Here is a 282,215-nt window from a genome sequence, read left to right as displayed (position 1 = left end):
TACTCAAATTTCCCGGGCACCGAAATTGCCTGTGGCAATGACATCCCAGTAACACAATGAAGGCCGATGACAATTGAGCACAAATAACCATGACGTCATTGCCACAGGCAATTTCGGTGTGGGAATTTTGAATATCGCGTGCTGAGAGCCGGCTGTTTTTGTTCTTTTTTATGGTCTATATGAATAAAACCATGTGATTTGTGCTTGATAATTGTTTTTGTAACATATAAGGCATAATGTTGTGATTGGTGAGTGTTCCTTAATCTCCTCAGGTCTGATGACCAAAGATATAACTTGACATCATTCCTTCACAACAATTAAAAATAATGATAAAAATGAAATTTGGTACAGGCATATTTTGTGTTTTGTTTTGTATGAAGAAGTATAAGAAGTAGTGATGTGATTTAAGTTGATCCATTATTACTACATAAAATGAGTTAACTTAGTAGTTGAGGCGACAAATAAAACAAAATCCTGTTCTACGGGCAGATGAGCTTGCCACTGAGGGTTGGTTGAACAGGTTTTTTCTAAGCTAAATGAATTATGTCTAAGTTATAAAAACAAAACATTTGTTGCAAACATATTTTCAAAATGTGAATTTTTTTCAAAAAATTTCAGTCAAAATCAACCCACTTCCACCAAAAAAAGGGATATAAAAAAATCACCAAAAAAAGCGAACTCTGGGTTGACCGGGCCCGTAGAACAAGCTTTTCCCCCCTAGCCTAATGTAATATTATTTTATTTACCTGCACAAGTTTAGCATAGAAATCTAGGAATTTAAGAAATTATTTTACTATTTATGCCACTAATTTCATCTCAGTTGTAAAATATTAGAACCTTTACTATTTCCTGCACCTGTATGCATCAAATTTTATGTACCATTTGGTTATATTTTGTTCGGGAATTTAAAATCTGTGAAAAAAGGGTATTTGATGGTGACAAAAGAAGTAATATTGGACAACTATTTGTATTTTTTCCTTGTTCATTTATTTTGCATTCATTTATTTTTCACCCTATGTTGTATTACAACTTGTAATAGTTTATACCATAAAAGAAATTGCTTCCCTTTTTATGCATTTTGATATTTTTTTTCTTTAAATATTTCATATATAATTGATTGTATAATGATTAAGTTAAGGCAATATAGAGGATGATCTGTATTAACTTTGGTTTTATAAAAGGTGAGGTTGTAGTCATCCTTTTAATCGGAATTCATTCTAATGTTGCTTTGACTTGTGTGTGTATTGAGCCAAGCCAATATACTGCTTGATCGGTAAGATATCAAAATCATTTTGTCGAGTTGAAAAAATTAAAAAACTTTTGTACAAGTACACATCACAGGATTGCATTGACCAATACCTTCTTGTTTGGATTGGCATTATTTTAAGTGAATTATTGAGACTTGAATACTAAATTACAAGCACAATATGATTATATTCTAAAATATACTCGAATGTAATTCAAATTCAATCCCAAAATATGCACAGAGCTGGCACATGTTTGTGTTGAAAGTTTTGTGTGAGTGAACATTGAAAACAACAAATGACTCGGGACAGTGGTAGCGTCATAGGGGCACTGTGGTGCATGTGTACCCCCCATCAATTTAAAATTTAGAAAATCCCATAGGTGCCCCCCCATCTTTGTTGGTGCCCCCCTTTCCAAAAGGATGACTCACGCTACATCACAGGAAAGTAGCTTAATATACTGGAGAAAAGTAGCTGGTGCTTGCAAAGCAATGTTATATAACTTTCACTTTGGATAAACATACTGTAGGTTATTACAAGTGTTACTGTGTACATGACAGCAATTGCACATTTCACAGAACTCTGAAACAATTCTAAATTATGTTTCACTTGACAGCTAAATCTTTTGAACACTTATACCACAGCATTTTAAACTAAGTGTTTGTAGTACAACTTGTGTTATTAGTGAAAAAAAAGACTTTCTCTATGTTGCCTTAACATAAAGTATGTAATAATGTACAAAAACGGTAACACATGTAGATTAGTATTGTAGGCTTTAGAAGTATTAATAACTTATGTATTATAAGTAGTTAAGTACTACACTAAACATGAACAAACAGGGCCTTGTGTTTTATAAAGTGCAATATTTTTAGGCATAGCTTGTCATTCATGTTGTTAATGGATAATGTTAAAACCAAGGCTTGGTTAACAATTAGTTTCTTGTAAAAATCATATTATTGCCAATAAGTTAAAAACATATTTGATTTTTGAATATAACATAAAGCAAATTTAAATCCACCCTTCATTTCCCTGTCTCTCTTCCAATTCTCCAGTTCTCTGTCTCTTTTCTACCACCTCATTGTCAAGCTTTCCTTTCCCATTGCCCTCCTCTTTCCCTTTGACTCCTTTGGTGTGGCCAGTTTGAAGGGACTTCAGCGTCCCAGATTTTTGGAATATCAAGAGCCTATTTTTGGATACATTTCAGCTACTGAACTCCCTGTATGGGTTCCTAGTGCCCGGGTGCACCTTTGTTTCCAATGCACATTTTATTGTGAAATGTCATTGTACAAGGAATACATTAAAAAATTTCCACATAGCCCCCGAATGAAAAGTATTTAGTTATCTTTGTAATCACTCAAAAAGCATTTTGTGTGAATTTTACATCCGAACTAAGTGCTATTAAATTTTTATGAGCCTTTTTATTTTACATGTAAAGTCTATGGGGGTGATGATTAGAAATGGACGGCAATATTGAAAAACCCTCATTTTGGGCCATTTTAGACACTAAAATGCCCATAAAAAAGAATAGCAATTCTAATTGTAAAATTCACACACAATGCTACCTGAGTGAGTACAGGCATAATTAAATACATTTCATTTGGGGGCTATAGCAAAATCAAAAAATATCTATGGTTATGGAACAAAGGTGGGTGTAAGGTTTCTTGTCACACCCCATACTCTGTAGTTATCTTTAAATTTATCCAGTTAAATAAAAGCCACGTTTGTTATTTGCCAAGTCTTGGTATTTCGTAATCACATCAGCATGTTTTATTTGGACCATTTCAAATAGGTTTTCGTTAACTCATATTCTGGGTCAATAGAGTAAAACACAAACATGTTTCTCTTATATATTTTGAATATCCTTACAGCTTGAATACCAATCAGCTTTGTATTGCAAACATTTCAGAATTTGATGAGCACTTAATTTTTTCATAGATAGGGTTCCATAGCAAATGGGTAATTGAATACTGTATTGTTGTTTGACTTATGTACTAAAATATTTAATTGCATAAGCAGAATTTAATATCTTTTTGTAAACATCTGAATAAGCATGGTATATTTTACAGAAACATGCAATGGAGTTTGTTGTATATGAAAAAATGGGGTTAGGTTGTGCACACTGTAATTCTAATGAGTTGTAGCAGAATTGTATAAACATCGTTCTAATTTCTCATAATTACAACATGATGATGTACTATTAAAATGCCCACCTTTATCTGGTTAAATGTGAAGAGATTGTGAAAGTGATATGAAATTGTTGCAAACTTTTACTTCAAAGCAAGATTGTAAAAGATAATTGGATACAAGGTTTCTATCTTAAACTTCAGATGCATCTTAGGAGTACAACTTGAAAATCAAATATATGTCGTAGGCTAATGTTACTGCCTGTATTCCAGCTTTCTTTATAAAAATACTTTCAGATCTGTTGAATGAAGACAACTGTAAGTTTCAATACATCACATTTTTTTCTTTATCCTGAGATACTGATATACCTTCCTTTATATGGGTCTGTGAAGGACAAAGTTTCATATATATGTGTGTGTGAATCATGGTTATAATTAACTATACTGCGCACAGTATCTGTGCCCTTAAACAAAAGCCATTTCTTAAAGACACTAAAACTAATTTACAAAACAAAGTGGTCGATAGATGAGCATTTTGTTCTGCTTATTTTGATACCTCATTCTTTATCTCCCCAACTTATAGCAAATTGAATAAAAAAGAGCATTTTAAAAGTGGCACAAATTTACATTGACTTTTCCATTGATATTGAACACAGTGGAGTGAGCGTTCATCTAATGCTGGAATGAACCCATAACAAAATGCAGCAGAAATTGCTTTGAAGAAAAGATCCAAATGTGTCACTTTTGAAATGCTACCTTTTTTGATTCAAACACATATAGCTTTGTGGATAAAGTCGCAAAGTGCCTCATTAGATTATCAAAGTGTGCAGAACATCTATCTACCACTTTATTTTGTAATTTAGTTTTTGAGCCTTGAAGAAATTGCTTTTGTTTAAAGTGTATGGATACTTTTTGTGTGCAGTATTTAGGATAGAAAAAAATTGTAATTCCTCTAAATTATTTGTAAAGGTTTAGCACACACAAGGTAATTGGTTATCATAAGATAAACAATTACGCATGACAAAGTAACAATTGTTTCTGGGCTATGTTTTTATGTACAGTCTTTAAATTGTATTGAAATAAAATGCATGCCACAATCGAAAAAAAAGAATATGTACTATAAAGACTTGATTTCTTTAGTTATGTGAAAATGCATGGAGAAGTGTCTTGGGTAGAACGTACAGTTTGTTTGCCTGTAGCTCAAAAACAGCTGATTTTATATGCATACAGCTGATTTTATACATGCATACAGCTATTTCCATCAAACTCAATTCACTTTTGGCCAACCCCCCCCCCCCCAAAAAAAAACCAAACAAACAAAACCAGCCGATTTAATATGCAGGCAGGAAATTTAAAAAAATCCTCGAACGGAAAACCTGGGTCGGTCCGGCAGGAAGAGATTGCCCACAGAACGATATCAGATTTTTTTTCTGGGTGTGGCAGGGCAACATGAATTTTAGGAGCTTCACAAATCATGAAATTTCCACGAATTTGCCTTGAAATTTGATTTTTTGGGGGGTTTCTATTGGTGGACAGCTGGGGGAAGATCTCTAGATAGCATTTGCCATTGCTATCTTCAGTGCAACATGTAGCAATAGTTCTATTAATTTATAAAGACATACATCCAACACTGACGATCGATATCATAAACTTTAATATGTGATACAATCACTCTTAGTAAATACGACATACTTGTTAGTCTGTAGTTACGGATACGTTATGTTCTGCAAAATCGGCTCCGGTATATTCACAAGATCTTGTCACACTTAATAATCACCCAAATTCATCTTGAAACAGTCGCAGGCTTCGCTCGTCATCTAGCAAAACAAGGCTCTATACAATTCGCCCCAATAAAAGAGCCGGGATTGCTGTTAATTTCACCGTTTTCGGGCTCTGGAACAAGCTCCCTGTTTAAGTTAGAGAAGTGGAATCTGCGGCTGCTTTTAAGCGTCTTCTGAAGACATACATTTTTCCTAATGTGTAATTTATTACCTAGCTGGGGGGTTTACAACCCCCCGAGCTAGGTCCTGTTTTTCTATCCGATTCCTCTTCTTTCTTTCTTTCTTTCTTCTTTCTGGCAACAAACTTCAAAATGCTTCTCGTCCTACATGTTACACCCTACAATTACGTAACTTGCACATATGTATTGGCTATATCCAGCGCCCATAGGGTCTAAACAGAATTGGGGTAAATGGTCATTAAGGGGGCATTTCCTGTATTTAACCAAATACCTTCAAAATGCTTCTTCTGCCACATATTATATAGTACAATGACGTCATTTGCATATATGCATCGGCTATACCCCACGCCTAGAACTTGCATACAGAATTGGTGTCAAAGGTCATTTAAGGGGCAAAATCTTACAATTGCATTATCTGGACATCTGTAAGGGGTATGGGGCTCAAACTCGGTGACAACAAATCTCATAACCAGGGGAACAATTTGCACGGGTCAGGTCAAAGGTCATGCAGAGGTACAATTTTAGAAATTAATTTCCTGGACATCTGTAAGGGGTACGGGGCTCAGACATGGTGACAACAAACTTAATGTTCAGGGGGATATTTTGGAACACTTTGCAGGAGTCAGGTCAAAGGTTATCTGGGGTCAAATTTTATAATTTCAGTTTCTGGATATATGTAAGGGTTATGGGGCCCAAACTCTGTGACAACATATCTCATGATCAGGGAACATTTTGCAGGGGTCAGGTCAAAGGTCATGCAGAGGTCAAATCTTATAAATGTATTTTCTGGAAGGGGTACGGCGCTCAAACTTGGTGACAACAAACTTGATGACCAGGGAACATATTTGGAACATTTGCAGGGGTCAGGTCAAAGGTCATCTGGGGTCAAATATCAAAATTGCATTTTCTGGACATCTGTAAGGAATACGGGACTCAAACTCGGTGACAACAAACCTCATGACCAGGGGAACATTTTTGGAACATTTTGCAGGGGTCAGATACCTCCACAACACCAACACGCCCCAGCTAGGTTTGTGGTCTATGACCACCATTTGCCACTAGTTGTTGTTGTTTTCCATAATGTGTTTTGTTTTGGAGCAAAAGCGCTGTGTTATTTCTAGAGCACACATGACCCATGGACACGACATTATTACTAAGATCAGCAAGTGTGACCAAATCCTCATGCATTGACCACTATAATACAGAAAGGGATAGGAATTCTGTAAATAAATATCATCAAAATTAAGCATTAATTGAATTGCAAAATTATTACACATTTTGCAATTCCGAATTTCAAAAACAACATTTTGAAAGTTTTTGACGACGGACAAAAATATTCAACGACGGAAACGTTTACAATATAATCACAAAGTTGAACAAAATAGACAATTTTGGTTCCGACATATTCTATTGACGGCGGAATAAATGTAAAGCGCTTTGAGGCTGTTTACGGCATAAAGCGCTATATAAATGTCTACATTTATTTTTTAACACTATCTTCAGTAGATAGCATTTGACATTGCTATCTGCAGTGGGTAGCATTTGACATAGCTATCATCGGTGTATAGCATTATACAGTGCTATATTTTGTAGATAGTATTTGCCATTATATCCTAAGTACAAAATGTAACAATAATTCTATTAATTTATCAAGACATTGGCCTAATACTTTTACATCCAATACTGACGATCGATATCATAAAATTTAATACATTGACACAAGTAAAGATACAATCACGCTCAGTAAATACGACATATACATGTACTTGTTGATCTATAGTTATGGGTACACTATGTTCTGCAAAATGTAACAATAATAATTCTATTAATTTATAAAGCTATAGAATTTTACATCCAATACTTACGATTGATATTATATTCAATTTTACAAAGTTGAAAACACTGACACAAAAATAAAGATAAGATGACACTAATACGACATACTTGTTAGTTCAGTAGACAACACTTAAACGGCTATATTCAGTAGATAGCATTCGGAAATGTTATTTTCAATAGAGATCATATGACACTGCTATTGTTAGTAGATAGTATTTAACATGAATTGCTATCTTCAGTATATAACATTTGTGACTGCTTCCTTCAAAAGACAGCATTTGGGAATGATCCCTTCAATAGATCAAATTAATGATAATTACTGTTCAATGTTCAATGTTGTCGCAGTGGGCATCGATAGCTATCGATGTTAGGGTCGAAGGGTAATCCCCATCGGAAGCATCAAACTTTTTAAATTACTATCTTCAGTAGATAGCATTTGACATTGTTATCTGCAGTGGGTAACATTTTGACATATCTACCATCATCAGCAGTATATATAGTATTTGACAGTGCTATCTTCTGTAGACAGCATTTGCCATAGTTCAACAAATTTTTCAAGACATACTTTTTCTTCCAATATTTACGATAGATATTATTAAATTTAATAAATTTAATACATTTACACATTAGTAAATATACAATCACGCTTAGCAAATACGACAAACTTGTTAGTCTATAGTTACGGTTGCATTTTTATGTTCTGCAAAATGCGCAACATGTTACAATAGTTCTATTAATTTATCAAGCTACATAGTTTTACATTCGACGATCGATAACATACTTAATTTGACAAAATTAAAAAAACTGACACAAGTAGAGATAATATGACACTTAGCAAATACGACATACTTGTTAGTTCAGTAGACAGCACTTCAAACGGCTATATTCAGTAGATAGCATTCGGAATTGTTATTTTCAATAGATTATGACACTGATATTTTAATAGATAGTATTTAACATGAATTGCTATCTTCAGTATATAACATTTGTCACTGCTTCCTTCAAAAGACCACAACTGATTAAACTTCCGTTGTAGGGTATTTTCAAACTGCCCGTCTTACTTGGGTCTGTCCTGTCCTGTCTTGTCTTGTACTGTTCAGCCTGTCCATGCCCCATTAATTTATTTGGCACAATATTTGATTCCGATCTTGTCCTAATTATCTTTCAAGTGAGGGAATCATACGCTTCTCGTTTCATTCAGCCTTGTGTCAAAATATGTTATTTATTATATATTTTTTTTATTGTTGTACTTTCAAGTATTATTATCTGATTTATTGATTCCGTTCAATTAATTTTCATTTATTCTTATTTCGGCCACATGATACATTCGTTGTACATATTAATGTTGTAGCGTAAGTTAAATTTCCATCTTGTTCAGATTGGGTGCCACAAGTTTCACGCTCTGCGTTTTTGCGGCATCCACATCTCTTCACTTTTCATGTTCTTACTGCGTTTCTATAAGTTATATCATTATGTTTTCCTTATCTTTAATTTCCATTTGTATAATTTTATTGTGAATTGAGACGAAAACAAATAAACTTGAACTTGAACTTGAACTTGAAAAGACAGCATTTGGGAGTGATCCCTTCAGTAGATCACCGTCATTAATGATAATTACTGTTCAATGTTCAATGTTGTCGCAGTGGGCATCGATAGCTATCGATGTTGGGTCGAGGGGTAATCCCCATGCATTCGGAAGCATTAAAATTTTAAATTACTATCTTGAGTAGATAGCAGTTGACATTGATATCTACAGTGGCTAGCATTTGACATAGCTATCATCAGCAGTATATATAGTATTTGACAGTGCTATCCTCTGTAGATAGCATTTGCCATTGCTATCATCAGAGTAAAATGTAATAATAGTTTGATGTAGGGGTGGAGGGGTAATCCCCATCAAATTAACGATATTTACTGTTCATTTTTGTCGTAGTGGGCATTTTAAATTACTATCTTCAGTAGATAGCATTTGACATTGCTATCTGCAGTGGGTAGCATTTGTCATAGCTTTCATCAGTATATAGCATTAGACAGTGCTATCTTTTGTAGATAGCATTTGCCATTCTATCCTAAGTACAAAATGTAACAGTGGTTCTATTAATTTATCAAGACATTGGTCTATACTTTTACATCCAATACTGACGATCGATATCATAAAATTTAATACATTGACACAAGTAAAGATACAATCACGCTCAGTAAATACGACATATACATGTAGGCGCTACTTGTTGATCTATAGTTATGGGTACATTATGTTCTGCAAAATCTAACAATAATTCTATTAATTTATAAAGCTATAGAATTTTACATCCAATACTGACGAGTGATATCATATTCAATTTTACAAAATTGAAAACACTGACACAAGTAAAGATAAGATGACACTCAGCAAATGCAACACACTTGTCAGTTCAGTAGACAACACTTCAAACGGCTATATTCAGTAGATAGCATTCGGAATTGTTATTTTCAATAGATATCATCTGACACTGCTATTGTTAGTGGATAGTATGTAACATGAATTGCTGTCTTCGGTGTATAACATTTGTCACGGATTTCTTCAATATTGCATTTGACAGTGATCACATTTTAACAACTATCTTCAGTAGATAGCATAAGCCATTGTTATCTGCAGTGGGTATATCATTTGGCATGGCTATCATCCAGGGGTTATTTTAGGCGAAAAAAGTCACTGCACGTTGTCAAGTGTATAGTCGCAGTGGCCATATCGATGTGGGGGTCAAGGGGTAGTCCCCTTCGAGCAGGGGCGAGCATATTTTGTGCAGGTTTGATTGGTACATTTGGGCGCAAAATTGTGCCTTTTTATTTTGGCCGAAAACACAGTAATTTTCTGGCTAAAAGGAAAGATGCACAGGGCAAATATAGGTGCAATTTCTCTTTTATTATAGGCTGTTTATGGGGAAGTCCCCCATGGAAAAATTAAAGGGTGTTCCCCGCAACCACCAGCTTCCTCCGCCTATGTTGGAGTTTCTGAGATTTTTAAAAATCACGGGTTAATATCTCTTATTTTGATGACACATTTGTGACCTCACGTAGGCTTCTTTTAGGCAGACCAGCCAGGTGGGGAGCGGTAATATTTTCAAATCGTCCCATTAATCCGCCTCTGAAACTACTTTATACTGGGACAAATGAGCACGAAACGCGCGAAAATTTCCAATTTTAATGCCAAATGTGGACAATTAATGTGGCCTAAAACCGGGCCCAAGGACATGAAGGAAGATGCACAAAATCTGGTTAATTTTGTCCTGGTATTTTTCATTCATTCATATTTTATTTTCATCAATCATCAAAATGCATGTGATATATAAAACTCAACAAAGTAATACGAAATATATGAAGCAAGAATATTAAATACAATCAGGAATCAATAGTATGATCAAGTAGCCCGGGGATGTCTACAATCCATCAACTCCTGGTGGAGGTGGTGGAAGCTCGTACCCTACAATGAATTCTACGTATGACTTATAAGTCCTCCCCTGGCAAAGTCACGCCGAAAACGATCTGCTCCTATGAATCGTGCTGAACAAATTTCGCGTGTAGCGCGCCGCGAAACTTTCCACATTATAATACTAATATGTAAATTAGGTAAATTCATTAGTAACTTTTGCGCATGAAAATGAACAAGCTCTTTCACTTTTTCCATGATTATAAGGTCTTAAAAGGGAATTTCCGTGAAGGCGCATTTGCCATTGTTAAGCCTTCTCACACGAATTTTCCATAATTACGGTGAATGTTTTTCATAAATGGATCTAAATGAAGCGGTCCAGAGCCACTGCGTTGTATTTTTCTATGTAGGCCCTAGATTTTGTCCCGATATTGAGCCGGAGAGGTCATCGAGTTGCCTCATTTATCGCCTACATGCCATTACAGGCTGCTTTTTGACTCCCGTCGGGCCACCGAGCATTAGGGCCCATTGACCTAGACCTGTACTAAAATGACTTTACCGGGACATGTGCATGCGAAGTGCGCGAAAATTAAAATTTTGACGCTAAAATGGGCTAAAATGTGAACAATTGTGGCCTCAAACCAGAAAATAGTAAGACCTACATCAGTGGCGGACTGGTGGTTGAAGCATTTGTTGGGAGGGGGCGATCATAATTTGTGCCGGTTTTACTGGTGCATTTTGCACGAAACGGGCGAAAATTTTCAAATTGTTGAAACTTGAATGGCGTAGAATATATTTAAAGCATTTCTCAAAGCATGAATCTTTTATCTCGCTGAACGAACATGCAAAGAGAAACGTTAAAAATAGCTCCTGCTGAGTATCATCAGTATATAGCATTTGCCAGTGCTATCTTCATTGCAAAATGTAACAATAGGTATTTATCAAGACATATATTTTTACATCCAATACTTACGATAGATATTATAACATTTAATACATTTACACAAGTAAAGATACAAGTACGCTTATAGCAAATACGACAAACTTGTTAGTCTATAGTTACGGTTACATATATGTTCTGCAAAGTGCGCAACATACTTAATTTGAAATACAAAATTGAAAATACTGATACAAGTAAAGATAAGATGACACTGAGCAAAGTTAGTTCAGCAGACAACATAGGCGTAGATCTCGGGGGATGGGGGATTTACCCCCATATTTTGCCAGGGGATGCTCCATACAATCATCCCCAATGTTGACGCCTGAATATAGGTTTCTGACCAAATGTATCTCATATTTGCCCATTTTAGCCCCAAAAGTGCAAATTTTCGCGCGCATTTATTCCACTTTTGCACCATATTTCATCAGTTTAGCTTCAAAATAGCAAAATTTTTCGCAACTTATTCTGTCGCCAAAAGGTGCTGGATTCACTATTCTTTAAGAATTTTTTCAACCCCATCCCCCCCCCCCCCCCAATGTCAAAAAGAAATCTACGCCACTGGCAGACAACACTTTGACATGGCTATAATCAGTATATAGCATTAGTGACAGTGCTATCATCTGTAGATAACATTTCCCAATGCGACCTTCAGTGCAAAATGTAATAGTTTTATTGATTTATCAAGCTATATAGTTCTACATCCAATACTGAGGATCAATATTTTAAAAACTTAATATTAAATATTTTTAACAACGTTTCCATGACCTTTATATAACTCAAAATGTAGGCCTAAATGTCATTGCAAAGTTTTGACCAAAACCAAACCAGAGTATAACAATTTCAAAACTTTTAAAAATCATTTTTGTGTTTGCTGGGTTGTCACATTCTTGTATTCGTGTAAGTTCTAAGGTTTGCACAATCTCGAAGCCATGATTTGATTGACATAAACTGGATTTTAATTATGTTTATGTTAGTAACCACAAAGTTAGAAAGTTCAGTAAGAAGGATCACATTTTAAAGGTAACAACAATTAGTTCTCCCCAATTCTCATAAAGAAAAATCAACGTTGTTTTTAAATACACGTTGAATAAAAATCAGTTATGCAAGCAAAATCACTTCTTATATGAACTGCATTGACCAATCACTGTTCATCAGCCAGGTCATTTAATTTGAAAAATAAATGCACCATTTTGGAATGCGATTGCTCGCGATTAATCCCAAAAGAAACTCGCGATTTATTACTTTTTAAGAGCGATTGCTATCGCTTTCAAAGGGGGCGTTTCACTATCGCGCAAAATCGGCTCAACTTAGTACATATCACCTGGTATATTGCGATACAAAATTAATGGGGTTTACATAAGAAAGTTCCGACAGATAATTAGCTGTTATGTGGGGAAACTCCTTATTTCTTCATGTGAGCTGAAAACAAATTACTTTACCATTAGCCCCTGTAAATATTATTTATATCTGGGGTATTAGGCCCTTTAAAAACTTGAAATTTTACGCGCGCTCCCGCGCGATAAATACCAATTCAAACAGGCAACAAGTCTCCCCCTAAACGTTAATGCTTCTGGCGACAATATACCGAGTGTAATCATGTAATGGCAACGCTCGCCTAGCATCATTTACACTAGAGAGTGATTCGACCACTCGCCTAGCATCATGACGAGTGATTAACCACTCTCGCCTTTAAAATCTAGACGGCAATGCCTAGTTTAATATTAATAATCATGTGAACCTAAAATGAGGGCTCTTTCGTCTACGTTTGAGCATTTTTACAAAATTGATATATCATTAATTAATGGATAAATAGTTATTTCCTTATCTATTATATCTATCGCACTATCTATCTATTAATTTATTGTATTCATTTTGTTGAGCACATTGTGCATCCACTCTGGCACTTTGAATCTCAGGAGAGGGTTCAGCATGTTTGTCACGATTCTTAAATTGTGGCGGATTGAACAATTTGATATTTGTTTGGGTTAGTTACGTTGCATTTGTAATTGAACATCTCTTTTCAATTTCCGTTTTTTAGCTCGTTTCTTTCTATAATCAAAAATGAGGTCAACAATGGTGTACAGATATGGATTAATGGCAGAATTAATGGGCAAAACAATTGTAACGCACCAAGCAAATACAGATGGGTGTAGAGTTATTACCCTGGTTTGAACCAAGATCCCGAGGACGATTATCGGAGACCAACAGAAGAAATCTGTGGCAACGATGGCAGATACTTTGGTTGTGAGCTTTATCTGATGTTTCATGTCAAGGGTATTTCCGGATTCCTCGGAGGACTTGTAAACAGACTTCACTATGTGAATGTAACAGACAAGTATTACCAGGTAACATACACAGTTTAGGCCTAAGAAAAGAGCTGTTGAATAAAAGAGTCCATTGCTAAGACCCTTAAATTCAGTGTTAGCATAGTCCTCGAGAAGATCCATCCAATTTGATAAATAATAATACACGATGTTCACTTTTGCAGGCTCGATTTTTGAAGTGGAATATACTTTTGTCAAAGCTAGAGGTAGGCCAATGCAAACATGAGAATTATCATAAAATTTAAAATTGGTTCCTGATAAAGCCGATGGAATAGTTCCTAATGTAACTGAAATGATCCACGTCAAAATCGCAACAATTGTGGCAGATTTCTTTCTTAATTTATGAGTAGAATAAGGAAACCTGATGGAAATGAACCTATCTATGCTTATCAACGTCACAAAGAACACAGATCCTTCACTAGATATTATTGATAAAGCTCCTGCAACTCTGCAGGTTATGCTAACTCTCCAGGTTTCGGATTGTATTGGAAAACGGTCACCGAAATATAGATCAGCTGAAGCAATGATTATAAGATAGATTCCCATAAGAAAATCTGATATGGCAAGATTGCTCAGCAATAGAGCATTCACTTTATTTTTCTGAGCCGTTTTCTTTCTGGCAACTAGCACGAAGAGATTTCCTCCAAGTGCATTTAAACCAATGAGCCACATTATCACTGCCAATGCCCTATCAGATAGCAGCCTATCACATGTAAGATATGGTGATCTACTTCCTGTGGCAATGCAATTGATACGAGTAGGGACATAACAATTACATATTTCATGCTGACTAACAAGCAATCGTAAGCTATCTGGCAGGGAAGAAAATGTATTGTGAGTGATTCTGGTTAGCGCATTGTTAATAAGATTTAAGGAACGCAACTTAACCAGGTGCTGCATGTTTGGAATTGTCTTTAATTTATTTGCTGACAAATCAACATTAAATAGCCTAACGGCGTCTTTAAATATGTCACCTTCTAAATGTGTCAGATAATTGTTTGATATAGTAAAATATCCCAACTTCACTAAACCTTCCATTGCGTTTTTGTTCAACGATCGTAATTGGTTAGAGTGGACATTGAGGTACTTCAAAAGTCTCAGGTTTTTGAAGATGCCATCAGGGAATTCAGTTAACTTGTTACCATCAATCTCAATTGTTTGTACTTCAAATAAATTGGAGAATATATCCTTATCGAATGTAAGAAATTCATTATCACTCAATACTAGTGCTTCCAAGATACGTAATTCTTTAAAACATCCTACAGGTAAGGAAGTCAATTTATTTCCCCTTAAGCTAAGATGACCCAAACTAATTGAATTTTGAAATATTCCATCAGGTATTGAGCGCAATGCATTGTATTCAAGCGAAAGATACCAGAGATTTTTCATTCCATTGAAACACCTCACGTCCAAACGTAATAGTTTATTTCGATTTAAGAACAGTGTTCGCATACTGATCAAATCTAAAAATAACCCGTCAGGTAATGTTTCCAGGAAATTATCAGAGAGCAAAAGGAACCTAAGATGTGTTAAATTTTTAAACATCACATCAGGTAAACTATTTAAAGAATTGTTAGAAAGCCAAAGTTTGTAAAGATTTTTCCAATTCGGAGTCATTATCGTACTAATTTCTGATACACGACTCCCGTCGAGATTCAGTTGTTCCACATTAATTAAATACTGAAATATATCAACCGGGGATGTACTCAATAAAGAAATCCCGAATGTCTTGAGTTTGTTCAAACCTTGGAACATTCCTACATCTAGATCTGATATATTATTTCTACTAAGCTCTAATTCTTCCAAATTTAATAAACCTTGAAATATCGTACCAGGTAATGTTTTCAATAAATTAGAGGAAAGTTGGAGTATTTTGAGATTTGTTAAACTTTGGAATATTCCTACGTTCAGGTCTGATATCTGATAGAAACGTAAGTCTAGTCTCTCCAAATGTATCAAATATTGAAATACCCCAACAGGTAATTTACTCAATAAATTGTTATGTAAAGACAGGGTGATGAGATTGGTCAAACCTTGGAACATTTCTACCTCCAGATGTGATATCTGATTTTGAAATAGGTACAGTGTTTTCAAATTGATTAAATCTTTAAATATTCCACCAGGGAATGTTTTCAATAAATTGTCTGAAAGCCATATCACTGTAAGACTGCTCAAATCTTGAAATATCCTGCCAGGTAATATATTCAATAAATTACTATAAAGCCAGAGAGTTTTGAGACTTTTCAAATCTTGAAATAACCCATCAGGTAGTGAACGTAATAGATTCTCATTAAGATGCAGCTCAGTGCAGTTGTTCAAACCTTTGAACATTAATGCGCCTAGTTCAGATATGGGATTTCCTCTTAGAACTAGTATTTCCAACTTGATCAAATCTTTTTGAAATAACTCAATGGGTAATGTATCTATTTCGTTATCTGCAACATTAAGAGAAGTCAGACTATTTAAACCATTGAACACTTCAGGAGACAACTCATATATTCTATTATATTTCAGAACAAGGGTATGCAAATTTTTCAAGTCTTGGAAAATTTTATTGGGTATTGTATTCAAGGAATTGCCTTGAAGATCTAGTAACATGAGATTTTTCATACCTCGGAATATATCTACCTCCAGATATGGTATCTGGTTGTCACAAAGCAAGAGCTTTTTCAAATTTATCAAATCTTGTTGAAATATTCCACCGGGTAATGAACTGAATAGATTTTCCTGACAAAGCCCCAGTATTGTGAGATTGTTCAAACCTTGGAACATCAGTGTGCTCACTTCTGATATAAGATTTTCTTTGAGGCCTAGTGTTTTCAAATTGGTCAAAGTTTGAAATATTTTATGAGGTAGTGTGCTTAACCAATTCTGATTAAGCCGCAGTAATTTGAGATTGTACAAACCATGGAAGGATTTTACTTCCAGGTTTGATATCTGATTCTGACTGAGGTATAGTGTTTCCAAATTTGTCAAATCTTGAAATATGTTATCAGGTACTGTGCTTAACCAATTATTATCAAGCCGCAGAATTTTGAGATTGTATAAACCTTGAAAAGATTTTACCTCCAGTTTTGATATCTGATTTCGATTGAGGTCTAGTGTTTCCAAATTTGTCAAATCTTGAAATATGTTATCAGGTACTGTGCTTAACCTATTATTATTAAGTCGCAATATTTTGAGATTGTACAAACCTTGGAAACATTCTACCTCCAGTTTTGATATCTTATTCCAACCAAGGATAAGTTGTTCCAAATATGACAACCTCCAAAATGTTTTTGGATTACGCAAACATGGCAAAACCAGACGGTTATTCCCCAGATTTAATACCTCTAGATATTGTAAGTCTTGGAAAAAGTTATCAGACACTTGCACAATTTCATTTTCTGATAAATCTAAATGGGTTGTGTAAAGTGGGTATATGATTACATCCGTGCTGTTTTGACCATGTGTGCAATCTTCATACACTACTTCTCTGGCACCAAGATAAGCTGCACAATTAGAGAAAAACTTAAGCTTACACTTATAGATATATTTTGGATCACACATAACTTTGTTGTCGTACCCTTTGATATTATGACACTGATGTCTACTTACTATTTTACCATGTTGATCTTTCTGAACATTTCCTTCTTCAGGGCATTCGAATAGGTTATCATTAGCACGTGCGTAATCTATGTTAAGACTTGCATTACCTTGCAAATTAACTCGAAAACTTGAATCGAACAATGTTGAACTACACGTTTCTGGTTGTACATTGAATACTACGTATTTATTCTTACAGTCTTCTAAGTCTCCATCTCCTCGTTCAATATAAAGAAATGTCGGTTCTGTAGGGTCATTATATCCGTGTATTTGTAACTCAGCAACGGTCCCTTGCGATGCTGTCACTTGAAGGATACATAGGTAATCAGTGCTCCCTTTGAAGAAAACTCCTCCTTCGGTCTCGTTATCAATAAAACATGGGTGGGTTTCATTCAGAGGCACATTCCAAAGAGGATTCACTAACAACTGAGCTGCAACGATCATTCCATTCATCACTGTGTTGTTGTTAAAAGACACTGTCATGATGATGACACAAAGTTTAAGGACGAAGCGGAAACAATTACGTTTGCTTATACCCGCCATTTCAGCTAGGTTGTGTTAGATCGCTATTTCAAAATTGCAAAAAATGAAATTAGTACACTGTAGACTACATCATGTAGCGAATAGTCAGAAGGACAATTTTTGAACCACTAACGCCCTCTTTTTCATGCTTTTAGCTTGGAATAGATCATAAAAATGACAGAATTCTGCTGAAAGAAAACTAGATCATGTATTTTGGATACTTTTGTTCACTTTCTTTCGTATATAGGCCTACACTTCTAACTACTTCTATAAACTGCAAGTCCCGATCTACACCCACGTGTATTGAACACTGAATAAACGACAAACGTAGTCCAGGTAGGTCGGGACATACGAAATTACATTCACAGGAAATCCACCGCTCAAAACAAAGTTGTTCTTACAAATGTTCACACTGCATTTCACTGCACTTTCAAGAAGAACAAATCAAAGGCTCTTCGGATGACGGACTTTGTTGTGTGATCTGCTGAACCAGGGAAGCGGCGAAAAGATGGAACTCGGATATCGTTAAAACTCTGTCGCTAGTTAAAGTTATGTAGACGCCTACTAAACAAAAAAATCCCCGCAGAAATCAACGAGCAAGAGCAAAAGAATTGTTACATTATAAGAAAAATATATTATAAGGCGCACTGGCCAATTTCATCCCGAAATGCACAATGAATCATTTCAATATCCCGCGTTCGATGTGGGTGGTTCAAACTTTGAAAATGCTGAACCATTTCTTGCAAACCGTATATATAGAGTAGACAACAATTGAAAAAGAATATCAACTTTTAGGTGCTTTAGTCTCGTTTCCGCTTACTACACGCTGTTGCTGGCATGTCTGCCAACATTTACACGAGTTATTGAAGTACAGTTTGAAAGGAGAGTCTCATGAGACCGATTGCACAAACTATTTGGATGACACAAACCAATAGAAAATACACCGAATATCAACTGTTGAGGTGCTTTAGTCTCCTTTCCTCTTACGGCACGCTGTTGCTGGCATGTCTTCCAACATTTACACGAGTTATTGAAGTGCAATTTGAAAGGAGAGTCTCATGAGACCGATTGCACAAACTATTTGGATGACACGAACGAATAGAAAATACACCGGCATAAGCTTTGATGAGTATGACCACTTGTGCCGCTCGACACGTCGTGTTTCTTGATTGGGCGACTCTATATAACCATCGCATTTTCCGATTTACAAATTCACCGCCATCGCATTATCATTCGGTCGTTTTTTTTGGGTTTTTGATGCTTTTCATCCAGGGTGCTCTGATGGACTAATTTTGTACAGAGATCACATGCTAGATAGGACAGCTAATTAACGTCCCTATGTTGGTCATTCAAGCGGTAATCATTCGCCTTTTATTAAGAATGGAAGTTGGTTTCGATTGATCAGCGCAGCTAATGTAATAAGTATACAAAAATACAAGTAATCTAAAGTAAAAACGTTTAGAAAAGCTTTTAATTGAAATAGTAAAATACTGTTTTTAGTATGTTTAGGGTGTTTATTTGTTATCAGATTGAATCTAAAAGCAATACGTTCGACTTTCAGAACTTAATAAAACAAATTTAGGCCTAAGCATGTTTTACTTGGATGAAAAAGGTTATTTGGGAGGGTCGTGACATACCGTAAAACCCCGTATACAAGCATATAGTGTGCTTCTGATGAAAGCTACATTAATCCAGTCGCAAATAAATTACGTATCCAAGCATATACAAACAAGTATTATTTTAAGACCGATCTATTGTATTGGTATATTAACTCTTGCTTCGAATTAATTAAGCTTTTATAAAAAAACACCTTATATGCTTGTAGACGGGGTTTTACGGTAGGCTAAGTCAATTAATAGCAATTGTAGGAGAAAAGCTCGGAGTAAAATAGAGAAAAGCTTCATACGCCATCGGATACTTTTTATCCCCACATTCGCCGTAATACTCCCAATCCAATATGGATTTTGCTTATGACCATGCGTTTTGAACTCGTTTCTTTTGCGTCTCATATTTTTGTATAAGGTTTATTATCGCCGTGCAAGCTTAAATGTCAGTCCATAAGTTATAAATATTCACCCTATACATATGAAAAGTATACATTTTCTGAAATGAAATTGCATCAAGAATTCCAATATTTAAAAAAGTGTAGGGATAACTGTGAATTTTGTTCATTTTGAACAATTCCTACTAAAAAGAAGGTGATTTACTCACGTTTTAGTGACTTTTCACCACTACACTATGTGGTTTTATCAGATCGACTTTGGCAACTTATCACATCGGACTGTTTCATTTTATGGGTAATAGGAAGCACCGTAGAAGGCGTGATGAGATGGTCAAAGATGTTGTTGAGTGCTTAGGTACCCTCGTCCTTGTTTACAGTGTCATGTCCTTTTCTGCGGATCCAAATGGCTTCTTTGAGCCACCTGGTAGTCTTATCAGTTTTACGATCAATGACTTTAGATTCCTTACGATCAATACATTCAGAAAATACAAGATTGGGTTGAGTAATCAGTCTTTTTGATTATAATGTGCTTGTAACTAACAGTAAACTATACATAGCGAATAAATATATTTTGAATAAAATGTCATGCTTTTAAGGGATTGCAGGAGCATGTTATTTCAGTTTTAGCCATTTAACATTTTTAATTAAAAAACTATTGTGCTAAATATTGGTAAATGGTAAAAGACAGAAAAGGCAAACAGACAGAAGTTTGGAGTTATGAATGAGACAGTTGATAGGAAGTTGAAGGAGTTAGATTGTTCATGAATTGTTATGGACATAATGGGTGTAAGCGCGATAATGTTGATCAGGTCAAGGTCATCCGAGGTGAATTGAGTGTAGATTGTCGATCTGCGCCAAAATTCTTAAATGTCATTAGTATATATATTGCTGGATTGTCAGAATGTTCAAAGTCGTGTCAAGGTCATTTGATGTCAACTGAGCATTGATTGTCGGATTGTCATAAAACGCGGTGCATGTAATCATAATCACAATTAAGTGTCAAAACCATCAAGGTTATATCAAGGTTAACAGTTACTGATAGATAGTTGGATTGTCGTGAAACTTTGTTGATATGATTACCCTTGAGCAGCAAACAATTTTAAGGGCTCGGATAGCAACATTTGCACAGTATATTTTCTTGGATGTGCGAGCACATCAGACATATCGAATTGTATTCTGAATACGAAGGATAATAATTTAGATTTTTTGAAAGTCGCGATAAATACAAATTTTATTGCAAATTATTTAAAAATTACATTTTTGATATTTAATAGTCCTCGAAGTAAACTTTATAAATCTAATGATATGTTCTTAAAGTGTATGTAGCTGGGAGGAAAAGCCGACGATCATTTAACAATTTTGACCTTCGTATTGAAGGTACACATTTCTTTCCCAAAAAGACCTAAACATTTTTAGGTCTTTGGGGAAAAATACGAAAGGTCAAAATTTTTTAATGATCGTCGGATATAGTATTCAGTGATGTAGGCAGAGGCAAGACATGCGACCAGATAGTAGTATATTGATTATGTCCAAAACAATAAAATGGAGTTGTGGTTATTTTAAGTAGCAATTCATTTGCTTCAAGTATTTGCAATTATTTTCAATTTGTTCATGGTATAATTATTGTTGTAATGATTTAAGGTCTCCTGCATGCTGGTTATTAACAACTATTTTGGTACCATTGAAAATTTGCGGTTTCCTCTATGCTGTTTATTAACAACTATTTTGAATCTTCTTTTAAATAAACTTATTAAATTGGTTTTGATAGCGACTTACGTATTAAGATCATCATGCTTTACAAAAGCTAAAACAATAAATAAATGAATAGAAGAACTTTATTCAAAAAGATAAACAAAATAAGATTTTGTAAATTAAACAAAAAAAAATCTGAAACAGACTTTTACGTTGGAGAGTAGAATAAAGGATACTTAATCATATGCTGAGCGTACTCAATCAAAGGGTAACCGTGACAGAGGTGGTGAGTAGAATAAGGGATATAGAGAGCAGAATGAAGGATACTCAAAGGGTAAGAGAGCAGAATATAGGATACCTATTCAAAGTATAAGCGTGACAGAGTAGGAGAGTAGAATAAGGGATACTCAAAGAGTAAGCGTGAAAAAGTAGGAGGGTACTCAATCAAAAATTGAGTGCGAGAGAGCAGATTGAATGATACTTAATCAAAAGGCGAGGGAACAGAAATAGCATAGTCAATCAAAGGATGGGCGTAAGAGAGCAGAATAAGGGATACTCAATCAAAGGGTAAGCTTGACAGATTAGTAGAGAGGAATAAACGATACTGAAAAATGCGTAAGAGAGCAGAATAAAGGAGTACCAATCAAAAGATGTACGTAAGAGAGCGGAATAAGAGAGCAGAATAAGGGATAATCAATCAAAGGGTAAGCCTGACAGATTAGTAGAGAGGAATAAACGATACTAAAAAATGCGTAAGAGAGCAGAATAAAGGAGTACCAATCAAAAGATGTACGTAAGAATAAGGGATCAATCAAAGGGTAAGAGTGAGAGAGCAGTATAAAGGATTACAAGGATGCCAGGGCAGAATAAGGGATAATCAATCAAATGGTAACCGTGAGAGAACAGAATAAAGGATTACCAGGATGAGCGTAAGAGAGCAGAATAAGGGATACTCAATCAAAGGGTAAGGGTAAGAGAGCAGAATAAAGGATTACAAGGATGCAAGGGCAGAATAAGGGATACTCAATCAAATGATAACCGTGAGAGAACAGAATAAAGGATTACCAGGATGCAAGGGCAGAATAAGGGATACTCAATCAAAGGGTAAGGGTGAGAGAGCAGAATAAAGGATTACCAGGATGAGCGTAAGAGAGCAGATTAAAGGATACTCAATCAAAGGATAAGGGTGAGAGAGCAGAGTAAAGGATTACAAGGATGCAAGGGCAGAATAAGGGATACTAAATCAAATGGTAACCGTGAGAGAACAGAATAAAGGATTACCAGGATGAGCATAAGAGGGCAGAATAAGGGATACTCATTCAAATGGTAACCGTGAGAGAACAGAATAAAGGATTACCAGGATGAGCGTAAGAGAGCAGAATAAGGGATACTCAATCAAAGGGAAAGCATGAGAATGCAGTATAAAGGATACTCAATCAAAGGATTTGATACTACATTAAATGGTAAGCTTGACAGAGTAGGAGAGAGGAAAAAGGGATACTCAATCAAAGGGTAAGCTTAAAAACGCGTACCCAGCAAACACAAAAACGTTTTTAAATAAGTTATATTTTGGCTTTTGGTTTAGGTAAAAACGTTTTAATAACATTAAATTGTCGGGTTATATAAAGGTCATGAAAACGTTTTAAAACGTTTTGTATGAAAACACACTACAACATATTTTTTTAAATGTTTTCAAAATGTTACTGTAAACTATTTTTGCAAACATTTTTTCAAGGTCAAGGTCATCCGAGGTGAATTGAGTGTAGATTGTGGATCTGCGCCAAAATTCTTAAATGTCATTAGTATATATTGCTGGATTGTCAGAATGTTCAAAGTCGTGTCAAGGTCATTTGATGTCAACTGAGCATTGATTGTCGGATTGTCATAAAACGTGGTGCATGTAATCACAATCACAATTAAGTGTCAAAACCATCAAGGTTATATCAAGGTTAACAGTTACTGATGATAGATAGTTGGATTGTCATGAAACTTTGTTGATATGATCACCCTTGAGCAGCAAACAATTTTAAGGGCTCGGATAGCAACATTTGCACAGTATATTTTCTTGGATGTGAGAGCACATCAGACATATCGAATTGTATTCTGAATACGAAGGATAATAATTTAGATTTTTTGAAAGTCGCGATAAATACAAATTCTATTGCAAATTATTAAAAAATTACATTTTGATATTTAATAGTCCTCGAAGTAAACTTTATAAATCTAATGATATGTTCTTAAAGTGTATGTAGCTGGGAGGAAAAGCCGACGATCATTTAACAATTTTGACCTTTCGTATTGAAGGTACACATTTCTTTCCCAAAAAGACCTAAACATTTTTAGGTCTTTGGGGAAAAATACGAAAGGTCAAAAATTTTTAATGATCGTCGGATATAGTATTCAGTGATGTAGGCAGAGGCAAGACATGCGACCAGATAGTAGTATATTGATTATGTCCAAAACAATAAAATGGAGTTGTGGTTATTTTAAGTAGCAATTCATTTGCTTCAAGTATTTGCAATTATTTTCAATTTGTTCATGGTATAATTATTGTTGTAATGATTTAAGGTCTCCTGCATGCTGGTTATTAACAACTATTTTGGTACCATTGAAAATTTGCGGTCTCCTCTATGCCGTTTATTAACAACTATATTGAGCCTTCTTTTAAATTAACTTATTATTACATTGGTTTTGATAGCGACTTGTCTATTTTGTTAAAAGATCATTTTGTGTTTCAAATAATAGCGCATGCCTATATAATTTTGCATCATAATACCGATGGTGAATACAATCAAAGACGTTTAATATATAGACGAATCCAATTTCACGCAGTCCTATACCTCAATGGCTGCCAAAGTTGGGTCCCCGTCTGCTCAATCTCACCTAAAATGTGAAATAATGCGGCCTTGGAGGGCATTTTAAACTGCATTATATCACCCGTGTTACACGTAGACAAAAGAATGATGACAATTGACAACACAAAAGAATGTAACTCCGATTTTTAAGCGGGTTTTTGGTGTTGCGGGGACCCAAAGATGGCCGACCAAATCCTGACCATGACGTGGCTCGTTGGATTCGTCTATACGTTGAAATAGATTACGTAACGCCTTGTTCCTTTGATGCCGATTTGATTTGCCGCCATTAAATTGGTCACTGATCCACAGTATCATCACCCCGATACCTTCATGGCAGAAATCCCCATGATGGTAGGTCGAATCCACTGGTTCATCAACAGCCACGCATGGCCATTTTGTTCCGAGACTATAGGCCGAGGGACCTCCTACTAAGGCTATTGACAATAGCCTGGTCACCAGGCCTGGTCACTGACCGCTGTAGATGTCAGTGAGCCTGGCACGTCATCTGCTTTAGACTACATCCACCAGTGGTTTATACTGCGCTCTATAGTAGCGTGTTATGTTCCGTAACCCTGCAGGATTTACGAATGAGAGCAGCAGTATTTTTTTGTTCTGCACATATAAAATCCGAATTATTATCAGTTTTTGATTTCAAAACGCACCGTTGTTTGTCAATACGCATACTTACGAATATCATGTTCTTTCAACACATATGTTTTATTGAAAGCTATAACGGGAGATATTCACCATTTTCTACTCCGGTATCCAAAGATCTATCGTCTGAATATCTAATAGCAGATACACCACTCTACGCTATTGCACAACTCGGTGGCCCAATTCCCCTAGCCCACCTAAGAAGGACAAGAGCGCGAGCGGTTACTTCAAATTATCTCATTGCCACCATGTGGTTTAATCGTTCAGGAATTCTATAGAGACGGTGAGACACTGCTTATTTTATTGTCCTCTCAACAATGTAGGATTTTTATTCTGTTTTGTCGTTACTAACAATAGGGTAGTTATTATTGATTAGGAGCGAGTAGAAATGTTAACTCTATTTTGTATATTGTTATATGGCGGCGTGCATAGTTTCTCTGCCTGTACAATATAATTATTTACCTGGCGTAGCCGGTGTAATCCTGCAGCATAATCGCTTTACACAGCTAGCGAGTATCAATAAATGACCACAATAAAGGCATTTGTAATAATGTGTAAGCGTACCACTTGAGAAAGTGGTACCATTGTTTTCACATATCATTAAGGTGTGTTTGTGCGGTTCTCAAGTCTATAAAGCAGGATTCAGCTGTCAATCGGTCATTTCAAATATTTTTAGTTTTGGTTTTGGTCACGTGGTTTCCTATTATCCTGCCTCTTGAGTGATGTCATAATCCATATCTTTGTTTGTACCCTCTGTTAGAAACTTATAATTTGTAGTAAGCCGTTTCAGTTTTCATTTGAGTTTGTTATATAACTGTGCGACCACAGGAAATCAGGTTTGTAGTTACCTTCATCAAATTATACAAAAGAAGTTTTTAAATTTCGCAGTGCAATATTCACGAGCAGAGAAGTCGAACAAGTCAATCTACATTTGAAAGCATTGATTTAGTTATCAAAATAGCCATAGCTTAATTATTTCACTGTGAAAAAATATAGACCATCGAAATATTTCATCGACATTATAAAAGAATACACTAAGAGTGTATACACTACTCTATTTCTGTGCATGTCGCATGACGGAAGATCAAGATGATAGAAAGCTGGTTTAAATTGACTTTTATTCAATTTATTTATTAATTTGGGTATCGCATGATGTGATGGATGCCCGGTATATAAGCGTAGACTACTAGAGAAGAGTAAAATAGAGAGGGAGAAGAGAGAAGAGATCGAGAGGGAAAGAGGGTGTGTGGGGGTGTAAGGGGAGGGAGAAAGAGAAACAGAGGGGAGAGAGCATTGGAAGTGGGAAGAGAAGGAGAGGGAGAGAAGAGCTCAAGAGTGGCGTGGAATAGTAGGGGAGAGTTGATATCGAGTGTGGGGGAGGCGGAGGGGGAGGATATATAGGTGGAGAGGGAGCCTAGGTAAGAGGTATGAGCTGTACTTTCCGGAGAATAAACTAATTCATAATCAAATCATCTCCATCATCATGCATCGTTTATATTTCATACAAATAAACAAAGAATCCCACCCTTCAATATACGCGCATGATTTCTAGGCCTTGTAGAACTCGGGGTGTAGTTATACGGTGATATGAAAGTATGCCACATACGACAGAGAACATCAACTGTCGCCCGCGTTGATAGATATCCGGTAATGAAAATGTTAGCACAATAGGCCATCATATACTCCTAGTTATATACCCTATAGAGGAATCCAAATTCACGCATTCCTACACGTGACTAGCAGCCTTTAGTTGGGTAGCCGTCGGCTACAATGCACTCAAAATGTGAAATGATTCGGCCTTGGCAGAAATTTTAAACTGCATTCCATCACCCGTTTTACACCTTCCGCGAAAACACAGGTAGACAAAAGAAAGATTAAAGTTTACAACACAATACAGTTCCCTTCGACAAAACACACGGCTGGTCTATTCGCTGTTAAAGTGACATAATAATCGGATTAACTACACGCGGTATCTATGCATTGATGTACTTGCAAACAGAAAAGGACTATGTATGAATAGATGCGACGGGATTACCTGCGGAATTATCTCCATTATATATATTATTAGCTATTATTTTATATTAACCCTCCTCGTCCTTGCATCTTCTCTAGGTGTTAGGCAGCTTTTATTTGCACAATTGGACGCTCAAAACACCAGGTTGGTGCTAGCGGCTACACAAAGATGTCCGACCAAATCCTGACCATGACTTGGCTCGTTGGATTCGTCTATAGACGAATCTAAGTTCACGCATTCCTACACCTGACTAGCAGCCTTTAGTTGGGTCCCCGTCGGCTACAATGCATCCAAAATGTGAAATGATTCGGTCTTGGCGGAAATTTTAAACTGCATTCCATCACCCGTTTTACACCTTCCGCGAAAACACAGGTAGACAAAAGAATGATTAAAGTTTACAACACAATACAGTTCCCTTCGGCAAAACACACAGCTTCTACATGGTCTATTCGCTGTTGAAGTGACATACTAATCGGATTAACTACACGCGGTATCTATGCATTGAACCATATCATTCTGATCAACTCCCACCTGTACAATAAGTATCTTTGAAAAAAGCGGTATTGTATTCAAGCTATGATTGTAGACATACACAGGTATTGTATTCAGTGGCTACAAACACAGCTGAAGATGTTGATCAAAGCTATCCTCAAACAAAATGTGTGTGACACCGCTCATTCAAAGTATATTACTCTACTTAGACTTAACAATTCGCCAGCGAAGTGGTTACGTAACTCCCTGGTAACTGGATCACGCACCTTTTGGAACTGATAGTACATGCCATAGACTTTGTGTTGTGATCATTTCGATCGTGGTGCAGAACTCAAAGGCGTGATCCAGTTGACATAGTGATAATCGGATTACACGTTACACTTCGCTGGCGAATAGAATAGGCCTACCACAATGGGTTTGAACCCGGGGTGGGTGTGATACATGTACACCAGTTGCTAAGTAGCAACTAAAAGGTCAGTGCTTGCTATGTCACCATGCCATGCATGCCATACCAGAGAGGGTCTATTGCCATTTGGTCTAATACCATTTCGTCTAATTCCCGTTTAGTCTATATTCAATTGGTCTAATACCAGACAGGCTAATTGCCACTTAGTCTAATAATCATAGAGTCTAATGTCCATTTAGTCTAATATTGATTGGTCTAATAACCGGTATGTCTACTAACCATATAGTCTAATAACCATTTGGTCTAATATTTCTTTAATAACCATTTGGTCTAATACCCATTTGGTCTAATAACCGTTAGGTCCAATACTCATATGGTCTAATAACCAGTTAGTCTAATACCATTTCGTCTATTTATTAATAAACTAAATGCCTGTAAGACTAAACGGTTTGTAGACCAAATGAGTATTAGACCAAATGGCTATTAGACCTATTGATTATAGACCAAATGGGTATTAGACTAAATGGTTGTTAGACTAAATGGTTTTAGACTTATTGGTTATTAGACTAAATGGTTATCGGACCAAATGGTTATCGGACCAAATGGTTAAAGGACCAAATGATTATTGGACGTAGTGGATATAGACTTAATGGGTTTAGATGAAATGGATGTAGACGAAATGGATATTAGACCAAATGGTATTAGACCAAACGGCAAATCCCCCCAGAGAGTAGATATTCTTGAGAGGGCACTCTATTCACGTGGTTTCTTTTCCAACGCTAAAAGATCACGAATTTTGGAGGTTTGCAAATGAAAAGTATCAGCACTATCGATTGATTACGTAACTGATATGAATAATTTTCAATGCAATCGCCTCGACCCATTAATACATATTATCTGTATTATCAAAGTACTTGGAATAGCAATCCGGTGAGTTCAATGAACTACGCCTAATACCGATGGAGTTTCAATGGCGGTTTCTCTCCATACACAGATGAACAAATACAATAGGAGAAGGTCAACACATATGACCTCCTACATGACATGTTATATGAGATGTACAACAACCTGAATATCATAAACATCAGTGTTCCTTTGTGCATATGAACTGCATATTTACAATACTAAATATTACTCGTTATATATTATGACAAATATTGGTATTATGACTTCACGGTATATACATTATATATAAAACGACTAATAGATCCTACTATCATGGCGTCAGGTCATTGGTTCATCATATCCCGTATGTTTCTTAAAATCCATTCATATTTAAGACAAATTTCTGTGCCCATTTTATAGGTGCACAGGTAGATCCGGTTTTTTTTAAATTTTCATTTCTTTTTAATGAAAGAATTAAAAGGTTTTCCACTGCACGGGGGCCACAAGGGTGATACTAATTTTAATGCTATATTTTCAAAACGAATACGTGTTCCCGGTTGGCTCTATAGGGATTTCACAGAAAAGGTATTTCTAGTACAATGCAGCGTCGGACTCTAGCTGAGAGCGTAGCCTAAGTCATTATAGACTCCAAGAAGGGCTCTCCATACACAAATGAACAAACACAAAGGAGGGTAGTCTCCTCCGTGACCAGCTTGATTTCGATGGAGCGGAACCAAATTGGCTGCGGAGGAGACGGGTCATTTTGCTATGCAAATGAGGTAGTGTCGGTGCCCTGGCCATACATAGGCCGACACGACATCCAGTCAGATTTCAGATCAGGCGTAAATATGACCGAACGTCCTGAAGGTCCATCATGCCCATGGCCAATTATAATTTTCCCCACTTGTTGTCACTTTCAGCCTGTTATCAAAATATTGTCAATTACCAGAATATCTTGATTATCAGGCTTCAGGAAACCACCGAAAATACAGAAAAAAAACTAAATAAAAATGATCAATAATCATCACTTCTCTGAAAAAATGCTTTTTTTTGGGGGGCTCTTTAATACTTTCCAACAAATTTCCAATTCCAGCGTGCAAATTGATCAACCATGGCGGTCTCATATCAAACGCTACAAATGGATGTACTTAAAAACAAAAAAAGGCCTATGTATGAATAGATGCGACGGGATTACCTGCGGAATTATCTCTATTGTATATATTATTCTATTAACCCTCCTCGTCTTATTTTGCATCTTCTCTTGGTGTTAGGCGGCTTTTATTTGCACAATTGGGCGCTCAAAACACCAGGTTGGTGCTAGCGTGAAACCAAAGATGGCCGACCAAATCCTGACCATGACTTGGCTCGTTGGATTCGTCTATACTGTGTCCTCCCAGCACAACAGTGTTATGATTGCAGACCAGATCTGCTCCACTTTTTAATCCCTTGATTTTTGGTTTTTGAATAAAAGAGAAACCAATTAAAAAAAAGCTTATCATTTGAAATGAGGGAATGCCAGCGCACTGCAGGGTTTATTGTTCTATTGTGTTCGATTAGAGCGCTGACATATTGGAAAATGTTGCCAATCAATATTCATGAGAGTGTACATTCAACGTTCAGTTTTTGAAATTGGATGACTTGTGTTTGGCAGGTGAGAGATACATCTGACTGGGTGTTTTAATTACGTAACAAATAAAGATTTTGGCATCATGAAACAATAATAATAATTATTATTATTTTCTTTATTCATTCCTTTATTTTATTTTCTCTGCGGTTATTCTTTCTTATGCCTACACATTAGGAGCCTATCACTCCCTCGCTCCCTTCTCCCTCCCCTTTTTTTCTTTTTTCATTTTGTCTTCTTCCTTCTCCTCCCGTCCCCTCCCTCTCGGTTGAGACACCCGCTTCTCCTCTTCCCACCATAGATTGATCAAAGGCCAATTAAGACGTTTATGCGCTTGAGCGCATTTAGGTTCAACGTAGCATGACATAGGCGGAGGGAAGTGAGGATTGGACCCCCTAAAATTTTAGGTGGGATCAGACCCTCCTAAATTAATAATAGAAGAAAAACCCGGGGCAGTTCAATACGAAATGGATACCCTGGCGAAGTGACATAATAAATCGGATTAACTACCATAGCAATAGGTGAAAACAATTTTGACTATATCGCGCTGCACTACAAACAGGTTGCACTCATCACCTGTGTATGTCTACAATCATAGATTGAATACAATACCGGTCTTTTTAAAGATCTAATCTTACAGGTGCGACTGATCAGCATGATAATGGCTCAATGCAGAGGTACAGCGTGAACGTACCAGTGCAGCGCGGTATATTCAAAAATTGTTTTCACCTATTGCTATGCTGGCGAAGTGATATTATAATCGGATTAACTGCCATAGCAATAGATGAAAACAATTTTTGAATACACCGCGCTGCACTACAAGCAGGTTGCACTCATCACCTCTGTATGTCTGCAATCATAGATTGAATACAATATATACCGGTCTTATCAAAGATACTAATCTTACAGGTTTGAGTGATCAGCATGATATGGTTCAATGCAGAGGTACCACTTGAACTTGAACGTACCAGTGCAGCGCGGTATATTCAAAATATGCTATGGTAGTTAATCCGATTATTACATCACTTCGCCAGCGTATAGTGCTAGCACTTTCACACTAGGGCATACGGTGAGAGCAAAATGAAAAATTATGGGGTCATTGGGTAACTTATTTTTGGCATTAGGCATGTTAGGTGAGAGCAAAATGTACCAATTATGGGGTCATTGGGTGAGAGACGGACCATTTGGATCTACTAAATTAGGAGGCACACCTTTGTTTCCAATGGACATTTTTATTGTGAAATGTCATTGTACAAGGAATACATTAAAAAAAATTCCACATAGCCCCCGAATGAAAAGTATTTAATTATCTTTGTAATCACTCAAAAAGCATTTTGTGTGAATTTTACATCCGAAGTAGGTGCTATTAAATTTTTATGAGCCTTATTAGAAATGGATGGCAATATTGAAAAACCTTCATTTTGGGCCATTTTAGACACTAAAATGCCCATAAAAAAAGAATAGCACTTAGTTCGGTAGTAAAATTCACACACAATGCTATACTACATGAGTACAAACATATAAGTAAATACATTTCATTCGGGGGCTATAGCAAAAACAAAAAATGTCCTTTACCTTAATGGTTATGGAACAAAGGTGGGCATTGGGTGAGAATATTGGGTCTTTAGGTGAGAGCCAAAAGAAGCCTCAAAAATTGAATTCTAAATGGCTTCAAATGGCTTTGTTATTTCAAAAGAAGTAAGAAAATCAGTGACAGATTACTCTTTGCTGATTAAGTGGAAAAATACGAGCTGGGTGACAGATCGAAAGGAAAAATAAGGGTCTTTGGGTGACAGATCGAAAGCAAATTAAGGGTCTTTGGGAGACATCGACAGAGCATGTCACTACAAAATGTGGGGTCTTTGAGTGACAGCAATGCTGAAAAGGCGGGTCTTAACGGCCCTAAATACACGTCTATAGCAAGCCATTGTGCCCATTACGTATTGCGGCAACGCGTTGCTTTCGAAAGCAACGCCTCAGAAAAAATAAAGCAATAATTAATTGCCTATCGGGTAAACATTGAACAACACCCCTAGACAAATGTTGGCTTTGAATTTTTCAATAATTATTTAGTAGCTTATATGAAATGTTCAATAAATAATCATTACCGCATACGATATTAGCACCTGATAAGTGATGCTTTCTTTTATCATGTGGGGAACAAAGAAAAAAATCCAGCGAAAAAAGAATAAAGGGTAAAAAAATGTAGATGAAACCCAATGTCTCTTGACTTGGGGTTCGAACCAACGCTTCACTGATGCATTGTGTATTGTGCGATAGGTTCAGCGCAGCATGCCACTTGGACACCTTGTTTGTTATAGTGACATTTAATTAATTTATACATATATGTTTTGAGTTAGTCGTAACTTGAAGGTTAAAAAAAGGCAAACAATTACGGTCAACATACAGACACAGTCCCAATAATTCCCAGATTTGTAACCAAGGTTGGTGAAACGTTACTACAACATATCACTAATTTATTTTTGAGTGAGTCAAGGACTTTCTGAAAAAAAAGAGAAATACATGGCCTGTTTTAACATCACAGCTCATCAGCATTATTTGCTGTTAGAAAAATTACCACAATTCTTACTTTTTCACCCACTAAGCTGCTACTTTTCTATATATGTCGCTTATTTATTGTTATACAATAATGATCGTAAATGAATTTCACAATGATTTAGGAGTTTATTCATAGCCACACTTTGCATTTAAAACGTGTGAGCACTGCACAACAGTTATTTACTTATTCATGAGCTTCATTTAAATGCATGGTTTTAACAAAGGCGCTGTTCGCTGGCGATCCAGCTGTTATTAGATATCCAGAAGACATTTGACAGTGTTGACCATAAAATCCTGTGTAACAAACTGTCTGTCATGGGTGTTTTAACTTAAAAGTCCACAGCCTGGTTTGAGTCTTATCTTTTTGATCGTAGACAATATGTTCAAATTGATGGGGTTGAGTCTGATCCTGTTGCCATAACATGCGGAGTTCCCCAAGGTAAAATTTTAGGTCCTCTTTTATTCCTATGCTATGTTAATGACATGTCCACTTCTATCAATTGCATTATATTGTAGTATGCAGATGATAGTGCTTTGATATAATTATACAAAATATAACAATGGTTCTATTAATTTATCAAGACATTGGCATATACTTTTACATTCAATACTGACGATCGATATCATAAAATTTAATACATTGACACAATTACAGATGCAATCACGCTAAGTCGATACGACATATACATGTACTTGTTGATCTATAGTTACGGATACATTATGTTCTGCAAAATCATAAGACACTGCTATTGTTAGTAGATAGTATTTAACATGAATTGCTATCTTCAGTATATAACACTTGTCCCTTCAAAAGACAGCATTTGGGAGTGATCCCTTCAGTAGATCATATTAACGATAATTAATGTTCAATGTTGTCGCAGTGGGCATTGATATCTATCGATGTTAGGGTCGAAGGGTGATCCAAATCGGAAGCATCAAACCTTTTAAATTACTATCTTTAGTAGATAGCATTTGACATTGCTATCTGCAGTGGGTAACATTTTGACATAGCTATCATCAGTATATAGTATTTGACAGTGCTATCCTCTTTGGCTCTGAAGATGGCACTCGCTAGAGTTCCGAAAGCTCAGCCCTCTAAAAAGGACTTCTCCAGGGAAAGATTAAATCTTACTCAGTGCTATCCTCTGTAGACAACATTTGCCATTGAAATCTTCACTGTAAAATGTAATAATAGTTTAATTATCAAGACAAATACTTTTACATCCAATACATTTACACATCAGTAAAGATACAATAACGCTTTATATCAAATACGATAAACTTGTTAGTCTCTAGTTACGGTTACATATTTATGTTCTGTAAAATGTGCAACATATGTTACAATAGTTCTATTAATTTGTTAAGCTACAAAGTTTTACATTCGACGATCAATATCATACTTAATTTTATAAAATTATAAACAGTGATACAAATAAAGATAAGATGACACTTAGCAAATACTACACACTAGTTAGTTCAGTAGACAACATTTGACATGGCTATATTCAGAAGATAACATTCGACATTGCTATCTTCAATAGATATCATATGACACTGCTATTGTTAGTAGGCAGCATTTAACATTAATTGTTATCTTCAGTATATAACATTTGTCACTGCTTTCTTCAATAGACAACATTTAGGAGTGATCCCTTCAGTAGATCACATAACAATAATTACTATCTTCAGTAGATAGCATTCGACATTGCTATCTGCAGTGGGTAGCATTTGACATAGCTATCTTTAGTGTATAGCATTAGACAGTTCTATCTTTTGTAGATAGCATTTGCCATTCTATCCTAAGTACAAAATGTAACAATAATTCTATTAATTTATCAAGACATTGACATATACTTTTACATCCAATACTGACGATCGATATCATAAAATTTAATACATCGACACAAGTAAAGATACAATCACGCTTTAATACGACATATACATGTACTTGTTGATCTATAGTTACGGATACATTATGTTCTGCAAAATGTATCAATAATTCTATTAATTAATAAAGAGCTAGAGTTTTAGATCCAATACAGACGATTGATATCATATTTAATTTTACAAAATTGAAAACATTGACACAGGTAAAGATAATAATATGACACTTAGCAAATACGACATACTTGTTAGTTCAGTAGACAACACTTGAAACGACTATATTCGGTAGATAACATTCGGAATTGTTATTTTCAATAGATTATGACACTGATATTGTTAGTAGATAGTATTTAACATGAATTGTTATCGTCAGTATATAACATTTGTCACTGATTCCTTCAAAAGACAGTATTTGGGAGTGATCCCTTCAGTAGATCACATTAATGATAATTACTGTTCAATGTTCAATGTTGTCGCAGTGGGCATTGATAGCTATCGATGTTAGGGTCGAAGGGTAATCCCCATCGGAAGCATCAAACCTTTTAAATTACTATCTTCAGTACATACAGGGTGTATCAAAATGATTGGTACCGACGACTTTTCATTTTTTACTGATTTCTTTTACTATTTTTTGTACCAGTTTGGGGTAAATCGTTTACATATTTGTAATTATAGTAGTTTTATCTTCTCTAAGAATTTTAGATCATAAAGATAGCATATTCTGTTCAGAAGTTACATGATTCTAAAGGAAAGTAGGTGTTTTACACTTTTCATCGTAACGCTGGATCAGTAGCGAAACGTTTTCAAAGCTCTATTTTACTACAAATACCTTGTGAGAATGATATGTTGAAAATCATGGAAATGTTTAATTTTTCCTTGCCTATTTCTTCATTCATAATGATATAAATGTTCTAATCAATAGTTATTGATTGAGAGTAATATTATTGACTTGAATAATGGGGTGAAATAGGTTTGTGTATCAACACCTTCCAGTGCGGTAATTTATATTGTAGTATTGAGATTACTATTAAGTAGATGGTGTGGCAGAATGGCTATAGACTGTTGGCAGTGTAGGTTAGGTTAGACCTGGTATTATGTTGGTTAGGCTAAGTATTCCACAGTATTCCACACTTCAGCGTGCATTTATAGTAAAGAATCGCTGGTTAACGCGAAGCTATGGAGAAGTGCAGAGAAGATTTTGAAGACAGTTGCCAAGCGCAAGGAGTATCTCATGGAAACATGCTATAACTATTGTTTCACAATTTGATATGGCCCGTTGCAGAACGGATTCATCCCAGGTGTTAAGTTCATTCAAGAACTTTCTTTCTTAAAGCATGTGTAAAGCAATTTTTTGTTATGTAGACTGAGGTGAGATATTGAAGAGCATGTATGCAATAAATAGTTCAAACAGTGAACCGATTCATCTTGTGTTGTGTAAGTAAAACCATGATTACGTCGATCTTCGTTTAAATGACAATAGCTCCCAGATGTATCAACCTACCATCTCCAGATTATTAGATCAATAAGTTAACATATGCCCCTTTCTATTTATAGTACAAAAACTATATTAATTAGCAATTTTATATTTTTGATATATTTTTGAAAATGTCACATAGCCCGGTACCAATCATTTTGATACACCCTGTAGCATTTGACATTGCTATCTGCAGTGGGTAACACTTTGACATAGCTATCATCAGTATATAGTATTTGACAGTGCTATCCTCTGTAGACAGCATTTGCCATTGCTATCATCAGAGTAAAATGTAATAATAGTTCAACACATTTATCAAGACATACTTTTACATCCAATATTTACGATAGATATTATTAAATTTAATACATTGACACATTAGTAAAGATACAATCACGCTTAGCAAATACGATAAACTTGTCAGTCTATAGTTACGGTTACACATTTATGTTCTGTAAAATGTGCAACATGTTACAATAGTTCTATTAATTTGTTAAGCTACAAAGTTTTACATTCGACGATCAATATCATACTTAATTTTACAAAATTGAAAACACTGATACAAGTAAAGATAAGATGACACTTAGCAAATACTACACACTTGTTAGTTCAGTAGACAGCATTTGACATGCTACTGTTAGTAGATAGCATTTAACATTAATTGCTATACGGTAACATTTGTCACTGCTTTCTTCAATGGACAACATTTAGGAGTAATCCCTTCAGTAGATCACATTTAACAATAATTACTATCTTCAGTAGATAGCATTTGACATTGCTATCCTCTGTAGACATTAATTGCTATCTTCAGTATATACGGTAACATTTGTCACTGCTTTCTTCAATGGACAACATTTAGGAGTAATCCCTTCAGTAGATCACATTTAACAATAATTACTATCTTCAGTAGATAGCATTTGACATTGCTATCCTCTGTAGACAACATTTGGCATTGCTATCATCAGTGTAAAATGTAATAACTATTTTATCAAGACAAATACTTTTACATCCAATACTTACGATAGATATTATAAAATTTAATACATTTACACATTGGTAAAGATACAATCACGCTTAGCAAATGCGACAAACTTGTTAGTCTAATATATAACCGTTACTATAATAGTTACGGATACATATTTATGTTCTGCAAAATGTGCAACATGTTACAATAGTTCTATTAATTTGTTAAGCTACAAAGTTTTACATTCGACGAAGAATTTCATACTTAATTTTACAAAATTGAAAACACTGATACAAGTAAAGATAAGATGACACTTAGCAAATACTACACACTTGTTAGTTCAGTAGACAGCATTTGACACGACTATTCAGTAGATAATATTCGACATTGCTATCTATATCTTCTGACACTGCTATTGTTAGTATAGATAGCATTTAACATTAAAGCCTTAATGTACGATTTCCGTCAAATTTTAATTTTGTTATTCTTTATTCAAAATGTTGAAATAATATTAGTAATAACTACCGGGAAGGGTTTCTGTCTATGTTAAGTTGAAATAACATAGTAAAGTGAAAGAAACCCCACTGGTGTTTTTGGCCATTTAACATGCAGTTCTATGGGAGGACATAATTATTATCATAATTTTTAAATTATGATAATATGTCGAACTTTGCTCTGTTGACCTACAAAGACAACAACTTTGGCCGATTCCATTTAGGTGCAAGTTGGGACATGTGTAAACATTACAAATATGAAAAAAATTAACCAATTTCATATTATAAGATCGTACATTATGGCTTTAACTGTTATCTTCAGTATATAACATTTGTCACTGCTTCCTTCAAAAGACAACATTTGGGAGTGATCCCTTCAGTAGATCACATTAAAGATAATTACTGTTCAATGTTCAATGTTGTCGCAGTGGGCATTGATAGCTATCGATATTGGGGTCGAGGGGTAATCCTCATCGGAAGCATTAAAATTTTAAAGTACTATCTTCAGTAGATAGCATTTGACATTGCTATCTGCAGTGGGTAACATTTTGACATATAGCTATCATAGAGTATATCATGATATAGCATTTGACAGTGCTATCTTCTGTAGATAGCATTTGCTATTCTATCTTAAGTACAAAACGTAACAATAGTCCTATTAATTTATCAATATCAAGTCATATAGCCTTATATCCACAACTGACGATCGATATCATAAACTTTAATAGAGACCCTGCATCATTTTATCGATTGGCTCCAAACAAAGGATTTGAACCGGTGTCCTTCACCGTAGTTATGGCGGAGTGCAGTCCATTCAATCAAATGTTGTCATCAACCTATTTGATCGTAGTGCAGGGTTATGTGTGTGAGACGAACTGTCACGGTAGATTGCAAGCATGCTTTTGTTGAATGCATTTGAGTAGTCCGCCATATTTACGGGATGATACGTCACATGCAAGGCCTCTATACATTGACACAAGTAAAGATACAATCACGCTCAGTAAATACGACATATGCATGTACTTAATTAATGAAAAATTGAACTTTGTTCACAACACATAAAGTTGCTCTCCTGAAATTTTCGGTTGTTAAGACTACTACCTTCTTCAGCAAAATGATCCAGTTCGTTGATCGATTTGACGACTCTTGACTTGTGACGTCAGAACTGGATCGTAGACTCTTGCTAAATTGTAGCACTCTCGACAGAGAACCACGGTACTTCGAAAGAGGAGTCAAAGAGGCCATCCACATCCGGGCCAACCAACCTTCTTTGAATAAGTAGGGGGGGGGGGGCTACAACTTAGCAAGAGTCTACGAAATTTGAATGGCGTAGAATATATTTAAAGCATTTCTCAAAGCATGAATCTTTAATCTCGCTGGACGAACATGCAAGGAGGACCGTTAAAAATAGCCCCTGCTGAGTATCATAACATTCATCAGTATAGCATTTGACAGTGCTATCTTCATTGAAAAATGTAACAATAGCTATTTATCAAGACATATATTTTTACATCCAATACTTACGATAGATATTATAACATTTAATACATTGACACAAAAACACAAGTAAAGATACAATCACGCTTAGCATATACGACACACTTGTTAGTCTATAGTTACGGTTTTTGTTCTGCATAATGCGCAACATGTTACAATAGCTCTATTAATTTATCATGGTACATAGTTTTTCATTCGACGATTGATATCATACTTAATTTTAAGTTCCATGACCTTTATTTAACTCAAAATTTAAATGTCATTGCAAGGTTTTGACCAAAACCAAACCAGATTATAACAATTTTAAAACTTTTTAAAATCATTTTTGTGTTTGCTGGGTTGTCACATTCTTGTATTCGTGTAAGGTCCAAAGTTTGCACAATCTCAAAGCCATGATTTGATTGACATAAACTGGATTTTAATTATCATGTTTACGTCAGTAGCCACAAAGTTAAAAAGTTCAGTAAGAAGGATCACATTTTAAAGGTAACAACTAGTTCTCCCCAATTCTCAAAAAAATTCTCAAGAAAAATCAATGTTGTTTATAAATACACGTTGAATAAAAATCAGTTATGCAGGCGAGATCACTTCTTATATGAACTGCATTGACCAATCACTGTTCATCAGCCAGGTCATTTAATTTAAACTAGAGCGATAACCGCACCATAGCTGAACCATGTGGCTTCGGCAGTATATTGTGGTAGGCCTATACCACTGTCACCCGGAGGTATGACCGCCCGAGTGGTGTTAATGAAAGAGGAGAAGTAAAGAATATAAAATGAACTAGAGGAACTGTGCCCTTTGCAAGGGCACGAGGTACCGTAAGTTAGGCGGATGACTGTGACGATCTGATCAAGCAGCAATACTGTGCAGGATAGGCCTAGTATTAATTTTAATCAGACTGTTTCATTAATTGCCGTTTTAATATAGGCCTACCTTGATCGTGAGAAGCTGGCATTTTGAAAACTTGACTTTTGACCTCTGTATGACCCCCTTAATGAATTTTAAAATATTTAAAACATGTTAAGAATGTCATAAGGATCATTGCATTTAAATTCCAGCTCAATTGAAGCATTTTGAAAACATGACCTTTGACCCCTTTATTGCCCCCTTCTGCCCTTAAATGCATTTTAAAATATTTTCAACATGTTTAGAATGTCATACGGATCATTGCGTTTAAATTTCAGCTCAATCGGAGTATTTTGAAAAACGTGACCTTTGACCCCTTTATGACCTCTTAAGGACCTTAAATGAATCTTAAAATATTTTTTGATGTTTAGAATGTCATAAGTATCATTGCATTAAAATTGCAGCTCAATTGGAGCATTTTGAAAACCTTGACCTTTGACCCCTTTATGACCCCCCTTAATGACCTTTAATAAATTTTTAAATGTTTTAAACATGTTTAGAATGTCACAAGGATCATTGCATTTAAATTTAAGCTCAATCGGAGCATTTTCAGTTAAAATGACCTTTTTTGACCCCTGTGACCCCTGGATGACCTCCGACGTTTGGAAATATTTTTATCACATTCTTTATGTTTTCCTCTTTCATATGACACCACTCATGGGGTCATACCTTCGTGGCATTTAGAGATATGTCCATTTCAGACCAAATGGTTAGTTAGTAAGCTAGTAAGTAAGCTAGTAAGTAAGCTAGTAAGTAAGCTAGTAACATACACTCTTATAGGCTGATACCATTTCATGGTTCAGCAAAAATAAGTGTACCATTTGGGAATGCGATTGCTCGCGATTAATGCCAAAAGAGACTCGCGATTTATTACTTTTTAAGAGCGATTGCCATCGCTTTCAAAGGTGACGTTTCACTATCGCACAAAATCGGCTCACCTTGGTATAGGCCTATATCATCTGGTATATTGCGACACAAAATTAACGGGGCTTAGGGAGCGATCGTTATTTACGACAGGGGGGAATAGGCGTTTTGAGGGGGAATCCGAAATTTTTTTGGGTCTTGAGGGGAAAACGCGAAATTTTTCGTTGAACCAGGAGGGGGAATGTTAAGTTTTAAATGGGGAAATTCGGGAAAACAAGGGGGGAATCCGAAAATTTTGAGCAGACGCGAGGGGGGATCGCGAATTTTTTTGTCGATATTTTTTCCAAAACGCCCATTACCCCCCTGCCGTAAATAACGATCGGTCCCTTACAAAAGAAAGTTCCGACAGAAAAGCTGTAATGTGGGGAAACTCCTTATTTCTTCATGTGAGCTGAAAACAAAGTACTTTACCATTGGGCCCCTGTAAATATTACCTATATTTCGGGTACTAGGCCCTTTAAAACTTGAAAATTTACGCGCGCTCACGCGCGATAAATGCCCATTCAAACAGGCAAAAAGTCTCCCCTAAACGTTAATGCTTCTGGCGTCACTGGATACAATATATCGAGTGGAATGGCAACGCTGGCTTAGCATCATTTATATTAGAGAGTGATTCGACCACTCGCCTAGCACCATGCTAGTGAGTGATTAACCACTCTCGCCTTTAAAATCTAGACGGCAATGCCTGGTTTAAGATAAGAGTAAAATAATAATGTGAACCTAAAACCACAACAAACATATGGTAATGCGCTATAGTGGATCAACGAGGGCTCTTTCGTCTACGCATGAGCATTTTTACAAAATTGATATATCGTTAATTAATGGATAAATAGTTATTTACTTATCTATTATATCTATCACCATATCTATCTATTAATTTGTTGTATTCATTTTTGTTGAACACATTGTGCATTCAATCTGGCACTTTGAATCTCAGGAGAGGGTTCAGCATGTTTGTCAAGATTCTTAAATTTTGGCGGATTGAACAATTTGATATTTGTTTGGGTTAATTAAGTTGCATTTGTAATTGAACATCTCTTTTCAATTTCCGTTTTTTAGCTCGTTTCTTTCTATAATCAAAAATGAGGTCAGCAATGGTGTACAGATATGGATTAATGGCAGAATTAATAGGCAAAACAACTGTAACGCACCAAGCAAATACAGATGGGTGTAGATTTATTACCCTGGTTTGAACCAAGATCCCAAGGACGATAATCGGAGACCAACAGAAGAAATCTGTGGCAACGATGGCAGATACTCTGGTTGTGAGCTTTATCTGATGTTTCATGTCAAGGGTATTTCCAGATTCCTTGGAGGATTTGTAAACAGCCTTCACTATGTGAATGTAACAGACAAGTATTACCAGGTAACACACACCGTTAAGGTCTAAGAAAAGAGCTGTTGAATAAAAGAGCCCATTGCTAAGACCCTTGAATTCAGTGTTAGCATCGTCCTCGAGAAGACCTAAATAATCAAAATAAAACTCATACAAAATATTCACTTTTGTGGAATATGTTTTTGTCAAAGCTAGAGGTAGGCCAATGCAAACATGAGAATTATCATAAAATTTAAAATTGCTTCCTGATAAAGCTGATGGAATAGTTCCTAATGCAACTGAAATGATCCACGTCAAGATCGCAACAACTTTGGCAGATTGTTTTCTTAATTTGTGAGTAGAATAAGGAAACCTGAGATTAATGAACCTGTCTATGCTTATCAATGTCACAAAGAACACAGATGCTTCACTAGATATTATTGATAAAGCTCCTGCAACTCTGCAGATTATGCTAGCTCTCCAGGTTTCGGATTGTATTGGAAACCGGTCACCGAAATATAGATCAGCTGAAGCAATGATTATAAGATAGATTCCCATAAGAAAATCTGATATGGCAAGATTGCTCAGCAATAGTGCATTCACTTTATTTTTCTGAGCCGTTTTCTTTCTGACAATTAGCACGAACAAATTTCCTCCAAGTGCATTTAAACCAATGAGCCACATTATCACTGCCAATGCGCTATCAGATAACAGCCTATCACATGTAAGATATGGTGATCTACTTCCTGTGGCAATGCAATTGATACGAGTAGGGACATAACAATTGCATATTTCCTGTTGACTAACAAGCACTCGTAAGCTATCTGGCAGGGAAGAAAATGAATCGTGAGTTATTCTGGTTAGCGTATTATTAATAAGATTTAAGGAACGCAGATTAACCAGGTGCTGCATGTTTGGAATAGTCGTTAACTTATTTGCTGACAAATCAACATGTAATAGTCTGACTATGTCTTTAAATATGTCATCATCTAAATGTGTCAGATAATTGTTTGATATAATAAAATATTCCAACTTCACTAAACCATCCATCACATATTTGTTCAACGATCGTAATTGGTTAGAGTGGACATTGAGGATAATCAAAAGTCTCAGGCCTTTGAAGATGCCATCAGGCAATTCAGTTAACTTGTTACTTTTAATCTCAATTATTCGTACGCTAAATAAATTGGAGAATATATCCTTGTCAAATGTAAGAAATTCATTTTCACTCAATACTAGTGCATCCAAGTCACGTAATTCTTTAAAACATCCTTCAGGTAAGGAAGTCAATTTATTTCCCTTTAAGCTAAGATGATACAAACTAATTAAATCTTGAAATATGCCATCAGGTATTGAGCGCAATGCATTGTATTCAAGCGAAAGATGCCAGAGTTGTTTCATTCAATAAAAACACCTCACGTCCAAATGTAATAGTTTATTTCGATCGAAGTACAGCGCAAACATATTGATCAAATCTAGAAATATCCCGTCAGGTAATGTTTTTAGGAAATTATTAGCGAGCGAGAGGTACGAAAGGTTTGTCAAATTTTTAAACATCACATCAGGTAAACTATTCAAAGAATTATCAGACAGATCGAGCCGGTAAAGATTTTTCCAATTCCGAGTAATTATCATACTAATTTCTGATACACGACTTCCGTTGAGATTCAGTTTTTCCAAATTAATTAAATACTGAAATATCTCAACTGGGGATGTACTCAATAAAGAAATCGCGAGATTCTTGAGTTTGTTCAAACCTTGGAACATTCCTACATCTAGATCTGATATATTATTTCTACTAAGCTCTAATTCTTCCAAATTTAATAAACCTTGAAATATCGTACCAGGTAATGTTTTCAATAAATTAGAGGAAAGTTGGAGTATTTTGAGATTTGTTAAACTTTGGAATATTCCTACGTTCAGGTCTGATATCTGATTGAAACGCAAGTCTAGTCTCTCCAAATGTATCAAATATTGAAATACCCCAACAGGTAATTTACTCAATAAATTGTTATGTAAATACAGGGATATGAGATTGTTCAAACCTTGGAACATTTCTACCTCCAGATGTGATATCTGATTTTGATATACATGATATAGGGACAGTGTTTCCAAATTTATTAAATCTTTAAATATTCCACCAGGTAATGTTTTCAAAAAATTATTTCCAAGATAGATTTTTTTGAGACTGTTCAAATTTTGAAATATCCCAGCAGGTAATATACTCAATAAATTACTATCAAGCCCGAGAGTTTGGAGACTACTCAAATCTTGAAATAATCCATCAGGTAGTGAACTTAATAGATTCTCTTGAAGCCACAGCGTTCTGCAATTGTTCAAACCTTTGAACAATAATGTGCCTAGTTCAGATATGGAATTGCTGAATAGCCTTATTGTTTCCAAATTGATCAAATCTTTTTGAAATAATCCAATGGGTAATGTATTCATTTCGTTTGTGTGAGCATTAAGATCAATCAGACTACTTAAACCATTGAACACTTCAGGAGACAACTTATATATTCTATTAGAAGACAGCCAAAGGACAAGCAAATTTTTTAAGTCTTGGAATATTTTATTGGGTAATGTATTCAATAAATTGTGATGAAGATATAGTGTCTTGAGCTTTTTCATACCTCGGAATATTTCTACCTCTAGATATGGTATATGATTGTCACAAAGCCAGAGCCTTTCCAAATTTATCAAATCTTGAAATATCCCACCGGGTAATGAATTGAATAGATTTTCTCCACCAAGGTCCAGTTTTGTGAGATTGTTCAAACCTTGGAACACCAGTGTCCCCACTTCTGATATAACATTCTCATCGAGGTCTAGTACTTTCAAATTTGGCAAAGTTTGAGATATTTTATCAGGTACTGTGCTTAACCAATTATTATCAAGCAGCAGTATTATGAGATTGTACAAATCTTGGAAGGATTTTACCTCCAGTTTTGATATCTGATTCTCACTGAGGTATAGTATAGTCAAATTTGTCAAATCTTGAAATATGTTATCAGGTACTGTGTTTAACCTATTCCTATCAAGCCGCAGTATTTTGAGATTGTACAAACCTTGGAAGGATTTTACCTCCAGTTTTGATATTTGATTTCGATTGAGGTATAGTAAATTCAAATTTGTCAAATCTTGAAATATGTTATCAGGTACTGTGTTTAACCTATTACTAAAAAGCAGCAGAAATTGGAGATTGTACAAACCTTCGAAGGATTTTACCTCCAGTTTTGATATTTGATTTCGATGGAGGTATAGTGTCATCAAATTTGTCAAATCTTGAAATATGTTATCAGGTACTGTGTTTAACATATTACTATCAAGCTCCAGTATTTTGAGATTGTACAAACCTTGGAAGGATTTTACCTCCAGTTTTGATATTTGATTTTGATTGAAGTCTAGTGTTTTCAAATTTGTCAAATCTTGAAATATGTTATTAGGTACTGTGCTTAAAAAATTATTATTAAGCCGCAGTATTTTGAGATTGTACAAACCTTGGAAACATTGTACTCTCAGTTCTGATATCTTATTCCAACCAAGGATAAGTTGTTCCAAATATGACAACCTCCAAAATGTTTTTGGATTGCGCAAACATGGCAAAACCAGACGGTTATTCCCCAGATTTAATACCTCTAGATATTGTAAGTCTTGGAAAAATTTATTAGACACTTGCACAATTTCATTTTCTGATAAATCTAAATGGGTTGTGTAAAGTGGGTATGTGATTACATCCGTGCTGTTTTGACCATGTGTGCAATCTTCATACACTACTTCTCTGGCACCAAGATAAGCTGCACAATTAAGGGAAAACTTAAGCTTACACTTATCGATATATTGTGAATCACACATAACTTTGTTGTTGTACCCTTTGACATAATGACACTGCTGTCTACTTACTATTTTACCATGGTGATCTTTCTGAACATTTGCTTCTTCAGGGCATTCGAATAAGTTATCATTAGCACGTGCGTGATCTATGTTAAGACTTGTATTACCTTGCAAATGAACCAGGAAACTTGACTCAAACAATATTGAACTACACGTTTCTGGTTGTACATTGAATACTACATATTTATTCTTACAGTCTTCTAAGTCTCCATCTCGTTCAATATAAAGAAATGTCGGTTCTGTAGGGTCATTATATCCGTGTATTTGTAGCTCAGCAACGGTCCCTTGCGATGCTGTCACTTGAAGGATACATATGTAATTCGCGCTCCCTTTGAAGAAAACTCCTCCTTCTGTCTCGTTATCAATAAAACATGGGTAGGTTTCATTCAGAGGCACACTCCAAAGAGGGTCCACTAACAACTGAGCTGCAACGATCATTCCATTCATCACTGTGTTGTTGTTAAAAGACACTGTCATGATGATGACACAAAGTTTCAGGATGAAGCGGAAACAATTACGTTTGCTTATACCCGCCATTTCGGCTAGGTTGTGTAAGATCGCTATGTCAAAATGGCAATAAATGAAATTAGTACACTGCAGACTACATCATGTAGCGAATAGTCAGAAGGACAAATTTTGAACCACTCACGTCCTCTTTTTATGCCTTTAGCTTAGAATAGATCATAAAAATGACAGAATTCTGCTGAAAGAAAACAAGTCATGTATTTTGGATACTTTTGTTCACTTTCTTTCGTATATAGGCCTACACTTCTAGCTACTTCTATAAACTGTATACACCCACGCGTATTGAACACTGAAGAAACGACAAACGTAGTCCAGGTAGATCGGAACATACAAAATTACAGCATACAGTTGTTCTTACAAAAGTTCACTGCATTTCACTGCACTTGCAAGAAAAACAGAGCCAAAGGCTCTTCGGATGACGAACTTTTTGTGTGATCTGCTGAACCAGTGAAGTGGCGAAAAGATGGAACTCAGATATCGTTAAAATTCTGTCGCTAGTTGAAGTTATGTACTAGTAGACGCCTACTAAACAAGAAAATCCCCGCAGAAATCAACGAGCAAGAGCAAAACAATATTACGTTATAAAAAAATTCTTGTTAGGCGCACTGGCAATTTCATCCCGAAATGCACAATGAATCATTTCAATATCCCGCTTTGGATGTGGGTGGTTCAAACAATGCTCAAACAATTTCGTGCAAACCGTACAATCCCGCGTTCGATGTGAAGCTATGTGAGTGGTTCAAACAATACTCAAACAATTTCGTGCAAACCGTACACGTACAGTAGACAACCTAACTTTTAAGGTGCTTTAGTCTCGTTTCCTCTTACGGCACGCTGTTGCTGTCATGCCTTCCAACATTTACACGAGTTATTGAAGTATAGTTTGAAAGGAGAGTCTTCTGAGACCGATTGTACAAACTATTTGGATGACACAAACCCAGAGAAAATACACCGACATAATTTTTGATGAGTATGACTACTTGTGCCGCTCGACACGTCGTGTTTCTTGATTGGGCGACTCTATACAACCATGCAGGCAGAGACAAGACAGGTGACCAGATAGTAATATGTGATGCAATCAAGCAAAATCAATCGGAACTCGGAAATATTAAATTTTTAGTTTCTTATAGTATAGTAAAAAATCATATACAAATCTGGATTTTGCAGAAAACTCCATTGAAATTGAATAACCAATTCCAAAGATATGAACAATTAATGAGTTTCCAAAACTATAGAAAACAAAAGGAAATATTTCCTTTGTATGGCTATATCTCAAAATCAATATTTCCGAGTTCCGGCTGATTTTGCTTGATCGCATCACATATATTGATTATGTCCAAAACAATAAAATGGAGTTGTGATTATTCTAAGTAGCAATTAATTGCTTCAAGTATTTGCAATTATTTTCAATTTGTGCAAGTCATGGTAATAATTTAAGCTTCATCATCTCCTGCAAGCTAGTTATTAACAACTATTTTGGTACCATTGAAGATTTGCCGTCTCCTCTTTGCTGTTTATTAGCAACTATTTTGAACTTTGTCTATTTTGTTAAAAGATCATTTTGTGTTTCAACTAATAGCGCATGCCTATATAATTTTTGCATCATAATGCCGATGGTGAATACAATCCAAGACGTTTAATATGGGCGTGGAAATAGATTACGTAACACATTGTTCATTTGATACCGATTTGATTTGCCGGCAGGCTTTTCAACCCATAAAAGTAGTACTATTCTTTCGAAATAAAAGGGGTCCCGCCATTAAATTGGTCACTGATACGGCAGCATATAGACGCTTTACCCAGCAAACACAAAAACGTTTTAAAAACGTTTTAAATAAGTTCTATTTTGGCTTTTGGTTTAGGTAAAAACGTTTTAATAACATTGAAATGTCGGGTTATATAAAGGTCATGATAACGTTTTAAAACGTTTTGTATGAAAACACACTACAACAATATTTTTAAATGTTTTCAAAAAATGTTTTTGTAAACTATTTTGCAAACATTTTGCCAAATATTGTGTCAATACTTAAATAACATTATGTTAAAATATTTGAACCCAGCAAACACAGAAATGTTCTTAAAATGTTTTTTTCAAAACCTTTTAATAACATTTAAATGTCGGGTTATATAAAGGTCATGAAAACGTTTTTAAAACGTTATTGAAAATATTTTGGGCAAACATTTTTCGCAAAATATTTTTTCAACCCCAAAATAACATTCTGTTTAGAATGTTTTGTATCAAGTTTTCAAAAATGTTTTTGGAATGTTATTAAAACGTTTTTATACCCTTTATATAACCCGACATTTAAACGTTTTCTGTGAAACATTTTTGTTTGCTGAGCAGTAGATTATCAAAAATGTTTTTAAGGTTATGAAAACGTTTTGTACTCTTAATATACCCTTTATATAACCCGACATTTAAACGTTTTCTGACAACCTTTTATAACCTTTTGCGAATGATGTCGAAAACGTTTTGTGTTTGCTGGGTACACAGCAGGCGAGTATAAATAAATGACCACGATAAAGACATGTGTAAGCGTACAATTTGAGAAAGTGGTACCATTGTTTTCACGTATCATAAAGGTGCGTTTGTGCAGTTCTCAAGTGTATAAAGCATGATTTAAAGCCACAATGTGTGATTTGCTCCACAGCAACGCTCTCAATATTTTTCGAATTTCTACTTTTTGCACCATTTTAATGGCCATTGGTCAGTGTACCTCTCGTATAAATGCGCTTTTATAAATTTGCACGTGACCCATGGGCACGACATACCAAGACCAGCAAGCGTGACCAAATCCTCATGCATTGACCACTATACAGAAAAGGATAGGAACTCTGTAGATAATACCCCGTTTACATTGGGCGAAAGTCGTAATCGAATTCAATAAAGTCGTAATCGACTTAATTCGTATCATACGTGTAAACAGGTACAGTCGTAATTAATCGTAATTCAAAAGTCGTAATTCCAATGATGACTTGTATCATCATTCATTTCAAGTGAATTCGAATAAGTCGTCATTAATTACGACTTTTCACTAATGTAAACGAACACGTTGTTGAATTCGTATTTACCTGCCGTTACCATTGGTAACAAACGAATTCGATATCCGTGAATGCGAATTTGGAATCGAATTCAGCCGATGTAGTGTAAACACCCACCAAACGAATTAATCTGCTGTCGTAATTCAAAATACAGCTTAAAGTCGATTACGACTTTTGCCCAATGTAAACGGGGTATAAGTGTCATCAAATTTAAGTATTAATTGAATTGCAAAATTATTACAAATTTGGCACTTCCGAATTTGTTATCAAAAAACAACATTTTGAAAGTGTTTGACGACGGAAAAAAATATTCAACGACGGAAACGTTTACAATATAATCACAAAGTTGAACATAGACAATTTTGCTGCACAGTATAGTCTCATGTTGTTCCGCTTTTGCATTCAAATGTATAATAAAAATTCCCTTTAAAAGGGAAAGCCAGCCTCAATGTAGAAGAGGTCTTGTAATTAGTTTTGGTCAATGTGAAAGGCATTTTAGGATCACGCTTACATCTACATGACAGTCCACCAAACCATCAACGATGAGAACATGCACACTGAAACAGCAGAAAACATTAATTCCTAATCTCATGTCAACTCTTTTAATTCATTACATGTACTCCAAATTGTTCTGGTCTGTTTGTTTTGTTGTTGTTGTTGTTGTTGTTGTTGTTGTTGTCGTTGTTTTTTTTATCTTTTCAGCTTTTTACCCACGATATCTCAATTTCCAATTTTGTAATACCAGAACTTACGAACTCAATATCTTCGCTTAGGAATGTCCGATTTCACTGCTTTCGATATATACACTGCCGGTTTGAGTTAACTTACATGTACATTTTATTTTAAAATAACTTAATTAATTCGCAATGTATAGTTTAAGCCTACTATATTATAATAGATAGTGGCCAGCACATTTATAAAGGACTGGTTACTCACTACAATCTTCACTCTTAAACTGTGTTTTTCTGAATGTGCTGATCATGTTGATTGCTAGTCGAACACTCCTGCGAAGCTATGGACATGGCATCTTACATACTCCATTCTATAACAGTCTGCCTAGTGCCTTGTGTGTTTTCTCTTCAATCATTTTGTTGAATGTAATTTTATGAATCAAATAGTTATGTGTCATTTTATTTATAATAAAGAAGTTATTAAATTAATAAAGTAGACAATTTATTTATCTATAAGTGCATGTCAAATGGGGTACATTGTTCAATACTATATGCATAAATTATGCCCATATTATAGCTAGGCCCTAAAAACTTTATTTTGCATCGGATTTTTCCGTTGAAAAGACAAAACTGATGTTTATGATAGCAACCATTTCATCAATAACATTTTGAGTCATTTTTATCCATAAAACGACACAGGATATGATAGATAACTACTTTCACATCAATATGGTCCATATGATCACAGATTGTTGAGAATCTGTGATATGATCCGGGGATATGATGAAGATTTTGATTCTATAGATCTGTTATCAACATGATATCACGCTGTTCAGTGGTCAAGGAGTAAGGACCCCGGTCAAGGACACTGATATGACATCATAGGTGATGTCAGATTTTCTTCTGCTGACCATATGATGCTATATATATTAACTATTATTGTTACATTTAGGCCTTTAAACTTTTAAAGTCATAATTAATTAGTTCAAACATAACTTTGGTAATACTCACTCGTTTTCGTTCGTTGAAACGGCAAAACATACTTACTTTTCCTAACAAATCGAATTAAAATATTTAAAAAAAATTTAACCACAAAAAGTAAAAAAAAAATCATTCCAATACCACTAAAATATAATCTCTTGAGTAAACTGACCCCAAACCTGAACAGGTACCAGCCCCGAATGGGCTGGCGAAAAGACCACTCGCTATGTAGAAGGTCATGATTGGGCGACTCTATACAACCATGCAGGCAGAGACAAGACAGGTGACCAGATAGTAATATGTGATGCAATCAAGCAAAATCAATCGGAACTCGGAAATATTAAAGTTTTAGTTTCTTATAGTATAGTAAAAAATCATATACAAATCTGGATTTTGCAGAAAACTCCATTGAAATTGAATAACCAATTCCAAAGATATGAACAATTAATGAGTTTCCAAAACTATAGAAAACAAAAGGAAATATTTCCTTTGTATGGCTATATCTCAAAATCAATATTTCCGAGTTCCGGCTGATTTTGCTTGATCGCATCACATATATTGATTATGTCCAAAACAATAAAATGGAGTTGTGATTATTCTAAGTAGCAATTAATTGCTTCAAGTATTTGCAATTATTTTCAATTTGTGCAAGTCATGGTAATAATTTAAGCTTCATCATCTCCTGCAAGCTAGTTATTAACAACTATTTTGGTACCATTGAAGATTTGCCGTCTCCTCTTTGCTGTTTATTAGCAACTATTTTGAACTTTGTCTATTTTGTTAAAAGATCATTTTGTGTTTCAACTAATAGCGCATGCCTATATAATTTTTGCATCATAATGGCGATGGTGAATACAATCCAAGACGTTTAATATGGGCGTGGAAATAGATTACGTAACACATTGTTCATTTGATACCGATTTGATTTGCCGGCAGGCTTTTCAACCCATAAAAGTAGTACTATTCTTTCGAAATAAAAGGGTCCCGCCATTAAATTGGTCACTGATACGGCAGCATATAGACGCTTTACCCAGCAAACACAAAAACGTTTTAAAAACGTTTTAAATAAGTTCTATTTTGGCTTTTGGTTTAGGTAAAACGTTTTAATAACATTGAAATGTCGGGTTATATAAAGGTCATGATAACGTTTTAAAACGTTTTGTATGAAAACACACTACAACAATATTTTTAAATGTTTTCAAAAAATGTTTTTGTAAACTATTTTGCAAACATTTTGCCAAATATTGTGTCAATACTTAAATAACATTATGTTAAAATATTTGAACCCAGCAAACACAGAAATGTTCTTAAAATGTTTTTTCAAAACCTTTTAATAACATTTAAATGTCGGGTTATATAAAGGTCATGAAAACGTTTTTAAAACGTTATTGAAAATATTTTGGGCAAACATTTTTCGCAAAATATTTTTTCAACCCCAAAATAACATTCTGTTTAGAATGTTTTGTATCAAGTTTTCAAAATGTTTTTGGAATGTTATTAAAACGTTTTTATACCCTTTATATAACCCGACATTTAAACGTTTTCTGTGAAACATTTTTGTTTGCTGAGCAGTAGATTATCAAAAAATGTTTTTTAAGGTTATGAAAACGTTTTGTACTCTTAATATACCCTTTATATAACCCGACATTTAAACGTTTTCTGACAACCTTTTATAACCTTTTGCGAATGATGTCGAAAACGTTTTGTGTTTGCTGGGTACACAGCAGGCGAGTATAAATAAATGACCACGATAAAGACATGTGTAAGCGTACAATTTGAGAAAGTGGTACCATTGTTTTCACGTATCATAAAGGTGCGTTTGTGCAGTTCTCAAGTGTATAAAGCATGATTTAAAGCCACAATGTGTGATTTGCTCCACAGCAACGCTCTCAATATTTTTCGAATTTCTACTTTTTGCACCATTTTAATGGCCATTGGTCAGTGTACCTCTCGTATAAATGCGCTTTTATAAATTTGCACGTGACCCATGGGCACGACATACCAAGACCAGCAAGCGTGACCAAATCCTCATGCATTGACCACTATACAGAAAAGGATAGGAACTCTGTAGATAATACCCCGTTTACATTGGGCGAAAGTCGTAATCGAATTCAATAAAGTCGTAATCGACTTAATTCGTATCATACGTAAACAGGTACAGTCGTAATTAATCGTAATTCAAAAGTCGTAATTCCAATGATGACTTGTATCATCATTCATTTCAAGTGAATTCGAATAAGTCGTCATTAATTACGACTTTTCACTAATGTAAACGAACACGTTGTTGAATTCGTATTTACCTGCCGTTACCATTGGTAACAAACGAATTCGATATCCGTGAATGCGAATTTGGAATCGAATTCAGCCGATGTAGTGTAAACACCCACCAAACGAATTAATCTGCTGTCGTAATTCAAAATACAGCTTAAAGTCGATTACGACTTTTGCCCAATGTAAACGGGGTATAAGTGTCATCAAATTTAAGTATTAATTGAATTGCAAAATTATTACAAATTTGGCACTTCCGAATTTGTTATCAAAAAACAACATTTTGAAAGTGTTTGACGACGGAAAAAAATATTCAACGACGGAAACGTTTACAATATAATCACAAAGTTGAACATAGACAATTTTGCTGCACAGTATAGTCTCATGTTGTTCCGCTTTTGCATTCAAATGTATAATAAAAATTCCCTTTAAAGGGAAAGCCAGCCTCAATGTAGAAGAGGTCTTGTAATTAGTTTTGGTCAATGTGAAAGGCATTTTTAGGATCACGCTTACATCTACATGACAGTCCACCAAACCATCAACGATGAGAACATGCACACTGAAACAGCAGAAAACATTAATTCCTAATCTCATGTCAACTCTTTTAATTCATTACATGTACTCCAAATTGTTCTGGTCTGTTTGTTTTGTTGTTGTTGTTGTTGTTGTTGTTGTTGTTGTCGTTGGTTTTTTTTATCTTTTCAGCTTTTTACCCACGATATCTCAATTTCCAATTTTGTAATACCAGAACTTACGAACTCACTATCTTCGCTTAGGAATGTCCGATTTCACTGCTTTCGATATATACACTGCCGGTTTGAGTTAACTTACATGTACATTTTATTTTAAAATAACTTAATTAATTCGCAATGTATAGTTTAAGCCTACTATATTATAATAGATAGTGGCCAGCACATTTATAAAGGACTGGTTACTCACTACAATCTTCACTCTTAAACTGTGTTTTTCTGAATGTGCTGATCATGTTGATTGCTAGTCGAACACTCCTGCGAAGCTATGGACATGGCATCTTACATACTCCATTCTATAACAGTCTGCCTAGTGCCTTGTGTGTTTTCTCTTCAATCATTTTGTTGAATGTAATTTTATGAATCAAATAGTTATGTGTCATTTTATTTATAATAAAGAAGTTATTAAATTAATAAAGTAAGACAATTTATTTATCTATAAGTGCATGTCAAATGGGGTACATTGTTCAATACTATATGCATAAATTATGCCCATATTATAGCTAGGCCCTAAAACTTTATTTTGCATCGGATTTTTCCCGTTGAAAAGACAAAACTGATGTTTATGATAGCAACCATTTCATCAATAACATTTTGAGTCATTTTTATCCATAAAACGACACAGGATATGATAGATAACTACTTTCACATCAATATGGTCCATATGATCACAGATTGTTGAGAATCTGTGATATGATCCGGGGATATGATGAAGATTTTGATTCTATAGATCTGTTATCAACATGATATCACGCTGTTCAGTGGTCAAGGAGTAAGGACCCCGGTCAAGGACACTGATATGACATCATAGGTGATGTCAGATTTTCTTCTGCTGACCATATGATGCTATATATATTAACTATTATTGTTACATTTAGGCCTTTAAACTTTTAAAGTCATAATTAATTAGTTCAAACATAACTTTGGTAATACTCACTCGTTTTCGTTCGTTGAAACGGCAAAACATACTTACTTTTCCTAACAAATCGAATTAAAATATTTAAAAAAAATTTAACCACAAAAAGTAAAAAAAAAAATCATTCCAATACCACTAAAATATAATCTCTTGAGTAAACTGACCCCAAACCTGAAACAGGTACCAGCCCCGAATGGGCTGGCGAAAAGACCACTCGCTATGTAGAAGGTCATGATTGGGCGACTCTATACAACCATGCAGGCAGAGACAAGACAGGTGACCAGATAGTAATATGTGATGCAATCAAGCAAAATCAATCGGAACTCGGAAATATTAAATTTTTAGTTTCTTATAGTATAATAAAAAATCATATACAAATCTGGATTTTGCAGAAAACTCCATTGAAATTGAATAACCAATTCCAAAGATATGAACAATTAATGAGTTTCCAAAACTATAGAAAACAAAAGGAAATATTTCCTTTGTATGGCTATATCTCAAAATCAATATTTCCGAGTTCCGGCTGATTTTGCTTGATCGCATCACATATATTGATTATGTCCAAAACAATAAAATGGAGTTGTGATTATTCTAAGTAGCAATTAATTGCTTCAAGTATTTGCAATTATTTTCAATTTGTGCAAGTCATGGTAATAATTTAAGCTTCATCATCTCCTGCAAGCTAGTTATTAACAACTATTTTGGTACCATTGAAGATTTGCCGTCTCCTCTTTGCTGTTTATTAGCAACTATTTTGAACTTTGTCTATTTTGTTAAAAGATCATTTTGTGTTTCAACTAATAGCGCATGCCTATATAATTTTTGCATCATAATGCCGATGGTGAATACAATCCAAGACGTTTAATATAGGCGTGGAAATAGATTACGTAACACATTGTTCATTTTATACCGATTTGATTTGCCGGCAGGCTTTTCAACCCATAAAAGTAGTACTATTCTTTCGAAAAAAAAAGGGGTCCCGCCATTAAATTGGTCACTGATACGGCAGCATATAGACGCTTTACACAGCAGGCGAGTATAAATAAATGACCACGATAAAGACATGTGTAAGCGTACAATTTGAGAAAGTGGTACCATTGTTTTCACGTATCATAAAGGTGCGTTTGTGCAGTTCTCAAGTGTATAAAGCATGATTTAAAGCCACAATGTGTGATTTGCTCCACAGCAACGCTCTCAATATTTTTCGAATTTCTACTTTTTGCACCATTTTAATGGCCGTTGGTCAGTGTACCTCTCGTATAAATGCGCTTTTAAAAATTCGCACGTGACCCATGGGCACGACATACCAAGACCAGCAAGCGTGACCAAATCCTCATGCATTGACCACTATACAGAAAAGGATAGGAACTCTGTAGATAATACCCCGTTTACATTGGGCGAAAGTCGTAATCGAATTCAATAAAGTCGTAATCGACTTAATTCGTATCATACGTGTAAACAGGTACAGTCGTAATTAATCGTAATTTAAAGTCGTAATTCCAATGATGACTTGTATCATCATTCATTTCAAGTGAATTCGAATAAGTCGTCATTAATTACGACTTTTCACTAATGTAAACGAACACGTTGTTGAATTCGTATTTACCTGCCGTTACCATTGGTAACAAACGAATTCGATATCCGTGAATGCGAATTTGGAATCGAATTCAGCCGATGTAGTGTAAACACCCACCAAACGAATTAATCTGCTGTCGTAATTCAAAATACAGCTTAAAGTCGATTACGACTTTTGCCCAATGTAAACGGGGTATAAGTGTCATCAAATTTAAGTATTAATTGAATTGCAAAATTATTACAAATTTGGCACTTCCGAATTTGTTATCAAAAAACAACATTTTGAAAGTGTTTGACGACGGAAAAAAATATTCAACGACGGAAACGTTTACAATATAATCACAAAGTTGAACAAAATAGACAATTTTGCTGCACAGTATAGTCTCATGTTGTTCCGCTTTTGCATTCAAATGTATAAAAAGACCACTCGCTATGTAGAAGGTCACTTCGAGACTTATACCCCGTTTACATTGGGCGAAAGTCGTAATCGAATTCAATAAAGTCGTAATCGACTTAATTCGTATTCGTAATTCAAAAGTCGTAATTCCAATGATGACTTGTATCATCATTCATTTCAAGTGAATTCGAATAAGTCGTCATTAATTACGACTTTTTGCTAATGTAAACGAACACGTTGTTGAATTCGTATTTACCTGCCGTTACCATTGGTAACAAACGAATTCGATATTCGCGAATTTGAAATTGAATTAAGCCGATGCAGTGTAAACACCCACTAAACGAATTAATTTGCGGTCGTAATTCAAAATACGGCTTAAGTCTTAACATCTTCCCTCTTATGACCGGCAGCAAGGAGGTGGTCACGTGCGCATTAAAAGCGCATTTATATATATAACCGAAGTACACTGTTGGTGTACATATACATAAATACCCTGTGAAAGATTAAGCCTGAAGTGTTTTAATTACAGCAAAATTTAACATTTATAATAAAACCGGGTATCTCCGGTTTTATTCTGAGCTCACTGATCGAGTGCTGAATATACACATCGCGTGCGCGAGCTGATACACGCATTGTAGGCACTGGAATGAAATAGCAATTTTCTTCGCTTTACCTCATTTTGTTTGGCTCGAAATTAAAAGGGGACAAATTATGCGATCAGTGGCTATCAGTGAAAACTAACATTTAAATGGGAATCTATTCTTTATGCAAATCACACGTTATTGCTTTAACTGTCAATGCCAACGCACTGTATGTAGAGTTTATTGTTCTATTGTGTTCGATTAGAGCGCTGACATAGGGCCGCTACAGACTCCGAGTATTCGACGTATAGTATTTGATGTAACATATCTATCTACGTTATTTAATCTAGTGCCATTCTATTTCCAGTAATGTTTAAGGGATCTAAAATGAGCGTTTATTGCGTTTCGACAGTATTTTTTGTGGGACATGAGAGCACCTCAGACCTATCGAATTGCATTATGAATACGAAGCATGTCTTTCTGATATCAAATAATTTTCATTTTTGAAAATCACAATATAATACAAATTTTATGACAAATTATAAAAATTTGATATTTTTCAAATTTTGATATATAACAGTCCTCGAAGTAAATTATATAAATCTAATGACATATTCTTAAAGTGTATGTAGCAGGGAGGAAAAGCCGACGGTCAATTGAAAATTTTGACTTTTCATATTGAAGATATGGATTTTTTTCCAAAAAAGACCTAATTTTTTTGGTGTTTTGGGGAAAATCCATATCTTCAATACGAAAGGTCAAAATTTTCAATTGATCGTCGGCTTTCATCCCACCTACATACACTTTAAGTATAAATCATCAGATTTATAAAGTTTACTCCAAGTACTGTTAAATATCAAAAATATCAACTTTTAATGTATTAAATTGCGAATTTCAAAAAATCAAAATTATTTGATATCAGAATGACATTCTTCGTATCAGAATGCAATTCGATATGTCTGATGTGCTCTAATGTCCCACAATAAATGCTGTCCAAACGTTCATACCCCAGCCCTTAAGTTCTAAAAAATGTTTGATGACGTAAAATCGATAATATGTTATGTATAATATCTGGTAGAAATATATTATCGATTTTACGTCATCAAACATTCGTTAGAACTTTAACATTACTGGAAATAGAATGGCACTAGATTAAATAACGTAGATATCTATACTAATAAAATAATAAAATAATAAACGGTCTCTATCTGTCTATCTATCTATCTATCTATCTATCTGTCTGTCTGTCTGTCTGTCTGTCTGTCTGTCTGTCTGTCCGGCTATGCGTTCCGCCGTGCTTCGACGCATCAAGCCGAAATTTTGGATATGGATAGGTAACGGGAAAAGCATGTTGACCGGGTGGTTTTTGAAGAGCCCCTCGAGGTCAAAGGCAGTAGCGTAGCTGCCTTTCAAAGGCAGTAGCGTAGCTGCCTGTAGTAGGAACTAGCCCCCCCCCCGACAAAAAATAAAAGAGAAAATCAGGAGGGCAAAGGAAATGAAAAAGGGCAGGGAGCCCTTTTCTAACAAAATTCAGCCCGAAAATACAAAATGTTTGCGCGCTACGCGCGCACATTGTAAAGCTAAAGCCCGTTCCCTCCTAATAATGGGCGAAAACAGTGTAAAATACCAATTTTTAGCGCGCTACGCGCGCACATCGTCCCAATAAAGCCTTTTGTCTCTATGTATTGTATGATGCAACTGTAATTTTTTTTCGTCTGTACCCCCGAAATTTTATTTTGCCCCCCCCCCCGACCAAAAAAGCTGGCTACGCCCCTGGTCAAAGGTCATCTAGGGGGGAAAATACCCCAACTGGATAGCAAAAACAGCAGCAAGTGGATACAAAGATGTGTAGCAGACAATTCTGAACATGTTTCATTCAGCTTTTGGCTGTGTGCCCAATTTGAAATGCACTGTAATGTCTACCCAGAATGCATTGCTGCAAATGATTTGTAAATTTCAAACTTTGTCCGATCGGGCCCAAACCAGGGATCGATACGAAGGGATAAGCATCCTAGGTTACATAACCAAACCGGAAGATGTAGCCTAGGTCTAGACAATAGGCGGATTAGCGGCCATTTTGTCTTCTACATGATTTTATTCACGTGTCCTTATACTTTAGTACACAAATATATAAGTTAACAGGTTTACAATTTTAAAATTATATTTTGTGTATACAATATATTCTGTAGTAAATCGATCAAATGACGGTGATTGTTCAGGTATTATATGCTTGATAGAATTAAATTGTCTGACAAGCTAGTATTCTCCTCCGCCGCCAGTGTGATTCCAGTCACTCCACGTACCGTGTTGCGAAGGTGGAGGAGACTAAAGCTGTATTGACGAACACGCATGCGTTAAAAATGATGAACAATAGCGTGACGTAGTTCCCGGCATTGTTCCTATGCACTTTCACCCTCCTGCCCAAACTTGCTGAAAATGATTTCTATAAGCGCCCATACCCCAATAAGCGCCCATACCCCAATAAGAGCCCACACCCCAATAAGTGCCCATACCCAATAAGCGCCCATACGGTACCCAATAAGCGCCTACATACCCCAATAAGCGCCTACATACCTCAATAAGCGCCCACATACCCCAATAAGCGCCCACATACCCCAATAAGCGCCCACATACCCCAATAAGCGCCCACATACCCCAATAATAGCTAAAGGGCTATTACAGCTACAGGTGCACTAGTGTTACCAATGGAAGAGGCCTGCGCATCATACACTGGAACATGGAAACTTCAAACATTATAAACTAGATATGTTACATCAAATATTTTACGTCGAATAAAAATTCTGTAGGGTCACATATTGGAAAATGTTGCCAATCAATATTCATGAGAGTGTACATTCAACGTCCAGTTTTCGAAATTGGGTGACTTGTGTTTGGCAGGTGAGAAATACATCTGACTGGGTGTTTTAATTACGTGGGTGTTTTAATTACGTAACGAATAAAGATTTAGGCATCATGAAATGGCTGCCTAGTGCTGTTATGTGTTTAGTTGCAATAATTGTTATAAATTTCTTTATTCATTCCTTTATCTTATTTTCTCTGCGCTTATTCTTTCTTATGCCTACACACTAGGTGTCTATCACTCCCTCGCTCCCTTCTCCCTTACATTGAATACTACAAACATTTTCTTACAGTCTTCTAAAGTCTCCCATCTCGTTCAATATAAAGAAATGTCGGTTCTGTAGGGTCACTATATCCGTGTTTTTGTAGCTCAGCAACGGTTAATGTCACTTGAAGAATACATACGGAATCCGCGCTCCCTTTGAAGAAAACTCCTCCTTCGACAGAGCCGGATTTACCATTGGGCCAGATGTCTGGGCCCAGGGTCCCCAAATATTGGGGGCCCAAAAAACTGCCCTGTTGATCTTCCATTTTAGCCGAAAAACACACGTTTGGGGCCAAAATAGGGTACAAAATTGCACATTTGTGCGCTTCGCGCGCACTGGCCTGTTATATAGCAATATTCAGTTTCAATTTGGGCTAAAATATTTCTTAATTGATTTTTTTTCGCGCGCTTCGCGCGCAAATGTCCTAGTAAAATATATGCTTGTCTCCCCTAATTTGTAATGCTCCCGCCGACACCGTCGATCTTATATCTAAACCAAAACTTGTGTGCACATGCCTTCTTGATCCTCACGATGCGTTTGGAGGCCTCCAAATTTTGGCCTGGCCCAGGGCCCCAAAAAGGGTAAATCCGGCCCTGTCCTTCGGTCTCGTTATCAATAAAACATGGGTAGGTTTCATTCAGAGGCACACTCCATGATCCACCAACAACTGAGCTGCAACGATCATTCCATTCATCACTGTGTTGTTGTTAAAAGACAATGTCATGCATGATGACACAAAGTTTAAGGATGAAACGGAAATAATTACGTTTGCTTATACCCGCCATTTCGGCTAGGTTGTGTTAGATCGCTATGTCAAAATGGCAAGAAATGAAATTATTACATAGACTAATAGGCCTACATCATGTAGCGAATGAATGTTAGAAGTAATACAACGTTTTGAACCGCTTACCTCAGTCTATTTCATGCTTTTAGCTTAGAATACTAGTAGGTAGATCATAAAAATGGCAGAATTCTGCTGCAAGAAAACAAGACTCACGTATTTTGGATACCTTTGTTCACTAAATTTCGTATATAGGCCTACTCTTCTTCTATAAACTGCAAGTCCCGATCTAAATTACACCCACGCGTATCATGGTATTCAACAATGAATAAACGACAAACATAAAGCAACGCCATTGTCCAGGTAGGTCGGGACATACAACATTCACAGGAAATCCACCGCTCAAAACAAAATTGTTCAGTCTTACTGCATTTGCAAGAAGAACAGAGCCAAAGGCTTTTCGGAGGACGAATTTTGTTGTGTGATTTGCTGAACCAGGGAAGTGGCGAAAGATGGAACTAGATGTTGTTAAAACTCTGTCGCTAGTGTAGTTATGTAGATAACGCCTATAGACAAAAGTATCCCCGCAGAAATCAACGAGCAAGAGCAAGAGCAAAACACTGTTACGTTATAAAAACACATCTTATTAGGCGCATTGGCTAACTTCATCCTGAAATGCACAATGAATCATTTCAAATATCCCGTGTTCGATGTGGGTGGTTCAAACTTTGACAATGCTCAAACCATTTCGTACAAATCGTAAGTAGACAATAATTGAAAAGGAATATCAACTTTGGAGGTACTTAAGGCCGTGTAAAATTAATATTTTGGTTCTCGTCCCTCCCTCCTCAATTTCTGGGATTTGTCAGATTTTTTTTTTTTTTAGATTTTTCAATTTTTTGTAGACTTTGGAATGATTTATGAAATCTTCATACATATAAATAAGTTTATTAGAGAACAAGCATCACTTCCAAGTCTTTTTGTGGTACTCTAGGGGTTTATCCTCAGAATCTCACATTTGAAAAAAAAAAAAAAAAAAAGGGCCTCATCGTTTCCTCGAGCACTGTTGGAGAAGACCGAAAACTACTGACAATGCTAATTTTACATTGAAAAAAAAAAAAAAAAAAAACACCTCCCTCCCTCATCAATTCATGAATATCCTCTGGACGAGAACCAAAACATTAATTTTATACGGCCTAAGTTAGGCGGGCATTTTAACCGAAAATGCTCCAATAGAGCTGAAATTTAAATGCAATGATCCTTGTGACATTCTAAACATGTTTAAAATATTTTAAAATTTATTTAAGGTCATTAAGGGGTCGTAAAGGGGTCAAAGGTCAAGTTTTTCAAAATGCTCCAATTTGAGCTTAAATTAAAATGCAATGATCCTTATGTAATTCTTAACATTTTAGATATATTTTAAAATTCATTTAAGGTCATTAAGGGGTCATAAAGGGGTCAAAGGTCAAGTTTTTCAATATGCTCCAATTGAGCTGAAATTTAAAATGCTATAATCCTTATGACATTCTTAATATTTATATATTTTGAAATTCATTTAAGGTCATTAAGGGGTCAAAGGTCAAGTTTTTCAAAATGCTCCAATTGAGCTGAAATTTAAATGCAATGATCCTTATGACATTCTTAACATTTTAAAATAATTAAAAAATTCATTTAAGGTCATTAAGGGGTCATAAAGGGGTCAAAGGTCAAGTTTTGCAAAATGCTCCAATTAAGCTATAATTTAAATGCAATGATCCTTATGACATTCTTAACATTTTAAAAATATTTTAAAATCATTTAAGGTCAATAAGGGGTCATAAAGGGGTCAAAGGTCAAGTTTTCAAAAAAACAGCTTTCTACGATAAAGGTATATTAAAACAGGCAATGAATGAAACAGTCTTATTAAAATCAATCCTATCCAACATTGCTGCTTGATCAGATCGTCAGATGTGGAAAGTCATTTTGGAATTCCCCCAAAATTATTGCAAACAAAGTCAGAGCTATGTTTGTAATTTGGAAATCCTAAGTTCATTATTGCACCATCAGGAAAACCCCCAGGAAGTGATGTAATGTGTAAGGAAAATGTGATTGAAGTAATGCTTTATTAATAGATGATGGAATTTTTGCATGAGTACTGGTATAAAAAGCTGGAGGCTTGAATTTGGAATTTACAGAATGTCATGGGAGAGTGTAAACGCCACATGTGTGTGATGGTCTTCGTGCTTCAAAAAGAAGTACATTTTAACCAGTGTATATAGCCAATAATTGAGCTATTTTAATACAGCAACGAAGGAGATTGCGAGCACACAAAAGTGCTCTTCCTCATCAAAGGATTAAAGTTCTTCTGTCGAATTGCTGGAGTTTGCTGGGTTTGTGAAGGCCACGCATCTGTCAAAAACAGCGGAGCTGTGTTAAATAAACCTGTTCCCTGGAAAAAGAGTGATTGGTGAAAGAAACACCATTTTTGGAGAAAGCAGCGCAAGGAGATATATTTAGGAGAAAGCAGCGCAAGGAGGTAAGTAATAGGAGAAAGCAGCATCATTTTCGTGTGAGGATTTCATACGCAAGGATATTTATAAACGCAAGTGTACAATGGACTTCGCTGATTTTCGCAGGACAAGTGAATAAGGATATATTAGTCGTCCCGAACATTGCAAGAACTCTAGAATCACCAACAAGAAGACCGCTGGTTAAGTACCGATAGAATAAAACTGATTGTGTGATTTTATTGTAATTGTTGTTATATGTACCAAGCATACTTTGTTTTCAATTAAAGACTTAGATTTTGTTAGCTTAAAATCAAACAGTGTATTTGTGTTGTGCATTCGTGTGAGTTCGGGTAAAAGGTGATTTTGGCCTTGAGTCAGTGCGACTCGTAACACCATGAACTTGGGGGCACCTGTGAAACAGTCAGCAGTTTGTTGTACAGGGTGGCGAGGAAGTGGTGAATGCAGATGAGGTTTTTCAGTAGATGGTCAAAAAAAAGAAAAGAAAAAAATCATTAAACATAAAGAAAAAATATATACGAAAAGATGCTTTTAACAGACTCTTCTGGGGAAATTAACTATTTTCTTCGGAGGCCGTAAATGCTATCTTCAGAAGATAGCAAGCAAAGTAAAAACATGAAAAATGATAACATTCCAAAATACATTGACTAGCCAATAGGCCGAATGCAAAGCTATAAAGAACTGCTAAAATGACGCAGCTGTCCAAAATTTAAAACGGCACTGATATAGCAAAGATTATCAGGAAACTGAAGGAAAAAAATTAAAAAACAAAAATGCAAAACTTTTAAAAAACGATGATAATTCAGTGGGCAAGAAATTACCTTTTGTCTTATATAAACCTGCTGTAATTGCTATCTTCAGTAGATAGTCAAAAAAGAAAAAGAAAAGAAATAATCATTAACATAAAGAAAAAAATATATACGAAAAGATATTTTCAACAGATTCCGCTGGAGGTATTAATTATTTTCTTCGTAGGCCCTAAATGCTATCTTCAGAAGATAGCAAGCAAAGCAAAATAAAAGTGAAAAATAATAATATTCCAAAAATACATTGCCTAACACGCGTTCTAGATGATGATTCAGTATGGCTCGCGGCTATAATAATTGACCGCGCGGTTAGAAAAAATAGCCAATAGGCCGAATGCAAAGTGCTAAAATGACGAAGCTGACCAAAATTTAAAACGGCACTTATATGTAGCAAGATTGTCAGGAACGTGAATGTAATAATATTAAGAAACAAAACTGCAAAACACGATTGATATTTTCAAAAAACCGATTATAATTCAGTACGCAAGAAATTATCTTTTGTCTTATACAAAAAAAAAAAAAACCGCCGTAATTGCAATCTTCAGTAAATAGTCAAAAAAAAAAAATAATAATAATTAAACATAAAAAAAACCCATACAGCCTATACGAAAAGATTTCTTTTAACAGATTCCTCTGGAGGTATTAATTATTTTCTACGAAGGCCCTAAATGCTGTCTTCAGAAGATACAAAGCAAATCAAAAAACATGAAAAATAATATTATTCAAAAAAACATTGTCTAATACGCGTTATATTGCTTGCCCCTCCTCTTTTGGCGGACCAAAATATTTTGCCCCTCCCCCAATTTTACCCTCCCCAAATGCTCAAAATTATTGCACAGTCCCTTATCAACCCAAAGTCTTACAATTAAACAAGACATCAAATAAACACAAATCCCGACCGTCACAAAGCCAACTTGAAAAAAGCAAGGGAATGTACCGACATGGGATTGGAACCCACGACCTTCCGATCTCGCTCTATGCATCAGGCTACCCAGCAAACACAAAACGTTTTCGACATAATTCACAAAAGGTTATAAAAGGTTGTCAGAAACGAAATGTCGGGTTATATAAAGGGTACATTAAGGTTACACGAAGAAACGTATAAAAAAACGTATAAAAGACGTATAAAGTTGTTCTCTAAAACCGCGTTTTCTCAGCAATCAAATATCGCAGTGAGTCAAATGTTGGTGCATGGATGTATCTTAACATTATTTTTGTGTGTTTATACAAATTTTAGAATCCGTTTGAAAATCCTTCGTTTAAATCATTTTACGCACCATGTTCACAAGATCAAAAACACGTTCCATGCAGTTTTTTCAAATATTCGCTCCGTATAAAACCACGCCGAGTGACTGTTTTCTCCTTTTTGTATTGTACTACAAATCGACCAAAGAAATAATGTTGCCATGGGGAAGAACCAAATACAGTACCGATTAAATTTTATTAGCCCGTTTTTGGGAACAATTTTCGAGAATCTTGTACCACAAAACACTGTTATGTTACATTATCGATATCTGGATTGTGGAACGTTAATTTTGATTTCTAACTGCCTACATTATTTCTCAAAAGTATGTCGATTCCTTTACCATTTGAATTTCATTCCAAATTTAAGCTACTTTTGCAAAAATCGAGGTTTTTCGCCATCGATACCTCCGACATTTACAGCGGTGATGAGATTGTTTACCATAAGAGCCTGGTATGCACTATTCCATATAATAGTCAGTTTGTACGGAAGCACTGAAGGGACATGTCATGTTGTCATGATGACATGATGATGACATAAATGACGACATAATTGACCACATAATTGCAAGTTGTCACGATAAATGATGACATAATTGACGATATAATTGCGAGTTGTCACGATAATTGACATGATAATTTCGAGTTGTCGAGTTGTCACGATAAATGACGACATAATTGACGACATAATTGCGAGTTGTCACGATAATTGACATGATAATTTCGAGTTGTCGAGTTGTCATGATAAATGACGACATAATTGGCGACATAATTGGCGACATAATTGCGAGTTGTCACGATAATTGACATGATAATTTCGAGTTGTCGAGTTGTCATGATAAATGACGACATAATTGATGACATAATTGCGAGTTGTCACGATAAATGATGACATAATTGACGACATAATTGCGAGTTGTCACGATAATTGACATGATAATTTCGAGTTGTCGAGTTGTCACGATAAATGACGACATAATTGACGACATAATTGCGAGTTGTCACGATAATTGACATGATAATTTCGAGTTGTCGAGTTGTCATGATAAATGCGACATAATTGCGACATAATTGGCGACATAATTGCGAGTTGTCACGATAATTGACATGATAATTTCGAGTTGTCAAGTTGTCACGATAAATGACGACATAATTGACGACATAATTGCGAGTTGTCACGATAAATGATGACATAATTGACGACATAATTGCGAGTTGTCACGATAATTGACATGATAATTTCGACTTGTCGAGTTGTCATGATAAATGACGACATAATTGACGACATAATTGCGAGTTGTCACGATAAATGATGACATAATTGACGACATAATTGCGAGTTGTCACGATAATTGACATGATAATTTCGAGTTGTCAAGTTGTCACGATAAATGACGACATAATTGACGACATAATTGCGAGTTGTCACGATAAATGATGACATAATTGACGACATAATTGCGAGTTGTCACGATAATTGACATGATAATTTCGAGTTGTCGAGTTGTCATGATAAATGACGACATAATTGACGACATAATTGCGAGTTGTCACGATAAATGATGACATAATTGACGACATAATTGCGAGTTGTCACGATAATTGACATGATAATTTCGAGTTGTCAAGTTGTCACGATAAATGACGACATAATTGGCGACATAATTGCGAGTTGTCACGATAATTGACATGATAATTTCGAGTTGTCGAGTTGTCGCGATAAATGCGACATAATTGACGACATAATTGCGAGTTGTCACGATAAATGATGACATAATTGGCGACATAATTGCGAGTTGTCACGATAATTGACATGATAATTTCGAGTTGTCGAGTTGTCACGATAAATGGCGACATAATTGACGACATAATTGCGAGTTGTCACGATAATTGACATGATAATTTCGACTTGTCGAGTTGTCATGATAAATGACGACATAATTGACGACATAATTGCGAGTTGTCACGATAAATGATGACATAATTGACGACATAATTGCGAGTTGTCACGATAATTGACATGATAATTTCGAGTTGTCAAGTTGTCACGATAAATGGCGACATAATTGACGACATAATTGCGAGTTGTCACGATAATTGACATGATAATTTCGAGTTGTCGAGTTGTCATGATAAATGACGACATAATTGACGACATAATTGCGAGTTGTCACGATAAATGATGACATAATTGACGACATAATTGCGAGTTGTCACGATAATTGACATGATAATTTCGAGTTGTCGAGTTGTCACGATAAATGACGACATAATTGACGACATAATTGCGAGTTGTCACGATAATTGACATGATAATTTCGACTTGTCGAGTTGTCATGATAAATGACGACATAATTGACGACATAATTGCGAGTTGTCACGATAAATGATGACATAATTGACGACATAATTGCGAGTTGTCACGATAATTGACATGATAATTTCGACTTGTCGAGTTGTCATGATAAATGACGACATAATTGACGACATAATTGCGAGTTGTCACGATAAATGATGACATAAATTGTCACGACATGATAATTTCGAGTTGCGAGTTGTCACGATAATTGACATGATAATTTCGAGTTGGCAAGTTGTCACGATAAATGATGACATAATTGACGATATAATTGCGAGTTGTCACGATAATTGACATGATAATTTCGAGTTGTCGAGTTGTCACGATAAATGACGACATAATTGACGACATAATTGCAAGTTGTCACGATAATTGACATGATAATTTCGAGTTGTCGAGTTGTCACGATAAATGACGACATAATTGACGACATAATTGCGAGTTGTCACGATAAATGATGACATAATTGATGACATAATTGCGAGTTGTCACGATAATTGACATGATAATTTCGAGTTGTCGAGTTGTCACGATAAATGACGACATAATTGACGACATAATTGCGAGTTGTCACGATAAATGATGACATAATTGACGACATAATTGCGAGTTGTCACGATAATTGACATGATAATTTCGAGTTGTCGAGTTGTCACGATACTTGACGATATAATTGCGAGTTGTATGACGAGTTGTCATGATAATTGACGACATAAAGTCATGATAATTTCGTGTTGTCACGATAATTGACATGATAATTTCGAGTTGTCGAGTTGTCACGATACTTGACGATATAATTGCGAGTTGTATGACGAGTTGTCATGATAATTGCGACATAAAGTCATGATAATTTCGTGTTGTCACGATAATTGACATGATAATTTCGAGTTGTCGAGTTGTCACGATACTTGACGATATAATTGCGAGTTGTATGACGTGTTGTCATGATAATTGTCATGATAATTGCGAGTTGTATGACGTGTTGTCATGATACTTGACGACATAATTGACGACATAATTGACGACATACGCATGATTTATACTACATCGCGAGCGATTTGTATGACCAATGAGGTGGCGCGTTCTTCCCAACGCAACAAAAGGCACTATATCCCATTGGTAACAAGCTAAACACAAATCGCTTTTGCTCAGCGTAGATAAGTATAAGATTTAGATGTATTCAGTGCTATGTTTAGACGACGAACAACGACGAGCTGGAGCTGGTCCATACATTCGATCAGGCTACGGTTTTATGAAATTGCACAATTTAATATTCAAAATATGCTACTGTTTTCAAACTGCTTGAATGAAAACTGCAATCAGAAGAAATATTGATAGCAAATGATAAGTTGAATGTATGCAGTTTGTAAAACAGCGCGACATAAGTAGTAGGTCTACGTGTACGTAGAAGTGCCTTGCCCTTGGTGTATGCACTGAGAATTCGACAGGTCAGACGCCATGATTAATCAACATGATGATATGCCACCATGGTAAGTTGTTGATATTTACGTCGCATTACACATGTACATGGCCTTCTATTATATTGAAATGACATTTTATTTTAAGATAAAATGTAGGCCCTAAGTCAGTGTTCTTTGCATGTACGTACGCTCAAGTTCAACATACATTACAGACAGTGTGAACAGAACGAATTCCCAGGCCAGGCTATACCGTAGTATAGAGTCTATAGACCTAAGGCTGTACTACTACACCATTCAGCAAATTACTACAGCGGTGTTTGTCTGCTCTGTCTGATTATCGCGTAAAAAGAACTAGGTCATGCGTTTCTACACAGCTTGACCAGCAAATGCCCGATGTGATGATGACGTGATTCAATAAAGCCAATCAGAACCACACATCCGTATGTACGCCATAAACTCGGGCATAAACTGCGCCAAATTGGCAGACTGCTGAAGTTCTATGGTGAAAACCGGGGGCACTCAACACAAATGACCATACGGATATGCTCCCCCGGAAAGACCCCCGTTTTGGGGTTTCGCAGCTCCGAAAGGCCCCCTATATTTGACCAAAATACAGCTCCGAAAGACCCTTGATTTTGATAATTTCAGCTCTAAAAGACCCAAAATTGCTCATTCCTCATATTTCTTGTTTTTTCATTCGTTTTTCAACCAAAAAGCCAAGAAAGACCCTTGATTTTGACTTTTCGCATCTCCAAAAGACCCCATTTTACTTGTTCACAGCCCGGTTCGCAGCTCCGAAAGACCCTTTTACAGTGCGCCGTCAGCTCCCAAAGACCCACCACCTCAAAATTCGGGGAGCATACTCACCAAAAGTTTTGATGTGCCCCCCCCCCAGGGTGAAAACTATAAATATGATCGATATATGTAGGCCTTGAGTCCGGGGGGGGGGGGGCTGGCACTTAACACAAATGACCATACGGGTATGCTCCCGGAAAGACCCTCCATTTTGGATTTTGCAGCTCCAAAAGACAGGCCTATAATATTTGACCAAAATAGAGATCTGAAAGACCCTTGATTTTGACATTTCAGCTCTAAAAGACTGGATTTTCGGGCGATTTTCAACCAAAAAGCCAAGAAAGACCCTTGATTTTGACTGTTCGCAGCTCCAAAAGGCCACATTTTACTTGTTCGCAGCCCGGTTCGCAGCTCCAAAAGACCCCATTTTACCAGTACGCCGTCAGCTCCCAAAGACCCACCGCCTCAAAATTCGGGGAACATACCCACCAAAATTTTTGATGTGCCCCCCACGCCGGGTATAGTCCATTTAGCAAGCTGGAGGCAGCAGTGTCTACATGTGTAGTGTACACAGTACACGCACAATTAAAGCGATGTATTTCTACGGCACGTTCACTTCGCTAAGCGCATGCTACAGATGCGTACCTTTGACGCATATATCACACGCGGACGCTACTGTCTTGAGGAAATCAAATGGACTTTATTAATATTATAATATGCACAACACGATGCACTCAACTGAAGTCGTACTGATATTAATAAGGGACCGTTCACAAACACTTGTTGGGGGTCTGATGCAAAAAGGGGTCCTCAACAGTTTTGAACCTCCTAAGTGGGGGGGTGGCTGAAAATAATGACCACAAATTTTCCTGGGAAAATTGAGTTTATACTTTACTATGGGGTTGACCCATAATTTTCATGTCAAAAAGAGGGGGGCCCTGAAATTTTTGAGGTCTGAAAAGGGAGGGCCCAAAAAATTTTTCGGGATAAAATTTTTTTGCATTAGGCCCCCTCTAACAAGTGTTTGTGAACGGTCCCTAATGCGCTCCACTTGCCAAAAGTCATGTGTTACAGTGTGGCAGTGTGTGAGCAGGAATGTTCACTCAGCATTTGTGCACCTTAATTTGCTTGTAAAATACACTTTCTGGCAGAGAGGAACGGCACTTGTTTACATTTTTACACACAGCATAATCACAGAAGTGGGGTTGTGATTGGTATTCAATCATCTGATATTTCATAAAACAGACCAGTAAGGTGATTGGCCGATTACGTGTCAAAGAAACAATCAGTGGAGACCAATTTTTTGTCAAAAGGGCACCTGAAAGGACCCATTTAAAATTTGAGTGCATTTTGGGTGTTTTTATGGAAATTCGGTATAGTCTGCGTGGCAAATCCCTGTAGAAAATTGTTCAAAGAACCCCCGGGGAGTGCTGTACTTCTCTGGAAGCTAGTGTAAATAGCCAAATTTGCTCATAGACATTTTGTATTTGATACTGATACTGGGCAAGAGAGGAACCATTGGGAAATCCATACACCCCATATATGGAAGACATATGACCTTAATCTTCCACACAGGGAATGTGAATTTCAAATGGAGTTACCTGAATGGGTGACTCCATTTGATATATCTACACCCCTGTGTGCGAGATTGAGGTCAGACCTCCATCTAGGGGGTGTATGGATGTTAACAGGAATAGCCCACTGGCTGCAGGACCGTGGCAGTCAAAATTCACACATCAGCATAATAGGCTATATGTAATCACATTGAATGCACAGTACACTGTGGAGTAACTGCAATTTCGATTTAAATTTGCTGCTTTTTTTTTTCCAGGGGTTGAAAATATGGGCAATTTTGAACATTTCAATTTTTTCACCTACCCCCTCAACAATTTTATTTTCACAAGTTGCACTTACAGCTACCTACTTGCACTGGATTGTACTTAGGTCTAAAATTCATAAATCAAATGTGTACATTTCAACATAGTCCTATGCATAAATCAAAATGTGCGAATTTCAACTTTACTGGATGATACATTTTGAATCATAAAAGCATTCAAATTTCATCATTCTTTTTTACCACAGGTTCTTACAGAGCCCCAGAAGTGACATGGAAAGAAAAAATAATCCCAGGAAACTCAGGGCCTTGACTTACATGTACATGTACGGTAATAACTTTAGGCCTCGATTTAGTAACATAGGGCCCTGACTTAGTTACACAGGCCCTGGCTTAGTAATTTGGGGCACCGACTTAGTAACTCAATGCCCAAATTTAGTAACACAGGTCCCAACTTAGTAACTCTTGGCCCCTAATTACTTAGTCGGGAGCCCGTGCTACTCTATTAAGTCAGGGGCCTGTGCTACTCTACTAAATTGGGGCCCAAGTTACTATCTCGGGCCCGAGGTACTAAGTCAGGGCCCAAACTACTAAGTCAGGACCGAAGTATATTTCTTTCTTTCCATGCACTTTGTGGGCTCTGTAGGTTGTTCAATTTAATCTTGGTAAGAAAAATGTATTAAATTTAAATATTTTTAATTGATATTTTGGTTTATTTTACAGATGAAATTTGAACTTGTACTGGAACTGGAAGGAACCACCTGCAGCAACAAGCTAAAAGCAAGATAAAGATCGAGATGATGATAGTGATGACGATGTGTAAATCAAGTTTGAATTTGAGGGAAAAGCAATTGATAGAAAAAGGCAACTTGTCAACAACATGGCAAGTAGGGCCTACATGTGGGCCTACCTTATACCTATCAATTAGGTTTGGAACACTAGTAGACAATAGACATCACCTGCAGAATTTGATCTTTTATCCCGGCTGGGATTCTTCGAAACATTTTGTACAGGGATGTGCCACTGCCAGTGCCACAGACTTGGATGCTGACTTTCTCTATAGTCTACTTTTTTTAGCAACCTAATTTGTCACAAAAAGCACCCAAATTTGCCCAAACCAGCTGCGTCCAAAACACGGAAGCCTAACTGCGCGCAAAAGTGCGCAAATGTGCACGGTTGCCTTCCCATTAAAAATACCGTGGTACATCCATGTATACCTTCAATCAGGAAGAACCCCCCTCCCACAGATATTACCACAAAATAAAGTCAACAAATACTCCACACCTGTGCCACACCCTTACCCTTATTAACTATATACATGTATGTACCTATTACAAACTCTAATTATACCCTCTATTATAGCTCTAGCAGAGATGTAAGTGTTATTGGTCAGGTATGATGTGCCTATTATGAAGAGTGTACACCATAGGCGTAGATCCCGGGGATGTGGGTATTTGCCAGTGGGGATGGTACATACAATCACCCCCCCCCCCCCCAATGTTTACGGCTGGTGTATGTGGGTTTCTGACCAAATTAACCTCATTTGTGGCCATTTTAGGCCCGAAAGTGCAAATATTAGCGCTTTGCAAATTTATTCCACTTTTGCACCATATTTCAACAGTTTAGCTTCAAAATGGCAAATTTTTTCATACACATTTGTAACATACACTTATTCTGTTGCTAAAAGTGCTGGATTCACTATACTTCAAGAAATGTTTTCAACCCCCATCCCCCCAATGTAAAAAAGAAATCTACGCCACTGGTGTACACTGTTAATGGTAAATCAGCACGGTATTGGGCAATTTAATGAAAATGTGCTCAGAATTGTAGATTGTGAAAATGAAATCAAAATTTATAGTAATTGGAAATTAAGAACACACTTTTTAAGAAATAGGTTTTAAACTAGTACCAATGCTTTTCACCTTTGTATAGTGGTCAAAAAATTAATATGGTTTAATTTTTTAAATCTTCATTTGTTCCTTTAGTCCTTGAAATTAAAGGAGGATGGTATGATCAACAGCATCATCTCCACTTTTCTCCATCAAAATGGAGATTTATTTATCAGTAGCATCAGTGGAAAGTCCATATTTTTCTTACTGACCCTGTCAAATATTAGTCAAGAAAAATAATAAATTTTGTTTAGAATTTATATTTCCTAAATTGGCTAGTAATAGGTTTGTCTACCTTTGCTGAATTTAAGAATGTGAAATGTACTTGGCATATTCCATTTGTGAGTGGTCCAATAATTTGGGACATGCATTTTTGTGGGTCTTTTTGGGCCTGATTTCATAAATTGTCTTTACTGTTTAAACTATATTTATTTGAGCTCAATTTAGATGCTTATTTTCAAACTCTTTACATTTTGAAACTTTTAACACAAAAAATAACTACACACATATGCAAAATATTGTGAATATTGCTATATTTAATTTAAAAAGCAGTTTTAAGTCAATTTTATTATTTCAGGTGACCAGGCCACTTTCTCATCTAGATACCCAAATAAATCATGAATCAGTTGTTTCAACTGAATTTTATTCTAATTTTCTCAAATTCTGAAAGAACTTGACCAAATTTTATAAAGTACGGTAACTGTTACAAACCCTGCTCCAGCAATACAGTGAGCTTTAATTTGGAAATATATACATTTGTTAAATATTTTAAATATTTTCACAATGTAAATATTTTTGGGGACACCAAAGCACTTCAACAATTTTCAAACCAATGCATTTTTAATTCTTCACATTTTTGTAATCAATTTTATTTCCTTCAAATCATGCAAAGCCCAAACATTTAACAAACAAATAACAATAAAACAACCAATTTTATAGAAAATATAATTATTCAATTGAAATTTCACATGGTAAATGAAAAATGGGTGACACCAAAGTTGACAGGTGAAACCTATTTTTGATGAAGTCAGTATGAAGGGAACATACAATTTGAATGTAAGAAGTAAGTTTATTATGGAAGATCTATCTTTAGTACACATGAAAATTGAGGCAAAAAACAAGTACATAATGAAAATGTTGGAGGAATGAGCATTTATAAACGCATATTTTATATGTCTTAAAAAGCGCCTGAAAATGATGATTTTTGTACTCATTTTTGTGCAAAATTCATAATATTGCAAGGTCATGAACCAAATTTCAGGTACTAGTATTTTAATTTGTTTATAGAAATGTTAGTAAGAGATTTAAAGTTTATAATATTGCAAGGTCATGAACCAAATTTCAGGTACTAGTATTTTAATTTGTTTATAGAAATGTTAGTAAGAGGTTTAAAGTTTATTATAGAAAATTACTAAAATGGCACATGAACGCACACACTGCTGTAATTTGCCATTGGACCCCTCAAAAATGATGCCACATGTGCAATTCTTTGAATGTTGCCATTTCCTGCTTTAGCTGGCTGCTTTATTATAATTCTTGTAATTTGAAAGACAAAAAAACCCACATATTCAGCAGGGGCGTAGCAATACAATCCATAGCAAATCCATGGGCCCTGGGGGGTTCAGGGGCCCAAGCAAATGTGAAAATGTAATAAGGGCTGATAAAGGAGATGTTTAGTGTCCATGGGCCGAGGCTCTGCCCCTGATATTCAGAATAATACACTGCCAGTAAAATTTGTAAAAAAATTAATGTATTACTAGGTTGGTGTTACTGTTACATACAACTTATTGTATTTTTGTTTGAATCATATGCTGACCACATGTTGGAATACAATGTGTGTGTTTTGACATCCTGTCATGTGTTAGAAAATAAAATGACAATGAATAAAAATACAAATTTACATATAATCTATGTGTTTGTTTTTGTGATGACTGGTGCATCATGTCATCAGCCATGTGTTAGAAAAAATAAAGTGGTAATGAATAAGAATTAAAATGTATCTATGTTTGTTTTCATGGTGACTGGTGTAAGGACTGATCAAAATTAATGGGTGAGCTTTTTTAATTGAAAGGGGTGAGCGAACATGTTTTTGAGCTAAAAACAATTGAATTAATAAATTGCCTCCAAAATTTGATTGGTTCCTTTTGTGATGTTTTTTATCTTTCACATTCACCCAGCCCTTGCACTAACAATGGGTGTAAAATTCGCGCAAAAACAGCCTGGTCTTCAGTGAAAGTTTTGTTCAAGTTCTGATGAGGGGAGGGCAAGTTGTTGGAAAAAATGTCCAAATCTATGAATGCCTGCTGAATTCCAATAGACTTATCAAGTTTTATAAGACTCATCCACAATGATATACCGACTTGGGTATGGGGTGGTGTGGACCCTGAGTGATATCATGCATCAGTATAGCTGCTAAGCTGAATCATTGTGCACTTGCGATAAAAGCATGAGAGTGTCCACACATGGAAGTACATGGCCCAAAGTTTATTTTAAGATGTAGAGCCATTTCAGATTTGGCACCTAGTGACTTCTAGAGGTCACATAGGGGTAAAAATATGAAAATGCTCCAATTTTGCCAACAGATCACCAAATTATTAAGCCTGATCAAATTTTTGAGTAAAGGTAAAAATTTCAACTTGCTCCGATTTTGACAGAAATGGCAAATTGTCCATTTAGCTGACATGAATCATAAAAATAATAGTTTTGCATATCGTACTGTGTTAACCTACTGAGATAGAGGTTAAAATGTCAAATGCCATTGCCAAGGGCCCTGTTGATCGTTGAATTCCATTGCAAATAACAAGTAAATAGTACATTTTAGATGGTAAGTACTATACTGTTTAGTACTTACCATCTAAAATGAACTGAAATGGCTCGACATCTTAAAATAAACTTTGGACCATGTACTTCATGTGTGGAAACTCCCATGCTTTTAGTGCACAATTGTACCAAATTTGGGAGCTTAGCAGTTAAACTATATGGACACATGTGATAATAATTAATAAATGCGCATGGCCCATTTCATACTGAATTTATTACGCATTTCCCCCAAGCTTGGCCTTTGCTTTCCGTGCCACCCAGTCAAATGATAAAATTCGAACTTTTTAGGCCCAACTGAGATTTAGGGGTGCTGAAGTTTGGTTTAGTGGGGTGTGCTGGAGAATTTGAAAGCGACCCCATATATATGCCAATTTTTAAAAGAAAAACGTTTTGGCTAAACTTAACGCAAATTGTCTTATTTTTACAACTCAGTGTCCCAAAATATGTGGAAAAATTTCAAACATTTTGGCTACTGTCATTTTTTGGCTATTGGGCTATTTTCCTTAAAAAATGAGAAAATCTTGAACTAAAAAGACTCATCCAAATAATACCGAAAAAAAAAATAAAAAAAGGGGTCCTTGATATACTTAAAGGCCTAAAATGCTACCCAAGGTTAGTAACATTAAGAAAACTTGATGCAAAACATTCTAACATAACGTTGTTAAGTGATTAAACTATTTTGCAATTTATATTTTCAATTATTTTAACCAAATTTTTCAAATGTTGTTGTAGTAGGGTACAGAATGGAGTCACGTTTTGAAGGTGTTTTTTACATAGATTTTAGGACACTGAATAATATGGGAGGGGTCTTTTCCATCTAAAAGTGTGGGGAACTCTCGGTAGAGGCGTTTTTCAAAATGGCCGTAAACTCCCTTAAAATCACCATAACTTGGTCAGAGAAGCACCCAACAGAACAATTCTGATGTCTATACCCATGTTTTCAGGGTCAAGGAATCCAATAGAGTCATTTACATCAGCCTAGGACCTATCATTCCAAGATGGCTGGCAAAATTTCAAAATGGCCGCCAGTGAACATTAAGGGGCGCAACACTAAATAAGCGTCCCATAGGATAACGTGTGATTTTGGCCTACTTGAGCGCCATTCCTGGCGTCCCTGCAATACTTGGCAAAATAAATTTGGTATATCAAATTAAAGCTCTGTTTCTGTAGATTCCAAAACTTTTGTCGGCATTATATCGATGACCGTTGACTTTTTTCGCTATTTCGCGGTGCAAAAAATATGGCCTAAAAATATACTAAATTCACCACTCACATTTCAAAATCGGAAGTTGTCTTCATCCGCCACAGAGAATTGCTTTTGAGATAAAATGTCCGGTTTTTTCTGCATGTTATTATTGAAGACACTTGTCGAATTCATATGAGTGATTTAAAGTGAACATGTCGGTAGATATGGTGCTACAATCTCATACCGTAAAATGAGGGTAACTTTGGGCACTTTTCAGAGTTTTTAAACCACTGCTTCCAAACAAAACCAATTATATTTCTAATTATTTCTTTTTATGACATTAGGGTTCCTTCTACACCTTGAAGTTGAAAAAGATTTTTAGATAATTTTGAAAGGGTGCCCTAGGGGTTAAAAATAGCCTGACCAATGTTACCCCGCATTTGGGGCAACTTTGGTCAGAGTATTACATTCCATGAAGAAAAAAAAAAATTTAAAAATTGATCTTCGCTGTATATGGGCAAGTTTTTGTTTTTGTGACATTTAACCCCTTGCAAAATTAATCAACCACACATCCTTGCTCACAAATACCGATTTTAATTTTTCTGAAAAAATGTAAAAAATGCTCATTTTTGGTCAAAAATGTCGATATTTTCGTAAATTTCAAGAAAATTGGACATGAGCAACTATTATTTCTTCCAAATATTATATTTCTTTACAAATTGAGACCAAATATGACTAAAAACTATATTGCTGTACGGAAATATGACCATTTAAAAAAAAAAAATTTGACCGACCAAAGTTACCCGCTGACCGAAGTTACCCCATTTTACGGTACTCACTATGGACTATATTACCCGAATTTCGTTCTTACATAAAATGCGTAGTGATTTAGTGTTGCGCCCGCTTAACTTGGCTATATCTCGGGTGCAGAAAGTCCTAGAAGTATGATTCTGGTGTCTATACCCATGGTTACAGGGTCTAGAAATCCATTAGAATAATCAGTACAGAACCTTAAAATCCCAAGATGGCCGCCAAAATTGAAAAATAACCACCACTAAAATGCAGAATTTTGCCTATATCTTATCTTTATCTGTGGTTTAGACAGCACTGTCAGGGGTTTACGATCCTTACCTGGGGCTAAGATGCCTTAATCTTAGCATAACGCAGTCTAAACCCCAGATAAGGTATCTAAACCCCAGATAAGGCGCCGTAACCCCAGATTAGGGGACGTAGACCCCAGATAAAGCAGGCCAAACCCCAAATAAGGTGCTTAACCCTAAATAAGGAACATAAACCACAGATAAGGCATCTAAACCCCACGTAAGGTGCCCTAACTCTAGATAAGGGTCGTAAACCCCAGATAAGGCATCTAAACCCTATAAGAGACGTAACCCCCCAGATAAGAGACGTAAACCCCAGATAAGGCAGTCTAAACCCCAGATAAGGCGCCTTAACCCCAGATAAGGAACGTTAACACCAGATAAGGCATCTAAATCCCAGATAAGGCGCCTTAACTTCAGATGATGTACGTAAACCTAGGAAAATACAGTCTAAACCCCAGATAAGGCATCTAAACCCCAGATATGGGACGTAAGCTCCAGATAAGGCAGTTTAAATCCCAAATAAGGCAGTCTAAATCACAGATAAGGCAACTAAACCAAGATAAGGCACCCTAACCCCAGATGAGGGACGTGAATCTAGGATAATGCAGTCTAAACCCCAGATAAGCTGGCTTAAGCCCAGATAAAGGACATTAACTGGAGATAACGCAGTCTAAACCCCGGTAAGGCGCCGTAACCCCAGATAAGGGACGTAAACATATGATAACACAATCTAAGCCCAAGATAAGGCACCTTTACCGCAGATAAGGAATGTAAACCCCAGATTAGGCAGTCTAACATCAGATAAGGTGCCTTAACCTCAAATAAGGGATGTAAACCAAGGATAACGCAGTCTAAACCCCAGACAAGGCGCCTTAGCCCCAGCAAGGAGACGTAAGCCCAGGGCCGGATTTACCATTGGGCCAGATGGGGCCGGGCCCAGGGCCCCCAAAATTTGGGGGCCCCCAATTTGGCCATATGCATGTTTATTTTTAGCCTCCAAAATGATAACATTGTAAAATTTTGCGCGCTTATCAGGGGTTAAGGCAGCTTATTTGAGGTTTAGACTGCATTATCATATATTTACATCCCTTATCTGGGGTTAAGGTGTCTTATCTGGAGTTTAGACTGTCTTATCTGGGGTTTACGTCCCTTATCTGGGGTTTAGACAGTGTTATCCCAGTTAACGTCCCTTATCAGGGGTTAAGGCAGCTTATTTGGGGTTTAGACTGCATTATCCTATATTTACATCCCTTATCTGGGGTTAAGGTGCCTTATCTGGGTTTAGATGCCTAAAGAATGGATCTGGGATTTAGACTGCCTTATCTAGGGTTAACACCCCTTATTTGGGGTTAAGGCACCTTATATTGGGTATAAATGCCTTATCTGGTGTTTAGATTGTGTTATCCTAGGTTTACGTCCTTCATCCGAAGTTAAGGCACCTTATCTGGGATTTAGATGCCTTATCTGGTGTTTACGTTCCTTATCTGGGGTTAAGGCGCCTTGTCTGGGGTTTAGACTGCCTTATCTGGGGTTTACGTCTCTTATCTGGGGTTTAGATGCCTTATCTGGGGTTTACGACCCTTATCTAGAGTTAAGGCAACATTACATGGGGTTTATGGGTGTAGAGTTTGCCTCAAGAACTTGCCTCTATTGACAGGCACAATTGAGTGCCCCTCCCACCTCCCAAATGTATACGGTATATAGGCCTACTTTGAATATCTTGCATAAATAATTTTAAAAGAAGTCATAACCATTTTATATATTGCATTTCTGAGAATCTGTAACCATCTTAAATCTTGCTAATCTATTTTGCTGTTTTGGGAGAATATTTGGGAGATTCAGGGAATCTTTTAGAAAACTTTGTAGTTGAAGAAACCTTTAGATGGAGAAGCAGAAAAATGTCTTAACAGAGACTGCAGCTGGAGAGGGAAAGTTCCCAGGACCCGAAGTCGGGGAAAGTTGCAGTAGACTGAGAGAACTGGCAACAGGGTGTAGTTTTAGCTGGGCTTGTAAATCTTAATACCATCAAGACTGTAAACGTCCTAAAAAACAAGCCAGATAGTCCAATAAATCCGGTAACTATCGTGCAAATCCTAGTTAAATTTGCTGTATTGGGCAGAGATATACATGTAGTACTTAAAGTGCTAATCAATCATAATATATGTTATTGGGGCATTTCAAGAGCACCCTTATTTGGTTGGAAAAGGTCGTTGAACTTTTACACAGGGGTCAAGTTCAAAAATTGTTCGGACTTTGTTAAAAACACAAACAATGTGTTCATCTACTCATAAGGATTCAGAAAAAGTTAAGTTTGACCTATCTCCGACGTACGGTTATAGACTTATAGAGTTTTCTAATTTCTTGCAACAAGACAACTACTTTGAGATAATTTTCAAAAGAAAAATTTCTTTTTGTCCCCTGTGGGAGAAAAATAGACCTTTGACGTCACAATGTTACTTTCTTGCCCATAACTCCATAACCGTACGCCATAGCTAGACCAAAGTATATTTCTTCTCGGAATCCTCATTGCCAGAGGATCACGACGGTATGTGTTTTGAACAGGTCTGAGTAATTGAACTTGACCCCTATGTAAAGTTCAGTGACCTTTTCCCACTAAAATGGGGGTATGCTCTTGTACAGGCCTAAGTGTTGTAATGCCTCCATAGCCTACATGTAGGCCTATAGATTAATCAGCACTGTATGCACTATTACTCTGCCAAATATACCAACTCTGACATGATTGGCCAAATATGACGACTCTATAACATGATTTGCACGATTGTAGTCATGTGAACTAAAATCTCTTGCACTAAGGTGGCAGTCACAACCGGCCATGGTTTTCAATCACCCACATTGTATAAGCAAGGTTTTGCAGCCTGGTTGGTCTGAAAGGCATGAATTCCTATCGAAAAGCTTGAGAATATGCAGAGTAAAGGCATTTCAACAACATTTGAACTTGAGTAGGATTTAATATTCCCTAGAGAAGTCCTTTTCAGAGGGCCGAGCTTTTGTGGCTTTCTAGCGAGTGTCATCTGCAAAGCAAATTGCCCCACTTCACCCTACTGTGTTATGCTTGACGAATGAGGGCAGCACTCCTCGTCACTCCATACATAAATTCTCCCAGCCACATTTCCCTAATATGAAATTTAAAAAAGAAAAATTAAGTTTGGCAGAGGTGGGGTTCGAACTCACGGCGCGCCGCTATCAATGGATACTCTATGAGCCTAGCGCCACTTGTTGGTATCCATCTTGAAACTTATTTGAACATATATCATCGCAACTTCAACATAGCCTACCACGTAACAAGCAAAGACAGAAAACGTACCATATTTTGGAATTTTATTTGTTTAAAAACATTAATATGTGTTAATAGCGCTCAATTGTTGTTAACTGCGTGTTCTACATACAGAAATCCGACAATAAATGGGCTCTACATGGACAATACATTATATCGTAGAGCTGCTCTATCATGAGAGTATGCTGATTTGTTTTGCAATTGATGCTTCTAATGTTGGCTGACATGATGCAGTCATGTCTACAGTAGAATTCATCTCGACCTTTGCAGGACTTAACCCCATTAAAAGCTATTAAACCAAGATAACACTCATTGAAACAGCTCAACTGATTAAATCGGATCTTCTCTGGCTGTGCACATGTGACTGTTTTCATGTGCGATATCGCAATAAAGTTTGTATTAAAGCTTCAGTTGGGTAACCGATTATAAAGGAAACGAAAGGAAACAATGGTATGTGTACCATTGTTCACGAAATGAGACAATGGCGTGCTTTTTGTAAACCAGCATTCTTGAAAATGAGCAACATAATGATTGTTGACTTAACACGGTTTGGAAATAATTTCTTCATATTTTTGGTGTTATCTGTCGTTTACATATCCTTCCTAAAACACAAAAGTACGACCCTCTCCAAACACCTAAATTAGCTAAAAATTTAGGACATGTTACAAAACTATATTGTCTAGAATTTTAGAAGAGTACTTTTAATATTGGCCGGTTATTTTTCACACAGCGACGTTAACTAGGCAATGTACTATTACAAACACCAAAGTACGAATATTTCCAAACATCTAAATTAGCTAAAAATTTAGGACATGTTAAAAACTATATTTTCTAGAACTTTAAAAGAGTACTTTTAATATTGGCCGGTTATTTTTCACACAGCGACGTTAACTAGTCATATCCCCATACTGTTAACGTAGGGCTATTTGTAGAGGTCACTCGTCAATGGGAAAGAGCACTGTGTATTGTGTATAGGAAAACGGACAGTAACTGCAGTATGAATGTTTTTGACCCGGGTTTTGATGATCATGAAAGTCAATCTTTGACCGGGATCTTTGACAAGATGTAATTTTGCTACGGAAAGTGCTATGACAAAACGGTTTTCAGATTTGGCTTTCTTTAATCAAGGGTTTAATTTGATATAAAATGATGCGGTGTTTGATGGCAAATTTGAATTCACCTTTTAGGGGGATGTCATTTTCTTCAGCAGGGGGGTCATGAATATGACCCCATCGCTGGCTAAAATATTTACGACCCCCTATCGTGGGTCAAAAATTTTATGACCCCCCCTTCCATCAAAATTTTAGAGCGGAGGGCACCAGACGCGTTAGAAAGTTGGCCCTAAGCGGAAAGAAGGCGCACGGAGAGCGCAAAAATCTTGCATTGTATAACTAAAGATTGTGTGTACCTTTTGTTTTAAAAAAGCGTAAGAAAAGCTTAAAATGCGCGTGGCCCGCAAAACTTTTTAGTCAGTCCTTAATAATTCTATAACCCCCCTATTTTGATTGTTACAAAATTATAACCCCCCTATTTTTGGTCTCAAAATTCTATGACCCCCCCCCCCCCTTCCGAAGAAAATGATAGCCCCTTATACCTATAAGGGGCTCAGCTGTGCAATAATTTTGAGCCCTGGAAGGAGTGTAAAATAGGCAAGCCGAAAGGGGGGGGGGCAAGCAATTTTTGGGCGGAGGGGGGGGGGGGGCAAGCAATTTTTGGCACACATATATGGGGCACCTTTTAAATAAAAACGCTCTAAAAAGGCTTAGGAAAACAGTTAAAAAAATATGCAAATTTTCATGCTCGCAACATATCTAGACCTTTAAAGGTTTGCAAATTGGGATCCCCAAAATTTGGCATGTGTAGGGGGGCAAAGATTTTTGGCAAGCCAAAAGAGGGAGGAAAGAGATGTTTTGTAGGCTGAGAGGGGGGGCAAGCGATTTTTGGTGGGTCGTTCGGACATTTTATTACCCCCGGGCTCATAATTATTGCACAGCCCCAAATATGGCACATAAATGAAGCCTGTGGTGTGCGACGGATGAGGGAGAAGCTTGGGGGCACCAGTGGCGAAACTAGACTTGCAATCAAGGGAACAGCTAGCTGGGGGTAAATCTGCCACCACCACCAAGGGAGTGGGGTGCTGGGTGGAATACAGATGCATGTGCTCATTTGGGAGAAAGGGGCAAGGATTTCAAACCAAGCCGCTGTAACAGCCCCATGCTGGGGGATTGTGCCACTGTCCCAGCTGTACCCTGACAAATTTTCTAAAATCCTCTATTTCTTTTTCAGGCCGGCCTACTAAAAGATCAGAGCTATACTGTACAAGTAACAACCAACTGCCAGTCACCATTAACCAATGCCACTGTGAGCCATTTCATGTCACATTTTGCAGCAGAGGCAGATGAAACAAATGAAATAAAAGGACTGAAATAATGACGGGAAAAGCACTTCAACATCACTAATTGAACAATACTTGTGTTGAAAGTCGGGACTCATAAATTAGGTGTAACAGAATGTGTAAAAATTATTAAGATCTATTAGAAATATTCAATCTAATAGATTAGAAATGAATCTAATTCAATTTTAATATTTAAGGATTAAAATTGCTTAGATTGATTTTAACCCTTAGATTAAAATCAAATTACCGGTAGATGTATTCGAATTAAGATGTTTTTAAATCCATCCAAGTATTTTTTAGATTAAAAATCAAATTAGATTGAATTTTAGATTGAATATTTCTAATAGATTAGAATTCAATCTAATTTGATTAAATGTTTTAATCCAATTTTGGATTTGTCCCAGATCACAATCACTCATTTTTTAATCTTAAAGGAATTTAGAGGGAATATGCTGAATTGTATTATAAAAATAAAGACTGCACAAAAAGTAACGCAGCTGTTATAAATACGCCTGTAGCGTTTGAACTAATAATTGTGTTCACAATATTTCAACATAGAAAGAAGGATGATTTATTTACGCGCATTTTATACCCCATTTGTCCAATCTCGTTCAATAGTAACAACACAGCAGTGCTTTTAAAGAAAAATACCTAAATTGAAAGTTGCAGTTATTTGTATTGATTTGAAGTCAGTGCAAAGATAAATGGAGGGTTTTACGTGTCACAGTGCTTGCATAATAACCATTGATTGCTGTAAATTGCAACTTTTAAATTTGGGTTTTTTGCTTTAAAAGCACTACTGTGTTATCAGTATTGAACGGCATTTGACAAATGGGGTATTCAAATGAGCGTAAATAAATCTTCCTTCTTTATATGTAGAAATATTGTGGAAACGATTACTAGTTCTGAACCTATAGGCGTATTTAAAACAGCTGTGTTACTTTTTGTACAGACTTTATATTGGATATCTTCCATCACACAATAGAGGATACATACATAGTAAAAAAAAATCTCCATCATTTATTCTCTATTAAGTAGGTTTGTTCAACTGTTTTGGTTTGTTGGACTTCCTTCTTCATACTTTTTTAATGAAAAAAATAGTGCTTTTATTTCTTCACTTCCTTACAGATCTCAAAATAAAATAAAACAATGATCAAAGCTACATATTCACCATGCATTCTAATGATTCTTGTTTATTTCATGAACTCTTGTCTTTCTAATAATTATGTACCAGAGAAATAAGTGTAAAAATACATTTAGTAATGAAGTATGAGATAATGAGTGCAAAAAGACCATTTATTTACAGTCTATTGGCAGCCACTAGTCTTTTGAGAAGGCTTTTGTGCAGACCTTCATTTTTTTTTGGGGGGGGGGCACCCTTTGTCAAGGCCATTGGGGACCACTTGTCAACAAGGAATGAAGAATACCTTGAAGTTAAACAAAGATCAGGGGCACAACGGCCAAAACTGAAAAACTGCAGGCAATGGCCCTGACTGAAATTGAGCCCAGCTTGTGTGTTAATATGGTGCCTTCACAAAAGACTAGCATTGACTGACATCGGCTAGTCTTTGCTGAAGGCTTTGGGTGTGAATGCATTGATGCACAGCCACAGCCTCAATGAAAGTCCTTAAAATGAAAAAGTTTTAAATTTGATATACGCCACATTTGGGTTAAATGCACTTGAGCAATGAAAATGCATACCTTTAATTTCTTTATATGTTACTTATAATTACAAAATCTAGCCTTGTTACACTCAGAAAATTATTTTTGTAACTTAATAATTTGTTTTGAGATGAAAAAACTGAACTATAAATCACTTTTTTAGTTTTTGCCACCAAAAACTGTTTTGCTAAGCGGTTTTAACATGCATGTTAAAAACGTGGTTTTTTCCACCTGTGGCAAAAACCTGCGAACCCTGTTTACATGTAGGACCTTTTATTTTAATTTCATGTCAAGGGTTTACATGTATATAGGACCTTTTATTTATTTATCTAATAAATAACAGACATTAACGGGCCTTATCTGCAATAGCTGCCAGGTGACATTTAAAAAAAATCTTCATGAGATGTGTACACTACATAATGCATAAATTATCAAGATGTCTATGGGACAGCTATTGCAGTTAGGGCCTTTTGGTTCTAAACCCTTGCTTAGTGGATACTCATCATACTTACAGGGATGAAGGTAAACCAGTAGCGTAGCCAGCGGGAGGGATGGAGAAGTGGAAAAATGGGGACGAGAAGAAGCCTGGGAGAAAAGAAAGAAAGAAGGAGAGGGAGAGGAAGGGGAGGGGAAAAATAGATAGGGACGATACTGACGTTTGCTCCCCGGACTGACAATGCTGGCTACGGGCCTGAGGTACACCCCCTTGTTGTGCCCCTGACACTATGGATCAGCTACTGAACAATTTGGTCTACAATTATTCTACATCCTGCATCCGCTAATCCTAACATGCGCTAGTCATAAATGTCACTATAGTCCAAGATAAAAAAGGGTCGCTAGTCCTAATGGCTGCAGATTTTCCATTGCTAAGGTCTTGTAAACCTTATTTATTTTTGGACTTGTGAACCATTTCCTATTTTTTCGGACTAGCGATCCGTATTTTTGGACTAGGGAACCTTGGCTATACATTGGTTCCCTCAAGTTCAGTAGTGACGTAGGTGCATATTTTGTTGGGCGCAGTATTGAATTGTGTGCGTATAGTTAATTGTGTAGCAAAAAAGGTGGTTCTGTGTGGCGCAGCCATGAAAAGACATTGATATCACTGCTGAATTTGAGGCAAACCAAAGAAAAGTGCCTAGAACATGTCCAATAATTCCATGCTACTTTTTACAGCCTGTAAGGAACTATGCATTACGATTACATCACATGTCAGTGTCACTTGTTGAGGTCCTTATTGTTTTGATAATTGGAGCAAACATTTACTAGTACACCATGCATGTGTTAGTTTAGGAAAGTTTTCAATGCATGCAGTGATAGCCCTACTAGTATAGGGCCTTTTGACTGTGGTGGTCCAAAACCATGCTATATCGGAAAAACCTGGCTATATCCAGAGAACTGCTAAACCCAGACTGCTAATTCCCCTTTCGGGTGGAGCGGTTAGTGGGTTTTAGCGGTTCTCGGATATTGTAGGGCTAGCGAAAGTGATGCGCCAGATAACAGATGCCAGCTGTTGACTTCCAAACCATGATCCTCTTTGTCTTTCAAGAATTGCGCCATAAAACCAGTATCCTCAGTAGTACTGCTGCACCTGGAAATTGAAATAAAATAAAATAATAGCCAATGATTAATTATTACACATTATTATCAGGATTATGGTATCTAGGCTGTTTGTTTGCCTTAAAGCCTTAATGTACAATCTTTTAAATTTTTAGATTTTTCTTCCAAAATGATAAATTATTGTAGCAGAGTCATGATTTGCTATTTCAATAGGTGTGAGGTCAAAGGTCATAAAGTAGTCACTTGCAATCATTTTGAAATTTAAACAAAAATGTTTACGAACTGTGAGAGCGGGACACATTTAAAGCACTAATCTGTAATTTACTAAGTCTACTTGTCGTGCATAGTTTCATGGGCGTATCCATCTTTCTTAGTAAGGAGGGCAAAATAAAACTGCGGGGGCACACGAAAAAACTTACAGTTGCATCATACAATACATAGAGATTGTATGTCTTTCAGGGATGTATCGTTCGAGTCCGGACTCGAGTCCACTTTTTATCGGACTCGGACTCGGCTCGGACTCGGACATAAAAAGACTCGAAGCCGAGTCCGGTCCGAGTCCATGCAATTTAAAATCCATGTTAAATGTGAACTGATTATACCTAAAAATGTCAAAATAGATCTAAAATTTGATTTAAAATTTGTTGACTTCACTTTATTTGCCCTTTTTCCTAAAATTGGGGGCTGTCAAATAAGTCATCTGTCATGTATCCTACATATCCACCATATTAATTAAGTTAATATCTGTGAATTAGCATAGTCATACTTGTTAGCATTGATAATAATTATGCATAATTTTTTAATAAATACTGTATAAAAATATCTAAAACTTCTTTCATGGAACTTTCTAATTCATGAAACTCAGTGAAAAAGAGAAAAAGTGCACACTGGACCATGCAGTATGCATGGCAGCTCATCCTAGTGTATAGTAACTTTGTGCTCCTTACATGCATGTACATGTATGGGTATGGTTATTACATAGGTATTTTACATACTGTTGGTTGCTCGCGATAGATTTGGCTGTTCCATCTTGCGCCCTCAGACACAGGGGACACTTATCGTTGTACTCAATGGGGAAATCACAAAACATGTCATATGATAAATATACCTCTTTGTGAAATAATTTTAAAAGTTTGATTTATTATCGGGGAATACGCTCCCAATAAATTACAAAAGGAAAATTAATGCACATTGATGTGTTCTATATATGCGGAGAAAATTGACTGGAAATCAAAGGCCCTGTACAATCCAGTAGGGATGTCGTAAGGGTGTCCCCTTTGCCAGATGTGAGAAATGGGTAAGTGCACTAAATGGAACAACCCTGACCGAGAGAATACATGTATGTGTAGTTTGTATGTGTTCACTATTCACTGCACATTTGTTCAGTTTTAAAAAGATATTTGAAATTAATATCACAGGTACAAAGCATACCACATACTTGAACTTTTGTTTGGTAACAGCATAATCCCCCACTGCCTGACTGAAGTCAGACTAAAAGTGGGGGATATGGACCCCACCCTAACTGATTTGTATACATGTGTAGTTATTCCAGGCCTGCTTTAATGAATGTGGTAAAAAGTAAAGCTGTTTGCATACTGGTATCAAAATGGCAAACTGGGAAAACATTTCAACACATTAATTTTCTTCTTGATATTTCTGAAGGGTGAATTTCTATTATTATGATTATTATTATCATTTATTTTATTATTTTATTATTTATATTGTTATCATTATAATATTTTTCTATAATTTATCTCACCCCCATTGAATACATTGCTCTCCATGTACATTTAAATGCTGCACACAGCCTGGTGCCCCTTCCCTATTCCCTGTGGCCTGTGTACATCTGTGAGTTACATGCCACTAATGTGACACACACATGCCAACATCTCCACATTTACTGCTCTCTGATACATGTAGTTTCTAGAGAACTTTTAATACCTGTGACCCCCATCATTTAAAATGTAAATGACCCCAACCCAGTGTTCTTAATTAACCGGTTAATTATAAACGGCGGTTAATTAACGTTAATTAACCGGTAAGATTGGTTAATTATGGCTGGAAGATATATAAATCCGAGCTCGAATTCAATATGCCATCATACTGAAGAACACTGCGCAAGCATTTAACATGAGCAGATGAAGTTTTCTTGTCCACCTTTAGCTTTAAAACATTCCATTTTAAAATTTTAAAATTAAAAAATTATTTTCATATATAAACATAATGTCAATTCAACCTGTTTAAAAAATTTTACACTCATTGACACAGATGCACAATGATACCGCAAGTCTGTGACTATACAATTAGAATTTTATCAACTTTGTCTTTTTAGTTATTGATTGAAGCAATCCTGGGCAAAAATTGTATAATCTGCTCACTCTGCTGTGGATTTTTGGGTACTTGTACAACAGGTGGTGGGCATTCTGCCTGGTTGAAGGTATACAGGGATGTGCCACGGTTTTGGGGTACCTTTTCAGCAATTTTGGGGAAAAGCGCCAACATTTGCACATTTTTGGTCATATCAATTTGTAGGCACTCTTTAGCAATGTCATATCATTGAATTTACAACCGTATGATGACAAAACAGACAAAAATAGTAACTTTTTGCACAAGATTTGAAATTTAAAGAGAATTGGCAATTACTCATTAAAATGAGGCTAGTAGGCATATATACATGTATGGACAATATAGTGTGCTCTTCATTTAAAATGGCATAAAAATTGAAAAATATTATAAGGAACACATGAGGTTTTGACTTCAAGGATAGGTAGTTTTCAACATATTACCAGTAATTACCACATTCACCTGCTACAATGTATAACATTGAATTGCATTATAAATCTGTTGACCTACTGTAATGGGGAAAAGTGTATAGGGAGTAAAAGCGTTAGCGTTCGTATGATATACATTGTAAAACAAATTCTGATTAGAAGTAGGTACATGTATAGAGGAAGTCAGCATCCAAAAGTCTGCGGGCACATCCGCATAAATTTTTTCAAAGAACCCCCCCTCCACAGATTTTTACATATAGACCATGATATAGTCTGCACATATGGTCTATGATGTGGTGCATGACACTCTAGACTAGAGAGCAAGAAGAAGAATACTATTTTAATATTTCCAGTGAACACTGAAGTGATATTAAAGTGTTAAAACTTAAAAAACGTCAGAATAATTCAAGATTCATAATTAACCTATTTTACCACCGGTTAAATATGATGCTGTGGTTAATTAACCGGTTAATTAACCGGTTAATTAACCGGTAAGATTGAGGTTAATTAACCGACTAAGAACACTGCCCCAACCCCCACTTTTTAGGCCCCTACTTCACTGATAGAAACATACATGTTAGATATAAAGTTCAGTGCCCACCCCAGGCATGGACTCTGACCGAGTCCGGACTAGGGTCATATTTTTGTTTGACTCGGACTTTGCTCGGACTCGGCTCGGCTCGGACGAGCTGGACTCGGGTACAAGTCTAAAGTCTTTGAGCTTCTAAAAAGGCTTTATTGGGACGTATACGCAAAAAATTTGTTATTTTACACTATTTTCGGTCATGATCAGGCTGAATAAGGTATTGGCATTTTGTGTGGTGTGCTGCACCCATTTGGCTACAACTTTGTAAATGAAATTACTTACATCCTCCTCACTAAGGAAAGCCGTGCTGTTCGGTTGCAGGTGCTTTGCTTCAGCGCATGTTAGTCTAGATTTTTGGAAGATATGCCTTGCAGAATGGACCTTTTCCTGCTAGATCCTGTGCCAGTTTCTGGAAAGACAAAACAATATGACATTGTAATTAAAGCCATATATTGTAACATTTGCTAAGGAGAAAGCCCTGAATATTTTTCAAAATTCTGTTTTTACACGATTTCAATGTACATGTACTTTGTAAACATAGTACATAGGCCTACTCAGCAAAAATCAAAACTTTATGTTTAATGCTCACTTGCTGTGGGTTGGGATTGAGACTGAAGATGAAGTGAAAATGTGACACAATCTGGTCCATCGGGGCCAAAGGAGGCATTTTTGAAAATTAAGTTACTGTAATCATTACATTATACATACAATAGGCTATCATTACTGAAATAAACAAAGGTCTAGCATGCTTGGTTCTAAAGTTTTTTATGTCTATTTTCTTATGTATTTTCTTATTTTTTACTCCATATTTTTACCTATCTCAGTTTCAAATTTACCGCCTTTGGTCCACATGGACCAGATCATGTCACAAATCATGTTTTCCTATACTATTCTCTCGGTCGGGGCCACGTCACATCCATTTATCACATGCATTGGAGTGAAAACAACTTATCGCATATTTGTATTTGCAGATCGAGAGTCGAACCTGGCACAATAGTGTGATAGCTTGTGATACACTCCGTCTCTGTCTCCGAGTTCAGTGAATGCGAATTAGGGGTTCATTCATATATTTTCATGACTAAACGATTGGCATAAACAACGTTTAGTCATGAAAATATATGAATGAACCCCGCTCATACATATCGCAACATTCTGCTTGCTGTTATTTCCTCCAAAACTAAAAATACCATCATTTTAAACTAAAACTACCAGTTCCTTATCATTTTTAACAGTTTCTCCAACGCTAATTGTAAGAAAACGCGTTTTCTTGCTTAGTCCATCGTGCTTGGGCCTTGCGAACATCGCGTACATCACTCGCGCTTATGCGTAAATAGCTCGCGAACATAGACGCGTAATATCCTACTTGAGAGCGTCCATCACTTCTCGCGGGCAACTCGCGCGGCTTGTTTATGACCGGAACGCCGGGCATAAACAACGTCTATCGACCAATCACGCATGCTGTTTATAGCGAGTACGTATGAATGTTGTTTCAGTCCAGTGCTAAAATAAATTGTCAGCGGTTCATGCCCGGATGTCCGATCGACAGAATAACAAATCCTCACTGCCAGTTAAAATTAATGTTGTGTCGTTTAGTTTTACTTTTGCATAAAAAAATAATGGTTATAAAAGAAACTCACCTTGCAGAGTCGTGTACGTACAGACAACACACCCAACTCAGCCTGGAGGACGGTGTACACACGGAAAACACTGCACGGTATTGCAATGATCAATGCACAGTCATGTGTGATGCACGGGTGAATGGGACAAATCTCGTCATGTTTTCGTGGTGTATTCGATGTCCGTGGACATAATTGTCCTCAATCCATCATGTCATTTGCTTCTCTAAATATTAAGTGAATTGAATACTTATATTACTATTGCAAACTAATCCAAGCACGCCGTTAAAATGAGGCAAATAATTCGATTTTCGCAACTGGACACTACTGTCATGACTGTCGCAAACACAGCTGATCGAGGTCAGAGGTGAAATCTGTCGTGCAATGGGATAGAGCGGGTTTTTGCGTTGGGAAGAACGCGCCACCTCATTGGTCAAACAAATCGCTCGCGATGTAGTATAAATCATGCGTATGTCGTCAATTATCATGACTTTATGTCGTCAAGTATCATGACAACACGTCATACAACTCGCAATTATCATGACAATTATCATGACAACACGTCATACAACTCGCAATTATATCGTCAAGTATCGTGACAACTCGACAACTCGAAATTATCATGTCAATTATCGTGACAACACGAAATTATCATGACTTTATGTCGTCAATTATCATGACAACTCGTCATACAACTCGCAATTATATTATCGTCAAGTATCGTGACAACTCGACAACTCGAAATTATCATGTCAATTATCGTGACAACACGAAATTATCATGACTTTATGTAAATCAATTATCATGACAACTCGTCATACAACTCGCAATTATATCGTCAAGTATCGTGACAACTCGACAACTCGAAATTATCATGTCAATTATCGTGACAACACGAAATTATCATGACTTTATGTCGTCAATTATCATGACAACTCGTCATACAACTCGCAATTATATCGTCATTTATCGTGACAACTCGACAAGTCGAAATTATCATGTCAATTATCGTGACAACTCGCAATTATGTCGTCAATTATGTCGTCATTTATCATGACAACTCGCAATTATGTCGTCAATTATGTCGTCATTTATCGTGACAACTTGACAACTCGAAATTATCATGTCAATTATCATGACAACTCGCAATTATGTCGTCAATTATGTCGTCATTTATCGTGACAACATGACAACTCGAAATTATCATGTCAATTATCGTGACAACTCGCAATTATGTCGTCAATTATGTCATCATTTATCATGACAACTTCGCAATTATGTAAATCAATTATGTCGTCATTTATCGTGACAACTTGACAACTCGAAATTATCATGTCAATTATCGTGACAACTCGCAATTATGTCGTCAATTATGTCGTCATTTATCGTGACAACTTGACAACTCGAAATTATCATGTCAATTATCGTGACAACTCACAATTATGTCGTCAATTATGTCATCATTTATCATGACAACTCGCAATTATGTCGTCAATTATGTCGTCATTTATCGTGACAACTTGACAACTCGAAATTATCATGTCAATTATCGTGACAACTCGCAATTATGTCGTCAATTATGTCGTCATTTATCGTGACAACTTGACAACTCGAAATTATCATGTCAATTATCGTGACAACTCGCAATTATGTTGTCAATTATGTCATCATTTATCATGACAACTCGCAATTATGTCGTCAATTATGTCGTCATTTATCATGACAACTCGACAACTCGAAATTATCATGTCAATTATCGTGACAACTCGCAATTATGTCGTCAATTATGTCATCATATATCGTGACAACTCGCAATTATGTCGTCAATTATGTCGTCATTTATCGTGACAACTTGACAACTCGAAATTATCAAATCAATTATCGTGACAACTCGCAATTATGTCGTCAATTATGTCATCATTTATCATGACAACTCGCAATTATGTCGTCAATTATGTCGTCATTTATCGTGACAACATGACAACTCGAAATTATCATGTCAATTATCGTGACAACTCGCAATTATGTCGTCAATTATGTCATCATTTATCATGACAACTCGCAATTATGTCGTCAATTATGTCGTCATTTATCGTGACAACTCGACAACTCGAAATTATCATGTCAATTATCGTGACAACTCGCAATTATGTCGTCAATTATGTCATCATATATCGTGACAACTCGCAATTATGTCGTCAATTATGTCGTCATTTATCTTGACAACTTGACAACTCGAAATTATCATGTCAATTATCGTGACAACTCGCAATTATGTCGTCAATTATGTCATCATTTATCATGACAACTCGCAAATATGTCGTCAATTATGTCGTCATTTATCGTGACAACATGACAACTCGAAATTATCATGTCAATTATCGTGACAACTCGCAATTATGTCGTCAATTATGTCATCATTTATCATGACAACTCGCAATTATGTCGTCAATTATGTCGTCATTTATCGTGACAACATGACAACTCGAAATTATCATGTCAATTATCGTGACAACTCGCAATTATGTCGTCAATTATGTCATCATTTATCATGACAACTCGCAATTATGTCGTCAATTATGTCGTCATTTATCGTGACAACTTGACAACTCGAAATTATCATGTCAATTATCGTGTCGCAATTATGTCGTCAATTATGTCATCATTTATCATGACAACTCGCAAATATGTCGTCAATTATGTCGTCATTTATCGTGACAACATGACAACTCGAAATTATCATGTCAATTATCGTGACAACTCGCAATTATGTCGTCAATTATGTCATCATTTATCATGACAACTCGCAATTATGTCGTCAATTATGTCGTCATTTATCGTGACAACATGACAACTCGAAATTATCATGTCAATTATCGTGACAACTCGCAATTATGTCGTCAATTATGTCATCATTTATCATGACAACTCGCAATTATGTCGTCAATTATGTCGTCATTTATCGTGACAACTTGACAACTCGAAATTATCATGTCAATTATCGTGACAACTCGCAATTATGTTGTCAATTATGTCATCATTTATCATGACAACTCGCAATTATGTCGTCAATTATGTCGTCATTTATCATGACAACTCGACAACTCGAAATTATCATGTCAATTATCGTGACAACTCGCAATTATGTCGTCAATTATGTCATCATTTATCATGACAACTCGCAATTATGTCGTCAATTATGTCGTCATTTATCATGACAACTCGACAACTCGAAATTATCATGTCAATTATCGTGACAACTCGCAATTATGTCGTCAATTATGTCATCATATATCGTGACAACTCGCAATTATGTCGTCAATTATGTCGTCATTTATCGTGACAACTTGACAACTCGAAATTATCATGTCAATTATCGTGACAACTCGCAATTATGTCGTCAATTATGTCATCATTTATCATGACAACTCGCAAATATGTAGTCAATTATGTCGTCATTTATCGTGACAACATGACAACTCGAAATTATCATGTCAATTATCGTGACAACTCGCAATTATGTCGTCAATTATGTCATCATTTATCATGACAACTCGCAATTATGTCGTCAGTTATGTCGTCATTTATCGTGACAACTTGACAACTCGAAATTATCATGTCAATTATCGTGACAACTCGCAATTATGTCGTCAATTATGTCGTCATTTATCGTGACAACTTGACAACTCGAAATTATCATGTCAATTATCGTGACAACTCGCAATTATGTCGTCAATTATGTCATCATTTATCATGACAACTCGCAAATATGTCGTCAATTATGTCGTCATTTATCGTGACAACATGACAACTCGAAATTATCATGTCAATTATCGTGACAACTCGCAATTATGTCGTCAATTATGTCATCATTTATCATGACAACTCGCAATTATGTCGTCAGTTATGTCGTCATTTATCGTGACAACTTGACAACTCGAAATTATCATGTCAATTATCGTGACAACTCGCAATTATGTCGTCAATTATGTCGTCATTTATCGTGACAACTTGACAACTCGAAATTATCATGTCAATTATCGTGACAACTCGCAATTATGTCGTCAATTATGTCATCATTTATCGTGACAACTCGCAATTATGTCGTCAATTATGTCGTCATTTATCGTGACAACTTGACATCATGACAACATGACATGTCCCTTCAGTGCTTCCGTAAGTTTGAGATCAATCGATTTCACAGGTCACTCAGTAGCTCAATAGGTCTGTCACACTACGACGGACTGGATCAACGTACATCACCGAATACAAAAATATTTTATTCGGTGGAAAAATCACCAGTCCGGCAGAAGATTCGGTGGGATTTTGGGTCCGATTCCCGTTCGTCTCTCTATGCGTTGTGGCCGCTAATAAAAATTATCCTGCAGGCGTCTTATATCTGATCGTTCAACGTCCGACAAATGACCGGATTTGGGGGTCCGATTCCCGTTCGTTTATCTATGCGTTGTGGTCGCTAATAATCCTGCAGGCGTCTTATATTCGATCGGTCAACATCCGACAAATGACCGGATTTGGTGGTCAACGTCCGACAAATGTCCGAATTTGGGTGTCCGATTCCCGTTCGTCTCTCTATGCGTTGTGGCCGCTAATAATCCTGCAGGCGTTTTATATTCAATCGTTCAACGTCCGACAAATGACCGGCGAATCCGTGGCATGTGGCACCAACAGGGACGTCCACCCTATCAGAAAAGTGGGGGAGCAGAGGGTGTTTGAGAGGGTTTTTGACCCCTTAGAGGCAGTGACGTAGCAAGCACTTTTTCAGAGGGTGAACAAAGTGGGGAAAGACAACTTTTAAGGGGGAAAACTTTGACGAAAATGGTCAAATATTGGCTAATAAGTACAAAAGGGCTACCAATCTGATATATCAGGGCAACCAGCGTCCGGGGGCAATAGAGGTGAGAAACCTTTGGACAATGAAGGCCCAATTGAAGCCATTTGTCATTTTTTGGATCAATTTTAGCACTATTATTGGGTACTGTTTTAGTTTGAAACAGCCGCAAATTGGTGAAACGAAAGCCTAATTGAAGCCATTGAAAAGTTTTCACCATTATTGTATAATATATACAATTGTTTTAAAAATAACACGTGGATGTCCATAGCAGAAGCAAAAAGGAAGACTTGTCCATTTTTCAAAATGAAGGTCCAATTGAAGCCATTTGCACGGGGACTGTAGGGCTACATTATTAGGCCTAGGCCTATTGTGTAAAAATTTAGTTTTAAAAATGGAAAATTTGGAAAATTGTTTTTGGTGCATCATTTTTACACTATTATTGCCTGAAGGCCCGAACTGAATTTGCAAAATTTAAAATGTTACACTGATCCACTGACACTTAGATATAAGACTTCAGACTCGTAATTTCAGGTAAAGCATGCATGGATTGATATGTTAAAGTCCAAAGAGTCCTTAGACCTAAGTCCGTCTTAAATACTGACTTTGGTGACAAAATGTCACGGGCTCTACATATCGACGGGCCGGCAGTAATTTTCACAGGCATTTGGGCCAAGGAACCACATTTAAGCACTGCCTATAATAATCACAGGCCTATACTTAGGCTTACTATATACTATCCTGGGCCTACTCAATAACGTACAATTTAACCTTTTCCATGTTTTCTCTTCTTTTTTCTTTCTTGTCAATTACTAAAACTGGTAGGAATTTGATATTGCGTCCTCTACCCTTCAGAAAGTGCCCCTCCCTCAATACTACTTACATGCATAGGCCTACAAAATTACGTGCAGTTTAACTTTTTCTCTTCTCTTCTCTCTTCAATTTTTCTCACTTTCTTTTCTTTTTTTCTCTCCTTTCCCCCTTTTTTCTACTTGTCAGTCACTAAAGTACTGGGGGAAATATGATATTGCGTCAAACACCCTTCAGAAAGTCCCCACCCCCCCATGATCGATGCACATGTTCGCCATAGGCCTACATCCGCACAAGCGCCTGCGAAACCTTGCAAACACCTGCGGTATATAAACGAAAGAATAACGAACAAACCCAGGGTATTATACAGAACAGTACGAACACACATCGGACAACTTCCGAACATGTGTATTCGGCACACTCCGTTTCAAGTTTTGTGCATGCACAAAACTTGAAACGTATTATCGACGGACTAAACAAACATCACCTAACACGAAACGCATTTGGCGGATAATAGCAGGACATATGAAGAACATAAAACGAACATTGACGAACACTAACGGATTTGCTAAAATACCATCCGTTTCTTATACGGAAGACCGATCCGGTGTAGTGTGACACTAACACGGTCTGGGTCAACGTACATCACCGAATGCAAAAATATGCTATCCGGTGGTGAAGGTCTCACAGGAACGTATTTGCAACGAACACGGGCCGAGTGCAACGAACAAAGAACGAACATGAACGAAAGGAGAGCGAACAAACTCCGGCAATATGCAGCACCATACGAACACACATCGGATAAATACCGAACATGTGTATTCGGTACACTCCGTTTCAAGTTTTGTGCATGCACAAAACTTGCCGACGGACTTAACGAACATCACCTAACACGAAACGCATTTGGCGGATGATAGCAGGACATAAAAAGAACATAAAACGATCATTGACGAACAACAACGGATTTACTAAAATACCATCCGTTTCTTGTACGGAAGACCTATTCGGTGTAGTGTGACAGTAACTTTAGCGCGCGGCCGGACTCACGTTCGACTATATAATACTATAGTTTTGAGCTGGAAAACTTTGGTACGTGTTCGAGTCCCTATGTGGTCCATTCCATCTATTTTATTTTATTTTTCTCTCACTTTTTTCTTTTTTCTTGTATCGTTTCTTTCTTTCTGACTGCAGCGATTGATTGTTTTTGCCCGTTTTTTTTTTCATTTCATTATATAATTCAGGAATTTTTAGGCTATACTAATCTAATTGGCGCGGCCTATGAATATATTTTTACAAATTGGATTAACAAAATATTGGTTGTTGGTTTTGTTACTGTTGTTGTAGTTATTGTTGTAGGCCTATATATTGCATAATCAGGGTATAAATAGGCATACTAGGCCTATTATAGCCTATAGAAGCATTGATTTATTTCACGACAGATATCATCCAGGATAATTTCAAAAATTGAAAATTTAGAAAATCCAAAGTAAAATTGCCGAAAACGGCTGCCCACAATCCCCCCACCCCCATCAGCCCATATGGTCCTATCATGGTCGCCCCTTCCCCCGGCCCGCCCTTCCCTATCCCTGCAAGAATCCCCTGCAACATATAGGATGACTCACGAGCCGCGGTTTGTCCGTGGCCCAAGTTCAGATTGATACACTATTGTACGCGTGAGTTCATTCTTTCTGCATGGCTGTTTCCATTATTAACTTAACTGGAATCAAGCCTTGAAAATCAGGTGTATTTAACCTTAATGGTATAAAACGTTTTCATAACATTAAATAACATTTGTTGGTAATTTACTGCACAGCAAACACTAATGTTTTACAGAAAACATTTAAATGTCGGGTAATATAAAAGGTATAAAAACGTTTTTTAATAAAATAACATTCCAAAAACATTTTTGAAAACTTTGTACACGTCATTCTAAACAGAATGTTATTTTGGGGTTGAACAAATATTTTGCAACAAATGTTTGCCCAAAATATTTACAATAACGTTTTTAAAATGTTTTCACGACCTTTATAACCCGATATTTAAATGTTATTAAAACGTTTTGTAAAAAACATTTTAAGAACATTTCTGTGTTTGCTGGGTGCAAATATTTTAACATAATGTTATTTAAGTGTTGACAAAATATTAGGCCAAAAGTGTATGCAAAAATAGTTTGCAATGATATTTCGAAAACATTTTAAAAATATTGTTGTAGTGTGTTTTCATACAAAACGTTTTAAGGGGGTTCGAAACGATGTTTCTGGAAAACAGAAACTGAATTTAGAACCATTTGAATAGATTGAATAAGTTAAGCTAAATACACTGAGCAAAATAGTTTTTGTTTGAAGGAAATCGGACATACGGTTGTCAAGATATACATGTTTTAATTTCTTTGTATTCTATTGTTTTTGCCAATATATTGATGAAGTTAATGAGGAAAATTGGCATAATGTGCTCATGAATATTCATGTTTGCCAATATTATACCAATATCTTATGAATAAACCTTCATACTACTTTTATTTTATATGATTTTGACATGAAACTTTGCCAATGTGTTTCTATGGCCTAAAACATTAACATGTGATTTTCCCGCCCATCTAATTTGCAACAGTATACGTTCTGTGCATTGAGAATGTTTATAATCCCTTCTCGCAAAGCAGGCACAGTCATGAGTTCCTGCCCTTTAATGTAAGCAGCTGAGGTATCCATTACACACAAACAAATACCCCCCCCCCCCTACACAAGTAGGCCCCTACAAGATCATTACTGATGCAGGGCCAGTGGCGTGCGCAGCACATTGAAAGTGGAGGGGGGGGGGGGGGCAGGTTGTTCAGTTCCCCCGAATTCAGTGAGTCTGATTAGGAGTGTAAACGAGCGGAATGACTGATTTCCCCCGAATTACCAAAAGTGGGGGGCATCCGGGCATGTGTCCCCTTGCCCCCTTTGCGCTAGACTATGCCATAGTCGATTTTTGATAAATAAAAATGTTATTAATCATGATGAACGCATTCAGTTGAACTCGAAATTATACTGATATTTAGTAGGCCTACATCAAAATACTAGTATAAAATGGTTATGAAAAAGTTTAGGCTATATAATTATATTTGTGACAGTAAAAGTAAAGTAGGGCCTATAGGCCCTACGTATAGGCTTATATTATTGAATGCAACATATCATAATGGCATACTTATAACTGTGATTATAATGACACTTGATACTGAACAATTCTAATTTTAGAATCTGCCAGTTTATTATCACTTGGGAAGCTAACAAACAGAGGGCGTACGGTGACTGAAAAGATCAGTTGTGAAAATCTATCAATTGTGCACTCATTAATTAAATCAGAGTTTTAAGCTTAAATAAATGTAATAGCCAGAGTAGTCTACCTTTGCGCGCGCACGACGCTGTAGTGATGCTTAGTTTCCCCAGCATAATGTAGAGTAATGGGACGGCCTGCGCATCATGCACAAATAAACACAATGGGGACGACTGCTCGCCACTAGGGGAGTGTTCAGAAATACTTTGGTGGGGGGGGGGGCTGGTAAAAAGGTTTTGTCTGTCAAAAGAGGGGGGGCAAAAAAGTTTAACGGTCCATCGAGGGGGGGGGGGGGTCAAAAAGTTTTTGAGTGAAAAATTCGAGGGAGACCAGCCCCCCCTACTAAAGTATTAATGAACACTCCCTAGATGAAACTAGATCCCGTGGGAAGGATGACCCCCACCCAATATTTTGCTGGGGGATGGTCCATACAATCATCCCCTAAATGTTGACGCCTGTATTGACGATTGTAGGCCCCTATGTGGGTTTCTGACCAAATTAACCTTATATTATATAAAAGTGTCAATTGTTTGCGCCTCAGGCGCGCGAATTTATTCCACTCACACCATATTTCACCAGTTTGGTAACATTTTTCGCGCGCATTGGTACCATAAACTTATTCTGCCGCCAAGGTGCTGGATAAGGATTCACTATAGTTTAAGAATTTTTTTCCAACCCCCATCCCCCCAATGATAAAAAAGAAATAACAGTTTATCCGCAACAAAAAGTATAATAATATTAACCGGTGCGGATACTTCCACCTGACTGACTTCCACGATGAAAATGCATTTATAAAGCCCTCTGTTGGTTGACTTGATATAGACCTGGAGCTGTAAAAAAAGTAGGAAATGTATTAGGGACGCACCATTTAATAGATATCGGGGGAGGGCTAGGTATTAAAAAATGTCTTGCCATCAGAGCAAAAAAAAAAAAAAAACGATGCCAAGGGTGAAAAAAAATTGTCAATTTATATAGTGAAGACAAATTTACTTTATATTTCATTATTTTAGCTTTGAAATTGCCAAGTTGGAAGTGGTAAGTATTTTGTCCATAGTCCACTGGCTTGCCCCATTTTGCATACTCTGGCAATTACATTTGTATTAATTGGTGCGCAATTGATAGATTTTCACATCAGTCACCGTGTTCCCTCTTGTTTGTTAGCTTTCCAAGTGATTTTTTTTTACTTGGGCTTTCGCGATCAATAAACTGGTAGATTCTAAAATCAGAATTGTTCAGTATTGAATTTAGACTGCTCTGCATTCCCCCTTTTTTGATAAACAATTCATACCATTCCATGCATAAAACATAACACATCCCAGTGACTGCCCTGCCCATATCTGAGCTTTTGAATCAGAACAGGATTGGTGGATTTTCCATGGTCAGAGGGATTTAGTGGGGGGGGGGGGCAATAAATTAAAATGGTCTATACAGTAGACTATATTGAATTGAGCCTGAGCCATTTGCATTCAATAATATAAGGCTACATATAGTTTACTTTTACTGTCACTACTATGACCAATAAACATCAGTATAATTTCAAGTTCAACTGAATGCGTTCATCATCATAACATATTTTTATTTATCAAAAATCGACTTTGGCATAGTCTAGTATTTCGTACGCATTTGTTCGTGAAAAGTTACTCTATGAGTGAAAACACTTGATCCACTCTTATTCACGCTATAATACAAACGAACACGTGAACTCATTTTAAATGGCATTTCGTGATCCACAGCATCATCCCCCCACTGGAAACCTATGACTACATAATGTTTTATGTTTATATGAACAAAACATTTCTTGCAGATTAATTCGTTCAGCAATGATATCGTGAAATTTGAATTTGTTTATGGAGCAGTGTAATACACATAGGCCTAATCATTAGGCCTAACTCGCAAACGCAAAATCGGAATCAACTGAACTTTTGGGAATAAGCTTTTTTAGTGGATATCATTGAAAAATGTCATCAAATGAGGATCAGTAGGATCAGCTCCTTAATAACTTTTGTAGGCAAACTGACGCTATACGGTATTCGGTAATAATATAAATGCCCCTTGATATTTTTGCGGCATAGGCCTACGGACGTAAACATAAACAAAATTTGTTTAAAAAAAAGAAAAAAAAGCGCAGTGATTTATAGTGCGCTACGCACAGGCACAACGCCTAGACGTTGATCCACAAGCCTCAGCACACTTTACACACTTTTCACCGGTATTCGATGCACACATCCAAAAAAAATTGTCTCATCGAGAGTAAAAAAACCGATTTGTCTCGCCGGAGAAGTTAACAAGAATTGCTTCACGTCCTTAAAAAATCTATCCAATTCCAACTACCCGGTGGAGCCCCCCTTGATATTTAATGGTGCGTCCCTGAGCCGCTAGAAAGAGAAAATAGAAACACTTCCTACAAAAAGCGATAAATCGATTAGATTCGATACATTGATAAGCAGATTTATTTACTTCAGGAAACTGACACGAGAAATACATGTAAAATTGTGTGTTTGACTGTTCGGTGTTCCAGAAAATACCACTTATCATCCAGATTTGCAAATATAAATCGTAAGTAATTATAATGCTTGCAGTATAGGGCAGAGTGAGTATGGGCTAATCAGTTCAATATCTAAGTTATAGTGTCATGTTGTAATCTGTTGAGGGTGCATGCCACTAAATCCGCGTGTGAAGCGGTTTCCGGTAAAAGTTTATCACGACTATAGTCCCAACTTTGCATAAAAAATGTGCAAAATCGGTACAATATTAACAATTTTAGTGTTGCAAATCGTGTTTTGCTAGAACTTGTGAATGTGATCTCTACTAATTTGAACAGAAAACGCGAAAATTTGAGTGATGTTGACGATGATGAGCGCATGAACACACGAGGTCAAAACGCGGTTAGCAGTCGGACGTAAACACGGGAAAATCGGGTCTTTTTATATAGCGATATTTTTCTCAAAAAGTAGACCTAAAATATGGTGTCATTTTCAGATATGTTATGCAGAATTTTGTTCTGATTAAGATGATATCAAATATATATTTCAAAGTAAGGCGTAACTCGACTTATAGCCTAAAACGTGACCCCTATTTTGCACGTAAAGTCTATGGAAAGCTATTTTGTGGCATGTACCCTTTAAGGAGCAATTCCATGCGTTTTTCCAGCGTCTTTATCTATTTAAAATGCACGCGAAGAAAAGAGGAGGACATCAACAAAGCGCGTTCATGGACGCCGCCAGGTTTTTCGCTGTTTGTGCGTTTGCCGCGACTAGGCCTGCTTTTATTTCCAATTTAATAAAAGTTCCGATTTTGGTAGAAGTTTGAAACCTTTTGATATGAATAAAGAAGAGTTTCAAAATATTGAAAACATTTTTATTGGTGTTTAAATTACAAAGAAGTTTTTCAATTTCATTGTTATTTTTTAACCAATTTTTTGTCATTTAAACTCAAGTTTTGGCCTTCAATTTTAATAAAATTACATAAAATATTAGATTTAAGATATTTAAGTTTCTAGTTTGCTTTATTTATACCACTGTATAGTATTTTAAATTGTTATAACATTCAAAGTTTAATTTATATTAATATTTAATTTCAAATAGCCATTCATTACATTTGCTTTTTGGACAAAACGGGTTAAAAGTGACGCTGGTGGGGGGGTAGGCCTACTTGATTGACATTTCTTGTCTTTTTAAATATTCTGCAGGTACTGAGAATGTTTTAATTTTGAAGTTATGCACTTGTAAAAGATGTTTAAAGAACGTTTACTCTTAACATCAATTAATATCTTCATGAAAATAGCAAATCAGCAACCATTGTGCATTCATGTGCATCAAAATGACGAAAAATGGCAATTGTCGGCTATCATGCTTGTGCTTGAAATCGACATCCTGTCTAAAGTATGAAAGAAAATAACCCAAAATTTCTTACAATTAATTCAAAATGTAGTGAAAAAGATAACAAAATCATTTACAAGGCCTAAAAACGATGGTTTAGCCTCTTCAAGGGTGCATGCCACTAAATCCGGCGTGTGAAGCGGTTTCCGGTAAAAGTTTATCACGACTATAGTCCCAACTTTGCATAAAAAATGTGCAAAATCGGTACAATATTAACAATTTTAGTGTTGCAAATCGTGTTTTGCTAGAACTTGTGAATGTGATCTCTACTAATTTGAACAGAAAGCGAAAATTTGAGTGATGTTGGCGATGATGAGCGCATGAACACACGAGGTCAAAACGCGGTTAGCAGTCGGACGTAAACACGGGAAAATCGGGTCTTTTTATATAGCGATATTTTTCTCAAAAAGTAGACCTAAAATATGGTGTCATTTTCAGATATGTTATGCAGAATTTTGTTCTGATTAAGATGATATCAAATATATATTTCAAAGTAAGACGTAACTCGACTTATAGCCTAAAACGTGACCCCTATTTTGCACGTAAAGTCTATGGAAAGCTATTTTGTGGCATGTACCCTTGATCATCATGATTGCTGAGAGTCCATGAGTCGAGAACGGTCGCACAAATTGACGTGGAGTCTGCAGTATCATTATGATCCGACTATGTATCATAGACTGGGTATCTGATCTATTGATTCTATTCTTGTATGTATTAACATTGCATTACCAACTATGCGCTATAGTATTATAGGCAAAATGTCTACAGTCTCTGCGCAGAAAAGAATGGGAGTTGTTTACATTTTGCGAGCGCACAGCTTGATTGATGTAGGTATCACAGGGAAACCTCAGTTAACACATTTGTTAGTCAGTCAAAATGAAAATGGCCTAAACCGGCAATACAAATTTACATTGAAATTAAAAAGAAGCTTTTTAAGAAGGAAATCTTCATAAATATGTTGTCTATACATCACTTGACCCAAATATATGATTTTTTTTTGGTGATGAGAGACTCGCACATGGAATTTCAGAGAGATTTTGATAGCAGTTCCATTAAAAAAAGGTGCTATCGTCATGAGACTAAGATCTAGAAACACCCCCGTAATGCTGTTTTTGGGAATTTTGCTAGCAGAATCTTTTTGATGAAAGTCAATCTTTGACAAGATGTAACTTTGCTACGGAAAGTGCTATGACAAAAAGGTTTTCAGTGTTGGCTTTCTTTACTCAAGGGCTTTAATTTCATACCGTATATAAAATGATGCAGTTTGATGGCAAATTTGAATTCACCTGGCATACCTAATTGATGAAGTATTTTCCAAAGTTCCTTGTGAGGCTTGACGTGTTAACCATCGCGTATACGTGTGACGTCAAGCATGTGCATAATAATACGCGCTGGACGGCTAGCAGTACGCTTAATTTGTAAAAGGAAATCTGAATAACATTATACTGTCGTCCATGGTCATGGACAGTTCCAATAATTGAAACTCCCGGGAGTTCCAACGGGTGTTGTGTATGTGTTATGTGTTTTAAAATGTGCATTCACATACATACTTTAGGTATCCCAGGCAAACCTTAGTTAACACATTTGCTAGTCAGCCAAATTCGCCGAAAATGTCAATGCAAATTTACATAGAAATTTAAAACAACTGGCTGAAGAAGGAAACCTACATAAATATGTTTTCTATACTTCACTTGACCCAAATATATATGATTTTTTATGGTGATAAGACAATCGCACATGGAATTTTAGAGGGATTTAGCAGTTCCATTAAAAGAAGCTGCTCTCATAATGAGACTAAGATCTAGAAACCCCCCTGAAATGCCGTTTTGGGGAATTTTGCTAGCTGAATCTTTTTGATGAAAGTCAATCTTTGACAAGATGTAACTTTGCTACGGAAAGTGCTATAAAGGGTTTTCAGTTTTGGCTTTGTTTACTCAAGGGCTTTAATTTGATATATAAAATGATGCAGTTTGATGGCAAATTTGAATTCACCTAACATACCTACATACTTAGCCGTTGGTACGAAGAAATTGTTGCTCCAAAAATGATTGCAAATTACACATTTGTAATAATTTTTCACCACAAAATATGATATGAAAACACAGGTGAGCAATGTATATTGAGAGGTCATTACAGGTTCCAATATTAATATTTTGCGACATTTTAATGAAAACAATTAACACTGAAGACACCCTATGGCACTAGACTGCCTTACTAGCCTGTATCTCGTTTCGGCCAACACGGAGCTAGCGGAAATTACTACAAATTCGTCCAAGGTAAGCAAAGGGTTGGGGATCGCATTTTTAACTTTGACTAAACTGTTTCGGAGTTAAGGCACGCTAAAAGTAGACCATTTCGGGGCTGTATTTGGTGTACATGTGACGTTTTGAACAGAGTAAAAAACGACCACTTATTCGCTATTGCTGAAGTATACTCGCCGAATCATGTACCAATACACAAGGTATTGGTATATGAGATCAGGTATACTATGGCACCTGCTGCAACTTGAGAACGAGTCCTCAAACGTTCGAAATTTGTAGTTACTTCAACTGGGTCATGGATTGAATCCATGGGTTCTTAGTCACTGGCCGAGGGCCGATCTGAGGGCCGATGACACACATTCGTCATTCGATGGGTGTACTTGATTGAAAAGTCCATCTTCATCCAGGCCAATTCTTTCGGTCGGCATGATCTTGATCTTGATGTTTATAGTGCCTTACTCGAGAACTCTAGCTTCGAATTTGCACACGATAGTTACGCATTAGATGCTAGAGTGCGTTGCTATAATTTTTCGGTCGGACAGCGGTGCAAGGTTTTGCACTAGAGTTGGGCGACTAAGTCGCCAATAGTCGTTAGTCACGACTATTACTGATAGTCGCGACTACGACTATTGAAAACCAAAAGTCGACTAATGCAAGTATATTTTTGTGTTAAAAAATTACTTTAAAAGTGCCAGTTATTCGCACCAAAACCAACCAAATACTAACATATAAACTGCAAAAAATGTGAAAAAATGTTAGTCATTGTCTTACCAATAGTAACACTAACCAACAAGTAATCATAATGTCCATAAATCATCATTAAATTGGTGTTATTGACTTGTTGTCGAACTACTTTCCCACAAGATAAAAGCCGTTAAAAACTCAAATTACTTAGAACTGTCGAACATCTCATTATGATTATAATTTATGCAGCGATAACAGGTGTAGCAGCGTCATAGCGTGCATGTACAGACCCAGGTTGGGTGTTTGTACCAACTACTGAAGGTATGAGATTATTTCAACTTTGGAAAGAAACAGCGAGAACTTCCGAGAAGTGTTTTCCAAAAGGAAAATTTAGGAAAATATTATTAGATTAGAAGTACTTTTCACGTAATTTCAAAAAGCTATGCTTATTGTGGTAACAGAATATTTAGAAAGCAACAGGAAAATAAACAAATTAGCTGACAAACAGTCGTAATGTTGCAATGCCACCCCTGTAGCGACAAATGCAGTAGTCTAGATGAGGTCAGGTGGCGTGGGTCGGAGGTGAAAGTTAATTGTACATGCACGATGCAACACGTTCATGAGCATACCATGGAAAATATGCACTGCCGTACCGGCATGTTTACATATTTTCATGCACAGCAAAACATGGAAACGAACGAAGATCGCTATTGGAATATTGAAGGTTTGAGAAATTTTCTTGTGCTGTTGCTGGAAAGTGGCAAGTGAATTTAATTGAACAGAAAAGTTAGGCCTATATTACAGCATTTTACAGTCAAATATTTGCATCGCAAACGTGCGATACAGTGTAGCAATTTGTATCGCAACAGTGCTGGTTTGTGTAGCAAACTGTGATGCGATGCCGGCAATTACGGGTCCTGTAATCATGCATTATAAATACTAAATTGCCACCAATCTTTCACCCGATTTTTCAGTCCAATTTTAACCACAGATAGTCGCGACTATAGTCGTAGTCGCGACTATTTGCTGTCGACTAGGAAAAAAGTGATAGTCGCCCAACTCTATTTTGCACCAGAGATTGTTTATTCTGTTAATGTTGAAATTTAGATGAAAGTTATTTCGATGAGTCAACTGCATCTTTTGAGCAAGATTTGCCTATTTTGGACAGTCTAAATTTTGCTGAAGTGTAATTTTAGCAACATTTTTGATGCGATCGCCTGTCGTGATCGGCGCTGTTTACTTCCGAACTTCCATTGCTTTACACAGTGTCATGCTTCGGCAAATCCGACTAGATTTTGAATGCAATGCAAATTCTTGGCTAGATTTCTCGAGCAAATACTGCCCTACTAGCCTGATCAAGCTAGAAACCATCAACATCAAGATGCTGACTTCACAGGCCCACTTCATTCTTCAATATTTGACCGTGACTTTACACATGACCCCCCAAGGCCCCAACGTATGCGACAACCAGAGATGGTGATTGGTGATTGTACGTGAAACGACAGATACAGACACATTATGGCCCTATTAGTTCCTTCCTCACCACGGTATAGCATAGGGCCATGACCTTCATACTACTATTTTAAAGGAATTCAAAAATTTAGTTACAAAAAACAATTGGCTTCAACAGGGGTTCAAATTCACAATCAATTGCGGGAACCTGTTTTATGTAGGTTCTCCTGTTACATCATCACTTCTGTGGTGAATACAACCAAAGGAGATATGCTTTCATTACTACACTAGCAAGGACACTATTATTATGGGATGGTCAAGGAATATAAACATTGAAAGTACATGCATGCATGGGCCATGGATTCCCGTTTGTGATCATACAATAAATTGACTCTTATACTTCCAAATATTAAAAAAAATTCTTGTAAATAAAGGTCCGTAACCCGATCGACAGCATCATCCCCCCGATTTTTTTCATTGTTGATGAGGTTTTGGTATCACATGATAGATACTATTTTTCTTTTTTTTTTCCTGAAATTTGACGCTCCAAGTCGATATATTTTCGGAGAAATCATGAAACACAGCGGCTTTTACAGGTTACCTGTTTGTAAATACTAGAACTTACTTCGGATTTGTGGGTACGGAATGAATTGCGAATCATGAGTCTCCTCAACAGCTACTTTGGAGTGCGCATCATACACATTCTGTGAAAAAGCGAACCACACTAACTGCTGAGGAGCGGTGCGCCGTATATATTTATAAAACTTCCACGCCGGACGTAGTGGGCGAATAGCTCAATTAGTTAGCGCATCATGCTTCACCCGTGAGGTACCGGTTCAAAATCCGTGTCGGAAGACTTTTTTCCTCTCCATTTTTAATCCAAACTTTTTTTTATATTCATTTGAAATGTACATATTGCAAGGGGAAATATATTTTGTTTCCTTTTTTTTTTAAAGGTACGAAAAAACAACAAATATTTTCCGTTCAATACGGGCTGGGCATTGTACAGCATGTCAGCATTCGTCATACGAACGGGAATTGTTGTTGTTGCTTGCCTGCCCAGAATGCAATTCACGTATACCAAGGTATTGGATTGCAAATTTGGCTATTTATTCACATTTACGCTGAAAATGCTCTCGTTTTTTCACAAAGCAGCATAAAGGGGGAGATATTTGATATTATTATGTAATTTTAAAGACAATCCATATCCAAAACCAATAGGGTTACCCCCCTTTAACTAATTTTATTGTTTCTTCATCATTTTAACATTTAAAATTGAAAAAAAAATCCAAGACATTCATGACGTTAAATATTTCACACAGGGATCGTGAATTTCAAATGTGATTATCTTAATCATAGTTCACAGTGGAGATACAAACCCACCCTTTTTATTTCCCGTTATACCAAAACTCCGAAGCCCACCCTTTAAAGCATGGTTACTGATAGGCAGGGTCTTAGCTAGAAATTGAGGGTTGCCCGTCATTTGAATAAAATTGCCTGACCTAATTTGACCTTTAAAACATTTCTCAGACATCTATAGCCCATTGGGGGTTCAAAGAGTTCAAATATGTGCTGATATGGCCTTGTTCTACAAATTGGGTATACTAAGAAGGTCAATTAGCTTCTCAAAACAAACAATTTATAATAGCATCTGTCAAAGGCATTAATTTTGCCCGTCCCAGGAGCAAACTGGCTGTCTAAAATGACGGCCAGACGGGTGGCTAGCTAAGACCCTGCTGATAGGCCTACATGTAAGTGGTTATGGTGGTCCAGGAGGTGCAGGTTTGGATCCATTATATAACGAATATCGTAATGATCTGACCCCGGTTGGCCCGGATTTTACGAAGCATAGCTCCACCTTTGGGTTAGTATTGCTGTATTCTACTCGAACTGAGCCAAAGTACCTCCATTCTGGGTTTTTCTTATGCATTTGTTTTATTTGATCCAGCATATTTCCGACTGTCCAGCCACTTGTAAACTGCGGTCCGATTGTCACACCATCACGACCCGCTGATACACATAAGCGTACGCAAATAATCTCCCACACTGAATCCTATACTGAAATTATAGAGGGTTTTATAACAATGACGGCTGGTGCCAGCCCAGACGGAACAGGCACATAGGACGAAATCGCAATGAATAATACTTCCCGCATGTGCAATTTATGGCTTTTCAATATGACATATTGTTTTGTTTTTCATCAGAATATTATTTTTTGATGCATATTTTGCAGGTTTTTCAATATTTTTGCATTTTTCATTTGTTGTTATTCAATCAGAAATTATAGTAAGCTTTCAGATTGCAATTGCCGACTTTCAAACCCACCCTTTTATCAGTGACCATGCTTTATATTTGGTCACATTTTAGGAAGAAATTGTCCAAATCCACCCTTTTAGGCATTTTGTCGACTCTTCAACTATGTTTAACAGGTGCCGCCATTTGAAATCTTCACCCTCTTCCATAGGAATAGTCAAATCAGTGCTGGACACCAACATTCCTGGTCTTGTGTTGCATTATTGTTCTAGAACTGAAGAGTACTATCATAGCTTATTGTGACAATTTCTCAAGATGTGTGAAAATACCTTTGTAAAGAACTGAAAGGCAATGAATTGTGAAGTTTTCATCAATTTAAGCTCAGCATATATATCAATATGCAGGATGTAGCTCAGTATTATTATACATTATGTAGAACTACACTAATTAACAATTTTCCAGATGCCATCCTCATATGTGTACATCCATATCAAAACGATGCACTTGTCGGCTGCTACATGTGTCTCATTTCACATAATAACTAGGAATAAATACCAGACTCATATATCAAGTGTTGGTCACTTCAAATCATCCCCAAATCAAATTGTATAAGGAATGTTCTCTGTATTCCAAAACCATGTGACTTGGGATGATTTGAAGTGACCTCCACTCTGGAGATGAGTCTGGTATTTATTCTAGCTATTATGTGAAATGAGACACATGTAGCAGCCGACAAGTGCATCGCTTTGATATGGATGTACACATATACTGTAAAATGGAAATTTTTATGCTACATTAATTTTCATAAAAAGGTTTTGAAGTAGTAATGTAGACAACTTAGAATTTGCTAAAATTAACAACAAGCAAAATATTTTGAAATTTATACAAGGCGAAAAATTACAGTATCAGGCAAATTATGGATTTAAAGGGTAGAAAGTGGAGAATATCGGGAAAGATAAACATTTTGTAAACATTTTAACAAGGTTAATTTTAGTAACTATTTTAAAATTTATTTCTAAAAGTCACCTGTTTTAAATCTGAATAATCCGGTGAAATATCTATCATATAGACATACATTTGCAGGTTGAAGGGTGGGAAAATCAATGATTGTGTTCAAATGCTGTATTATTATGCATTTACTCTTGCATACATAGAACTTTGTTAATTAGACAGACAGCTGTTGCACATATGGTGAATGTCAAGTGGTTGATGATAACACACCACATGCAGCATGTTCAGACACTACAGGTGCAATTAATTCAAAACAAAGTAAAAATGGAATTAATTTAAATTCCCATAGAAACATCCAGCCCTGGATATTTGAATTAACCATTCTTATTCAATGGGAGTGGTCTAGTTCATAGACATATAATCTGATTGGACAAATGCATGACTTTGGGTGTCATCTATTATGCTCTAGACAAACCTATGTCATCACAAGTATTGATAATGCCTAACATGCGTAGAAGTGTGCTTATTTAGAGCGCTTATTTAGCGCGTTGTATACATAGATCTAATGCATAATACTTACACATGCTTGCAGTATGGGCAACCAAAGATGTTAAGTTGTAAACAAGCTCATTTTAGAATAAGGGCGTTTTTTATGACGTTGACTTTTAATACTTTTTGCTTAATGAAATAGTTTATAGTTATGGAAATAATATATGTAACTGACTAAAGAATGAGAATAAACAATAGGAATGTTTTTTTTATTTTAAATATACTCCTACCATGTGATAGATGACGGGCACACTTTACTTTCTCACTCCCAGCCAAATTTTAGGCCAATAGTATTAGCTATAAGGTTAACATTTCTCATAACAAGCTGATTTTGTCAGGATAGGTCCAGGAACATGTGTAGAATCAAATTCCAAAAGTCCCCGAAAATCCCCCTTGTGCTTCCTTCAAAATCCAAGATGGCGTCCAAAATGGCCGCCATTTTCAGTTTTTATCATAACTTTGCCCCCAGACATGTTAAAATCACAAACAAAGCATCTAAATATATGTTTTGAGGTACAAGGAATGTTTTAAAAACATTTTCAAGAGGTTTCAATGATCCTAAGTAGCCAAAATCCAAGATGGCGTCCAAAATGGCCGCCATTTTCAGTTTTTATCATAACTTTGTCCCCAGACATGTTAAAATCACAAACAAAGCGTCTAAATATATATTTTGAGATACAAGGAATGTTTAAAAAACATTTGCAAGAGGTTTCAATGATCCTAAGTACCCAAATTCCAATATGGTGGACAAAATGGCCGCCTTTTTAGTAAGTAAAATTAGTTTTCAACCAGACATGTGTTTAAGATGTGTTAATTGGCATTGGAGAAAGTTCAAAACTCATGATTTGTAAGCAGACTTATAATGCACATCATCCAAATTCACTACCATTATTACCATCATTAATTTACAATATTGATTCAGTGCTTTTATCCGGGGGCACTTCAATTTCAAATGGATATAGGTGTAGGGCTGGCACTTTAGCACCAAGGGGCATTCGGTGAGAGCAAAATGTAAAAAATATGGGGTCATTGGGTGAGACTGAGAGCATGATTTTTGGCATTCGGTGAGAGCAAAATGTAAAAAATATGGGGTCATTGGGTGAGAACATGACCTTTTTTTAAATGAAATCTTTGGGTGAGAACCGAAACAGCACCACAGAAACCTCGAAAATCAAATTTCTAGCTCGAAATGGCTTCAAATTTCTTTGTTTTTTTCTAAATAAGTAACAAAATTAGTGATAAATGAAAGTTGCTGTTCAAATTGAACTTGTAAGGGTCTTTGGGTGACAGATCAAATGGAAAAATAAGGGGTCTTCGGGTGACAGAGCATGTGTTCGTAAAAAAAATATGGGGTCTTTGGGTGACAGTGATGCTGAAAAAGGGGGTCTTTACAGCCCTACATACGTGTCACCTCCGAAGTTGGAGTCCCCCGGGGGCTTTTATCATGTGTACAATACAATAGTTACCATTATTTTCTATTTACCTCTAAAAGAGCTGAGCTCATGCCAAGATGGCTTAAGCCTATGTTCACATCAATATCCCTGTGATGTGATGCAATCAAATGGTCACTGTGTCTTCGGCATTAATGTTCTTCAATGCTGGTTTAGTGTCTTCTCCTTATTGTCCCCAACTAGTACAGGTGCTGTGTTGCTGCAAGACCACAGCATTTGCTGCACATCAATGTACAGAAGAGTCTCAAGTTTCTTGCAGCTGCATGTCATGTTGTTGCAGCCATCTTGTTTGCATCCACATGATATCATGTTGAGCAATTATGTGTCTGGTGCAACAGCGAGTTCTGTTTTTACTGGAACAAGAATTCCATCTTGTGATCTCCATCCCCAGTCAGTTGGACTTAGGTTGTTCCCCCATCCATTCTTGAACTGTGAGGAAAGTGCCATATCCATCAAATACAACAATCGGGTGGGCTCCATAATGCTTTAGCATGTGTGATGTGTAATTCTGACATATGCCTGGATAGGTGGAGGGATGTGGACATTGAAATGGCATGTCGAAGTAGATAACCACCATCTACTACAAAGAGACAATTCTCTGGCAGCTTGGAATGCTCAGTGAACGATTTCAACAGAAGGCCCTTTGGCGGTTTACGCATAAGGTCATCTTCAAAGAGAGAAGGTGGATGAGGACCTAGTTCGTACGTAAAGAACAACGCTCAGAGCTGTTGTTCAGTATACACATGTGATTCTATTAAATAATAGAGTCGGATTCACTTCTACTTGTTGTCCCCTAACTCTCACCGTCTTGTCCTTTGCTCCAATCGTAGTAACCTTGTCATTTCGGCGTAAGGCAATGTTTGTAAACTTCGTACCCGTTATTTCTAATGCTGACTTCGTGCCACCTTCTACCGCTCTGTCACAGGTAGCGGATGAATCTGTTACAGTCTCAGTTGACACAGATACCAGACGATCCTATCCATACCCAGCAAAGGGGGGATGTGCCTTCAACCAACCAACAAATACTTTACGATCCCTTATGTTCGCGTATGAACACCCGTGAACTGCTCTAAAGCATCACAAACTGGGGCACATCGAGAAAGTGCATGGACCCACTTGGTTAATGTACTGTCTGTGATGCCGCGACCATGTGTCATTCCCCCTGATGTCTTCAAAGTCCACAACAAAAACTGCTCAATGGTTTGGTCATTGAAGTTTCCACACCGTGTCTGTGAACAGTTGGTACTCATCTGCGGGCATGTTTTACCCCAAAGACTCCATCTGTTGTAAATACAACCTTACAGATTTGGCATAGTGGAGATGCCCTGCAGCGTGGAAGTGAGGCATCATCTCTCTCATGCAGTAGAGGTGGAGCTTCCAATTCCCTGTTCTTTCAGCTCTAATGAAATGCCGAATAAGGGCCACCTGTCTGATGTATTGCACCCACAGCTTCCCAATTCTGCTTTCACCTACTTTGATGTCTTCACGCTATTACAGGCTGTGACACAGTCTCAGCCATTTATCGTTGAGGAAAGCGCAAACCCTTCTACATTTTGAACAAGAAACATGAATATGACTTGTTAGATATCTTTACAAATGCCAGCAGCACGCATGATGAGGTACAGAGAGCAGGGGAGAGCTTCATCCTGAAGATGTAACTATGGGGTTAGCAACGGTTCATTGAATGAATACCGCCACACTGCATACAAACGAGCAATTGGTTGCAGTTCCCTTAGCTCTTCATTTGAGCTCGCGAGTTTACCCCCAACTTGTGCTGCTCATTCCGCACTTTCCTCACAGTTCAAGAATGGATGGGGGAACAACCTAAGTCCAACTGACTGGGGATGGAGATCACAAGATGGAATTCTTGTTCCAGTAGAAACAGAACTCGCTGTTGCACCAGACACATTGCTCAACATGGTATCATGTGGATGCAAACAAGATGCAACAACATGACATGCAGCTGCAAGAAACTTGAGACTCTTCTGTACATTGATGTGCAGCAAATGCTGTGGTCAGTCTTGCAGCAACACAGCACCTGTACTAGTTGGGGACAATGAGGAGGAGACCGAACCAACATTGCAGAACATTAATGCCGAAGACACAGTGCAAGTTGATTAAGTTTAAGGTGTACCATTTGATTGCATTACATCACAGGGATACCGATGTGAACATAGGCTTAAGTCATCTTGGCATGAGCTCAGATCTTTTGGAGGCAAATAGAAAATAATGGTAACTATTGTATTGTACACATGGTAAAAGCACTGAATCAATATTGTAAAATAATGGATGATGTGCATTATAAGTCTGCTTACAAATCATGAGTTTTGAACTTTCTCCAATGCCAATTAACACATCTTAAACACTTCTTAGGCGGTCATTTTGGACGCCATCTTGTATTTTGGCTTTATATCTAGGTATTGAAATCCTTTGAGTACATTTTGAATGTATCCATTGTACCTCAAAACCTTTGAGAGATATTTTGTATTATGTATTTAACATGTCTGGTTGAAAACTAATTTTAATACTTACTAAAATGGCAGCCATTTTGGCCGCCATATTGGAATTTGGCTACTTAGGATCATTGAAACCTCTTCCAAATGATTTCAAAACATTCCTTGTACCTCAAAATATATATTTAGATGCTTTGTTTGTGATTTTAACATGTCTGGGGGCAAAGTTATGATAAAAACTGAAAATGGCGGCCATTTTGGATGCCATCTTGGATTTTGGCTACTTAGGATCATTGAAACCTCTTGCAAAAGTTTTTAAAACATTCCTTGTACCTCAAAACATACATTTAGATGCTTTGTTTGTGATTTGAACATGTCTGGGGGCAAAGTCATGACAAAAACTGAAAATGGCGGCCATTTTGGACGCCATCTTGGATTTTGAAGGAAGCACAAGGGGGATTCTCGGGGACTTTTGGAATTTGATTCTATACATATTCCTGGACCTATCTTGAAAAAATCAGCTTGTTATGAGAAATGTTAACCTTTTTATGACATATGAGCTAATACTATTGGCCTAAAGGTACTGTTTGCATGAATTTTGTGTGAGATATTTATTTATTGTAAAGAACAAGCGAGCTCATGAATTGAGAGAGTGCAATACCCCACAGACTTGCTTCCTTCCATTATACATAGGAATCGAATCGTGTCTGGCCTTGTCTTGCTATTATTATAACCTACCTATTTTGGCCTAAATTACAGTGTTTTTAGGCTAAAAAGGTAGATGCACAGGGCCATTATTGCTTTATTTCTTCTATTTTAGGATTTTTAGGGAGGATGTCCCCCATGGAAAAATTTAGGTGGCCTACCGCTGCTTCTGCTACCTATATGACTTTTTGGATATGTGAAAATAAAAAAAAACATTGAAAAATTAACAATATTCTAACCTGTAACACCTGCAACAATGTTAAGAACCATACAGCATGATTGGTACAAATGTACTGAGTCTGTGCATCCTACCCACATGCAATGCTATTACATGGCAATTTCATATAGTAGATATTAAGAACATAGCCAGGCGTATCGCAATGCTCAGTATTTTACATGCAGTCCATTAATAATATTAATATCACGTCTCCAATCATCTCAATTCCTAGAAAGTGTGTGCTGTCAGTCACTTGTTAATACTATGCTATATACATGCATGTATGTATGCAGGCCTGGGCCCTGGCCTGGGCTGACATTTTCAGTTTGAAGTGCCTCACCAAAAGCCTATTGCCATGCTTGCCATTTAACAAATCCCCAAGTAAAGTGTATTGAAGAAGTATGAGTAACCAGGTACAAAAAAAAAGAAAAGAAAAAAAAGAAAGAAAGATGGATCAAAGGATTTGAAATGGTGATCATACTAGAATAATCTACTCAATCATGTAGCTGTCAAGGCTTGCAGTCAAAAAGCAAAGAATGTGAGAAATTACGATATATCTACATTTTTTTGTAACCTTTCAACAAGGTTTTGCGTGGAGCCTTGGGGTGGGAGCACCCTCTCTTGCGCTCGGTGTTGCAGCTTCACCGGTCTGTCATGCCTTTGGCGCTCCGCTTGCAGTTTTGCTGCTCCCTATGGCATGGATCACATCTTTACTGCTCACCCCCCTTGTGAGTTTTTGACAAAGACTTTTATTGTATAATAATACAAAATTAAAAGAATTGAAAAATTAAATTGAAAACCGGTGTCCAAAATAAATAAAAACTGGAGGTTGTCCTGCAGACCCCGCTGCAGACTACCTAGAAGCATAAATTCTAATGTCCTTAAAATATTTTATTTGTCCCCGAAACTGCCAAAAGTGTGTGATATTTTGTGGAAAAAAAAATCCATAGCTAAGAATTTGGAAACCTGTACTATCTTCTGAAAGCTTTTGAAGTCATCATTCATGCAAAAATCGATCTCTGGCACCATTGGTTAACTCAGGAAGTGGTTAATTAAAAACAGTCAGAACTGAACATATGGACATCACAGCATACAGGTGTAGATTATTATTTATAACACAAATGATATTGAAATATGATGTCAAATTTGATTTTTTTTACGAATCATGATTTTTGAGGTAACATACATCAATGTGTTTATATTGAGCTCACAGCCTTTTTGATCCGCTATTTTCTTGGGTAAAAATACCAATCATATTCCAATCTACTGTTACCCAGCAAATTTCTACTGAAACCAGAGAGACATATCACACACGATGCATAGCATTTTTTCCTGTAAACCGGAAGTAAGGAAAACATTTGGCAAGCGCAAAACATCACGGTTCTATCCTAAATTTAAATGTCCAAGCTTATAGCGTAAGCACAATTTATAGTTCTCAGTAATCCATGACCCACCAAGATTGCATTATTTTATCAGTGGATCTAGCAATTGACTTAGAGGAAGGTGACCTGATATATTTGTAAAATGGAATTCTTTAAAACTTACGTATTTACATAAAATGTCGTCCCTTTCAAGCATGCAAAAGAACGCATAAATGTTCCTTGTAAATGTGACTAATTCCTAACGGAATTACTGAATTTATAAACTGGTAGTCTACAGTGCTTTTATTAATGATAATCATCATGATCATGTAATAAATTGATATCAAATGAGAGATCCTATTTTTCTCATTAACATATTGAAATTAGCAGTTCTAAATCGGTGTATTTCTGAAGATACCATCAAAACCCTGTTGAATTAGTCTCATTAATGTGGTATACCACATTTGAGACTAATTCGACACTTTTTTAATGACTTCTTCGGAAATATACCGGAATGTCTAATTTCAATATGTCAATGAGTAAACTGATACCAAAATCTGCATTTTGATGGGGTAAAGTGGGGGATGAGGCTGTCAATCAGGTTACCCACCTTTAAATTATGAAGTTAATTTACAGCCAAAATATAACTTACTATAGACCACTTGACATCATTGTTTATCAACAAAGGTGAGGGACTCGTCTATCGATATGCTCGAACGAGCCACTACACTGATCAATGGCTTTCTTGTACTGTATGAAATGTGGCGGGCGATTTAAAATGCATGTGCCCTTAGCAGACTATGATGCGTATGCACACTGCAGGGCAAAGAACAATGTAAATTGTCATAATGCGCACGCATATAAAAAGTACAATTTAAAGTCTGTGGTAAAGTCGGCCATTTTACATGTCACACATGCTGCCAGTTTATGTAGCAATTGACAGACTTTATAATAGGCATGTGTTATTCCATTTATTTTCTAAAACGTTTAACACATCAGTGATACGTGCGTTTAACACGCATTAATGTCAAGTTGAAATACGAGTTGTTGTGTGCATGACTGCATATGTACAATATTGTTTACGATAACGTTTCTAGAGTAATTTCAATGATCGAGATTTTCGGACCACTAAATTCACAATTGAATTAATAGTTAGTCTACACTAGCACTAAGTGTTTACATGTTACAGAATAGCTGCGCCATTTACGCGCGCTGTCTGGCTCGCTGTTGTTTAGCATTGAAGAATGGAAAATTGAAGGTTGTGTGTGCACGTTTACCGCAATTGCTAAACGTTAAACGCATCATGCATGCGTTTAACGGTACATGCGATTAACATTCTTATGCCTATTTTATAATATCAGAAAGAAGGAACCTGCTACATTAGGCCTACTATAGCCATCACATATGACTTCAGATCTTTACTCGGCATGGGTTTGTTACCAGCCAAGACACGGCATACAGACTTGTAGTACCCGTACTCGTACCCATACCCGTACTCGAGTCCCAATTTCCGTACCCGTATCCGTACCCATGGCTCCGGACCCGTACCCGTACTCATGCCCTATTTTGGCTTGGACCCGTACTCATGGACTGGTACCCATACCCGTACTCATGGCTCGGGACCAGTACTCATGGCCCGGGACCCGTACCCGTACTCATGGCCTGGCCCGGGACTCGTACCCGTACCCATGGATACGGGTACCATGGGTACGGGTACCATGGGTACGGGTACCATACAGTACCTGCCTACATGCATGTAAGGAAGTGAGAGTAGATCTACTCTCACTTCTCACATGCCTATTAACTCCACGCATGCACTGAGTACTCTAATCATAGACATAATCAAAACAAATAGGTTACATTGATGGGGTTGGGTGGGGAGTAACACATGCATATGATGCATGGATCCAGATAGCAAGTGCCCTAAATTGTAGCCTGGCCCAGGGCCCTGAAAAAGGTAAATCTAGTCCTGGCTACACAAAATGTACATGCTATACACAGTGTAGATACCTACATTACATTGTCATGATTGTGACAGCCTCCAGCCTACATTGTATGCACACTTCATGCCACCCCTACATGTATATTACATTTAGCATTCACACTCAGGAAAAAATAGCAAACTGGAACTAAAACATATCAAGAATTGTTGTTTGTGGTGAATTTCAAGTTATCATGTTTTGATATCATTATTATACATTTATAGCATTTATTCATCATTTTAATATTCCCCCATCCAAATACACTCACCTAGCACAAGTGCACACATAAAAACTACATTTTCCACCACATGTACTTGGGCAGTGTGTACATTTGCATTTGAGTCAAATGATAGAGAGTTCCTTTGCCATACCATGTTTACAGAAATTTATGATTTATTGCAGCTTATAGGCAAAATATTAATAAAACTTCAATATAATTATCCAGATGTGCATAATTAAGGTTATACAGGATTTTGAACTCTTGTGTAGGCAAATTGGCTGCACGTAGCCACCTAAAATATTTTGTTTTTCAAAAAATAAACATGGCAGGCCTAAAAATCATACTTCATCTTAAAGTTGACACTCTAATGATTATTATTGTAATACTTTTAACGTCATAGCTCATACACAAATGTACTTTGTAAGTGTTTCAATTTGTGTTCAATTTCATGAGCATGAGGTTTTTTTGGGAAAGAGGCCAGGAAAATATGGGGAGAGGGTCCGATTTCATTGCGATTTCGCATATGTGTTACAAACAAACCAATGAAATAATGTACCTATTTATTCTTTCGATAGGTCCTCCTGATTTAAAACAGTAAGCTTACATGTTCACAGAATTTCAATGAAAATGATGGGGTAATGTCGTCTTTTTTGCAACAACAATATTAATTTAGTGTGCCAATATATTGACACAATTATTCCCTACATTATTTCTTTGAAGTATCAGCTAACACATGCATATCAAAATTTTATGAATCAGCTACGGAAACATTAAAAATAATTTATTTCATCTCAGCATATCAGGCCAAATGGTCCAAAATGGAGTTCTGAGATATCCACACATTTAGTTTCAAGTACTCACATTTTCTGCTATTTCACAGTATCAATTCACAATCCCATAATATTCCAGGTGCAGTGCTCCTGTATTACTACTGATAATCCTTACTGCATGGGAAGTATCAATTGATTTTCACAAAACTTGCAGAAATTGACAAATTTCTGCCAAAACTTCCACACTATCTATTATCATGTTCAAACCATGTGCTAACTTGTTTACAATGCTAGTTAGTGTTGCCAGGGCCAAGGTGATAGTACTTATTTTATTGATTTTGTCTAGTATAGTGCTGGTTGAATACTCATGCTCCACTGTGCATATGCTTCAGTGATTTTAGCAATCAAATGAAAATGATAGGGTTGCCAGTTCATGCACTGGAATAATAATCACTATAAGGGGCACATCACTAAATAAATGTCCCATTGAAATACATGTGAAAATACAATAAAGTAACTAGGTGCATAATAATTATGAGTCCTGGGGAGGGTAGAATGGGGAGGGGGGAGCAGTTTTGGCAAACATTTACAGTGCATCTTTATAAGGCTTAGGAAACACTACAGAAACATTCAAATCTGCATCATAATATCTAGGCCATTTAAAGTTTCCACATTGGCAAATTTAGGCTGGCCGAGAGCAGGGCCAGGGGAGGATGACAGGAAATGTTGGCATACCTTTTAAAATCTAACCCACGGGCCCCCCCATGTATATTTGGGATTCCCCTTCCAAAGAAAATGATAGCCCCTCACACCTTCTCTTTCTTCCATGAGTTACACCAACTGCGGAAGGATTTAGTGTAGTGTCCCCTTAAAACAAGAACTGTCTTTAAAAAAGAATTAGTGCTGTGGGATATCTAGAGCAAATATTGATACACAAATATAATTTAAAAAATACTTTGTTGATACAATTTTTTCAATCTACATCTCTGAGATGTTTAATATATACATATACTTCATAAATAAAAATTAAAAAACAAAAGACAAGTTGAGTGGAATTTTCACCCTCCGTAACCTTAAAGATAATAATTAAAAGCTAATGGATAATCTGGTGGATATGTGCTGGGGATGTGTGGATGTGCATGAAAGTCTCCACTAATTTTGAAAATTAACAATTAAGTCTACAAATTTTGGCTCAAATTTGAAATCCAGTTGATGTTTAATAATTTTAATGTTGAATAATAACTTGAATGCTATATCACTGCTAATTGTATGTTGAAATTAGTATTGTACAGTCTTTGTGTCCATACACAGACATGTTTACATGATTTTTGCATCCCAAAAATATGCCACTTTTACTAAGACCATCACCAATATCTTTTTTTTAAATGTAAATGGGAGTACTTCTTAGCAAATAAAAATGTCTCAGCAACTCATGGCACACACAACAAATTAAAATGTTGTATATTGTTATGACAAAATTAATTTCTCTAATTCTGTTGGGGCAAAATCGTTTTATTCATTTGTTATGGTATGAAAGAGTGTATTTACAGCAAGGTATAATTGCCAATAAATTAATGTTTGCATCAATAACAATAGCTTTATTTATACCCATGTACCCATAATGGGACTCATACCAGTATTCGGGTCCCAATATCTGTACCCGTACCCATGGCCCGTACCAGTACCCATACTGGGACCGTGCACTGCGTACTCGAGTCCCAATTTCTGTACCTGTACCCATTACCCGTACTCATGGCTCCGTACCTTACCGCATTACTCGCACCCTATTTTTGGTTCGGACCGTACCCGTACTCATGGCTTCAGACCCGTACCCGTACCCATGGTCTGGGACCCGTACCCGTACCCATGGACTGGGACCCGTACCCGTACTCATGGCTAGGGACCTGTACCCGTACTCATGACGGGTCCCAATACTACAAGTCTGAATTGGTCTACCGTCAGTACAAGTACATGGCTCATGGTTGTCATCAGGGATATTAGGGCAAAGGGGTTTTTAGCTCATTGTGTTAGCACAATGAACTCTAGGCATGATCCATTTTTCTGTATGTTTTTTTCTTTCTCTTGCTACATCGTTTGAGCAATGGATCTGGTAATTTGAGGTGGCGATCTTTGCATGATGGTTCATGATTGTTACTTATTTAGCTAAAAAAATTCGGACGGAAAGTATCATTTTTGGCGCATTTTCTTTCTTTTTGTTTTACCTAGTTTCATGGAATAGTCTCCTATGCAGACTGTTTGTGGTGCTTTTCATATTACAAACACTGTACAAACTCCTTGATCGTGCGAATTTGTAAAAGAGATGGTTGAACTTTACTGTTTCAGTGCGGCTACAATGTCTGCTTTTCAGTGTTGCTTTTAGCACCAATTGGGCTTGTGCAGTGTATAGGCCCTTACTTCTGTGCACGAGCCATGAGCAAATAGTGTCTCAAATTCTCCCAAATCAGAACTAATTGGGCTACCAAATTGTTGGTTGGCAACCCTGATTATGAACAAACATCTCACTCATTTACACTTTATATCACACATCTTGACCCAATTAGTTATGTAAACATTTACTCAAGGACACAGGTGAAATGTCCTTTTGACTGGCACTGGCCTAGTATATCAGTATATGGGACCATGACAACCCCTCTCTGACATTACAAAACAGACAACCAGAAAGTCTGAACAGGGAAGTGCTGGGGTAAACACTAGGCTAGTGGCCTTTCCCTGTTCTGAAGATTGAAGGGAGCACTTGTTTGAAATATGAAGCAAAATTTTATTTATTTATTTATTTCATTTACCATGAAAGTGTTGTAGTTTTTAAGTTTCAAGTTTTTATTTGGAAATTGCTTTTACATCAGTGACACTCATCTATCCGATGGTGCATCCAAGACATTAAATATACTTGTGAACAAAACTGTGTTAAACAAAATAAAATCAAAGGATACTCGACAAGCAAAAGGTACAAATAAATAAATGCCTTGAATAAATAAATATCTTGAGAACCGCAAGTATATTTTCAAAATGCTGATTTGTGCTTGATCACAGCACTATGGTGATTTTGAGGTTTGAGAATACTGAAATGTGTTTTTCAAAGTTGGCAGCCCTGTATACATGGCTATACATGGCTATACATAGCTATATATGGCTATACATGGCTATGACATGGTTACATATGGCTATACATAACTATGCATGGCTATACATGGCCATACATAGCTATGCATGGCTATACATAGCTATGCATGGCTATACATAGCTATGCATGGCTATACATAGCTATGCATGGCTATACATAGCTATGCATGGCTATACATAGCTATGCATGGCTATACATAACTATGCATGGCTATACATAGCTATGCATGGCTATACATAGCTATGCATGGATATACATAGCTATGCATGGCTATACATAGCTATGCATGGCTATACATAGCTATGCATGACTATACATAACTATGCATGGCTATACATAGCTATGCATGCCATTTACCATGAAAGTGTTGTAGTTTTTAAGTTTCAAGTTTTTATTTGGAAATTGCTTTTACATCAGTGGCACTCATCTATCCGATGGTGCATCCAAGACATTAAATATACAAACAAAACTGTATTAAACAAAATAATATCAAAGGATACTCGACAAGCAAAAGGTACAAATAAATAAATGCCTTGAATAAATAAATATCTTGAGAACCCTAAGTATATTTTCAAAATGCTGATTTGTGCTTGATCACACCACTATGGTGATTTTGAGAATACTGAAATGTGTTTTTTCAAAGTTGGCAGCCCTGTATACATAGCTATACATGGCTATACATGGCCATGACATGGTTACATATGGCTATACATGGCCATACATAGCTATCCATGGCTATACATAGCTATCCATGGCTATACATATAGCTATCCATGGCTATACATAGCTATGCATGGCTATACATAGCTATGCATGGCTATACATAGCTATGCATGGCTATACATAACTATGCATGGCTATACTATGCATGGCTATACATAGCTATGCATGGCTATACATAGCTATGCATGGCTATACATATCTATGCATGGCTATACATAGCTACGCATGGTATTCCTGACCATAACCCATAACAAATGAGCTACAGCACCAGTGGTGTTCTTGTATAAAACCCCTTTGCCCTAATATCCCTTAAAAGTGCTTAGTTGCCTTAAACATGCTTAGTTCGAACACTGTTTGTTGGGTTATTGAATGATCTGGTGATTTTTAAAATTGAAGAGCCTTTAACAAGTAATTTGTTAACAGGACAGTCAGTCAAGTTATGATGTGTTCTAGATCTGATAAAATTTATTATGGTCATCGGGACTCTTGTGCAAATAGGATAGAGCTACAGCTGCATAATTTCTCAAACATTAACTTCTTAAAGGTCCTTCTTAAAGGTCAGCTTCAAACTAGAGAAGCTGGACATTGTATAAATAACATGTTTGCTTGATCACCAAAGAGGACAAAGATCCATCAAGTGATGGCACAAAAACTTTCAGGACTGTATTTCAGTTTGACAATTTTGTCGATTGTGATTCACCTCCAGCAGTTGCTTAGGAGCCGCTGGGGGAGATGCCTAAATATGCATTGCATCATGGGAAAATGTCCAAAGCCTGCGAAATTCAAATACAACATGTATGTCATTGTGTTTAAATGTCAAGATAATGATGTTACACATGAATGCACCTAAAACGACAATGTACAATTTGGCCTATAGTAGATCCATTTTTGTCTTGCCTGAAAGGAGGAAACTATACCGTTAATCACTTTTACGGGTATGGATGGCTGTATGCATGTGCCAAATTGGTTCAAGGTTTGGTTAAAGTTGAATAGTTCAAATCATATTGCAACCAAACGTGGGTCATAGCTGTATAATGGGTACATAGATGTATTGGTAGTAATGGTATCAAAGGTCACCTACATTTTAAAGGTCATATGAGGTCAACTGGTAAAATAGGCTGAAAATGCTCTACTGCTGCCACTTGTCTTTCCATTCCAAGATCCCATAAGTTGGCTGGTGACAGAGCATTTTCCACTATTGCCCCTGTTCTATGGAATGGTTTGCCTTCCCACATTCGTGACTCTCCCAATGTCCAAACTTTCAAAAAGAACCTAAAAACTCACCTTTTCACCTAATGTTTCCTCCCTCTTGCATTTTTCCTTTTCCATAGCGCTTTGTTTCTTCATTTAAAAAGCGCTCTAGAAATCTGTGTATTATTATTATTATTATTAAATGAAAATTTGGTCTCCTGTGAACAGTTCAAATCTAATTGCAATGCAACCAAACTTGAGCCATAGTTGAACTTTCATTTAATAGCGGTGTTCAAGGTCACATACTCCAGTCAAAGGTCATTTGAGGTCAATATGTAAAATAGGCTGAAAATGAAAAAAAAGGATCTCTAATTGAAGACCCCCTATCCTCTAAATCAAATACATGTTGTTTACTTTCAGTTTGTTACTAATAAGCAATGCAATAAGGGATCTAATAGCAACATTTGCACAGTATTTTTGTGGGACCTACATGTAAGAGCACATTGCATTCTGAATACGAGGAATGTCCTCCTGATATCAAATAATTAAAGATTTTTGAAATTTGCAATATAATACAAATTTTATGGCAAAAATTGGTATTCTTTAAAATTTTAATATTTTACAAATTATCAGTACTCCAAATAAACTTGATAAATCTAATGATTTGTACTCACAGTGTATGTAGCTGGGAGGAAAAGCTGACAATCGTTTGAAAATTTTGACATTTCGTATTTTATGATATATACATTTTTCCCCAAAAGACATACAATTTTTACCTGTCTTTTTGCTTAAAGTTTTGAGTATATCTGAAAGCACTTAGAAATCATATAAGATTGTTTGAACAAGTCTTGCCAAGAATGATCAGACTTTGGTAAAAACACCAGTTCCTCTCTCAGCGAATCAGAAATATGATGAGGCAATATTAAATATTTCATTATTAAGCTAAAATACACTATTCATGTTTAAAACTTGAAACTGTTGAAATTATCAGAAGGATAAGAGGGATTTTACAGATGAGTTTGGCACAGATACTCAAGATATTTGCAAACATAATTAAAATTTAATGTGATGATACATAATTGATACTTCAAATATAAGTGCATGTTATTCAATTTTAAATTATGAAACTTTTGGCAAAAATGAAAATTTGATGCAGGCAGGCAATCTGAAACTAACGATTCATTGGGCTATGACTCCATTTAACGTCTATACTCCCTGTGTAGGATATTAAGGTCATATCTTCCATAGTGGGTGTATGGATTTCAATTGGAATAGCCATGGACGAAAAAGATAACAGACCGCGTCTCAGCATCACCTGATATTAATGAGGGCCGATTGTTCCATGAAATGCGACATGCAAAACCACTACGCACTTACCCCATATTTTTATGGTTTATCACATAATCGCAAAGGTACGCAACTCTCTATCGCGTATAAGAGAAGGCACACAATGCAGGTGTGATTTTTAGACGGCACTATGGAACAATCGGCCCTCATGAATATGCGAGCATTCACAGCATACAAATCAATGCACAGGGACTTTGACTGTTGATACATGGTCTATTATAGTAGTCTGTGGGAATAGCCCATTTCCATTAACCTTATCTGAGATTGACTTGGGTATAATGTTGTCAGCATAGGTAAGTCACCTGGGACTGCATGAACAAACTAATCAAGTGCAGTACACATCCATGATTACGAAAACATATGATTTTGTTAGGTGGTACATCAATATTAAAAGAAGCATCCAGAGTGAATACTATAGAGACATGTTGTAGAAAGAGTGTAAATGTAATCAAGGAAGAAATTGTGACTTTCTCTTCAGGATTTATTCTCTTTGTAAAAGATATATTTGAGGTAGGATCAAATATCTCGTAAAACTTGAACAACAAGTGGAACAGTTCAAACAAGTTTGTCAAGTGTTGCATAAAGTGCCAGTATCATGGTTTAATATTGAGCTGCTTATAAGCATTTGATGATTCAATTCGACTTGGCAATTAAATTTTTGTTATGAGCAGATATATATATATATATATGTGTAATGCAGTATAGATCCTCATAATGGTGTGCCACTGTTGGTAATGGAGCATACAAAATGCTATTTACCATCAAACATTTTTACTATTACATTATCATGGTTGATTTCAATTCTGTATCATCAGATTAAGTTTTGATTATATGCTTGCAAGCTCATTTATCTGTAGGTTTATGTCTGAATTGCAGACTGCAGTGATATTTTCAAATTTTAATAAGTACATTTTCCATAATATGAATATTACTTTTGTGCCATTTATGGATAAATGAGTCGGTTTTTGGACTTTGTCACAATATTTGATGTTCGGAGTGTGGGGTGGGGGAGGGGGAGGAGCAAGAATGAGACTGCTAAGTGTTACATACATATTATAAATTGTTTTCTGTTGTTGTTTTTTACAGATACTGACAATAATGCCTGTACTACACCATGCTCATTCAAATCTACCAAAAACTGGTTGTGATTCGACATATTCATGAGGGCACTTTTCATCAGCCAAAAAGTACTACAAATATCAACACTGTACTACTGCATTGACCACTAAGTGCAATTACCACTTCAGCAGAACAACCAAAGGATCACAAACAAAAATGAGGTTACGAAGGACTTTGTATAAACTGACCATCCTGGTCGGTTTAGGGTTAATGTATACTATATATAAAGTTTCTCTACGACATTCCACAGATGCAGATTATGTAGACAGTCTACGGAATGTTGCGGGCAGGGATATAGGCAAATCTGGTAACCGTGAACTACATAATTTGCATAATCCAGCGAATCCCATCCCACCTGAACAAGTGAAAGTTTTTGGGAGGGATAAAGAAGCAAGCAATAATAGTGATCATGCAGTGAAATTTGTACATAGAACTAGCAAACCTGTTGTAGCTGACATACTTCCAAAAAATATCACATTTACAGGGAAGAACTCTGTGATCAAGCGTGCCATGCTAGAAGTAAACCATAGACAAGAAATTTTCAATTCAGAACGTTTTCCACAAAGGTCTGAGAGTTCAGTAGTGATTGTGGTAATGGTCCATAAACGTTTGGAGTACCTGCGCTTCTTGATTGACTCTCTGAGAAAAGCACGAGATATTGATGATGCATTACTCATTTTCAGCCACGATTTTTACTCGGAAGAAATCAATGCATTGGTTCGGTCCATTGATTTCTGTCAGGTAAGTTTGTGATAGATGATGGTTTTGTCTTATTGAAATTTGAGCAAAACTGGGATGTGATTAGGTAAATTTAGCTCTGTGTATTGAAGGTGGCATCAGCTACTTACTTTAATAATGATTTAATACTTTAATAATCACTTCTAGTCTTTCATTACTGTTCAGATTTATTTGAATATTTTAAGTAAGTTGGTATCAATGTCAAATACCTAGCATCTCATTTAACTGAACCATGGATAAGAATGTTACAGAAGTGTTTAATTAGGCTGTTCTAGATTAAATCCATACACCCCCTATATGGAAGGCATGACCTTTATGACACAGCGGTGTAGATTTCAAACAGAGTCGCCCATTCAGGTAACCTCATTTGAAATTCACATTCCCTGTGGAAGATTAAGGCCATGTCTTCCATAGGGGGTGTATGGATTTCAACTGCAATAGCCCAGTGGTAATGCTGCATATTTTCAACAAAATATTTCAAAGTGAATTATGAATAAGTCATAATTACGGGCTTATCACTTAATTGCATGTGCACTCAGCATACAGCATAAGATTTTACTGTTGATTTTGTGTGTGCTTGTGTAAAAATAAATTTACAAAACAATTCTGTTTCCCCATACCTTTGTAGCCCTAAATCTCTGGAAAATTTATGTTGATGCTATCACTTTCTGATTAATAAATATTTTCCTTGAAATTACCATTGAAACCAATAAACTGCATGTATTTTTTCTACTTAAAAAAACACAACTTGCCACTATATTTTTTAAACAAATAAAAATTAAAGACAAATTTGTAAGCTGTATAACAAAATGCTTTAAAATAAGCACTTCATATGACAGAGAAAGATATAAATGGGATCAATGGGTTCTCATATATCATACTTCATAAACGTGTGCTAATCTAGTAATTACAGGGTTAAATACGATGCACAATTCATATCTTTCAAGACATATCAATTTCATAGAGACTGGTACTTTTAGTGTCTTCATCTGTAGCGATATCACAGTGGACTGTAAGTTTGTAAGATACTAGCATAGATCATGCCAAGGTAGGGAGGAAATCCTGGATTTATTTACCCACTGTTTTATGGGTAACCAATAGTGACACTAGAAAATCTGCATCAAAAAGGGTGTCATGCCCTAACGTACATGCATGGCAATGTTGTGTAGTGCATGGTCATTGCTACATGGATTGGTTTATACATGAATCTGTCTTGATTCTTCTACTTTGATTTGTACGAGGGTCAATCAAAAAGTTCTACTTCTATCATCAAATCTCTGTTATCGTACGGGCCAGGATATTGAAATTACCCATGGTTATACTCTTAAATCTTGTCTACAAAATAAAAACTTTATTTGATTAAAATGTGATTTTTGGTTGTTAAGATGTGTTAGTTAGAGTGAGTACAGATTTGATACATTGGAAATGGTCTGAAAAGAAATGCTAATTTTGATTAAAAAGGTGGTCAACATCTATGTGGAAATCATTGCAGATTTATTTCTGAAAATGATTAAATTGCTTTATTTTTGTTGAAATAATTTAAGCAATACCTAATGCTTGCAGATAGTACAGTTTACTGAGTATCATGTCTTTTGCACATCAAAACCAATACATGTTCAGAATAGCCTTCGTATTGACCCTTTTCCTTAGGTTGTTAACTTCGATCAGTGAACACTTGTTGGTTCAAGTTTGAATATAAATTGGTTCATTAGTTAAATTCAAATAAGTCTTGTGCAAAGTTTTTATATTTTATAAGTAGCCTATACATAATGTTATTAACAAACCGTTAATCTAATTTCCACCTCAAGATACATCCATTGCTTAAAATAGGATTTTGCGAATTACCCTAAAACGTGGTCTAGTCAAAATCTGGCAAATTTCACTAACATTTGTGTGTCTGGGCCCTTCAATATTTTCTTCTCATATAAGGCAAAAAAATAAAAGGTTCATCTCAAAGCTTGCGCGCGCATTTTATTTGTAAAATCGGTTGATTTGAAAAAAAAGAAATGCAGACATTTTTGTTATTTCAAAAAAAAATATTTGTAGTTTTTTCTGGAAAAATTCGGCGAAAATCAGACTTTTTTCTCAAAATACCATAAAAATACCATACCAAGTCGGGAATTTAAAAAAAAATTGCATTTCACATTTGTTTTCAAACCACTCGTGAGCTTTGAGACGAACCTTTTATTTTTTTGGCCTAGTACATGTTTCATTTTGTTTTGAAGTCCCAAAGCATGTAAGAGAGCTTAAATGTGTGCATTATCCAAAGCTACGATATGATGCCTACTAAACTTTTGGCTTCAGTTTTTATTTTTAACTGTTTCCGATGTACCAAATATCTGTAGTCACTTTAACCAATATATCTTAACAACCAAAAATCACATTTTTATCAAATAACTTTCATTTTGTAGCCTGCATGTAAGAGTATGATCATGGGTAATTTCAATTGCCTGGCGTGTAAGATAACAGAGATGTGACGATGGAGGTAGAACTTTTTGAATGACCCTTGTATATGATCGAGTTATTACTAGTGTTGCTGTGACATGCTCACCAGGATTGTTCTCCTGAGATTCCAGTTTGATTTGCTGGAATTGAGTCTGATAAACACAATGTTGTTCTTTGTCGTTATGATATATACAAGGCCCTTCTGGACATGGATATTTCTCACGTTGAAATAATTTGTCTTGATTTTGGGTCTTCATGGATACTGTTATTCTTGTTGTATGAAAATGTTGCTTTAAGCAAGGTTTTGAAGCATGTTACATCTGTGGCTCTGGTCATATTACTAGTATATTTTTAAATCACAATTTTATCAAATTAACACTTCTGGAATGTAGTGAAATGACTAAAATTACAAAAATCATGGAACACAAAGATTGCAATTATAGTTAGGCTGTTCTTCAGTTATTATCTAAACTGTAAATTAAAGTATCTTGATCCACATTTGTTTTCTGAAAATGTGATTTTCAGCAAGTCACAGAGAACCATTTATAATTTGGAACATGAGACTAGTAGCATGTGCGTCGCTAGACCAATATGATTCGGGGGGGGTGTACAGCATGTTTTGCCGACGGAAATATTTTGTAAATTGTACTTTGTAGACCCAATTTATGTTTGGCCAGGGCGCTCAAGAATCTAAAAAGGGGGGGGGGGGGAGGGTAACGGTCAAAAACAATTTTTCGACAATTTCTTTTAATTAGTAACTACTATAACATTTAAACAATAGGTCTACAGTATTATGTAACAACAGCACAATTTCGTAACACATTCATCTTTTATATGACTCTTGCAAGTTGCCGACAATCGCATAGCTTTGACTACACTTGCCGACAAGGCGACAATCACAAGCATGATAACAGTCCATTTTGCAGACAAAAAATTGCCTATGGGGGGTGTGTTACCCTCATACCCCCCCCTCTAGCTGCCCTGACTAGTAGACTAAAAGAGCTCTCTCCATAATTTGACATGAAAGCTTGTCCTATGCACCTGATTCAATTTCCCTTTCATGTCTGGTCTGTTAAAAAAGCTTGTTATTGTAACATCAAAAATAGTGTTATGCTGCTCCAAGAATCTTACGATGTCAGAGATCTTATGAGTAGAAGCCAATGTTTTTGTACTATATTTAAAATGGCAATTTGCTTTGACAAGTATGCTGCAGTATGAGATTGTTGTTGAGGGGAATATTTATACAACCAAGATATTGTGACCCAGAGCAAGTAAACGAGGAGTGCGCAAAATTGAGAGATTCAATTTTCTTTGTAAATGGAGACAATAATAAGAGTTCAGATGCAAAATGCAATAAACACCATTTTCAAACGTAAAGGAAAAGGCTACCGGCATGTGTTCTATAATGCTGGCTTTAAATTGATGCACTGTGTTAGGGCTCATATTGAAATACCCTACCACGTTTTCACACAGGATTCCCCTCGCTAAGCGCGCTCCTCAGGAAAGCTTGGTCATAAAATGGATGGATTATATGCATCAGTGATACACCCTGCCCAGGATTTTAACAAAAGAAGGCTAGCACAGGAAAGCTGCAGGATGGCGCACACCTTCCTGTGTTTACAGGAATTTCAATATGAGCCCTTAGTAAACACATGTCAGTATCTGTATATTTGAACATGTATTTGACAATATATCAAAGAAAAGTGGATATATTAGTTTATGAATCTGAACCAAAAGCAAAAATAAACGGAGCAAATTTGTAATCTTTACCCAACAGATAAAGGTTGAAAAAACGAGTGTATCTGGCTGAATTCGAACTGGCGACATTCGTCATACTAACACAATGCTCTAACCAACTGAGCATGCAACAGAGGCATGTTGGAGAAGAGCAGAAGATTGAAATTTATAGGTATTAGGTTCGACTGATGTTCGTCACATATCTAGTGGAAGGCATCGGAACTGCATATTCATTATAATAAATACACAAAATCGCAGCTGGATCAAAATATTAAAATATAAATCAACCTGTCTGCTCTGAGTATTGATTAAAATGTGTTCATCCTATCAACCCAGAGAACTAATGTCATTATACATGTAGTAATTGAAATTGTGCAACAGCATGTTACAAGTGTCCAAATCAACATTTAGCATAATTGATGTGTTGCACGCCTTTATCACATTAGTTCCTGGATTCATGCGTTGTTAGAAAATCTGTTTTGCTAGAAAAAAGGAAACGGTAACTGAGTGGGTGGGTTTCAATCGAGGGGAAATGTTCACATTAATTATCAACTGGTGGAGTTATATTATTTCCTCCTAGTTGCTTCTATTCCCCATTTTATTTTTCTCATGAAGATAGTAACTAGGACAGTTGTGATGGTATTGTAGTCGAAGCATTCATTGAATGTGGAAACATGAATTACATTACATTTTTACATTACATACAAGGCATTTATAGGGCGCCATTTCATAAAGACCACGGCGCCAAGATGGAACACAAAATATTTGAAAGGCAAAATAAAACAGCAAAACTGAAACAAAGCCACCAGATTATTGTGGGAACAGGAAGGTTTTGAGACCTTTCTTGAAACATGGCAGAGAAACAGCAGTACGGAGTTCAGATGGAAGTGAGTTCCAGAGTGCAGGTGCGGTGAGAGAAAAACTCTTGTCGAAAGCTGATTGCAGGCCTTTAGGGTTGAATTTTGGTACAGAGAGGCGTGTAGTGTCTGTTGCAGAGCATAAGCCGAGGCGAGTTTGGTTGTACAATGAAATTGATTCCATGAGATAATTTGGTCCATATCCATGCAGACATTTGAACACATAGAGCATGATCTTATATAAAATTCTCTGCTTTACAGGGAGCCAATGAAGTTCTTGCAAATACTGGCTGGCATGGTCATACTTAGAAGCAGAGAAAATTAATTTTGCACTCCAGTTCTGCAAGCGTTGTAATTTCATGATGTAAGTTGCATTAGTTCCTGCTAACAGTACATTCCCATAGTCTAGACGTGACAGCACAAGAGATCGAACAACATGGGTGCATGTTTCATTATCAAGAAAACGACGGATCCGAGTAATGTTGCGTAAATGATATGTGATGTTCTTTGACAGTGAAGTTATCTGCGGCAACATACTCATAACATCGTCAAAGATAACGCCCAGGTTTCTGACACTAGTGGAGGGGTGGACGATGTCATCTCCAATGTGAAGGCATATATCAGGCATCTGGCGTTTGAAGTGAGGTGATGATATAACCAAGAATTCCGTTTTGTCGTTGTTTAATTTCAAGAAATTAAATGTCATCCATGTTCTGATTTCTTTGATACAAGATGTTATTGATGACAAAGCGGTTTCAATTGATGATGGGTTAGATGGCTCAAAACTACAGAAAATCTGTATATCGTCCGCGTACATGTGGTATGAAAGCGAGTGGTTTTTGATGATCCTGCCTATTGGAATTGTATACACTGTGAAACCTCGGGGCCCAAAATTGAGCCCTGAGGTAGTCCATAGTCCATGGTCTTTGCCATTGAGTAGACACCATCAATCACAACAGTTGTTGTTCTACCAGTAAAATAGGACCTCAACCAGTCAAGAGCAATCCCAGTCACCCAATCTCATGCGACATTCTACTCAGCAGAAGGTTGTGGTTCACCGTATCGAAAGCCGCACTGAGATCGAGTAAGACAAGGAAAACTCCTTTCTGGTTGTACACATGTCCCATAATCTCATCCTTCACTTTCAACAGTGCCGTTTCGGTGCTATGGCCACGCATATAGGCAGATTGCAGTTCTTCACCAAGATGATGTTTCAACATGTGGTTGTTGATGTTGTTGACAACATGTTTCTCTATCAACTTTGAGAGGAAAGGTATGTTTGCAACCGGTCGGTAGCTTTTCAGTTCACTCTGGTTCAAAGACTGCTTTTTGATAAGGGGGTTTATGACGGCATGTTTCAGTGAGCTGGGAAATACACCTGAGGAAATGGATGCATTTATGATGCAAGTTATTACAGGCAAAAATACAGACATGTTTTCTTTCAGTAACCAGGTAGGAATAGGATCTAACAAGCAACTTTTTGTTGCACTACCTTGTACAAGATCTCTAACATCATCTTCTGTAACATGATCATAAAAAGAGAGTTCACATATATTAGAAACATCATGGTCATACATGTCAGTGTTCACCCTTACTGTACCAGTGCAAGACACTTCTTGTTCAAGATCTTCATATATTTTAGCTACTTTGTTTTGGAAATATGTAGCGAACTCATTACTCATATCTTCAGCTGACTCATATACAGGTAATATCTTACATTTACTATTTAACAAACTATTTACGATCTTATACATGGTCTTTGTGTCATTAGCACCCTGAAACTTCATAGCATAATGACTTTGTTTAGCCTTTTCAATTAGGCTGTTAACAGTTTTGTTATGTTCAATGTAAAGTTGGTGATGGACTTCAAGTCTTGTTTTTCTCCACTTCTTCTCATGCTTTCTGCGGAGTCTACGAGCATGATGTATTTCTGAGTTGTACCAAGGCTGCCTGGTGCGTGCATTCCGGGTTCTCGTAACCAATGGAGCAATTGGAGGATATAAGAATGCTTTTGCGTTAATGCGGCAGTGGACAGTGATCAAAATATTATGGTGGGTTGATCAAATTGTAGTAGAGATGGAAGGGGAAGGAATTTGGTTCATCTGAGAAACCAATGTGCACACATTTGATGTAAAAGTGGATTTTGCATCCTTGCCTTTATATTCATCTGATTTTGTGGACCTTGAATTAGTCACTAAAAATGACTAAAACTACAACAAAAAAAAAACTAAAAATTCCTCTACTAAGAGAAAAATAAATCACAAAAGACATTGAATTATGACAACTTCCTTTCTTTTTGTTCAGCATTTCTTTGAACCAAAAATAAAGATTTATATTTTATATCACCGGAATCAATAAATCAAAGTTGGCACTAAAAAACAGACCTGAAACTTCTCCTATTTTTAGCTGATTTTTTCTGTATTCCCGAAATTTACGCATTATTCGTTATTTTCAGTTCAATTTGAGCTTTTTTAGCATGAATTTGCGCTATTTTCCCCTTTTTTAAAAGCTTTTTTCCTCTTTTTTCACAAATGGCCAGTTTCAGGTCTGAAAAAAGATTGTAATAATCTGTGTTGCTTAAAAACAAAGTACCGTATTCTTTTTGACTTGGTCACAAGAGATCATTTCTCACCTTTTCAGTTGGCATTATTATGGAATGCCCTTACTGAACATAATTGTGTCTATAAACCAGGATACATGTAGAGCTTTAAAAGTGGCAGATAAACTGCTGTCTTGGTGCCAACCCATCGGTGCTACCTAGTTTTAGATAACTGCTGATCACAGACCCTAGCTTTAACTGTTCCACTGGCAATAATATAATGGGACTGGACATTGAGATATTCACAATGAATTCCAGTTAGACGTGCATTCACCAGACTGTGACTTCTTGCATTGCTTGAATGAAGTTGAATAAATCAAGGTAGAGTGGACAACTTAGGTATTCTCAAAATGTTACTTCTCACATCTGCAGGTGTGAAACTGAAAATTATTTAAAAGTTTCTTCTACTTTGTAAGAACAGATCCAACTTACAAAAAGTGACATTAGTAATATTAAAAGTGATTTTAAAAGATTTAAAAATTAATCAATGATTTGGACACATGAAAGTGTCAAATATGTGACACAATCTGAGCATGAAGGCCAAAGGTGGCAAAAATATGGAGTAAAAAACAAAAAAATACACTTAGTAAATAGATATCACAAAACTTCACTCATCAGGTTCAGCTGTTCTAAGGCTTATTGTGGGGATTTTGAACCCACAACCCCAACAAAAAATTGGCTGCAAAGGCCACACTGACTGACATAGTATGTACCACATGCATCGGCAGAATTCACATCTAGAATTCAAATATTCAGGTCAAATTCCATTAACTTGTATCTCAGAATTAAAACGTGCACAAGTTTGTAAATTTGATCAAGAGTGGCACTACTTTATGCAGGAACTAAAAATACAATTAGATGATTAGTAAAGCTTTTATCATAATGACAACTTGTTTTAGGAACACTTCATCCAAATTGGGCTGTTCCATTTGAATTTCATACACCCCATGGAAGACATGACCGTAATCTCCCATATATATATGTAGTGTGGATTTCAAGTGGGGGTTACCTGAATGAGTGACTCAATTTGAAATCTACACCCCCTGTGTAGGAGATTTAAGGTCATGTCTTCCATATGGGGTATATGGAGTTTAATTTGAATAGCTTATTGCCAGTTACTGGTGCCTCTTTGGATTTAGGAAAAATAACCGAGTGTACATGGGATAGGGATTTGCTGTAAATGAAACATTCAGTTTTAGTTACACTTGGTTTGGTGCTGGTGAAGCATTAATAATAGCAGTTTTATTGAGTGTTTATTGTAATAACAAGTTCACTTATATTGCTTTGCTTCATTGTGTTATTTTACTTGCAACAATGTAAATGTTGGTATATTTTGACATGTGAAGGTTGCTAAATGTGTGTGAGAGGATGTCTTTAGATTTAAATTGCACCGCTTAAAGCCATATTATAACATTTTCAAACAAAATAGATTAGCATTTCTTTGCCATAAAATGTTAGCTTTTACTGTCAGATATATCCCCTTTTATTTTTGAGCCTAACAACTACGGCAAAGCAAAGCAAATTGGAATTTACTACCAGCGCACATGTCGCTAATACGTACCACTCCTTCGGTCATGTTGTGGTACGACCCTTTGTTGTGTATACCACCGTCCCGCACGCCGTGTATGTACTGTGTGTTATGAACATCGTGTATGCGTTCGACTAATAATTCCATCGTAATAATAAAGCGCCAGTTCGGCGTTTTATTCAAAATCTCGGATTTTGACAAAACTACAGCACCTAGAGTCTTGATTTTTGCATGGTATATTGGTTTAATAAAGTACAATTTAATCGTGTAAAAAAAGGAATTTTATAAATTCAGTGAGGGTGTCTTCCTCAGCAAATGTTATAATATGGCTTTAAGTTTTTTTTGGATGTAAAGTTACTGCATCTTACTGTGATGAGAAAGAGAGGTAGAGGAAGGGAAGGAGGAGGAAAGAGAGGGACAGCAAGGGACAGATAGAAAGAGAACACTGATCAAGTTGATATATTTGTTTCAAAATCCTCAGGCTATGAAAGAAAGGGAATAACTTTTATTTACATCGGCCAATGTCATTCCAAGGGAACAGTACAAGTACATTATTTCCTCAATCCGATGATCTGTCCTCACAGTTGCAATTGTTCAATTCTGTTAGCTCATCATTAGATGAGCTCAAGTCTTATTTGATTTTCTTGTTTAACTTTGGAAGTATTAAGTATACAGAATGAAATGTCAAGAGGCAACAGTCTCCTTAAGTGTATGGAACATGTCTCAACCTGAAGACTTTAGAGAGTAACAGTGAATGCAACATTTTGTAAATTATTTGACAGAAAACATTTGAACATTTGAGGTAAAAAAATCACTGGCTAGTACACACATTTTATACAGGTAAAGCTTGGACTCTTAACAAGGGCATTCCTGATTACAGGGGCGTAAATCCGTTTTTGAAAGTTGGGGGGGGGACACAATGACACTGAATTATTAGTCATTGATACTTCGGTGCGACGTAGGGGGGGTGTCTGAGGGGGCATGTGCCCCCCTGAGAAGTGAGAAACTTTTGCAAAATGAAGAGCTAATTAAAGCCATTTGGTGGACCATTTTGGCACTATTATTGTGTACAATTGTAGTTTGAAAAAGCTGAAAATTTGTGAAAATGTCGTCCTAATTGAAGCCATTCGTGCTTCACTATTAATTATTATTGTATGAATTATTGCTTTTAAAAACAAAGTGCCGGGTGTCCAAAGCAGAAGCGCAAAGGGCAACTTCTTCATGTATATGCGGGGTGTCTGAGGTGGGTTGTTCCCCCCTAGAAAATTTTGCAAATGAAGGCCCAATTGAAGCCAACTTGGTGTACGATTTTGACACTATTATTGTGTAAAATTTTAGTTAGAACAAGTTGAAGCCATTCGTAAACTATTATTGTCTATTATAATACTGTTTTATACTGGCTTAAAACATAAAGTATACGGGTGTCCAAAACAGAAGCGAAAGCGACCACTTGTTTATATATACGCAGAGGGGTGTTTGAGGGGGGATATTCCCCCCTCAGATGTTGGACAATTTTGCAATATGAAGGTCCAATTGAAGTCATTTGGTGCATCATTTTTACAATATTTGCAAAACAAAAAAGGGCCCGAACTCAATTTGCACAATTTTACTTGAGATTTGAGATTCGCAATTACTAAAGCATAGGCATACATGGATTGATGTTGAACATGTTGAAGTCAGCATTTGAGTCTAGTCTGTCTTAATACTGAGCCCTGCATATCGGCGGGCCCGCAGTAATTTGGGCCGTGGACCCGCCTTCAAGCAATGCCTAATAACCACAGACCTAATAAGAATGACCCGACTGTGCGGTTTTTTAGGCATGGGCAGTGATGGGCCTACTCAATTACGTGCAATATTTAACTTTTCTAGTTCTTCTCTTTTCTCCCTTTTCTCTCTCTTTTCTCCTTTCTCTTCTCTCTTTTCCTTTTTGGGGGTAGGGACCAAAATGTGGGGGGGGCATTTGATATTGTGTCCCCCACTTTAAAAAGTGAGGGGGACGTGTCCCCCTGTCCCCCACCCGATTTACGCCCATGCCTGATTACACACACAGAATGCTGCTTTAAAAAATAGCTCCGAATTAAAGGCATGAGCATTTTCCTGCTTTAAAACAGAAGTTCCTGCTTTTTTATTTCCCAAATTTTTGCATTTTTATTTTAAGTCTGTTTTAGAGCTTATCAGATTTTTTTTTTTTTTTTTTTTGACACATGCAAATTAAGCTTATCTTTGTTATCACTTGGATTCAAACTATTTAAAAAAAAAGATAATCCTCCACCTCCTCCATTATCATCATTATCTATTTATCTTCTTCATCATCTTCTTTCTATATGGTAGATCTTCAAACTTTGAACATTGGAAAACATGATGAGGCTGAAAGTGGTATTTGCAATATGGTCGCATGTCATGAGTTGGGTACAATTTCCATTACATGGTCAAAAATGACAAAAAATGTATTTTTTGATATGTTGTATATATTGAAAAACTCTAATAATTAACACCATTTTTAACCTTATCACATGCTTAATTTATGAGATAATGCTTAATTACTAATTAATTAATACACAGGTGTCTATGTAAATCTCAATTTTCAAATGGGTTTTTCTCAAATCGGACCTCAATTTTAAAAATGACTGTAAATATTTTATTTTATGCAAGAATGTCATCAGATTTGGAGGATATGGTGTCAATACATTAATGCTTCAAATGAACTATTTGAAATAATTGTGCGTATGTTAATTACATTGTGAAGGTCAATGACCTTTTACAAGTAATTAAGCGAGACAGTTATTCTATTATTAAGGAAATGAATATCAAGAAGAGAAATGTACATTAGCATGTTGCTAAAAATACTGAAATTCAACTAGGATTTCATTGAAAATGAAAAAAATGGAACATATAACCATTTAAGGTGGTACTACACCCCTTGATAAATTTGTGACTATTTTTGCATTTCTCTCAAAAAATAATAACACATTGGTAACAAAAGTTATGTAAATTATAGGGGTATTAGGAATCAAGTTACTACACTGGAATTTCATTGACTCAAGATAAGCGGTATACTTTATTTATGATAAAAGAGGTACCGCTAGAATGTACCTCATTTTTTAACTTATATAATGAACCCCTTGTCTTGAATCACTGAAAGTATATTGGATTCCTTGCCCCAATATACATAACTTTTGTTACCAGTGTGTACACAAAATGTAGTAATTTTGAAGTTACTTTTTGAGAAAAATGCAAAATTAGTCACAAAAATTTATCAGGGGTGTAGTACCACCTTAAGTAGTCAGTAATTGTTTTAGTTGTACAAATTCAACATTCAAAGCTGTCAATACATCATACCCTCACTAGATTTGAAAAAGTAACCAGTAGTGTTGACATGCTGACATGTTAATTTTCACATAGGCCCTATTGCACACTCCCGCATCCGCCTGCTCCACATCCGCCTGCTCCTCCACCCCTGGCATTTTTCATTTCAACTGATGTGATTTTTTACTGAATAATGTATAATTATATGCTTCAGCAGATTGAAAGAATATAAAATTAGGCTTAAAATGAGGTATCAACCACTGCTGTAGGACATGGGGTTACGGAAAGCCAATCAAATTTGTAACGCAATTTTCAGAAAAGTGTAATCCCTCCACCCTTTTTGCATACCCAACTTATGACATGCGACCATATATGTATTTTTTCAATTACAGGAACTCAACAAGCATGATATACTGGTTATTGTTCCAAAGGCTGACAAGTGTGAGAGAGAAAATTTGGGCAACATTGTAGTTAATAACTTGTCATGTACTGACATCATGATATTAATGTTTTATAATCTGATATCATCAACTATAAAGTGCTTAATTCAAATATCTTCTGTGACATAGTCATTTTCAGTGGCAATTTTACTCTTAAAATTAATTACTGTTTGCCAAAACAAATGTAGAATGATTCTTAATTGTTTCTTCTTCTTAATGGATAGCAGGTATTTGTCAAAGACAATATATGTATGACGGTAACCTGGGTACAAGAATTGTGAATTTATTACCTCAAAATGAGTTTAAGACCATTTCCCAACTTTTAAATATATATGCCAATTGATACACCAATATGTTGATCCTGGGTTTTACTGTATACCAAGATATCCTGTCATTGCGTATTCTGGACCAATGTACGTCATACTGGAATGCATACTGTATGTACACTCTGCTGCTGGTGTACTGTAGAACTATTGTATTGTGAGACTTAATTTCGGTCAAACTGATTTCCGGAAGAGAAACCCAGGATCTTAATTTAAAGTCAACTTGTTAGGGTTTGGGTCATACAATATTTAGCCGTGTAAATTTGCATGCAGTGGAACAGTAGGAATGACAATGGAACAAATCTCACATTGCTGGTATGCACTTAAAGTCTTAACTCTTAAACATTGCAAATGACACTCAAATTTGCAGGCAAAGCTTTAATATTGGGGGGGAGGGTAAGAGGCAAATAATCATTTGGAATAGTGCAATTAAAACTTTACCAAAACTATTGTATGTCTATGTTTTTTTCTTGTTTTTTTCTCTCTGTTGAAAACTCACATTGGCACACCCCATGCCATATATTGATTGGTTCTGTAGTAATAAGACTATAAAAGAGTATCATTTCATTATTTTATAATATCATCACAGCACTGAAACCGCCAGCATGTTTCTGACATTTGAATATATGGTATGATTGATTGCTTTCCAAATTGATTCAGAATTGAATTTTATATTAGGGAGTGGGAATTCTATAGGAATGTGTTATTAAATTGTCATATTGGATATTTTGCTGGCTGTAGTTATTATTATCCATCTGCCATCATTTGCCTTGAGTCATTACATGATTGTCTATCTGCTGTTAAAGTGGAAATTTGTTGAATTTGTTATGCTTTTTACCAATTTTGGAATTGTTTTAGTTTTTACATTGATTTTAAGCTTGGTTTGGGTTGGGGTGTGCTGCTGAGAATTTGAAAGTAGACCCATCTATATACCAATATTTCAAAAATATTTGGACTCATATGCTAGTATGTATAACCATAGACTTACAGGGTCTATGGCAGGCCTTCTCAACTGAGGTAACACAAAAGTGCTTGGAATGTGAAATGAAAAAACCTTTCCAAAATGTCCACTTTTTGTGATACAATGTATGCACAGCTCAATATCTCTCCTGCCCCCCCACTCTCCATCCCTCTCTCTCTGTCTTGCTTCTGTCTGTGTGTCTGTCAGTCTGTAAGTCTACCAGGGGCCAGTCTGTCTCACTGTCCCTTTCACTTGTATATGCCACTATTTGTCTGTCCCACTGTGTTTATGTCTTGTTGTCTGTTCATATGTATCACATATCTCTCACTTTCCTCTTCTCTATTAAAATAAGTTGATAGTATTGATAATTTTTATTCTGTATGTAGGAGTGTAGGTACTGGATTTACTGATTGAACCAAACTTTATTTTAGTATGCAGTTTTTTTGTATGCATTAAGCTTCCTCTTATGCATTGAGCTTCCTTTCCTTTGCATTTGTGTCCATCTAATAGGCTTTTAACAAAAGAAACAAAGCACAAGACATCAACTAAATGCATCAACCTGCTAATAAGGATCTGTAAATCGTGATGTATTAGCCTCAAATTGAAAAGACCTGATCACGATTTTCCTTATAGGATTTTTCTTGATGTGCTATTCTGGCTGGAGTCCAAATTGAAAGTTACCATGGTAACTGGAGAATTACTTCATCAGTTATTTTATTCTGGTTGAGAATACACAATATAAGAATGGGAGATAGAAGTTTACTGTAGTGGGTTGGTGATTTAATTTAAACACCAGGCAGGGTTCAATTCTATCGCATCATCACGATGCATGATACAGTAATTGATTTAAAGTGACATACATTGATTTTCCAGGAAAATTGTTGAAATCTAAATTAAATTTATGAACAATTTATTGAAAACAATGCCCAACACATTTCAATAATGTCTCAAAGTAACTTATTAGCTTTTAAGGCCAGCAAGTTTTGTGGTTCTTAAGATAGAGTCAAATATGAAGGGCTTTAATTTTACGCATTTCGTCGGCCGTATCACATGTATACTGACATATTTGCAAAATATGCTTTTTGAGAAAATCGAATTTGAAAATTTATTGATTTCCATTTGCTGCATAATCTTGATTAAAACATTATTGTTGATTAAAACCTGGTTGAAAGTAATGCAAATATACCATATTTTCAATGTAATTCACACCTCGCTATCAGAACGCCACTTAGTGAAACAGTTGCGCATATACATCACTATGTGAAAAGGACAAAACAACAAGATTGTGCAAATCGTCACAATGTGAAACGGCAAATTCTTCAAATTTTAGATACAACATATATTAGGCTTGCGCAGTCTAGGTGGTCGGCAAATACGTCGTTATGTGATACAGACATTTCTAGGTTTTGCAAATACGACATAATTGAATTAATTAATATCTTACTAATTAAGCCACTTCGAAGCATGGTTTTTGGTGAATATATAGAGTAGATCATAACAAACTACTATACCAATTTTCTCAGAAATGTTAAAAATGTCGAATACTTCACTATGTGATACGGTCGACAATTTGATAAACACAGCAGCAGTAAAAAGATCCAAAATAGCATAAAAATTATGGTGTCTCAATTTTGAACTTTGCTCTACAAATTCTATGCTACAATCAAGTGCAAATTTGCTGGGACACTTTCATAGTTCAATGACCCTCCCGCACCCCTTATTCAATGTTGTATACCAAACGCCTCATTTTGTAAATGGCCTATATTTTTGCTCCAACATTGGTTGGTGGGGAGGAGGGATTCGAAATAGGTTGGAAACTATACAAATAAAATATCACATGGTGAGCGTCATATGACCGGTTTTATTGAACAGAGGCGCGAAATATGAACAAGTGTCCCAGGAAATTTGCACTTGATTGTATTGAAGAAGACAAAAATAATCTATTACTTTCAGTAAAATTACCATAACTTCATAAACGCGTTGCTCGATTGACATGATTTTTCACTAATTTAAAACAAATAACATTGCGCATATTTTGGTTACTTTAATTGTCATTTTTGTCAAACTAAATATTTTTAGGTATCAAAACGCTGTAATATATGCATTATTTAAGGCATATTTGACACATGATTGCTATTATAAGCGCATTATCTAAAATTCACTTTTAAAACAATTTAAAATTAATCAAAATTAAATCATATTGGAAATATAGAGTACAATCAGTTAAAAATACCTACTGAAATAACAAAAAAAATCATAAAACAAAACAATTGTTTCCCTTTAGTTCATTGATAAATGTAAATGTAAATTGGCAACATAAAGGAAAAAAGAAAGAAAGAAAGAAAGACAGAAAGACAGAAAGAAAGAAAGAAAGAAAGAAAAAGAAAGAAAAAAGAAAGAAAGAAAGAAAGAAAGAAAGAAAAATAGCATTACATGGATTCGAACTCGAGATCTCGGGGCGAGAAGCAAAAGCCAGTAACTATATGCCACCGGAGACTGATGACAATTGCACTCGATTTCAGCGTATTTAATCCTATCATTGCAATGCTACTGTATTGTGTTATCGAGCTTCGATCCAATGAAATCATTCATTAAAACTCATGTTTTGGTCAGTATTCAGCATTTATCTAACGTATATTTTGAATATACACGGTCACATTATACATACCTTCCTAACTTTGATATGTTTATTGGTAATTATTCCTCCATTTAAGCCAAATGAGCACGGTCTACCATAACGTTAAATAAATATATATTACTTTTTAAGTTATATTATTCTGGTAGACCGTTATTGTGTCATTAATTCTTGTTATCCTTGTTATAAATAAATTCGCATGAATAACAACAGCTCAACCATAGTGTAGTGGTTTGCTTACTGCCTTCTGATCATGAGGGCTGCGGTTGAAGCTCATTATCGCGATATGTTTACTTTTAAATCCTGCTCTTTATCTCTTTTTTAATTTTTGAATACCAATAATAAGCACATTTAAAATGTGTAATTGTATATAATTGTATATACACTTTTTGGCATGGCATTGTTACGTTGAATTAGCGTGTCTGTGATGGGTAGTTGAAGGCCTATATTAAAGAGTTTAACGTGCATTCCGATAATAGCATTTGAAATAGGGTAATGAGTTTGAAAGATCAATGATGAGACAAACATCATGATTCTGTTCTATTTATTTCTATATTTTCTTAATTTCTTATTTGGTTTGCTTTTATTATGTTTGTAAATTCTACCAAAGGAGAATTTATATGTCCACTCTAATATAAGCAATCAATGTGTCAAATATTCCTTGAAAAATGCATGCATTGCAGGGTTAGATATTCAAAAAAATGTTTATTTTAATAAATTTTAAAAATTGGCTAATCATGTAATGCATAATGAAATTATCTTGACATCACTGAAAAAATTATGAAAATCGAGCAACGCGTTCGAGAGTTATGGCGATTTTATTGATATTAATAGATTATTTTTTCGCATCCCCTATACATGTATTAAAAGAAAAAAAAAATAATCTATTACTTTCAGTAAAATTACCATAACTCATAAGCGCGCTGTTCGATTGACATGATTTTTCACTAATTTAAAACAAATAACATTGCGCATATTTTGGTTACTTTAATTGTCATTTTTTGTCAAACTAAATATTTTTAGGTATCAAAGCGCTGTAATATATGCATTATTTAAGGCATATTTGACACATGATTGCTATTATAAGCGAATTATCTCAAAATTCACTTTTAAAACAATTTAAAATTAATCAAAATTAAATCATATTGGAAATATAGAGTACAATCAGTTAAAAATACCTACTGAAATAACAAAAAAAAAATCATAAAACAAAACAATTGTTTCCCTTTAGTTCATTGATAAATGTAAATCTAAATTGGCAACATAAAGGAAGAAAGAAAGAAAGAAAGAAAGAAAGAAAGAAAGAAAGAAAGAAAGAAAGAAAGAAAAAAGAAAGAAAGAAAAATAGCATTACATGGATTCGAACTCGAGATCTCGGGGCGAGAAGCAAAGCCAGTAACTATATGCCACCGGGAGACTGATGACAATTGCACTCGATTTCAGCGTATTTAATCCTATCATTGCAATGCTACTGTATTGTGTTATCGAGCTTCGATCCAATGAAATCATTCATTAAAACTCATGTTTTGGTCGTATTCAGCATTTATCTAACGTATATTTTGAATATACACGGTCACATTATACATACCTTCCTAACTTTGATATGTTTATTGGTAATTATTCCTCCATTTAAGCCAAATGAGCACGGTCTACCATAACGTTAAATAAATATATATTACTTTTTAAGTTATATTATTCTGGTAGACCGTTATTAAATCATTAATTCTTGTTATCCTTGTTATAAATAAATTAGCATGAATAACAACAGCTCAACCATAGTGTAGTGGTTTGCTTACTGCCTTCTGATCATGAGGGCTGCGGTTCGAAGCTCATTGTCGCCGATATGTTTACTTTTAAATCCTGCTCTTTATCTCTTTTTATTTTATTTTTGAATACCAATAATAAGCACATTTAAAATGTGTAATTGTATATAATTGTATATACACTTTTTGGCATGGCATTGTTACGTTGAATTAGCGTGTCTGTGATGGGTAGTTGAAGGCCTATATTAAAGAGTTTAACGTGCATTCCGATAATAGCATTTGAAATAGGGTAATGAGTTTGAAAGATCAATGATGAGACAAACATCATGATTCTGTTCTATTTATTTCTATATTTTCTTAATTTCTTATTTGGTTTGCTTTTATTATGTTTGTAAATTCTACCAAAGGAGAATTTATATGTCCACTCTAATATAAGCAATCAATGTGTCAAATATTCCTTGAAAAATGCATGCATTGCAGGGTTAGATATTCAAAAAAATGTTTATTTTAATAAATTTTTTAAAATTGGCTAATCATGTAATGCATAATGAAATTATCTTGACATCACTGAAAAAATTATGAAAATCGAGCAACGCGTTCGAGAGTTATGGCGATTTTATTGATATTAATAGATTATTTTTCGCATCCCCTATACAATCAAGTGCAAATTTGCTGGGACACTTTCATAGTTCAATGACCCTCCCGCACCCCTTATTCAATGTTGTATACCAAACGCCTCATTTTGTAAATGGCCTATATTTTTGCTCCAACATTGGTTGGTGGGGAGGAGGATTCAAATAGGTTGGAAACTATACAAATAAAATATCACATGGTGAACGTCATATGACCGGTTTTATTGAACAGAGGGCGCGAAATATGAACAAGTGTCCCAGGGAAATTTGCACTTGATTGTATTGAAGAAGACAAAAATAATCTATTACTTTCAGTAAAATTACCATAACTCATAAGAACGTTGCTTTCGATTGACATGATTTTTTCACTAATTTAAAACAAATAACATTGCATATTTTGGTTACTTTAATTGTCATTTTTGTCAAACTAAATATTTTTAGGTATCAAAACGCTGTAATATATGCATTATTTAAGGCATATTTGACACATGATTGCTATTATAAGCGAATTATCTCAAAATTCACTTTTAAAACAATTTAAAATTAATCAAAATTAAATCATATTGGAAATATAGAGTACAATCAGTTAAAAATACCTACTGAAATAACAAAAAAAATCATAAAACAAAACAATTGTTTCCCTTTAGTTCATTGATAAATGTAAATGTAAATTGGCAACATAAAGGAAAGAAAGAAAGAAAGAAAGAAAGAAAGAAAGAAAGACAGAAAGAAAGAAAGAAAGAAAGAAAAAGAAAGAAAAAAGAAAGAAAGAAAGAAAGAAAGAAAGAAAAATAGCATTACATGGATTCGAACTCGAGATCTCGGGCGAGAAGCAAAGCCAGTAACTATATGCCACCGGGAGACTGATGACAATTGCACTCGATTTCAGCGTATTTAATCCTATCATTGCAATGCTACTGTATTGTGTTATCGAAGCTTCGATCCAATGAAATCATTCATTAAAACTCATGTTTTGGTCGTATTCAGCATTTATCTAACGTATATTTTGAATATACACGGTCACATTATACATACCTTCCTAACTTTGATATGTTTATTGGTAATTATTCCTCCATTTAAGCCAAATGAGCAAGGTCTACCATAATGTTAAATAAATATATATTACTTTTTAAGTTATATTATTCTGGTAGACCGTTATTGTGTCATTAATTCTTGTTATCCTTGTTATAAATAAATTCGCATGAATAACAACAGCTCAACCATAGTGTAGTGGTTTGCTTACTGCCTTCTGATCATGAGGGCTGCGGTTCGAAGCTCATTGTCGCCGATATGTTTACTTTTAAATCCTGCTCTTTATCTCTTTTTTTTATTTTTGAATACCAATAATAAGCACATTTAAAAATGTGTAATTGTATATAATTGTATATACACTTTTTGGCATGGCATTGTTACGTTGAATTAAGCGTGTCTGTGATGGGTAGTTGAAGGCCTATATTAAAGAGTTTAACGTGCATTCCGATAATAGCATTTGAAATAGGGTAATGAGTTTGAAAGATCAATGATGAGACAAACATCATGATTCTGTTCTATTTATTTCTATATTTTCTTAATTTCTTATTTGGTTTGCTTTTATTATGTTTGTAAATTCTACCAAAGGAGAATTTATATGTCCACTCTAATATAAGCAATCAATGTGTCAAATATTCCTTGAAAAATGCATGCATTGCAGGGTTAGATATTCAAAAAATGTTTATTTTAATAAATTTTTAAAATTGGCTAATCATGTAATGCATAATGAAATTATCTTGACATCACTGAAAAATTATGAAAATCGAAACGTTGCGTTCGAGAGTTATAAGCGATTTTATTGATATTAATAGATTATTTTTCGCATCCCCTATACATGTATTGAAGAAGACAAAAATAATCTATTACTTTCAGTAAAATTACCATAACTCATAAACGCTGCTTTCGATTGACATGATTTTTTCACTAATTTAAAACAAATAACATGCGCATATTTTGGTTACTTTAATTGTCATTTTTGTCAAACTAAATATTTTAGGTATCAAAACGCTGTAATATATGCATTATTTAAGGCATATTTGACACATGATTGCTATTATAAGCGAATTATCTCAAAATTCACTTTTAAAACAATTTAAAATTAATCAAAATTAAATCATATTGGAAATATAGAGTACAATCAGTTAAAAATACCTACTGAAATAACAAAAAAAAAATCATAAAACAAAACAATTGTTTCCCTTTAGTTCATTGATAAATGTAAATCTAAATTGGCAACATAAAGGAAAAAAGAAAGAAAGAAAGAAAGAAAGAAAGAAAAAGAAAGAAAGAAAGAAAGAAAGAAAGAAAGAAAGAAAGAAAGAAAGAAAGAAAGAAAGAAAGAAAGAAAGAAAGAAAGAAAGAAAGAAAGAAAGAAAAAAAGAAAGAAAGAAAGAAAGAAAGAAAGAAAGAAAGAAAGAAAGAAAGAAAGAAAGAAAGAAAGAAAGAAAGAAAGAAAGAAAGAAAGAAAGAAAGAAAGAAAGAAAGAAAGAAAGAAAGAAAGAAAGAAAGAAAGAAAGAAAGAAAGAAAGAAAGAAAGAAAGAAAGAAAGAAAGAAAGAAAGAAAGAAAGAAAGAAAGAAAGAAAGAAAGAAAGAAAGAAAGAAAGAAAGAAAGAAAGAAAGAAAGAAAGAAAGAAAGAAAGAAAGAAAGAAAGAAAGAAAGAAAGAAAGAAAGAAAGAAAGAAAGAAAGAAAGAAAGAAAGAAAGAAAGAAAGAAAGAAAGAAAGAAAGAAAGAAAGAAAGAAAGAAAGAAAGAAAGAAAGAAAAAGAAAGAAAGAAAGAAAAATAGCATTACATGGATTCGAACTCGAGATCTCGGGGAGAAGCAAAAGCCAGTAACTATATGCCACCGGAGACTGATGACAATTGCACTCGATTTCAGCGTATTTAATCCTATCATTGCAATGCTACTGTATTGTGTTATCGAGCTTCGATCCAATGAAATCATTCATTAAAACTCATGTTTTAGTAGTATTCAGCATTTATCTAACGTATATTTTGAATATACACGGTCACATTATACATACCTTCCTAACTTTGATATGTTTATTGGTAATTATTCCTCCATTTAAGCCAAATGAGCACGGTCTACCATAACGTTAAATAAATATATATTACTTTTTAAGTTATATTATTCTGGTAGACCGTTATTGCGTCATTAATTCTTGTTATCCTTGTTATAAATAAATTCGCATGAATAACAACAGCTCAACCATAGTGTAGTGGTTTGCTTACTGCCTTCTGATCATGAGGGCTGCGGTTCGAAGCTCATTGTCGCCGATATGTTTACTTTTAAATCCTGCTCTTTATCTCTTTTTATTTTATTTTTGAATACCAATAATAAGCACATTTAAAATGTGTAATTGTATATAATTGTATATACACTTTTTGGCATGGCATTGTTACGTTGAATTAGCGTGTCTGTGATGGGTAGTTGAAGGCCTATATTAAAGAGTTTAACGTGCATTCCGATAATAGCATTTGAAATAGGGTAATGAGTTTGAAAGATCAATGATGAGACAAACATCATGATTCTGTTCTATTTATTTCTATATTTTCTTAATTTCTTATTTGGTTTGCTTTTATTATGTTTGTAAATTCTACCAAAGGAGAATTTATATGTCCACTCTAATATAAGCAATCAATGTGTCAAATATTCCTTGAAAAATGCATGCATTGCAGGGTTAGATATTCAAAAAAATGTTTATTTTAATAAATTTTTTTTAAATTGGCTAATCATGTAATGCATAATGAAATTATCTTGACATCACTGAAAAATTATGAAAATCGAGCAACGCGTTCGAGAGTTATGGCGATTTTATTGATATTAATAGATTATTTTTTCGCATCCCTATACAATCAAGTGCAAATTTGCTGGGACACTTTCATAGTTCAATGACCCTCCCGCACCCCTTATTCAATGTTGTATACCAAACGCCTCATTTTGTAAATGGCCTATATTTTTGCTCCAACAAAGGTTGGAGGGGGAGGGAGGGGATTCGAAATAGGTTGGAAACTATACAAATAAAATATCACATGGTGAACGTCATATGACCGGTTTTATTGAACAGAGGGCGCGAAATATGAACAAGTGTCCCAGGGAAATTTGCACTTGATTGTAGTTTTTTAGCAACACTAAGTTTCCACACTAAACTTTACCCTGAATACTAACAAAGTCAGGTGAGCTGTTTGGATTACCGTTCATCCTGCGCAGATCTGCATACTACATAATTGCCAGATTGTCACACCTTTTTCTCAGAATAGTTGATTCATTAAGTGGTTGATATGTAGGTGGGTATCTTGGAGGAGGTCATTGGTCTCCAACTTAGAGGAACATGTAGGAGTAAAGGAGAAATGTTAAGAAATGACTGAGGTTATATTTCAACTATCATCTGCTGCTTGACTTCCCATGTAGCACTTAATATCGCTATACGGGTAGTGCTTGTGATATTTGTGTCATTCAAACAATGTTTGATGCAATGTTAGTAACATGTTACCTGTTGCATGGTTTAAGGTAGCAACTATTTTAAACTATTGCGATTTGGTAGTTCACAGCATCTTGCGAATGGTAGATAGCTTTGGCAAAAATTGCATTGATCATTTCATAGCGAGTGTGTAGAAGAATTCAAATATCACAGATATACTTTTGTAGGTCCTGTGGTTCTTGAGTTATGTTGTAAAGAGAGCTGAAACGTCAACACTTTTGTAAAACATACATAACTCATTAACAACAATTAATCAACCAAGTTTTCAATATATGATTTATAGAATGAACTTTTGGAAAGTATTATTTTTCAATAATGTATTGATTTAGATAATGAAAATTGATTTTTTTTTTGGCTGCTTCGACCATGTAACCTGATAAAATGCATTCCATTTCATATCCCAATAAAAAAAAAAAATACTGAAATAATCTCTGTATTTGGTACATCAGTCCAAATTCTCTAGCATGGCTGTATGCAAAACTTTTCCAAGCATTACAATCAAGTACACGTTTTCGAAGTAGAGTGTTCAGTAGCGTATACAGTCCTTTTTAAATGGGCGCGTGCCCCCTGTATCAAAAAAAAAGAGAAGAGAAATATGGAGACAAAGAGAAGAGAAACGCCCGTGTGCATGTGATTTTACAGACAAAGTTAGTCTCATATTTGATCATTTCAGCTTTTAAAACAGCAAATTTAGGCACGATTTGCACAAAATTGTTCCAATTTAAATTTTGACCATTTAAGCTTCAATATGTTATATTTACATGTTTCATGATCCTTTCTTAGCTCACCAAGAAATTTTCCCCCTACCCCGGTTGCTGAAGTTCTGTATACGTGCCTAATGTTGTAGGAAATATTAATGTTCAGGCAAATTACCTACATGTATTTGAACACCAGACAAGTAAAGGCTATCACTAGGCCAAAACATTTTGTCAGGTTTTCTAAATACTTACAAGTGAAAGTATATATTGTACAATGATTTCTTTGGGAATTTTGGGAGGAAAAGGGGCAGAAAGCAATTGAAGAGAGTTGTGTGAATATTGTATTTGCTTTATGAAATGATTGAAAAAGTTGCGTAACCAAAAAGTTCGATATCATAGTTTCTTTTATAAATATAACGAATGGTACAGGGTGTTGCAGTGTAAACACATATTGTTTGAGATATAAATCTTCTTCAGGTGATAATAGTCTTGAGGGCGCAGTGTCAAATTAGTTTTCTTAAAGTAGAGAAAATGCGCAAGTTTTCCCGGCAGTAGCAAAAGAATGATAAAAATCAATACAGGATAGTCTGATTGCTTTTAGCAATCGTCTGTGTAACCGCAGACTGATGACAACCCACTCACTGACTCTCCACGATTCATTCGATGTTTATCTATGTTCAACAGCAGATCTTATCTTGATGATACTGATAAACAAATTTTTTTTTGCAAAATGTATTCTTATGATTGAGAATTACAAAATGATGTGTATACAACCAAAGTGAATAACCATTGAAACAGTTCAATATGAACGATACAGCTTGTTTTTGACAATATATTTGATAACATAATCTTATTTGATGTGTTTACCTTTTTTAAATTATTTTTTTAGGACATTTCTAGGAAATTGAGACTATTTTAGAAGATTGTACTTTTCTGAAATACCATGGATAGCCTTAGGTCTGTTGCAATCTTACAAATATGTAGTACTGTAGTAATTACGTATATTTATATTTTTATCCAGCTGCACTGTCCACTTAATGGTTAAAGGGGCACTTGATCTAGATTAAGCAACCTTTCTGTATAATTATATACTAGACCCTGCATTATTTGCCCTAATTCCTGACTGATAAACATGTATTCTACATAATGCAATTGTAGGACATGTATGCAAAGATTGTATCTACCTGGACAAGTGAGATTGCGGACTTAAAGGTTTACGTGGGAGTTAGTCAAAAAGTTGTCTGGATTTTATGGATTGACATTGCAAAAATTCTCAGGTCACTCATTCACTTGGTTAAATATCTGAGAACGTTGTCCCTTTTCACAAGCGTACACATAGCAACAAGCTTCTCATTCCAAGAGATCCTCTGTTTACACCAGGGAAACATTGTATGATGTTGAGACCCAAACATGTAGATATCAAATTCAGTGCCAAGTATAGTGTAAACAGGTACAGTTGCTATTTCTTAACTTCCAAAGTTACTATCAAACTTTAATTTGTTTTGGAGCATCAGTTAGTCTACATTCAATTTGACTTAGTTGCTATCAAAATTCTCGCGATTATCAATACGATGTGTCTCCCCAGCAACCGCTGGAGGGCGCATCGTATTTGTGAATCAACTGAATTGCATTGTTTGTGAGTACAAATATTGGACAATAAACATTAAAATTGACTTCAATTTCCCTGGAGATATCTTCAATTTACTGATTGGATAAACACCCACTGACTCACATTTATTTATTGTAATCATAGACAGTCACAATCAAACTTGAGTTCAAAATTGAATTATCAAAATGCAACTTCTTTCTAGTGTTGGGGTCAACTAAATGATCCAAATGAAAATTTATACTTGAGATTCAAATTAAACCCTTAAGGGCTGTGCAATTAGGAGCCCTGGTGGGAGGGTAAAATTGGGGGGGGAGGTAAGAAATTTTTGTGAGCCGAGCCGAAAGGGGGAGGGGGCAAACAATTTAAGCCAAGAGGGTGGGAGATAGCAATTTTTGGCACACATTCCTGGGGCACCTTTTAAATAAAACGCTCTAAAAGGCTTAGGGAAACAGTATCGAAACGCTTAAATATGCACATTTTCCTGCTCGCAGTGCTCACAATATGTATCTAGACCATTTAAAGTTTGCAAATTGGGATCCCAAAAATTTGGCATGTGCGAAGGGGAGGGGGCAAAGATTTTTTGGCAGGTCAAGGGGGGCAAGCAATTTTTTTGGTGGGCCAAGATTGGGGGGTTGGCAAGCCGCTTGGAAATTTTTCCCCTGAGTGCTCATAATTATTGCACAGCCCCTTAGGAGGGCAGATAAAGGTTAGATGTTGATACATATGGTTGTCCTTTCATTTATTTGAGAGGGACGTTTTCAATTTATGTGCCTCTAGAGCATGAACCGTTCCTGCATAGATCTAGCCATTCAATTTATTTCAATAAAGGACTACTTTGGTTGTAAATATATTCCATTAAGCAAATAGTGTTCACTAGCATGTATGTCTTCTCTCTATTAAATTGTCAAGAACATACAAATGTACTATCTAATATTTTTAATCAACAGAAATGGATGCTTACATGATGTAGCTGAAAAACAAGATGCAAATTTTTGGCTTGATAGGACATTCAACCATTGTTCTAGGTATTCAGTGATAATTCTGGTGATTCAATAATGTTCCTGGAGATCATACATATGTTTTATTCAAATGTGTGTGTGGCTTTGTCAAATATTTAATTGCATAAATCAAAATGGATGAAGTATAAATTAACTATATAGCATGGTTGAAAATATTTAAAAAAGCACCAGTAAAACAATACAGTGTTTGAATAATTAAACCATTGAATCTAGAAAACAGTACTATTCTGCATGAAATTTGGTACTTCAACCATAAGATTGGTAAAAATTTGGACCTATAGATATATCTTAACTGAAAGGCCTTATTTCTGCAAAATTACCCTTTAATTATTTGGTTTAACTGCAGCTCAAGCCTCTCATCCCTGTTGACAAAAAATGCATCCATTGTTTGAGCCAGGTATTTTCCCATCACAGATGGATATTATTGGAACAAACATTTCAGATTGTGCTAACATAATTTTTCAACTGACCATTCCATCTTGAAGATAATAAATCTTGGTGAAAATATCTTTTGCAATCCAATGAACGTTAAATTTCAATGTCTTCACTTGTTGCAATTTCATAATGTTATCTGTTGCACTGCTTGTGCTGCCTAATTTGGACACTGCCTCATTCCCAGGGTGTGTTGTGAAGGAAACCAGTAAATCACAGAATATACATGTAGGAGGATACAAACAAGTTCATGTGTTTCAAGACAAAGTTGGTATCACCATGAGTTGTGACAGCAAATCTCATAGGATTTGACAGCAATAAGATATGATGTTGTGCTCAGAAATCAAGCAGTATGCACAAACTATTCAACGATATGAAAACTTTTTGATTGATTTTGTTCACATCTTCATGCTTATGCAATATTCCCTACGCTGATAATATCAAGGATTTTCAAGCACCAACGGGGAATTTAGTTTAGTAAAGAAAATATTCAAACAAAAATTAATACAGGACAGTCAAGTTTTCTAATCTCATGCTGTTGATATTTTTTTACTTATGAATGTTGTTGAATATTACCAACTGGTACTCGATGGCCGGGACTTGTATCAATAATTAATTCTTCGTATCACTATAAATACAGGAATAAGTGACCGATTAAGAAGACAAATAACATCAAACATCCCTTCAGTTTTAAATAAATCTGAAAAATTCAATTTTCAAATCACCAAAAATGTATTTATACAGCAATGCACCATTCCTGCCAATTTTATGTAAACTGCAAAAAATTAAGTAGGCCAATCTTATTACATCGCGCTGAAAATAAAATGTGTTTATTATTCGATCACATTCAATATTTTTCACAATGGAAAGGTCAGAAAAATGAGAAAAATCTTTGTTATGTCCCTGACTTGATATTACCTTGGACATGGTACTAACAAGGATAGCTGTATGTAAGGAGAGAATGTCTTAATTAAGAGAGCAGTTTATAATTACATGGCCAATGCAAAGATAGATCATATATGGATAACAGTGCAGTTATTTCCTTGAGGAAGAATTAACCATTGAACTTCATTGCTATTAAAGGGAAGATTGTGTGTCACATTTAATATAGACATAGGCATTAGGTCAGGGGCAATCCATTTTTATAACCGCACCTTCTGAACCTCCCTCAGTACATTTAGTTTGCGCAAAGTATAATGTAACAGAATCTATTGGGAAATGACTGTGAATGACAAATTCTCTCATGCTAATGTTGCTAAAGACTTCACACCATCAATAATGATATATGGTAAAATTAAGGGGAAAAAACAAGTTTTCTTTTTCTTTTTATCCCCAAGACACAATCTTGAATGTTTTGAATTATATTAAAGGCCCATTCAGTGATTTGCTCATCCGGACGATCGTAAAAATCATCAAAATTCAGATTTTGGTACCTTTGACCCTTTGCGTTGACATTGTCATAGATGCGCTAACATAGCCTGCTAGTAGTTCAGCCGAAAGCCATGTATGAAATACAAAATAAGACATTTTACATGAATCTGTAATTTATATATTGAGTCATTCCATATCAACTCACCTAATTTTCAGAAAAGGTTGGCTGGTCACCCTCTCAGATTTTCTTTAAAATCACTTATATCATAGACCTATGGGTCAAATGAACACATTTCAAACGGTAGGTCTCAACTCCTTGTGGTTTCTGAGTTATGGCTTGTTGAATATTTGATGTTTTTTGACGCAATTTGTCCACTTCCCATTGAAATACACACAAAATTGTCCTAAATACCAACCCAAATTTTATTATGTGGGAAATGACCCACCATAATCAAACTCTCACATATTCAAAATACTTCTATGATGTTCCTCTGTACCAGAAATCAAAGTGGTGTCAAGCCATCTTCATGGTTAAATGACTGTTTTGAGATCACATTGAAATACACAGTAATGTTCTAATTCCCAAAATGCAAAGTTCATCAATTTACTGTGTATTTCAATGAGAGATTCAAACACTAATTTAACCATGAAGATGGCTTGACACCACCTGATTTTTGGTACAGAGGAACATCATGCAAGTATTTTGAATTTGTGTGAGTTTGGTTATGGTGGATTATTTCCACAAGGTCAAATGGGGTCACTTAACGGGGGTCTTTTGGCCGAGGAGTCATCTTTGAGCCCCTCAAGAAATTTTTATTAAGCCAATGAGTGGTCTACCCTGCTATAGGGGGTCACACCTGAACCTATATTGCCTACTAAAGGCAAAATAGATGATGTCTGACATCTAGGATGAAGAGGAGGGGGGGGTCAAAACAGGAATATGTCATAAAAGCGCCAACACGAACATGCATTTTTATATGTCTATATCATCAAATGGGGGTGAGATACATTGTTTATGAGTCCAGAATCTGGTTATTTGGGTCAAAGACACCCTAGATTCCAAATTAATGTCGCGACACGCGTGCCTAAAAAGGGGGGGTCTGACCCAATTTTAAATAGGCCGGTTCTCGGAAATGACAAGGAGTAGAGACCTACCGTTTGAAATGTGTTCATTTGGCACATAGGGCTATGATATAAGTGATTTAAAACAAAATCTGAGAGGGTGACCAGCCAACCCATTAGGTGATTTGAGATGGACCCTACTGACAGTATATAAATTAGCTACAGGTATGGGGCTTCAACTTTCAATAATGCTGTTTCCTTGTTTTTATAAATACCTAATGACAGTTTTAACAACGTATCCTTCACTTTTAAGGGGTTTATACACAATTTTAATTTTTTTAAATTATTTTTATAAGTCAATATTGTCGACAAAGCAATTTTCCTGATTGTTGACAAACATGGACTAATTGTCAACAAGGACTAGTCACTAAAAATATTACAGATAAGCTTAAGATCAGCATTATTTACCATGAAATACTAGTAACTCAACTTCTAGGTATAAAAAAGTAATAATTGAGCATAAGATAACCATGATATGGTGGATTAATAACTTCATTTTGTAGATTTTATTATGTGCAGTTGATGGTAATATTTTAAGTAAATAAACGATGCATAACATAGTCTCTCAATATTTATACTTTCTTGATGTATTGCTTTGTTGACAACTTGCCGAAATCAGATCTTGAGATGTGACGATTGTTGACAATGAAAGTTATACTCGTCAACAGCTCTAATTGGATAGGACATAGGACTGTCATAAGTTTATAACTCAAGTTTCATGAACCGGGCCCAGGACGCGGCATCAATATTGTTGTCACTGTTGCAAAAGAAAATTAAGGAATATGGATTTGAATTCCAACATTCAATGTAATTCATTTTGCAAAATTTTTAAAGAAACATTGCATAAACACATCTTGGTATTTAACAAACTGAATTTTGTTTATGTATTAGCGTGTTATTTTCTTGTGTATAGAGCTACAGGTAAGAAAACAATTCATTTCAGATAACCTTGTGTTTTGTGTACATCACTGCGATACTTGTTATTTTAAACTTGAGGATTAAGATGAATAATGAATTATGTAGTTTTGTTATCCTAGGTTTTGATCAGTGATATTGATTTAAATTGTAGATAAGTTGAGCTGTATATTTGTTAAGTCAAAAAATAATAAATTCTGATGAATTTCTCATCAGAATATAGATTTGTGTCTTACTGTGTCATTTACTTGTTGTTTATACTGTAATGTTTTTTTATGGTGTGGCATAGCAATATTTAGTAAATTTGTTTCTTGAAATACCGTGCATATAAAATTGAATGTGGTTTTTAATTTTAAGTATTTTATACATCAATTGATGTCTTATTGATATGACAGAAACTTGAAAGGATGTTTTCATTAAGATAAATTATACATGTATATGGGTTACTTGCAATGCATGGAGAATAATATTTGAATGGAGAATTAAACTACTCAAGAGAAAACAGATTATCATTAATTAAGGTAGGTGACATTAAAGTTGAACAGGTTGTTGACTTGTGTGGTTGGAAATCGTTTTTAAAGAAAAAAATAAGACAATTTCTACAATAGCTGCTTGATGCATTTCATTTTATTTGGATAAGTGATAGTCAAGGAGTCATAGGTTTTAACATATTTGATTATTAACCCTAATGCTCTGGAGGCTTTTTGGTGAGGGGGGAGGAAGGAAGAAAGGAGGTGAAGAGAAAAGTAAATTTTTCTGGTCCAGTTTGTTAGGGAGCACAAGACCTGGGATAGCAAGCCACCAGGTTATATGTTGGCGGGTGTTTTATGCCTAGATGTGTTTTCGAATGATTATGCAATTGCATAACGTGGGATACTTGCTTTGTGTTGCAGCCATTTGTAGCCCATGGGGCAGTTTGGGTTAGAGGCAACAAATTTGCCCCAATGTGTAGAGAAATGTCTGGAATTGCTGCAGTTTGATACCTTGTTTGCGATCAACATACATGTATATGAAGTATTTAGGAATGTAATTGTAATGTAATGATTGAATGAAAATTGATGCAAAATGAGTTGCCAAGTCAAATAAAAATTCTCTTTAAAAGGGAAAGCCAGCTTCAATGTAGAAGAGGTCTTGTAATTAGTTTGGGTGGAAGGCATTTTTAAGATCACGCTTACATCCATCATGTTTCATGACAGTCCACCAAACCATCAATGATGAGAACATGCACACTGAAAGAGCAAACCAAACATTAAGCCTCCTCTGACCAATATCAAAACAATATGTTTCCAAATGCATGTTGAGTTGTTTGGTTTGCTCTTTCTGTCAACTCTTTAATTCATTACTCAAAATTGTTCTGTCTTTTTGTTTTTTCTGCCTTTTACCCTTTGGTTATTATTTTAAGAAATACACTGCAGTTTTTAGTTGATTTGGCTAAAAACTGCTATCCTAATGCGGTGCACGCTGCTCTTCAAGTTAGAAAAACAAGTTGCTTACATTTATTTTGAACAAATAATAGAATTTATAATTGCAGTCTTGTTGGTTTTCCCTTTACAATTACAATTATATTTTCTTAGCAAACATAGCATCTTGTAGCCCTTTAGCACTGGATGTGTTGAATCAATACGGCTATACATAGTACACAGTGATGGCATGCCATGGCAATTTAAATTAAACAATTATAGAAAACAACACGTCAGCAATTGATTATACCAACCACCTTTTTCAATTGCTGTTAAATTGTAATTGTGTGCTCAACGCTGCCAATGCAACATCAATAATTGGTTGATAACTTGATACATGTTTCATGAGAAGGCTTCAGGTGAGGCCATCAAGTCTTAGCGTGGTCATGCATTTTGATCATAAATATTTTATTCAGATGCTGTGCTCCTGCTTTTGTAATCATTAAAAGATAAACCTTACTAAATTGACAAAGTTAATTGAGTATTTTATTTCTATGATTCAAGTTCCATTAACCTGGTAATTAATTAAAAATACTTATTTATGTGCTACAGTAACTCAGTAAGGATGAATTTTATGAAAACTTTTTTTTTTCATCATTCGTTCTGGGCATAGATTGGAATATAAATACACCTCTGACAGTGACTGTGTTTCTTTATTGATGAAAATAGACATGCATGCCCACATAAATCTCCATGGGTCTGTAATCACACCAGGCTTGTTTATAATGTCTGTTTACGCTATTTGTGATCTATGGACAGTAAGCGTGGAAGAGCGCAGTTCACATTTGTCCACTGTTATTAGGCTTTTACTTGTGCATTCACAGTGTTTACAAAAGTACATAAATATTGAAATTTACATCAGTTTGGTAGAAATTTAGTTCATTAGTGCTAAAAATTCACAGCACTAAAGTACGCACAAGAAACAAAAGCCTGTAACATCAGCAGTGCCAAGCGATGTGTTTGTCCATACATTGTCCTAATTCTGTAGCATGCATTAAATGCAGGGATGACATGCACCATCACTCACTGAGCTTGCAAGATGAATATCAAGTTAATAAGATACATGGTCCTTTAACAGATACTTGAGGATGTGCACTAACCATAAGGGGAAGGTGCTAAAAAGGGGGAAATTAGGGGGATGCTATGTGCTATAGTGTGTATACCTCTTGAGTCAGTAAATTAGAAATTGTTTTTGATTGTATCTCTAAATGTTATGATGAGAAGTATATAAAAGTATACATTTTCAAAAAGGAAATGATTCAAGGAATCCAACTAGCAAAGCGGATTCCTGCAACAACAAAAAAACAGTTTTTGAGAAAATCTTAAAATTTGATTTGACTTTACTGACTCAAGGAAGGTATACGGACTATAGCAAAATTACTTTGAGTGGAAATAACACACATGTTTGTTATGCTTTAAAAGGGAGATGCATGGTAGGACTACATATATCTGTCATTTTGAAGCTGGATGTTCAGTATTGGCCGGAATATTCCATTTGAAATCCATACACCCCCATGGAAGACATGACCTTAATCTCACACACAGGGTATGATTATTTCAAATAGAGTTACCCATTTAGGTAACCCAATTTGATATTCACACTCCCTGTGTGGAAGATTAAGGTCATGTCTTCCATGGGGGTGTATAGATTTCAACTGGAAGAGCAGGCTTTTGATAAATTGAAATGAATATCCCCCGTCCCTATCGTTGACGTCTATTTGGCTACCATGAAGTTTGATTGGAAAAAAATCTGTCAACTGAAATGAATACAAAGGAATTTAACCTAATTAGTAATGAAAAATTGAGTATCTTATTTGAGTACTCAATTGATAGGTGGTGTAAATCATCTCCAGAAGACACAAGATGTGATACTAGGCACATCCACATGGAGGGCTTTTTGCTTAAGCAACACGGTTCTTGAGCAAAAGTTGAGGAAATCTGCAGTGTGAACGGTCTTGTGGATTCCAATCCCCCAAATTTGTCCCGAAATTAATCGCCAAGAAATTGAGGGGATTCCACAATTTCCGCTGTGTGAATGATGCATTTTGCAATTCTTGAGTGCTGCGCTTGAACCTATGACTTGGTTTAATTATATTTAATCTGACAAATTTAGCATACCACCGAAAGCTTCCGGTTGTAATTCCAGAGCTGATGTCATCGGACATTACCAAACTGGAGGATTCCAGACTTCAATTGAGTTGTGTGGACAGTCACCGGACACGCACTCGGGGGATTAATTGAGGAATCCCAATTCTCAAGCACACTAATCCTCCAGAATTTATGACAGTCAGAACATGTACACAACTACTGACGTCACACTCAAAACCTTTGTTGACAAGGAATCAGTATCCATTTATTGTGGGTTCCAACATTACCATTCATGTTTAGAGAAGTCAAATTTACTCTAGATACTACACATTCTTGCAGTTGTAGTTGTATTATCGGCGGTTTCCGTCACGTTCACGTCTAGCGTCTCATAGTTTATTGAAGTTAACTTTAAAGTAATCAACTCCATTTAGGGCTCATATTGAAATACCCTACACGTTTTCACACAGAAAGAAGGCTGGATTCCCCTCGCTAAGTGCGCGCCTTAGGAAAGCTCGGTCAGGAAAGTGCGCTCCTAATTTAAGTCAGTGAAGTGGCTAATTGCAGTGTTATAATCACACAGGGTTTTAACAAAAGAAGGCTAGCACAGGAAAGCTGCAGGATGGCGCACACCTTCCTGTGTAAGGGAATTTCAAAAAGAGCCCTTAGTATTAGTGCAAAGGACATTTTTATCCTGATTTAAGATGGTTTGACTTAGCAGTTAACAGTCCACACAAAGGTCTTTACGTCACTTGATCATTCTCCTTTACGTCACTTTAATTATTCATCTCCTTTTCTTTTGTATCAAACTGAATGTAACAAACTGCATAGCCAGTGTATTGAAAGAACTGTGTCACTCCATTGCAATAAAATTAAGTTGGTGTTGTGGAAAGTGTAAGGTATGAATTACCAGGTTTGCTATCGTATCAGGTAACAGGTTTGTTAATATACTAGATTTGATTATACAGTGTATCTCCAACATGAGTTAATGAAGACGGAACTTCTCGTGTATATATATTGCATAGTAGTCATCTAACTGAATAGCTTGTGGCAAATAAAAGAGGTACCAGTGGGGAGGAGTAACATGACCTATATCGTAGCACCTATTCATGATATGATGTACCCTTTACAGAATGCTGTTAAGTTGAAATGAAACTTTTTATGCTTCTGATTTTGTTTGTTTGTTGCTTAAATTTGTTTGAAGGAAGTGTTTTTTTAAAGGAAGAAATAGTACTGATGGTTTGTTTTTGAAAGATTTGCCTTTTTAAATCAAACTAAAAAGCAATATTGAGAAATTGCATTTGGTTTGTGGCATAGAAACTCCAATAATACTTGATTCAACTTGTAGGTTTAGGTTTGTTGGTTATGAGACAGTGACTTCAAAACGTCTTGTGTTAGAGTGCATTGCCGTATGCACCCTCCTTGTCATGTCTGAAATTTTATTTTCTGGTAAACAACTCACTTTGCTGGATGCCAAGCCAAGATTTCATCGTTACAAAATCAAATAGATAGGTCATTGACAAAAATAGTCAACAAGAATGTTTTTGTCGTAGAAACAAAGTAAATAGGAAAATAAAAATGACAATCAATATCTTACCCATGGCATTTCTATCTACTTGATGAGAACGAATTCATACATTGAATGGACCGTCAGAGCCAAAAGCGATTGAATGTCACTATTTTTTATGCATTTTTCCAGGAAAGTATTGATCCTGCCATCGTACACATGATGGAATGTGTGAAACCTGTTTATTTAGTCACCTTAACTGGCAGCATTTTACATATTTGTTCAAAAAAAAAATTTATAGCAAAGTGTTTGGATACAAAAATGCAGTAATAGTGTTATTGCGTCATTCTGAATGTGACAGATTCCATTTTTGTATCTTCTGTTTTTCCAAGGTATCTTTTTACTTGCCTTTTGGCATGAGTTATGTTAACAGTGCAAAACTTATGGATATACGTCCATTAATATGAAATGAGATATTGTGTTGCAAACAGAATCATAGCTTGGGGTAAAAGGATTAGTTTTGTCTTTTATCACAATTTTGAAATTGATCATATAAATGCATATCTATATTGAGATTTCTCTTCTCTGTGATTGTATTTGTTATTATTGGTTCTTGTACATTGTTTGCACATAAGATAATATTGAAATATGATAGTATGGATGAAAATCAAATTTCAGTTTCTTTTTTCTTATTTCAAAGTTTTCTCTGTATTATACATTGCTTAATGTAAATAGTGTCTTGAAGTGAACTAATATAATCAGAGTTTTGCTGCGAGGTAATATATCTGTGCAATTTGATAACTATGATTTGCTGAGCAAGTCCTAGTAATACTTTAAGATGAAACCCATGCACCAGGATGCATTGAATCAAAAAACACTTTGATACCATGAATAAAGCATAAAGTACTACAGAATTGATGTCCTAATCCATCAAATCTTGATAGATTAGCTGAATGGATTCATTTCCTCCTTGGAATAATCTGACAAATGGGGAAATAGGGACGCAGGGAGACAACTACAGAAAAGCAAGAAACAAAATGTATTGCAGTTTTTCAGAAAAAAGAAATAGAAAAAAGCAGGGAAGATAAATTGTGTCAAACATAAGAATCTCTCTGTCATATCCAACTAAATCTAGTGGAATTTGAGTATATTAATGTTGGAATATAAAATTGTTATGAATTGGGGTGATGCTGAATATTTATATCCGTTATAAATATGTAGTATTTCAAGAGGATGAGAAACACTCAAGCCTATGAATCATATTTTAATAGTGATGTATTCATACTGTATGCATCAGTTTATGCTCAACCTGATGATTGATACATAAATTTGCTAATAGTTTGGTATTGGCAATGAAAATATAGCAGTATCAGAGGCCCTTCAATAGCTTGTTTCTATATAAAACACAAGCTTAGCGGTATGTTACATGGTACACATTCTTTGTACATACATATGATTTCACTGGGCTCAAGTGTATTTTGTGGTATTTCCAGTTCATCCATGTTTGGATGTTATTCTGCAATTGCAGGCATGAAAACACATTTTCACCCTCTTTTCATGATGAACTTTCACACATACAAAAGCACCAGCATGCTATAACTGGATGTACCTCTGATCGCGATGTTGCATGCATTGCTAAAAAGCAGCCAGCTCAAGAGCCCGCCAGGCAATTTGCCAAGGATGGTTAAGTCACATCCAACATTAAACCAGTGTTACAACATGCCAGAGTCCAGTGCCTGTTTTATTATACTTCACTGCATTTGTAGTACATTGTGTTAAATCTGCATCCATTGCTGTTTTATTTACTAGAAAAAAAAGCTGTAAAATTCTGCCCCTTTCTGTTGCAATTCCCAAATATTGCTGCGGTACAAAACAGGTTGCTACATGCAGTACAGAACAACGGGCTTTGTACAAAACTTTGTTCAAAAGTATTATGTACATCAAAATGCAATGATAATGTTACATTTTTATTGCACTGCGGGTGCAGCAAAGTATGAACTGGTCTTGACTGCTGCGATTGCAGCTGACAAACAAAATAAATAAATTAAAAGTGATTTGAGCTTCTCAGCTTAAATCTTAGCAGTGGTCAACATATTATCTACACCCTGTTGAATCTTTAATAGATTTGCAAGTCTTTTGGAGAGAAAATAGCATTCATACAGTCAGTTATATTGAAATGGCTGACTCAAGGGAATTGCCATTTTGCTTCATTAAGAGTAGATTGCTAATGGCAAGGGAACTTTTCACAGTACATAACCTTTTACAGTCCTTTGTCATCTTGTACTTAGATGCAAGCAAAAATGCCAGAGAAGATAGATTTTAAAGAGTGTATATGCCTTTTAGATATGGATTAAATAAAGGATGTGTACAAACAGCTATTTATATATCAGAAACTTTGTAGGGAGTTGTGAATTGAATGTGTTGCACCCCCACCTAAAGACCACACTGGTTGCAAAATATTGCAACTTTTGATATTATGGTCATTATTGAGTGCAAATATAAGTTGCATGGAATTTGCAGTTGGAAGAAAAAGGAATTGGTAACAGAAATCCAGTGTAAAGTTCCTAAGATAACTCAGAACATCAATGGAAAAGTATAATGTGACATGATCTGGTCTATGGGGTGGAGGCCAAAGGAAGCATTTTGGAAAATTGCGTTACTATAATTATTACCTTAAATACAAACATTAGGTTATCATACTGAAAACACCAAATGTCTAGCATACTTGGTTATCAAGTTTTGTGATGTCTATTTTCTTATGTATTTTATTGGTGTTTACTCCATATTTTTGTCTTTATCTCAATTTCAAATTTGCTGCCTTTGGCCTCTATGGACCAGATTATGTCATATGCCCTTTTTGGGAAAGATGTACACTTTGGCGTACTCAAATCTCCTTTATTATTGCTGGATTAACAATGGGTTACTTACCATACTTTGGGTATCAAGCTTCAAAAGTGAAATCAAACTGTAGTTATAAATCCTATGGAATCATTTATTTTCAACAACTTTGCAACATCATATTTCATACATTCTTTTTTTCTTTTATTTCTTCACAGACTATGCAAATCTTTTATCCGTATTCTCTTCAAATCTATGAGAATGAGTTTCCAGGACAGGATCCTAATGACTGCCCAAGGGACATCAAGAGAGACAGGTAAGAGAACAGAAAAAAATATGGGTAAAACAATAAAAATTAACGATGTGCAGCAATGTTAAACTAATTTTTACCCATGCTGAGAAATGGACGGTTCTGTTTCCTGTCGTTTGGCTCATGTTATCGCTATTGTGGTGATATGGCATAGGAGCCAATGAGACAGTTTATTGAGGACTTTGGAGTATGATCATTTGTTTTGATCACTGTTGGTTTTCAATCGAACTAGACAGCAGCAGAAAGAAATTGTGTTCTTGTCCTTATTTATCAAGTTGATTTAAATTAAATCTAGTCAACTGGACTTACTATTTATTGACTGGCGACGTTTCACGTTTGATTGGTCACTGACCAATCGCCGCCGAAAAATCAGACGGCTTGAGGAAGCATCCAGGATAGGATGTGAAACGTCGCCAGTCAATAAATAGTAAGTCCAGTTGACTAGATTTAATTTAAATCAACTTGATATTTTATTTACCTGGATGACTGAGAATATACACAAATATACTTGTCCTTATTTGTTTTCTCTGTCTAAAGGTAAAAGATAAAGGAGGCTATTCTGTATATAAACAGTGATCGGAGTGCACATCTCTCTTTCATTGGCGATTGGGTCAGACTCCTTCGCCACAGTTGGTCTGTTACCTTCCCAGCATTTAAGAATGCCGGTACTCATTTATACACCTGAGTGGAGAGGAGTAACAAGATAAAGTGCCTTATTAAAGAGCATAACATGACGGTGTTGCCAGGGTTTAATGAACCTGCAACCTTCCGATTATGAGGCGGAGCGCGGTCCGCTAGTCTAAGGGTAATTGACACTTTGAAGAGGGAAATGCTAGATATTAACAACCACATAATTTGAAAAGGCCTGAGCAGGGACTTCATATGTATGATAGCCTGCGACGGATTGGAGGAGAGTGCTAGGAAGCTACAAAATAGCTCAGAAATCAATGAAAATGCATGTAGTGTAAAACGATTGAATTTTGCATGTAACAAGTGGATCAGGACAAGTAGTTTTCTTCTAGAAAATGGTTATTACATCAACAAGTTGTTACTCTCTGAAAAAAAAAGGTACTTTTGCACTAAAAGTTACAGGGAAAGTCGTTGAGCTAAATGTTAGCTGACATTAGTATAAAGCAGACAATTGACCTATTGCTGTTGCATCTGTAGAAGCTGACTGAAGAAATTTTTTGTAATATATAATTTTGGATATTTTGTGTAACATGACTTATGCTACATGAAATCCACCATATTAGTTTATGATAGACCAAGCATAATGCTTCTCCAACATTTTGTTTTTCAAAATCACACACTTTTTGGTGCCCTTGACAATATGTGCCTGCAAGATTTCCACTTGTAATGCTTTTAGCTTGTCACAAGCAAACACTGCTATTTCAACTTTGCTTACAGACAATACAAATTTGTTATGGAATTCAGGGTTAGAATTGGGTGAGAATACAAGAGTGATTGTCGCAGAGACTCCTACAAAAATTCTTTCATAAAGGTTTGCAAAACTGATTCTCATAAAAAAAATTTCATAAAGATTTGAAAAAATGATGATTTCTGCACAAATCCCTTTGTAAGACAAAAACTAAAAAATTTATATCTACAGTCCCACTGGTAAATGGCAAATCCAGACTCTCCCTTCTCTAACAGAAATTTGCTACCAAGGGACATAATATGTAAAGTGTAAATAGCACTGATAGTATGGCCGGATATAATATTCAAAGCAATTTTGTTTGCACTGGGGGATTGTATCTTCTGAAATTCTAGGAAACTGAGATGCTCCAGGCTCAGATGTATCAAAGTAGATGTATCAATGTTGTTTTTATGAAGTAGGTTATACCTACTTTTGTAAATTGACACTACATGGTTGTTACCAAATTGTTTGCACACGTACAGCATTACTGACATAAAACAACCTTTTTCCAGTATTTTACTCTTCGTGTTGCAATGTTTTACATGTTATTTTCCTCTGCCATTTTTAAAAATATAAATAAGCTGTTTTACATTTAAAATCAATCAGCTTATTAGAACTTGCACAATTTTTCAGTTGTCCTTTTCGGTAAAACCCGTAAGCCTTTACGGGTAAACCTGTCATGTTGTCACGCAGACGCGCTCATTGTTACTGCACACTTCATGACTTTGAAATGCGCAGTAACGATATTCGCTAAACGATGTGCACATCTGTGTGACATCCAGTGACAACATCTCAGGTCTACCCGCAAAGGCTTATGGGATTTACCGAAAAAAAGGTCAATTGAAGCAGTATCCATGATTGAAGAAAGATGTTGGTCAAGGTGGCTGGATTTCAATAGCATGATTAATGTAATTATATGGCACTTGTTTTTGGTATTGTTAGAAGACACCTTAAATATGGCAACAGTACATAGAAACTGTACCGATGCAGGCCTTTAGTTTTACAGCAACAGTGATGTACTGAACTCTACAAAGATATAGGAGTTACAGCAACATGGGTTAACATATTTATAGTAAGTGACACCCTTTCTGAGCTGCAATTGACTCTACTGGCTTATCACTGAACTTACATGGAACCTGGCCTTTCAAGTATTTCAAATACAAATCAGAATCAGTGGCTTACCACATATTTATAAACGTGGTTTCTGTATTTTATATATATAAACACATATTTTTCGTTGATGGTAGGACTTACATGGAACCTGGCCTTTCAAGTGTTTCAAATACAAATCAGAATCGGTGGCTTACCACATATTTATAAACGTGGTTTTTGTATTTTATATTTATAAACACATATTTTTCGTTGATGGTAGGACTTACATGGAACCTGGCATTTACAAGATTCAAATCAGAATCAGTGGCTCATCACATATATTTATCATTACATATTTTTCGTTGGGGTAGGATTATTTATAAACTTGTTCAATTTGGCATGGAAAATTCAAAATCAATATTGATTTTGACAGACACCCAAGAGGATCATTTAATATGGTGCATTACATGTGTGTTACTCTTTAAGAACCTGTACTTTCATATCACTTGTGTTACAGAACTCCTGGGAGAGCTACATCTATGTTTACACTGTTTTTATACTATCCAAGCATTTAGCTCAACTTCTCTTTAAAATTCTAAGTAGCTATGTATTTTTTTCCATTCATGCCCTGACTTTATAATAGCATAAATTTTTAATGAATGTTTAATACTTGAGTGAAATCCTATCCTAGTACCAATATGTTTGATTGTAATTGAATTGCATAATAAATGTAAAGGAAAGTTCAAGTTTTCAATATTTATTACTTTTCCAGGAAAAGCTAAAGGTTGTTTTGTGATTGACATAATGGTAATATAAGTTTTATCCTTTATTGTGTATAGTTGATGGTTAAACAAATATTAACTCAAAGCACTTACAAACATCAGCATGATGCCTTGTTGAAACTGTCATTGGGCTATTCCATTTTGAATACCAAGTTTTTTGTTTTTTTAAATTCAAGATCCATCGTTTTTTACCCAAAGAGAGTGGAAAAGGTGAAAATATTATACTTAGTTCTCTGGGTTGATAGGATGAACAAATTTTATTTTTCTCCCAGAGCAGCCAGTGCACATAGAGGTTAAAAAACCTGTGTATCCAGCCGGATTCGAACTGGTGACCTTCATAATACTAGAACAATGCTCTAACCATCTGAGCTGAAGAAGAGTTGAAGATTGAAAATCTTCCTATAGATTTCAATCTTCTGCTCTTCTTCAGTGTACCTCTGTTGCTTAGTTAGTTAGCGTCGTTCTAGAATTACGAAGGTTCGAATCTTACCAGATGCACTGTTGTTGTTTTTCAACTTTAACCCTAAACACTGTCTATGGTTTTTGCTCTTGGAAGTTAAAGAAGAAATGAAAAAGGAAAAAAGCACAAAATAGCATCACACAAGCCAGATCTCCTTGCAATACAAACCGTGCAAAATAGCGTAAGACACATTAGGCAGTCTGCTTGTTTTCATTGGATTTTAACATGAAGCACAAAAATTCTAACAGGATTGATCATTGTTATAGTGTAAGCAGAGATCTAGACAGCAGTGACATATTCCACAGGGGATGTGGATATCAAATAGAACAGCCCAATAATAAAAGCTTGTAAACTGAATCTATCAACTGTTGTCAATTTGGAGTGGACAGTCGGTTGAGTTGAAGTCATTTTCCTACATTGCCTAATTTGATTGGGTGTCAAGGCCCACAGACATTTCCAAAATGTCAGACTCGCAATAATAGGATCAACAAGCTTGACAAAACATGGACCGTCCTGTCAATCTGCAGGTGAAGAACTAAGTAAAATGTATGATAAAGTGGATCAAAATTTTTGAAATCATAGAAGTGGAAAATAGATAGATAGTAACTGAATCCTTTCGTTTGGCCTCTCTAGCTAGACATGTAAGCAAAAATTTGAGGTAATGTCAAAAAACCACTCTATACTCACACAATTCTTTAAAAAAAGTTCTGAGCATACGGAATACATTTTATTATTGCTTGGAGAGGAGTATGGTTAGCCTATGAAATCAACTGGTTATTATTCTGTAGTACCGTACTGAAGTAGATGTAGAACAACATCAGCTGTCATTGAAATAATAAGAACAAATGTTGCACTGGTTGAGCATTTGTTATCATTGAAATTGAAGCTCATTAAAAGCTCATTAAAATGCCCAATTAGCTTATATGCTATCAATTATTAAAAGCTGGTGTTTACCCTTAATTAGTTATTTGTTTTTGAAACAGATGATATATATTCAAATTTGTATGGAAAATTGCTATATGAAGTTTTTGTAAATGTTGTGAAACTGCTAGTTATCTTCAGGTGATAGCAATTTACAATAGTTCAGATATATCAAGAAATGCAAAAATGTTTGCTTTCTTCAGGCATAAAGAATTTTGCTACCAATAAGATATAGATTCATTGTCTTTTCTATCTACTGAAAATCAAGTAAAATTATTTGTTATCTCCAGTAGATAGCAACATAAATGTGTTTGATATAATGTTTGCTAACTACAGAATGTAACCAACTTATTTGCTGTCTTCAAAAGATAGAAACATTTATGTTTGCTATGTACATTAGGTAACAACTTTGTATTTGCTATCATCAGAAGATAAGAACACTCAACAGAAAAAATGTTCGTTACATTTAGCAACAATTACAGAAGCTGAAAAGGTATTTGCAAACTTATACAAAACTGTTCGCCATCTTCAGAAGATAGCAACATGATAAACACTTGTTACCTGCAGGAGAATGTGACAAGTGTTGGCTATATATTCAAGAGTAAAGATAGCATAAACTTATACAGGTGGTTGCAGCATAAGTGTTTGCTATCGGCTGAAGATTGACTATTTACTATCTTCAGAAGATAGCAATTAACATATGCTATGGGAGATAGCAACATAATACTGAAGATAACCCTAACTATTTGCCGTCTTCAGAAGATGGCAACATGATGTGCTTCGACTATATTTATAAATACAAATTTATAAATATGTATGTGATCATCTCCACGCTGCCATAACAGGAAGTCTAAAAGTGACCTTCGGCACGGCAGGCGATCTTCCTGTACATTTTGAATGCAAAGGTGGTAAACAACACCAGAATGTGCAACAAAACTGTCTATTTTGTTCAAATTTGTGATATTATTGTAAATGTTTCCATTAATAATTTTTTTTTTTCCATCAGCAAATTCTTTCAAATTGTTGTTTTTCATAACATATCAAAAGTTCGGAATCCCAATGTGTAATAATATTGCTATTTAAGTTATTACTAAACTTAGATGATATTTATCTAAAAAGTTCCTATCCTTTATCTGTATGGTGGTCAGCAGCATGAGGATTTGGTCACACTTGGTGGTCTTAGTATGTTGCGCCCATGAGTCACGTGCGTATTTATAAATATAGCCGAAGCTACAAATGTAGCAGTATACAGATATGACAAACAAGGCATGCCACTGCCTGCCTCAGTCTACAACTTATGTGTGGCATCAAATCATGTATTTCTGTGAGTCAAATGACTAGCTTTACTGTTTCACCAGGTACTTTCTGAAATTCTGATGGAGTACCATAGATACATGTATCGTGAAATATTAACTCTTAAGTCATTATTATTGTTGTGAGAGTTGTTGAACGCCATTAAAATATGTGCTATCTTCAGAAGATACAAATGTAAGTATTTGCTATCTGCTGAAGATAACATAAAGGTAATTGCTATTTGAGAAAATTGTTTTGTTGCTTGAATGTGTGAAGGTCATAATTGCATTTGTATTATACACTGTTTGCTACATGGATGATTTTCTTGCATTCAACCAGCAATTTCTAATTACTTAAAATTTTAAATGAAAAAAAACAAGACTCTACATATCACAATTGTCAATGCATTTTGCAACCAATTTTTTGCAACCACTTGTTTGTTTTAAAAAATCCAAAAAAAGTATTTTCATCAAGAAAAAAAGAAGATTTTATGGTTATAGGTAATAAATAAATCATGGAAAATCAGTCTAACAATGATATATTTCTAGAAAGGAAATTGTATTAGCAGTATTTTTAAACATAATTTTTACCGCATATTTTACCATAAATTTTGACAAAAAATGCATCTTGGTTCCCTATGGGAAACAAACATAGTTTTACCATTTCTGAGATACAACATATATGTTACCATAAATGTTGACTAAAATAGTAAAACAAATGCATCTCTCATCTTGGTTTTTTGGTGCCTCGACAGAAAACAAACACTTTGTTTTGTCAGCCTTGTCAATACATTTTACAACCTTAAATTGTATTTTCTTCTGTCCCTTTACTCCTTCAGTATTGATTTTCCTAGAGTGTGATAGGGAAATGTGCAATTTTCCTGCATAAAATGAGCATGCAATGCCAATTCCCCACACACCTCTTATATTCTCTATGTACACTGGAATAGCAGCTCTAGTACTGTAAAATCTATTTTTCATACCTGTCTATTTTCACAGAATCAACATGGTAATATGGAATATAATGACATATATGGAAATATATAAATATAATAGAGTTACTTTGGAGATAATATGCAGGTGCATTTGGGGAAATTAGCATCTTGAGCATTTTAAAAATGAGAATTGCAAAAAACTCTTGTACGTAAAAAATATGCTTATACAGGAAATGCTCCTACCAAACTGATTTTCAATGACATGCATTGAGTATTGATTTACTCAAAATGCCAAAATACTGGAACAGTTCTAGCATCCCAAGTTGGAACAAGCATACATGAAAATGCAAATTCCTATTACAACATATAACATAATGATTTTGAGATAAGGGGGTAAGTGCTTTAGAAAGTAGAAAAACATGTTCTTCTTGTCGTTTGTGAGAATCTATTCTGAATTTTCATAAGCTTTAAAAGTAGGTATGTACAAACTAATATCACTGTAGAGTCAGTGTTAAGCTAAGAATCAATTAATATAATTTCGTATGGAATAAGGGTTTATTTAATTGATACTATTCATTGGAAAACACCACAAACTTCTTTGGCAATGAAGATCTAGATTTATTTTTTGTGTTCTTTTTACCTGAAGGTATTGAATTTTATATAAAGATTTTTTGTGTCAGTTTTGTCATGCTGATAAACTGTGCGTAATTGAGTTTTCAAGGTGGTAACCTCCCCGAACACCTGATAAAATAAAAAAACACATACCACATTAAATTTCAAACTCCCATGAGACAAATCTTCTTTTTTTTGTTGGCCTTAGTATCTATTTTGTTTTATATTTCTGTTTTCATCACATCCCACCCATTCTCAATTCCAGGACATATTCTTAATGAACAGGAAATATTTATTTGGCTTTGGCAAGGTAGATTTGCAAGGTTGATCATCTTCACCTTGCTCTAGATCCTCACACAGATGGAATTGTTGAGTTTGGATGATACCTTAGTAGCTTATACATATTTGTTCTTGTGACTGAAGCCATGGATAGTTAGATAGCCACTAGATGGCATAGTGTCAACAGTGTCTTTGGTAAACAAATTTTAATCTTTCCCTAGAGCAGCCAGCGCACATAAAAGTTGAAGAAAAAGCAACCAGTGCATCTGAACGGATTCAAACCGGCGACCTTCGTAATACAAGCATGACACTCTAACCAACTGAACCACAGAGGCACGCTGGAGAAGAGCAGAAGATACAAATTTATAGATATTAGGCTCGAATGATGTTTGTCGCATTCCTAGTGGGAGGCATCAGAACTGCATATTTGTAAGAAATACACAAAGTCACATAGGTATGAACATTATTAGACTTAGTACTCTGGGTTGATAGGATGAACAAATTTAATAACAATATAATATCTTTCAGTGCCTTTTGTAGGAAAAAATGGGAAAATAAGAAATAGGTCAAACTTAATAAGATATCAAAATTTGGTCGTAGTTGCTCGATGTACATTATTATGAATAGATTTTATATGTACATTCATTTTTGTAATGATATGTATTCATACAGTGCTTGTTTTTCAAAAACTTACATATAGAATTAATTGAAAATAAGTGTAGAGAACAGGCAGGCTTCAGAAGTGGATATTCAACAGTAGACCATCTGCATGCCATCAACCAACTTATTGAGAAGGCAAATGAATATAACTTGAAGCTATGCATTAGATATATAGACTATGAGAAGGCCTTTGACTCAGTGGAACATTAAGACCTCTTTACAGCACTACGTAAAGTTGGAGTCAATGAGGGATATGTCCAAATTCTTGAGGTCATCTACACAAATGCCACAGCCAAAATCCACATTGAAAATGATGTTTCAAAAACAATCCAAATTCAGCGTGGTGTGAGACAGGGAGACACAATATCCCAAAAAATATTCACTACAGCAATGGAAGATATATTCAGAAAGCTGAACCTACAGGAGAGGAGGATCAACATAGATGGCGAGAAGCTTACAGATCAGAGATTTGAATATGATGTAGCTTTGGTGACAACATCAGTAAATTATATGGAGGTCCAGTTAAATGATCTGAATAAAGGAAGTAAAAAGATTGGACTGAACATACACAAGGGCAAAACTAAATATATGACAAACCACCAGTCAGAGGACATCATTGTAGTTGAAGGCAATGTTATCGAAAAGGTGGCTGGCTGTAAATATCTTGGCTAAACAATGAAGATGGACAACAACACCAGGGAAGAAGCTCTGATCAGAATAAAGGCAGGTTGGAGTTGCTTTGGAAGATTCAAAGACATTCTATGTGTTAAAAAGTTACCAATGCATCTGAGAAGTAGAATGTTTAACCAGTGTGTATTGCCAACAATGACATATGGGGCTGAAACATGGACAACAACCAAGTACATGGAATAGAAACTACAAACAGCCCCAAGAGCAATGGAAAGGAAGATGATACACATTACCTTAAGGGATAAAATTAAGAACACAGAAATAAGACATCAAACTCAAGTCAAAGACATTATGGTGAAACTCAAAGAAGCAAAATGGAGATGGGCAGTTCACCTTGAACGAAGGGAAGATAACAGATGGACTAAACGACTTACAGAATGGCAACCAAGAACAGGGAAAAGATCAAGAGGAAGACGGAAGACTGCCTACATGGACAAGAAATGCAAGAGACAGAGAACAGTGGAAGAATATGAAGAGGGCTACATCCAACAATGGTCGAACACACCCTGGTGAGGTGAGGTGAGGTGTCTATTGCTGCTTATGAATGGTACATATGTTAAAATGGTATTTTATTTTACAATGTTTTAAATTGAAATATTTTGTTTCCTTATCTGACTTAAAGACAATCTGTCCACTTGCATAAAAAATACAATACAACAAATTGCATGGTGGTACCAAATGCAGGAAAAATTAAAAGGCATGAATAAGTTGGAATGTGATGCCGATGGCAGCATTATTATAAACTTTATTGTTGCGCATTTGCAAAATCAACATAGTCACATAACAGATAAAAACAAAGAAAAACAAGAACATCCAAAATTATTTCACGTCAACAGGAAGTAAAAGTAATTTTTCCTACTCCTACTATTGACTTCCAATACAAGTAGGGTTTCTTATGAGATAATAGAAATTGTTAAGGTATGGAAAAAATAAACCCCTTTTATGTAATTCCTATAACTACCACACATAAATCCACTAAGCAACTTGCGAGTTCTTGAGGCAGGCCATTTCTCGTATATTTTCTTATCAACTTCAATTTTTATTGCTCATTTTCCACAAGCTGAGTTGAAATTGCCTTGTGATAGAATTTGTGCAGTTGATGTACGAAAATAGATCTGTCAAATTTAACTTAGGTTTATACTGTATATGGCTTAAAACACAGCCTGATGATGTGAAATTGGGTTTTTTTTTTTTTTTGGATGCTAGATGCAAATGGTTTGATCAAAAGTCTCAATAGATCTCCAAAGTCATCAATAACATCTTAATGGGTAGATTTAACGAAAACTTCCTACATTGCATAAACTCATCACAGGATGAGTTTATGCACTTTGTGTAAGTCCTCATTTTAACTGAAATTTTTAGATTTGTATACTTGCAATAAGCTTGGGTTTTTTGTACATCAACATGGAAGCAAAATCAACATAATAGCAAAACTAAAAGGGAAAATAGGAGTCAGCCCTCACACATAGGAAACATAGGGTCATGTGTTGCATCTTTTGCATTTCACAGCTGAAGGTACCAGGTTCGTCGGAAACTGAAGGCAGCCGATGAGAAGCAAGCAAGCAAGTCTTTTTTGCACTTTACCCTCCATTATTATTTATATTGACTTGAAATAGTCTTTCAGAAGCTGTAATATACATACAAATCAGAGATTTTCCCCTTTTTTTTCTTCAATTTTGAGTGCTTATAGTTAGATACCGTACTTAAGGTAACAAAATATTTCTTTTACCCTGACTGAGCAGACTTGTTACATGGAGAGTTGGAATGTTGCTTGAAGCCAACCATATTGGGCTGGTCCATTTGAAACCCACAACCCCAATATCCATAAAAAGTGGAAAATGTGTGGACGATTTTGGAATTCCACAAAAAATTATCTAATTTTATGATAAATTGTGCCAAATTCAACAATTTTCAGCTGGAATTTCATATAAAACTAGCCTAATTTTTTAGCTGGCTTGACCAGAAGGTGCAACTAGAATTGTGATGGCACTGAAATCTTCCAGAGGGGTGTGTGGATTTGAACTGGAATTGCCCATTGCTTTCTCAAAGTCATTGTGAGGGAGCAATGTCGGGCAATCTGACGCAAACAGTCGAAAAACTATTCAAAGATACACCAAGATGTTCACATTTCTAATTTAAGACAAAAAGCAAGTGTGGAGCAGGGAATCGTTAAATTGACACTACTGTTAATCCAAAGCGAAGATTATGCCGATTTTCTGAGAATCCAGGTGTATGCTACTCCAGATATAGTACAAATTGTAAACCCCTGTGTATATCACGCTGGTACATTATTTGCTCATGAGTATTGAAGGAAATTATCTTACCAATGCACACATAAAACACAGAAATATATGCACAAAGGTCATCAGAGAAAACGTAGCTTGTTTGATATTATGCCTCTAGGAACCATTACAGCCTGTCACCGATTTGACAGCTCAATTTCGTAAAGAAAAATTTGCTTTTCAAATTCCTGCTCATCATTGCCAACATTGTTTTGTTGACTCTAGCCTTGGCGCATAGTTTTTAGAAAACAACTCGTAGCTTTGTATGCGGTTGCAGAGTCAACTGATGCGTGCGTTGTGCTTAAGGTGGTATTGCATTTAGATTTGTCGCTCCAGACCGGGATGTTTTACATTGGCTTGCATACTGAACACTTTAATAGCCTTGCCCCTAAAACAAACTCCTGAACTAATGGTCTATCTTTGAGTAGTTTTACAGTGTGTGTCTAATCATGGAAAGCAATACTTTTTTAGCGAAAACCCGCCACAAAATATAGGCCTAATTGTCAAGCTAATATTATAATCTTACTAAATTTTTTATTTTGGCAACACGAGAAGTAAGAGTCCAAAATCAAATTGATCAGAAAGACATTTTCGCTCTACCTTTTTTAATCAAAAAGAGAACACCGTGAAATACAATGAGATCATACTCTTGCAAAACTTGAACTAACTAAGGCCACCTTAATAACCACAGTTTGTCTCAAAGTGCCTGTGTGGTATAGTTAATGTCTTCATTTTGCCTACTAGAAATTGTGGAATTCTTTTTTCCCTCTTTTGAAGTAAACAGAAAATATCTATTCTGTATTATGTTTGAACACAACCGTTGAATAAATATGATACACTTTCAGAAGTGGTTTGTTGTTTTAATTTGATTTATAGCTTTGAACATTTTTGGCAGACATCTGACAATTGTTTTCCCACCAAAAAGCTAAGCCCAAAATCATCAGTTCCTTACAGACTAGGAATATACTCAACTGGTATGGCCTAAATACAAATTTGTATTTAGGCCATACCAGCCCTCGAATTAACCCACGGCACCGACGGCATATTGCCGTGGGTGCCACCCCCATTGCCGCAATGCCCTAAAAATATGTCCTTTACCGACGGCAGTCACTTGCCGTGCCCCTAAATGACTTTGCCGTGGGTGCCCTAGCAGGCCAGCCCTGCCCCTTCATTATAAAATCATTAACAAGTACTGGTTAAATCCCCGCAAAATTGTGGAAAATTAGATCGAAAATATTGAACACGATCGCTATTTTGAGCATCGTAACCCAGCTATCAATCACAGTATACACAATAGTTTGTTGTGAATTAATATTCATTACCCCTACGTAAGCGTACATATTCAGCCAATCACATTGGCTTTTATACATTATCTGGTTGCTAGAAATGACTTCATTTTCTCGATTGGTCAGAGAAACACCTTCAGCGTACTATCGACCAATCAGAAACGCTGTTAGTAACTAAACAGCTAAGCTTCCTTGACCTCGTGTCATGAACAAAATCTGAGCGCTGGGCAAATCAATTAATCTCTCGATTAGCAAACATTGACTTCCCATTGCAAACCGATGGCGATACCCTTCCGGTATCGTCTTATCTTTACATGTAAGCCCATCTCTAGATATTTTTTGCACGAAATAGTTTTTATCCCGCGAATTTGATCAATATTATTACCAAAGTTACAGCTGTTTCATCGCTGTTTCGAGTCAGTTTTGCAGCTCAGAACTAGGGGTCGCAAAATTTAAGTAAATTAAACTGTTGATATTTGATTGCTTGCTTATTTTTAAAGCAGGTTTGTTAAGCAATCAGGTTAGTTTTAGTGTAAAGTTGAGAGTCGAATTTTACTTTGGTGTCGAATTCAGCTGACGGCAATGCATCTATTCGCTTTTGAAAAATTGCCTTGGTGCCCTTCTCAAATTTTCAACAGTTGCCTTGATGCCCTTTTGAAATATTACAAATTGCCGTGCTGCCTTGCCTTTTCAGTGAAAATCCAAGGCAATTATCAACTTGCCCTAAAAAAGTTGCTGTGCCCCTTCAGATCCTTAATTCGAGGGCTGGGCCATACCAGGTGAGTATATTCCCCAGTCTTAAGGAACAAATATAAAGCACTCACATTTATGTGAGGCTTTGTGTTATTTGTATTAAATGCCCCCTCTATTAAACACCCCTTACCCTTTTCAAAAGAAAATGTGACCTAAATGTGGGAAATTTCCATGCCATAGCATGTCAGCATCGTAAGCTTAAAACTGGCATGTCATCAATTGCAAAATTGCATGGACAAATCCTATTCTAAGTTTCATTTCCATCCAATTCATTTCTACACTTAGTAGAATGTTTAACTAAATAAATCACATTCCTGCATAAAAATACACTTACAATGTTCAGATCTAATATGACAGTATTTTTCAGATTTTTCCAATAATATGCAGTCCCTGAATTGGCACTGCCATATTGAATTTCAAATCAGAAGTCATATTTTGCAAGTTTTTTCATTGAAAATTCATTTCTAATAATATGCCCCCATTTGGAAAAATGCAATGCACCAGGGTGGTTATTAAAAACAATACGGTATTTTAGAAATTAGGGAAAAGCACCAAACAAACACACAAGTACCTTGAGCATTCAGTTTTCAATCTGACAAGCTTTTAAACAACCAAATTTTGAAGGTAGCCTAAGGTTTGTTTTGTGTGTGGAACAGAAGTAAAGCAAATATAGACGCATTTGTTCAAAGGTGTTTTGGAAATTAAATATAGGTATAACTTTCTTTCTTTTCCAGGATTGCTTGATTGTAAGTTAATTTGGTGATAGACAGCAGGTCAGGTGATTTCAATTTTTAAATTGTTAGGTGGGTAGGAGGGGAGAATGGCATGGTAATGTTTGCACTCGAATATTGAGACAAATAGAGGTGAATGGTGTGGGTTATTCAAAGGAGATCCCAAGGTTTAATATAAGGGGTGTGTCATTTATGCCCCATGTGGATGATTTTTTTCTCAGGATGGAGAAAACACCAAAAACTTTAACTTTAATTGTTGGCCCACCATAACAATTTACCTTAAAATTACAAATTGAATGCTATTTATGTTCTAAAAACACAAAACCAGAATCTGTTATCTCAAATTTTAGAAGTATGACCGTAACATATTTTTATACCTAAAAATATCCAAATTTTTGTCAAAATTGAAAGAAAAAAATGGATCTTCTTCACCCTTATTTTTAAAATGAAGAAAAATTTGTTTACAATTTGAGAAAAGAGTTTTTAATTTTGTTTCTATAGAAAATGTGCAGTATTCATTAAATTTGAAATTAGTAAATTGTTATGGTAGCTGAAAAAAAAAATTGGCATGGAAAATCAAATTTAGCACTTTTCTCAAAAACCGCTAAATTTCCTGATGTTGGATTCCTTGCTTCATTTCCTTTCAGAAAATGCATACTTTTATGTAGTTATCATCATTACTTTTAAAGGTACAATACAAAACAATGTCTAAAATTTCCCACATAGAGTGACCCCGTGTGCTCCCTTAATGCACTTAGTGAAAATTAAAAAATATAGGAGTAAATGGACCGTATAATGTAACTAGTCCAACAAGTTTATTACATGCATTTTGTATTCACGCTGGCAAGCTATCGTTATCTACTGTAACAACCCATATACACATTACATATATTGTAAAAAGCAGTAAATATGTTTGATTTATAAATGTCACTGGCATACCAAAGAAAGATATATCAATTTCCATCGAGCAGTGGGATACTCCGAGTAATGTAATTGGGATATTACAGTTCTAAGAATAATATGCCGGAACAGAGACTCGTGTAATGAGCACAGCGAGGGGAAGTCAATTTTCTGTACTGGCTGTATTCTGGTCATTGCTAATGAGAATGATATTTTAAGCTCTGCAATAGTGGAGTGAACTCTCGTTTCCCATCATTTATTTTACTAGGTTGGTATTACATTATGGGAAAAAATAGCATTATTACGTTTTGGCACTGTTAAAATTTATGACTAAACTACATTGAGCATTTTAAGAGCATTTTGGGAGCAAAAAACAATACAAAACATATAAAAAGTTTGCAACCAACTATGCCACAGATTTACGTTTTTCAATATCAGGATGCCTTAGATATAATGCAATAACTAAATTTTCTAAATTTCAGCCTTTAGTCTGAGTGAATCGGATTGTGTCATTTATTGTATTGGTGTTGTGGATGATTCGATGAATGCTACTTTGCTTCACTGGTAGAGCTTTGCTGCTGTTGGAGTCATGACTTCCTTTCCTCTTTCCTGACTATTGTAGCCATTTCTTGGAGCACAGAAAGACAAACTGCCTAGATCACAAGTTGGTTAACCACCTTTGTTTAAGCAGTTACTGCTTTTGTGCACCAAGTAGCCCATGCAGTTGACCATTTTGTGCTACATGCAGTTGATATTCAACATCTTGACTTCAATACCCTAACCCAGTATGGTCATACCAGCGATGGTTTGGTTTTTAGTGCAGTTGTTACAGAATATATCAGCTTCTATGTAAGATGTCTGGATAAAGAAAAACACATAGACCTGATTGTGATAAATTGTCAACATCATGCATTGATTAGGACCCAGATTTGGACCAATTTATGCCAGCCTAATAACATTGTGGATCAATACAAGTTTATTTTACTTCTCTCTTTTTCATTCATTCCAGGCATTTGGGTCAGGGCACCTAAGCCCCATGAAATGTGTTCAAAATTAGGATAGGATATTGATATATTACTTAGATATACCCAAACATGCATTTATTAAAATGTACTGTAGCGTAGAGATGCCTCAGAGAAAATATCTTACCTTCCCAGAATCCTTTGCAACATTATACATCACCTTGTTTCATGAAATGACACTCCCATTACTTTGTACAGCTTCCCTTTGTTTTTATTTTGAGAAAAAACTGGCTGAACATGGCTTAATAATCAAGAAATAAACATATTTTCCAAGATCTGGATGTGCTCTGTTCATTGCGGTACATTTTATCACCATCAACCCATGTTACACTCGATAGCAAATCAGTGCTGAAAATTAAAAAAGGAGAAATGCACTATGGGAAGTGTTATATATCTTCTTTGGTGATGCCTGTAACTGAGGTTTGTAATGTTACATTCTGCTGCAAAACCTACTTATCAAAATAAGTCCCCTGCAATAAATTTGTGTAATACTGTATACATATTATCTATAAACTGCACTTTTCCCTCGGCTAGCATTTCCTTTTTGTCGTAAATATTGCAATTATAATAAGACAGAGTATTAGACTTGGAAATCCTATTGGGGCTTTTGTACTACTTGCATTTGGTAAATCTGGATATTATTGTTGCTTTTTCTGGGGCTACTTGTAGTTCATTTATGTTGAAATGGTTTACTATACATAAATTGCTGCCCACTAAAAAGTAGGTTAATTTTAAGACTTTTTTTAAGTTGATAAAAGCTATCTTTAAAGGCCTATTCAGTGATTTGCTCATCTGGAGAATCGTAAATATCATCAAAATTTGGATAATGACATCTTTGTTAGTGTCATAGATGTGCTAACATAGCCTGTTAGTGGTTAAGCCAAACCCCCTGAATTAATTTAGACAAAATAAGACATTTCACATGAATCTGTAATTTATTTTACTTCCTCTACTACGTGCATTTGAATGGGGCTTCATCTTTGTCACTTTGCTGCTTTCTTTGTTTTTGCAAAATTTGTCATTTTAAAAATACTTTTGATAATTTTAATGACTTATCCTTCAATTTTAATTTTGTGACACTTTCGCCGATATCACAGAATAAGCCTTTAAGACAACAGAACCAAAACTAGGACTTAATTTTGTACATAATTGAAATGAACTAATCAGGTGACAATTTTCATTTTTTGTTGTTATACATTTTGATGAATGCACATGCTACCTTAAAGTTTGATGACCGATCTTGACTGTAGGACACAGTTATTCTTGGTTTAAAAACAAGTGTGAAAATCAAATAAAATACTGGAAATTAAATTCTTGTTGTGTTGCAACTGGAATCACCAGACTTTATTAGAAAGCTATCAATAGCCCAGAGCTGTAAATAGCCAGAGCTCATACGTGGTGTGATCAAACAAAATCAGTCTGAAGTCAGACATTCAATTTGCAGTTTTTATATAATTGTAAACAGCATTTGCAAACCTACATTTTGCAGAAAACCCCATTGAATTTGGACAACCAGTTTAAAAGTTGTGAGCAGTTTTAGAGTTTCCAAAACAATATGAAACAAAAGGAAGTACTTCCTTTATTTGGCTATATCCACAGATTCTCATGTGCTGAGAATCTGTGCTTTATCTCAAAATCAGTATTTCCGACCTCCGACTAATTTTGCTTGATCTCAACACATATGAACTTGCAAGGCAATGATTTTCCTTATTCAAACCTTTTCAAAATGATACCTTGAAGCCTTTTAGACTGTGATTAAATTTCCTCAATCCAGGGTTTTTTCCTTTCAGTCACCCTTTAAAGCCACAGATGTTATGTAATTGCTTATGATTGTACCTCACAGCAGTGTTCAGTAATTACTTGTGATTGCTCATTTAACACAGCAGGTTGATGAGGTGAAGCTAAGGTCAAAAGTGATGGTATTCTATCTATGACAGGTATTGGGTGTTTGATTATTGTATCATTGTTTTACATGATATATAAAATATAAAATAATAACGATTTATGCAACTTATAACCACCAAGTGGATCTCTAGGCACTGTTGTGAAGCGCACTTAAATGTAGCTATACGCTCTTTGCACGGATCCGCCACCATGCTACCAAAACCAGGTTCTCTCTGCAAACGCATGCGCAAAATGGGCATTTTTGTTTCTTGCGCTATTCTAGCAACATGCCAGAAAGGCTTATATCATATATAACCATGCAACTAACTCAACTTATAGCAATCAAATTTTAAGTCAAAAGTTGTCAATTACATGTGACAAACTCAGTTTGGGTATCTTATCGCAATAAAATTTTAAGTTAAAAAGTTGTCAATTACAAAATAACTTGTGTGCTGTCTGCTTTGTGCAAATCCAGCTTGTTTGATCCATCTCCATCAGGGACAAAACGTAATAGTTCTTTGTAATTAACTGGCAAGGAGGAAACTCCCTCTAGTAATACTTTGATTTAGCTAGTTAAGTCTTTTGCAGAGTTTTTTCCTTTCTCTCTTTGTTTTTTGTGCCTTTTCAAAGGTAGCAAAAGGGAGGGGAATTTTTGTCAAATCTTGGCTTTTCTCTCCCAATTACTTACTAGTCAGTACAAAAAGGCACAGAAAATCTACTATTTGGAGATAAAAATGCAAAATGTCAGATTCCCCCCTACCACATTTTACTGTCCCCTCCATTGCCCACATCCCCCTAAAGACCTTTAGTAAACTTCATAAATCTAATATGAACTTAAAGTGTTTGCAGCTGGGAGGAAAACCCGACCATCATTTGAAAATTCCGCACTTTCATAATGAAGATACACATTTAGGTCTTTGGAGGAAAAAAGTTTTTTTCAAGGACTGTTAAATGTCGAAAATATCAATTTTTAATAATTTACATAAAATTTGTATTTTATCGCGAATTAAAAAAACAACTAAATTATTTGATATCAGGAGGACATTCCTCGTATTCAAAATGCAATATGATGTGTCTGATGTTCTCTGAAGTCCCACAAAAATACTGTGCAAATGTCACTATCCGAGTACTTCTGTTTTATTTCTTTCATTCCCGTCATACTTTCTTCGTTTTGTCATTTTCTTCAGTAAAGCTAGTGGAAAGTTCTTGCAAAATATCTAACAGCGTAATCAGTGCAAAAAAGCAATTTAAAGACTTAAAATTTGCTGTAAATATCTTCTTATGTCATAGTGACTACACATCAGGAAGTCCATTAATAAATTTCCTAGAAACAAACACTTGACTTTTGACAGAGTTGCAAAAAACATCATAATGGATTTAAAATTGTTATTGCTGTATATTTATGTGAAATATTGGCTACTAGACCAGGACTTTCTCATGTCAAAGTTTTCTAAGATTTCTAGTCCCAGGGTGTATAGACTATGCCATAGTCGATTTTTGATAAATAAAAATACGTTATTAATCATGATGAACGCATTCAGTTGAACTCGAATTTATACTGATATTTATTACATCAAAATACTAGTATAAAATGGTTATGAAAAAGTTTATATAATTATATTTGTGACAGTAAAAGTAAAGTATAGGCTTATATTATTGAATGCAACATATCATAATGGCATAACTGTAATGGCACTCCAATACTGAACAATTCTAATTTTAGAATCTGCCAGTTTATTACGATTTAAAATCGACTATGGACTTTCACTTTAAGCAGAACTTTACCCGGGACTCTTTACACTGTCAATCATACTTGTTTATCAATAAAATCTAACCACAAGACTAAGCATGGTGGTACAATACGCGCTAGATGCATACGTTCATCCACCAGCACAAAAGCGCCGCATTCCCTAGATAGTTGTGTACCATGTATAGTTATAATGGTACCAGTACGGCGTCGGGAGGATTTAAACAATAACGAGATCTGGGCGACCAATCACAAGCCAGATTCATTTTAAAGATGCATTACATCATCACCAATTTTAGTTAGGCCAGAAATTGGCCTAACTCTCAAGGCAAAGTCAGTAGTCCACTTGGGAAGCTAACATACAGAGGGAGTACGGTGACTGAAAAGATGATCAGTTGTGAAAATCTATCAATTGTGCACAAATTATTTAAATCGGAGTTTTAAGCTTAAATGCAATATCCAAAGTATGCACATTCATGACAATGGGCAAGTGGACTACGGAGTAGTCTACAGGGTGTATGGCCTTAAAAGAGATTGAGGCAGCAAGCACTCTACTATGATGTGGCATTAGAGTTGACACACTTGGGAGCATGGATCAAATCCTATTCGTTTTAACTTTTTCCTCCTACAATAATATCTACCAATGATAAATGATCTCAGCCAGGGTGTAGTTAAACCATTTGGAATATGTGACATATTGATATCCGGGAAACACCCCGGAACATGAGCTCATTTCTTGGAGGTCTCCTCTTGCTCCTTTCTGCTATGTTTTATTTTTCTGGCCTGTAATTTTCTTTGTGTATGCTTTCAGTAATGTATTTTTTGATGAAAAGTTTTATATGTCATGATATTGTTATGGTTTTGTAGACAGCATAATTATGTTTGTGGCCTGGATTTGGTTGTATCTTCTACCGTATGCATGTTTTCATGAAACTTTTTAAAGAACCTGCCATTGCATCCGCATATTTAAAAGTTATTATCTGTGATTGGATTAAACACATCGCATTTATTCATGAGGTTATGAATAAAGAATGATGGGTTTTTAAATATTTTATCAGGATACAGAAAGTACAGAAAACAATATGAAGCCATTATTTAGAATTTAATAGGAATTTCAGACATTAAAGTTACTAATTTAGTTATTACTTTAAACTTGTATTGTAATTGTGACTTTTTGAAACCTTTCGAAAAGGATAGGAATTTGGCAATGTCTCCTACTAAATGTCTCACTGAGTACTATTTCTGTCTGTCTTACACTTCATCAGATTTTGCTATTAAATTAAACATCAAGAAAAAAATTACTCCGTTCCACACACAATAAACATCTTCCTTGTGTTCTCTGACTGTCATCTGCATTTTCCACTTTCCAGGCTCAAAACATTATATAAGACATAATATAATACACTAACACTTTCATGACATTTTTATGAACCTGTTGTTGCCCAGTTACTTTACATCTAGACCCTGGACTTTCGCAGAATTGTCAAGTCGTAACAGGGCATGAATTGTTAAATTTTAGTTTTCCACCCCCACACTGATCTAATGCTCTTATTAATTTGTTGCCATTGTATGATGATGACACGTACTCGTATGTGTTTAATCCAATGTGTCTTCGATGAATAAGGTAAACTAGGTAAAGCTTTAATGTAGTTTTTGTAAAAAAAAAGAAGAAAACATTAGATTAGTGTTACAGACGAATTATTGCCAACAATATTCCAATCCCAGAGGATTGGTCTAGTGACTACATTAATCATTCATAAATGCAGATAAGGTGTCAAATGGTAAAATATGCCTATTAAAAATATATGCATCTCTCCGCCAGTGGATGAGGCTGTTGTCCGCTAATAGGGTTTTACTGTACAGCCAAAAATATTCATGAAGGTGTTGAAGAATAAATAAAAATTTTGTTAAAAATTGCAGAAAATCATACCTTGATGCATCTTTTGGACCGTACAATTTTTCTTCATAAAATCCATGTTAACATGTTCAAAAAAGCAACAACAAACAATATTTTGATTAAAATTAATGTGCTCCAACTTTAAAGTCTGTTTCTCTTTATTTTGTATTTCACAATGTCCAAGTTCAATGAACTTTAACCGATCATAACTTTGTATCTGTAATCCGACAGAGATGGTTGAGGTATCATTTAAATCCATATTTGGTGCTTTATATGAAAATGCAAAAATCTCAATTAACAAAACTTACTCATTTAGCCTACTCACATTATTTTGCAAAATGGAATTTGTGGACTATGAACCCCTTAGCAATGATGTTCATTTAAAAAAAATGCGGAAATGACAAGAATTGAAGAAATGTAGAGTAACTTGCGAGCTATGGCGACAACCATTTGTCATAACATACTTATCTTTCCAGCTCCAACACATTTTGTGTTCCTTTTGGTGCTATATTTACAATGATAGCAATGACAAGTAATAATGGAAAGTGTAAACCTGCCAGTATAATGGGCTCCAGAAGTATGTCAATGGATCTTTGTAGGTAACATTTGCAAGAAATATTGCAACTGTTGTCATCTACTGTGACCTAATTTGTGAAATGAGCTACAGGCTTCACTATCACACAATAAATGTTCAGTACAGTCATTTTATTGTCAAGCCACTGAAAGGCCGTTGCAAGGTTGAAAAATGTGGGGCAGACAAAATACAAATATATGTCCAAAGGGAAAGATAACAAATTTCTTCAAAAAGTGGGAAGCCGTGGCCTCCCCGGCAACCCCGCTTGCTGTGGTCCTGACCACTGTTACAGGGTTTTTGCAAAGATAAAAGTGTATATGTCACAGTATGTGTAATGAAATCATTTTCTTAGTTTTACTCACATTTAAAGTATGTAATAATAATATTATTGATATCTGTTGTGCTTTTGTTTTTTCACACAGGGCTAAAGTAATGAAGTGCAACAACTGGGAACATCCAGACAAATATGGGCATTACAGGGAGGTTAGCTTTGTCATGACCAAACACCATTGGTTTTGGAAGGTAAGTTTGATTGATTAAAACCTTAATGTACGATCTTTTTAAATTTTTAGATTTTTCTTTTTTTCTTCCAAACTGATAATATGCAATCATTATGAAAGTTCCCAATACATTTGGACGCGAAAAACATTGGAAATTTGCAAAGAAACAACATCATAAACTTCACCTCTATCACACAAAATATCTCGCACTTTTTGGATTAGGACTCTGAGTGCGGCCTCAGAGTTAAAAGCCATGTGTCGATGTTACAGTATAGGACTACGAGCTATTGTTGGAATTTGCAAAGCAGCTGAAGTATGTCTATGCAGGTAAATGCACTATGGGTCATGTTGCAGGAAGTTATGGTTGATGAGGCATTGATGGTTTGCATACAAACTTCATGTTTCTACTGGTGAAGTGTTACTGGGTGATACATTTTGGCATGGCTTTTTACTGGTTAGCACGCTGACATATTGGTATAAAACATTTTTGGTGAGATGCAGAGTAGTGGTGCTAATTTTTGCAGTAGTCACCTCATGAGGTAGTAGATTAATGTAGTGTGATGCCAGGTATTTTCCACTGTCGCAACTCGGCATAGTGACAGAAGTTCTTACATCTTGTAAACTGACAAAACTCCTAATTGGGTACAAAGGGATTCTCAGTACTTTGGGTACACACTGTGACATAAGTTAGGCATAAGTTCTGTACTTCTGTTCCATATAACAACCCTTTTGGGGCTTCAGTATATATATACTGGTTCTTACTGTTAATGAATCAGCAGGTGAGTTGCCTGGTTATGCAAGTACAACCAGTCAGTCCGAAACCCCGTCAGTTCGAACCACGTCTAGTCCGAATTTTAAGCTTACCTAAAGCTAACCCGAACCTAACCCTAAATCTAAACCTAACCCTAAACCTAACCCTTATCCTAACCCTAACCCTACAAATTTGGACTAGTGGTGGTTCAGACAGACGGTGCTTCAGACTGACGGAGTTATGCTAGGTAATGAAATACTGAGTTATACAGAGTGCCCAATATAATTTATAAACATACTGATAGTTTATTATGATGAAGTCTTGCAAGATTCCAGGCAAGCCCCATCAATTACCTGTGTGATACAAATATACAAACTTGAGTACCCAGCACCAGGTTGGTCCAGATTCACCTGCATCAATCTGCCATGCAAATAGCTCCAATGAACACCCCACACAGGATTTGCCCATCATGTCTATTCCCACCTGGTATTTAAGCTGCGAAATGAGTGTGTGACCCGTTCAGAATTGCGACCAATGCAAATTTTGCAATATCAAAATGGCGACTCTAGTACAATGCGATCGTAAATGCATCAGAAATTCTTATGCAGAGGGTTTAAGTTGTTGACTGTACAACAATTTAGACTTTTTAAAGGAAATCTGGGATTTTTATGGGAGGGTTTATGAACATACAGGAGGACAGGTCGCTGGCTAAGGCCCTTAATCCACACAAAAATTATTGTTACTCCAAAAAATATTTAAAAAATAACAAATTTGGTTTTCGTTCCTTCAAAGCACATTCTGAATCTTTGAAATGGACTTTGAACAGTCAATATCTTGACAAAATTAATCATCATTAAGAAAAATAAAATGTTCAATAGATAGACCAATTTGTTCTGCTCATTTTGATACTTCACTAGACATAGATCAATCAGGTTATATCCATTTGAAATTGAATGACAAAAGGTAGAATTTCAAAAATGGAAAAAAAATCAAAACATTAACTAAAACATGCTAGTAGCGAACACAAGTCTTCTAAATGATCAGGAAATTGATTTCTAGGAACAAACAACCAAATTTGTCAAAATGTAGCCCATGTAATTTCTCCATCTGTATAGCTTATTTTCTTATTGAGTGTTCATCATAAAAGTAGGCATATCACCTCAAAAATAATCGCAGCAGAAACATGTTATTTAATGTTCCTACATTATTGAGCTTTATTAAAGCATCAAAAATCAAAAAACAGAATTGAAATCGGTCAATGCATTGTGACGTAGTGTCAATTTAAAGATGCTCGTAGATGGAATGAAATCCTGCCACAAATGGCTGTAATGACAAAATTGGCACATTTTAAGATTTTGAAGGTATATTTGGACGCTTGCTTGAAAAAGCAGCGTTAATTTAAATATCACATGTTAAATGCATATCTTTCCTGACTTCGTTACAGAAAACAAAATTAAAAAATCTATCATTGAATAATTATAATAAATTAACCAAATATACTATTTTAGCAATTCGGCCAATCTGCAGACAAATTAAATCTCAAAAAATGACTAAGTTCAGCTAATTAATATGCAAAATTGATGCCAATAGAAAACCGTACATGATATAAAGGTGCGGTTTTTTGCACACATATGTATACAAAGTTCTTTCAATTGATAACAAAAAATACACAAAAAGTAATTAATTATGCAAATTAGGTAATTACAGCTAATTATGTATTTATGATATTATTATGCAAATTAGGCATGAGTAATTTTAGTTTTTTTTCAATATTTAATGAACGACTGTTCATTCATCATAAATTTTTTTAAGTATGATCCTGTTATGAGGTTGAATAAATGAACTGCAGTTAATTATTTAAAAACAATACAAAAAAATTAAAAGTTTGACATTTTGACGGTGTCTGGAATATAATTTTCATTTTTACTGTAAACATGGTATGTGTCACCATTACTCAAAGCCAAGTCCGAAAAGTAAAAATTAAAATTCAGTTGCAATGAGACTTTAAATTAACATTTTGTCATCTGGATTAACATGGGAGGATAATCGGTAAAAGCAAAAGCCATTTTACATTACCGCGTATACAAAAATAGTATGGCCTTGGACACACACAATGGCTTAGAGCTATTGTGGTTTGGAAAATTACTCCCTAAAAATATCATTGATTAATGTTTTGCTTCAACTAGTTTTAGGGAAGTGTTTCATTAGTTGTCGACGGAATTAATTTACATGCTAAGAAAGATTAGTATTTCAGCTAAATGGTGGTAGTTCCTTTACTTCAATAGGCCTATATTTACTGATTTATGAGCGATCTTCAAAAATCCATAAAAACAGGCAGTAGCTCTTAAACAAAACAATTTTTTTATTTAAGGACCCGATGTTAGCCTCGGAAAAGCTTCACACACCATATATTAAAAATTTAAACAATTTGGATAAATGAAGCATATGAAGAAATTCATTTATCGACATGGATGTTTTCTAAAATTGGCCAAATTTGAAGCGCGCCTTTTCAATTCACTGTTATGCTTGCATGCACAGTGTAGCAGAATTATTGTGCAGCCACTGTGACATACCTAATAAAAGGTCAGCTGCTGATTGTTTTTAGTAGTGCTGCAGAATGGTGAAACCATTGTTAAAGTTTGGTGAAAAGTGTGAAATTTGGTGTAGTATTCAGTCTGGTAAACAATTCTAGGGGGAGGGCCAAAAATATTTTTGGTTCCCAAGGTTATACCCAAAAATTGGTCAGTCAATAGGTCTATGTAAAGTTTGATATGGAGCTTTATGGTCTTGACCTATTAACAATCGGAGCAAGTTTTCAAATTTGAGTCCTGTAGAAGTCAAACCTTGACTTTTGACCTTTTTGCTTATAACTTTAGAACCGTACATCACAGATAGGTCAAACTATACTTTTTCTGGATCCTTGTGACCAGGGGAACACATTGGCATGGTTTATAACTCAATTTGACCTCTATGGTGGCCATATTGGACAAAATATTTTTGGCCCTCCCCCTAGAATTGTTCACCAGACTAAATACTACATCTGAGCCAAATTTTACACTTTGCTATGATTCACCATTATGCAGCACTATAGCGTTACAATACTTTATCACTAGGCTAGTTAACAGAAAATTTACAATTGTGTGTCAGTTTATGATAGTTTACAATTACAGAGTTGGGGAAAACAAATCTAATCATAGCAGTTGTACATGTACTTGCAGTAGATTAGTAGTAATTATCAGATTATATTTAGAATACCATTACTACTAACAAGATTGATCAACATTATAAGAAGCTTTTATACTTATCAAATTTCATAATTTTAATTATGCCAACCATATGAAATTAATAGCCTCATGGCATATGTCTTGGAGAGAAATATTAACAGATAATTTCTCAGAAGTCAAATATGACATTTAGAAAGGTATTATAACAACATTATGAGTAGATTAAAAGGAGTCAGGTAATCCTGGATACAATTCCTTGTTTCCTGTCATGCTAGACCCAGTTCCCAACAGACATGCTTATGCTGGTTTCATACTTTCCTGCCGCTTTGCCGCTCTGAAGCTGATTTTATTTCACTGCGCAGTTGCACCAGAAACGCTAGCGGTGACCAGCAGCAAGCCGATATATCGATCACCCCACCGCTTTGCCGCCGCGGCAGCACCGCTGGGAGTTGAATTCAAGTCAACTCAGAACAAAATATGATTTTGGAGCGGTGCTGAGCAGCAAGAATGGCTTTCAGAGTCATGCTACTGCCACTACGCTTGCAGACAAGTGCAAGTGGTATGATGAAGCATTACGAACGGCAGAAAGTATGAAACCAGCATTACTTTAGAATATGTTGTTTTTATGCCTTGTTGAGGTGATTGATGTTTCTTGCTTGATGAACAGTATTGACAGGAGATGTAGCAAACTATTGATATGTACTTTCTGTAGCTTCATTACAGTGTATAAACAAACAACTTCAAGAACACTAAAAATAGAAGGAAAAACTAAATTATCAAATCATGAAAAATATTTATGGACAAGATATGGAGCTGAAACTCAGTGCATATTGTGTCACCAAAAAGTAGCTCACTAAGAAACAATTCATGGGAGGGGGAAATTGCACAGTTATCCTGCTTCCATCCAAAGTGACTTAAAATATTATAGGACGGATGTGTGCAAAATGCTAGTCTGTGTCACACTTTGTGTGCAGGGTGTGTGGGAGTATAGCTTGATGAACACCTCATAGCTTCACTACTTGTTGCCGCCCTATGCTCGTTCCTGGATTACGAGGGTCTTTTAATACAATGTCTAGCAAAGTGCATAAACTCTGCAACTTTACACTTGGTATTTATTGGTTGACTTTGTCCCAATCTGCACGATATGCTAATTAAATCTGGTCTACCAGGTAAGAACTGTTGCAAACATGCCTACCTGATATGTCACTCTTACCAAATTCAATATCATCTCATGTATTTTGTAGCCTCTACTTAAGTGCACAGGTAGCAGTGGTGTAGCGAGGGGGGAAAAGGGCAGCTGCCCCCCTGTGAGAAGTCTTGCCCCCTGTGAGATGCCTTTTTTGACATTTTGACCATTTTCATCAAAGTTTGCCCCCCCCCCCCTTTCCCCCCTCTGAAAAAGTCCCGGCTTTGCCACGGACAGGTAGTAGGCTGCTTTTAACTCAATTCAGTAAAACTGTTATCACACACCTCATGTAATAGAAGATGCACACCATGCCATTTAAGCAGGCTAATGCAGACTTGGTACATGATGCAGATTCTGATAATTCAAGACTTGGGTTAATCATCTAACTATATTCTTTGTATTTGCACTCATGAGCTTCATAAGCAAACTTGTTATATCCAGTTGAGGAAGATGTGCAGCAATTTCTGGTTCTAAGTGCCATTGTACACATTCTGGCACAGGAAGACTGATCTGAATTGATTGATTTGAATTCTTTCATGTTCACCACACAAGGGAGATATATTATGGACATGATAAGGTAATGAGGCAGAAATTGCATGATTTAGCAGCACTATTAATTATGTACAGCCCCCACCTGCGCTTCTTGTAGCCATTTCACTCTATATACCACAGCATCATACATAGCCAAGGTGAGAGATGCATACCTCATAAATGAGGAGGAGGAGGATAATTGGGCTATTCCAGTTGAAATCCATACACCCCCTATGGAAGACATGTCTTTGATCTACACTGGGGTGTAGATTTCAAACAGAGTCATGTTTTTAAGTAATGGATTTCAATAGCCCATTGTATCTTTATTCAATAACATAGTTTTAAGCTGCATTAGAGGCACTTGTGCATATGATTCCAGAAGAGAATCATTCATTTGAAAATTTGCTGTTTCTAGTCCATGAATTTTGTGAAAAATCCTCCCAAGTTTGTTGACATTTTGGCAAAAGATTATATAACAATCACAGTATATCACTTTGTGCTATCCATGATGTTTTTGCCTCTTTCATAATATCTAACAGTGCTTACTTTTGATGAGTTGTCCTTGAAAACCACTTAAATTTCAGATAAGAGCATCATGTGAAAACCCTAACTTAAAGAACCCCCAAAACATCACAGCACATTGAGTGGTGAGGAGCAATAATTAGATCATATGCTTTATAAACCAGTAATTATACACTTTCTTAGCTAACAATTTCAGGCAATATCTCTTGGTGAATAACATCTCCCTACAGCCGTCATAAGAAGAGCTGTACCTGCCACACAAGCACTTTCCCAAATAAGACCCTGTAGCGCTGCAGAAATCAGATCATCAGAGTTGATATCCTCTCCTACTAGTCTCATATTAGACGATTAATAAAAATGTCTAGAAACTTGCTAAAAATAAGCAGAAATCTGCGGCTTCATCGCAATTTAGAGGATGCTTGTAAAATATCACGCCCATAGGCAGAGAGTTGCAGGTACTACATAGAGAATTTCAGAAAGTTAATATAGATGAGTGGTGTAGTTTGCCTTTTATCATAATTAAATGCCATACTTGCGAGTCAACCAGTAGCTTCTCTACTGGAAATGTTTAGTGATGCAGGTGTAATGCAAAGCACAGAATCAGTTGTTAAGCTTTAACAATTGCCAAAGTCAAGTACTTGAAACATAATCTGTTATAAATTTAGACATTGATGCTTGTATCTATTTAAATTTTCCGCCTTCAGCTGAATATTGCTTTTGAAAGTTGGAATAATGAAAGCAGGAAATGGAAGCTCCTGTGAAAACACTTTAGAAAACGGTAGTAAAAGTTGTGGCATCATTTGTTAACTTGATAATGTTTTGTAAACCATTGTATGTAAAATTAATCCATATAATGTGTCATCAAAGATGGATTTGTATTATTTAAGTGATAAACAGTCATTTCAATTTGACACATAAAATTGAAGACCCAACTTATCAATATTCAAATTCAAATCAGATTTATTAATATTCAATCAAAAATGAACAACAAAAATACAATATTATAAAAATACAATACAATGGAGGAGGTACAAGGAAAGCGAGAGCCTGTGAATGTTGCACCCCTGTATAATTAAATTTAAAACAATTAAAACAAAGACAATACAGGGTATTGTAACCATAACTTTAAAAACAAAAATATAACAAATCATTCAATTTACATATGAAATTGTACAATAATCATGGATATTAAAATTTTGTACCACAAAGCAATTTGTAAACACTGATAAGCATAAGAGCAATGATGAACAATAGTTAACAATGATATAAACTTTATATTTTGATAGAATATCTAAGGTGTGATTGAAAAAAAATCTTATCCGGCTATTGAATTTGACTCAGAACTGTTTCATATTTCATATTTGTTCTTTAAGTAACATAGAGCACACTCTAATTAATGGCACATGTGGTGTTTATTCCCCATGTGGTTAATATATGATTGGCATTATCAGCAAGCAACAGGGAAAAAAGAAAGAAGGAAATTTATAACAATAAGAAAAATGGAAATTGTTATATGGTAGATCAATCAGATGTTCCACTCAGGAAATTCAATGCAAGATAAGTCTTTTTGGGGTATTATGATATTAGCAGCAACAAAAAGAACATTAGAAAATGTACTTTAAAATACAACAGGTGTTTCAGAATGCATTTGAAATAATAAATACCACATCATAAGGCCATCTTAAGTTATAGTTAGTCTTAAAGCTCAAAGTTTGAAAACCTAATGCGGAATGCATTTTTTAGGGGTTTTTTCTCCTTAAATTTTGTTATCTGTGAGACAAGCTTTTTGATAAGAATAGACCACCTTTTCAAGGAAGTTTCACTATAGTCTAGATGAAGAATTTTATTGAGATTTACGATTGAGGTTATTTTGACATCTGACGATGTTCGACGTGATATTTTTGTGTGGTGGAAAAAAACTATGGAAAAAAACCTGAAATTTACTCAATCCAGCGGGAATAACACACAAAAAGCGGGCGATTTTACTTATGCGCACAGGAGCTTTATGACTGACTTATTTAATTAAGGTGGCCTTATTGTAGGCCATTTTAGTAGATAGCAAAATAAGGTACCAGCATGTTTCAAAAACACTATAAAAATGCTGTGAGAAGCAGAGGGTTAATTTGAATTTGCTATCAGGCATTAAGATTGCCATCATTAGGAGAAGAGAAAGTGAGGTGCAGTGTTCAACCCGATTAACACCAGAGGTTTAAGGCATTTGCACTAGTTGACTTCAAGGGGCACTAACTTTAAGTATATAATGGAATTTTTCTACACAAAATGATATTGCAATTCAAGAGAGTAGAAATTATACCTGGAGACCAAAGGTCATATCCATCATATAACTTGAGGCCCAGACAGTTTGCCTGTGAGTTTATTTAGCTTTGTGGCACACTACAATCATACTGAAAGTAGGTGCCTTAACAGGCTATTTTTAGCAAAGTCCATTGGGGATGTTATTAAAGGGACAATAATTAGGTCAAATAGTGTGCCTGTACTATATATTATGGAGAAAAACATTCTTGAAACTACTGTGGGAACTTTGATCAGTAATAATTTGTGAAATATGTGAAAAATATTCCTATCTGTAGTTACTTAATGTAACGAGATATGGTAAAGGTAAAAATTGGTTAATAAGCGTATGTGCCATATATGTGCTTATTAACAAGTTGCTCGGACAAAACAAATTTTAGAAATTTGATTAACTTTATCATTTTTTTCCCTTTTAATTTACAAATAAAAAGAAAAACTAGGTTACCTTCACAATCTTACTAGATAGCCAAATTATGTTACTTTCAAATTCTAGCTATCAGCAGTAGATAGCAAAATTAGGTTATCTTCAAAATCTTGCTTTCAGCAGGAGATAGCCAAATTAGGTTACCTGCAAAATCTTGCAGTCAGCAGTAGATAGCAAAATTATGTTGACCTTCAAAATCTTGCTATCAGCAGTAGATAGCAAGATTTTGAAGGTAACATAATTTGACTATCAGCAGTAGATAGCCAAATTAGGTTACCTGCAAAATCTTGCAGTCAGCAGTAGATAGCCAAATTATGTTACCTTCAAAATCTTGCTATCAGTAGTAGATCGCAAAATAAGGTTACCTTCAGAAACTTACTATCAGCATTAGATAGCAAAATTAGGTTACCTTCAAAGTTTTGCTATGAGCACTAGATAGCCAAAATTATGTTACCTTCAAAGTTTTGCTATCAGCAGTAGAAAGCAAAATTAGGTTCCCTTCAGTCAACTTATGTAACTTACAGAAACTTCTTGTCAGCAGTAGATACCCAAATTATGTTATTTCAAAATCTTGCTATCAGCAGTAGACAGCAAAATTTTGTTATCAGCTGTATATAGCCAAATTAGGTTACTTTAAAATCTTGCTATCAGCAGTAGATAGCATCATAGATTACCTTCAGAACCTTACTGCAGCAGTAGATACAATTATATGACATTCAAAACTTGCTATCAGAGTTACATGCATACTATTACTATCAGCAGTAGATAGCAAAACAAACTGTATTCAAAAACTTGCTTTCAAAGTTAAATGTATAATTTTGCTATCAGCAGTAGATAGCAAAATAAGAAAGCTGCAATGTAAGAAAATTATTACCTTTTGGATATATCAAAATAACATTTTGAAAATATTTAGAAAATCATGCATATTCGCTACTTGCACGGTTCCGCCATTATGCACTATGTGCGGGGAGAGCCTCGAACTGGCAGCATACATGAATGGGAATTGAACTAGTCATAACGTTCTGTGTAAGGTTACATAATTCTTCCTTTCATGTATGCTGCCAGTTTTCATTAGATTACTCTACAGTAAAATATTTTATTAAATTGTTATGTGAGGTATGTCAAGCCCTCATTGTGTTTTTATGCCATATTATTTCATACAGCATTTTGTTATCAAAACTGGTATGCTAACCTGACAAGCTAAAAGTTTGAATTGCCTCCACCTAAAAAAAGATTACATAAATATAGTCAAGGCATGATTTTCTGGACATTGCCAATCAGCAAAGTGTTTGGCCTTACACAGTGACCCACAGATGAAAAATCAGATTGTCATGACAAGCTTCCGGGAGATTACAGAGACGAATGTAATAAATCTCAATTACCTCCCTAAGGAGAGTTCATTCCTCTAGATACAGGAATATATTCAGGGATCATGCTTAATAAACTGATCTGAGTGGGAAAAGAAGAAATGCATTATTCTATCTCATTTTCATTAAGTCACAATTGTTACAAATTGAAGTCATCACCATGACAACCATTGCTTAAGTGAAAACATATTAATCATACACCAATGTGCTGTTGATGGTAGAGAAATTATGATGTTTCACCACTACACTATTGGTTTCATCAGACTGGCAACTCGTCACATTAAGACTGTACCCATTTATAGACAACAGGAAGCAGAGTGTGTGATGAGTTGGTCAAAGATGTTATTGAGTGCATAGGCCCCCTCATCCTTGTTTAGAGTGTCATATCCTTTCAGGTGTATGAAAGAAGCCATTTAGGACATGACACAGTTGGAATTAACATTCCTATTAATAAACATGTTCAAAGGGAATATTCCTGTTTTGGGTTGTGCACAAGTGGTGTTAAAGGAATTAGTGACATTTTTTTTTCAAATACAGTAAACATGTGTGTGCCACAAAATGGCTGCCACAAACTGGTAACAAGTTAATTAACCCTAACACCCTAGCTGCTTTTTGGCAAGGGGAAGGAAAGAAGGAAGGAAGAAAGAAAGAAGAAGAGAAAACTTTTTTCTCAGGTGCGGTTTTTAACCACCGAACACTTCGGTGCCAGACACGTGCACAGGCCTATCTTGCCACAGGGGTGTAGCTTGCCCAGCCATTAGCTTTCCGCGACCATATGACTGTTCGCATGATGACGTAACGCAATCGCATCACGTGGGATACCTGCCCGTGCCTATGTTTTGTGAACTGTGGTTTTGTGTTGTTTAGTACTGTTTATAGGGTTAATGAATAGATTCATTAGGTCTGTTGATTAAAATAAATATTTCCATTTTGCTTGACAAAACCAAGTGAATTTGTACTCACTGCAATATTTTGTCCTTCACATCGGAGTACCGGACACAAGTTTCCCGGGAAAGTGGATCAGATGACCATATCAGTCATACCTGATGAAGTCCTCCGATGTGAAGGACAAAAAATTGTATTTAAGTTGATTAATGGTGATATACACTATGTGTATTTGTAATGTATGTAACTTTATATACCAACAGAACTGGCTCTAGAGATACTTGTTTCAATGTAAATACAGAAACTAGTTTAATGAGCAGTTTGCCTGGTTTCATATGTGGAATTTGATATTGAATTTGCTTCTTAGTAGTAAGTCTCTGTGACAGGTTTGACCAATTATTTTATGGCAGCTTTTATAATATATTGTATAAAAAATGTGCAATCAAAACTTATAACTTTCTGTTATTCAGGTCAATCAGAGTACAAATATAGAGCAATGGTGTATTAGTACAGTATCAGAAATTGCTCATACAAATAGAAATAGTATTACACACGACATGATTTTGTCAAGTATCATAAACAATATTTTAAATGTAAACCTAATACCTGATTGTCCCAGTTTGAGGTTATCAATGACATAGTGTTGGCCTTGATAGTGATAGTGGACCCATTTTTTTTGTTGGGATACATTGTACCTGTATATATACTAGGAAATAGTCAAGGATGTCCATTAGGAGACCAAAAACTGTGTTCCACAGGTGGTCAGGATTTGCAAAATCTGGGTCAGTCGGGCCTGCAGATCAGGGTTTTTTTTAGGTTGCCTTAAGGGATCCAAAATGAGCGTTTATTGCGTTTCGACAGTATTTTTTGTGGGACATGAGAGCACCTCAGACCTATCGAATTGCATTCTGAATACGAAGCATGTCTTTCTGATATCAAATAATTTTCATTTTTGGCTCTTAGCGGAGCTAGTGAGCCTTAGTCATTGTAGTCAGTGAGGACTGTATTTTTTGCTACAAATTTTGGCCACTATGCGTTCTTGCTTTTTATGCTAAGGTTTCTTTTGTTAATGATATTTGGCTCTGAAATTACATTCCAAGGTTTGCTTAGTTATTTAGCAATCGATTGCACTCCTTTAGAAGTGAATTTGGGGTGGGGAAAGTACTTATTTTGAAGTGAGAAAAGTCAAAAGTCGTCATGAGAAACAAGTCATTTCTATCGTTTTGCTTGGTTCCCTGTATGACAGGGTTCGAGGTTTGAGTCAGGTTTCACTGCCAAATGTGTGAAAAAAAATATTTAGGTGTGAAGAATACTTCTAAAAATGAGCATATATAGTATTTCTAAGGTAAAATGTCTGAATTTTCAATTTTCCTAACTTAGAATACTGTATCTTAAGTCGTTTTTGGGTTAAACATGGATTTATGGCCATTTTTACTGAAAATGACCAGTTTTAGGTGAAAAAAATTTCACCATTAATTTTAATCCCTCATATTTTCTACTATATAGATAAATGTTGTCTTTCTCTGTTATTTTGTATTACCTGATGGTTTATTTGTTCAAATAAAACTGTTTTTAATTGATTTCATTGCTTACTTTGTATACCATACCGGATAAAGTTGAACTTGAAAGTGAAAAACGAAGCCCAAAAAGGTCATTTTCGAGAGATTTGTATCTTAGTTTCGCCATAAAATTTGATCTAAAGGGGCTAGAGACCTCATTAACCCCTCATTTTAATGATATTTCAATTTGCCACACACTGATAATAATTTTAACTTCCTTCAAAAAAGAAAATTTGAAGAAAATTGCAAAAATGTTACCCCTACCCCTAAGCGTGAAAAAAATATGGCAAATTGTAAAAAAAATTATTTCGGAAAAACTTATGGAGGTACAGCTCTGAAAAGTTGATCGATTGTGCACTCTACCAATCTCCACAATCGATTAGATTTGTGGAAGGATGCCATGTACACTTTTTTCAAAATAATTTTTTTTACGACTCAGATTTTGCCCCATTTTGAGGTTCACGCCATTTTTCTGATGTATCAACCCTTAAACCCAAAGGTCACACCCATAAAAAGTTATTCCAGGAAGAACAGTCAATGCCTTTCAAGTTGTGCCCTCAAATATGTAATTATAAAGGGATGATCTGATGATAATAATGACCACCGATGATGAAGAATCTTTCACACCGGGAGATGTAGTATGGGCAAAGCATGGTTGCTTCTGGTATCCAGCTAAAGTCATTTCCCCAAATGATGTACCTGAACATCTGAGAAGTTCTATCCTGAGAAAACTGAAACAAGTATTAGTCAAGTGGTATGGTGAAGAGAACTTTAGTTCTGTACCAGCTCATCACATCAACCACTTATCAGAAAATAAAGTTGATGCAGCCCGTGCCGCTAGATCACACAATATTCAGTTGCGCTATCAACAAGCCATTTCTGATGTCAGGGGTGAATAAAGTGCTATATGCTTCAGTATAAACATTTTAAGATTGTGTAAAGGTAATCAGTTATACATTAACACTTTAAGAACATAATTTCTTTATGAGTTTAGACATCAATAGATTTATTGTCTTGACACCAAACCTGACCGCTATATGTTTACTAAATATATAGGAATACAGGGCCTCAGTACCAACATCATTTCATTTTCATACATGAGAACAGTGTTTAAGCAGTCTTTATAGTTTGTTTAACATATTTATAGATTCAAAACAACTTTAACTGAAGTAATAATGCTCTGTAACTTTTTAAAAATACAGTTGTGTTCCAAGTAGACTCCCAGGATTGGTTAACATTTTCATATCATTCTTCGTAAAAACAACATGCGCTTAGAATTTGTTACATATCTTTAAAATGGTGATACCCTGTGTATTAAAAACTTCAGAAATGAACTCAGCACAAAATTCTAGTCCAGAAAACATGTATAATGTTATGATAACATGAACTTCATTTTTCCCCCATTTTGGCAGTAAAACCTGACTCAAACCTCGAACCCTGTCGTATGCGCTAGAGATTATTTTGGTCTGAGTAATTTAAGTTGTGAGATCATGGCGGGAATTGACGGATTGCACTATTTTTCTTTGGGAAAGTGACCTTTTATCATGAATTTTTGCGGTGATCTCACATGGATAGAAACGTGATTGGATGATTCCTTTGTCCAGATTGTTTATTGAGTTCTCGGGAGTTTTGTTACCATGGGACAACACTTCAAAATATTTAGAGACCAGCGGCGTAGTAATTTAATTAAATGAACGCTAAATAACCAGGGTTGCCAAAAAATTCAGCCCGAATCGCAGGTCAAATAATCGAAAAAGTCGCCCAATTTTTTTCTTTACCCTTTGTATTCTATGGGGCAGGAAATTGTCCAGGGGAAAATCTTCAAAAGTCGCCTAATTGGGTTACCAAATCGCGGGTTTGACAACCCTGAAAACAACGTCTCGACAGCGAAGGTCACATCTGGCTATTCATTATCATTGTTTGTCTGGCACGCTTTCTACAGCGTGGGTTGGGAATTCTGAAAATCTGTAAAAATTACAATTTTGCGGAATATAGGGTGGGTTTCTAAAAAGCGTGTGAGCAATATATAATTATAAAGCGTAGGGGTAACGCTACCAATTGAAAAAAAAAAATATAATAAAGTAATTTGATGATCTGTTGAAAAACATTCATATTTTCTTCATAAATCTGGAAAGAAAATGTCACAAATTAATTTGCTGATGTTTTCAATTCATACGACGTCACCTGTAGTAGAATCGACGCGCCGTGAGTTTTATGAATGAATATAATTTTCAGTCTCTACATCAGCCGCTTTGGCCGCTCGCTCACACTAGAAGTGGAGCGATCCGAACCACAGCGGCCGTGTAGAGAGTATAGACTGACGTATTCATGTATTCAGGATCTCACAGGTATCTCAGCCTTTTGCCCATTTGCCCATGTGAATACTTTATGATAAACAATCTAAAGTCGTATCTTTTCGATGCAGTTGCAGTGATGCAGTTTTGCCAACATTTAATATGTCGCAAATGTTTCAGATGAATAAGAAAATCATGAGTGTTTGATAGATGAGGATAAATTCTGCATCAATTCGGATTCTGAAATGGATGGATGGCGCAGATAATGAGAAAATGGAGCCCGGAAGTGACTGTATGAAACGCCGATGTTCAGTCTTCCGAATTTGATAAAGTAATGCTGTAAACAATCTAAAGTCGTATCTTTTCGAAAGATGATTGCAGTTTTGCCAATATTATGTCGCAAATGTTTCAGATGAATAAGAAAATCATGAGTGTTTGATAGATGAGGATAAATTCTGCATCAATTTGGATTCTGAAATGGATTGATGGCGCAGATAGTGATAAAATGGACCCGAAGTGACTGTATAAAAGCGGCGATAGCGCCGATGTTCAGTCTTCGAATTTAATAAAGTAATGCTGTAAGCTTTGGTCACAAACACTGCATAAGGGTGGGGGTTCAATTTTTGATAAAAGGGTGTCTGTCTAAAAAGTGTGGGGAAATATAAATGGAGGGGTTTGACCCCTGACAAGCGTTCGAAATTTGTAGCTGCTACAACTGATCATCACTATTTAATTCACTAGAATCTGTTTGTTTGTCTGTGTCTGCCTCTTCTCTCAGAGACTAGTGTAGTAGTAGCTCGTTCACGTAGTGATTCCGTTGTCCCACTGGCCTACAAAACTTAGATTGCATGGCGATCGGAGTGTTATCGTCAGAGCACTAGCATAGTAGGGGAAGCATGTTCCTCAAACTTGGTGGGTGGATGCATCTTTAGTACAACAAGTCACACATACAATATTTTCTCAATTCGAATTTTATCCTTTCTGGGTATGACTGATTTTGTTACCGTAAAATTTGTGTCAATTCCCGATATCACATAATAGTACCGTACACTATAAATGCACCACATTTTGTAGGCTCCAATTGCTGATTACATAAATGAGAACAACTGGTAACCAGCGGCACTGTGCAGTACCGGTCTGTTATTCAATTGCGTTGTGTGTGGGTTATGTGTATTTTATGTGTAAAATGCCTATCGGCGGCGTTGGTGATCCACCCAAAAACAAAATCATCGTATAGATCCCTGGTACTAGGTGCATCTTGACCCCAGCATAAGTTTGTATTGGTTAGTGGGTCAAGGTCACCTGAGGTCATCCAGGGGTCATCTGAGGTCAAATTTGCAAAAACTGTTGTAGGGGCATGAAACCGTGGGTACAGTCAACATTTGGAGTCAAATTTCGGGAAGGTCATCCGGGGTCACCCAGGGGTCATTTGAGGTCAAATTACTAAAAAAACGTATGGGTAGAAAAAAAGGTGGGTACAGTCAACATTTAAAGTCAAATTTTGGGAAGATACTAAAAATTGTCGTATGGGCATGAAACTAGGTGGGTACAGTCAACATTTGGAGTCAAATTTTGGGAAGGTCATTTTGAGGTCATCCGGGGTCACCTGAGGTCAAATTACTAAAAACTGTTGTATGGACATGAAACTTGGTGGGTACAGTCAACATTTGGAATCAACATTTTGGGAAGGTCATTTTGGGGTCACCCAGGGGTCATCTGAGGTCATATTACTAAAAAACTGTTGTATGAACATGAAACTGGATACAGTCAACATTTGGAGCCAAATTTTGTGGGGTCGCATGTTCCTCGAACTTGGTGGGTGCATCTTGACCCCAGGCAGAACAAGTTTGTATTGGTTAGTGGGTCAAGGTCACCTGAGGTCATCCAGGGTCATCTGAGGTCAAATTAGCAAAAACTGTCATATGGGCATGAAACTTGGTGGGTACAGTCAACATTTGGAGTCAAATTTTTGGAAGGTCATTTCAGGGTCAACCGGTGTCACCCAGGGGTCATCTGAGGTAAAATTGCTAAAAATGTTGTATGGGCATTGGTGGGCACGGCCAACATTTGGAGCCTAATTTTGTAGGGTCGCACAGAACAAGTTTGTATTGGATAGTGGGTCACGGTCACCAGAGGTCATCCAGGGGTCATCTGAAGTCAAATTAGCAAAAACTGTCGTATGGGCATGAAACTTGGTGGGTACAGTCAACATTTAGAACCAAATTTTTGGAAGCTCATTTGAGTCAGCCAGGGGTCACCTGAGGTCAAATTACTAAAAACTGTCGTATGGGCATGAAACTTGGTGGGTACAGTCAACATTTGAAGTCAAATTTTTAGAAGGTCATTTAGGGGTCATCTGAGGTCACCATTTAGAGCAAAATTTTTGGGAGGTCATTTAAGGGGTCGTCTGAGGTCAATTTAGATGAATTCTAATAGTTGCCAAGGCTTTCTATAGTTGTTGAAAGCTTCAAATACTAAAAAAAGGGATTTTAAAATTTTGCAGAACAAATTATTCTTGCTGGTTCAGTAGTAATTTGCACAATAATGAATTATTTTCAGATTTTGCAACTAATAGTAATGCGGCAAAAAATAATAATGCGGAGGAGGAAGATTGACCACCGCGATCGAGTTTCAAGGACCGTATTGAATATTTGTGGGGAATTTTTTCAAACTGAAGGTTTAAAAAATTGACCGACCTACCAACCTGTTTGCGCATTCGACTCCAAGAACAATTGCTTTCCCACAAAAAAAGCGTAGAGCCACAGCGCCATTGGTGCTCTTGTTTAAAAATCGCAATATAATACAAATTTTATGACAAATTATAAAAATTTGATATTTTTCAAATTTTTGATATATAACAGTCCTCGAAGTAAATTATATAAATCGAATGATATATTCTTAAAGTGTATGTAGCTGGGAGGAAAAGCCGACGGTCAATTGAAAATTTTGACCTTTCATATTGAAGATATGGATTTTTTTTCCAAAAAGACCTAATTTGTTTTGGTGTTTTGGGAAAAAAAATCCATATCTTCAATACGAGAGGTCAAAATTTTCAATTGATCGTCGGCTTTTCATCCCACCTACATACACTTTAAGTATAAATCATCAGATTTATAAAGTTTACTTCAAGTACTGTTAAATATCAAAATATCAATTTTAATGATTTGCCATAAAATGTGTATTAAATTGCGAATTTCAAAAATCAAAATTATTTGATATCAGAATGACATTCTTCGCATTCAGAATGCAATTCGATATGTCTGATGTGCTCTAATGTCCCAAAATAAATACTGTCCAAACGTTCATACCCCAGCCCTTAAGTTGTTCATTTTCAATAAATGGAATGTGTGGCAGGAATTCACATACCTCAACACTTACATTCTTGTTGACCATAGAATTTTATGAATTTATTATTTGTGTTGAATGTTGTTTTTTCTCTTTAAATTCTATTAAATTAATCTACATAGAAGTCACATGATATGTCACAATCATAATTACAATACATCACATTGCTAAATTCATATACAATACATAAGTTGCAGTGTACAATCACAATACAATAGGCACAAACATTACAACATCGGTCTCTGATATTATGAAAACAAGCTTACCAAAATTTTTGGAATTGGTGTTGAAAATAAACTTTTCTTGGAGGTAGAATTTGTTCAACTCATTTTACCATGAAAACAGGAAGGCTTCTCTTTCTTTACTCTACTTTGACATAAACAAAATTTTAGAACTACATGAATATTATTACACCCTTAATCTTTATGCTGAAAATAAATTCCCTAAAACTTTGTGTTGAATGTAGAGATAATGATGATGAATTTATTGTCAAAGACTTATTAACCACATCATTCCATCCAAATTGATGGTAGCTTAGAATGCCCTATTCAAGTCTTTATACTGTCCTGTGTATAATGCAATTACAAAAGCTTGAACTCAATAGCATTTCTGTATTTCTGTGATTAATTTATCCGACGACAAAAGATGTCCGAAATGGTGAGCGCAAATGTCAATTATTACTAAGATCAAATTGCTTCCTCAATTACTGTATCAACTTCAGTAGCCAGACATCTATTCACTGAATATAGATACCCATATAACATATCAATATAGCATTCTGTATTTGAGTAAAGACATTTCATGGATTATTAATCAAAATATTGTATTGTAATTTTGACATTTCTAGCCGTAAAGTTTTGTGGCCCGATATTCATGTCATTTGAATCTTCACATAATATGATTCATTAGTGCTAATCATCATTTATTCAATTAAGCATACTATTCATTGCTTCACCATATGTCACACTGACAGACAAAGAAATAAGATATGTCACTCTGTAAAAAAATGGTAATGAGTATGTTTCCTTGTGCCAAATTGAACAAGCCAAGGTATTTCCCTCCATTGAATGGTGGTAATATTCAGGAAGTTCATCTGAGTTCATGTTTGAATCGCTTGAGGAATCATCTTCCAGTCAAAACAATCTGATGGGAGAGAGTATTGCATAAAATAAAGCCATAATACATTGTAATATCCTGGTTCAACATTGCGTCCAATTACTGTGAGTTAGCATTCAGTACTATTCCACAGAGAATGTCAGAAGAGCTTTGTCATACCAGAGTTGACATGTGAGCTTAATTTGAATTTCACACTGATAAGTAAAAGTTGATTATGACTACATGTTTATTTTCTCTTCTTTCCTTTCCTATTTTTGAAACTCTTTATGAGATTGCTTCCTGTTGTTTACTGCAATGATATTATTACCAAGCGAGTTTTAATCTTTAGAGATGAGAATGAATGGACATGGAGGCTATAAAAAGCTTGGTTAAAACTAATGAATAAGTATTACACCTTAAAGATGTGAAATGCTTTATTGTTGTCCTTGTGAAATAATATCACTCAAAAACACACAACCTCTTGAAATAAAAGCACAACTACCCAGTTAAGTATACATCACATTTTCTGTAAGATGTACTTCAGTTTGAAGATGATCTTTCAGTTTCAAGATAAATTTTCCAGATAAGGGCCAAGTTAGTGCTACTGTAATCACTGCTACCTTAACACATTTACCTTCATAAAGTTGCTATCAGCAGTAGATAGCAAAATAGGTTACCTTCATAAAGTTGCTATCAGCAGTAGATAGTAAAATAGGTTACCTTCATAAAGTTGCTATCAGCATTAGATAGCAAAATAAGTTACCTTCATAAAGTTGCTATCAGCAGTAGACAGCAAAATAGGTTACCTTCACAAAGTTGCTATCAGTAGTAGATCGCAAAATAGGTTACCTTCATAAAGTTGCTATCAGCAGTAGCTAGCAAAATAGGTTACCGTCATAAAGTTGCTATTAGCAGTAGATAGCAAAATAGGTTACCTTCATCAAGTTGCTATCAGCAGTAGACACTAGACAGCAAAATAGGTTACCTTCATCAAGTTGCTATCAGCAGTAGATACGAAAATAGGCTACCCACATAAAGTAGATAGTAAAATTGGTTACCTTCATAAATTTGCTATCAGCAGTAGATAGCAAAATAGGTTACCTTCATAATGTTGCTATCAGCAGTAGACAGCAAAATAGGTTACCTTCATCAAATTGCTATCAGCAGTAGATAGTAAAATAGGTTACCTTCATAAGTTGCTATCAGCAGTAGATAGCAAAATAGGTTACCTTCGTAAGTTACTATCAGCAGTAGATAGCAAAATAGGTTACCTTCATAAAGTTGCTATCAGCAGTAGACAGCAAAATAGGTTACCTTCATAAAGTTGCTATCAGCAGTAGTAGATAGCAAAATAAGTTACTTTCATAAAGTTGCTATCAGCAGTGGATAGCAAAATAGGTTACCTTCATAAAGTTGCTATCAGCAGTAGACAGCAAAATAAGTTACCTTCATAAAGTTGCTATCAGCAGTAGACAGCAAAATAGGTTACCTTCAGACAGTTGCTATCAGCAGTGGATAGCAAAATAGGTTACCTTCATAAAGTTGCTATCAGCAGTAGACAGCAAAATAGGTTACCTTCATCAAGTTGCTATCAGCAGTAGATACGAAAATAGGCTACCCACATAAAGTTGCTATCAGCAGTAGATAGCAAAATAGGTTACCTTCATAAAGTTGCTATCAGCAGTAGACAGCAAAATAAGTTACCTTCATAAAGTTGCTATCAGCAGTGAATAAGAAAATAGGTTACCTTCATAAAGTTGCTATCAGCAGTAGATAGGAAAATAGGTTACCTTCATAAAGTTGCTATCAGCAGTAGATAGGAAAATAGGTTACCTTCATAACATTGCTATCAGCAGTAGATAGCAAAATAGGTAACCTTCATAAAGTTGCTATCAGCAGTAGATAGTGAAATAGGTTACCTCATATCATTGCTATCAGCAGTAGATAGCAAAGTGGGTTACCTTCATAAAGTTACTATCAGCAGTGGATAACCAAATAAGTTACCTTCATAAAGTTGCTATCAGCAGTAGATAGCAAAATAGGTTACCTTCATAAAGTTGCTATCAGCAGTAGACAGCAAAATAGGTTACCTTCATCAAATTGCTATCAGCAGTAGATAGGAAAATAGGCTACCTTCATTAAGTTGCTATCAGCAGTAGATAGTAAAATAGGTTACCTTCATAAGTTGCTATCAGCAGTAGATAGCAAAATAGGTTACCTTCGTAAGTTACTATCAGCAGTAGATAGCAAAATAGGTTACCTTCATAAAGTTGCTATCAGCAGTAGACAGCAAAATAGGTTACCTTCATAAAGTTGCTATCAGCAGTAGTAGATAGCAAAATAAGTTACTTTCATAAAGTTGCTATCAGCAGTGGATAGCAAAATAGGTTACCTTCATAAAGTTGCTATCAGCAGTAGACAGCAAAATAAGTTACCTTCATAAAGTTGCTATCAGCAGTAGACAGCAAAATAGGTTACCTTCAGACAGTTGCTATCAGCAGTGGATAGCAAAATAGGTTACCTTCATAAAGTTGCTATCAGCAGTAGACAGCAAAATAGGTTACCTTCATCAAGTTGCTATCAGCAGTAGATACGAAAATAGGCTACCCACATAAAGTTGCTATCAGCAGTAGATAGCAAAATAGGTTACCTTCATAAAGTTGCTATCAGCAGTAGACAGCAAAATAAGTTACCTTCATAAAGTTGCTATCAGCAGTGAATAAGAAAATAGGTTACCTTCATAAAGTTGCTATCAGCAGTAGATAGGAAAATAGGTTACCTTCATAAAGTTGCTATCAGCAGTAGATAGGAAAATAGGTTACCTTCATAACATTGCTATCAGCAGTAGATAGCAAAATAGGTAACCTTCATAAAGTTGCTATCAGCAGTAGATAGTGAAATAGGTTACCTCATATCATTGCTATCAGCAGTAGATAGCAAAGTGGGTTACCTTCATAAAGTTACTATCAGCAGTGGATAACCAAATAAGTTACCTTCATAAAGTTGCTATCAGCAGTAGATAGCAAAATAGGTTACCTTCATAAAGTTGCTATCAGCAGTAGACAGCAAAATAGGTTACCTTCATCAAGTACTTATCAGCAGTAGATACGAAAATAGGCTACCTTCAGACAGTTGCTATCAGCAGTGGATAGCAAAATAGGTTACCTTCATAAAGTTGCTATCAGCAGTAGACAGCAAAATAAGTTACCTTCATAAAGTTGCTATCAGCAGTAGATAAGAAAATAGGTTACCTTCATAAAGTTGCTATCAGCAGTAGATAGGAAAATAGGTTACCTTCATAAAGTTGCTATCAGCAGTAGATAGCAAAATAGGTTACCTTCATAACATTGCTATCAGCAGTAGATAGCAAAATAGGTAACCTTCATAAAGTTGCTATCAGCAGTAGATAGTAAAATAGGTTACCTCATAACATTGCTATCAGCAGTAGATAGCAAAGTGGGTTACCTTCATAAAGTTACTATCAGCAGTGGATAACCAAATAAGTTACCTTCATAAAGTTGCTATCAGCAGTAGATAGCAAAATAGGTTACCTTCATAAAGTTGCTATCAACAGTAGCAACTTTATGCAACTTTATACCTTCACACATTGACTTCATAAGTTACTATCAGCAGTAGATAGCAAAATAGGTACCTTCAGAAAGTTGCTATCAGCAGTAGATAGTAAATTAGGTTACCTTCAGTCAGTTGCTATCAGCAGTAGATAGTGAATTAGGTTACCTCCATTAAGTTGCTATCAGCAGAAAATAGCAAAATAGGTTACCTTCATAAAGTTGATTTTGTGGACATATACAAGCAAAGTGTTTGGCTTTATACAGTGAACCAAAGATGAAAAATCAGATTATCAATACAAGCTGCCTGGAGATTATAGAGAGGAATTGAATAAATCTCAATTACCTCTCCCAAGTATCAGGGGAATCTGTTACGAAATACATTCCTTAATCTCACTTTCCGTAAGTCACAAAGTTTTATAAATTAGGCTAAAGCCAAGAATTTTCTGCTTTACAAATGCTAAATTCTGCTTTTCTCCGCTTTGTAATTTTAGCACATTTCTGACATAATAAAATTTCACAAGAATGGGATGGGTAATTGGGTATCATGGCTGCAATGGGAGGTAGGACAGGCATTGTACGGTAAATCTATGACGGATTTTACTTTATTTTGATGAATTTTGAAGACCCATTTCATTTAGTATTTTATTTATTTCTTTTCAATTGTATATATTTTCTTTTTCTAGGTCATTTTTGCTTATTTCTTTTATTTTTTTCTCAGAAATACGTTTTCCGCTTTACCTCTTAATTCCGCGATTTTCGCGGAATTTCCGCAACGCGGAGAATTCTTGGCTTTAAATTAGGCCATTACCTTGACAACCATTGCTTAATATATAATATTTGAAACTTCCAAACCAATATACTCTTATTTTATGTTATGTTTGATTCCAGAGGGAAATTTGATTCCAGAGGAGTGCTGTTTATTAACAAGACCACCATTTGGAAAAGAATGAACTCAGATTGAACACTAAATAAATCAGCATACCAGAACTTGCAATTGTTTTTGTTCCTCTTGGGAGAAAAACAACACACAAATCAAATTTTTTAAATGCTTTCTTTAAAACATTTGAAGGGTAAATTTAGGTAGTGACATCACTATTTTTAAAAATATGAATAAATATATTTTTTTTTAAAGCGCACGGTATACAAAGTTGGTTTGTGGAAACAAGTAAAATACAGACTAGACGGTACACAGAGGGGGACAAAAAACAACTAATGTAGGTATAGTTCATTAGCCAAAAATGACCAATTCTAAGGCTCACAGAAGTGTTAAACCTGCAAAAACAACAGTTATCAAGTGCACTGGAACAAGTAATAAAAATCACTGTGTAGATTTGCAGACACAATAAACCAACAACAAAATTTAGGCACAAAAACAGTTTCATGGCCAAAATGACCAATTCCAGACCCCACAGAAGTATCAGGAAAGCAGTACAAAAGTATACTGGAACAAGTGATGAAAATCACTATGCACATAGTAGACAAACAAAACCAAACAGTCAGAAAAAAACCCAAAGTTGACGTTTTGGGCAGATAAACTGCTCTTCTTCAGGGACAGACAACAAAATATAAAATCAAACAGTGAAAACTACATGCTGTAGTTTAAAAACATATAGCCGGCCCCTGAATTTCTCATGTACCCATGCTGTCCGCTGTTTCAACATAAAGGCAATGATGCTTGTAAAACGGGTAATAACATGCATGTTTCATATTATCATCATCCTAATTATTTTGAAATTGAGAGCTAGTACAAGATATTGGCATTATCCCAACATCAAAGTTACACCTCATCAGTTGTGACAAATTAATTGCTTCACCAGAGGCAAAGAATAACACCAAGAACGACTAGCCAGGTATGAGCTTGTAAGTCTTGATAAAGAAACCAGCGTCATCATGAGGCTGCTAAAGTAGGCTTCACTAATTGATGGATTGTGGACCGCGCTGTTGAATGGACTAAAAGCAGGAGATGGTTGGATTGAATTTCCCTTCTCTAAAAGCTATGTAATCCACAAAATCTTCATGTATTTGGGGAAAAAGTATATGTCTATAGGCAGACCATTACTAAAATGGTATACTTTCTCAGCCTCATTCTCCTCTATCTTGTGATTTCTATTGGGGTGTCTGTCTGTCTTCTCTTTCTGTCTCTGTATGTCCCATTCTCTCCTTTCTCTACTCTCTGTTTGTCTATCTGCCATACTCACAATGTCTTTCTGTCTTTTGCTATTTCTCTTTTTTGTGTGTTAAAAGTTAAGTTTTATTATATTCCAAATTTATTCATAATACACATAAAAATACAAATATATTGAAAAGGAAAACAGGTAAGGGCAGATAGGAGGGTTGAGTAGGTACAACGGCCAGTCTCAAGCATCCACAGGTATATTATACAACACATTACCACCAAAATATATTACAGATTATAAAAATATATCAAAACTATTATTATCAGAAATATATTGCATTAAAATAAAAAAGCTTTTCAGGGCCTGCCCTAAATTACAATTGCCCTACAAAGATGGCATTTAAAGTGACCTTAAAATTGACCAGTCATGAGCGGTTTGGAAAATTTGTCAAAGACTTGCTTCATTGGTTTTTATTTTTCGAGAGGAAAAGAAAATGACTAAATGGAGCTCAGATTACTTTGTTTGTGCTTGTGATGAGGCCTCTACTGCCTATTTCAATACAAAATAGCTTTGCATCATATACCCTGTTCTTTCAAATCAATGGTTAAACTATCATATTTGTTTTGCGTGTAATATTAGGTTTTGTGGTTGTTTTTGCTCGAAAGGAATACTGAGCCCAATAATGATGATTTATTTTAAGCTTTCATTTATAAGAACAGTATTTGGCCTTTGCTGCATGATGAGACCAACATTTTTCTCACAAAGTCTCCACAAAAGCTAATTGCACACGAATGTAGTAATCAACAGGTAATTATGTCAGATTAGTTACATTAATTAAGTTAATTAATTGACCTGTCTAATTACCTTTCTAGATTAGCATTGACAACAAATCAGTAGTTTATCCTTCAGTTGAAACAGTTGCAGGAGATTAATTTAGGAGATTGATTCTGGGCCAGGGTTAATTTAAACTCAACAAAAATTGAAAAATTATATAAAAATGTCAGGATATATGGTAATGACCATATCCACATCCCCAAATGCCATCCACTCATTTAAATCTTACAGCATCAAGTTGCAAAAATCAAATTGATCTGGGAACAACATGCAAATGGTTAAGGAGTTCTGCATGAATGGACAGATTACTAGATGTCTTATAATACAGTCCTCAATATTTAATGTTGAGAGGAATCTTGCAATTCCTCGGTGTTGTGTTTTAGATGGTATGAAACAACTGTTGTATTTTTTCTTTCATGAAGCAGTACAGAACTTCTCAATCAGGGTTATGTTTCACAAAACTTGACAATGCATCAGATGCCTGAAATCCATCTAAAGTTACAATGCATCCCAATTGCGATTTACGATTGGTTCGCATTAGGTGTAGTAGAGATGTATAATAGAACATGTTGTAACGATACAACAAGCAGAGTACTCACAACTTTACGAAAGGTTACTTGCAATACGATTTGTTAAAAGCTTTGTGAAATGGACCCCAGGAGCATACAGGTGCCGCTGCCCAGTTCCATCAAGATTTTAACAGAATGCATTAAATATTTTGTCATTATATCTCATCATAATTAGTAAACTTTTATAAAAAAAATAGGATTGGTTAAGTAATGAATATCACTTGCATAAAATAGAGCATGATTTTAGTTTTATTCAACCTGAGATGAGAATTTCATTTCATGTTATTGTCGCCCAATTATATTAATTCTAGACGATGATGCCAATGCAGTAGCGGTATAGGTTGATTACGATTATGTTGTTACATGATAAATAATTGTGATGTAGATTGTCTGGAGGCTTTCAGGGCATAACACCTATGCAAGTCAGACCTGAACCTGAGGCAACAATTGATGTAATCCCACAATACATTGCACAATACCAGCTGTCTATAATTTTCAAGCTGTCTGTTAACATGATTTTAGACAATGCCGTATTATTTACCAAATAGATGAAAAATTATTAGTCATATTGAGGGATTGTTTTACAAAATCAGCAGATAAAATGTGTAACCATGTACAGTGTGTCTGCCGTCTTATTTCTTCAAAATGTTTTGTAAATTTGGCTGATCAATAAAGTGAAGAAAGTTTAGTTGGTGTTTGTGATGTCTTTTCATCCCAAATCTATTGGTTTGGAAGAAACTCACAAAATGTTAAAATTATGGATTCAATCATGTTACACTGTGGTTTATCAGAAATTAACAACAATGCACCCATGCATCAGCATATTTTTATATGGCAAGGAAAGCTATAACTGTCCGAGTGGTATAAAAAAGCTGACACACTGGGTGCAGAGTCGTTAATTTTTGATGAGCCACTCTGTATTCATGATTGAATTAAAAACTTCGGTCGAAGTTTTGCCACAAGTTTAAAAAAATAACGGTTAGTTCATGAAAAAGAAGAAGTGAAATTTAGCAAAACGCGACGAGGTTTATTTGCCCGTAAGAGAGCTCTATTGTTCCGCTATTGTATCCGCTATTGTATCCACTATTGTATTCTATTCATAAAAGCTACTGCAAGAATCGCGGCAATCCCTGATATTGCTGATGTCTACCTTGGCGTTTAGCATTTATTAACAATCAAAATTATCCCATACTCTTACATTTATAGTCTTATTCTCACCTTTTATATAATATTAAGAAATTGCAATTATGAAAACTACAAACTTTGAAAGTGAAAATATATTTACCATCGAAAATATATCATACTTAAATTCTATAGAGTCTATAATATATCCAACCCAGAAGTGCCCATTTATTTAAATTGTTGTAATAGCGCCCAAATATCCCCAATATATCTTATACACGATTTTATTGATTCATTTTGGGCTAAATCAAAAGTCTGAAGTAGTTAAAAAGGGCAACATCCTCACCATTACTTGCTGCTTTACAAATTATCCTCGCTCGACCAAACACGCATAGTACGTTGATCGAAAAACCTAGCGTGGTTGTCTTAACAATGCAAAAGAGATGTACAGCTTACCCACTAATACTAGCTCATTTACAAAAACCTATTGAACAGTTACGTAGTCCATCCATAGTGCGGACACTCTTCACTCGCAACCCACCAAAATTCGTGCTATTTTGGCGTTGGAAAAGAAATCTCGTGAATAGAGTGCCCTCTCTACTATATCTGCCTACATGTTTACGTTCTAGAAATGCCAACTAAAATCATACAACAACTTCATTTTAAGAATTATTTCAGTATAGAAATCAATAGGAACAGAAAGAGTATGGTCTACACATTACAGGAAAATGTTTTATTTCTTTCTTCCGCCATTCTATATTTCCCTAAAATTATCACATTTTTTCTCCAAAATCCTATGTAAATGATTCTCCACGCTCACGCAGAAATTATGTGCGATAAATCATACAAATTTGCCACAATTTTACATCACTTTAGACAGTATTGCAATATCTTGATGATTTTAGGCATTTTCAACGGCAACTTGAGTATATTCAGAAATCAAATATCGCGCCAAGGTGATGACACTCTTATTCAAGCATTCATTTACAACGCAAACTTGTATCGAATCCCGGTGGTTTGCGACCAATGAAATGTCCGCACCCCTGGATTTATTAATCCCTGGTATGAATTATTTATTAGGTTTGTCAAGGCAATAACCACGATCCGTTTTGTAATAATATAAAAGCACTTGCAATAGAATCCCGCTGAGTTCAATGAACTGCGCCCTGAAACCGATGGAGAGGTGCCCCATAAAGAAGCTATTCCATTGACCTCTATTAACAGGTCAGTGAGCTTTCCATACACAAATGAACAAGTACAATAGGACAAGGCCAGCACCTATTACCTGCTTTGTAACATGTTATTTTGAAGTCGTGAAGATTAGTAATCGTCTGTGCATATGAACTGCGCATTTATGATGCAAAATATTAGTTCTATATAATATAAAATTACAAATACTGGTATTATGATACACGGTATAGGTGATATATAAAACGACTAATAAAATCATGTCATCATGGCGCCATGTCAAAGGTTCATTATATCCCGTATGTTTGTCTAAATTCATATATATATTTGAAAAAAAATTCTACACCCATTTAATATGTATTCAGGTGGAACCGTGCCTTTTTAATTTTCATTTCTTTTTATGTAACAAATTCAGGTTTTTCCATTACGCGGGGCCGCCGGGCAATACAAATTTAATGCTAACATTGAATGAACGCAGAATCAAGAATGGGCGTTTCTAGTACATACAGCGTCTGACTCTACCTGAGGACCTAGCCTAAGTCCCATGGGCTCCAAGAGTGGCTCTCCATACACACATGAACAAATACAATGACGGGTCGCCATTGCACTCCATACACAAATGATCAAATACAATGGAGAGTCCGACTGCCATGCAAATGAGCCAAGTGCCCTCTCAAGGGTCTGCTCTGTGATATTTTTTTTTATTTATCAGACTGATCTTTATGTTATTACAGCGAGGCTCACATACAATGTTCAACACAAAGTGAACGATGTTATAACTTGGAGGGCTAACAAACCAACACCGCCAAATTCGACTGACGTGTGAACAACGTGGGATGCTATGAGGAAATTGAATACTCGTTGTCTGATCATGCATGTGTGTTTATGGTTCGGATAGCGGTTACTTAGCAACTCTCGTTCCGCTTTGGGTTTATTGAATACACTCTATATAAAGTCATCAATATGTCGTTTCCAGTCCTTGGCTGAACTATTGGGTTCAGCTATTAATTTTTTTAATAATTCTTTTAACCCCATAGCATTAAAAAACTAGTATTTTGATAAATAAAATAGCTGGATGCGGTATGCAGCTGATTGGGGTGTTTACGGTCGTTAAAACCACTAACCGCATGAAATATGGATATCCAACTAGTTTGCCCAGAGGGTTCTAAAAGAACCGCTAACCGCGAAATATGGATATCCAACTAGTTTGCCCTCGAGCTTCAAAAAACACTCACCCGAAATATGGATATCCAACTAGTTTGCCCTTGCAGGGCTACAAAGCACCATTAACCGCTAAATATGGATATCCAACTAGTTCACCTCGCATGGCTACAAAGAATCACTTAGCGCAATATTTTTTTTACCTCAAAAAAAGAAATAATATCTACCAAAAAACGTTTCAAAACGTAAAAAGGGGCCAAAGTTTAAAAAATCTTTCCTGTGTGGCTTTCACCCTTTTTTAAACTTGGTCCCATTTAGTAAAGTAGTATTAACATGAAGAATGAGTCCTAAGTTTTACATGCAACAATGTACTCTTATAGGTTTAAGACTGTTCGAAAGCGGTGCAATATGACGTAGGCTACCGTATGTATTATCAAAAACATTTCAAGGTTTATGTTTTATTATATTGCGTGATCATAAAGAGTAGTAGAGTATTATATATACTTAGCAAATTGACTGTGTGTCAACCTGCTACATACAGGCCCTACATCTGTACATAATAAGGCTTATAATCGCACATGACGATGAAGAATTTAACAAAGTGAGTATTTGCTACAAAATACATTATAACGTCTATAACGGAAAAAACTTCAATTACGCACGAACATTAATTCATTTGCTCTACAAAATAAACATTGACAACTAAGAAAACCAACAAGTAGCCTATAGATGACTTCATTATGGGTCTTTAAAACTTTCATAAATGGGACCAAGTTTAAAAAAGGGTGAAAAGCCACACAGGAAAGATTTTTTAAACTTTGGCCGCTTTTTACGTTTTGAAACGTTTTTTGGTAGATCACATTATGTGGGCAATGCATATTGGGAGAAAACAAAGATCAAGCTATGGACCTGAAGCACTCAGACATAGAGGACATCAAATATTCATCATATGAGGCTGGCTCACAGGCATATGCTCATACAGGAAAAGATGCATGAAAGCTAGGCCTGCATGTTTGCTGATTGAATTGGTATCATATCGTACCAGTCAAATTAATGCACTTATCATCACTGGCTTTGAGCAGCAACTAACTTAATTCTATGTGAGGCAATGGGACGGATGAGGTAGTTGTTAGAAAAAATTAATTTGATTTTCTTTTTGATATTTTAACAATAGAAGTAAGAGACACCACATGATAAGCACCATAGCGACAAATCAACTATCCAATAATATTGGTATCGCCAATATCACTTTCCGAAGAAAATCAATATGTTGAAGTTGCCAATAATGAAAAAAAAAAGTTTTGAAAAATCAGGCAAAGCCAACTACACATGACCTGATATTATGTGAAGGAACCAACTACACATAATCCCCACCATCATGTGAAGGAACCAACTTAATGCATGATCCCTAGAATTATGCGAAAGAACCAACTAAACATTATAAGAGCCCCCCCCCCCATCATGTGAAGGAACCAACTACACATGATGTGTTATCATCATCAAACATGGAACCATCTACACATAAAATCAATAAATAAGGGGTACCTTGTGTGATGCCCACTCCCATCTCATACCAGGGGAGGTACAAATTTAGTTTAAATAATGAAAAAAGTGCATGTAATAATATTACATTTGTAAAGCTAACCATTTAAAAAGGTAAACTGTGCTCAGTATGCTGTGAGACTACAGGTTGACTCATACTAACTTGTCAAAGAAAGCTGCTTAGAAATTGATCACATACAATTTTCATGAGTAATTTAAATTTGACTTATGGAATAGTGCTCTATTTAATGAGATTAACCAACTTTTTTTAATCTTTCGACAGCCATGGTATTATTGTCTATGATTTATTAAACATTTTCACACAAAAGGGTGGCTGATTTTAAGATTTTTTTGTTTGAAACTAAAAGGACATTAAAACCAAAAGGACATTTAAAACCAAAAGGACATTTAAAACCAAAACGGACATTTAAAACCAAAAGGACAAAGATGAACCAACTTGTATGTGATATGTAATAGGTTTGGGGAAACCTGCTGTAGAGGTGTTATTTGGCTGTTGCTAAGTCACAGATAGTAAACCTTGTTTGTAAAACAAAAATTGCATTCAGGAACATATTTGTGGGAAAGGTCGCAAAGTAAGGTGAAGTAAAGAATTATGTGGTTAGTTTACACATAAATTATTGTACAATTGAAAGAATAATATAAGCACCAGAGGAAATCGTGATCACAGTATTTATGGATGCAATTGCGTTTTTAGGGAACAAAAGGAAAGAAAAAAAGAACTTGGGATTAAAAAAAAATGTTGGCATTTTTTCCAGGGAAATAAAGTTTGTTAGTTTTTTTGCGTTTTGGGGCGTTTTGGGATTGAGGTGCCTTTTTTGGCTTTCAAAATCACATTTTCCTAAGGGGCTTAGAATAATACAGTGAACAGGTGCATCAAGATAACAATAGGTATTGTCTTGAACTGGATGGATATGGAATTTGAGGTGCCAAATTCAGATCCAATTCAGTATTCCTTGTTAAACTTTGCTACATCTTTCTTGTAAGATTCTGTTTCCCCCCACATTTATACTTTGATTAAAACCACAGATATCTTTCATTTTAAGTAATCTATCTGCATTTCTCCCATCAGTCACTTCAAAAGTTATTTGATTTGGGGAGGGGAAAGTTAAGTTCTATGATGTAATGTAATACAAATTTCTCTGCTTGAATATCACCTTGCTGTCAAACTATATCTCACATTAGACATGGGCAATTCTTGAGAAACAAAGCGGTTGTCAATTTGATACTTGTCATATATTGACACATTGTATGTAATGCATTTCATCTGAAATATCTGCCAAGTTGAATTACCAAGTACTTCTAAAACCCCAGTAGTGAATGTGATACTAAATATGACATTCCATGTATAAGAAATTAAGCTTTAAAATGCTCGTGCACACAAAACCTTAATGCACAGAAGTGTACCCTTATTGTTTAAACACATAAGATAGTAGAGACTCAAACAAAATGCTTTTTAGGGTATGCTGATGCAATTCGGAAGATCATTACTTTGCTCTGTAATGGTGTCAAAAATAGAGCAAGCATAGGTTCTGTGTTACATGTTAACCTACTTGCATGGATAGGTATTTGGAAATATGTTATCATAATACCATAAAGATAACACTTTGAAAGAAGGAGAAAGGGTTTGAATCTGGCAGAGCTTTTTGCTAGAAGGGGGTGATGGTGCATTGGGTGTGTTGTCCCCAGTCATGTCTATTGGAATTGTTGCGTTATTTATATCATGTGCCTGTCAGCAGTAAGGCTGGCAGATCATTGATATGGAGAAGTGTCTTATGATGCCAGCTACTGGCTTTATATTATAGTATCAGGTTATAGTGGTATTATTGTTAATGTAGCCTGTGTTATATATAGACGATGTGAAGATTCCTGGTTATACTTATTTTCTTAAAGGTGGGTAACCCGATTGACAACCTAATCCCTCCCCAACAGTATTTTGCAAGATTCTGTTTCTGTTTCCCCCCCCCCCCACATTTATACTTTTGATTAAAACAGATATCTTTCATCTTCAGTAATCTATCTGCATTTCTCCCATCAGTCACTTCAAAAATTATTTGATTTGGGAGAGGAAAGTTAAGTTCTATGATGTAATGTAATACAAATTTCTCTGCTTGAATATCGCCTTGCTGTCAAACTATATCTCACATCAGACGTGGGCAATTCTTGAGAAACAAAGCGGTTGTCAATTTGATACTTGTCATATATTGACACATTGTACGTAATGCATTTCATCTGAAATATCTGCTAAGTTGAATTACCAAGTACTTCTAAAACCCCAGTAGTGAATGTGATACTAAATATGACATTCCATGTATAAGAAATTAAGCTTTAAAATGCTTTTGCACACAAAACCTTAATGCACAGAAGTGTACATGTATTGTTTAAACACATAAGATAGTAGAGACTCAAACAAAATGCTTTTTAGGGTATGCTGATGCAATTCGGAAGATCATTACTTTGCTCTGTAATGGAGTCAAAAAATGGAGCAAGCATAGGTTCTGTGTTCTATATTAACCTACTTGCAGGGATAGGTATTTGGAAATATGTTATCATAATACCATAAAGATAACACATTTTTAAAGAAGGAGAATTGTTTGAATCTGGCAGAGCTTTTTGCTAGAAGGGGGTGATAGTACATTGGGCGTGTTGTACCCAGTCATGTCTATTGGAATTGTTGCGTTATTTATATCATGTGCCTGTCAGCAGTAAGGCTGGCGTATCATTGATATGGAGAAGTGTTTGCGGAAGATTTTGCGCCTTAAAAGAACCATTCATTATTATTATTATTATTATTATTAAGTGTCTTATGATGCCAGCTACTGGCTTTATATTATTGTATCAGGTTATAGTGGTATTATTGTTAATGTAGATGATGTGAAGATTCCTGGTTATACTTGCTTTCTTAAAGGTGGGTGACCTGATTGACAATCTAATCCCCTTCCCCACATTCTGTACCCCATAAAATGTAAATTTTGGCATCTGAAGGAAGCTCATATTTTTCTCATAAATATATTATCAGGTTGTCATTGGCCCTGAACATGTTTAAAGCAAAACCTCCTGCGTATCCTCTTGTCAGTTTTGTTTTAAACATGTTCAACGGCCACAAGTACATGTTTTTTTTCCTGCCCAACAATGTTATGGAAAGTGATTCATTCAAGTCTACAATCAAGTCAAATGCAGCCAACAGGCTAAATATTTTCAAATTTGAGAAAATAAAATACAAGTTAACACTTGTTATTACAATTTCCATTCACCTGTCTATAAATGTCTTCAAAAAAGTCTTTAAATTTTGTCGTGGAATCTGCTGAATCTTGCGCTGTGTAACACGATGCCAATTACTAAGTAAGTAATTCACATGGCAAGGATACGGGATGAATTTGTCAAGAGGAAACACTATCAAAGCATGCAAGTGATGCAAGTATTAAAAGACTATGTGAAGAGCAGGTGCTGGATGAGATGGTATATCTTAAGGCATTTCAGCATATTTGTTTGGTCTTGTGTATGTGTTATTGGCTTATTTGATGATCAGGTGCGCTTTATATTATCAGAGAGATCGGACAATGTATTTCTCAAGTGCTGAAAGACTAGGATATCTAGTGACATGCAGTTGATGTACTCTATTACAGGTAGTGATAGGAGCTTTATTGGAGAAGAAAGGAATGGTATGCTTCCCCCGATATTCTGTTTACTAAATTGCTAAGCAGGATGACAGGATCTTTAGTGTAAAGTTAGGCTTTTCAACAGGTTCACCATTGGAGAAATATAAAAGTCATGTTCTTGTCAGGGTTTGACTTCCTCCACTTTCTGATTTTTGATGGATGTTGAGGATTACCATATGAGTGGACAAGGGCTTTCAGTGGACAAGGGTTTCCACTTGAACAGCCCATTGTAGAGCCATCATTGACGAAGACAGTCACTTTGAACAGCTCTTTTATAGCCAGCATCTGTTTGAAAGATCATTGAACAAGAGGCTGCTTATTATGGAGAACCACAGCCAAGGAACAACTAAATGAATAACATCTATTTTGTTTTCCATAAGCAGCCTGTACCGATTACACCGAACCATTTCTTTGAAACATTATTGGGCAAGAGATAGTCTGTTATGGAGAACGCATGATGACAGTTGCATGATGAACTTTGCCAGTAGTGTCTAACATGTGCAAATCAGTTTGTACCTACAAGATTACAGAAGGAGGAATAACTTCTACTGTGTGCGTCTCTCTCTGACACCCAGTCCCATCAGGTGTATAAATGGGTACCAGCATAATAGTGCTGAGAAGGTAAACTGGACTCATCAATTGTATGGGAGGAGTGGCCAACCCCTGCAACATGTTAATTCAGACAAGTCTGGCCTTAACACCAAGCAAAAATGAGATGTGCATTTCAACCTATGAGCATTGCTCCAGCCAAGCATGACCTTTACCTTTCAGTTTGATAACAATCAAAACAAGAGAATATAATTCAAATAAATAAATTTGCAGTCAAAGTTTGATGCTTATCTAAATGTTAAATTACCTTTAATTCTTAAATGTTCATACTGATCATGTTATCTGATTTCTCCTGACTTTTCCAAATGGATGACTTAAAATTGATACTTATCTAAATTTAAAATTACCTTTAATTCTTAAATGTTCATACTGATCATGTTATCTGATTTCTCCTGACTTTTCCAAATGGATGACTTAAAATAGCTGCAGATTCAAAGAAAGGATAATTGACACTTCATTAACTAGCAGATCTTATCATACTAAGAAAGTCAAGTTTCTTACTACTATAGACTTATAAAAGCCATTTCACACCGTGGCAGGTATCTGCTGTACACTTGTCAGATAATAGGCTATTGTGTAGAAAGTTAGAGGTCTTAAATATGTTCAGAAATACAGAGGAATATTGAATTCAAAATGATACCATTGCATTAGGGTATCAGATATTAGAAATACCTCAGCAATACAGTGTTACATTTTGTACAAATATTTTTTTACAAATAATAGAATAAGAACGTAATATTTTTTAGGATATGATTTTGTGTGTGTGAAACAACCTTGCCCTTAGTTAATTTATGAAAGTGTTAAAGGTGTAACTTATTTATGTAAGTGTGAAATTGTGTTTTCAACTTATCTACATAGCACACTTAGATAACCCCTGTGATTTATTTATCGGTTTTATCATTTTATGTTCCCTAATATATATAGATGTCTGTAGTTGCATCATGTTGCCTACTAATGTGGTGAAAATCATAATACAGAAGATCTGTCCTGTTTTGGGATTGACTTAAATTGTAAATGGTAATGAGTTGCATTATGCTCTCTATGTCTTGAGCAGGTGCATTAAGAGTTTCTGCTGGATACCACATTCTCATTCTTTGAGGAGAAGTCTCAAGTATCGTATATCACTTAAAGCGCCATCAAGTGTTCTAGGAATTCATAATGCGTACCAGCGTATGCAACGTTTATTCTAAATGCACTATGTACTTGAATTTGTCTAATGGTGTCTGGTGTCTTGTGTGTATTTGGCTTTGCGTATGAGGTTTGAATATAATGACCGGATATGTGATGGGCAATCAGAGATGCGAACATTGATACATAAAACCCATGTATATTATCACAGTGTCTTTCACTAAGGTCTTAAAGTGTTATGATGGAAATGAGAGATTTCAAAGATTTGTACCTCGAGCTGTCTGTTATCTTGTTGAGGTAAATGTAAAGAGCAGGAAGTTCACATTGGAGTAGTCTTCTTAGCTTGCTGTTAGGGAAAGGTTTTCTTAGAGATGATCAAAGGGTGTGGCAGTGAAGAGCGGCCGTTGTTTACATTTTGAGAGTGTGCACAGCATAACACGGAAGTGGAGTTCTGATTGGCTGATTCAATCATCTGACAATCATAACAACAGACCGATAATATGATTGCTCGATTACACGTCAAAACATTGTTCAGCGCAGAGCAGGACTCTTGAAAGGAACACAAAGCTCTGCGTATGTCAATCATTAACATGGCGCTCGCGTTAATCTGAGCAAGTGACTGCCGTTCTTCCCTGAAACCAAGTGTATGATTAGGATAATGTGTGTTACAAGTTTGATGGGTTGCCACATCCTTTAACTTTATAGGGGAATAGTGAACATTAAGCTGAAAACATGTTTCTCAAAGAGCATTTTACAGATCTACATTAGCATGGAGGAGTCGAATCACTCTCATCTATACTGTAAACCTCCCTCCTCATGCTACCGTGCATAATGCTTGCATTATGTTTCTAGAGCCACACTGTCATCAGTAACATGTCCCACATGACATGAGATTTTCTATCTTACAATACAGCCCTAAGTTACATAATACCTAAAAGTTCTTGGAAATACCTACATTATGCATTGTAATGCAATAAGAGTTTTGTATTTGAACTTAAGGAAAGGGTACCTTGGACATTTCAGCTTGCACAAGGTCAATGAATCCCCAGTCCTTGTTTGCTATCACCTGTGTAAGCCAGCTTGCCATCTCAAAATTCATTTTTACTGAATAAATGAAAAAACACTAGTGTTGATGTTCCCAAGTCAAGCATTTTAATGTAATGAGAATAAGAGATATTCCGACTGTTGGGTTAGATAGTAATCACTGTCGACAAAATAGTAATGAATAAATAATCATGCATAACTAATTCTAAGTGAAAATCTTAGCTGAAAATCCATGCCAAATACCATTTACACAGACAAGCAATGATCTTCTATATTTTTTTTGCAATCTCTCTTAACCATGCCTGCATGGGTTAAAGGAGCACATTCACAGTGTTTGTTAATCTCTAGACTAGGTGTGGAAAAGCAAAATAGCAACCCACGAAGTAAGATTAACACAGAAGTGGAGTTCTGATTGGCTGATTCAATCATCTGACAATCATAACAACAGACCGATAATCTGATTAGTCGATTATGCGTCAAAACATTGTTCAGCGCAGAGCAGGACTCTTTTGAAAGGAGCACAAAGCTCTGCGTATGTCAATCATTAACATGGCGCTCGCGTTAATCTGAGCAAGTAACTGCCGTTCTTCTCTGAAACCATGTGTAGGATTAGGATAATGTGTGTTACAAGTTTGATGGGTTGCCACATCCTTTAACTTTATAGGGGAATAGTGAACATTAAGCTGAAAACATGTTTCTCAAAGAGCATTTTACAGATCTACATTAGCACGGAGGAGTCGAATCACTCTCATCTATACTGTAAACCTCCCTCCTCATGCTACCGTGCATAATGCTTGCATTATGTTTCTAGAGCCACACTGTCATCAATAACATGTCCCGCATGACATGAGATTTTCTATCTTACAATACAGCCCTAAGTTACATAATACCTAAAAGTTCTTGGAAATACCTACATTATGCATTGTAATGCAATAAGAGTTTTGTATTTGAACTTAAGGAAAGGGTACCTTGGAAATTTCAGCTTGCACAAGGTCAATGAATCCCCAGTCCTTGTTTGCTATCACCTGTGTAAGCCAGCTTGCCATCTCAAAATTCATTTTTACTGAATAAATGAAAAAACACTAGTTTTGATGTTCCCAAGTTGAGCATTTAAATGTAATGAGAATAAGAGATATTCCGACTGTTGGTAGAGAGTAATTACTGTCGACAAAATTGTAATGAATAAATAATCATGCATGACTAATTCGAAGTGAAAATCTTAGCTGAAAATCCATCCCAAATACCATTTACATGGGCTGTTGCAAGGAATGATCTTCTATATTTTTTTGCAATCTCTCTTAACCATACCTGCATGGGTTAAAGGAGCACATTCACAGTTTTTGTTAATCTCTAGACTAAGCATGGAAAAGCAAAATAGCAAACCACAAAGTAAGATTGCAACTTCTCTTCTCGCAAGTGAAACCAGTTTGGCTCGCTTTCGGGAATAGTCCATGCTCACATATCACTACATGCTTTCACTGAACGTTACGTGATTGTAAATCAGTGTTATAAATACTTTCAATAAAAGGGGAAAAGCAAATAAATGAAGTTCTTCAACAAGAATTATATTCGGAAAAAGTCCAGTTCATTGTAGCATGACTAGATGCTATTTTAAGGGTTGTAGAATTTATCGCCATCACCATGGATGCATGAATAACCTGAGTGTCATATTGACTGCTGAAATAGGAAGCTTTATCAGCACAATATTTGACTCTTGTATATAGACAAATATTCGTCGGCGATATGTTGCTAAAGATAAATGAAATGACTACAAGTACAACACCAACAATCACACAACTCATGATTGCAATAAAATTTGAAGCGCTTCAAATGAGCCTGAAACAAGCAACTTTTTGGATCTGAATCTAGGTACCCAGAGATCTGAGGTTCAAGTCTTGGTCAAAGAACATGCTTTCCTTTGCTGAGTTTAGGGAAAAGAATTATTTGAGGTCAAGTGTTCATTTCATGATCATGTTTTAAGGTTTGTTATCTGTCAGTGTGAATATTTTATGGCTGTTTCTTTTAGGACAAATATCGTTCAATCATCAAGAAAATAACAATGATTTTACAAACTTTCCTGTAACATTTTCTTATATATTTCATACATGTGATGCGATCAAGCAAAATCAGTCGGAACTCGGAAATATTGATTTTGAGATATAGCCAAACAAAGGAAGTATTTCCTTTTGTTTCCTCTTGTTTTGGAAACTCTTTAATTGCTCATATCTTTGGAACTAGTTGTTCAATTTCAGTGGTGTTTTCTACAAAATCCAGCTTTGTAAATGCTTTCTATTATCCTATAAGAAACTGAAAATGTAATATTTCCGAGTTCCGACTGATTTAGATTGTATTTGTAGAATGTATGAATTTTCTTCAAAAACATTTATTTTTAAAAGCAACTTTCAACCATCCAACTTAGTTTACATATTATTATAGTGCCTACATCCCTTGAGTATAAATGGTGAAAATAAAGAAAAGATAAAAAACAGTGAGACATGCATATATGCATACCTAAAACAAGGAATGCTAAATCCTGGCTCCTATGTTATGTACATTTGTATCTATTTAGTTGTTACTTATTAAATAAATATTATCAACTATTCAGGCAAAATATTTTTGAAAGCATAGTTGCTTTTGAAAATTCAAGAGAACGGATAAAATTCAAGTGAATGCACTGATCATACCTACATATAAGAACATTGTTGAATTTGTAATAATGAATTCCCATGTATTTCTTCAAGTACTATATCTAAAATGGAAAAGTTTTAATATGCATAATGAATGTATTTACAGATACAGTTCATCTTTATTCCTTTTTATCAGTGCAATGCAATAGGTGCAAAGACTCTGTTTAAACATTAATGGCTCAGTAGCAGGCACTAATGCCAATGGCACTTCGAGTAAATGTTAAAGTATGAATATCATCACTGGCTGTTTGTTTCTCGAGCTTTTTGCCAAGAGCTAGTCTAGATACCGGGTCTTATACAAATTACAACACGAGTGACCTACTGAGATTGAAAAGAAACTCTGGACCGGTCTATAGCGTTGTCATGGTAATGCCACAGTTTTACCATCATAGAGATGATTACTTGTTATTGCTGTGTGGGAGTATGTCCAGGTAACCACTTCATCATGTGCAGCTAAATTGTGATAGTTATTATTAGACATTTTTATTTTCTTACAAACAGATTTGAGCCAATGATAATTATTTTGTACGTCAATCAGGTCTCTCTTTTAATATGTTTGTGTAGGCTTGTCACGTTAAGAAAAATAAGCAGTTAACTCACCACTAATTGCAACAGAACCCATTTAATCACCAACTGAGGCCATATTTATCAAAATCAGAGAATTTTTCACTTTTTTGTCCCCTTGTTGAATCCAAATTTTGACATTTGACCTTTTCCCCTATAACTCAAGAATTGTACATCAGAGGTAGGTCAAATTATACTTTTTCTGAATCCTAATGATGAGAGGAATACACTGGTATGGCTTTTATTAAGATTTGACTAACTTTGAAATATCACCCGCTGCACAAGCAGCCATTTTAGATTTATGCAAATTAGGCACTCTTCCACTATTGTGTACGGGATTTTCGGGGACTTTCGATGTGCTATTAAGTATGCTTTTCTGAACTGAATGGTAATTAAATGGATTCTGTTGCAATTAGTGGTGGGTGATTTCATACTTATCTGGCTTAGTGGTTTGGGGATAAAAGTAGAACAGAAACACCTGATCAGATCATTGTGGCAAATTTGTGAAAATGTAGTCTTCAAATTCCATCACTCTACTGCACCATTATTTACCCTGATGTGGCTGGCAGTGACGTCAACACCTTGAAGCAGCTTTTTCGCTCGCACATCTATGCGGCATCTTGAAGCGTGTGTGTATGCACACCAGTGCAATGAGTGAACGCTAGCAATTTGAGGCTGCACCCAGCGAAATGCGCACTGACGTCACTGCCACATCAGTCAAAAATGGCTTAATTTTTTTGCTTCATTAAATTTACCCTTGTGTTTGATGTTCTTTATAACATGCAGTGACCACTAATAAAAATAAAATCCTTAACAGGGATAAATAAGTTCGAAAGAGTTAACCTCAAGAGGCATTTTGATAAACAAAACTACAAATTGTAGGATAGATGTGCAACGAAATGCCTTTGCTATGCTCATATTGTGTTGTTAACCTTGAACCAAAAGGTCCGGATACTTCAGTGTCGTAAAGCAATCCTCTAAGTGCCCTGTGGGGACCCTTATAGAAGATAAGTTGGTTAAATTCACTAGTGTGCTCATCATTTCACATAGAGCCAGAGGCAAGCGAGTTCTGTGAACTCATCGATTGCCATGCCATGCCTGGACACTGATGCCATTCCTATAGTTGACCACATATAACCTTTCCAACTGAATCAGCTATTCAACTTCAATATAAAGATACATAACCTAAAGCCTTTTTGTGTGTACGTGTGTATTAATATTGGAAACAAAAGACTGATGCTCAAGTCGTCAATATTGCCTCGATGTGAAATCCGTTAAAAGATTTTTACCTGTCAACAATTGCTTTCCTTATTGTCCCCAGTGGTTTTAGACTCCGCCAAAGTATGCTCAATAGAACACAATACTGATGTACCATCTTTTGTTTTATTAAATGTTGATACAATATGTTTCCTAAACAATTGTCTTTGTAATTTATCACTTTATGGTGAAAGACAATTGAATATAACTTCCGATGTTTTGAGTCCATTCATTAAAAGGTTAAGATATCATTAGTTAACTTTTTTTGTTGGTGTCCATCTTTTTTCTTCCATTACAGTTCCAGAATGTTTTCACTGGTTTAGAAGCAACCAAAGACCACCAGGGACTAGTATTATTCATAGAAGAGGACCATTATGTGACACCAGACTTCTATGTGATGGTGAAAAATATGTATGAGCTGAAGAAAAGGTAATATTTATGCAATGAAGGTAACTTCACTGTAGTGACATTCTGTGATGTTTTAGAATTAGATGAGTATCTGAAGGGATGTAACTGTAGTGAAATTCTATGATAATTTAGAATTAAATGAGTTTGAAGGGCTGTAAGGGATGAAGGGATGCTGCTGTCAGCAGCCAAACTGCCCAAGACCGCAATAGTTGGAGAAAGCTTGCAGCCGACTGATGATAATGATGATGAAGGGATCACTCCAAAACCCATTCACTGGTCGACCACCTGAACCCTTGCAGAACCAATGGTCTAACCTCATTCTATTTTGTTCTGAACAATAGAAACTACACCCATGGTTTTGCCATGGTTTTGGGTGTTGAAGTCATCCCTACCTTTATTCTGATGAAATTCTATGATGAATTATTTAGAATTAGATGACTTTTAGATGTGCATTTCACAATTCTGAACAGTTTTGTTACTTACCGTAAAATGGGGTAACTTTGGCACTTTTCAGAGTTTTTAAACCACTGCTTCCAAACAAAACCCATTATATTTCTAATTATCTCTTTTTTATGACATTAGGGTTCCCTTCTACACCTTGAAGTTGAAAAAGATTTTTTAAATAATTTTGTAAGGGTGCCCTAGGGGTTAAAAATAGCCTGACCAAATGCGGGGTAACTTTGGTCAGAGTATTACATTCCATGAAGAAAAAAATATCAAAAATTGATCTTCGCCGCTGTATATGGGCAAGTTGTTATTTTTGTGACATTTGACCAAAGATCTTTTAGTAAAGCTAGATGAGAATAAGTATATGTGTTCACGTAACCTCCTTCAACTCATTTGCATAGAATTGGATACCAAGATCGTATTCTGATTCGCCCAACTACGAATTAACATACTTTTGGATACCTCCATATTTGGGTTTACCTAATTAATTATTAATGACGATTACGTTGTTTACATCATGACATCATTAGAGCTTGTCACTCGTCCGATTCGAAACACGAAAAGCATTTGCACTTTTCTTCCCATTAATGTTATATCATGAAATACCATATAGCGGAGGTGTTAGTTTTTATATAAGGAAAATATTCAAACCGATGACCCCATGTTGACAATGGCTAAATATGCTGTATTAGTTCTGGAAAGGGTCCGGCGACGGTCCGCCATTTTTTTCTTCAAATTTTGATGTCATTTAGTAGACTTGCTTACCAGTCGTTTTCATTATCCTAACTACAGTTTGCACATTGAAAAGTTAACTTCGACGTACGTGATGCGAAAAATTCTTGCCGTACCTTTTTTGATTCATTTTTCAGCCGGGACGGTTACGTTTGCGGCCACGCATCGGTATAGGGATGACCAGTTCTTGTGTATATAGAATTCTGTGCATTTGACCCCTTGCAAAATTAATGAAGCACACATCCTTGCTCACAAATATTGATTTTTATTTTTCTGTAAAAAAAATGCTCATTTTTGGTAAAAAATCCTGGAAATTGGACATGAGTGACTATTATTTCTTCCAAATATATTTCTTAACAAATCGATACCAAATATGACTAAAAACAATATTGCTGTACGAAAATATGACAATTAAAAAAAAAATATTTGACCGACCAAAGTTACCCCATTTTACAACAGCTAAAAGACAGCATCTTTTTAAAGGCTTTCACCTAAAGTGTCAAGTTTTCCATTTCTAAAACAGCAAATTCCATGTTTTTTTCACTCTGCTTCTTGCTAATCTTTCCAAGTTACTTATTTTCAGATTTGAGGGTAGGTAGTATTAAGATTCGAATCACTGCTAGAATGAAATAGGCTTTATTTAGACTTAGCATGTTGATGAAATCAGTTATTTTAGGTCATACAGGTTGTTTTTTGTTCAAGCTTTGCAAGTATCTGGCTACAAACCTCTTTTTTTTCCAATAGTTTTTGTGTTTGTCTAGAGGATGAATCTGTACCAGAGGCAAAACTTTATATATATCATTAAGTATACTGTTTAAGAAATAACACCTCTTGACACAATAAATAGTAATGTATAATACAAAGAACAAGTCACTGGTAACTACTGAAATAAGAAGGAAGAATGCTTCCTAATTTTCTTACGAAAACATACAAATGACTAGGATTACTAAAATACACTTGTATGTCTACTTTGCCGTAAACTTAATACATTTTCCACATACTTGGCGGTGCAAGTACATGCAGTAAATTGAAATCAATCTGAACGTCACTTTGAAAAAAGGCGTGCTTGTAAACGTGGAATTAAACAGGATGTTGCATATAATATGCAAGCTTAAAGGAGGAGGAATCTAGATAATGCATCATTTGCTTTGATTTTTCAAAATGCACAGAAAGCATCTACGTATAGGGAAAGCACCGATAGGCATTTTTCTTTGTGGCTTCATTTCTTTCTGATCATTTGCAATTTTTATCAGTCCTTTAAAGGCAATATCAGTGATTTGCTTAATCAGAAAATCTTAAAAAATCAAGAAAATGGATGTGCTAACATACCCTGCATATAATGATATGATATATTCTATAATATGTGACCAGATCTGATCCTATTAGGCAATAATGAAACACAGATATGTGTGATGCGATCAAGCAAAATCAGTCAGAACTTGGAAATGTTAAATTTTCAGTTTCTTATAGGATAGTAAATAGCATTTACAAAGCTGGATTTTGCAGAAATTCCCATTGAAATTTAACAATCAGTTTCAAAGATATGAGCATTTAAAGAGTTTCCAAAACAAGTGGAAACAAAAGGAGTTCCGACTGATTTTGCTTGATCGCATCACATATGCAAAAAATAAAGGGGGAAAATCCAATAAACACATATATGAAAATGGACAAATAGAAAGTTCATAACTTTGCAACCAAGTATTGAAGCGACCTAGGGATTCAACAGTAAGTGTAGGTACTGAGCAAGTTAGTAATGGTAGTAAGTAAATTTTCAAAATTTCTAACTTTGGCCTTAGTGGATCAGATGAGGTCACATATATAGTAAGTGCAATAATGCAGAGAATAATAATATATAAATGTAAAGTAAAAACATACAAATAAAGGCATTTGGCAAAAAACAATGTTTTGCAAAGCCTAAAACATACCCTGTAATTAATTGATAGCGCTTAAAACTACCTAGAATAAGAATATAATTTGATATTTTAGTCAATGTTGGGGGAAATTGGTTATACAGATATTTGTAGCTACATGCATTTAAAAGTAGTTTCATATTTATTGAGACTGCTTTGTTTTTGTTAAATTCTTTATAAATGACAATTTTATTGACTTATCCGTAACTTGTAAGGAATTCCTCCAAATTTAAATTTTCTTTTTTGTTTCCGCTAGAATCATTGATAGTACCTTTAACATGATGTTTCCATGCTTTTCATGACCATTATATACAACCCTTAAAGAGCACTTTGCTGATATTATTAACAATTTCTCTCATGGAATTCACCCAAAAGTGACAATATTAAAAGATTTAAAAATAATTCCTTATAGACATATTTGAAGGAAAAATATAATATTGCCTAGAAATAGATTGATGTGATAAAATAGGAGTGCCTTTTAGCCAGGCAATTACTTTGAATTCAGGTATATTACATGAATACTTAATTGGATGTGCAAAATACAATGTCCCTCAAGGGGGCTAGCGGGAATATGTCATAAATGACGTGAAAGATGAATATGACAAAGTGCTGCAATTATTTCCATGTTAATCGCAGGTTGACAGGAAGAATGTGAGAATATGTATTTTTGGATGGGATGATTAACTTACAATTGCATCAGAAAAGGTCATGCCAACTGTAGAGGGTTTACATCTTTCGGTTTATCTTTATCACATTATATCTTAAAAATCAGTTTATTCGGTTAATCCTGTGATAGTGATTCAAAACACATGCTGCTTATTCTGTTCATGTTTTTATTTGAGAGACTTGTTTTAGAAGAACCCAGTTGGAAGACAAGAGAAAGCGGAAAGAGAGCAGCAACAGGACCCCCACCACTGATCAGACCTTTACCTGCAACTACTACAGTCGGACCTGCCTATCCCGCATCGGCCTATTTAGCCACCAGCGAGCCTGTAGCGGAAAACGTGGACAAAAGCCTTAAATCTTCGTTAGCGAAGTCAAGCCAAGATACACCTGTCAGCTTTTTAAACAGTTCAAGTAGAACAATGAGGTTAGGAACCAATGAAATTGCGTTTCCAGCCTGTCGTTAATTTTAAATGAACTTTTTTGCATGTTTTTAGAATCGAAATTGTTTACAACTTTGATTCTGGTATCCTCACAAGTGTCATCAGTGAGATGCCTGTAAAAAAAACGAAAAAACAAAAGCTCCATATTAGCAGTGAGACAAAACCCAATTCGTGCTCAGTGGGTGTGCTTTATGTAGCTTGTAAGTGCCCCGTTATGTGCTAAATATCATTGGTTCATGATGTAATCTATGAGATGAAAAATTAACAGTGGTGCACCGGCATCCACTGCTTCATTTGCATCATTAACCCTAACCCTACCTGTGGTTTTTGTGCTATCGGAAGGGAAAGAAGGAACGAAAAAGGAGAGAAGATGAAGAAAGTCACTTGGCACCCCCGGGATTCGAACCTGGGACCCCTCGCATGCCACGCAGAAGATCCCCAGCATGTAGCTACACAGGCGACGTTGGCCCGGCCAACGATTCCCTGGGTATATATGACTTGGTCTGATTGCGTCATCAAGTCCCGTGGAATGCATGCACGCAGAGCATTTTTAATAGTGAGCTTTAGTGAGTCCTAGTTCTGTTAGGGTTAAGAAGGCATATAGGGAAACATGCATGTAGCTTAACCCTAACCCTACTCGTGGTTTTTGTGCTATCGGAAGGGAAAGAAGGAGCGAAAAAGGAGAGAAGATGAAGAAGAAAGTCACTTGGCACCCCTGGGATTCAAACCTGGGACCCCTCGCATGCCACGCAGAAGATCCCCAGCATGTAGCTACACAGGTGACGTTGGCCCGGCCAACGATGCCCTGGGTATATATGACTTGGTCTGATTGCATCATCAAGTCCCGTGGAATGTATGCACGTAGAGCGTTTTTAATAGTGAGCTTTAGCGAGTCCTAGTTCTGTTAGGGTTAACTTTTGTCAAATATGCAGAGAACCAGATCAGTTTGCAGATCGCAACACCCCTTAACTCAAATAGCAATTTCCAAGACTCTGTCGCAAGCAGTCACCAATGGGCTACGTCAGGGTATCCGGTAGCATTGCAATTGCCAGAGCTATATACATTTGTACAATACCAGATTCTTATTGTTGCCGCCACCATGCAGAGGTACACTGCCACGCAGGTACTGCATTGGTACTCTAGAGAACCCGGATGAACCCTGTGCTTGTTTGGTCTTTTGGTTAACCCTCCAAATATATATCGTATGTTTTAATTTGCATGACTTATTTGCATGACTTATGGTATAAAAAAACACCTGAAACTCAAGAGTACACATATTGAAATCATACATATAGTGCACGGAACTGGACCGGTGCTGCACTGGTACTCTAGAGTAGCCACTAAGTAGCTGTGCAGCAGTGTACCTCTGGGGTAGCAGTAATAGGAATCTGGCAGTGTAAGCAATGAAAACTGTCTGGAGAAATATTTATTCTTTCTTGGATGCCAAAATATTGTGTCAACCAGTCAGACATCAAAATATGTCAATTATATTTATGCATCACATCACAGTTGCATCTCAGCATGGTTATAGCTACAGTCAGGTATCAATGTTGGCTCTGATCTCATAAACCATATGTCTAAGTCATGGTGTAATCAAATTTGTCATCTTTAGACATCTGTCTGAAAGGATGTATTTTGATATTGGTGGATGTTGAATTTCTAAGAAATAAGTCATTTTGTATTCAGTCATCTGTTGTAGACACATCACTGTTTCCAGATTGGAAACTAATTGTGGCATTTGAGGGATCCAGATTAGTTGAGGCGTAAGACTCGGATGATTGAAAGGAAATATTTCACTGTCCATATGAATACTGAGTTTCAAATTTACTGACATTGTAGAATGATTTTTTCCCAATGTGAATCTAAGTTCTTTGAACCATTGAAGTAGTTAAAACCACCTAATTCACACTTAGAATAAGAGAATACTAGCAGTGAAGCACTCACATTGGATTCTTATAAAGATTTTGTTTGGGAAATTATAAACAATATAACTATGTTTAAAGGTGCTTGATCAGATTGAAAGCCTCAGCCGCCTCCCACTTTACCCCACCAAAATGCAGATTTTATTACCATGTGAAAACTCATATTTTACTCATAACCCCAGTGAAATGTTAGGCCTGAAATATGTTTTGTTTAAAAGGTATGATCAAGTAAATGGTAGTTTGGTGGTTACTTAGTGCACTGGAAGTCAAGTACGGTTCTATGGGCCACTAGGATATAGATTTTTTGCTTCTAGAATCCAGACTACTGGAGCAATTGAACTCAAAACTTGAAATAAGAATGTTTGGGTTGATGGGCCTCAATGTGAGGTAGAAAACTCAATTGGACCACAATTCAGGAAATCCAAGTTTATATTTATTTTGCATTTCTTTTCTTTTCTTTTCTTTTCTTTTCTTTTCTTTTCTTTTCTTTTCTTTTCTTTTCTTTTCTTTTCTTTTCTTTTCTTTTCTTTTCTTTTCTTTTCTTTTCTTTTCTTTTCTTTTCTTTTCTTTTCTTTTCTTTTTTTCTTTTCTTTTCTTTTCTTTTCATTTCTTTGATTTGAATTTCTTTGATTTGAATTTCTTTTCTTTTCCTTTCCTTTCCTTTCCTTTCCTTTTCCTTTTCCTTTTCCTTTTCCTTTCCTTTCCTTTCCTTTCCGTTCCATTCCGTTCCGTTCTTTGGTTTGATTTGAATTTCTTTTCTTTGAATTTCTTTTCTTTGAATTTCTTTTCTTTGAATTTCTTTTCTTTGAATTTCTTTTCTTTGAATTTCTTTTCTTTGAATTTCTTTTCTTTGAATTTTTTTTCTTTGAATTTTCTTTTCTTTGAATTCCATTCAATTCCATTCGCCGGCAAACATTTAAAAATACATATATTGCAAATTCAAAGGTATTGCATCCAAAACAATATTAAGAAATACACCATGTGGGAACTGAGCAACAGAATATGCAACAGCCTTATATCGTCATTGCCAATTCTTATTATCCTGTGCAACTGTTGGAAGGCACTGATGGAATGCTAGTTCATTATAATATAAACCACTCTTATGAAATTGCCGATAAAACAGTCATTCACAGGCTAACATAGGTCAGATGTATTGTGAAACAGCTTTATTTTTACTGAATTTTACCAGCGGTATTAGTTTTCAATTTGTGATTTCCACATAATTTAATAACAGTGATTTGTTTTTCAGTGGAAAGTGTCAATGCACAGCAGCAAATTGAACTGCTTTAAGTGAGCATTTTATTTTTAACAAAAAATCAAATTGCTTAAAAGTTAATATTTATTTCCAAGTTGGCAAAATGCCAGTTGCCATTGAGAAAATGCAAAAGGGTTGTTGTCTTAAGATATCAGAGTTCATTTTCCCATTTTATATTTTCCATAATGCTAGTCATACAATATTTTTTATGCCTTTGCATATTATTAAAATTCAATATGCAAAGGCGTAAAAATATCGTTTGATTAGCGTAACCTGACCAACCCTAAAAAATGCCAACCCACACCTTTTTTTATTTGCCCTCGACCCAACTGTATTTTGCAAACATAACAGGAATAACATATTTTTTATTTTAGTATTATTTTGAAAATCCAGTGCTGATAATATGCCTAATTGTGTATTTCTTTGCATTTCATATTTTGTGCGCTTTGTGAGGGGGCATTCCAAATTGTGCATATTTTTGGCATATCCTTTAACACAGCCGAAACAGTGATTCCTTTAGAAGCAAGACAGAAAAAACACCAAAAAACAAACTTAATTTGTCGCCTTACTCATCATATCTTGTGCATTTACCGACTTGATGGCATCATTTACAGGCATGTGTGGTAACTTAAGGTAATAATGGATTATTTTGTGTTATCAAGAAAAGAATTGTGGCATAGAAAACAATTTGAAAATGTGATTCCCATTATATGCTGTTGATGGAAGTTTAAGGTTCGTACAAATATAACTGAAATGTTAGTTATAAAATGTATATATTCAATATGCCTTACTACAAAAAATTACTGAAAATCGTAGTGAAAAAAAGTATATATTTTTTGTGTTTGGGTTAAAGGGGGACTCCGGCAATCATAACATTATGCCTTATATGTTAGAAAAATAATTATCAAGCACGAATCACATTGTTTTATTTAAAACAAACTCATATTGACCATAAAAACGAATAAAAACAGTCTGCTCTCAACACGCGATATTCAAAATTCCCGCGCCGAAATTGTCTAAGTGCAATGACGTAATGGTTATTTGTGTTCAATTGTCGTCAGCCTTCATTGTATTACTGGGACGTCATTGCACTCGGCGCCCGGGAATTTTGAATATCACGTGTTGAGAAACGGATGTCTTTATTCGTTTTTATGGTCACTATGAATATATTTTAAATAAAACCATGTGATTTGTGCTTGATAATTATTTTTCTAACATATAAGGAATAATGTTGTGATTGCCGGAGACTTCCTTTGACAAACAAAAGTCAATAATATATCAAATAAAAAGAAAACACAAAAATCGGAAGTGTAATAAATGGATTCATTCTCTGATGTAATGAACTTGCATTTTTTTCACATAAAAAAATTGAACAAAAGTACAAACAACATTCACTTCAATATCATAGTCAGGATTATGTTAGCTGCCCAATATATCTGGTAATAAAGGAGCAGGTCATCGGTTACTTCATCTAAAGTAGATACTACGGTAATTGTATAATGTTGTGGCCACTCTGAGATGTATATTAGCTCATCGTATCCTTACTGTTAACTGGAGAGGTGATTGATCGTATAAGAAATCCACAGAAAATGACTTGAGGTTATACTGATAAACCCTATGGTCAATGTGTGTTAAGTATTCACAAAGACAACATATTCAAACAGCTAGTGTTTTATATCAAATACCAAAGGTGCTTGTGTGTTTACAATTGCGCGCCATCCTAGCCAAGCTGCGCTATATTTGTCTTTAGAGTGTTATTACTTGCGGCTTCAGTGCTGTCGGGAAAAAAGCAATTTCAGTGTGTTTGTTCTTTCAAAATTAAACTTGGTCCAAATTTACATTCTATCTATAGCATAGATAACAAGAAATGTCTTTAAAAAAGACAATACCACGGATGAAGATCAAGACCTTCAAAAAAGTTTATTTTATACAAGAAATATCTATTTACAGATATGTAAGACAATTATACGCCCTGCCAAATGGATTCCTAGAAGGTAAAGCTTTTTGATTAGCTCTGTGGCCCTGTAGTAGTCTACTTAAACCAGGCTTCAGTCTGTCTCATTTTCTTATACCTATGCCGATAATAACTGTATCAGACTTGTTATTATTATAGTATTTAATAAGATTGGAAATTACAATTGTGAAGATTATATTCAGATTATAATCTCAAATTTATAAGATAGGAAATTTATCTTGATTGACATTTTTGTGTCAAGTGATTCTGTTTATTGGTGTTGATACGATGTGATGTTCATTCAGAGTTTTATATGTGACCCACTCTGACAAAACCCGCCATAAGTCGCACTCAGTCATTTTGAGATACGGCAAGTCAAAGTTGGGAAAGAGGTGAAAAACCTTGTAGATTCCGTTTTTCAGTTTTTATTATTTTTTTATTCCTTAATATGTTTTAACCTACCATTGAAAACAAAATATTCTTTTATGTCTAAAGAACCCAAATCTAGCATTTTCTGAGCCAAACCCAAGTCGTTAACATGTAATTTTACAAATTTAAAGCCATTTTCTTGCATTTGCCTTTTCTTCATGTGTCACTTCCCCCCTTCCCATTGAAAGACCATAGAATGAGGACCCCATATCCCAGAAATATAATTTTGGTATCAAATGAAAGATGAACACCTATACTAAATGATGACATCAAAAACTCAATTTTTAAAATTAGTGTCTTTTGTCTTTATTTGTGGCAGTGGGTTACATATTCACTGTAAACTGCATCTGGTGAAGTTGTATATATATGTGATTTTTAATTTTTTGACTGAACTATATATAGTATGACAATGACAGTGTACTTGCTACTTGATTATTATGTTCTCAAAATGCAGTATGATGCAGTTTTTGTCACAAAATAATTTTACAGTCGTGTTAGGACATTGTAGAGTATTTTTGTTATTGTATTGAATATTGTAACAAATTCTCAGTAGATCCAGGTTTGCTGAGAGAGAAAGAGAGTATTCCCATTGTTCAAAAGAAATTAGGCTCTGATTGAAATGACCCATTGATTACTACATGTAAAATCAGATTACTGTTTGGACCAAGCAAATCTATTAGGCTATTCCAGTTGAAATCCATACATCTCCTATGGAAGACATGACACAGGGAGTGTCAAATGGGACTACCTAAATGGGCGACTCCATTTGAAATCTTTACCTGGTGTAGGACATTAAGGACATGTCTTCCATATATAGATGGTGTATGGATTTCAACTGGAATAACCCATTGCAGACTATTCACTGATTAGAAAAGCGACTACAGTTTGGTATCCATCAACTAGCCACATACATGTAAATTTTAGACTGAACCAATTTATCAAGTACTGCTTTATTTGATCCTCAAGAGACAAGCAAGTCAATCATGGTCTCTACTTCTAATTTGTCTACCGATCCCATGTGATTAGCAACGAAATATGTCACAACTCATGGCACCGGGTCTGAACTGATGTGGTCTGACAGTTTTGTGTTAAGATATACTCATCTAATTTGAAGCATGATTTTGGCGATGAAAGCTTCTGAAGGCTGGAGCAGTGGTAAAGCAAATCACTAATATTATTGATACGAGTTAAGAAACCAATTATAACGCATCTAGGGAGAAGACCCATGAGGATTGTTTTATTTGTGTGCGTAAAAGACCAAGTGGTGTTTATGTGGTTAGAAAATGTTTCATAAGATTGTGGATATAACAAGTCTCAGTATTTGAGAGAAGCATGCATTTAGCGCAAGAACATTTATCATTTGATAAATCTGGTGGGAAATGATGCTTTGTTTGTTATTCTAGGAAATCTGAAGCCAAATTTATGAATTACACTTTTTTTTGTTAACCTATTCAAATATTTGCAAATGAGGAGGAATATCCGGGAGGAATATATGGTTTTTTTTGTTATTCTGATCATGATTAGTTTTGAAATTGCATCCCATCTTGTAGTGGTGTGTGTATAGAAATTAGTCTATTTCATATTTACCAATATTTTATTGTATTATAAACAAAATTGTTTATATATGTGTAAAAGTTGTGCATGATAACTTAGCACAATGTCATAAGTTTACTGGTGTCTTCAAGGAGCATAATCTTAATTTGAATTCATGTCTTTATTAATATTGCAGACAAACATCGCAGACTGTTGATATTCTGACTCTAGGCACATACGACAAGAATCGCAACTTCAGGGATAGGTCTGATAAAGTAAGTGATAATAATGGCTCATATAGTATTAACTTAGCCATGGGTAAGTGAATTAAGAAAGAAGGGCAATATCTCAAATGAAATCCATCATAGAGAGGAGAATGAACCTTCACTCTTACAATAAAGGGAATGATAAAATTGCGATAAAGGGAGGGAATAAATTTATAGCTTGTTCGGCTTATAATTGTTGCAGAAAAGAGACTCATAACGTTGTGTATTGATATAGAATAGCGTGCATGCAGTTGGGCGCAGCACTTACCTTAGTTGCATGTTGCGTAATGCATGACTGGCACTTCTGTAACTTGACGTAAGTGCAAGTTGGGACTTTATTGATGCGTGCAGTAACAAAATCCATGTAATAATTTTCGCCAATTGTAAGCTGAACAAACTATAGTTGTGGATATTTGTTAACATTTGAAGAATCTCTCTGTTTTCTTTTTCTTTTTCATTTGTTGTCATTATTGTGTCATTCATTGTAAACCCTTTTTCATAATTCGTACAGTAATATATGCTGTGGTGTATGTGATCGTATGTGACTGTTTGGCCTTCTGTAGGTACAACATGACATATTATGTCTCTTGAATGGCAGGCATTCACAATTACATTGCATATCATAATTTTGATACAGCCTTTAGTGTGGTCTCCATTGTCCATGTAAAAATCCAGCAAAACATGATGCACTTCCATTGCAATGGGCTATTCCATTTAAAATCCATCCACCCCTGTGGAAGACATGACCGAATCTCCCACACAGGTAGTGTGAATTTCAAAGGGGGTACCTGAATGGGTGACTCCAATTGAAATCTACACCCACTGTGTGGAAGATTAAGGTGATGTCTTCCATAGGGGGTGTAGATTCCAAATGGATTAGTCCAGTTCTTTTCCATCCTTTTAACTGCTTTGGTTCTCTCTTTCTATATATTGTTATAGTTCTCCTTTTGTCGTGACTTGTTCTCCATTCAATTGTTATACAGGGTGTCCCAAAAGAGGTTACATTAGACTTTTGAAAATAATCTGAAATTAATGTTAACAAATATCAATTTCCTTTTCATGATATAATCTATGTACCCTGTACTAGTTCACAGCTTGCATATTTAGCCCACATTTCTGAGCAAGCTATTTACGCAACATAATGCAGTATGTGGTTCATTACCACTATGTATTTGGTGGGGCATATGATTAGGTCTAGTCATAGCTTGGCAGATGCGGTATTTTATTCTGTTGAACAGAGAAACAAACTTGTTTAATTTCAGATGTACAATGTATAATTCAGAATGTGTTTCTTTTGTTCAATAAGTTCAAAACAAAAATGAGAGAAAAATTAAAAAGTAATAAAGAAAAAATGTGAAAACAAAGGTGTACTTGTGTTCAACTTTTGTTGTGAATATTTTGATGGTTAGTCACTGTTGATACCCCTGCCGTCTTACGCGCATAAGTAAAGTTGCTTCTAGGATATGGAGTTGAAACTTAAGCACACACTTCAAGAAGGATGAATAAATAATATCTTAAAAATGACATGGTTTTGTTGTACCATTGCAAAATGCAGTTCACTTTGTACATGTAATCTTTTTGGGGACACCCTGTACCAGATTCCATATTTCATATCTTCATTACCCATGTTCAATTTTACAGATTTCCATTCCATGGCTGTTTTCCCATATTTTTTATTTGTTGTAATTCAAATACTTGTTGACTACTTTATTTCACTCCAGTATGGCATTTAACCATCTTAGTTTGTGCAAATAATTCTGATGAGTATTTTAATGGGATTTTCTGTGTGGTAAAATCTATTTGTATTCTATTTGTATACTTGTGATTCAAATCAAAATTTTCTTTCCCAGAATTGAATATCTATCAAAGCCTAGCCTCAAGATGCGATTAGTGAATCAAATAGGCTGTTCCAGTTGAAATCCATACACCCCTATGGAAGACATGACCTTAATATCCCACAGTGTGAATTTCAAACTGGTTTACCCGAATGGGTAACTCCATTTGAAATCTACACCCCCTCTTTGGGAGATCAAGGTCATGTCTTCCATAGGGGGTGTAGATTCAAATGGAACAGCCAAATATGGAGGAATGCATACAGAGAGGTGGAAACAACATATGTTTCCTCATAACTGTGAAAATTTCTCAGTTTGTCACTGAATAAAGTTAACATCCACAGCTAAGTACACACTTGATATGAAGGAAGTGTCTGAAAAGTTAGACAAATTTTGTTAGAGGAGGTGATTGGGGAGAGAATAAGGGTTAATAAGACAATTGAGAAAGAATTGGAATAAGTAAATGGACTGTGTTTGAAATAAAGAAATGTAAAAAAAATGAGGACTAGCTAATAAGCGAAAAGCAAAACAGAAATGTTTGGAGTAAACAAAAAAAAGGAGAGGAGGAGAGAGACAGGCAGACAGACAAGTGTATGAGGGAGAGAGAGAGAATGAGTGGGAGAGGGAAGAGAGAGAGAAGATTAAGTGATAGCAAAAGAATCAAACAATATAAGGTGTTTCGGTACAAGGTGTACAATGATAAAATCACAAGCCAAATCCCCTCCTTAGGATTTAAAAAAAGCATTAAAAAGGCGTAGTTGAAAGTATGCCTGTAGTAGAAACTTAACCGTGCTCATGGAATTGCCCAGCAAATTGAAGCGTGTGACAGTCTTTGTTTTCTGATGATTTGTACAGTGAGACTACCTGTCAGGTGTGAAACTCTACCTTATTGATAACTCTTTCTCTACCCTGATCCCCATGAAATTACATCAAAAGCAAGGCTGCCTGCACAAAGTATTCAAGTTGGGAGATTATGACGTGATAGAAAGTGTGGAAATTCTATTGCAGTATTCGACATGTATTTGGGGCACATGGTTTAGAGTTACACAATGCAAGGATATAGGTCTTTGCCCATAGCTATGCTTGCTGAATTTCCATCGCAAGATGATTGATTGCATGAAAAGTTGCATGAGATATCTATCTTGTATCTCATTGAGATATCTATCTCTCCTAGTTGGGGTCAAGTCTTTTTTGCTTTTCAAGGAATGAATGTGCCTTGCAAATTTTCCGGAACCTGGGGTTTGGATCTTGCCTTTCCCTTCATATATCACTTGCAGCAGATCATCAATTATTTCATAAAAATGTGCCGTCGTTTGTCATCAGGGAGGAAAGTCACAAGTGAATTACACCAAATGACACACATTTTTGCTTGTTTCTATTCGTACACTTTATCTGAATAACACTGTAAAAGCCGGGAAGGAACACATCGGTTATTGATATTTGACCATGCTGGACACAAATAGTCAGTGACAGAGTCCATTGGAAGATAGTAATTGAGTGTGGTTTGTGGCTTCAAACTGCAAAAGAAGTTAAATGAATAATGAAAGGCCACTTATTTACCAAGGGACTGGAAGGAACTTCAAGTACGCTTTTCCCTTACGTACATCTGCTCTTTCGCTTCAAAGTCCTGTTTTTTTTGTATGTGTTCATTTATATATGTATAGATTTGTATGTTCGTATATCAAAGAAATAACCAAATTGTTATTTAATTTGCACTCAGTAGGACTAAATTGTCAGTGACCTTCAAATGAAGTGCTTAGAGTTCATGTCATGGCCCTTAAAAAGAAATTCTTAATAAGATAACCATGCCATCAAAAACTTGAAGGTATCTGTAATTTAGGTATCTAAACATCAATATTTATTCTCAAAACCAAATAACAAGCATGGCAATCACAATTCTTACCTGTGTTGTTTCATTTTGTATTTTCTCAACTCTGTTGTTTCGTTTTGTATGCTGAAAAAACAAAAGTGCAGAAGCAACTGGTCCCTTATGTTAGCGACCTGGAGTCCAATGCAATGTAATTGTTTGTTTGCAATATGCCCTCCAGTGCCTCATTGTCCTATAGTGGCATTCTGTTTGGATGGTCAAGTACCCTTCAGTGTTTATAATGTGTCACATGGGTATCTCACATTATGTGTCACTGGGGTATCTTAGTGTTTGTCTTCTTATATTCCATGACAGTCTGTTCGATTTTGGCAGGTTGTGGTTATGATTATACCGATATAATGTGTTACACGATATAGTAGTTTATGCAAGACAGGTTTCTCATTCGTTATGTACATTTGTTGCTATCAATTTGTTTTTGACTATGATAACATTATAGCTACTATTTGCATTATTTTGACGAATCTACTTATAAATGACATAAAAATGATCCATGTGTGTGCTTAAATCTTGTCAACTCTGAATGAGTTAATGGTAATCATGAACCAGATTGAGGGCTTTCACTGATTCACTATTGGGCAAGTAGAAACTGCCAAACTTTTACAGGATTAGGTCAGACTTCTTCAGTACACGATACTTCCATGCTATATGTAGACTGTCCTTACTAAAAAGTTATCAAGCAATTTGATAATAATGACAGATTATCATCTTAACCCTAACCCAACCAGAGCTCACTAAACCTCACTATTAAAACCACTGCTTGTGCATGCATTCCATGTGATGCAATAATGCATTCAGCCCAAGTCATATTATATACCCAGGGATCGGGCCAGCGTATTTACCCCAGTGGCTAGAGGCTGGTGATCTTCTGTGTGGCATGCAAGGGGTCTGAGGTTCCAATCCTGGGGTACAAAGTGACTTTTTTTTTAATCTTCTCCCCTTTTTCGTTTCTTCTTTCTCTTCTGATAGCAATTTAAAAGCAATCTTCCTTTTCTTTTGTATCTGCATGTCACAGGGTGTGTGTGTGTGTGTCTGTCTTAGTTTATTTATCTGTCACTTACTGTAACTGCAAATGCAATACCATTTAATAATAGGTTAAATAAACTCAGCATTGTGTTACCTATGGATGGCTATCAGAAAGCCAAGTGAGGTGGACAACCCAAAAGCTTGTCAACACACACTCATTGACATAGTATTTCCTATCTCTTGACATCATTGCTTTCCAGGTTGACATTTAGAAATGGGACCAGTCAATACTATTAGTGTTGTTTTAGATGCTAAGTGGTATCTTATAGTAGTTTGTTGTTTTAAAAGAACATGGTTTAGAGTAACAAGAAAGAATTCTTTCTTTTTATGTGTTGTAAGGTGGAATTTGAAAAGTATCAAAGGTATTTAACTTGTGTTTATTTGTACATTTGCAGAACACAGCAAAATAGACAGGTGGTTTAAGGTTTTGGATAGTTTTTTCTTGATCCATGCTCAAACATGGCTATGCTGGACAAGGGATGAAAAGGGGACTGCCAGAATTTTAAAAAAATTAATAGATTTTTACTTAAAGTCCTAAAAAGTGTATGGACCATGCAAATTATTTTGAGGTATTCTTATGAGTGTCAAGTTTAGTAAGCCATTTAAATCTCTGAAAGTATGTGAAAATTCAAATATCTTCCTTCTAAATGGGAAGATATTCGATTGTCTTTTATGAACTTTGTGTCTTGCAAAAGTCACTTTCACAATTGTTTTCTCATTTGTTGGGGTCACTTTTGGCATCGCATGTATGAGCATGACAACTAACAGCAAAGGTTCCTCCCTCCTAGTTGACCCCCTCCCCATAAGATGTAGGAGTTGGGGCAATGTTATTTTATAAATGTTATTATTATCAGTATCATGAGTGTCTGCACAGACACATGTGCATGTGTAAAGTAAATTTAGGCTTTCCCTCAGCTCATACCCTTATATGTATAGAATTTGATTCTTGAACTGATGTATTTCTCAGTGTTATAATAGCAATATGTTTTTGTTTCTTTCCAGGCTGATGTTTTAGTTTGGCATTCCTCAAAGCACAATATGGGTATGGCTTTGGATAGGAAAACATGGGAGAGAATACAAACTTGTGTGCAGGTAAATTCACATGGGCCTAGATTTTGTGCACTTTTTGACAATAAATTTTCTATATTTGAGGAAATAGTTGGACAGACAGAAAGTGCCCTAAAGATGACAAATGAAATGGGACTGCCAACTTGCAGAGCATTCCGCTTACACCTCGCTATTGAGGCAACTGTGCATGTATGCAACCCAAATCAAGCAGGGTTATAAAAGCTATCCAGGATGTTTATACAAATCCAATACTATTTTGCATTGTGTACCTGGGGTTACCTATCCGTAGGTGTAAAAAGAATGAATCTTACTGGGGAATCAACAAAATATATGTACATATTAAAGTGGTGTTGATGTACTGCCTGCAGCATTTATGCTGCATGGAATGTGTGATGCTTCAGGGACTAGTGTCAAGCACGGAGGCACCCAAAATAGATCACATATTGCACCTCTATATGGTAATGGAACTTGGTGATATTTGGCAATTTGTACCGGAAAAAGAACATGAGGAGAAAGCATATGGCTTTATATGACCTGAAGCTATTATGTTTTATTCTTAATATAGGAATCAAAAATTGGGTCGAGTGATTTTCTCCAAAGCACTGTCTGAAATTGTAATGTAAATAAACTGATAATAGCATAAATAATTTTCAAACAGTAATGTGTTTAATATCACTAATGTGTACTGTTTTGTAATTTTTCAAATATTAGTGCTCTAGAAATCCAATGCATTGGCCATTATGCTTAAAATGAGACTGATGTTTGTCCTAGATTTGAAACTGGAGTGCAGTTGAATACAAGTGGGACATGTATTGCCCTCAATCAACTTTATTTCTTAACAACTCCAAACAAGCTCAACTGTGTATGTTTTGTCAACATAAAAATGAGAAAACAAATGGTTCTACCCCATTAGACTAACGCCTATTTTAGTCCAGGATAAAAGTTGCTCCCTGTTGGTGAATACTAATCAATGGGTTGGAGACTTGTCATGTACTTAGTCTGAGTTTTTTCCTGTTTTTAATCAGATTCTGACGTTACAGTGGAATTGGAGACAAGTGGAAAAAGTTAACCTGTTTTCATGCCACTCATGTGCATTTTGAATTGATATAATGTATTGATTCTTGGCTGGTGTGTTCAATTATTATTGTTACAGGAATTCTGCAGTTATGACGATTACAACTGGGATTGGACATTACAGCATATCAGCAACACGTGTCTGAAACCACCATTACATGTCATGGTACTCAAAGCTCCTAGAATATTCCACATTGGAGAATGGTAGGTACAAAAGTTGACTTATGGTTAACCCCATGAGAACTACCTGCCTGGTTAAAAAGGAGTTTTCATTATCAATTGGACCAATCAGCAACATTGTTTTAAAAAAATTGAGATGAATTATTTGCAAAACTCCATTCTGATTGGTGATTAAAATGAAGATATCATGTAATTGACCAATCAGAGACAATGTTAGATCGGCAAGTAGTGCTCAATTGGTTAAGCATGATGTTAGCTACTGCTGCATTATTCATACAGTAAAGGTTTCAGTTAGAATCACAATGAAATGTTGATGCTGGATGCCAGCCGCAATAGTCCAATAATGCAATAGTTACTGTCATTTGTGCTGAAGTAAGTATATGCCTAGGGCACAATCAAGGTAGCAAGTTCCTACATGACTTAACTTTGTTCACTACATTATAGGTGAGACTTGTAACATTGGATTAATATGGAATGGTATAATGGGCACAACACATGTAAAGCATGCTTGTAATGTATATGTGTGACTGGTGCATGCTTTCTGTGAATTTATGCGAGCAGAAGTTGAGACTTAATTGATAATTATGTGCATATAAATTCAACAATAACAACATGGTGATAATTTGCACTCAATGTATAGAAGGGTCTGTCATTCACATATGTTGTGGGTTGATGGCTTAATTAGAGATATGAACCTATTGCTCTGGTGGAACATCAGCTCTTTTAGGTGAATTCTTTCAAATATGCTCCTCAAATTTGACTGTGAGGTACATGCAAGTGTTGAATTCCAGTATTCAAGACTGCCAGTTAACATCCCTTCCTAAGGTTGGAGAACTCTCACAATGCGTTTATCCTGATTTGAAAGACTTGCCCTATCAGAAACTAAATGTGCACTAGAACTAGAAGCCACAACCACTATACTAATATGTCATTCTACCCATAGACATACCACCTAGACCTATTACTGCCCATCCTTTACCACAGCGGGAGGTGAAGCCCCGTATCCAAGGTGATATTGACGGATTGACGGGGTTACTAGGCGCGGAAAAATATCGCATACATGTTCGACGCGCTCGTTTGTGTGATTACTGCGCCGTTATCACCGCGTCAAATGCAACATGTTCCATAGACGCCGAACATGTCTGCTTGTTTGCGTCCGGTATGCGTCCTTGTCAAATTCAAGATTTGCTAAGCAGTGTCGGCTTCACTACGCGAGTCAAAGTCATAGGTCTAGGTTCTCGTTTGTCTGGGATTCTACCTGTCTTTAAAATTAGTTTAAAGGGTACTACACCTGTGGTAAATTTGTGACTATTTTTGCATTTTTCTCAAAAATAATAACACACTGGTAACAAAAGTTATGTATATTATTGGGGCAAGGAATCCAATTACTACACTGAAATTTCAGTGACTCAAGACAAGCGGTTCAGCATATATGATAGGAAATGAGGTACATCTTAGTGGTACCTTATTTCTTATCATAAATAACGAACCGCTTGTCTTGGGTCACTGAAATTCCAGTGTAGTAATTGGATTCCTTGCCCCTATAAAATACATAGCTTTAGTTACCACTGTGTTAATAGATTTTGAGAAAAAATGCAAAAATAGACACAAATTTATCGAGGGGTGTAGTACCCCTTAAAGTATTGTACTCGCAAACACTACCTATCATTCCAAACTTATTTCATTCAACCTCTTGAATACATTAAATTATTTATAAGTGGTTTGTTTTCCATTCCAAATTTGACCACAAATGAAGTAACCAATATTGTCATTTTGATTTAAGTGTTATGGTTAAACAATCATGCAAAGCACTCTCTTCCTGTTAATACTAGTTACTAGACACACTTGTTTTGACACTTGTCAGTTTGACAAACAGAAAACTAGTGCAATAAAGCATGTAAATAAGGTTAAAATTCATGATTTATTTTGTTTAACCATTATTTGAACACAAAGCAAACTAATCTTGATTCTCATGAACTAGAAAAATTGAGATTGAGTACACATAAAATGTCATGTCAGAAAACAAACAACAGTCAGACATAAGAAAACAAATGAAATCACTTCATGTACTTCATTTGCCATGTTTGAGTATTCAAAATGCAAGGTAAATATTTTTGTGTTCAACAGTGTTAAATGCCATATTCATAGAATGACCATATTCACTTTATCCGCAAGTGATGAAATAGTCTAGTTTCTGAAGAGAAAATATGAGATTCTGTGTCCACCACTGCATGACACTCAGCATGTTTAAAGGTGGTATTCCCTATATGTAGTTTTCTACCTCACTTTGAGGCCAAACACCTGGACATTCTTGTTCCAAGTTTGTTTCTAGAAGCCAGAATGTGCATCAAAGTGGTCTATGAGAACAGTACTTATGTACATGACTTCCAGGGTGCTAACCACCATGTTTTTGTCCATATTGCTTAAACTAAACATTTTTTCAGGCCAAAAATTTCAAGTGAGGTACGAGACAAAGCATTCACCTGATACCCAATTATTCATTTTAAATGGGCAAAGGAGGGGGAATTGAGACTGTCAATTGGGTCACACACTTTTACATATGACATGCTGGGATATAAATTGGTACGGATGTTGCAGTATTGCTTTGAAAGACTGTCATTCAGAAGATTTGACATGAAAAACATGTTGACATAATGATGTTAGCTCATGAATCAAGTGAAACATTTTGTTTCTAAGCTCATGATTGAACCAAGTGAAACATTTTGTTTCTAATTATTGAACATTCAAAATACAGTCTGCTAATACAAAATGTGCACACCCCTACACACATTTGTATGGCCCTTCCAAGTGTGAATTTTGTTGTGATTCCCAACTGTGGAATTTCACACACACATACCCTTCTAACCGTGGAGGTTTTTCACCCCCCCCCCCCCATACACAATAGACTTACTGTTGTGAGGTTTGTATATACACACCTCCACAGTTTGAATGCGGATGCAAACACAAACAAAAACAGGAAGAATTCCTTTTTGTTTGATCGATAGCCTGTCATTTTTGTTTGCATTGGTCTGTTTCGTTTTCTCGCTCTGTTTTTTCATTGCTTAAAGATGCAATCTCCAAAAACAGATCAAGTTACTATACAATGTCTGTACAACATCCAAAACAAAAACCTCTTGTCATTACACAAATGTCATTACACAGCATGCAGAGAAGTTGAATAACATGAAAGAAAATTGAGTCTGAGATGGACATTGTACCATATTTGTCGAGGTTGTAATCTGAGTAGGTATGTTATACAAACCTATTTCAGGTCATCATGTAGGGAAGCTGTGATTGATTGACTGTCTGACATCAATGAGCAAACTCTAGGCTGGATTATATTTAAAATGGATTGAAACATTAGATTTCTTTCAGCTCTTAATGCAGTACTTTAGTTGCATAGGCTGGGTAGCATGTGGCGACTTGTGTGTAGAATTATCCTTAGGGGAAATGATATAATCAAGAAAGAAAAGGTAACAATATAAAAAGACAGGATGAAACCTGAGAAGAAAGATTGAAGTTGCTATAATGGTATTCAATAGCATGTCTACATTGAAGGAATTCAATCCTTTTAGTGAAATCAATTGTGTGCAGTGAATCAATACACAAGCTGCATAGGATACCATTTTGATGTCTTTCTAGTAGGTGAAACTTGTATACATATTTTTTTCACAAATTCTTTGGCAGATGGGAAATTTATATGGCACCATACCGTAAACACTCGATAGTTAGCATATGTGCTTGTTATCAAGCACTTTTAAAACATGCAAACATGAAGAGCCCCATCCACAAAAGTGTAAAGGGTTTTAGTAAATCTTCAATACATATAGTTATATACGAACACCCCAACCTGCAAATGTGTGTCTCAACCCCATTAGTTCAGTTGATAAAGTGCCAGACTTTGGTACAATTTCATGTTTTCAAAAGCGCTCGATAGTAAGCACATAAGCTAACTACCAAGTTTTTACGGTTTGTAATGTAATAGTGGAGTAACAATCATTCATTTCACTCTCCATTTTTTGCTGTTCTCTCTTCCCACATTATTTGTCAAGTATTTTTCAGTTTCAGTTATTTGTTTCTGTTCTATTCATCCTCACGTTTACCCTTCTATTGTCTGCTTAGAGTAAATAGCTTCCAATCCATTAAACAATGGAATTTAATTGTCTTTTTGTTTCATTTCTTTACTTTCAGTGGCATCCATCACAAAGGAAAAGGTAAATGTGATGCAGATAACCTTGTGAGCCAAATTGACTCTTTAGTCAAGACCAGCACTCAGTATCTATTCCCAGAGAATCTTGAACTATCACCAAAGACACGCCCCATACGCAGCAAGGACCCCAAGCCTAACGGCGGCTGGGGTGATGTTAGAGATCATGCCTTATGCATGACGTATGGAAAACCCACAGATGGAAAATTATGACCACGGATGTTGGAAATGGTATAGGTGGTTTTTTCTCTCCTAATTTCAGGCTCAAGTATGATTAGACTTGTAAATATTCTGAGGAATCAAGACAACGGTTTTATATAAAAAAACATAATACTTTTTGTACGAGGTGAGACTTATTTTAGTATTTATAATTATAATATACTTGAGAAAAAATGTATGGCCACTGGTTGGCAAACAGGTTTATAAGGTGTAAAGGTAGTGTGAGATCATTTTTATAAAGAAATTAGATACCTTATTTATTATCTTGATTAGTCAGTGCAGGGTGGTGTGTGTAGTATACACTATGGACCACAATGGCCTCATCCCAATGGCATTGTTCAATAACCTCAATTTTAAAAACAATCATAGTGCAAAATTTGACCTCAAGTTTCAGAGTATGAGTTTTTGTACCCAAATTTTCAAAGGTCATTTAATGAATGTACAAATGTATTGGGGTTAAAGAACTATGCCTTAATAGATGAGCATATTGTGGATCTTAGTGATAGTTTATATAACTCATACAAACAATCTTCCATTTGATTGGCCAATTTGAGTGATTGTTGTTGCTATTTTAGTTGTGGATGCAGTAGTCAATATTCCATTGCACTCGTGGCTACACTGACAAATGCGAGTGAATAGTGTGCAGGATGACCACATGGACTCGCCAATTATAGGTGTGGGTGTTGTCTCTAAAATACTTACTTAAATATATGTATATATTTTGATTTATTTTGATTTCTTGGTGATTTATAAAATTAAGTAGAAGAAAATGAATATACATGTATGAGTTATATAAAACAAATATTTAATGTTTTTATTCATTCAATGGAAATAATATTTTCATTCAGTGAAATACCGTAAACGTCTGCCTGATGGCGCACCTGGGCTACTTTGCCTTGGGGTAAATTTCATGTGCAAATAGAGAGCTCCCTCCTGAAATCTTAACAAGAATTAAGGTTCTGTGCCCTTATTTACTGGTGGGAATTTTACGGGAGGGCACTTTTAGGTTAATTTTGTGCCTAAAATTCCACTTTTGTCGGAGGAGCCCATAGCGCCATTAGGCAAACGTTTACGGTATTAAATGTTCCATTCAACTCTGCAAAGCATCGTTGAATGGACTATTTCACCTATGAATATTTGTGTACCATTTTTGTAGGCTTGTTTGCCAGAGGTAAAGTCAGTCTTTGACCAGGGTATAATGGATGCTGAACTTTTAATACTACCATTTGTCAACTACATATCAAATGATGGCTATGTTGTACTGACAATGATGCTGCTCATTTCAAAGTATTTTAACAGATTTCTTCTCTAATTACAAAAAAAGTAGATTATTTTATGATGCATTGTAACCTGCGATTTTGAGACTTCGTAAAGCATCATAAATGTTATGGACCCATGGTTTAAGATTGATTCTCACCAACTATCTGGCTTCTTAATTTGAATCTGAAAATCAATATGATGTTTATATGCACAGGCATACCAAGTCTGCAGTATATGGCCAAAGATCTACTGACCTTTGTTTCTTTTGTGTGAGAGTGTAAAAGAAATATGTTTTTGCCAAAGTATAGCAAAATAACTTGTTGGTCTTATGACCATGATGTCAAGTCATTTTGTATTTTTGTCTCATGCCGTGATCGTCTCTCTGTTAGGAGAGGTGTAATTCAATTACACCATGAGCTACCTGTTAAGAAGGGCCCACTAGATGTAACACAAAAATACAAAATTAATTATATTCTCTCTTAAATCTTTCTATTTCTCCTCTATGCAACACTGTAAAGTCTGTATTTAATATTTTAAGATTCAATGGAGTTCAAATTTGATGACACAAATTTGATGAAAATATTTCTGCAGCAGCATGTTTGTGGAAGTAGTTAAGGGGGAGTGTGTTGGTAAAAGATTCATGTTAGCACACATACAACACATACAGGCACACCCCAGTGTGTGTATGCACCGGCAGATGCAGTCAGTTCTCATGTGTATTTCTGTGATTGCGGGTGTTCACACACACACATTATTGTCAACATTCTTTGCTCCAAAATGCCATTATAGGCTAAAAAATGTAAAGTTTACTGTTTTTTGATGAGACTTTGTATATAGTCACTCTTCTGACTGGATGACATTGGCGCGAATGATACGATATAGATCCCACCACTTAATATATTGTTTAGATGATTGGAGATGTTGAATGCATAAGGATAAATTTAAGAAAGCAATAATATGACAGACAAGAGTATACGAGGTATAGGGTTTATGGGATCTATTGTCCAGATTAAGTACACTTTATTTCACCTCAAAATTTGGTAGTGACATAAGTGCATTTTTCACTGGTAGCAGAATCAAATCATCGTTAAACAAATCCCACAGCTTATACACACACATATACATTGTACGAAACCTGTTAAACCATGTAAACGCACTACCAAACCGGAGGTGAAACAAAATATAGACCCACCCCGTAAATGCATTGATTACTACCTACAAAAATTGTATTGGTAAATGAAGCAATTTGTATATGTTAGTATAGGTTGTATGTCACTTTGCGTAAGCGGTACATTTCTAAACTGTTATTCCGGTGGGCACAAATTTCATTGTGGTATTACTTTTTTCAAGATGTAATTTCTATCATTACTGTGCATGCAGTAAGCAAATATCAAATTATCTTGTCACTAATGCTACTGATATGTAGAGAAGAAGACTTATTGTTGTCATGGAGTTCATATCTTGAACAGCATAGAAACAATGATTTTTATCACTCCTGGAAGGGAACAAACCAAAAGTTTGATGTCCTGTAAATAAAAGTCCTTATGGGGTGGTTAAAGTGGATCTTTCCGGTTGAAATTATCAACATTTCACACTTACGTTACAGGGAAGGAAGGGATCAGCCTCCTATAATGAAAAAAAAAGCGCAGTGATTTATAGTGCGCTACGCACATGCACAACGCCTAGACGTTGATCCACAAGCCTCAGCACACTTTACTTTTGTTTATAGGATGCCATCAATCTTTTTGTTTATTCCCTAACATGTACAGCATTGTCATGGCTAGAGTGTATTGCATCACAGCTAATATCATTATTACAAATAAACTTGTGTGTTTTTGGGCTTTTTTTTAAACTTGTGTTTTGTGACAAACCATGGAAATCACCAGATGCAAATCTATGTCAAGCAAACAGTAATGTGTGATGTGTAATATCCACCCATCTGTGCTAATGCATAGGGAGTACATATGCAGACCGATTTGATCCTGTGTCAATATATAGGGTCCACAACTTATAAGTTCCCCCTAATACTTTTTTAAATAAGTCAAAAAATATTTTACGAAATGTAAAAATGTAAAAGGGTATGTATAGCCCTATTTGTTTTACACATGTGGACCAATTTATAGCGTCACATGTCATTGTGTTCAGTCACAATGGTTAATTGTTTAAGAAAAGAGGCTGTTTTAAAAGTTGCACCTGAGTGCATAGCAGTCAGGTTTTCTTTAACAAACACATGAATAGACCTGGCTGACTGTATTGTTTGAAAGTTGAATCCTATGGAGTCAGATGCAACTTTTAGCATTGTTTAAAACGGTTTCTTTTTTTACACAATGAACCATTGTGACTGAACGCAATGATGTGTGACACTATAATTTGTCCGTATGTGTAAAACAAATACGGCTACCCATACCTTTTTACATGTTTGCATTTCTTCAAATATTTTTCGATTTATTCTAAAAACTATTTAGGGGGGGAACTTATAACTTGTGGACCCTATAGTTGGAGCTATGTAGGTTCACATGGAATCGGATCATCACGGCCCTACTTGTGCTATGTGGATCGCCTCATAATGCTACACTCCCGTCTGGTTTTTACGTCAACTGAAAAAATGCATCCAAGACCAACATGACACTGTACCGTTTGTGATTTACATCTGTTTTTGAAACTTAAATTGGTTTGTTTAAACAAAAAAGGCTCTATTGAAGTGACCATATAATTTGATTGATTTATTTTTTAATTATTTTCGGTTTATTTGATTCAGTGGTGTAGACTGGTGGCATTATTGTTATAAGAAATGGAGTAAGATAATTAACATGATTTTTTAAGATTCATTCAACCTTGGTACAAAATGGCTGAAGCTTGTTCTTTTAGTCTTAAGTCCTTCAACTTTTGTTTTTGACACTAAGAAACTTGTATCAACAGGGGATCAATGTTTTTATCAGATATTGATAGATTTTTATAGCTAAATAAAAAAATTTGTAAAAAAAAATTTCATAATAAATTTTCATTGTTTGGGAAAATTGATACGTTAATTAGAAATTAGAGATTAGTGTAAAGGTGAGGTTGTTTTTTTCAAGAATTTATTATTTTGATCACAAGTTTAGGAATTTATCAAAACTTGTACATTTTGAAGACAAGTGAGTTTTGTTATGTTGTACAAAAATGTGTTGATTTAAGACTTAATTTTTAATTGGGTTGATAGTGATAAACAAGGGAAATTAAATTGGAAATCTTTTTTTTTTGTCTTTTCAGAAATTTGTTTTGATTATAGTTGTCAGAGATTTTTGCTAGATTCAGCAGTATTTATGTAGTAATGAGTTGATGAAAATATGAAATAAAAATGAAAAAAATGATGATGATAATGATGCATGATAATACTCATTGATTTGAACATAAATAATGGCTAATGTAAGAGGTATTTATGAAAGGCTTTTTGAATTTGCAAGAAAATTTGAAGCAACAGAAAAGCATATTAAAGATGTGTAATTTTAAGGATATATATATGGCTTTCAAGTAATATATGACATTTCCAAGCAAATTATTAAAGAATGATCTATTATGCATAATTAAAATATTAGTTTGTGATATTTAAATTACACCTAATAGTGGTCCAAAATTGTGTTCCATTTGAAATTCACACACCCTTGTTGACGATAGATTACACTGTAATCGTAATTGCAAATTTTTGCCTGCTTTATGTTAAATTTCGACTGAAATGTGAAAATATTCAAATCCAGTGGTTTTTGTACACAATGTGGACAATGTTATTGGAAATTATATCTTGATGTAGATTATTCATCCAGTAGTTCAAAACATTATTTTGTAAATTAAATCAAATACTGGAACTAAAATTGCAACTCACTTTGCTGCGTTGCGTCCGAAAGCATCGGACTTCGTCAGGCATCTGACGTCATCACAACATCTTTAATCAGATGCCTGACGAAGTCTGATGCTTTCGGACGCAACGTAGCAAAGTGAGTTGCAATTTTAGTTCCAGTATTTGATTTAATTTACAAAATAATGTTATTGGAAATTGTGTGTGGAATTGCAAAAGCCTCAACACTTTTTCCGTTTTTTGGATTCAGATTGTTGGATTTGGTAGAGCTTAAAGTGTTGAATTTAGTGAAGATTTTCCTCAAGAGAGTGTGGATTTAAAATGGGATAACTGATAACTCAATGTTGTGTGTAATTATCCACCTTTCTTCCCTCCTGTTGCCACCTACTGTGCATATTCAATATGCAATGTTACTGCCAAATAGTGTGTATAAACTGTATAATTATCCTAAACCACCTATACTGATTGGCCCAAATATTAGTTGTATAATGACATGTTACTTTAATCTTTATCAGTACTTTTGAAATATGTAATTGCTCTGTTACAATGTATTGTTTCACCTATAAATGTACAAAGCGTGTTGTTTTATTAGGTTTCCTGAAGTTGAAATACACTACAAAATTCCTATCACTACTGCCCTGAGGTACACTCCTGCCCAGCTACTTTGTGGCTCGTGCAGCACCAGTCCATTACCAGTCTATGTACTCTACGTATGATTCCTATGTGTGTACTCTAGGGCACCCACACAGGTATTCTACGTACCAATGAAGAAGCTGGGCAGCAGTGTACCTCTAGGGTGGCAGCATAGGAATGTGGCAGTGCAGTCATCAAAGCACACCTTACATTTATAAAAGCATTTATAACGTCACAATTTCTCATTATCTGTCTCGTAAAGACCTGTTTTGTAAAGACCTGCTTCAGACAGGGAGGCTTCAATTACAATAATTCGGAGATTGTGCTTATCATCTGCTGGAGACGAGAGGTGTGAAACTTAATCAGTTTATGTGTTCCCTTGCCATTCATCAGCGGCCATTCATTGCAGATTTGAACTTTAACTTTCATGTTCAGAGAAGCCAAGTTACCTGATACTGCACCTGCTTAAGTCATCTTAATTTAATATTTTGTGTCAACTCTCAAAGCCCCTGTGCATTAGTAAAATCACCTGTTTTTTGCGCGTTAATCCCCTTAGATTGAGTCAATTTCATTTTTTTCGCTGTTTTTGTTTCTTTCCAAAATGAACCACACACAAATCTCACTTTTGGCATCGTCAAATGTAAAAATAGCCTAAGTCATAAATCTCAATAAAATCCTTTATTTTGACACAGTGACACTATGCATGCGTATTCCCCAACAGCGTGTTTGATAAAAAAAAATCTCATTACGCTTTGAATTTGGGAATGGCTTTGAGGCAAACTATTAAATTAAGATGGCCTTAAAAGTTGCCTTTATATTTTTGGCAGTTTTATGTGTGCACTTCACTTTCACGTCTTGAGTCACATGATAGCACAACCTCTCGACCTTGTGTAGAGCAGCTTTTCCTATGAATACAAGATAAAAATTACTTACATAGTATTGTTTGTACGTTAAGTCACAGATTATGAACATTTTCTCTCTCTATTAGATTTATCTTTTACACCCCTAAAAACAACAATTTGAAGATTTTAATCTTTCACTCTTCTCCAGTGTGCCATGTGTGGCTCATTTGGTTCAAGCGCCTGGCTGTGCTAGTGTTTTTACCTCAGATCAGGTCTTGCTGTGTAATTTAAATCATGGAATCGGGTTGAATTAGTAATATATGACACCAGTCAGCACTCTAGTTTGATGCTGTATTGACGAGATCTTATTCTGTACTAGACTACTGAAATTGTAATGAATTGTACAGTATCTTGTAATTTATTCAATAAGCATTTGTTCTGTCTTGCCTATAACAAACAATGATAAAAATCATACTTCTAATGCTAAAGACCACAGTTATGGTGTGTAAATGTTGGACGGGTGTTTTTGTTTTTTAAAGCTGATAGTTCCTAGCACTTGTAATGGTTTAATTCGCTATTCGAAGTCTGCACTTAAAGCCATAATGTGCGATTTGCATAAAGAATAGATTCCTATTTGAAAGTTAGTTTTCACTGATAGCTACTGATTACATTGTCCCTTTTTATTTCAAGCCAAACAAAATTGCTATTTCATTCCAGTGCCTACAATGCTCGCCAATCATATTATTATCATGATTATTGGTGGAGTGTCGCAGAGCTGGGATGTACAAACAAGATGTAAGACGAATGGCAATATGCACACAGATTATACATGACTGCTTCAATGATTCAATGATACACATGTACACGATGTATTTAGCCATCACTCAATCGGTGAACTTGGAATAAAACCGGAGAACTCCGGATTTACATGTATTATAAAAACTTAAATTTGACTGTAATTAAGCACTTCGGGCTTTGTCTTTCATGTGGTATTTTAGTTCACCATTGGGCATTAGAATCATGTAAAAAGTAGAAATTTGATAAAAATTGAGGGCGCCGCCTTGGAGCAAATCACACATTACGGCTTTAAAGTGGGTCCAGACCTTTTCTGTATTATATAAGACATGCATGATTTGGCTTCTTCTTATGGTGCTTGTAGTACCATACGATGAACAAAAAATGAAATAATTGATAATTCCTCATTTTAATCAAAAGTTGTTGATAATATATTGACTGTCAATTGACAAAGAATTCTATATATAATAACTTATAAGTCAATCTGGAATATTTTTCTATTTAAAAGAAAATTTTGATGATAAGCTGCAAAGTTGGTCATTTTAACAGAAAACATCTGTTTGAAACTGTAAAATGTATTGAAAAATCCACTACACTACTTTCTGAAGTAGTTTTTTTATGCATTTGATGACAATGTAATACATTACAATGTATTCGTAATGAAGGACCAACATTTTAACAATGTATGTTTGTCATACATACAGTGTGTTTTAGAATGGAAAGATGTTTATTTGGAAGTATGATATCATAGTTCAAATCATAGAATATTTACAATTTACACATTTAGTGAAATTCCTGAATTCCATGTGCACCTTTGTTGACACAGGATTTTATTCTATATCAAAATTATGCTTGGTATGCAACTATGTTGTCATGGCTATGGTACACTATGGGCTAGCCTGAGGTACCCAATGGGTTGCTGTGTAATGTATAAACACAGATTAACACCCTCATACTAATTTACCATTAGAAGAGACAGAAACTGTAATAGTATCATAATGGGTTATTCCAATCCACATACACCACCTATGGAAGACATGACTTTAATGACACAGGTATAGATTTCAAACGGAGTCACCCATTCAGGTAACCCCAATTGAAATTCACACTCCCTGTGTGGTATAGATTAGAGTCATGTCTTCCATAGGGGTGTATGGATTTCAACAGGAATACCCCAAGATAATCCAATAGGATAGAATTGTCTTATAAATCATGAAAAACATTGAATGGGACAACGGTATTGCAAATAATATTAATATATGAACAAAAAAATGACTCTTGTTGGTATTTAAATATGCAAATTTCATTTAAATGATGTTTATACCAAAGAAACTTGTTGACGTTATCACAGTAGAAAAGGTGATATTTTCCCATGTACAGTCCATCCTCACTTATCCGCACCTCGCGTGTACAGATATCTCGGTTATCCGGATGAATTTTATTTTTATGGAATTTGAAGAACATCTCTTTGTTGTGCTCCCATTATGGCCGGATAAGATAGGTTGGACTGTATTGCAAAAATGAAATGGATGGAGAGGTAAATTAAAGTAATAATATAATAAATCATTGGTGCAAGGGCTATTTAGTATATTATTGTAATTATACCGTTTTTCACCCTGATGTGGCAGTGATGTCAGTGCACATTTCATTTCAACTTCAAATCGCTAGTGTTTGCTCAAAGCATGCATGCATTTAAAGACGCCGCATAGATGCGCATACGAAACAGGTGCCTCAAACCGGGGCCTCAACATGTGAACGTCACTACTACATCAGGGTGAAAAACGGTACAGTAACTAATCATAGTTAGAGGTAGATGGTCACATTTTTTCGTATTTTGTTTGTACCTCACATTGAGGCATGTACCAAAATAATCTGATTCCCAAGTTTTGAGGTTAATGGCACTAGCCATTTTGATATTAGAAGTAAAAACATGTTTCACAATGGCCCATACAAAGGTATGTGTGGTATACCACAATTGGGGATAAGGCTATCACTTGTTCGTTCATAACATATATGTGACACGATCTGGTCCATGGGGGGGGGGGGGCCAAAGGCGGCAAATTTGAAACTGAGATAAAGGTAAAAATATGGAGTAAAAGTAAAAAACAATAAAATACATAAGAAAATAGACATCAAAAAACTTCATAACTTTAGAACCAAGTATGCTAGACCTTTGGTGTTTTCAGTAAATAAAATTGCATGTATAATGTAATAATTACAGTAATCCACTTTTCAAAAATGCCTCCTTTGGGCCCCATGGACCAGATCGTGTCACATATATGGAATATATTTTATGCCTAAAATTTTACTGGGATTATGAGAAAAATATGAGCTTTCTTCTGGTGCCAAAATCTCCATTTTGATAGGAAAAGGTGTGGGGGATGAGGCTGTCACCCATCTTTAATTAAAGAGTGACATGGTAGTGTGTAGTAATTGCATGTTTGAATTATTCTGTAACCTTTCATTGATGAAAATGAATAGCGAATAGTGCACATTACAGAACATATTATATCAGATTATACACGTAACATCACATTTTGCAAATACTGGATTGGATATATTGGCTGTATCAAAATGATTGGTACCCATCCGTTTCCATGGTTATGGACATGACTGCCACAGGTGTCAAATAGGATCCACATAAGCAGATTAATGTCGCAAAAGATAATATGAATATAAATTGTGTTCATTTCAAGAAGATCCAATGCTGCATTTGGAAGATGCACGCTTTGCACTCAACATCAAACTTGATGGGCGGGCATCAATCATTTTGATACAGCCTGTATGTATCAGGTAAACTGAAGTATAGTTGGGTAAATCTTAATATTATCATTCAAATTGTAAATGATTTTCACAACACTATTCTGTATTGTTTATTTTGTACAGCTGTTTAATTGTATACATGATATGTACAAAATTAATAGTACAGAGATATTAATATATGAAGTGTTTTTAAGATAAATATTTAAATATGTTTCATTTTTATTACTGTATGTATAAAAGTAGCATAACAATTCAAGCTCGTATTATGAAATTGTGCCAAATTGAACAATATTCATATTTCATATTATGTCATTTTTTTGAGTATTCAGTGTCAGTGAATAATTATCCAAAAAAACATGACTCATAGGATCCCTAAAAATGGAACAACTTAATTGTTAAATTTGAAATATGTGATGTGATTATGAAAAATCGGTCGAAACTCGGAAATATTAAATTTTCAGTTTCTTGTTGGATAGTAAAAAGCATTTGCAAAGCTGCATTTTGCAGAAAACTCCATTGAAATTGAACAACCAGTACCAAAGATACAAGCAATTAAAGAGCTTCCAAAACAACAGGAAACATAAGGAAATATTGCTTGATTGCATCACATTTGGATATAAGTCTTTTGACATGAGCCATCCACATATATCCTATTGTTTAGAGATATTTGCAGCTACATAAAATTGACGAATGATCAAATCTCTAAACGAAAATGAAGTGATTTGACCTAAGTGCATTATGCAACTGGACTTTAGTCTCACAAGGAGCACAATGTAATCTGAAGGGTAATTATAAGAAGGCCATATCTGATAAAGCTGCCCTATAGATATTTGGCAATATCTGCATTCTATATTATACAAATCTAACAATATTGACACCTGGCAGCTATTCCAGATGGGCTTCATGCACTAACCCCTTGAAATAATCCTGTGCAGTGTCTTTTCTTGGAAATTGAGGTTTGTCCGTTATATGAACAAAATAACATTGTCATTGTAATTTGACCATTAAAACACTTAATCGGGAGCCTATTTGGGATTCAAGTACACTATACAAAATATTTATCAGAATCAGAATCTGACACCTTAATGTTCATTTTTTTCTTGTCTGTTGCCATGATGCTGACCAAAGCATTTTTTTCAGTGTAATGGGACTTCAGTACTTTTATTACAATTATTCTGATTCCTGACCATTACTGAATGAAATGACACTCACCTGATTTACAAGGTTAATACTGCTTTAGTAATAAAGCTGATCTTTTCAAATGTTTGAGTTTTGTAGTTCAAATATGTTGCTATGGCCTTGTTTTGTAAATAGATCTGATAATAGATCTGGAAATTGATCTGGAAAGTTTAATAGATTTTATTCATCGCTTTGATTATATATAATTCAGTATCTTGTCAAAAGGCATTTTGCCTGTCCCAGGAGCAAAATCTTCATCCAAAATAACGGGTAGATGGGTGGCTAGCTAGGACGCTGATAACATGGTGGTTGTGAATTGCTTTATTATTTATGTTAGAAGATGATAAGCAAAGTGTACAGAACAACCATATATATGCAACCCGTCTCGAGCTTGTATTGTTATGTTCAAATTTTGAATGAAGAAAACACCACAAAGTGCCTAGTTTTTCTGCATATTTTGTCTTGTTCAATGTATAACATTGTATCATAAAGTATTGATTCAATAACAATATAAATCTTGTTGGTGTAATGTTGTTTTGCATTGGTAATAAGTTACACATGTATGTATCTACTAATATGCAATGTTCATACTGATGGTAATTAAGTGATTTTCTCTTGATGTACACGGATTTATGTCTTGCACAAATACTGGGCTATTCTAGTTGAAATCCATACACCAACTATGGATCACATGATCTTAATCTCCCACACAGGGGGTGAGAATTTCAAACAAGGTTACCTGAATGGGTGACTTCATTTGAAATCTACACCCACTGTTTGGGAGATTAAGGTCATATCTTCCACAGGCAGTGTATGGATTTCAACTTGAATTGCCCATTGTTTTAGTCTCTTTCAGTTTCACTTTTCACCAGAATCAGATACTGGGTACAGATGGAAACTTGAAAACAAAAAAACAAAACAAAACAAAAACACAATTTAATGGGTGATATAAACAAGAATTTTGATGCATGTTAAAACTGTAACATGTAGTAATGCTTCCCATAAATGTACCAAACTTTACACATATATTATAAAAGATGTTAGGGCTTGGGATAAAAAGTTCTTGGCAAATTTGAAACTATTTGCACCCAAGGTGCATTGGGCCATCCCAGTTCAATTCTACACAGCCCTATGGAAGACATTTAATATCCCCACCCAGGGGTCGTAGATTTCAAATGGAGTCACCAATTCAGGTAACCCTATTTGAAATTGGCACTCCGTGTAGGGGTAAATGGATTTCAAGTGGAATAGCCCATTTTTTTGGTATAAACTGAAATAATAATTATTTTGGATTAATTCACTGAAACACTTTTGTCTGGTTAATCAAGACAAATAGAGATTTCAAGGTATTTGACATCCATCCTGCATATTTTGGCATCTACGGCAAATGTTCATATGTTGGCATTTTGTCCGATTTACTCCTGTCGATACACCTAAAATATGTGGGCCAACTGTATTTCAAATTCTTACGTTGATCCAGTACTTTAATAATTAATCGCAGTATGAAAAACTGTAAACATACAGAACAAACACAAATTTTCAATGCTAAAAGCACAATATGAAGGTAATAAAGAGTTGTTTTTTATTATAAAATCAAACAACTGAAGACATACATGGACAAAAAATAATTTATTACAATATACAATTAAGATTATTAATATAATTATTATCTTTGTTAGATTTGTTGTTTGTGTTACAATTTCATATAATGGAATTTTTGTTTCACGTTTTTCTTTTCATTTTCAATTTTCAGTAATTTTTTTCTGCCTATTCTCCAATTGTACAAAAATAATTGCTGTGTATATATAGAGGATAATAAAAATCACATCAATCTTGGATATTATATCAGTGAGTCATTATTTACAGTGTAAAAATTGTGTTTTCAGTACTAACCTAGTCACGTTTCAGATTTATTTTGGATTTCTCAAAGGTTGATTAGCGGCTATGCTTCAGAGGCCACTATTTTGGCCCTACTGATGGGGACATTGTTACGGATTTGTTTTTAAATATTACATTATTAAAAGTGCCATGCAAAAGATATTTTGAGCATTTATTTCACATGTTTGAACCTAATGGTGAAGAAGAAACTGTCATCTAATTAATTTAGGACTAATTTGTTCTAAGCCCAGTAACCTTTAATATCTATAGCCAAGAGTCAAGAAATCTGCCCAATATAATGTGTGATTCAACTTTATTTCACCACGGAAGCCCAAATCAACCAGAAGTTCTCCATGGTTAGAGAGGGCATTGACCTTCCTACAGGGTGTTTCTGTTTGGTTCCTTTGCTTACTTGCAAGGACGAATATCAAAATTGAAACTCGGAAACACAAATTATGTGGTTTTACCAGTAGTAGCCTTTATAAATCATTGAATATAGGCCTGCTTGTTGTTTAGGAAGTACAGTGATTTCACCAAAATTCATGATACTGATTTTGATCCACGGATGATGTGGCTCGTGTATGTGTGTAACAGGCCAGCAACGTTTTTTAAAACTGAATCTTACCACAAAAACAAAAGAAACTGGATCTGATCCCATATATGAAATATTCTACAAGGATATGAAGTGCAAGATAATATAAATTTGAATAAACATAAAGTTTGTAGGTACATTTTGATTTAGATTTTAATCTCAACCTGTTAGTACCTGGTAGTTTCTGAGAATGATACATTAAGACAAACATTTTTTACAAGAAGTTTGTATTTACATTGATCTCAACTTTCAACTTTCTGTTGTTTCATTTAAATTTTGAAAAGAAAGGAAGTGCTCAACACTTTTATAAGAAATTTACCTTTCACGTTCAATTTTTAGGGAAGTTCACCAAAATTACAAATACAACCATTTAGAATATTGTTTCCAGTAGTACGTAATCATTCCTATTGTACCTCGAACTCAATCAGGGAGAATTAATCTGCGTCAACTTGTGACAACCTTTGACCATGTCACATCTGAAATCAGTAGAGATTCATAGACTACTGCAAGTTTGAGTCCGTGCCTGTCACCGGTAAGCGATAGCCCACTTCTGGGGACCCACTTTGAGTGGGTCATTTATTTTGCTATTATAAGAGTTCCTTAAAGTTCCTGCATTAAGTTCGAATGAAGTCCGCTCAAATTACTATAAACAAGATGGATTTTGTATTTGCTATTTTTCGCGTTTTTTAAACAACTTTTCATATAGGCCTAGAGGTAAAAAATTGTTTGATTATTTCTTTTCAGCAGGATCCGTTACGTCTCTCAGGATGGTTTCACATTTTAAACAGTTTCACTGACGATGTATCAGCTACAGCAAGTGTGCCGTCATTAGTAAAACACATACCAAGTGGATGATACAGTCCGCGAGCTATACAGCCTAAGAACTTGCCACGTGGGTTAAATTGGCATATTGGGAAAGTTCCTTTCTCGTCGCCAGAATGCAACGCAACGAATATATCATCGTTGGCATCGCAGCAGATTCCAGAAGCTTGGATACGTTCGCCGTTAATTATAGTCTCCGTAGTAAATTGTGTGTTACCCTCGTGATCTATGGCAAGAATTGTACCAGCTTCGAAGTCGCTGATGATGATTTGCTCTTTGCTATTAACGGCGATGAACCAGGGTCTGAGAGTAAGCTCTAAACGGTCCAGAAGTGTCCCGTCTGGAGAGTGAATGGTCAGTACCGCTCGTGATTTGTCACCAATGATGATCCGATCTTTGGAATCCACAGCAACACAAACCGCCTTTGCGTTCTGCGCGCGTTTATTGTCACACTCAAATTCGTCAAGATACTTGCCTCGACTGTCATAGACCTTGACGTACTTTGTCTTATCAACGACGATATAATGACCAAGCGAATTTATGGCCACTCCGCATGGATCCGGTGTGTCGTCACCTGCACCGCGTGTTTTCTTCGACGGTTCTTGAAGCTTTGATTTAAATTCACCATCTAATCCGAAAGTAACTACCCGTTTGTATCCTTCATCAGCAAGAGCGATGTCTCCATTTGGGCATCCAGCTATCCCTAGCGCACATCTGAAATCGTCACTATCTCTCTTGCCGTAAGTCTTCACCAAATTCCAGCTTTCGATTTTTTCCGACACTTTTCCAAGTCCTTTCATCGACTGAGTTTTACTGTAGGTTACAATCTCTAAGGTCTGGTTAAGTTCAGATGGCTTGGTTTCGATGAGAGCTTTGAGACCCTTTCCAAGCAGCATGTAGAGTGACAGGAAGTGGTTATCACCAGCTTCCTTCAACAGGATCATAGCGAAGGTAAACGAATATTGGGCACGTTGCGTCAGACCATGAGCAGAAGCCATTTCTTCTTGTAGTTTATGTCCTCTGTCCTCTTCCAATTGAGCGATTTTATTCAGCTGTACCGCTCTATCTTCTTCTATCTTCTCCTTCTTAGCGTCTGCAGCGGCGTTGATCTCATCTTTCGCTCGGTGCATTTGAACTAGAAGACTATTACCTTGCGCGCCGCCTTTGTCGTCTGACATTTTACGCGATAAACCTGCCAACTGGAACTCGCGCTCTTTCTTAATGATCTCTAATTTCTCATCTGCTTCATCATTGATCTGTGTCTTAGCTCGCTTTAGACGTTTGTGAACTCCACTTTCGGTTTCTTCCACTAGCTGTTGGGTGCGCTCAAATTCTTCCATACGTTTTTCGGCAACCGCCAACATTTTATCGATGACTTCGCGTCGTTTTGTCGCTGCTTCACGCGTATCCTTTACCACTTTGTGTTTTGGAGCACGATGATGATAAATGGTGCAATCCTTACAGATGGACTTCTCACATGTTAAACAATACATTTGGTTGGGTTCGGTGCTATGAATCTGACACAAAGGGGTACCGCTTGATGAGTATTCTTCGCTAAAAAGCCCGTTGCGAAGATCGCCTATGCTTGCTGTTCGGTGCTTGCTGTTGCGTTTGTCGCGTCGATGGACGTCCGAACAACCTGGGCACATGAAGCTCTCGCAGTCCAGGCATCGAAGTGACGGTTTAGCTCCCGACTGGCACGAATCGCAAGTTTCTTTCCCTCCGCCATTGGATTGTTCCTGGTAATAAATAAGACATAAATGCATGTTTTATATTATTTTGTCGCAAAGTTAAGTTCGTACTTACTACACAAACAACTAAGATTTAGAAAAATATATATTGACCAACCACCTTTGGAAATGGTATCTTTGGAAATGATAAGGTTTTTTTTTTTTTACTAAGAAAACCATAAAAATGTGATTTTTCAATGCAGCTTTTAACAATTAAAGTTTAAGCCTTTAACAAAAGAACGTTCAACCTGTCTTCTTGAAGAGACGGCCCAGAGTCGATGTCAATCAGACTGAGTCTCATTAACTTCGGATTTGTACTAGTCTGTCAATTTGGATATCAATTATAACAACATTTTGTATCAGGGATTTAATGTTTTATTCACTTGGTGACAGTTTAGTTTTGTTTCTTGGCTTGCTTAACTTTCTATTAATTCAAACATCGGTAATCATGGTAAAGACAAAATAACCATGACAATTTAAATTTTGATAGTGAAACATATTTTCAGTCACTTACATAAATTCATTATATATAGAATGACCCAACCTCATCGGAAACACTATCCGGTATCGATGAGGCTGTAGCTACCTTTCCATTTCCGTGGTTTCCTGTATGACCAAGGTTTGACTTATCTTCCCAATATATATGCCAGCAGCCAAAGCCTGTTATTTCAACCTTTGCTTTTCTAAATAATCTGCTGGACAATTGGAGCTGTAAATTTGGGAAGGTTTTTGCAGATGTTCAAGCCAGAAAACGAGACGGTTATAGATGTGTTGGATAGAATTACGTAACTAACCTAAAAGTTATACTTCACCGATGCATCGTATATTTAAGAGATCAAAAACTGATACCTCAGTCCCATTGCAATATTATCACAATCATGAATTTATACATGCTCTCATAGAAACAGTCTGACAGCCAATCAATATTGAATGAGTCAATTTCTCGGTCTCAGTCATAACATTATTCAAGTACTTTTATAGTAGCATGGCCCAGGAATCGGTAAACCGTTCATATTGCATATTGGCCAATGCTGTAGTGGAATATTAGGCCTATAGACCATCAAGAAGGACGTATTAAGGGAAGTGAAAGCTTTGAGGCCGCCAAGCTTATGCTCGGCTTTCTGCTAAAACAGAAGAGTTCGAGAGTGTTCTCAAGGACTATCGAAGGTGTTCTCAAAGGTCTTCTCGAAGAACCTCAGCCGAGAGTCTTCTCGAAGGACTAGGGTATATTAAAACATTGCTGTAAATGTCCGGTGCAAACAAGATAATACCTTTAGTATAGTTAAATAACGAATTCATCCTTGACCATGCATGTTGACCGAGATCCAGGACTCTAAGGCAAAGGCAGTATCCGGCCCGGTAAAATGCAGATTGTTTCTGTATTCAATTTTGGGAAAAGTGTGTGCGTGTTCACCGATATTCTTGTAATCATGATTAAGACAATTTCGCCACTGTTAGGTTCTATACTGTTGCTCCCATTCCTAACTTTCTAGATTCTTACAAATTATAATTCATAATATAGGGCCTATAACTTGTTCGATCTATCGGTACAAAAGGCCATCTTTTAAATCGTTTATCTCAAAGGCCCCGCGAGCATGAATAAATTCGTCCGCTTTTTGCGCGTTATTCCCGCTGGAGTTGAGTAAATTTCATTGTTTCCCGCTGTTTTAGTGGTTTTTTTTCAAATTCACCATACAACAATACTTGGAACGTGAAAATAGCCGTGGTAAATCTCAATACGATTTATTATCTTGACCACATATGAGCCTCCTTGGGAGATGAAAGGTGGCCTATTCTTGTCAAAAAGCTCGTCCCAGAGCTAAAAAAAAACTCCTAAAAAACGCATTCCGCATTAGGTTTTCAACTTGGGAAGTGCTTTGAGACCAACCATTAAATTGAGATGGCATAATAAACTAAATATTATCCTACCTGTACAACTGCTTCTTGTACCAGTCCACTCATAAACTTATTACTTGGTAGGCTTCGTATCCCGCCCGGTTGTGGAATAGGCGTTGTTAAATTGCATTCTGGACAAGTCACATCCTTGGCAGAGGGTGTGGTATTTTTCAAGAGACACTCCTCGCATACCGAGTGAAGACAGTCCAAGATTTTGGGCTTCTTATAACGACCGGCGCAGACATGGCATTCCATGAACTCCCAACCAATCCGGTTGACTGCAGAGTCTCGTGGTGGCATATACTTAGTAGATCCCGACCTCGACATATTTGACGATGTCTATATATTTTGTCCACCAAATTGATACCTATAATAGCACTGGCTTCGCAATAGGTCACAATCTGTGAGTTCATTTAGTTAATGAAATGCGATAAATATAAGCAATTTCCGAAAGTAAGAGTAAAACCACCTCACACTGATCGCAGGCTCGTTTGCCGAAAGCAACAATGAGTCTGATGTCTTATCGTAGGATGAAGAAGCTGCGCATTAAACATACAGTTGTTGCCCTGGTATTATATAGATATCCTATGCTCGCTTAAAAACAATTGACACAATTCTGTACCGGCTCACAATGAATTGCATGTTATGACCATACATTAAATTGTAATCAAACATTGACCACTTAAACACGGTTACCAAGGATGTTCCAAAATTGTGGTGGTCAATGCGTCGGCTGATAGTCTGTTGTTTGCGAAGTACAAGGCTACTTCTGGCTACCAACAACCTCACAGTATCTTTCACTGTCAGTGGTTAACTTGTTATCGGTACTGATAACTTGGTAGTGGCGTGACAACTTTCTGTAGCAATTGGAATGTATCCATTTCCTTTAGTTTTGATGTAACAATTTCCTACATACTGTATTAAATGACGTTGCGCTAACTATACTGCGCCAATAAAGTATCCTTACACTTGGAAAAATAATCACAATTTCCAAACTGGACAATATTGGGGCCTGGGGTAAATTTGTTTTTTAATAGATGCACTATCTAATCCTGCACATAATGACACCACATTGAATCCAATGTGACTTCAAGAAGCAAAGTTACAAGCATTTGATTAGACGAAGGTCCCGTTTTAAAAGTGACAAACTGACCTATTAAAAACTCCACAGACAAGACATCTGGTGTGAGAGTGGTGAATGGCTAATTTTTGCGTTCGGCTTTAATTTAAAACAAAAGGAAGAAAAGAAAACTGAAACAAAAGAACTGACAAATAAAATGAAAGTTATGAAAAGTACAATGAAGTACAAACTGAAATAAAAACTGCTTTAAATAACGCTTCATTGAAGAAACTGTGTTATCTCTTTGTTGCGCTTGTTGGAATCTTTTTGCGTCTTGTATAGGTCAGTTTGTCACTTTTAAAACCGGACCTTCGTCTATTGAATACTTTAATTTTAATAAACATCAGTAATTTTGAGTTCAACGAAATGGGTTCATCATGACTAATAATAACATATTTTAAATAAAATTACTATGGCATAGTCTACTTCTTCCGTAACTATGCTCCTGATACCTTCCAGAAATCCAATTAAAGGCGATCATTTGAAATGCATCTGGACATTTTGGTAGACTAAAGTTTCTTCGTCTCGGCGCGCCTCGGATTTGAAACGGGCCATATTCATTCTTATTTACATTCCGAGTCAAATTTGACCAAAAATCATCATAACCAGGTCAAATTTGACTCGAAAAATTAATAAGATTTTAATTCAACAGAAATGCACTGGGTATGAAGAAATGTCTCTACTCCGAGGAGGGGCCAGGGATACACCTCGGGCTTCTCCCCAGAAAGGCCAGTCGCATTTGCCGTTGTCTTCTCTAGTTTGTGGAAAGCTAAAGCTATAAGGGAAAGTGGAGTAAAGAGAAAAATGGAGAAAGAGAAGTGGAGACGGAAAAATGTACATAAATTTGCAAAATGTTTCAAAATGATGGTCCAATTAAAGCTATTTGGTGCACACTTTTACACTATACTTTTGTAAACAAAAAGGTGTATGGGTGTCCAAGCCAGAAGCCAAAATGGCCACTTTTTAAATATATCAATAACACAAAAAGGCGAGCTGGCCGACTTGGTCCTTATCTATAATATGATTCAATCATATATACACCCACATCATGTATTATGATCAACCCGGCTTTGAGTCTTTTATAGGCAAGGGCGGATTCCTCCCGGCGGACCCCCACCTCTATACAAAAATTTAATACACGTCTAATTTTGACCAAATTTATGCAAAAAGTCTCTACTCTGAGGAGGGGTGCCCCTCGGGCTTCTATAGAGTAGCATTTGTTGTAAAATTTGGCGGAAACATTTTCATAATTGCGCTTGCGGTCACTCTCCTTTCAAAACCTTGATCAGCCCTTGATTAGCGTCTTGTAATGTGTGGGGTGAGAGAGGTGACATTTGTTCTGAATTGTCAAAAGTGGCGGATAAGAAAAAAAATGGGCAATTTTTTCAAAAGGTGGGGTGCACGTCCCCTGTCCCACCCTACCCAAATGATTGACGCCCGTGCCTGTAGAACTTGTTTATTTTTTACATCAAAGCGAAGAAGGGGAGGGGAAAAGAGGTAACGAGAAGATAAGAAGGAGAAAAGGGAAAAAGAAGAGGAAGAAAAGAGGTAAAAAGACAAATGGAGAAAGAGAAGTGGAGGAGGAAGCTACTTAAGAGTAATTTACATAATCTCGCCCGTGAGTAAATTTTGAAACTGCGTGGCTATATGCCACCGTTTGGTAATGAAAAGAAACGCCAATCTTAAAAATTCTATGCATCATTTTCAAACATTCTATACACATGATACAAGGTATGTGGAAATCTTTATTATGCGTCAAAATATTTTATGGTCAATATATACATCATTACATCAGTATTCAATGATGGAAATTTCTGTACAATATCATGCATTTTGAGATTATGATCTATCACCAGTAAAGTATACCAGATGAATCATGAATATCATAAAAAAATGTGTAGTTGTGATATAAAATAACAACATTCATTATTATATTATATATTAGCTCCTATTTATATTTTGTACATAATGCGTATTTTCTTCATTAAGCTTACCATGCTTACAGCCAATGAATATTGAAGACAGAAAAATCATGATTTTATCTGGGAGTATAGGAGTATCAAAAGGCAAAACATAAGTTTCTTGACTGGTGTATTAAACTTTATATTTGATTTTATAGTTATCCGTATCAGGTGTGTCGTAGGATGTGCTCTGAACTGGACTTTTTTCATTTACATAAAGGAAAATTGATGGGTTTCATGAATTCTTCCAGGTTTTGTTTTAAAATTGCGCAAAATATTTTTAACAATTTTAACACCACTTAACACATACACCATTGTGAACTGTGTGATATTTATCTCTGCTCTGAAGTTGTAATTAAGCTCCAAGGAAATAAATAAATGTTAAGAAAGGTTAAAACTGGGAACAGTTTCAAGAGATATCATAGTACTATAATTAAAGATTTTGTCAGGGTGCTAATATTGTTTGGGCAAAAATATTTACTGGGTGGACATTTTGGGACAATGGGAAGGTGTCCGTGTCTGCTCTAAAGTAGCGATTCCCAAACTATACACTGGTCACAATGAAATAATGTTTTCAAGAAAAGAGATGCTGAAGTGCTGATGAAGCGTTGATGAAGTGTGCTCAAATTGCGCGAACATTTACATTTTCCTGAAAGTGACCATAAGAAAGGCTCTATAATATAATTTAAGCATCACTACTGAATATTTCAAGCAC

General features: G+C 35.7%; 2 protein-coding genes and 1 long non-coding RNA gene across 3 annotated transcripts; 1 reads left to right on the top strand and 2 right to left on the bottom strand.

The window, feature by feature from the left end:
- Nucleotides 1-88,868: 88,868 nt before the first annotated feature.
- Nucleotides 88,869-94,314, bottom strand: LOC140147707 (uncharacterized). Its single transcript, XR_011858390.1, has 3 exons — nucleotides 93,958-94,314; nucleotides 92,603-92,729; nucleotides 88,869-88,994 (listed from the first exon to the last, which is right to left on the bottom strand). It is a non-coding gene; the product is annotated as an uncharacterized lncRNA (long non-coding RNA).
- Nucleotides 94,315-105,344: 11,030 nt separating this feature from the next.
- LOC140148599 (alpha-1,6-mannosyl-glycoprotein 2-beta-N-acetylglucosaminyltransferase-like) lies at nucleotides 105,345-262,971 on the top strand. The gene is made up of 9 exons (XM_072170610.1): nucleotides 105,345-105,466; nucleotides 131,587-132,360; nucleotides 171,370-171,467; nucleotides 194,100-194,199; nucleotides 237,043-237,173; nucleotides 248,637-248,715; nucleotides 254,452-254,541; nucleotides 255,671-255,795; nucleotides 259,963-262,971. Exons 2-9 carry the CDS (start codon nucleotides 131,776-131,778, stop codon nucleotides 260,189-260,191), a joined length of 1,437 nt encoding a protein of 478 aa, XP_072026711.1. The 5' UTR covers nucleotides 105,345-105,466; nucleotides 131,587-131,775; the 3' UTR covers nucleotides 260,192-262,971.
- Nucleotides 262,972-273,060: 10,089 nt separating this feature from the next.
- Nucleotides 273,061-278,839, bottom strand: LOC140148598 (uncharacterized). Its single transcript, XM_072170609.1, has 2 exons — nucleotides 278,453-278,839; nucleotides 273,061-276,532 (listed from the first exon to the last, which is right to left on the bottom strand). Exons 1-2 carry the CDS (start codon nucleotides 278,744-278,746, stop codon nucleotides 274,745-274,747), a joined length of 2,082 nt encoding a protein of 693 aa, XP_072026710.1. The 5' UTR covers nucleotides 278,747-278,839; the 3' UTR covers nucleotides 273,061-274,744.
- Nucleotides 278,840-282,215: the final 3,376 nt, after the last annotated feature.

The sequence above is a fragment of the Amphiura filiformis genome, chromosome 3 (genome assembly GCF_039555335.1).
Source record: "Amphiura filiformis chromosome 3, Afil_fr2py, whole genome shotgun sequence".
Classification (NCBI taxonomy): Eukaryota; Metazoa; Echinodermata; class Ophiuroidea; order Amphilepidida; family Amphiuridae; genus Amphiura; species Amphiura filiformis.
This window is presented reverse-complemented; position numbering and strand designations above follow the sequence as displayed.

Excerpts from the sequence above, each read along its gene's own strand:
- LOC140148599 (XM_072170610.1), top strand. The coding sequence starts at position 131,776 with ATGAGGTTACGAAGGACTTTGTATAAACTGACCATCCTGGTCGGTTTA. Across the intron at positions 248,716-254,451 it reads TCAGGGATAGGTCTGATAAA|GCTGATGTTTTAGTTTGGCA; the intron begins GTAAGTGATAAT and ends GTTTCTTTCCAG. Across the intron at positions 254,542-255,670 it reads GAATACAAACTTGTGTGCAG|GAATTCTGCAGTTATGACGA; the intron begins GTAAATTCACAT and ends TTATTGTTACAG.
- LOC140148598 (XM_072170609.1), bottom strand. The coding sequence starts at position 278,746 with ATGTCGAGGTCGGGATCTACTAAGTATATGCCACCACGAGACTCTGCA. Across the intron at positions 276,533-278,452 it reads TACAAGAAGCAGTTGTACAG|GAACAATCCAATGGCGGAGG; the intron begins GTAGGATAATAT and ends ATTTATTACCAG.